Here is a 216361-nt window from a genome sequence, read left to right as displayed (position 1 = left end):
AATCTATGGAATTATTGCCTTTTCAAATGGAGGTTGCACTTTTGGCTAAGTAGGTAGTATCTTTATAGCAATCTGTAGATGATGCCTGCGACTGTGTCAAGGTGAATATAAGTTTTTGAAAAAAATCGCAGGAATGCTTCGTATTTCGAGATTTAAACTAGCTTATATGAAGCTATCTCCATTCTCAATTTTAACCAAATCAGCTCAGAGTCAGGAGCAACAAATATTCAAACTTTTACATCTATTGTAAAGGTATTAGAGATTGGGATTAGGATATTAGGATACGGATTAGGATGTTAGGATAAGGATTTCTAGCGCAATCCAATGTGTGGGAGGGCACGTTATTATGTGGGCGGGACAAAGCAATTTCGGCAACTTTTACTTAGTACAAAGTAACAGTAGTCGCTGGAATAGTGGTTTAACAGAATTCAACTCGCAGAATCCTGCGCACCGAATTTCCTCTAGATTTACACCTAAGACATTTTTTTTATTATTTTTATTATGACGTGTGGAAGCTTAAAATTCACGACACAAACCTTCGGTAACAGTTAGCTGTCAGTGAAATCAATCAACAATCAGCAAATCCATCGATATTGCCGTAGGCGATACGCTTTCCATACCCATATCATCTCGATCTCTTCATTACAGGTCAAGTGCATGTCAACAAACACTGGAATTAACTGCACAGTGTACTTTGTGCTTAGAGACTGAACGACTGATGAACCATTCACTGCAAATTTTTACATAGGTATTTTATTAGTAGATGATTTTAGGTATGTGCTTGCTTTTTTGAGTGAAGCTTTTTGTTTCTATACTAATATTGAAGTACTCAATTGATGAAATCATAAAATAATTGTGATCACTCTGTCAATCACTACTCTATGTCCCTCATACAAACATCTAGGGTCCATAATTGCCGTATTGGCATATCGCGGGAAACGCACCACTCCTAAGGTATATGACATTAATTACACTCACGCGGGTGGGCAAACAACTCTACTACTGTTTTCGTAGGTATATAAGCCCTTTTCAAGGAAAAGTATTGGTTGTATTAAACGTTGAAGGAATGATTCAATTCCGATACGACTTTTGTTTATTCCATGCTGTCCACTAAATCGAAGCGATCTAAGATCCGGTGTTAGAAATACATACTCATCTGTTATTTAATGTTGATAGAGAATATACGCTAGATAATAATTATGTAAATTGATACATCGCAACCCGCTGGACTGACGACCTTAAGAAGATAGCGGGAAGTGGGTGGATGAGGAAGGCGGAGGATCGTGTGTGGTGGCGTGCTCTTGGGAAGGCCTATGTCCAGCAGTGGACGCAAATAGGCTGATTGATTGATTGATTGAAACAGTAAGGCGATTGCGTAAAATCTGCTTCAATCATTATTACAATTTGAATTGTCCTGATTGGCTGAATTTGTGCGATTCTTGTTGCAACAATGCATTGTAGCCAATAGTGAGCGAGCGTCAACCAATCAGAGGTGATTGCGATCATAACATTGTAGCTGTCATTCTACCGCAATCGCGCAGCGTTGTCTAAAACTAAATCACGGGCCGATGACGTTAAACAACATTTTTTTAAAGATTAATTCAGGTTCTTTGAAATATTTTTGCGACAACCCATATAGGTAGGTACTACATACTTTAATATTTAACTTTCACTAATAGGTTCTTACGCAATAAATACAACAGAAAAAGATAAATATCACTCTCTAAATACAACAATCCACGCAATTATGGAACCTCAACAATATCTTTAGGTATATTTTATAATACAACTTTCACCTAAAAAGTAAGAAAGCGTAATTCTAAATTAACAATCTGTAACAATATAATAGGTCCCGAGTACAGATTTAGTACTCACATTGTCTTAGGAATATAGATCTTAAGCTGTAATAACTTGATACATTTCTCGCATGTCACGTGGATTGGAAAATTGCAATAGTTTATATTTTTATTATTATAATGTTAAGATACAGATAAAGTTTTATTTCGTTTTGCTGTATGGAGGTAATAGTTTAAATTTTTTCTTAAAAATTCGTTAACTGCAACTCGTTTTGCTTACTAACCTATAGTAATAATGATTTTGACAGTTTCATAGAACATAATTCTTGTTCGGAATAGTCGGTCAACACACTTTATCGGCAAAATACAAATATTATTAGAGATATATAAGACATTTAATTATTTAAAACACACATAGCTCCGAAAAGTTAGAGGTGCGTGCCCGAGATCGAACCCTCGACCTCCGATTAGAAGGCGGACGTCCTAACCACCATAGGCTATCACAGCTTTTTTCGTAGGAGGGGAAAATCGTCATGCACATAGTGCCGGAATCCTACTGACTAAAAAGCCCTCCTTTCTTCATGCAATGATGTTCCCGCCATGTTAGACTACCATTACTGCCGCGGTCTGCTTCCTTAAGGCTCTTTCATCTTTCTCCTTCCTTTCAATTATGGCTTTCCATATATTTCTGGGTTATCACCCACTTCTTTTTCTTGCTTGATAGCCTAGTAGTTCTATAATGAAATTAATATGTACTTAACCTAAATTAATTCGATTAGCACGATTCCAAGAATCATCATGCAAGCCGGTACCACGGTCGCATTACTCGTATTAAATAAATCTCGATGCTATCTCGCGGCTCGCCCCGCGCTAACAAGCGGGCAGGAATCTAGATAGTGTTCTGATTAGTGCAATTAAAGCATCGGCGAGCTTTGACCGCGTGACGCGAGAACTCGAAAACGCATTGCGTGTTTGTGCCCCTACCACTTGATCTCACACATTTCCTGTTTTAATTGCAAGCGTAATTATCCAAATTGCTTTTAATCTTAGGGTCTTTGCACATAAAATTTTCACGCGCAGTCAACGCGCGTTTTACCAACCACATCTACAAACGGCTTTGTATATAAATGCATAGTTAAATCAGGTTGCAACTGAATTGAGTTGCGTCTGATTTCGTCAAAAACCAGAGCGTTAAACAGATGGACTGTGAACAGCTAGCAGACGGACGAACACATTTCACATTCATAATAACATTACCGATTGAATTAGAGAATAGAAGTATGAATGGTAGCAAGCCCAAATACTTAATATGTTCAAGTTTACAATAACTGAAGAATCAAATTTCCAATTTTTTTTCATTATTCAGGATCATTGTAGGTTGTCTACATGTCAGTCTGAGTCCCATCGTTATTTAGTACTTCCAAAAGGTTATTTTATGGCTTTTGTTATAAGATAAAGCAAAGAGATAGGCTCTGGCTAGTTAAGACTAATGACGGCCACTACCAGGGTAACATAGCTGACCTAGATAAGCGTCATTCCAGAAATACGTCATCCAACATCGTTCTTTGAAGATACCTGGAAATTTACAACGAACTTAGTTCGTTGGATATTGATAATTTTGAAGATTTGGGTCAATCTGATTAATTAGATTAGATCAAAAGAATGGTGATAGCCTAGTGGTTGAGACGTCAGCTTTTTATTCCAGAGGTCGGGGCCGGGGGTACGATACCGGGCACGTAAAGCAAGTGATATTTAATTAAAAACGCACATAACTTTAAGTAGATAAGTATCTATATGTTTTTTTAAAGCCAAAGTCGAATCCCTGACCTTCCGAGTAGGAGGCCGGCGCGGGCGTCTTAACGATAGGCTATCACCACTTTTTAGGGTTCCGTACCTCAAAAGGAAAAACGGAACCCTTATCGGATCTCTTTGTTGTCTGTCTGTCTGTCTGTCTGTCGGTCTGTTAAGAAACCTACAGGGTACTTCCCGTTTAAAAAAAAAATTAAGTTGTGGTCATAAACAAATATTGCTATTTTCAACTTTCAAAGAAAGATAACTATATCAAGTGGGGTATCATATGAAAGGGCTTCACTTGTGCATTCTAAAACAGATTTTTATTTATTTTTATGCATAATAGTTTTTGAATTATCGTGCAAAAAGTCGAACAAATACGACTGCAGTACGGAACCCTCAGTCCGCGAGTCTGACTCGCACTTGGCCGATTTTTCATACTAGGTACATGATGATAATATAGGTACGAAAAATCAACACCAAGTCAACAGTTATCTACAATCATGGTGTAAAAACCAACTAAATAAACTAGAGTAAGTAGGTACTTAACTGCTTCGGAGAAACCCACGTCTTTGAGAGATAATGGAGTTATATTAACTAACCGACAATTTTGTACTAGGTAAGTACAATAGAGCGATTTTGATGTCAAAGCAACGTAAATAATACGAGTAGTAACACCAGAAAAGTATAATATATCAAGCAAATATCAATTTGAGAATAAACTTAAATTTAAATGTTAACAATTATACTTTTTTTTATTTTATTCAGATACAAGTTACCCCTTGACTGCAATCTCACCTGGTGGTAAGTGATGATGCAGTCTAAGATGATAGCGGGCTAACCTGGAAGGGGTATGGCAGTTTTTATTAAACCCATACCCCTTTGGTTTCTACACGGCATCGTACCGGAACGCTAAATCGCTTGGCGGCACGGCTTTGCCGGTAGGGTGGTAACTAGTCACGGCCGAAGCCTCCCACCAGACCAGACCAGAAATTTAGAAATTATAAAATTCCAAACCCCTGCCAGGAATCGAACCCGGGACCTCCCACTATTAAGACCACAGCGCTCACCACTGCGCCAGGGAGGTCGCATAATATTAATATGCGCATATAGCTGTCTTGCATCGTGGCGACAACAATACTTACTGGTATTTTACTTTATATGATACTGGATCATAACCGCGACTTCATCAGCGTGGATTAAATGATTAAAAAGCCAAGTGCGAGTCAGACTCGCGCACAGAGGGTTCCGAGTTCCGTATTACAGTCGCAATTTTTCTACATTTTGCACGATAAATCAAAAACTATTAAGTATGCATAAAAATAAATAAAAACTGTTTTAGAATGTACAAGTAAAGCCATTTCATTTGATACTCCATTTGGTATAGTTATCTAACTTAGAAAATTAAAAATAGGTACTATTTTGTTCATGAACATATTTTTTTTCTGTGATGTAACCTCAAATTCACGGTTTTATGGTTTATTCCTTTTCTTGTACTATAAGACCTACCTACCAAATTTTCATGATTCTAGGTCAACGGAAATTACCCTATAGGTTTTTTTGACAGACACGAGTCACGACGGACAGAGAGACAGACAGACAACAAAGTGATCCTATAAGGGTTCCGTTTTTCCTTTGAGGTACAGAACCCTAAAAAGTCGTGAAAATATAACATAGACTGATAATATGAGTCAAATTTTCAATATTAAGTATGGATTTTCAACAAACATGAAACATTCAGAAGTAGGTATATTTTTTTAAACATAATAATCTAGGAAAAAGTTCACGCCACTAAGTAGATGAATGTTTCCACACGTAGAATACTGCGAGACCTCGCTAATTAAACCGCAGCCCGGGGCAATTAGATCAGGCATGTCAACCGCGGCGCATGCGCGCTGCGTTGGTAATAATACATGTCGGCGAAATTAGTCGCTGAATAACATAGCTGTAATCCATGCCTGTCGCTTATTACTGTTGAGTAATACGAGCATGTTTTGTTTTGACCTACTTACATTGCAGCGTTTAAATACCGTTGACAAGCAATCTTTATTGAATGAAAAGCTTTAAAATATTCCCCTGTTTATTTTGTGCTTTTAGGTAGCTATCCTTACTGACCTATGATAATCTTCTAAATATTATATAAAAGGAAAAGGTGACTGACTGGCTGATTGACTGACTAGGTCAACACACAGGTCAAACTACTGGACAGATTGGGCTGAAATTTGGCATGCAGATATCTATTATGACGTAGCATTCAGCTAATAAAGGATTTTTGAAAATTCAACACCTGAAGGGGTGAAACAGGAGTTTGAAATTTGTGTAGTCCACGCGGACGAAGTCGCGAGCATAAACTAGTATTGTTATATTTAAAATTCTATGTTTAGCTGTATATGCGATTTAAGTTTCAACAAGTAGAGCAACGCAGGTCTTTAAGTAAATTCAATCGCGGATTGGGGCAATTAGATCAGGCATGTCAACCGCGGCGCATGCGCGCTGCGTTGGGTAATAATACATGTCGGGGAAATTAGTCGCTGAATAACATAGCTGTAATCCATGCCTGTCGCTTATTACTGTTGAGTAATACGAGCATGTTTTGTTTTGACCTACTTACATTGCAGCGTTTAAATACCGTTGACAAACAATCTTTATTGAATGGAAAGCCTTAAAATAGTCCCCTGTTTATTCAGTTCTTTAGCTATTATCCTTACTGACCTATGATAATAATTGTCGTTATAATATATTTAAAAATTGTTTATGTGTATAAGGGATGTAAGTAGTTATGAGTAGGTAGAGTGATAGTGTGACAGAAAACGTTTAATTTTCTAAATCAGTTATATAAATGGCGTAGTCCGTCATTAACTTGCAGTGTTCTACATAAAAGTGGTAGTCCGTCCACCTAGTCTAGTACGGGGGGGTCTTCCAACGCTGCGCCTTCTGGTGCGAGGTCGCTATTCCAGCACCTTGAGACCTCAATGTCTATCACTATCATCGGTTTTCCGAATTACGTGCCCTGCCCATTGCCACTTCAGCTTCCCAACCCGTTGAGCTATGTCTACTGACGTGTGAGTGGGCCTTAATATTAAATTAAATTCATATTCGTTCCACTTAGAACCAATCAGCACATGATTTATTGTCGTCTGATAATCTGCAACAAAGTTGCGAACAGCACACGGCTTCATTACCACGGCTTTAGGCTCAACTATCATCACGCGACATCGTTCGTATTTCGAGCCCTATAGGTTCTCTAAGAAATCAGTATTGTTGTTTTGTCCCTTTCGGGTATACGCGTCTAACAAGTCTCCTTGATTCTTAGTCTGAGACCGCAATCGAGCAGCTGGAGTTTTATTGATATTTTTGCTTTTAACTATCTACGACGCCTGATAGCTGGAGTGAGCCGTTGTCACGCCGAAACGTTTAAAACAATTTTGACAGGCCCATCAAGGCAGACAGTGAAAGTGATCGCGATCAGCGGTCGTGTTCGACACGGTTGGAAGGAAGTGTTTATTTGTTAAGATATCTGTGATAGCATTGTGATAAACGATTGCTAATGATTATTTATTGGCCAGTGTCGTGGTGTCAGTTTCACTTGTCATGACTAGTTTTACTGCTTTATAAAAACTTAGTTATATAATTAAAAATAAGTAGTATACTTACCTACCTACATTATTTTTATTTATTTATTTATTTTACACTTTATTGCACACAACACAAAGTAAACATTGAAAAAACACAATACAGGATCTTAATCTAATAGCTGACTTTTAGCTTTTGAGACTAACTCAAGAATAAGTGGCTGTTTTCTAATTAAATTTTATGCTAATCTCTATATATATTGTTGTTATTGTACCTATGAGATAACCTACGCTATAAATTGTTGTTATTATACCTATGAGATTTTCTTTGATTTCACGTCACCCATAGCATACTATTTGACACTAGCTTACGCTCGCGACTTCGTCCGCTTGGACTACACAAATTTCAAACCCCTATTTCACCCCCTTAGGAATTGAATTTTCAAAAATCCTTTCTTAGCGGATGCCTACCGCCTACCTAATTTCAGTCCGATCCATCCAGTAGTTTGAGCTGTGCGTTGATAGATCAGTCAGTCAGTCAGTCAGCCGTCTTTTTTATATTTAGATATCGTCGATTCAGGGTCTAACCCAGAGTTCCCTCACTCTAGTTCACTCTGCTATCACCACCACAGCTGTTAATAAGTTCGACGTTATTTCGTTATTGTAGGAACATAAACCATAAATTAGGTATAATCATTTCTCTGCGTGCAGAGCGAGCGAAAGTGATCCAAGTGATTAACTGATGCATCTCAATAATAGCAGACAGGCAGACGCTTCGTAGAGCTTGTTACAGTATCTATTTATCTTAGACTAGCTGACACGCCCCGCCCTCGCTCGGGTGGAGTTTAGAAAATTGAGGGGGAGGTTGAATTAAATTTTTCTCTCCGTAAGAACCATCCTCGTACTTCAAGGAATATTATAAAAAAAGAATTAGTGAAATCGGTTCAGCAGTTCTCGAGATTTGCGATGAGCAACACATTTAGTGATTCATTTTTATATTATAGACTAGAAAATGTCTTCGAATTTGTCCGGGTGGATGTAGGTCTTATAAACTCTCTTTTTGTTTTTACGTCATCCATACTAATATTATAAATGCGAAAGTGTGCCTGTCTGTCTGTCTGTCTGCTAGCCTTTCACGGCCCATCCGTTTAACCGATTTTGACGAAATTTGGTACAGAGATAGCTTGCATCCCGGGTAAAGGACATAGGCAAGCTACTTTTAATCCTAGAAAATCTAAGAGTTCCCACGGGATTTTTAAAAACTTAAATCCACGCAAACGAAGTTCCTTCCACACGTCACGGTCTTGCGCCGCTTGAATCCAGCGGCTCCGTGAAATCGTCCGTCCAGCTAGTGGGGGGTCTTCCAACACTGCGTCTTCCGGTGCGAGGTCGCGATTCCAGCACCTTGGCACCCCAACGTCTATCGGTTTTACGAACTACGAGTATGTGCCCTGCACATTGTCACTTCTATATTTATAACTAATTTGAAGCAATCAAATGAGTGTCCCTTGTATCTGCTTATAAATATAACTTAAGGTGACGCTGGATGCACGTCCGAACTGCTCGGCCCACGTGGGTAACTTGTATGCTATTTCACCTAACATTGTGATAGAAAGAAATAGACTCAGTGATGAGCAGTGTAGCGAGTGCATGCGCTCACACTAGCGTCCGGATATATTGATGATGGCACACAGATAGTTGGACAGATGTCACCGATGAATTTTTGTAAATATATGATTTATGAAGGAACTACTTATTTCAATTATTATTGTATAAGATTTTATGGAAGAGCGGGGTCGCCTGCCACGAGTACTCGTAGCAATACTAAAACACTTACTGGGATGGTCCCAATTACTACGCACTATGTGAAATTGTTTTACCTACTGAAATAGATATTTTTAAATTTTTTTTGAATGATAATGATTACCTACTTATCTTTTGATGAATACTATAAAATCTCACTTACATACATACCTATTAGGTAACTACTACCTCAGCGTGTATAAACAACTCGTACTTATATTATATTATAGAAATCCATACTTCTATGAAGTGTCTGTCTGTAATTTCGAAATAACTACCGCAAGCTCATAATATTGTTATTTGAACTGTACCATAACAGCTGAATCAAATGTTTTTAAAAACTGTCTGTCTGTCTGTCTGTTTGAAGTTTGAACGGGCTAATCTTCGGAACGGCAGAACCTATTTTGACGGGACTTTTACAGACAAGTAGAGAATTAACAAAGGATACTTTTTTAACCGACTTTTAAAAAGGAGTTGTGTTTTTCTACCTATGTACACAGAAATCTCCGAGATTTCTGAACCGATTTGCGTATTTTTTTTAATTGATAAAGAAACTTTGCAACATTGTCCTATATAAAATGTGGATTTCAACTCCTCAATCCTGATGCTGCAGGGGACATGACCACCAAAACTTATGGGATTTTGAAACTGTCGGTTATAAATTGATATTGAGAGGTAGGTACCTATATCTACCAAGTAAAGACTTTATCATTGAACTCGAAGACCCACTTCTCGACCCTGATGCTGTACCTAAGGAATTGCATTGCTAAATCGTGGTGATCCCACGGAATTTTAAATGAATCATCGCCCACGCCCGTTCGGTACCCTCATTCCGCACATTGTTTTTATTAGTCAGTCCACCAATCACAACAAAGCATTCTCCCCTGTCCCCCGCCAACATTTTACGATTTTGTTTTCATGTAAATCCTTGTATATGCGTACTCTAGGAGTTGAATTCTCTGTGCTGGCGGATTACCTATTAGGAACACATGATTACACATTCGTTTGTCTGTGAAAATAAATTTTGTTGCCTACACTTATCTATTAGTAGCGACTAAAAACTATATATACCATCTACTTGTGTATAAAAAAGTTTAAATAAATTCCACTTTGATCTCAAAAATGAAAATTTTATTTTTATAAGCAGGAAGTAGGTACAATTCAATTTCCCTCTAAAAGCCCACTACACACATAAACACAATATGTATCATTTTCTGTTTCAACAGTCACATTAGATGTATCATTCGACGCAGAACTATTGAAGCTCTCCATTTCATTTCTGGAATTAATAAACATACAATCAACGTAAATATATTGTGAGTATTATCTATATAGAATGTATGCAAAAAACATAGCATAACAACTTACAAGTATGGTATGGGTAGACCTTTCAATATTTAGTACGGAATTGAATGTTGCAGCATCATGTTGGATTTCAGTGGTACGTATATTGGGCACATTCATTTTATTTTCCTTGTTTTCTTCTAAAAGGAATGTCTTGAGTCACTAAAATACAACATAATTCAGCATTGACAAATCTGACAACAAATAGTAAATCTCTATATTATTATATAAAAATGAATCGTTGAATGTGTTGCTGATCGCAAATCTCGAGAACAGCTGCACCGATTTCGCTAATTCTTTTTGATAATATTCCTTGAAGTACGGGGATGGTTCTTATGGAGAGAAAAATTTAAAAAATGTCCTGAAAAAGAATCGACTGTAGGCGGTGCGAAGTTCGTCGGGGCAGCTAGTAACATAATAATTATATTATCCTAATCCTAATTCCTAATCTAAATATATAAAAGAAAAAGGTGACTGACTGACTGACTGACTGACTGACTGACTGATCTATCAACGCACAGCTCAAACTACTGGACGGATCGTGCTGAAATTTGGCATGCAGATAGCTATTATGACGCAGGCATCCACTAAGAAGAGATTTTTGAAAATTCAACTCTGGAGGGGGTGAAATAGGGGTTCGAAATTTTGTGTAGCCCACGCGGACGAAGTCGTGGGCATTTGCTAGTATCTAAATAATATCAACTTACAAACACAGTGTCAAACTTTCAGAAGCTGGCTCTAAATGGTACGGTGTGATAGCATCATAATCTAATTCAATTCGATTTTTTGCTTTGTCGTTTCCTTGCCAAAGAAAATCCCGTGATCCACTAAAATAGAAGTATAATATATAAGTATTTATTAAAAATAAATAAATGTCATCATCAAATTCACCATCCTGGAGAACCTTGAAAACGACACTCGCGTCTATTTTTTATAAAAAGTGCTGGCCCGCCATCTTAGATTAAAAAATTAATGTCATTATCAAAACCAGCATCCTGGAAACCCTGAAAACGACACCCATTTCTATTTTTTGTGAAAAGTGCATGTCTACTATTTTGGATTTGAAAATAAATGTCATTATCAAATTCAGCATCCCGGAAAAGTACATATTCAGTCAAATAAAATTCCCGTCGAGTCACATTGTTACTCACGTCGGGTGTGACGCACGGGAATAACCCAACTTCGTCCGCGTGGATTTAGGTTTTTTAAAAATCCCGTGGGAACTTTGATTTTCCGGGATCAAAAGTCAAAGTCAAATGATTTGTTCAAAATAGGTAATAAATTACTCTTTTCGATTGTCAGTTGTTGGATTTGTAAAATATAGTGGTGATAATTATTTCGCAAACGCTACGAGGGTTCCAAACGTGCCCAAGACTGAGAAGAGCCCACAGCTAACTCAGCCGGGTATTCTTTTTATTATCACCACTTTACAAAATCATAAATTAAACTTATTAGAACTATCACAAAGCCGAGCAACTCATTCCCAAGCTTGCTTATCATTTAAATAATCCTTTACAATGTAATACGATTTTTTAATTAGTTTACGTTTTATGAAAACTTTGAACTTATGACAGTCACTTTGAACTTATGACAGTCACTTTTTTTGTTAATTTATTTATGTTTTTATATACGTACAATAAATTTTCAAAAATATATTGATTATGCACTGTCATAATTTTAACTTCTCTAAATTTAGTTCTCAGCGACTCTCGTGGTCCCATACTATATATGGCTCGAACAGCCCTTTTCTGCAGCACAAAAATAGAATTTATATCAGCAGCATTACCCCATAATAATTCCGTGGTGCCATCTGAATCAGGGTTTCTACTGAAAACCAGCGCTGTATGTTTTTGTACTTGTGCAAGACAATATGCATTTATGCTGAGTAGGGACCTTTTTTTTTGGGTTGTGCCACACATGACATACTTTATTCCGGCGCTTCTTCTACTTGAGGTTTTTTGACTTTATTACTCAAGTATAAGAGGCGCTGGGATAACCTAACCAGTTGGTAACTGGTAATGTGTGGTACAGCTTTAAAAAATAAACGTTTTTTCTTTTCTTTCTTTTTCTTTTCTAATAATATGCCATATGACATAATGCTGTGAAAGTAACTAAAATATACTAGTCTCGCCGTTTCTATGTCTGTCAACTGGCGAATCTTTTTTACCGCATATGCAGCAGAACTGTCTGTTCGATAAGTTATTTATATGAGAGCCCCATTGAAGTTTCGCATCTAACGTTATTTCCAGAAAAATAGCGGTATCCACTAAATCTTATTTATCATAAAAGTAGCCTATGTCCTTCCCCGGGATGCAAGCTATTTTTGTACCAAATTTCATCAAAATTGGTTAAATGGATGAGCTGTGAAAAGCTAGCAGACAAACAGACGGACAGATAGACAGATACACTTTCGCATTTATAATATTAGTATGGATAAAAATAAATAAAATCGGTTTTTGATGTACAAGTAAGGTCCTTTTATATGATATCACACTTGGTTTACTAATCTTACTTGAAAGTTGAAAATACTAACTATTCGTTAATGAACACATTTTATTTATTTTTCGTGATGTAACCACAAATTCATTGTTTCAGATTTTTCCCCTTACGTGTGTTATAACTGTTATTACCTACCTGCCAAATTTTATCATTCTAGGTCAGTGGGAAGTACCCTACAGGTTTCTTGACAGACACACTGACAGACTGACAGATAGACAGACAGACAGACAACAAACTGATCCTATAAGGGTTCCCTTTTCCTTTTGAGGTACGGAATCCTAATGATCTCTCTTTTTGCACTGCATTTAATCTGAATCCAAGAATTCCCGATCCGAAATAGCCGTAAGCAAGACTGTATCGTCACTTACCACCAGGTGAGATTGTAGTCAAGGGCTAACTTGTATCTGAATAAATAAATAAAAAAGTACTATTTGTACGAAGCGTTGCGTACTTTATTTGTAAGACGGACAGACAACAAACTGATCCTATAAGGGTTCCTTTTTCCTTTTGAGGTACGGAATCCTAATGATCTCTCTTTTTGCACTGCATTTAACCTGAATCCAAGAATTTCCAATCCGAAATAGTCGTAAGCAAGACTGTATCGTCACCTACCACCAGGTGAGATTGCAGTCAAGGGCTAACTTGTATCTGAATCAATATTATTATTATTATTTTATTACTTATAATAAAACTGTAACAGGTGAAATTCTGTACATTGAAGATATTTTGAAATTTTTTTTTCGAGGGCACTCTATAATCGATACTGAACCCAAAACTGGATTTTTTTTCATTTTTGTCTGTCTGTCTGTCTGTCTGTCTGTATCACGGCCGCGCATCACGCTGAAACTACTGAATGGATTCCAATGAAACTTGGTACGATTTGACGTCATACTATAAGGATATAGGATATAGGATACTTTTTATCCCGAAATTCAGCATGGTTCCCTTAGGAGAGGGGTTGAAAGTTAAAATGTATACTGAGCTGTAATTCATTAACGCGTAGTCCGATTTCATTCATTCTTTTTTGTTAGAAACCATACATGTTAAAACTTCAAGTGCCAACTTCTCAACCATCATCATAATAATCACGGGTAGCTTTTGTACTTTTGGATTTCAATCAGCTGTTTTAGGAATAGTTGATGTTGAATTGATATTAAAGGTACGCTTAGAATAAACTATCTCTGGTTTAGGTACCAAGCAACGACTTCATAATTCAACTCGATATCCCAACTCTTCAACCCTGATGATGCAGGGTACTGGGTATTGCACTCCTAAGCCACTGTTGATTGTGAGATAATATTGTAGATGCCAAACATATATACCATTATTGAACTTTAAGTTCCAACTCTTCAATACTGATGCTGCAGGGTACTGCACTCCTATTCTATGGGTTTTAGGAACTGTTGTTGGTGAATTAATATTGTACCATTTACTATTGTACCAAACCACGACTACATGGTTGAACTCCGTTCACAAAAATCCACGCACTCCATCGAAATCCTATTCTATTCCAAACTTATTCGCCAGCGTGACAGGAGTGGAGAAGGCGGATAGGGACGTGTGAGGGGTGCAACGGATCAACGTGATTTTTTCCATCATCATCAGCCTGCGGTCGTCCACTGTTGGACATAGGCTTTCCCTAAAGAGCGCCACCACACCCGGTCCTCAGCCTTCCTCACCTAGCCACTTCCCGCCAGCCTCTGTATATCGTCGGTCCATCGTGCTGGAAGGCGTCCCACACTACGCTTACTTATACCTACGCGGTCTCCACTCAAGAACTTTCCGGCTCCAACGGCCATCACCTCTACGACAGGCATGACCTGCCTTCTTTTATCCCAGAAAATAAAAGAGTTCCCACGGGCTTTTAAAAACCTACATCCACGCGGACGAAGTCGCGGGCGTCAGCTAGTAAATAAATAAAAAAGTACTATTTGTACGAAGCGTTGCGTACTTTATTTGTAAGACGGACAGACAGACAGACAGACAGATAGACGGACAGACAGACAGACGGACAGACCGACAGACGAACAGACGGACAGACGGACGGGCAGACGGACCGATGGACGGACCGACAGACGCATGGACGGACGGACGGACTGACGGACGTACGGACGGACGGACGGACGGACGGACGGACAGACGGACGGACGGACAGACGGACCGACAGACAGACAGACAGAGGGTTCCGTTTTTTCCTTCTGAGGTACGGAACCCTAAAAATACAAAGAAATACCACCAGGTAGGTACCTACCTACCTATATTATTATACATATACAGGTACCTTTTTAGGGTTCCGTACTTTATAAGGAAAAAAGGGACCCTTAGGATCACTTCGTTGTCTGTCTGTCTGTCCGTCTCTCCGTCTGTGTCGTATCTGTCACACAAACCTATAGCATACTTCCCGTTGACCCAGAATCATGAAATTTAGTAGGTACGTAGGTCTTAGAGCACAAGTAAAGGAATAAATCCGAAAACCATAGATTTGTGATTACAACTTACAAAAAAAAATTAAAGTGTGTTAATGAAAAAATAATTAGTATTTTCAATTTTCAATGTATAATAAGTATACCAAGTGGGGTATTATATGAAAGGGCTTTACTGTATTGTGTGTATTCTAAAACACATTTTTATTTATTTTTATGCATAATAGTTTTTGATTTATGGAGCAAAATGTCAAAAAAATACCTGAGTACGGAACCCTTGGTGCGCGAGCAACTCGCACTTGGCCGGTTTTTTAAAATTAGATAAAATAAATAACTAAACAAAGTTACTTACCTATTGTACTAGGACCACACGAGTAGATATCCCTACTAGGACCTCAACAACAAAGTCAGGTCAATAAACCAATGAATAAAATTGGTGTCCAAATTTCAAATTCCAGAGGTCAATGTACAAAATGCAATAAGTATTTGAAGGACTTATTGACTCTGCTCTGCTCAATCTTCTACACATTTGCATAGCCACTGAATAAAAATTAATTTTATAAAATCATTACGACTTTTGTTTTTGAAAACATATTAATAACAACAGTTGTCGTCATAGAAACCACAATATTAAACGCGCAGCCGCGCGCCGCTGGGCTGGCCCTTCCCTCCGCCACCCGCGCGGTGTCTAATGTTTTGGGGTGAGAAGCATGATGATTTTAGCCGAAATCTAGCGCTTGAAAAGGGTTGAACAGTAGTTTGGGAAAAGTATTTTGAGAAAAAACTACTGAATTTAGGTTTGCAAAGTAAAGTTATTTCAACTAATGAATAAATAAACTATGTCTAATGATAATTTTTTTTAGAATTTTCCTATTCCTAATCTTATTTATTTACGCCCAAAGTTGACATAAATTTAGTGTTAAAATAGGAATCTTTTGAGGCTCGTAACTTTTAAATCAATATTTTTTTCAATGTTTTAGATATCATTGAACCTAGATAATGACGAGATAAATCGATATAATTCTTAGTTTTGTGCGTACAATATCGAATATTGTTGTATTTTCCCTCCTACGTTTGTATGAAGAAAGCACCGAACTGAGCTGCCTTAATTTACTGACGCAATTATTTTCTTTAAGTATAAATAACTTAATGGTTAGATTAAATTTGAGATTATATTCTCATTATTAGCATAGAGAGCTGAAGGAGATCAAACTAGTTTATAAACCTGCCCGCATACTACGAGGCGAGCCGTAAGAGGCGCAAGATTTTTCGCTACTCCAGAAATGCAAGTAATTTCCTAAGAATATCAAAGTTGCAAAAAACTTAAGCAGATGCTGCTTAAGTTTCTTGCAAGCCGATGGATTGAGAAGATGATATTGTTCATTTCAAATGTGTGGTTCCTTTCGAAATTGAACTCCTAGTCCCTAGGAGAAGAAATAGCTGCCAGAGCTGGAAGAGTCATAAAAGATAGATTTTTTTACTAAAAATCAACAGTACCAGATTCGCTTAAATTTTTAAGAGTGAGCCTGTGAGTGCCTCTTCGCTTTCTATAACTATTTATTTAATACAATCGATACGGCAGGTGGCCTAACACCGTAGATAGACAGCTACATTGTTACAAAAATAGTAACATTAATTCAGCCAGTCAGAGCAATTAAAATTGTTGTAAGTAATGATTGATGCAGATTTTCTGTAATCGCCGAGCGGATCTTGCTGCTGATGCCGAACGTATTTTCAGCATTAAACATTGTGCGAGCGCATGTGTGGCTCTGGCCGCTTTTACGATTCTTGCGGCTCTTACGCCTCTTCTTGAACTTTGTGCGATCACCTTAAATAAGAGTTATTTAGCTACTCCACGGCAGACACGCAACCGCGCGGTCATAAAACAGAAAAGCCACTTGTTTCTGTTTTTATTTGCATATCATATCAACGCACTACAAGGATTATTTTTCATACAATTTACATACAACAGGCTGTTGATGTTCATACCTCTTTTTACGACCTTTATTATAAATACAAATATGTGTTTGTTGCTTTGTTGGTTTGTCCTTCAATAACGCTGCAACGGAGCAATAGATTGACGTGACTTTTTGCATGGATATAGTTAGAGATATGAAGAGTGACATACGCTAATTTTTATCTCGGAAAATCAGAGAGTTCCCATGGGGTTTTCAAAAAACTTAAATTCATCGCGATGAAGCCGTAGGTATCAGCTAGTATGTCAATAAAATAATAAAAGTGTAATAAACTGTATCTACTTTTTTATTACCTGTGATAATTGATAAGTTAGCCCCTGGCCGCGATCTCGGTGGTAAACAACGATTGAGTCAATAATGTAAGCGGGCTGTCCTGGGGTCACTTTGGCCTTATTGAAGGCGCGGCAGATGCAATTTCGGAATCTATTTATAACTTTTTCTTAATTTATTCCTGGTAAAATTCAGCGAATATGTCTTGCTTGTGTTAGGTTTTTAGGATGCCAAAGACTTTGCAAAGGCTTTTCTTACCTTTGATCATTGTGTGATCTGTACGCTTAGTATAAGATTTTACGTCTCGCCAGCGTTGATAGTATTTGAGAGTCGAAACACAATAACGTCAAAGCAAAATGGATCGGAAGATCCTTAAATTGAAGTCGAAAAATTCAATACCACTGATTTTGATTTTGCAACATTTGCGCTTGGAGCGCTGGCTTAGATGTGTAGACAAACATGAGCTTTAAAACAAGGCAAGTTAAGATGCAGTTTCCTATAAGGCTAAAGTGTTTCGACACTCGAATACTATCAACGTTGATGAGACATAAAATCTCGTACTAAGCATAATGGAAAACGATGAAGTCCCAGCATGGCGTACCTACAGTTTCTGTAGGTATTATGAATCTTATATGCGTACCTAAGTACCTACCTACCTACTTAGAGTCCGCGACAGGTCGAGATGGCAATCAGGGTATAAGGCGGGAGGACGCCCCGCACACCCGCACGTCATCCGCGCTTGCCCGCACTGCGATAGCGAGATGGCATCCCTACCTGTCGCGTACACTATTACTACTTTCGCGTTTCGTGTGGCAATCTGCCGTGCAGTTTCTGTGACGCGTTGTGTATACCAGACTTAAATATATTTCTGCTTCAGTGTGACCTACGACTGGATTTACGCTTTTATTACATAAAAAGACGATAAAAATGTAATTGCTAACAACACTGCGATCGCCATAAATCTGTCGAGTTTATCTCCAGGCGATATTTTCACTATTTTCTTATTTTATGGAGTATTTATACTGCTTTTATGGTCGGCGTCTGCTAAATAACGAATGCTATTTGGTGACAGATGGACGTATTAATTAAGGCTTTGGCAATAAATCTAGACTTTTATCTTTTTTTATAGTCGTACTAGCTGATGTACGCCCGCTCCCGAGGCCCGAGGCCGTGGCTTGAGTCCACGTCCGGGTGACGTTAAAAAGCGGGGACCTCGTCTTAGCCTGCGAAAACGCTGTAAAAAGGGTGAGTTGTTTAGCCCTACGAGATAGGGAGCATTGTGAGATTGTAATAACAATTGATGCAGCTTTTCTGTAATCGGCGAGCTGTATATAGTGGGTCGATAGTCGATAAGTCGATTTCGTAAAACCTGCATCAATCATTATTACAATCTCGATTGTTGTGTGATTGGCAGACATTGTGCTATTCTTGTTGCAACAATGCATTGTAGCCAATAGTGAGCGAGCGTCAACCAATCAGAGATGATTGCAATCGTGACATTGTAGCTGTCATTCTAGCGCAATCGAGCGGGTAGTAGTTAGTACCGGTGTCAATGACAATTAGTGAATATGACGCGAGCGAGATGCACCAATCGCTTGAATCACTTTCTCTTGCTTTTACACGCACGGCGACGTTTTGTGATTTTTAAAAGCGTTCTGAAATATGTTCAAGCTTTACTTTAAAAAGCGAGACTCGTGACTGTTAACTTTATAAAAGACAGACTACAACATTTTTTCGGCAATAATTGGCCCAAAAAATTTTGTCAGCAAAAAATAATTAATTCTCTAACGGTTACTGACTGAAGTCAGTTTGAACTTTATTTCTGCTAAGTAACATTTGGTGACAGATGAAAGTGCTTATAATTAGGTTTTCGGCTAAACATCTAGGCTTTATATTAAAAATTCCCAATTAAAAGATTTCCAAAAATTCCTCTTGAATGGTCAGTTCATTATGATCAACCCATCGCCGGATCTCTACCTAGCACGGGTCTCCTCTCAGAATGAGAGAGATTTAGCCATAATCTACCACGCTGGCCATGTGCGGATTGGTAGTTTTCACACACATTTGAGAACATTATGAAGAACTCTCACGCATGCAGGTTTCCTCACGGTGTTTTCCTTCACCGTTAAAGCAAGTGACATTTAATTACTTAAAACGCACATAACTCCGAAAAGTTAGATGTGAGTGCCCGGGATCGAACCGCCGATCACCGATTAGAAGGTGGACGTCCTAACCACTAGGCTATCGCAGCTTAGCACAGTATAGTCATAACTCATAGGCATAGTTAATGATCCAGTGTAAGCTAAAACACATTGTTGTAATTGTCAGTAACGGTGTTCGCGCGATATCAGACGCTTGCAAATCTAGAACTGTGCTAACAGTATCTTGAGGTTTTGTGCCGCGGCTTCCCTGATTTGCTAGGTTCTATAATACAGAGAGAGCCAGCGCGTGCAAGACCTTTGTTATTTTATAAAAGCTGAAAGTTTCTCTGCGCATTGTCTCATTTGTCTCTCCAACACAGGGAGGAACGATCAGCGACTATGAAGTTTGGACCATAGTGGCTTTGGGAATTGGGATATCTGTTATCTAATAAAGCTGTTAAAAAATCTTACGTCAAAGTATAAAGACTTTTTTAATATTTTCTTCGGAATACTTAGTATTAAAATCACGTGATGCATGTCAGACACCCTTAAAATTGTAACTTTTAAGGGCGTCTGGCAGGGGGTTGCCACGACACGATTGTTACTCAATGTGTTGAGAACAATACGTAGATAAACTTTCAGCTTTTATAAAATAACGAAGGTCTAGCACGCGCTGGCTCTTTGTCCATAATAATGCTGATTCGCAACGAAACTGCTCGCTTTACGCATCGTGTGATATCTTGTTATACCTATTACAAACCTATTGTTTTATTGGATGATATAGCTTGCTACATGCCCGCGACGTCTTCTGTATGGATTTAGGGTTAATAAAATATCCGTGGGACAGTTTAGATTTTTCGACAGTAAAAAGTAGCACATGTCCGCCTCCGGGATGCAATCTATACACATTTTTGTCTTTTGACAAATTTCGTCAAAATCGGTTAAGCGGGTGGGCCGTGAAAATGTAACAAACAGACACACTTTCGCAGTAATAACACTAGTATGGATTCTAGATTAGTAAAGACTAGCTGACGTGTCCCGGCTTCGTACGGGTGAAATTTTGAAAATTCTGTCTCAGAGAAGATCTATGTTATACAAAAACTCGACATGCAATCTCAAGTCCCTATACTCAGAGGTTTAAGCTTACTATTATATATTCTGTGGCTGTAAGTTGATAATATTATGTTAGTTAGTCAGTTTCTCCTTTTATGAAGATAGATATTGGACTAGATATATATTATGTAATAGCAGTAATATACATATAAGTCAGAGTATAATAGCCTATATTTAAAGCAAACATATCTTAACTTAAGGTTTTTTTAAAGAAATGTTAATAAGCATGCGTGTGCGTTAATGTCTTTTTAACCGACTTCAAAAAGATCATCCTTGATTTTGCTTTCTAATTCGTCGAGTAATTTTTGACGATACTTTGCATTCTATGAAACTCCTAAACCAATTCTATCTATTAATAAATCTTTCTATTAAACCAATTATTTCTAAAACGTTTAAATATTTTATCTACGTTTATTTACTTCAATTTTTATAATTAAATTATTCGATGTAAAAAAATAAAATTGTTCTGTTGAAATGTGAAATAAAAAAACTCGAAAAAAGTATCAGCCTCTATACGTGTATCTACGTGCTATAGATACCCTTATAAAAATGTGTATCTAACTACAGTTATGTAAAAGGCAAAATAAATGCATATGAAAGAACTGCCTGTATTATAAAGGGCACATCGCATCGGTGCAAAATATCACTTTCTAGATACAATGGTTTGGCTGAGCGTGGATGAGTCAGTGAGTGAGTGAGTCAGGACTTTTCTTTTTATATTATACTAGCTTATAGACTAAACAAATTTCAAACTCCTGTTTTACCCCTTTAGGGATTGAATTTTCAAAAATCCTTCCTTAGCGGATGTCTACGCCATAATAGCGTAGCTTCATGCCAAATTTCTGCCCGATCCGTCCAATAGTTTAAGCTGCGCGTTGATAGATCGATCAGTCAGTCAGTCACCTTTTCTTTTTATATATTTAGATATGGATAAAACAAAAAAGTACTTAAGTAATAGCTTCGTTATCTCCTCGCTAGTTATCTTTATTATTGACGGAAATCAAGTAATTGAAGCGAAACTCGCTTTTATGTTGGTAAAAGTCATAGTCTATCGGATTTGAGAGTCGATTCAGGTTCGAAAATCACCGGAAAGGAAAGAATTATTCCTATCAAAAACTCGTTATAGCGGTTTAAGATAACTTAATAGACGCTCAATTTCAAGTAATAAAATAAGTGTCTTTTAAGTTGCATAACAAAATAAATGTTGTACACATAAATCGTTATTCTGATTTATAGTTAAATTGATTTATAGCATGTATGTAAAAGTTAGTTGAAAGTGAAATCCATATATTATACTAGCTTATGCTCGCGACTTCGTTCGCGTGGACTATAAAATTTCAAACCCCTATTTCCACCCCTTAGGGGTTGAATTTTCAAAAATCGTTTCTTAGCGGATACCTACGTCATAATAGCTATCTGCATGCCGAATTTCAGCCCTACCCGTCCAGTAGTTTGAGCTGTGCGTTGATAGATCAGTCAGTCAGTCAGTCACCTTTTCCTTTTACATATTTGGATTGATTTATAGTTTACTAGATGATGCCCGCGACTTCGTACACGTGGAATTAGATTTTTTTAAATCCCGTGGGAACTCTTTGATTTTCCGGCACAAAAAGATGCCTATGTCACTCTCCAGGTCTTTATCTATACCCATGCAAAAAATCACGTCAATCCGTTGCACCGTTGCGACGTTTTGAATTCTGTTCATCATCATCTCAACAACAACTTTTGCCATGAGTTCATCGCTAAATAGGTACAGGTCAATTAAATCACTACCCAAATTATAAATGCGAATGTGTGTTTGTTTGTTGGTTTGTCCTTAAATCACGTCGCAACGAAGCAACAGATTGACGTGATTTTTTGCATGAGTACCTTTAGTTAAAGGCCTGGAGAGTGACATAGGCTACGTTTTATTTAAAAACCTAAATCGGACAAAGTCGCGGCATCAGCTAGTATACCTATAAAAGGAAAACTTAAGTGACTGACTGGAATTACTGCACGGATCATAATGCAGATTGCTATTTTAGTATTTGGGATTAGGTAGGTATACTATACATATAGGTAGGATTTTTGAATGCGACCCCCAATGGGGTAAACTTGACTGTCGTAGTCCACGCGGGCGAAGTCACGGGCATAAGCTAGTTCAATCATTATAATATTTCCACTCAGTACGGAAGATACAATCCATTTCCTTCGCGTCAGAAAAATTGCAATCACTGGTGGGTAAGGGTTACATATTACAATTTCTCAGTTGCGCCCGCGCACCGGTCTGCCTCGCACGCGCCTCGCGTTTAGTGCTAGTTCCAGTGTTTAGTGACATGGTGTGGTAGTGTGTTGATCGGATTCCGTTAGTGGGCCATTGAAATCGTAAGTGATTGCGCTTTTTGTTCATCAAACTGGCGACAGCTAATTAGAGGATATAGGCTTTGGTTGACGGGGAAATGATATAAGTGATAATATCATTTTCATATTTTCCATAGGGGTTTCATTTAGAAAAGCCTGCTATAAGCCGGTGGTTTTCTCGGTTGAGATGCATGGAAAGCCGTACTTATTAGTTAGTATTTGTGATCTTTTTGTCTTCATGTTTTGTTCTTTATTGTGTTTTTTTTCTGTACGTTTGTTTGGTGTTGTTGTGTTTTGTATAATTGTAAACTGTGCGCTATGGTCCCAAATAAATAGTAGATTATTAACCAAGGGGATAAAGCAGTGTCTTCTGTCGCGGGTGACGATTTAAATCGCGAGTGTAGCGAGGGATTTAAGTTCACCCAAGACTTAGACAGCTTTATCACCGAGGTAAATACTCTACTTTTCGTACCATTTGCGAAAAAATTTACACAATAATAATATGATATAAGCATTTATTAAACGTATTTTTAGAACATTAACTTATTTATAAAAATAAATTAAAATAAACTTAACGTTTTTGTATTTGAAGAAAACAAAAACGTGGCAAATTCCTAGACTAATATTTTTTTGTCGGAAAAGCTAACTTTTGTAATATTGTCTTTATTACATTAAACATGAAATAACAAAATAAGAAGAGAAATAATTTATTAAAAGTAAGAGAAATAATTTTCCATTTATTTTTTGAAAACTGGAAAATTTGAAAAAGTAGAACACGTCTGTGATGCATCTGAATTACCGCGAAACATGAAATAACTCTGAAACTAGAGTGTAGGTATACAGCTGTATTCAGAAGCTTTCGCGAAATGCGAGAATGGTTCATGATTTTGCATTGCAATATTATGGAGAATAATACCTACTTTTTTTTTTATATACGAATCTGTCTACTGAAGATTAGTATACCCTTTTTATGCAGATACAAACAATGTAAGTAGGTAGTACCTATTTACCTAAGAAGTGTACATTATGCGTTGCAAAGTTAGAATTACTAGGTATTATGAAAAAAATTGCTGAATCAGTTTTTAACCTTTTCAAAAATGTTACCTATATTTTTACCAATATATTTTTGTATCTTTTGACATTTAGCAATTTTTGGTAATGACGGCTGTCAATTTACGAGTTTTGTTTGGAGATGACAGATAGTAATTGCGACCGAACCCGAACCGTTGCAGGTCGAATACGGAAAAGCTTCACCAATCCACTGCTAAGTAGGTAAAATCTCAATTTGTTCTGATTGGTTGAATTTATGGTATTTTTTGCTGCAACAATGCATTTTAGCCTATAGCGAGGCAGTGTCGGCCAATCAGAGATGATTGCGATCGCCACACTATAGCTGTCATCTAAAGATATAAAAGGAGAAGGTGACTGACTGACTGACTGACTGACTGATCTATCAACGCACAGCTCAAATTACAGGACGGATCGGGCTGAAATTTGGCATGCAGATAGCTTTTATGACGTAGGCATCCGCTAAGAAAGGATTTTTGAAAATTCAACCCCTAAGCCCCTAGTACCCCTAGTAACTTGGTCAACTTTTAAAATTTAAACCTTTGCATTCTGAGAGGAGACCCTTCCTCAGTAGTGGGCCGGCGACGAATTGACAATGATAGCAGCTTTTTGCAGCAGAGTAGTAGGTATAGTAGGTACTCTGTGGTGAGTATTGTTACTTAGTCTCATAGTGAAAAAAATTTTTTTTAAATACATGAATTTCGTGATTATGCCGAAAATTTGCCAATGCCTATTTGCCAAGAGATTCTGGTCTTAATATACATATATATTATACACACAGGCCATTGCTAAAGCTTTCTATCAGACCAATAGATAAGCAAGTATTCTACCAATGTTTTTGACTTACCTAGGTAGGTAGGTACTAGTTTCAATCTATACCAGAGTCGAGGAAACTTTCGATCTCTTATTGTAAAGCCTAAAGATATTTTTTTACTTTATTTTTTGTACAATAAATTCAGCCAACCGTGTCACAGATAAGTCGAAATCCGTGCGTAGTCCTGTGATAGAATAAATTGCGTGTAGGTATGCTTAAAAAAAACCAGCCAAGTGCAAGTTGGCATTGCGCACCGAGGGTTCCATACCTTGGATGGATACCTACGTGTAAATTATTTTGTCGCTTAAATTTTATCTACAACTGCAAATATTATATAAGTTTGTATGTATTCGGAAATTTTAATGATATGGTTTTCGGATTTTTCCCTTTCGCTATAAGACCTTCTTGTCAATTTTTATAATTATAGGTCAACTGGAAGTAACCTATAGCACAGTTTTTCAAGGCTGCGCCTATAGGTTTTGATTCTCTTGCGAGTGTCAAAATAATATGCGGCGTATAACTAAACGGTCGTAACTGTTGTTAAGTTCAATTTTTCCACAGCTCCAAGGGATTATAGACTGAGTATGATTTCATATTAATTTCAGACACCGAAATGATCCAATAAGGGCTCCTTTTTAACCGACTTCAAAAAAAAGGAGGAGGTTCTCAATTCGACTGTATGTTTGTTACGCGATTACTCCGTCAATTATGAACCGATTTTAATGATTCTTTTTTTGTTTTGTAGGACATACTTCAGAGGTGGTCCCATTTTAATTTGGTAAAGATCTGATGAATATCTTCGGAGATGGAGAACGGAACTCCTCAATGGATAAGAGCAAATTGCTCGCGATCAGTGTAATAGCTTAGTAAACAGTAGGTTTTTTAACCATATCATATTTTAGTACAATAGGACCACTAAAAAATGTGAAATAAAAAATTTCAAAAAAAAAAAAAACCGACTTCAATAACCACGAACACTAAAAAGTAAAAAAATAATTAAATTTATTACCCAATATAATTATGTATACAAGAGTTATTGTAGTTTTATAGTAATATTTTTTGGAGTCGGTGCCAATGAGGTGCCAATGTGGAGTCACAAAACAATATGAAGAGTAGATAGACGGTTCGTGCGGCTAATATTGGCACCGGCTCCAATAAATATCACTATAGAACTACAATAACTCTTGTATACATAATATATTGGGTAATAAATTAAATTATTTTTTTACTTTTTAGTGTTCGTGGTTATTGAAGTCGGTTTATATTTATTTTTTGAAAAAATTTTTTCCTTCTAAGGTACGGAACCCTAAGAAGAAAAAACAAACTACATATTGCCAGCTTTATCAACCGTGATGAAAATAGCTGTATGTGTATCTAGTCACGTAAAAATAATAGGTAAATATCTAGGTTCGGAATAAATATGTAAATATACTTATTGAATGCTGATGGGTTGCCTAGATAGCTAGTCTACCACAGAATTCTAAATAATATAATAATAGAAATTGTAATGATAATGGTAATCCATATCCATATTAATACCTATTATAAATGTGAAAGTGTGTCAGTCTGTCTGTCTGCTACGATTGAATGGTGAATGAAAATGACGATTTTTTTAAAGAGATAGCTTGCGTTCTGGGCAAGGACATAGGCTACTTTTGGTCCCGGAAAATCAAACAGTTCCGCCGGTATTTTCAATTGTCGAAATTCAGGCAGACGAAGTCGCGGGCATAAACCTAGATAAAAATACAATCGATTGATACCTACCTATATGCAAAGCAAGAAAAATCTCATGTTTTAAATAAGCGGGTTGCTATTTTTCCTGATGAAATTTTATTGGGTTACTCGCCCACATAAAAAATAAAAAATCTAATCTACTTCATGTAGATATCAATTTTTTTTATCACTTCTTGTTCTTGTTCGTGTTGACTTGCTCAAAACTTAAGATTTGTCTTGCTTTTCAATAGCAAGACAAACCTCGAGTTTTGAACAAGTATAGGTTGTCATTTTTCCTGACGACATTTTATTGGGTTACTCGCCCACGAAATCAAAAATAAAATCGATAGATATGAAAAGCAAGACAAATCTCGTCACGCGATACAAACCCAATTCCGAATAGCTTTAATTGTAGATCTCGTGCGCGTATTTAAATTATTTAGAAATCAGTCGGCTCTCGTGGTCTCGTCATACGAAAGAGTGCACGGAGCCACCGGACCGGCGCGGCTGCGATTGTACGCTTGCGATTATTTATGTTTTGATCGTTTTATACTTATGCCACTTTTGAAATTTCTTCTGCGCGGCGTATAGCGAAATATTTGGAGAAAATCTGTACAGTTTGTAGTCACGTTTAGCGCATTGTATTGGTTGCCATGCACATACAAATTGGCTCGGAAATAAGTTAATCTTAACATTTTAATGATCAGTTGGAAATTTATACCGTTGGTTTTTTTTTACTACCTAATCTATCAGTACCCTTATTATAAATGTGAAGTTTGTTTGTTGGTTTGTCCTTCAATCAGGTAGCAACGGAGCAACGGATCCATCGAACGGGTATAGTTTAAGACCTGAGTGTCATAGGCTACTTTTTATACCGGAAAATCAAAGAGTTCCCACCGGATTTTTAAAACCTAAATCTACGCGTACCTATGAAGTCGCGGGCATCATCAGTAGATATATAAAAGAAAAAGCTGACTGGCTGGCTGACTAACTGACTTACAGACTGACTGATCTATCAACGCACAGCTCACGGATCGGGCTGAAATTTGGCATGCAAAGGATGGGCCGTGAAAAGGTAACAGATAGTCAGACTGATACACTTTCGCATTTATAATATTATTAGTATGGATTTAAATATAAAAACCACTCAACAGTACAGTTAGTCGTCCGTATTATAATGGACAACTGATAGTTATTATAGCTCAATGATAAGCTATTTTTGAAATGACAACCTCTGGGTTCAGTCCGACCACGCCTCTTCACAGAACCGAATCGTGCAAAAGTAGGTACGGTACATATCTAGACAATTTTTACTTTAGGCAGTGGTCCGACCGTCGACAATGAAGGAGAAACGAGTAGAACTAGAAACTTAAACGAGTTTGCGATCAGCGGGAAGCGAGTGTGTAGTTTTGATAGTTTTCGCCTCGCCTCTTCTTCTGCCAACTTTTCCCATCATGAGTTGTAGGAGTTCGAGGAGTTCGTACCTCTCGTGTCTGAGCACGTGCTCCAAATGTGACTTTCCTCATCTTGATGGCTCGCATAAGTCCGCGTTTTTAGGGTTTCGTACCTCAAAAGGAAAAACGGAACCCTTATAGGTTCACTTTGTTGTCTGTCTGTCTGTCTGTCTGTCTGTCAAGAAACCTACAGGGTACTTCCCGTTGACCTAGAATCATGAAATTTGGCAGGTAGGTAGATCTTATAGCTGACATTGGGGGAAAAATCTGAAAACCGTTAATTTAGGGCTAGATCACACAAAAAAAATTAAATTGTGGTCATGAACTAATAATAGTATTTTCAACTTTCGAAGTGAGTGACTATATCAAGTGGGGTATCATTTGAAAGGTCTTCACCTGTACATTCTAACACAGATTTTTATTTATTTTTATGCATCATAGTTTTTGAATTATCGTGCAAAATGTCAAAAAAATACGACTGTAGTACGGAACCCACATTGCCCGAGCCTGACTCGCACTTGGTCGGTTTTTTTGATTGACGCGTCGCCGTCGACGAAGTTGCACTGATAACAGGTAAATGTAATGTAATATTTAAGTATTTGGTAACCATGTAACAAAAACCCGCATAACACGAATCACGATATTGTAATAAATATGCGAAAATTATGTTCAATGAATGTGTACAAAATATGCATACAAATTAAACATGATTATTATTATGCATTATGTAAATATTGTGACAGGTAAATATTATGTAGAAATATGCAATACCAATTAATCAATAGTTGTAATGATTTCACTGAATACTTTTCTCTGAAAACTAAAAATTAGTAGGTATTTTTATGTCAAACACCACTAATTGTATTTGCCATAAAAATACCTACTCAATAGTTTTTCATTATAAATACTGTTTTTTCTTTATAAAAAAAAATTCAAAAAAAAACCGACTTCAATCAAACACTAAAAAGTAAAAAATAATTTAACCGTACAAAATAACTGTACCAAACATTAAAATCAGTTTTGTGAATGGACTAAGAAACACACTTTCGCATTTATAGTATAACTTAAAGACTAAAATCGTACTTTTGACATGAAATTTGACACATAAAGTTAAAATGGCGCGTGAGGAGTTAAATTTTACGCGTTATAGAAAGAAAATATATAGTCAAAGTCAAAGTCAAAGTCAAATGATTTATTCAAAATAGGTAATAAATTACTCTTATTGATTGTCTGGTATAGTGTTAGATTTGTAAGATAATATAGTGGTGATAATTATAACGCAAACTTAAAACTAAAGCTACGAGGGTTCCAAACGCGCCCAGGTCTGAGAAGAGCCCACAACAAACTCAGCCGGGTATTCTTTTTATTATCACCACTTTACAAATTTATTGAAACTTATTAGAACTATCACAAAGTCGTTAAGCAACTCATTCCCAAGCTTGCTTATCATTTAAATAATCCTTTACATTGTAATAGGATTTTTCAATTAGTTTACGTTTTATGAAAACTTTGAACTTGTTGAGAGACATCTCCAATATGTCTTCTGGAAGCTTATTATAGAAACGTATGGAATTACGAGCAAATGAATTGCTAACTTTACTGAGCCTAGAGGCGGGAATTACAAGTTTATTTTTATTTCTAGTATTTATATTATGACAGTCACTTTTTTTTTAAATTTATTTATGTTTTTATGTACGTACAGTAAATTTTCAAAAATATATTGATTATGCACTGTCATAATTTTAACTTCCCTAAATTTAGTTCTCAGCGACTCTCGTGGCCCCATACTGTATATGGCTCGAACAGCCCTTTTCTGCAGCACAAAAATAGAATTAATATCAGCAGCATTACCCCATAATAATATACCATATGACATAATGCTGTGAAAGTAACTAAAATATACTAGTCTCGCAGTTTCTATGTCTGTCAACTGGCGAATCTTTTTTACCGCATATGCGGCAGAACTAAGTCTGTTCGATAAGTTATTTATATGAGAGCCCCATTGAAGGTTTGCATCTAACGTTATTCCAAGAAAAATAGCGGTATCCACTAAATCTAATTCCTCATTATTAAGTTGCACAGTGGTTTTCACCTGCTTAACATTTGGTAAAGTGAATTTAATACACTTTGTCTTTTTCCCGTTGAGAAGCAGGTTATTAGCTTCGAACCACTGTACTAACTTGGTGAGAGAATTGTTTACTTCATCAAAAGTTGTTAAGTATCGATTGATTTTAAATAAAAGTGATGTATCATCAGCAAACAAGACTATCCCGTAATTGTCCTTAGCGAGGTAAGGAAGGTCATTGATGTAAATAAGGAACAGAAAAGGTCCTAAGATGGAACCTTGTGGCACCCCCATTTTTACAACGGATCCGGGAGATCGCTTTCCATTCACGTCTACCCTTTGTATTCTATCATTTAGGTAAGAACTCATCAATTCCAATGCTGCACCCCTAATTCCATAATGGTGCAATTTCGCGACCAATGTTTCATGATCAACGCAGTCGAAAGCCTTGGATAAATCACATAAAACGCCAAGCGCATCACGTGATTCCTCCCAGGCTTCAAATATATTTAGTATTAACTCAACACCAGCATCGGTTGTTGAGCGACCCCGTGTAAAACCAAACTGTTTGGTGTGAAATAAATCATTAATGTTGAAAAAATTAAGCAGTTGAGTTAAAATTATTTTTTCAAAGATTTTACTAAAAGTGGGTAGTACAGATATCGGTCTGAAGTTAGTGGGGTCACTAGTACTACCTGATTTAAATAATGGAATTATTTTACTATGTTTCATTAAGTCTGGAAACTCACCACAGTCAACACAATTATTGAATATTAATGCTAACTCGGGTGCAACAATATCAATTAATGATTTCACAACGTTAACGGAAATGCCCCACAGATCATTTGTTTTCTTATTATTAATTAATTTAAAAGCTTTGATAACGTCAGAGCAACTAACGTGACTGAATTCAAACATTTTATTACATTCAGGCACGTTATCCTCCAATAGTGAGAGAGCGGCGGCTGCTGAAGAGTTCAATGATTTTGTAGTAGAAACAGGAATATCTGTAAAGAAGGTCTCGAAAACGGTTGCAACCTCGGGGTCTGACGTAATCAACTTGTCATGATATTTTAGTTCAAAATTACAAGTTTTATGTGTCACTCTTCCTGTTTCTTCGTTAACTATTTTCCAGGTAGTTTTTACTACATTGGAGCTGTTTTTAATTTTTGCCTGGATATATTTTGACTTGGCTGCAATGCAATCTCTCTTAAACTTTTTGGAAAACAGTTGAACGTATTGCTTGAATTCGTCACCAGTATCATATTGTCGCTCCGCATACAATTCATATAGTTTTTGTCTACTTTTATGTAGTTCTACTGTTGCCCATTCACTAAAAACTTTTGCATCAGTAGTCAAGACCGATTTACTGGTGAATATTGAGTTAAATATAGTATTGAATATATTAAAAAATGTATTATACATTTCATCAGGACTAAACCCATTTGACAAAAATGGAAGGTGTTTTATAAGGCTTAGTCTCATATTCTCAATTCGGTCAGACGTTACTGGTACAAAGGTTATTCTACGTTTAGAATTTTTTTTCTTCAAATTTTCAAACTGGATCAACTGTCCACAATGATCCGAATCCAATTTGCTAATTATGGTTTTAGTAATTGGATTTATATTTGTAAAAATATTGTCTATACATGTGGCGCTAGTTACAGTTATTCTTGTAGGCTCCATAAACATGTTGGATAGGTTGTAGGATTTGAAAAGATTTAATAATTTGCCATTTAAAGGGCTACTTTCCAAAATATTTACATTAAAGTCTCCGCACACAATCAGCTTTTTATTTGATTTTGAGATTTTGAATAAGACTTCATCCATTACCTTTTCAAAAAGATCAAAGTTAGACAAGGGTGGTCTATATACAGACACAACAATGAATTGCTCAAGTTCAACTGAGGATAGTTCTATTGTTCGCTCAACAGACAGGCTCTCTATGTCATTTCGATTCTTGAATTTTAATTGTTTGCTAAGCAAAATTAACGAGCCGCCATGAATCGCATTGGTTCTGGTGAACGAACTACCAACCTGGTGATTACCAAAATTGAATGTATACTCATGATTTTTTAACCAATGCTCAGTTATACATAAAATATCAATATTGAAATTATTCAAAAAAAGTTCTATTTCCAGATCTTTCCCTCTGATACATTGAATATTTTGGTGCACCAGATTGATAACATTAGTTTTTTTGCAACAACTTGCAATTTCTAATTCTTTGCCGGTGAAGCTCTGTATACTTTGATGTACATTTTTCATGTGACAGGGCTCCTCCGTTGTCTTACTGTCTAGTTTAAACAAGCAATAGGGTTCCTAATAGTACTTACACTATTGCTCGAGTCAATAATAGAAAAATTAGTACTAGAAGTACTCGAGTCAATATTATAAATATTTGTACTAGAAGTACTTGAGTCAATATTATAAATATTGTACTAGAAGTACAGTTTGTATAAGAGTCAAAAGAGTTTGTTACAACACTTGTAACTGAATCATTTAAATTATGTGCTAATAGTGAGGCAATATGCATCTTACATCTCTTCGGCAGATACATACTGTCTCCGGTCAATTTAAACTTATTAGTCAATTTAATACTATTAATGTCAAAATAAAAAATAGCTTCACTATAATGTTTAGTGAGATTATACATTTTCAAATTTAAAGTATGTATTTTATCATTTTGTTGTTTGTTTAATGTACCAGAATAAGGAAAAGCACACAAAACAAATTTACATTTTGTTTTCTCATGTAGGAGCAATAATTTTTGAATGCATTTTACAATCTGTTGTTTTTTGACTTGTAAACTGTCCCCAAACAATAATATAACATTTGTATTACTATCCAATGATTTTTCATTTAAGTTATTAATTAAATAGTTAAAACTAGCTCCAGGAGAACATCTATTAATCACTGAATGCTTTAAACAACAGCTCATTATGGAGCCCAGACCTCTACCTAAGCTGTCAGAAATAATTATAGTTTGTTTTATTGGCTTAGCTGAGGGATTAATATTGACAGATGAAGGAACCTCTGTAACATCAATACTACACGGAACCTCTGTAACATCAATACTACACGGAACCTCTGTAACATCAATACTACACTGCTCTGGACAAGTATCTGTTTTCACAGGGAGCGGTGCAGGACTATCTTGGTGAACAATAGGTACATTTGGAGAACATTCATGCTTATTGGTTAATGACTCAAAGCGAGCCATGTTATAGTTACTTAATGCTAACAATTCATCTGCTGCCAGTATTTGCTCATCAATCTGTTTTTGTGACAGCTCGTATTGGTTTGTGACATTATGTAGCGAATAAGTCAATTTGGAAATTTCATCATTTAAGGTTTGAACATCCAAATCATACTTATCCCGGAGTTCTGTAATAGATAAGCAATAAGCATCGAGCTTATTTAATAATTGAGAACGTTCCTTTCGTAATGCAATATTTTTTGTATGAGTTTTTTGAGATTTTATCAAACTTTTGGTTTTTCTAATTACTTTACTAAGTTTTATATATTTTTTTATTTTGTTGTGGCTATTCAAATATACCAAGTTATGTTCCGGCAATGACTTGGTATTACTAGCACACGGACTGTCACAAGTCAGATCTATGATCACTCCTGGCGCGTCTGGGGATGAAGTGAGCAGCTCGTCGTACAAATTATTTATTGCCTTTGTTTCATGGCTTTGCAATTGAGACTGAAGGTCGTCAATTGTTTTCTGAGCTCTACTCAATTCATTCTCCAACATAGAAATCCTGCTAAGAGCCTCATCATATGTTTGGATGCACTGATTGAATGAGCCGACCGCCTCCTGAAGTTGGTCCCGTTCTTCCAGTACTATAGTATGAACATTGCTTAGGTCAGCCAGTTCAGCCTTCAATTGAGTGTTCTTTGTAATAATGGCTCTTAACTCAGCTTCACTGTCGTCTTGTTCCTTCAACAACTGCTCATTTAGCTGTTTCAGTGATTTTAGTTCCCGGAGGGCATTTTTTAGTTTCACTTGCTCCTCCATAGCTACTGCCCTCCTGGTTGTTGGTGCCATTGTGTATGTGTACTACTCTGAAACACACCAAATAATATATGTGGGTGAAGGAAAATAAAATTAAATAAAATAAAGTTTAAAGTAGGTATTACAGATATGAAGATGGAATGATCTTTGAAAACAGAAAAGAAAGAACAAAAGATTAAAGACTTAGTGAGATACTTATAGTTATTTGGTATATCTACACCTACACTAACTGGACCAAAATATTACAACACAATAATGTACTTAATTTGTAAAAAATTAGGTGTCAATATGAAATGCAAAGTTCATCACTTATTACTATTAAGTACTTATTAATTTATAAAGTTATTGTTTTGCATTAGACTTAGTATTTATTATGTATTGTGTAATGTTAGTATTGTCTGAGGCAATATTCGTTATTCTCCAACTATACTTCCACTATTTGTCAAGTAAGTGGAAAAAGGTTTTTGCCTAGTGTGAGGAGGGACGTGTCTCGATGTTCTCGAGAAAAGAAAGAGTAGTGAGTATAGTACCTAACCTAATTATGTAAAATAACATTGAAATACATAAAATATAAGAATAAGTTAGGTAATAGAAGCAATACTCCCCAAGTTTAAGCCGTTTATTTTCAAACACTCGGCAGCCACCCTCCGTTTAAATCCTTCTTCTGGTTATGTCGCTTATGTATAGTCGCATGTCACAGTTATTTACAGTATTTACAACCGCATAATAATAATTTCACACTGTTTTTTCACTTATTTCTAGTTAATTTTAATATATTTCAATTTAAATTTAAGGAACAGCTGATTTTGCAACATGACAGCTTGACCTACCTCTCCTCTCGATCTAAAAAATCTATCTATAAAAAGATAACAAAGCGAATAAATACCAAACAATCGTCATAACAGTCGGTGGTAAATATGAAATGTATCAGGCACGATCACTCCATATAAAATAGGAATAACATTATCATACAAGAAAACGATTGAGGCAAAACAAATGCGGAATAATAGAGCACTAGATATCTAATGCTCATGCAAAATGCAACGAATCTAGAGGCGGCGCAGCGAAGATTGCTTCCTCTGCTTCTAGGGTGGCCATGGCTTTGGTATAACAACCATCGCTTTTCAAAAATAGGCCATCTCAGATAAAATAACCGGTCGGATGTGAGACCAAGAGTTCCGTACCATTGTACAATGCACTTTTCAATTTACCATCGCGGTCATTTTGAAATGATTATTATTTGATCTATTACGGTTCACGAGATACAGTCCGCTGACAGACAGTCATATAGACAAACTGACGTACGGACCGCAGAGGCTTAGTAATAGAATCCCGTTGGCATCCTTCGGGTACGGAACCCTGAAAACCATGCTCATAAATCTAATTTGCAATATTACATGACTGGGTCCATATTTAAGCGCAGTATTGTGTAAGAATTTTTCACGGAAACCTATTTACATATAATATGGGTACATCAATGTGTTATCTTGACATGACCTAAAATATGATGCTTGCAAAATTACCTTTAGTTTTTATATGGATGGCACATTTCTAGCATCTATAGCTGCGTAAATTAAACTGCAACACTAGGTAAAAATACTGTTTTAAATAAAATGCGCAATGATTTATTTTTATTTCATTTGGAACACACTTTCTAATAATAATAAAAAAAAAGGAATAAATTTTACATATACTACGTCACTTATATACAAACACAGGCTCATAAATGTATCAATGAAATGTGTACACAGCATTTGCAAATTATCTTGTCATATAAAAAGAACTAATATTATTATTAAAAGCATTAGCAATAATTAAGACTATAAACATAATTATAGAATAACACGTAAGTAGGTAATTTATTTTAAACTATTTTCAAGTCAGCCAAACAATGTGAAGAAAATTAGACAAACATAAGTTAAACAATAGACAAACAATAATTAATATGAACCCACCGTTAAATGATTGAAGAGTTTTTTTTAATGCAGTAGCTGAGTCATGAAATGATGTTTCATTAGTCACCTGCATAGCGACTAACACTATCTCTTTAAGCTCGTCTATATCAATTCTGTGGTTGGCATTAATACTGTTCCTAAGAGTTTATGAAAGTCATAAAATATTAAGTACTAATTTTGCTATCGTAATAAATTATAGTACGTACAAAATAACGTTTAAAATTTAACACTAAAGTATCAACGGTAAGAATTTGTAACAGGTTTCTAATTATTACTTATCAAACAAGAATTTAATTAGGTTTATCTTTCTAAGCACGCTCTATAATATCTCGGGTGACTAATAAAATGCATAATAAACTAATAAAATCTCTCAATTTGATATAAACGTCAGCTTATCTTTAGTAAGATACTTTCATCAAGCTATTTTATAATCTTAATTGCAATTACTTTTCAGTTCATATTTATTTTAACTCTATCGTGCGCTAGCCATTAGCGTTTTACTAAGTTTAATTAAGTGTTAAGTTTCCCATAAATTCTTAGAGCATTCTGGAAAAATATCCTGTTAAGTAATTTGGATTAAATTATGATTAGAGTACCTATTATGTGATTGTCTCAAAAAAAAGTTTTATTTCTTACGAAAACATTAGTTCTTATTCTAATCCTAACATTTTTTTGAATATTTATGGTCATCCTACCGAGTATTTGAGTGTCCCAGACTATTCAGAGAGAGTGAAAATAGGTAAGAACTTCAATGATTTGAATTATTGCTTTCACACTTGAAGAAATTTAAATAATAATTACCTATATTTACCTTTTTAATTAATGAAACAATTTTTTATAACTTTTAACTGTTCGGGCTACATTTTGAATTAATTAATTCATTATCATCATCATCGTCTCATCCCTGAGTAGGGTTTAGACCGTAGTACACCCCGTTGACCAAGTGCGGATTGACAAGGCAGGCACCCTTAAAGTTTAAAAAAATATTAAAGTTTAAGCGCTAGCGCAGCGTTCAACGCGCGCTTCATTAAAACGCGCTTTAGCATGTGTACGGCCTGAATAAAATGTATGTAGTTGAATCATACATCTGAACGTAACCTAAGGGTGTCTGGCAGGGGAAGTGCCTGGCAATACATGACGTGATTTCGAATACTATTCTAAAGAAAATATAAAAAAACTATCTTACACCTTTGTTAACGGTTATCTGCCAAAGCCACGCGCGATGATCCAAACTTAATAGTCGCTGATAGTTTCTCCCTGTGTTGGGGACAATGCGCAGAGGAACTTTCAGCTTTGAAAATTAACGAAGGTCTGGCCCTCACAGGTTCTTTCTCTATAATGATGACATGATTGTTTGTTTGTTTGTTTGTTTTTGTTTGAAAAATGTCTTTATTAATAATTAACAAAAATATAAACATAGTTTATGTCCTATTAACCTAGGATCAACACATAAAATATAATTAAACATAGTTTGGCAGGCTAAGACGCCCCTTTCAAACTTACCAGCTTCATATTTTAACGTTCTATTTACACCATAAATACACCAACAATAGGATAAAAATTAGTTATGCTAACCTTAGTACATCGGTTATCACTTGTAAACATAAATTGATTGATGACTTGATTGGTTTTTCCTTAAAATTATGAAACTGATGGGCACTGTACTCGCTGGTCGAGTGTGTTAGTGGCTCGCCAGTGAGAGTTAGAATGTGTAGCGACCTGAAACAGAGTCTCGAATTAGTGCTCATAAAATTAATTAATAACAATAATAAACGGTAACGGCAGCGCTATAGTGTTTAAGTTAATGAGTACCTACGCCGCTGGCGGGGTGTTCTTAGCTCCTGTATAACGGACTTTAAGTAAGTTGTGTCAATTCAAGGCTTTTTTTTTAATATTACAATAAAACTTAAAGCTAGCCTTATCTAATTACTATATAAATCATGACCGCGTGGAATGGTACCAAGAATACTGGCTGCATTTCCGCGCTGGACAGCCAGGCTGATCCGTTGCGCAAAAAATGAGCCAGCCCTTCTGTCACCAGATGAGGCTATTAATCGCGGTGAAATGTCTCGTAAATTTTTTTTAGCACTAAGACTCCAAGGCCCCAGGGTCTCCACGGCAAACGGCACAAAAATGTAACTCTCTATAAGAGAGGCATACTTGCGCCGCTTGCCGTTTTCAGCTGTTTCTGCTGCGGCTCCCGGTCTTGATGCTGTCTTCCTGATATGACACGGGGCCAATGTGTCAACGCAAGTTGCGTCCCACATTAGCGCCCGTCATTCAAGGCTTGATTGTAGCTAACATTAATGAAGCGATCGCATTCTTTGATGGGTTTATTAGGTGATTAACGACCTGAAAATTTTGAAGGTATTTTGAGATACCGAGATACCATATTATTATTCTTAGTATCTTCCCCTAGTCCCCTATCTTATCCCTATTATAGGGATAAGATAGGGGACAATAATTCTCCGTTGTGAGACTTAATTATTTTTATAATAATACTAGCTGACCCGGCGAATTTCGTACCGCCTAACAGTCGATTCTTTAATTTTTTTTAATACTTTAAATTTTTCTCTCCGTAAAAACCATCCTCATACTTCAAGGAATATTATAAAAAAGAATTAGCCGCTGAAATCGGTTCAGCGGTTCTCGAGATTTGCGATGAGCAACACATTTAGTGATTCATTTTTATATTATAGCGAAGATTTGAGCTATGCATTAGTTTTATAAAATAAGAAGATTCGTAATTGTTTAGCAACTTTCATTTACATTATCTCAACCTATCGCCGGCCCTCGCCCGGGTCGGGCAGGAGCACGGGTCTTCTCTCAGAACGAGAAGATTTTAGGCCATAGTCCATCATGCTGGCCACTTGGTGGAGATATTTAAAAATAAAATAAAAACAGCGAGCAAATGGGGTGAGGTCACCTGATAGTAAGTGATTACCGCCGCCCATGAACATTTGCAACACCAGACAATTTACAGATAAGGGCACCTCTCGGGTATGCAGGTCTCACGATTATTTTACGGTGATCAAATTTAATTGTAGTTTAATAGGCTTCGTATAATGTTTTGATATTTAAACCTAAAGCTCTCAGAAACCTAATAATTATTAAACTAAATAGAATTCTAAAGCGAAATACTAAGTTGATTATTATAATAAAATTAAATAAATAATAAACAATAATAATTCCTGGCCCCCAAACTATTCCCTGGAAAGGATTCCCTGTGCTTATGTGAACCCAATTTTATATCCGAAGTGATAATTCTCAAGTTGATTGATTATAGATAAAAATACATAAACAGCATAACGATCCCTCGTGATTGCGATTCCTCAGGATCCCTGTGAATAGCGCGGGTCGTATGGTCATTTATAACCAATAACTACATTTGTTTATTTGGAGGAATCCTTTATGAACAGCATCGATGTATGAGTTTGTGAAGTTTAAAAAGGATATGGAGTTGGCTGAGCTCAATCTAATAATTAATTATTATAAATCACATCCACATACCTACTTTGATTTCGACCATAAAGTTTCATAGCACATTTTATCGAATAGAATAACAATTAACCTCACTCAAGCCTGTTGTAATATAATGCCCATTATTATCATTGATAAATGATATAAATTATAATCATTGAAAATTAATGCCAAAGTTCACATTGACCTTTGCCGTCAAAGCCATTAAAGCTAATTTTCTATAGGATTTCGCTATTTTCATTGAGACTAAGTGACTGGGAAAACTTGAGACTGCAGCCCTCAATTTAGATACTTTGTTTAACTTCATCAATTTTAAGCTCTATTTCAGAGCTAATGACAATTCTTAGCGTTCCGTACCTCAAAAGAAAAAAAGTAACCCTCACTTTGTTGTCTGTCTGTGTGTCTGTCAAGAAAACCTATAGGGTACTTTCCGTTGACCTAGAATCTTGACATTTGGCAGGTCACTCGCGCTATCCCGCACCTGGTTGGCGCGGGGGCTGTGCGGGTGTGCGGGGCGTCCCCGACCTCATTACTATCTCGATCTGTCGCGTACTATACCTCCACAGTAATTTCTTTATCTGAGCCGACAGATATCGACAAGCAAACAAAACTATCGCAGCGTGAGACCAAAACTAATTTGAACATAATACGCACATTAGCTATAAGTTGTTTGATATATTTTATTTTCCTCGTATGGTCTTGTTTGCCGCAACAAGTTCCTAGAGTAAAGGTACGGCCACACCTGCACGTCTTGACCGCCAGATGCGGGACGCGAATCTATACGTGTAGTGGACCGCCGCGCGGCTGACGTTCCCGTCACACGAGTAGATATTATAGACCAGAGGGGAAGCTTCACACTAGCTCACGCACACCACGACGTGCCACGGACGCTCCGTGCGCCTAGTTTGGCGGCAAAGGGAGCGTCCGTGACACGTCGTGGTGTGCGTCAGCTGCGCTAGAGTGAGTGAACCTACAGACAGCCGCTAGTATGAAGCTTCCCCTCTGGTCTATATATCTACTCGTGTGTTCCCATTTCGTAATCCCTTTAGTTGCGCAGGTTTGGATGGTGCTTAGCTCCGAGTGACCACTCTAACTAAGCGGTAAGGCTGTTTTACGCTGGAGGATTATTGATAATTATTAGTGCGCTCTATAGATCTCACCCTTAGCTTAGGTGAAAATAGACACATCTTTTCACAGCTTAGCTTTAACTTCGCTCGCTCCTAGCTACCTCGCACGTCTCTGGTGGGAAGGCAGCCTTACATTCCGCGATACGGGAGAGATAAGTTTGCTCCAACCGGAGTTGAACTTGCGCTACCGGTTCCCGGCCGGTAATCATAGATAGGTCTTATAGATTGATGATGCCTATGCAATCAGTATTGTAAGCCTAATAGGCTAAAGCGATAGCAAATAAAATTCTCAAAGGTAATTATTTAAGACTGAAGGAATTTGCTAAAGGGTATTATTAGGCATCAAGTTACGCATGCTTTTTAGGGTTCCGTACCTCAAAAGGAAAAACGGAACCCTTATAGGATCACTTTGTTGTCTGTCTGTCTGTCTGTCAAGAAACCTACAGGGTACTTCCCGTTGACCCAGAATCATGAAATTTGGCAGGTAGGCAGATCTTATAGCTGACATTTGGGGAAAAATCTGAAAACCGTGAATTTGTGGTTACATCGCACAGAAAAAATTAAATTTTGGTCATTAACTAATAATTAGTATTTTCAATTTTCGAAGTAAGATAACTAACTATATCAAGTGGGGTATCATATGAAAGGTCTTTACCTGTACATTCTAAAACAGATTTTTTTTATTTTTATGTATCAAAGTTTTTGAATTATCCTGCAAAATGTCGAAAAAATACGACTGTAGTACGGAACCCTCATTGCGCGAGCCTTACTCGCACTTGGCCGGATTTTTTATTAACATTCGGAGTATTACTTGTGCTTCTCAAACTTAGCGTTAAGCTAAATTTATGTTTGTATTTATATTCTCATATTATACTAGAGTACGCTCGCGACTTCGTCCGCGTGGACTACACAAATTTCAAACCCCTATTTCACCCCCTTAGGGGTTGAATTTTCAAAAATCCTTTCTTAACGGATGTCTACATCATAATAGCTATCTGCATGCCAAATTTTAGCCCGATCCGTCCAGTAGTTTGAGCTGTGCGTTGATAGATCAGTCAGTCAGTCAGCCAGCTTTTCCTATTATATTATCTAGAAAATGTGAAAGCGTGTCTGTCTGTTGCCTTTTTAGGGCTTCGTACCAGAAGGGTGCCAATAATTGGACTCTACTACTAAGCTTCCGCTGTCTGGCCGTCTTTCCGTCCATTCGTCGGTCCTTCCGTCCGTTCGTTCATCCATATATCTGTCTGTCAGCGGCTGTATCTCATGAACTGTAATAGGTAGAGAGTTGAAATTTTCACGAAATGTATTTATGTTAAAACAAATAATAAAAATTTCAAAATGGTCGCCATGCAAATAAAAAAAAGTTTAAAAGTACATAGTGGTATCTGGTTGTATGATGGTACAAACTCCTTCGTGTACGATTATATGTAGGTATATACCGATTTTAATGCTATACCGATTTTAATGTAATTTGGAACGGATATAGCTTGCAACCTAGAGGCAGACATAGGTTACATTTTATGAAGAAAAGTAAGAGTTCTAGTATATTTATATTTTTGCTAAATTGTTTTATTTTATTAAGTTGTTCTGAACGACCACAAACATAAATATTTTACGTAAAACCTAAAGCCAAAAATATTTCTTTGAAAACTTTATCAATAAATTGATATTTGTCAACTGTTCAAGCTTAAAGTTTGGCAGTTCGTGGCGTATCGGAAACTTGGCTGCGAACATTTGCCAAGTTATCCGCAGGAATGTGCCAACATTGAAAAGATATCATCTTTGTTTATTTTCTTAGGTACTTATACATAAATTATACTCATATTATTAGTTTCCGTAGTTTGAAACGAATAGAAAATAATGTTAAGATAACATTTTTTACTTTTTTTCATTCACATACAAGTTAGCCCTTGACTGCAATCTCACCTGGTGGTAAGTGATGATGATCCAGTCTGAGAAGGGAACGGGCTAACCTGGAAGGGGTATGGCAGTTTTTATTAAACCCTTTGGTTTCTACCCGGCATCGTACCGAACCGCTAAATCGCTTGGCGGCACAGCTTTGCCGGTAGGGTAGTATCTAGTCACGGCTGAAGCCTTCTACTAGACTAGACCAGAAATTTAGAAATTATAAATTTCCAAATCGCTGCCAGGAATCGAACCCAGGACCTTCCACTAATAAGACCACAACGCTTACTACTTCGCCAGGGAGGTCGTCAACATTTACTGAGACTGTAACATTTAGTAGCACTAAACTATACATTTTAAACTATTATTTCTAATTTTCCCAGGATAAAGGCATTTTGCTCAATTTTTAGAGTTCCGTACCTCAAAAGGAAAAACGGAACCCTTATAGGATCACTTTGTTGTCTGTCTGTCTGTCTGTCTGTTTGTCTGTCTGTCCGTCTGTCTGTCAAGAAACCTACAGGGTACTTTCCGTTGACCTAGAATCATGAAATTTGGTAGGTAGATCTTATAGCTGACATTTGGGGAAAAATCTAAAAACTGTGAACTTAGGGTTAGATCACACAAAAAAAAATTGTGGTCATGAACTAATAATTAGTATTTTCAATTTTTGAAGTAAGATAACTAACTATATCAAGTGGGGTATCATATGAAAGGTCTTCACCTGTGCCTTCTAAAACAGATTTTTATTTATTTTTATCCATCATAGTTTTTGAATTATCGTGCAAAATATCGCAAAATACGACTGTACTACGGAATCCTCAGTGCGCGAGTCTGAATCGCACTTGGCAGGTTTTTTAAGGAAACGTACATGTATGTGGCATAATTTGAAACATCTTCCGCCGTCCAAACAAAACCCAAGTTAGCGTAACGACAAGTGAGATTTTGACAAATCCTATAACGGGTAATATATGCCGGGCGCAAACAGTGGAAAATGTTTAATTGTGGTCTAAATACAATTACCCGGGTTGTTGACCCGGAGGATAGTTCACTATACCTACTCTATTTCGTCATCTGTACGTTGACTTGAAAGGAATAGTCTTTAAATAAGTAGGTATATAAAATGAAAAGGTGACTGATCTATCAATGCACAGCTTTTTTTCCATTCAGAAATAAGTTAGCCCTTGACTGCAATCTCACCTGGTGGTAAGTGATGATGCAGTCTAAGACGAAAGCGGGCTAACCTGGAAGGGGTATGGCAGTTTTTATTAAATAATTTTTAAATACATATCACAAATTTCGTCATTGGCGGTAAGCGAAACCGTGGCCGAGTTGGTCAAGGCATCGGGCGCGAACCCAGAAGATGCAGGTTCGATTCCTGCCGGTTACGCAATTTTTGATATGTATTTAAAAATTATTTAGTAATTTCCTTGAAGTGTAGGTAAAACACTAAAAAATTATAAAAAAATATAGTTTTTACTAAACTCATACCCCTTTGGTTTCTACACGGCATCGTACCAGAACGCTTAATCGCTTGGCGGCACGGCTTTGCCGTTGGGGTGGTAACTAGCCTCGGCCGAAGCCTCAAACCAGACCAGATCTGCCCCCCGATTGTGTAAGAAAAACGTATTCATCGTTATCGTAATCTTCAATAAATTCTGCCCTTTGATTGGTTTATTCGCTGATTACATTTTTTCACAGCCAATCAAAGGGCACTATTTGTTGACGATTACGATAACGATGACATCGTTATTCTTACATAATTGGGGGCAGAAATTTAGAAAATATAAAATTCCAAACCCCTGTCAGGAATGGAACCCGGGACCTCCCACTAACAAGACCACGGTGCTTACCACTTGTCCAAGGAGGACCTCCCGAAAAGGCCCACGTACTATCCATTAGGCTATCGCCGTTCTTATACTTATTCTAAGTTATATGAGAGAAAGAACCCAGCAACAATTTCAAAGCTAACTTGAAAGGTACCACACCACACACATAGGTAGGTAAGTGCTTTGCTCTAAATTCCTGGAATATATTCCGGGAGCGAAATTATTACCTACGTCTAAACTTTAAGCCCAAAGGAGATTCTTCGCAGCATAATCAAGAAATTATAACCTCATTTCATAAGGATTAAATTCAATTCAATTTATTTGACGACCTCCCTGGCGCAGTGATAAGCATTGAGCACTGTGCCATATTTGTGGGAGCTCTCGTAAACACTGTGGTCTTTTTAGTGGAAGGTCCCGGGTTCGATTCCTGGCAGGGGTTTGGATTTTTACAATTTTTAAATTTCTGGTCTGGTCTGGTGGGAGGCTTCGGCCGTGGAAAGTTACTACTCTACCGGCAAAGCCGAGCCGCCAAGCGATTTAGCGTTCCGGTACGATGCCGTGTAGAAACCAAAGGGATGCCCCTTTGGTTTAATACAAACTGCCATACCCCTTGTGTACCGGTTATAATCATCAACCTCTGAAGACTCCATATCACGTTCTCTTAATCGAGTCATATGCGCAAGGATCTGGGAATCAATCGCATTTTACCCCAAGAAAACTACTAATACAATATGATTAATGGAAGGGGTCATGACCCTCAGCAATGAATAATTTTCTATCTTCTTTTTGTACCTATTTTACTTACTCCCTTTACCTCTCGCACAGCCAAGGGTCACTGGTAGAAATCTCTCATAGAGATAAGTGCTTCCCTGTCCACTTTTACTCTCCATTTCTCTTTATTGTAAATGTTTTTGGTAAAAAAAATAAAAAATACGAGACACACAGAGAGAGTACCTAGTACCTACCTAAACTTTCATTCAAAACCTAGAGTTTTGACCCTTTTCTTCAGGTATACTTGTATGATAAACTGCTGGTAGAGCATTGCAAACATTAGGTACCTACTCTCTAATCTAAACAACCTTAGTGATGGAAATGCATGCAAAACGTCTGTTCTAAAATTGCCACAGCACGAACCAGTAAACTCTTAACTGGAACAGCTCTAGATCACGGCATTCAAAGCGATTACCGATGACCTTTGCGGCAAGTATCGATCAATCAACTTTCAAAGGCGTTAACGATTACCATCACTAGACGAGTACCACTAGATATTGAGTGTCATCCAAACATCGGCGAATATAAGTGGGGTTGGTCGTAAGATGCTCATGCATGGAAAAACTTGCCTTTGTTTTTACAGCTTTATTTTCGTAGTATAACTCAAAACAGCTATTCTGTTTGGCAGTCATTTTTAGGGTTTCGTACCTCAAAAGGAAAAACGGAACCGTTATAGGATCACTTTGTTGTCTGTCTGTCTGTCTGTCTGTCTGTCTGTCTGTCTGTCAAGAAACCTACAGGGTACTTCCCGTTGACCTAGAATCATGAAATTTAGCAGGTAGGTAGATCTTATAGCTGACATTTGGGGAAAAATCTGAAAACCATGAATTTAGAGTTAGATCACACAAAAAAAAATTGAATTGTGGTCATGAACTAATAATTAGTATTTTCAACTTTCGAAGTGAGTGACTATATCAATAAGGGGTATCATATGAAAGGTCCTGTACATTCTAAAACAGATTGTTCATTTATTTTTATGCATCATAGTTTTTGAATTATCGTGCAAAATGTGAAAAAAACAGAACCCTCATTGCGCGAGCCTGACTCGCACTGGGCCGGTTTTTAAAATGGATGATAATTTTCGCATTACAGTACGCGGCCGAAAGCAGTGTACATCGACCTTTAGAAGGAGATCGCAGATTTGCAGAGCGCTGTCCCTCTCGTTGAGATCGACAAACGTCATATAGGTATGAGTGACAGAGACAACGCTCTACAAAACCGAAATGTCATTCTAAAGGCCGATGTATATTACTTTCAGCCGCGTACTGTGCTTCCATCTGAAAAAAGATCTGAGTTATTCACAAGTTGCATCTAAATATTACTTTAAAATTTCTAGACAGAGTAGGCAAAGGTATTCGCAATTTATTGACTCACAGGACTTCTTGAATAGGCGAAAGAATAAAAAAACCGGCAAGTGCGAGTCAGGCTCGCGCAACGAGGGTTCCGTAATACAGTCGTATTTTTTCGACATTTTGCACTTTAATTAAAAAACTGTGATGTATAAAAATAAATAAAAATCTGTTTTAGAATGCACAGGTAAAGCCATTTCATATGATACCCCACTTGATATAGTTATCTTACTTCGAAAATTGAAAATACTAATTAGGCATTAGTTCATGACCACCATTTTTTTTTGTCTAATGTAACCACAAATCCACGGTTTTCAGATTTTTCGCCGAATGTCTGCAATAAGATCTACCTACCTGCCAAATTTTATGATTCTAGGTCAACGGGAAGTACCCTGTAGGTTTCTTGACAGACAGACGGACAACAAAGTGATCTTATAAAGGTTCCGTTTTTCCTTTTGAGGTACGGAACCCTAAAAACAAATAAATAAAAGATACAAAGATACAAACGTCAGTAAATCAAATAAGACAAAGTAACAAAGCGTGTTCGCGGATGTTGGCTGGGAGCTACAAATTCTTGGCCGGTGCTTGCTGATGCGTTATTGATACACGACTCGTAACGGTCGAGCCGCTCCGGTGGCTTGCCTTGCCTGTACCTACACTACACCACCTGCCTATTGCGCAAACTGTATTGGACTAAGAGCCTGTGAGGGCTAGACCTTTATCAGTACCCTTATTATAAATGCGAAAGGTCTGTTTGTTGGTTTGTCCTTCAATAACGTCACAACAGACCTACGGAGCGACGAGATTTTTTTGCATTGGTATAGTTGATTGACCTTCCATGACCATAATATTAACACCGTAGCAGCTGACTCATTTCGAAGATTAGGATTTGTACTACGCAACTCTCGGGAGTTCCATAGTCCTTTGGTAATACGATTACTATATTACGCCTTAGTCCGAAGCAAGCTCGAAACAAGCACCTGTGTCTGGCATCCGTACGAGGCAAAGTACGGGCTTATATTAGAAAAAGTACAAAAGGCCTTCCTAAGATACCTGTATAAACGTTGCTATGGATATTACCCTTTCCTATACCCAACCAAATTTCTGTTAGGTTGCTTAGGTTTCAACTCCCTGGAGGTCCGACGCATTTGCGACCAACTGAAAATTATGTGTCAAATTTTGCGAGGAGATGTTAATGCTCCAGAACTTCAAGACCAACTGTGTCGCATACATGTCCCTGAATCCAACAGTAATCTTCGTCCACGAAAAAATAAACTTTTCGTGGTCCCACATCATCGCACTGTTGCTAGATCTATGTCACCTATACCCCGTTCATTAGCATCATTCAACGCGCTTTTGGACAATAATGCTCAATGGGACCCATTTAATGATGGGTCTATAATACTGGTTCGGGAGTTACTGAAGTACGCTGAGAGCATTGCATGAATATGTCATTCAATGTTCTCAGCGTACATATTCAAAATTCTTTGATCTTTTATCGTTATGTATTTTATGTCTTTTTTCTTGTACCTTTATTCGTATTTAAATGTATTATTAATCATCTAGTTAGTGTAAGTGGCACTGCCGTTCTAATTAGATATAAAATAAATAAAATAAATAAATAAAAAATAGTTAAAGACCTGAAGAGTGACATAGGCTACTTTTATCCTGGGAAATCAATGAGTCCCCACGGGATTTTTGAAAACTTAAATCCACGCGGACGAAGTCGCGGGCATCAGCTAGTAATTTTATAAAAGCTGAAAGTTTAAGCAGACTTATTGTTCCCAATAAAGGGAGGAACGATCAACGACTATGCAGTTTGGATCGTAGTGGCTTTGGCAGATAACAAGTAACATAGCTGGTTTATAAAATCTTACAACAAAGTATAAAGTGTAATTTTCTTATAATATATTTTACTAGCGACCCGCCCCGGCTTCGCATGGGTGCAATGTAGATACTAATGTAGTGTCACTGAGGTGTATTTGCCTCGGAAACTCTCAAAAGAGAGGATTTTTTCCGACCTAATTCACATTACTTAAATTTCTCTAGGGATCTCAAATTTTTTGAGAATTAAACTATAGCTATAAACCTGCCCCTTGAATCACTCTATCTATTGGTGAAAACCCCATTAAAATCCGTTGCGTAGTTTAAAAGATCTACGCGTTCATACATACATACAGACGCGGGAAGCGACTTTACTTTATACTATGTAGAGAAGAGATTCGGACTAGTATTAGAAATCACGCCATGCATTGCCAGACACTTACTGTCGTGGCAATCTCCTGCCAGACACCCTTCAATTTAAAGAAATAGTGTAGACACGCAGAGTAACTTACAGCTCTTATAAAATAACGAAGGTCTGGCCCTCACAGGCTTTCTCTCTCTATATGCTACTTGGTCATATTAAATAAGCTAATGCCCGAGACTTCGTTAGCGTGGATTTAGGGTTTAAGAAATCTTTGATTTTCCGGGATAAAAAGGAGCCTATCTCACTCTCCATGTTTTTAACTATGTATATTCATACAAAAAATCACGTCGATCTGTTGCTCCATTGCAGCGTGATTGGCAAACCAATAATAATTTTCATAATCATTTGATTTACACCTTTTGATGACCTTTGATGACTTTGTCAAACCTCCCATAAGACCAAACATGAGACAAGTTGGAATTTTCCATATCTAATCCAAAGTCCCATTTTTAATAGTGCAGAACTTACCTCTACGACGTCTGCTTCGGCTGTTTGTAATGTTGTGTGAATCAAGATTGAATAGCTATTTTCTGGGCTAGCACGCGCCAGTTAAGGCCAATATCACTTAAAATATATCACATAATTTTATTTGAAATGAAATAATCATTCAAATTATTATTTCATTTCATAGTTTTAATTCTATTCTTATTGTAAGATTTTCAATTTTAATCTGTATCTTTAATGTCTATCATTTTACTGTACCTAAAATTGTATTTGCAATGCCCTGACAGGGTCTCAAGTATATATTTAGCTTTAAGCACCCAGCATCAAGTAATATACATGAAAGCAAATTAATAAATATAATTTTAAAAAACCAATGTGACAGCAGCCAAGCGCTGTTCTTAAAATTAAAAAAATACCCTAATTACCCTATTAACATTAGTTGATTATGACAAAGTTTCTGGAACTTTTGAAAGTTTCGGAGCTTCCCAAAGTTTCAACACGGAACTATCAGAAGTTCCGGAACTTTGAACGTTTTGGAATAATAATATTATATTCTTGTCAATCTCGATCGTTACCTTATCCAACTTCCGTATCACAATGCCTCCATTTTTTGTATATTAACATCACTACCCATATTATAAATGCGAAAGTGTGTATGTTTGTTAGTTGTATTTCAATATAGCTAACAAACAAATAATTGATAGCCTCAATAGCTCAACCGGTAAAGGAGTGGACTGAAAACCGAAAGGTCGACGGCGACGGTTCAAACCCCGCCCGTTGCACTATTGTCGTACCTTCTCCTAGCACAAGCCTGACGCTTAGTTGGAGAGGAAAGGGGAATATTAGTCATTTAACATGGCTAATATTCATTATAAAAAAAAAACACGTCGCAGCGCAGCAATGGATCGACGTATTTTTTGCGTGGATATAGTCAATACTTTTTAGCCCGAAAAAACAGAGTTCCAAGGGATTTTTGAAATCCTAAATCCACGCGGATTCGCGCGATCGCGGGCATCAGCTAGTGAATTATAAATTAAATTCTAACAGATGCAGATGTCCAGTTAGTTAACTCGTAGCTTTAAACCGACCGCCACCACCGTTACGCGAAAATTGAAGTCATTTGCACGCCGCAAATCGCTCTTATTATATCCAAGTGGACTCACGTATTGTCTCGCTGGGACGCTGCTATTATTTTCATTATAATAATATACTTAGCGTTGCGAGTTAGTTATTGACAAGCGATTTTTTACCTCCTAAGTCCTACTTTTCTATAGACAAGTTTTTGTTGGGTTTCTGGGCTTTCTCTTCATTTTTCTGCGACGTAACTATACTACCTGCGATCGTTCTTTTACAGGAAGTTGTATATTGCAAATTGCAAATAGTTCTACTGATTACTCCTCACCAAAGAATCAGTAGAATACATAGTTTTTTTTTATTTTTTTTATTTTTTATTCAGATACAAGTTAGCCCTTGACTGCAATCTCACCTGGTGGTAAGTGCAGTCTAAGATGATGGGGGCTAACCTGGAAGGGGTATGGCAGTTTTTATTAAACCCATACCCCTTTGGTTTCTACACGGCATCGTACCGGAACGCTAAATCGCTTGGCGGCATGGCTTTGCCGGTAGGGTGGTAACTAGCCACGGCCGAAGCCTCCCACCAAACCAAAAACTAAAGAAAGAGAAGAATAAAACATTTAACTTTATTTTTATAGTTTATTATCTTTTAAATGAAAATGTTACAATAAAACTTATGGAGTCTAATCTCATTACAGTACGCGGCAGAAAGTAATGTACATCGGCCTTTAGAATGACATTTCGGCTTTGTAGAGCGTTGTCTCTGTCACTCATACCTAGGTATATGACGTTTTGTCGGTCTCAACGACAGGGACAATGCTCTACAAATCTGCTATCTCCTTCTAAAGGTCGATGTAAATTACTTTCTGCCGCGTACTATACCTACCTACCTACCTATATACCTACTGCTCAAGTTATACTTGCGTGGATTGGTGCCCAGAGTACTGCAAAAGAATATATTATTGCTCGGCACAAATATGCCTATAGGAGCATTCTTTGACTTTGCTCAGACTTTGAACTTGTAGACAGACAACAGACAGAATTATATCTCGTACATAAATCTGTCTCTTTTTAACTCTATAAGCAATCTGTCAAAGTCAAAGAACGCTCTTAAGGTGACGCAGGACGCTCGACCGAAATTGGCAGCGCACGTGGGTAACGTGTTTGCTTTTCACTTGACATTGTATGAGAAAGTTGAGAGGCACGATGATTATCACTGAAATCAAGCGCGCGAAAAAGGTTTAGGAAAAGTATTTTTGAGAAAAAACTACTGAATTTATGTTTGCAAAGTAAAGTTATTTCAACTAACGAATAAATAAACTACGTCTAATGATAAATTGTTTTACAATTTTCATATCCCTAATCTTATTTATTTACGCCCAAAGTTGTCATAAATTTAGTGTTAAAATAGGAATCTTTTGAGGCTCGTAACTTTTAAATCAATATTTTTTTCAATGTTTTAGATATCATTGAACCTAGATAATGACGAGATAAATCAATATAATTCATAGTTTTGTGCGTACAATATCGAATATTGTTGTATTTTCCCTCCTACGTTTGTATGGAGAAAGCACCGAACTGAGTCCCCTTAAAGGCATGTTTGCGCCTGGGGTCGGCTATGCGAGTACACGGCGTAAGAAAAATATGTATTTCTCTTGACATTAGAATAGAATAGAATATATTTTTATTCAAGTAAACTTTTACAAGTGCTTTTGAATCGTCAACTAGTTTAATTTACCACTGGTTCCGAATGTCGTTCCTACTAAGATTTTTTTAATATTATTATTATTTTACATTATAATGATAATTAATTAAATGCTTTGTGTCTATATGTGTTAATAATATCGTGTGTTTGTTATTGCAGGGCGTGTTGCAGCCAACGCAAGTGCGGTGATGCGCCGGGAGCGCCCGCGTTCGACACATGCATGCCGCCCGCGCACCCGGTCAGTGCACACCTTTATATCATTTACGGAAAACTCAATAGTATAAGTCCCGCAAATTGCTAATGCGCGTGGCCGCCATTTTAGTGACGTCAGCCCTAGACTGAAGTTTCGAGCTGATGGTATATTTTTACTTAAATATACGTCTAATGACGTCATTTCGATGTTAATGAGACATAGTTACAGCGCAATAGCAATTAGCACCACAGAGTAGGATGTTATGTATCACAGTCAAATATGAGAAAATACTCGGAAAATTCAGAAACCCGCGTTCCGAGCGCTTTGTTCAGCGAAGTCTTTAGTATTCATGCATGCAAACCGGGTGTCATGATTTTTTAGTATTTGAAAAAAAAATTGACTTCACCGGTGTGCCTTGCTCCTAATAGTGGCACTCTGATAAATTCAAACTCAAACTCAACTCAACAACATCAGTAGGTACCCTTATTATAAAAGGTTTTTGAAATTCCACCCCTAAGTGGGTTAAATGGAGGATGGAAGTGTGTATGGAAGTCTGAAAGACCGTAATTTTTAAAGCTTTCGGTTAAAATAAAAAAATACGTATTTCACGATTATCGAAAATTCTTCTACCAAGGGGGATAAATAGGTAGGTAAAAAGTTTGTATGAAAGTCCGTCATTTTTCAAGTTATTTCCATGAAAATTCGTATTTGGGTTTTCGGTCACAAATGAAGAAATACGTGTTTCAGGATTTTTGGAAATTAAACCCTCATGTTGATTTTCTGAATTCCACCCGAGCGAAGCCGGGGCGGGTCAGCTAGTAACTAAATACCAGTGTTAATTTTTGAAAAAAAAAGGAAAACCTTTTGTTTGAAAAGTGTGTCACACTTTACAACTTACATTTCAGTGACGTCGTATACAAAATAGATTTTAATATGTAGGTAATTATTGAATAAAAATAAATTTGCCACCATTTTAATAGCATATAAAAATTAATTTTCATAAAGTTTTCAATGCACAGAAGCACCTGTCTTTATACTTACAGAATAATATAGCAGATAAACGTTATACAAATGGCCCTTTAAGTCGTAAAGACTAGATATTACGACGCTTACGCGAGCATAAACTTGTCTCGAGCTATTAAAATAAACTTTCTCTCATTCCCATACTTGTATTAACAAATGCACTTTTTACTGCTTATTTATTAACTGATTTATAACGAAGTCCGTAAACGGTGTGCTGATAACGAAACGAGAGTCCGTCCGTAACAGTATTTTTTATACTTATCGATACGATATTAGTATGAGCGATATACGATTTTGTCGCACGTGTACCGATGTATAAAAGTCATTATTAAAAAGTCTTCATTTTAGAGCGTGTAAACTTTTGTTTGCACCCTATGGCTTAATGTCTAAAAGGAATAGGTGACTGACTGACTGACTGATCAATCAACCGGATCGGGCTAAAATTTGGCATGCATACCTATAGACATTATGACATAGGCATCCGCTAAGAAAGGATTTTTGAAAATTCAACCTCTAAAGGGGAGAAACAGGGGTTTGAAATTTGTGTAGTCCACGCGGACGAAGTCGCGAGCATAAGCTAGTTATGAATATAATATGTAAAAAAGCCGGGAATTCGTAGTTACAAAAAAAGCGCTGGCTTTACTCTGCTTATGCTTCAAGAATAGTATGGAATATAAATTAAATTAGTATTTTAAAATATAGGAAAGTCATTGTATTTATAACAATATACTTGTATGGTTATAAACGAAGAGGAGTATTTGCCATGCAAACATTTTGCCATCGCAAACTTTACATTCAAAAAGATACATTATGGTAGTATTCCTTAGTAAACCTTAACCAAAACCAGTGTACCATAGTAACATTTTTATATATTTTTTACATATTATTATCGTTTTATAAGTCCATAATTCTCTCACATTGTCGGCCTATAAGTTCGGTACCTACCGTCCGACATAGCTATCGTATCGATTAATGTGAAATTCTCTAACTGTGTAGTAAGAAAATTCCTTTTCCTGTATGCAGCCAGGATTGCCATATTAGTCCAAATACAAGTTTAAAATGGTTTGATCAACTGAGATGCGTGGAAGCTGGATTTTACCTCTATTCGGTTAGGCTATAGATAGGCTACAGAATCGGTAGGTATGTTTATGGATTAGAACTCAAACTTACATTATCTTCAAGTTCCATATACAAGAAGCTTAGCCAGAGTTAACGCAGTTTTTAAAATGGATTTTTATAAAATTCGGCAATCCTGTTTTCTACGATAAACTCAATGTATGTCGGATTTTACGGTACGGTACGGTTAAACAGTACCTACCTACTTTTCAAACGAGTGCTAAAACAGATCAAATGTACCAAGTTTGACAATATTTCACGGTCTAGGTCGTAGACAGCAAAATCCGAATTGGATGAGGAGCACTGCGTAGTGCGAAAGCGAAGTCACGCAAGCATATCCTATAGCACTATTCATTCGCGGCGTTCGCGGTGCGATTTGGTATTCATTTTTTAAAAGAATGTTATTGATTTTTTTAAGCCATGTCAATCATGACTTGGCTTGTGCTAGGAGTAGGTATGTACCATAGCGCAACGAGTGGAGTTTGAACCTCTGACATTTCACAATTCAGTCCCATCCGACTGTTGAGAGGTTATCATGTTAATATAATGTGCGGCAGTAGGTAGTAAAGTAATAACCAATACACTTGAGCACGTGAACGCTTTCCACAGCCATGCATGCATATTTCATGAGAGCGGATAATGTTACTACAAGGTGCGGCACAATTTCTTTCTGAAAATAATATACGCGCCTCCTTATGAAAAGCTTATTCCCGCGAATTCGTCCGCGTGGGCTACACAAATCTCAAACCCCTATTTTACCCCCTTAGGAATTGAATTTTCAAAACTTCCTTTTTTACCGGACGTCTACGTCATAACAGCTATTTCAGCCCGATCCATCCAGTAGTTTGAGGTGTGCGTTGATAGACCAGTCAGTCAGTCAGTAAGTCCCCTTTTCCTTTTATATATTTAGAAGATTATATTTTGGCATCTAGACTCCGTGAAAATACGGGTATAAAAAAATATCTAAGACATGTCATAAGTTACCATATTGTAATATAAAAAAAAAAAGTTACCATACAAAACGAAAAGGAACGTTTCTTCACGGACTCGGATCGGTTGAGTACGTAACCGTGCGTCGTAAGCCGCTGGGGCAAGAACTATGAAATTTTGACGTAAGTAGATAGGTTTCTTGTATGAGATGAGGCACACACTCACTAAGACATGCTGTTTGGAAATTCCATCCCTAAGAGTATTAAAATATAAGGGACGAAAGTTTGCACGAAAGCCCGTCATATCTCATATTCAGGTTGTTATTTGTGAAATTTGGTGTTTCGGGCAAAAATGTCGAGGAAATTTTTGTTCAGAAATTTCACTTCAGCGAAGCTGGAGCGGGCCAGCTTGTTAAACCACTAAGCTTAAAGAAACAAACTCAAAGCAAATAGCTTTATTTTGTGAAATACTTTTATTGAAGTTTCCGGTATCTTCATTTATTCCGTAGAAGCGCAGCTGTCAACTTTGACAGCTATTATCGAGCCCCTGAGCACTCAATCGTTAGGATAAATTGCTTTTATCTAAAAATGGACTCGATATTTTATACTTTTCCATTTATTCCCCTCCACGGTGGAGCTTAGCTGACGTTGACAGATGTCAAAGGCAGCCATCTTTAAAACTTGTTTTGCGGCAGCGGCAAATCGGAAAGTTGAGATAATTTTTAGCTGAATATAAACTTTAAAAGCGTTTTAATAGGCGTGAGCGTGGCGTGAGTAATGACTGGTCGATTAAATAATGTTATATCATTTTGAATTGGATGTTTAATATATATTTACAAACATTTGCATAAAAACCCAATTAAGTAACATTCAATGCGAATTAAATGATATTCATTAGTTTGTACATACACTATTTTTATAAAAAACCGGCCAAGTGCGAGTCAGGCTCGTGCGATGAGGGTTCCGTACTACAGTCGTATTTTTTCGACATTTTGCACGATAATTCAAAAACTATGATGCATAAAAATAAATAAAAATCTGTTTTAGAATGTACAGGTGAAGACCTTTCATATGATACCCCACTTGATATAGTCACTCACTTCGAAAGTTGAAAATACTAATTATTAGTTCATGACCACAATTTAATTTTTTTTGTGTGATCTAACCCTAAATTCACGGTTTTCACATTTTTCCCCAAATGTCAGCTATAAGATCTACGTACCTGCCAAATTTCATGATTCTAGGTCAACGGGAAGTACCCTGTAGGTTTCTTGACAGACAGACGGACAGACAGACAGACAACTAAGTGATCCTATAAGGGTTCCGTTTTTCATTTTGAGGTACGGAACCCTAAAAACTAGACGATACCGGCGATTTCGTTTTGTTGAAAACTTAAGCGAACTCTTCGATTTTCCGGGACAAAAAATGATGCCCGCGACTTCGTCCCCGTGGAATTATTTTTTTGTAAATCCCGTGGGATCTCTTTGATTCAAAAAGTAGCCTATGTCTATAGGGAGGCCTTTGCCCAGACGTGGGACAGCACAGGCTGATTTAGATTAGATTAGATACATTTAGTTAGATTCTCCATTTACATGGATGACAAACTAGATACTACTAGGTCTTTAGAAACCCTCCATCAAATACTCAACACCAAATTCGCAATATACCTACTCGTTTAAACGTTTTCGTCTGGGTGTACCTAAATATTGCAGGCCTTTGTCAGTAGGTACACTGCAGTTAGGATCATTGCATCGCAATTCGCAATGCAAATCAAAGAGCACTGCGAACGCCGCATTTATCACTCGCAGCTAGCATCCGCTCATTTTTAAGGTTCCGTACTATTGTACAAACCTACATCGCGGTCCTAAACAAAACGTATGAGTCCACGAGCCCACGCCACGTTCAATAAATCTGGCATACCTACTTGTACCTCATTGACCACCTTCCTGCTACGTTATAAAACGTTAACTGCGGATCATGAAATCCTGTATTCGATTCCCGAGCTGGGCTAAAAAAAAGTAAACGAGATTTTTTGTTTTTCTGAACCTTAGTTCTGAACATATTCACAGACTAGCTTATACTCGCGACTTCGTCCGCGTGGACTACACAAATTTCGAACCCCTATTTCACCCCCTTAGGGGTTGAATTTTCAAAAATCCTTTCTTAGCCAAAATCTTTTCTTTATGCCAAATTTCAGCCCGATCCGTCCAGTAGTTTGAGCTGTGCGTTGATAGATCAGTCAGTCAGTCTGTCACCTTTTCCTTTTATATTATTTAGATCAGGGAAGATGGTAGTGTTACACCGTCCTCCACCAACTTCTCTACTCGCCCGAAGTCGCACCAAAAGACTTCCATTTTTACCATTTTCAAAAATAAAAATAAAAAACAACCTGTAGTATTCTGTAAGTATGTTATGTTACAGACAGATGGTAGACAGGCATGTTTTTCCGCTAAGAGCTAAAACTTAAAAGTCATCGAACCTGTAACGCACGAGACCGACTCGCTCTTGACCGGTTTTCGTAACCGTGCTTCCAGGTCAGAGACTGCAAACATTTGCATTTTTACTCTCCGAATGTTTATTTAGAGAAAGTAATTTTTTACTTTTTTTCCACTTTTATTTTCTTTGTGTGTGGAATTTGCTTTAAAATGCTTTGCTCATGCTTGTAAATGCTGCGCCGCAAATGTTCTTTTAAAAATTCAGAGCGCTTCTAGAGTGGGATGCGCTTTTCAAATATTTTTATTACGGTACGACTGCCTTTATTTACCTACTTTACAATTGTAGAATTGTAATATAAGTCCTGCAAATTGCTAATGCGCGTGGCCGCGATTTTAGTGACGTCAGCACTAGACTGAAGTTTCGAGCTGATGGTATATTTTTGGCTATAGCTCAACCGGTAAAGGAGTGGACTGAAAACCGAAAGGTCGACGGTTCAAACCCCGCCCGTTGCACTATTGTCGTACCTACTCCTAGCACAAGCTTGACGCTTAGTTGGAGAGGAAAAAGGAATATTAGTCATTTAACATGTCTAATATTCTTTTTTTTTTTAAATAGCTATGTGCAATGTGCATGCCAAATTTCAGCTCGATCCGTCCAGCAAAGTTGATAGATCAGTCAGTCAGTCTTTCCTTTTATTTATTTAGATGTAAATGCTCCTAGTCAGTACGCATCCTTATATTTTACCGTATACAAAATGATATACAAACTTTAAAGCTGGATGTTACGATGTCAAAACGATTCAACTGAAGCAAAGATATTACTAATAAGAGAATGTAATTGACCGCAGATTACTGTGTGAGATAAACAAAATTCTATTAAAAGATGCCCTGAGCCGAGATGTAATTACAAAGTGCGGGCAATGAAAACTGTGAGATAAGATTGTACCAAGAATGTTGTTCTCACACTTGCTTACACTTGGTTTGTTATAATAGAGAGAGACCTAGCGCGTGCCAGACCTTCGTTATTTTATAAACGCTGAAAGTTTCTTTGCGTATTGTCCCCAACACTGCAGTGTTGGGGACAGGAACGACCACCGACTATGAAGTTTGGATCGTTCCTCCACGTGTTGGGGAAAATACGCAAACAAACTTTCAGCTTTTGTAAAATAGCGAAGGTTTGGCACGCGCTGGCTCTTAGTCCATAACTTGTATGCTTGTAAACACGCAGGTTTTTTATGCAGTTTGTGAATGAAATCGTTTAGCCAGCAAGATAACACCTTGTTTCTTATTATTGTTTGGGTATGCATGCAAACAACTTTTGAGCAATCCATTACTTACTTTTAATAATATAAACTGTCTGTGTCTGTCTATCTGTCTGTCTGTACCTGCTAGCTTTAGTTTAACCGATTTAATGAAATTTGGTAAGTAGGAGAGTTACTTAGTTTAAATCCCGGGGACGGACACAGGCTACTTTTTATTCCGGAAAATCAAAGAGTTCCCACGGGATTCCTAAAGGCCCATCCGTTGAAGCGATTCATTATGAAATTTGGTACTGGAAATTGACTTAGGTAACTTTTTACCCCGGAAAAGGAAAAAGTTCCCACGGGGTTATTTAAGAAACCTAAATCCACGCTGACGAGACGTTGCGAGCATCGATAGTTTGATATATTCTGTGATTATCCCCCAATTGCATGAGATTGCAAGTCAGGTGTATCTAATTGAATCAGAAAAAACCGGCCAAGTGCGAGTCAGGCTCGCGCAATGAGGGTTCCGTACTACAGTCGTATTTTTTCGACATTTTGCACGATAATTCAAAAACTATGATGCATAAAAATAAATAAAAATCTGTTTTAGAATGTACAGGTGAAGACCTTTCATATGATACCCCACTTGATATAGTCACTCACTTCGAAAGTTGAAAATACTAATTATTAGTTCATGACCACAATTAAATTTTTTTTGTGTGATCTAACCCTAAATTCACGGTTTTTAGATTTTTCCCCAAATGTCAGCTATAAGATCTACCTACCTGCCAAATTTCATGATTCTAGGTCAACGGGAAGTACCCTGTAGGTTTCTTGACAAACAGACGGACAGACAGACAGACAGACAGACAACAAAGGGATCCTATCTATTTTAAGACTTGTCTGTAGACCACGGGCCGTAAAGTAGATACGGTTAAAGTATAAAAATGGATACAACCAATGACCCATTGCAAAGTAAATGGAGCGAAACAAAGGGTGGCCTGCTCCGGAATTAAGATTATATTATTATAGGCTATTTTATAATGGTTGAAATTAACTGTTTATGTAGGTATTTAAAAAACCGGCTAAGTGCGAGTAAGACTCCATTAGAAGTATTTGACGACCTCCCTGGCGCAGTGGTGAGCGCTGTGGTCTTAATAGTGGGAGGTCCCGGGTTCGATTCCTGGCAGGGGTTTGGAATTTTATAATTTCTAAATTTCTGGTCTGGTCTGGTGGGAGGCTTCGGCCGTGGCTAGTTACCACCCTACCGGCAAAGCCGTGCCGCCAAGCGATTTAGCGTTCCGGTACGATGCCGTGTAGAAACCAAAGGGGTATGGGTTTAATAAAAACTGCCATACCCCTTCCAGGTTAGCCCGCTATCATCTTAGACTGCATCATCACTTACCACCAGGTGAGATTGCAGTCAAGGGCTGACTTGTATCTGTATAAATAAATAAATAAATAAGACTCGCGCACCGTGGGTTCCGTACTACAATTGTATTTTTTCGACATTTTGCATGGCAAATCCAAAAACTATTATGAAAATAAAAAATAAAAATCTGTTTTAGAATTTACAGGTAATGCCCTCTTATATGATACTCCACTTGTCGTAGTAATCTTACTTTAAAAGTTCAAATACTAGTTATTTGTTCATGAACACATTTAATTTTTTTGTGATTTATCACAGTTTTCAGACTTTTCCGACCTTTTTGAACACTGCAGTTACATTAAAACTAAATGTTAAAAGCAACTGCGAAAACTATTCATTACGGTTTGCAATATTTAGTTTAATGATTGTTATTAAAATACTTGCAGAAAGCTCTTGAGCTACTATGCCATTTCCGGTTATAAAAACCAGAGCCGGATTATAAAAATAAGTATAAAGAAACATTTCTAGGACTAAAATAATCGCCTTTCGCAAGCTCAAACCATCAACCTCCCTGAGGCTTGTAAGTCTCAAAAGTGTTAGGTCTCGGGTTTGATTCCCGGCACGGGTAGTTTGGAAATTTATAATTTCTAAATTTTGTCTAGTTTGACCCGGTCACCGGCAAGTGCACCAAGCGATTTAACATTCTGGTATGATGCCGAGTAAAAGCTGAAGTTTAATTTATAGGTTAAAAAAATCCTCTTCTGGGTTAGCCCGCTTCCACCTTAGACTGCATTATCACATGGACTAAATTGTATTTGAATAACTACGGAACCCTAAAAACGAACTTAAAAATTCAAACTTCTAGCTCATTACCTCTCTTCTTCATCAACAATTATGTAACTACAATTTCGGTACATAAAAAAAACAATTAAATAAAATAAAAACTGGCCAAGTGCAAGTCAGGCTCGCGCACCGATGGTTCCGTGGTACAGTCGTATTTTTTGTCATTTTGCATGATAAATCAAAAATAAATAAAAATCATTTTAGAATGTACAATTAGTAAAACCCTTTCATATGATATCTCACTATAGTATAGCCTCTGACACTGGATAGCTAAGACAAATCACGAAGCTGGCAACCTGGTTTTCAAATATAATATAACAGACATACAGATATAATAATAAGGCCGGGAGCCGCAGCAGAAACAGCTGAAAACGGCAAGCGGCCCAAGTATGCCTGTCGTATCGAGTTACATTTTTGTTCCGTTTGCCGTGGAGACCCTGGGGCCATGGAGTCTTAGTGCTAACAATTTTTTACGAGACATTTCACCGCGATTAGAAGCTTCATCTGGTGACAGAAGGGCTGGCTCATTTTTTGCGCAACGGATCAGCCTGGCTGTCCAGCGCGGAAATGCAGCCAGTATTCTTGGCACCATTCCACGCGGGCATGATTTGTATAGTAATTAGATAAGGCTAGCTTTAAGTTTTATTGTAATATTTTCATTAACAAAAAAAAAGAAAAAAGAAAAAAAAAATATCGTCTGCTATTTTAACTTTTTACAATTTGTTACTTTCCCGTTTAAAACTAGTACACGAGTACACGTAAACATGAATAAGTCTTAATAAAAGCTGTCCCAGTCTGTCCCTGATTATAACAAGTCAGATAATAGTTAGTTAGAATTTAACTAAGAACCATAAATCGCAGGGAACCGTTACCGCAGAAGTTTATATAGCTAATCGTCGGTCGTCAACGATTTTATAATTTTAGTGCACAGACGATAATTGCTTGAGAAATATCATCATCATCATCATCATGATCAACCCATCAGGTGATAGTGTAGTGGCAAAGACGCCGCGCCGGCCTCCTTTACGGGTCGGTGGTTCAAACTTCAAACCTGTGCTCTAATTTTTCGGAGTTATGTGCGTTCTAAGAAATTAATTAAAATCACTTACTTTAACGGCGAATGAAAACGTCGTGAGTGACATGCAAGTTTCCTGAGAGTTCTCTATAATGTGGTATGTGAACTCTTTTTAAATGTACAACAATTTACAAAACAATGTGCACAGAAAATAAAATTAAAAAAAAATTGCTCACGCGCTACAATAAATTCAGGTACATTCGATAGAATTGTCAAATAAAAAATGAACGAAATGAATTTTTAAAAATGTAGAGGCATGCTCGTAAAATTTGTACACAGAGTGCTCACGCATTATTTATTACGTGACAAACATAAAAATTGAACTACGGAATCGTCTATATTAAAGGAACTATTATTTTTCATACATAAATATTTTAATATAAAACAATCAGGTGTATTTTTTTTTTGACGATTGAAGTAAAATTTAACAACGAAATTGTCTATTCTATTTTCTTTTATACAAACATTTTTTGTGTAACCAATGTGGTATAGGTGTCTCATACAATATTAATGGGGAAATATTTTAATATGTAAATTCAATACTTGATTTTTCTTTTCCTTCTTTTATTTAAATTTTAAATTAAGAAGGTAATCTTATACATATAAAAGGAAAGCTGACTGACTGACTGATCTATCAACGCACAGCTCAAACTACTAGACAGATCGGGCTGAAATTTGGCACGCAGAATAGCTATTATGACGTAGACTTCGGCTAAGAAACGATTTTTGAAACTTAACCCCTACGAGGGTAAAATAGGGGGTTGTAATTTGTTTAATCCACGTGGATGAAGTCGCGGGCATAAGCTAGTTAAAAATATAATCGCTTTTAAGTTATAGCAAACAATCACCTATAAATATGTAATTACCTAAGTATACCTATCTTATGATGATGATGATGATGACGATGATGATGATGATGATGATGATGATGATGATGATGATGATATTAAAAGCTCTTCAGGAGATTAGTAAAACAAGACTATGTAAATTAAGATGACTTTAGAATTATGTACCTATGTGAATAAGCCTAGGTAAGATATTATTAACAGTACCTACCTGCAAATTAAATTTCAAACAAAACACGCCAGGCTATGTGGCATGCCTAGATAAAATAACCTCGTGCAATGTGCATGTGTCGCAAACATCTGGAGAACAGATAACAATAATAAAATCATTTAATTTCAATTGAATTCCGTACTTAATGCCTCAATTATGTTAATGCTCAGCCCCTCACGTAAGATTAAAGCTGCGTGCACATTACCGTGGACTTGACCCCACGATCAATATTCACAACTTTGTGCTTTAGAAGTATCACCAGAAAATGCACTAGATTTAGTAAAATTGTTATTAGTGTTATTTAGTAAGATCTAGTGAAGTTTCTGGTATTTTAATGCTTCTAATATTATGTTTTGACGGTATTTTTGATTGAGTTTATTGATAGTTAATCTGTCGATACACGACCTAATATTTTAAATTTGAACTCATTCGTGTTAAGTGAACTTTGAAACGCGTATGTGGTAGTCCAGCGAGGCAATTGCAATTACCGGGGAAATGCAACCAATCTAATTATCTAGCATATATAATGTTAGTTATGAACAAACGGGCTAACCTGGAAGGGGTATGGCAGTTTTTAGTAAAGCCGTGCCCCTTTGGTTTCTATACGGCATCGTACCGGAACGCTAAATTGCCTAGCGGGACGGCTTTGCCGGTAGGGTGGTAACTAGCCACGGTTGAAGCCTCCCCAGGCCCACCAGACCAGACCAGAAATTTAGAAATTATAAAATTTCTAAACCCTGCCAGGAATCGAACTTGGGACCTTCCACTAATAAGACCACAGCGGTTACCACTGTGCTAGGGAGGTCGTCTTCGCAATACAATGTGTTTGCACCTTTAAGCAAGAATGGAGAGAATAAAATATTTCATTGTTATCAGATTCAAATTTCGAACGGCCGACGCGTCTTGTGGCGAACCGCGCGCACAAATCAACACACACTCTCTAATGAGAGTAAAATAGATGCGCAAATGACAAAACTGCCGTACGATTGTTCATGCATGTCTCACTTTCACCTGCGACGGACATCTGGAGACACTTGTCGCTTTTGTTTCTTTGTTTTAATGTGAATCACTTGTGTCTGCATTTGCAATACAACGGTACGGAGATACTTTTGGCCATCATAGCCTCATAGATTTCAATAATCTTTGAGGCTATGGTGAGTGAGACGGACGCCATTATACGTCGAAGCGAGACAGGTACAAGCTTGAACTAAAAACTCCTTGTACAGTTCAGAATTTGCTTCGGGTGCGGGATGTTCTAAATTCAAATTACATTATATCCCTTAAAACGTAATGGATTTCAGTACAGCATTAGAAAGAAAAGAAAGAAAGAAAATGCATTTATTTGTTGTTGGTGTCACAGATAAAAACAAAGTACAAATGTAACATTTTCATCTGTGACACTACCCCAAATGGGTGTACAGCTCAGCATAATGTCTTGCATCATATGCGTTAACACACATAAGATGCAAGACGTTGATTTTCAGTATTACATCCCTTAAGGCGTAATGGATTTCAGGACAACATTACAAGCCGGCTAAGCCATAGGAATGTCATTACATACCTACTTTACTCTTAGCTAACAGGTCTGTAATAATAGGCATTCTAGAGCGAGTGGTATGAAAAGTATATTGCGATTTTGTCTTTTTATATGTAACATTTACTTACATTTTTTTTCTTATTATAACTACTTTCGAATTGTTTTGCAATGTGTGAATTATCATTCCCAGCTTTCCGAGAACATTCTAATTTACAATCATAGTAGACATTTATTACAAAGTTAAACACATCCTGTGTGTATGTATTATACAAAATAAGTGTAAATGATGATCATGACTGCAATAAAGATGTTCATTTATATATTCATCGCTTGATCGTGCAAAGGGCCCGCAATTAATACATACTTTTAATTTCACTAATGCCTGGTTTACACAGCGCGAGCAAGCTTACGAGCTCGCCAGTGATGACGCTCGCTCATGATAGTCAATAAACTTATTTGACATTGGTAACATAGCTGCTTCATCGAGTAATCACACTAATATTATAAAGGCGAAAGTTTGTGTGTGTATGTTTGTTACTCTTTCACGTAAAAACTGCCGAACGGATTTGGCTGAAATTTGGAATGGAGATAGATTATACCCTGGATTAACATATAAGCTACTTTTTATCCCGAAAAATCAAAGAGTTCCCGCGGAATTTTGAAAAACGTAAATCAACGCAGACGAAGTCGTGGGCATCAGCTAGTACTGAAATGGAACCTTTAATGGATTTAAAAATAAATGTACAATAAGCTCAGTGGCTTATCATTCAGAGTTGAACACTGTTAACAAATCAGCCCGCTGTTGGATAACAACTTGCACTGTTTGGATGTATCATACGAGCTACTCGCACTTGCGAGTTGGTCAGTAATTCACATCCGATTAATTTCAACATTTTTTGTTTTCACTCGCCTGCTCGCCTTCTTCCACCAGTCACATGGTCTGATACTGATATCGTTCGGACACGTTTGACAGTAGGTCGCTAATTTATTAAATCAACTTACTCGACATTACAGTACTACTCCAGCAAACAAATCACAGACTAGGCAGCTACTTACTAACTTTTAAGCTAAGGATACTTTCATAGTGAAAACAGATAAGTTAAGCCGAGTTACTGACATACGAGTATATAATTCGAGCAAGTATACTCTCCAGTCAGCAGCTCGGACTATGTATACAACTCTTTGGTGCCTATCACGTATCTAGCAGAAAGTCGAGTCACGAACGGAAACTGTTTCATAGAATTAATAGCTCGTTGCCTATTCGAGGGAGATGGTGTTATGTAATATAGGAAATTTCAGTAAAAGTGAATTTCGGAAAATGCACTATTTACTTTCACTTTATAATTATTAACGTAAGTATTAATACTTATATTGTCACATAACAGGTTTGAGATTTGAATGAAAATTGATTGAACTTTAATAATAGTTAGGTGTTAAGAAAATTTGCAAGTGTAAATGTAGGTATAGGTATCTTTTACATAAAGACTTCATAAAGTTCCCAAGTGGACGTGAAACTAAATATAAACAAAAACTAAAATTTATCGTTAAAAATTTAAAAAATCGATGAAAAGTCATCCCGGAGACGGACAAGACTACTTTTTGTCCTGGAAGATCAAAGGATTCCCACGGGGTTTAAAAATTTAAACCCACGCGGATGAAGTCTACATCATCTAGTATTATACCTTATGATATGATTAATATTGGCGAATACAGTCAGTAAAAGTGAATTTCGTTAATTATGCTGTCATAGATGAGTGAGCTTGAAATGTGATTGAATATCGACTGACAGCTGTTAAGCAACGATTACGAAAATCATAAGTGCTCAATCAATGTCTCTGCACCATTAGGTACCTACAACTATTTGCACAACATTCGCAAAAACTTGTACTTAGTCAGGAAAAATCAGGCCAAGTGCGAGTCAGAATCGCGCACTAAGGGTTCCGTACTACAGTCGTATTTTTTCGACATTTTGCACTTTAATTAAAAACCTATTAAGTATGCATAAAAATCTGTTTTAGAATGTACATGTAATGCCCTTTACCTATATGATACCCCACTTGGTTATAGTGCCTATCTTACTTTGGAAGTTGAAATTAGTAATGATTTGTTCATGAACACATTTTAATTTTTTTTGTGTCTATAACCCTAAATTCATGGTTTTTAGATTTTTCCCCTTATGTCTGCTAAAAGACCTACATACCTGCCAAATTTCATGATTCTAAGTCAACGGGAAGTACCCTGTAGCTTTCTTGACAGACCGCCAGACAGACGGACAGACAACAAAGTTATCCTATAAGGGTTCCTTTTTTCCCTTAACGGTACGAAACCCTAAAAAGTATAAGAATATAGGATTAATTTATATGCTTTTCCTTCAACTTTACTTATCACTATCAGTCATCATTCGTCATCATTTCAACCCATCGCTGGCCCACTACTGTGGTGTCCTTTCAGAATGATAAGTGGCCATAGTCTTCACATACCTTTGAGAATATTGTGGAGAACTCTCAGGCATGCAGTTTTCCTCACGATCTTTTCCTTGCTAAATATCGTTAAAGTGATATTTTACTTTATTGCACACAATATTTTTTTACAGCATCTATTATGACACTATAAAATAACCGGCCAAGTGCGAGTCAGGCTCGCGCAACGAGGGTTCCGTACTTCAATCGTATTTTTTCGACATTTTGCACGATAATTAAAAAATGCGTAAAAATAAATAAAAATCTGTTTTAGAATGCACAGGTGAAGCCTTTTCATATGATACCCCACTTGATATAGTTATCTTACTTCGAAAATTGAAAAAACTAATTATTAGTTTATGACCACAATTTAATTTTTTTGTGTGATATAAGCACAAATTCACGGTTTTCAGATTTTCTCCCTAATGCCAGCTATAAGACCTACCTACCTGCCAAATTTCATGATTCTAGGTCAACGGGAAGTACCCTGTAGGTTTCTTGACAAACAGACAGACAGACAGACAACAAAGTGATCCTATAAGGGTTCCGTTTTTCCTTTTGAGGTACGGAACCCTAAAAATATTATATTGCTCGTTTATCATATTTGTGTAAGTATAAGTATGTAAATATTTCAATTTCCCAAAAAAAGTGATAACATAACTTTACCGGCGAACCAAAATAAAGTGAATAATAGGGGTTTGGATTGTGGCCTAACAAAGGTTACCCGTGTTTTGCGCCGAGGCGGCTTGAAAAATCATGCTTTTACCTCATTTTTACCTCAATTTATTATTCATAATTTTACGCTATTGTAGACCTTTTATAATATACATTTTGGGGGCATTTTAAAAAGGCATTGTATTCTTTACCAAAGTAACAGTAATTATTAATGTTATTATTATTTAGATAACATGCATTATTTTTTCACAAGAATTGGAGGTTTCTCTGTGACGAATTAAACTCCTAGCAATTTAAACATACCAGAAGTGAAGTTATTTTTTTTTCTTAAAAAGAATATTAGCCATGTTAAATGACTAATATTCCCCTTTCCTCTCCAATTAAGCGTCAGGCTTGTGCTAGGAGTAGGTACGACAATAGTGCAACGGGCGGGGTTTGAACGGTCGACCTTTTGGTTTTCAGTCCACTCCTATACCAGTTGAGCTATTGAGGCTCTGAAGTTGAGTTTTACCTTTACCTTTTATGATAACCTAACTACAATATTAACCTGATTAGGGCACAATAATGTCTATTAAGAATCTGATTATTCGACTGAACACAGCTCCTCTCCGTTCCGCTTAGGTGGAAACCGGGCTTTAATCTGCCAATGGAAATGTCAAATCACGACCTTTCCCCATTTACTTAAACTAAATGATAGATTTTCCTCAATGCTGTTCATTATCATCATCAACCGATAGACGTCCACTGCTGGACATAGGTCTCTTGTAGGGACTTCCACACGCCACGGTCTTGCGCCGCCTGAATCCAGCGGCTCCCTGCGACTCGTCTGATGTCGTCCGTCCACCTAGTGGGGGTTTTCCAACGCTGCGTCTTCCGATGCGAGGTCGCCATTCCAGCACCTTGGGACCCCAACAGCTAACGTAACAATGCTGTTACGTTTAGCTAAACTCACGTTAACTTGATGCCGAGTAGAAACCAAAGGCGTATGGGTTTAATAAAAACTGCCATACTCCTTCCAGGTTAGCCCGCTCCCACCTTAGACTGCATCGTCACTTACCATTAGGTGAGATTGCAGTCAAGGGCTAACTTGTAACTGAATAAAAAAAAAAAAACTTTAAAAGTTACCATAAGGCTTCGGTGCTGCCACATTTGTGTAGTACATCAATACATTGTTGTATAGGTTTGTGTGATGTAATGTTCTTACGCAATTGATGTAGGTCGTTAGATGCGTTGCATGGAAATGGTTGACACGCCCGAAATATCTAATGAGTTCACGGTTAGATAGTAGGATAATGTAAATTACTTGCTAATTGTTTGCGTAGCAGCTGTAAATGTTAAAGGGTGGGGTGACCATGAAACTGTCTATAAATCGTTGACTTTACATATTTAATTTCGTCGATCCATCGATACGTATGATAGCCAGCGAGTAGTTTTACTATTGTGCGGCTCTGTCAGTTTCATCCATACTAATATTATAAATGCGAAAGTGTGTCTGTCTGTCTGTCTGCTAGCCTTTCACGGCCCAACCGTTCAACCGATTTTGACGAAACTTTTTACAGAGATAGCTTGCATCCCGGGGAAGGACATAGGCTACTTTTTATCCCGGAAAATCAAAGAGTTCCCACGGGATTTTACGGGGAAATACATGAACCCCGAGAACATCTCTCCCCCTTTTTGATTTATTGAACAATATCCTCGGTATGCTTACAGCAACGCCAAATCGCATACCGAGTCAGAAGTAACATATACATAGTTTATTAAATTCACGTATAGGTAGTTACTAAATTAAAAACATCTAATTGTTGGTGCTGAGCAATCAGACCATTGAGCAAGGTGCTCTTAGGGTTGGCGCATTTTCGGCAGACGACGTCTGCATGAATTGTCATCATATTATTCAGAACTCGTGTAAATATATTTTAGGTAAACGATGTAAAGAAAAGGATGCTGAAGAAGCAACAACTTCCACACAAATTGAGACGCGTGGAACACCTACGAAAGGCTCACGATTAATATTCTATGCATGTTTCGGTAAGAGTATCGTAAAGCATACTATAAATAATAATGTGACATAATGGGCGATGGAGTTGTTGGAAAATGATAAAGTGTTGCTGGGACACACCAAAATACGAGATATTTTGTGTTATTGGGCGCGTTCCCACTATGTCGTAATGGTTAGTTTATCGTTGGACGACTTTCGTCTCTAGCTGTTCCCATTGGATGCCGTCTAGGGTTCATGATTTCTCGAGCTTATCAATTTCTCGGGTCTCGAGAATTCTCGGGGCTAATTTCTCGGGTCTTCTCGGGTTGTCGAGAAATTTACATTTACGTACGGATTTGCATATTCTTCGGTTCCAATAATGCGATTAATCAACAAATTCAGTGGTTTCCTCTCAAATAAAAGTACCAAAATAATTATAAGACTTTTATTGACAGTCTTCAACATAATTAGCTTCTTTTTCTTAAAGAAAACTAAAAAAAATAAGCTATTCTGACATTTGTGACTTATACATATATACAATTACAGCACAAGCACATCATTAAAAAGAAAAAAAATCAACTTAAAACTTCTAGCTTCTTTCTTTTAAACAAAACAAACAATAAACAAAAATTTCAACATGAAAACGTTAACCTTATCTTAACTTATAATTAAATTACAATCACAGCACCATTTTTGGCATGTTAATTAGAAAAAAAAATCAAATGAAATTTTTGCATTTAAAACAAACGGCAAACGCAAATCGTTTTATTTTATAATTTCATAGACTCAAATATGATTTCTCGAGTTCTCGAGTTTTCTCGAGCTTGATTTCCCGGGAACAAAGCCCAACGATTTGAACGAACCCTAATGCCGTCCCATTGAATTTGCCATTACGATCAGTCGAGACTTTTTATCGTTTTACAACAGCTGTCGGGCTATAGTCGACGCATTTTAAACTGAGTCGTCGAGTTATCTGTCTGTTTCGCTCGCACTTACAGGTCGTAGGTAAGTGCCATTCCCAATGTCTCGACAGTCTGTCGTCACTGCAAAAATGTCGTGGACGACAGTTGACCGTGCCGTCCTATACGTGAACATCTCCATTCAAGCCATGACGCTTTAAAGTGCACCATTACCTGTCGTATCGACAGAGTGGAAACGCATCATAATATGAAATGATTCAGGGACGTGTGGCCTAGTTGTGACAAGGCATATCAAACGCTGGCTAAGCAAAGTTTAGTCCGGTAAGTAGCTGGATGGGTGACCAACTTTGGGTGTCAAAATTTTATATTTTGGTGGGTCAGAGAGCACAGAGACAACAATGGCTTAATGTGGTCTAATGCGCTCTCCAGAACACTATTCAAATTCATTTCATTATATAATATACTAGCTGATCCCCGCGGCTTCGCCCGCGTAGATTTAGGTTTTTAAAGATCCCGTATAGCCTATGTCACTCAGGAATAATGTAGCTTTCTACTGGTGAAAGAATTTTTAAAATCGGTTCAGTAGTTCTAAAGATTACCCCCTACAAACAAACTTAACGACATTACCTCTTTATATAATATTACGGAACCCTATTTTTTTCCAAAATAAAATATAGCCTATGTTACTCGTGGATAATGTAGCTTTCGAATGGTGAAAGAATTTTTAAAATCGGTCCAGTAGTTTTTGAGCCTATTCAGTACAATCAAACAAACAAACAAACAAACAAAGTTTTCCTCTTTATAATATTAGTGTAGACAACGGGCCGTGCAGCAGAAATCGTAATATTTTAATTTCGCCATAACTTCAAAACCAAACGTCCAATTTTAATCATTCAAAGACCAAATATTATCTCCATAAACTGTTCTTAGTGATGAAATCATTTATTTTGATAAGGATTAATAGCATGAGTAAAATAAACGCGTTTAAATGTAGTCCAAAAAAAATTCAAGATTTTTAAATAAAAAAATGGTTGCTGTGCCTCACTCGACATAGATGGGTATAGTGTGTCGCGGACTTTTTTGTAGATATTTATAAGATCTACAATTAATTAGAACATTTTATGGTTCTATCTTTTATAGTTTAGGCAGCGTACGCAAAATAAGTAACTTTTCTGGTTGATTTTTTACACCTTGTGTCCGAAAAACCCAAATATCTTACGGAACCCTATTTTTTTCCATAATAAAATATAGCCTATGTTACTCGTGGATAATGTAGCTTTCGAATGGTGAAAGAATTTTTAAAATCGGTCCAGTAGTTTTTGAGCCTATTCAGTACAAACAAACAAACAAACAAACAAACAAACAAACAAACAAACAAACAAAGTTTTCCTCTTTATAATATTAGTGTAGATATATTCATATACAATTTCGAAATTGACTTTAATTGAAGGATAGGAACGCATTTTTTTTTTAAAAGAATATTAGCCATGTTGCCAAATGATTAATATTCCCCTTTCCTCTCCAACTAAGCGTCAAGCTTGTGCTAGGAGTAGGTACGACAATAGTGCAACGGGCGGGGTTTGAACCGTCGACCTTTCGGTTTTCAGTCCACTCCTTTACCCGTTGAGCTATTGAGGCTCTAATATAGGCATTGACCTTATAGTTCTACTACCTATTCTATACATTTTCCAGTAATATGAAGAGTTTCATGCAAAAATCACATTTGATGCTCTAGTCCTATGGAACACAAATAATTGAATATGAACACAAAACAATGTAAAGAAATAAAGAATCTTTAGAAAAAAATATCGTTTCCAATTAATTACCTTTCGATATATATGCGTATGTCGTACAGATGAGTGAACAATAATGTCGCTACAGTAAATGGATTCTGGCTATGCAATCTGGTCCGATTCAACATCAATAATCAATATATTCCAGCTGAAACTCCGAAAAAGAAATAAAACCGTATCAAACTTTCTCGCTCGTTGGTCGTTTTGCGGCGTTTTCCCGCCCGCGCCGGACCAATGTTTGTTTTTGTCAAAGCACCAGACGCGCTGTTTATACATGTTTTAAGGTCGTTTTCGCTTTCATCCGTGTCTTGGTTGGGTACAGTTGCGGGCAGAATGCTTACAAGTGCCGGGATGGCAGTAAATATTGCACATCGAACTTTAGAAAGAGATTTCGGCTTCGTAGAGCGTCGTCTCTGTCACTTAAACCGAAAGGTCGACGGTTCAAACCCCGCCCGTTGCACTATTTTCGTACCTACTCCTAGCACAAGCCTGACGCTTAGTTGTAGAGGAAAGGGGAATATTAGTCATTTAACATGGCTAATCTTCTTCTAAAAAAAAACCTGTGTAACAATTGGTCGGTTTCAACAACACAGACGATGCTCTACGAAACCGTTATCTCTTTCAAACGAAGCTCCACGTGTAATATTTCTTGCTGAATACTGTACGGCCTTTGGCTGAAATCTATAATGCGTCTGACTTTGCTCAGACTTAACTTAAATTTAAAACGAGACAGATTTATGGCTGATATAAAAAAAACCCCCAGAAGGTCAGGTATCATTATCAAGATTTTCTGCTGATACAAAAAAATGTCAAAGATGGTTCATGTGACGTTCATTTTATATGTGCTTTTTGTGTCAGTTAAAATATACAAAGCAGCTCATTTCAATAAGTTTTTTTACTATGAGTGTAAAGCACTGTATTAATGGTAATTTAATGATTGCCTTCTAAAATACATCTCTTTTGGTAAAATGTTTTAGATATTTCGTTTTAGATTTCAATTACAGAAGAGATTTCTTCTTTCAATACATTCGTAATGTTTAAATTAATCACCTCAGATAAGTCATAAAAAATTAATTATACTTTTCTTTAAAATTGTACCTACCGCTGGTCTCGGTAAACGGTACAAGTGGTTAAGTGTTATTTTTATTTGATTTGTCCTTAAATCGAGGCTTAACAGGCTTTTAACACTAACGTAAATATGGATACCTGACCATTGTTTAGATAAAAGCTTATTTCAAAGCCTTTTAGCGCGATTAGATTTTTTTTTTTCATTGAATCTCTTTGGTCTGTATTCTCATTTCAGCTTGGTGAGGCTTTGTACATACAAAGAAGGCAATTATTCTAGTTGTCTATGGATTGAATTTCTCTCCGATTGAAAACGGTTGCATCCTTTATATCAGGGATGTTCAAAGGAAAGACGATAAAAAGCAAGTTTAAAATGGAGGCCACGGAAAGATACGGTGCACCTGCCTGAATATTCCAGTTTTGTAAACCCGTGTAGTATCTTAGCGAAAGTTTTTTGTTAACATAACGAAAAATATACAAATTTCTATGGTTTGGGCTGCTGTGTTCTCTAAAATGATACAAACAATGCCTTTGTGCCTCTATGAGATTTTCGGTGTACACATAGGTTGCAATGCCCTGTTCTATAGCAAATGACAAGGTAGGCAACATGTTTATACCTTTATGGATTTTTTCACGCATGAAGTTTGGACTAGGTACCCTCTATATCAAGGTTTCCATGTCTTGGTGCTTGTATGAAGTACAGTCTTTTCTAAAAAGATTATATAAGAACCAATATGTAGATACGTATTTAATATCCAATGATAACAAAAACTGGGTTACGATGGTTAATTTTTTTTGTTAAATAGCGAGGTAGACGTTGCCTCTTAGCCTCTATAATACACAATAAAATCTTGTACTATTCCAAAGACGAAAAGATCACCCTAAAAATCAATAACACTCACCACAAGAAAGAGACGAAAGATTCGAAAATTATAAATCTTACTAATAATGTCACGGTAGCCAATGCCGGTGTGCCTATATGAAGTGCACAATAGATGTTTCCATAAGTGTGCACAAGAGTGTATCCCAAAGAGGAAAAGATCAGCTAAAAGAATCAAAATTGAAACAAGACATTAAATTTAAAAATAAGTATCAATATTTTTTCTCGTGAACTTATCGAATAGCAAGGTAGGCGTTGCCTTTGTGCCTCTATGAAGTGCACAATAGAAGTGTCCACTATCCCAAGGAGATAAAGATCGGAACAGATTATTAGAAGCGATCGATGATAATATTCAATCATAACAAGAAGCGGGTCGTTATTAAAATTCTGGGGCGCGCTTTGTTTTGAGGACGGTGTGCACTAATGAGCGGCGGCTTTTGAATTTTAATCGAGTTTTTTTTACTGCTGCTACTATTAGGATTTAGGGTTTCGTGCTTAAGTTGGAAAAACGGGCCAAGTGCGAGTCAGGCTCGCGCAACGAGGGTTCCGTACTACAGTCGTATTTTTTTGTCATTTTGCACGATAATTCAAAAACTGTGATGCGCAAAAATAAATAAAAATCTGTTTTAGAATGCACAGGTGAATACCTTTCATATGATACCCCACTTGATATAGTCATCTTACTTCGAAAATTGGACATACTAATTATTAGTTTATGACCACAATTTAATTTTTTTATGTGATGTAACCACAAATTCACGGTTTTTTACAGATTTTTCCCCGAATGTCTGCTAAAAGACCTACCTATCTGCCAAATTTCATGATTCTAGGTCTACGGGATGTACCCTGTAGGTTTCTTGACAGACCGACCGACAGACAGACAGACAGACAGATAGACAGACAGACAACAAAGTGATCCTATAAGGGTTCCGTTTTTCCTTTGAGGTACGGAACCTTAAAAACTAGCCCGCGACTTCGTGGGAGCTATTTGGTTTTATGCGATAAAAAAATAGCATAGCATAATCATCGTAGTATATATCGTGGAATTCGCAAACAAACGTCGGCTCCCATACAATATCTGTATTGTATGCAGTCTAAATTGATATATTCACAACATTGGCCCGTTTATAAGCTAAGTGTCCACTAGCAATAAAAGTTGCAGAATTTCTGCAAGTTTATTGCACAAAGTTGACTTTTTGCGAGTGCCTACACAGTGCAAGAGACTTCCGCAAGTTTATACATATACAAATTTCTTTATTGCGAATCTGGGTAAACAGTGGAGACGTTACAAACACAAAAAGGTACACCCAAATTCTGCCTATCAGCATGCAATATGTTATGATATACCTAACACGTGTTCATAGTTTTGATAAAATAAGTCACATTAAATTCTTAGTCACAAAAAAAAAAGTTTTATTGATAGTGGAACAGTTGGCCTTATTAATAAACAGTCTTATTAAAATCTTATATCAAAGCTCACATTAAAACCTGTCATCGATACTAAAAATCAATGCTCTACAAAATGAGGCCTAATGACTTTTTTATACCCCCGTTTGATAACGGGTCCAATTCCGGTTATGATTAAGTATTATTGATCGAAGCTGATAATCTCGGGTTTCAGATGATATCGGGTGTAAGCGGTCGCCGTTGCTACTAACAATGCCACTATAGTCATTATTCTCTAAAACAACGTGTTCATCCATGAGTTCGTCGATGAGCTCAGCTTATAGTTCTCCTTATAACGGACGAGAACTCAATTCCCTCGCTGTAATAAATTATTTATTTTTGACATATTTTGTTCATGAGTAAAATATCATTAAAACGTAATAAGACACTCTTAACTTTTGATGCTAGAGAAAAGCGTTTGATGATGGTAAATAAAAATAACGTTAGCACCAAAGGTGATAACGTAATTTTTTGTCTCATGAACGGGGTCTTTGTGATTTATTTCGTCGCTAGTCAATGCTGAAAAGGATACTGTGTATGTATAGTATTAGTAGTACGTAGTGATATCCCCTGCCTCATGCCCCGATTGCCATCTCGACCTGTCGCAGAGCATACATACTTACTCCTTGTGAGAGAACTGTTGGGATCCCTACCTTCTAAGCATGGTAATTGGTAACCTCCTGAGGCTTTGCTTTCATCAGCAACGAGGTAGGTGGTAGATGTACCTACCGTTGCCGTCGGAAGCTCATTTCTTCTTTGCCTTGGGCAAGGCACGTTCAAACCTACTCCATATCGGCCGCGCCGGGGTCTCTATTTACAAGCTGGGCCTACTTAAATACCTTTTTTTCTGTTTCCATTCGTGGCTGCGTCAGTGGTGAAAGGGAAGCTGAGCTTAGAGAATAACCCCGCAGATGATATTATCTGTTGTAAGCTGACAGCGTTGCGACTAACAATGTAACCAGATTCAGCGTTGGCTCGTTTTTGCTGCTTAAAAATCAGCTTTCGTATAATTTATGGCTTTATCTGTGTTATCCAATAGGAGACAGGATGCCTTAGGATGAATAATTTGCAAGAAAACACTGTTCTAACAATAATTATTGATCGTATTTTACCTGCATAGGCGATTTATTACTTCTACAGTGAAATTATTACGGGAATGAATATTTTAGCGTTTCAACCTATCTTGAAGTGGTACTATCCTTACTTCCATACTTATATTCAAAATGCGAAAGTGTGTCTGCTAGCTTTTTACGGCTCACCTGTTTAGAATTAGGTTTTTTAAAAAATCCGTGGGAACTCTTTGATTTTCCGGAATAAAAAGTAGCCTATGTCATTCTCCAGGTCTTTATCTATACCCATGCAAACATCACGTCAATCCGTTGCAACTTTGCGACGTGATTGAAGGACAAACCAACACACTTTCGAATTATAATAAGGGGTACTGATAGTGAATCAGTATCCTGGATTTAATATTACATGACCGTACATGCGGGCTTTTGGTTTCGTAATTATGTAAATACGTGTCTTGCATTATGAACCAAACGTGAATCCGTGAGTGATTCAAAGCAAACTGGGTCGAATATTCGAGGCGACTAATGTGGAAACACATTATGATTTGTGAATATTTTGGCTCGTTAAACAATGGAGTAATAGCGGCCAAATGCTAATAAATGGGCTTTATTCTACTTATAGGTATTTATTACCTAATAGGTTGGTACTTATTGTTAAAACATAATATACAGCGTGTTTGATAAATCAAAATATTATAAAGGAAAAGCTGACTGACTGGACTCGAAGATTATTATGTAATGATAAAAGAGCGTGGATTCGACCAGCAGTTCTCTCCGGTCATGCGCGGGACTTCAATAGTCTAAATATATAAAATGAAAAGGTGACTGACTGACTGATCTATCAACGCACAGCTCAAACTAAAGGACGGATCGGGCTGAAATTGGCATGCAGATAGCTATTATGACGTAGGCATCCATTAAGAAAAAAATTTGAAAATTCAACACCCTAAGGGGGTGAAATAAGGGTTTGAAATTTGTGTAATCCACGCGGACAAAGTCGCGAGCATAAGCTAGTTTTATACATGGCATATAACTATTGCATATCAAAATATCTTTGAAAAAGAGCAACCGCCGAGTTTCTTGCTGGTTCTTCTCGGTAGGAAAGGCATTCCGAACCAGTAGTAGATGCATTTGACAATTCGAAAGTAAAACTTTAATTGAATAAAAATATTTTACTTTTTATTCAATTACTAGCTGCCCTGGCGAACTCGATCCGCCTAACAGTCGATTCAAATTTTTTAAATTTTTCTCTCCGTAAGAACCCATCCTCGTACTTCAAGGAATATTATAAAAAAGAATTAGCGAAATCGGTTCCGCTGTTCTCGAGATTGGCGATGACCAACACATTTAGTGATTCATTTTTATTATAGATACAAGTTACATTGAGCTTGATTCGTTAGTAGATATATTCAAATGAGAACCACACTATGTTTGTCTCGAGCGCTAACCCTCTTAAGTACTTGTGATTCAATATGAAACAGTCCTAAACTTGAAAACCCCGAGTACAAAATTACCTACTTTACTTCGTTGTAATCTTAAAAGGGTGTAATCGTGGTAACCTTGCCTCCCATTGCTTTTAAGCGGTCTGTTAACCTCTGGCGGGGATCATTTGAATAATTTATATGCCCACTTTATGCTAAAGTTGCCATGAAAGTAGCACTTATGATATACAGCTTGATAGAACTGTTACGCTTATCTTGAAATGAAATTTAAATGAACTTTCCTGTGCTGCAATAATGCCAAAAAATACTTGATTATACCTTGAAAACGAGGCGTTGCTATGTAAATCTTCGTTGCAGCTTCGCGCTTTACATTACTCGTCCACATCATCGACATATTTTGCTCATGATAATGATGAGTTGAAGACAATATCAAACAGTAAGATGTGTAGAGTAAGAATAGAATCTTCTATATTCTCTATTTCTATAAAAGAAAAAGGCGACTGACTGACTGATCTATCAACGCACAGCTCAACGAATGGACGAATCGGGCTGAAATTTGGCATGCAGCTATTATGTCGGAGGCATCTGCTAATAAAGGATTTTTTGAAAATTCAACCCCTAAAGGGGTGAAATAGGGATTTGAAATTTGTGTAGTCCACGTGGGCGAAGTCGCAAGCATAAGCTAAAAGAATATAAATTTTTATTCAAATACAATTATTTGTACAAGTGCTTTTGAATCGTCAGAATATTTTACCACTCGTAAATTAGAATACATGATTCAAACTGTACAAATAATAATTCAACTAAGCGGTCTCATAGCCTAAAAATCTGAACAACATAATACAAAAGTCGTAATCTTATACAATCCATCATGTAATCGTAACCTTTACTTGCTGCCCACAATCCCATTGTCAAGTCGGCTCGTATAACGGTTCGTTAAACAGTAGCCGTGAGCCAAGACTGAGTGTTTTCTTATTGAATTATGCTGAGAGGGCTTATGTTTCACTTTAAAATATTATGATTTTCTAGAAGACTATTTTAGTAGGTCAGGTAGGTACATTAAAAAAAGTTTACTTTACTTTAATCTTTTTACTTAAAATTGAGTAATCATATTTTTATTTTATTTTCAGGTAGAGGCGTTTATCAAACGGTCTCAGCATGTACCTAACGATGTTTTGAGTAAGTTCTATTTCCAAAAAAACTGAAAACCTTTTCGATCGAAAAGCATTTACGAATTATTCAGCAGGTATTCTGTACGGGCTCTAAAGTTCTAGAAATTGAGGCAATTTGTCATAAAATCAATTAAGATTACGTTCCTAATGCACGGGGCGTCTTGACTCAAGATGTACCATCTCAATGCTATTTGAATGCCATTGTCGTAACTAGCTCGTGTTATAAGTTATCTCGACTGCAGGATTAGCCCAGTTCGCTGATTGTGTGGGAAAGTGGCCCGGATATTATACTATCCGAGAATTTACTTTGACACTTTTACTACGTGTCTACAAATCATAATTGATATCTGATTTTAACTTAAAATTATAAGTGTAATGGAACTTATATTAGAGAGTAAGTTCTACGTAAGATAATAATGCAGACTACAAGGTATTTACCATTATAAATACGATCTGTCCCGGCTTACTCACGTGTGTAGTCGACGTTAGCCCGACTAGTTTCGAACCCATCCGGGTCCTTTTTCAAGGGAGTCCGTCCGCTTTTTGACGCTAAGACAAGGGCATCAGTCGTGGGACGGGACACCATTAGCTCCCGCGTGCCTGGATTTCGGTGACGGTTCCAGTGATGAAGAACAGCAGGAACTGTCGGGAGGACGATCGGCAGCTGTCTCCCCCCACACCCCAGCCACCCTCACAACGGGGCTCTACGGGCAGCGGCACGTGCGTCCCGCAGTCAAAACCGCGGCGCGTGCGCGGACGGGACTCCCTTGAAAAAGGACCCCGGATGGGTTCGAAACTAGTCGGGCTAACGTCGACTACACACGTGAGTAAGCCGGGACAGATCGTATTTATAATAGAAATCACTCACGGTAGTTTAAACGCTAAAATAGGTATTTACCAGTTTTCTTTAATGAAATTGCTTGCGCACAAGTTACTTTACAAAAGCTCGTGTATAACAAGGCACTAATCTTAAATTTGCTCATTTGGCATAGCTAAAGCTAAAAGTATAAACTTAAACTATAAAAATCTGCAATAAATCCGTTTCACACGACGAGCGGAACGTCTCGAATTGGCAAATAAAACAAGCCCATTTGGCACTTGAGGCATGAAACGGGGAGATTCCCATCGACAAAGCACAGTAACCTCGTGCCGTGCTTGTACCGCCTTATCAGATACGCTACTCGTCAGATGACTACCTGCGACACCACAGCTAACTGCTCTGATCAACCGGTTTAAGGTCTAGCTCTCTACCTCAACGCTTGTACAACATCATCAAAAACTATTCAACTCTTGACAGAAGGCTCTGGTCCTGTTTAATTTAATTTTAACAATGATAATAATAAGAGAGAGCAATTACTGTGGATCTACCTCTGTCTCAATCAATCAAGCAATAGGGCAAGAGCGGAGCGAGCGCAAAATTGCCACTTGGCACCTTACAGAAGGGATCTTTAACACTTCGTTACTCTTTCTTCTTCTTTTTTATGTGTACAAAAACCTACAATATAACACAAGCTGGTCATGCACTACATTTACTTACTCGATGTCAACGCTGACAAGTTTGTCCATATGATACCGGTAGCCTGAGCACAATTATTGCAACTCGCGAATTTTACCCAGTGTCAATAAAAACCATGAGAAAGCATTGTCACACTGATTGGCTGTAGGCATATCTTCCTGGCGCAATACAGGTTGAATAATATGACAATATGCTCCCTAGTCTAGTTGGTCGTGTGTATGGAAGCCACTATCTTGATGAATAGCACGGTCTGGTCGCGCGGCTCACTCGCTGTCGTCACTGACAGCTTCGTCTACACGATACCAAGCTGTTTTAGCACGATACTCATAGGTCGAACAATACAAATTCATTGTGTTCCCTAGTCTAGTTGGTCGTGTGTATGGAAGCCGCTATCTTGATGAATAGCACGGTCTGGTCGCGCGGCTCACCTCGCTGTCGTCACTGACAGCTTCGTCTTCACGATACCAAGCTGTTTTAGCACGATACTCATAGGTCGAACAATACAAATTCATTGTGTTCCCTAGTCTAGTTGGTCGTGTGTATGGAAGCCGCTATCTTGATGAATAGCACGGTCTGGTCGCGCGGCTCACTCGCTGTCGTCACTGACAGCTTCGTCTACACGATACCAAGCTGTTTTAGCACGATACTCATAGGTCGAACAATACAAATTCATTGTGTTCCCTAGTCTAGTTGGTCGTGTGTATGGAAGCCGCTATCTTGATGAATAGCACGGTCTGGTCGCGCGGCTCACTCGCTGTCGCCACAGACAGCTTCGTCTACACGATACTAAGCTGTTTTACTACCTAGCGTGCAGAGATAAGCTTATATGATTTAAGACATAGTTAATGTGTAACTGTTGGAAAAATAGATAAGGATCGTCTAATTATTTTCAAGTAGAAAACGCTTGTGACTTTATCCGTGTGGAGAAACTTAATTCTTAAAATATCGTAAGAACTCTTTGATTTTCTGGAATAAAAACAACTAGGTACCAACTTTAAACAGCTGTACCTATGTAGAGATGACCTGTCTAGTGCACAGTACTATAATATATCGTGGACAGTCACTAGGCATGGATATATAGAGTAAAGTTAGACCGGGCTTAAAATAGCAGATTATATTCAGAGAGTACCTACTAGAGAACCTCAAGAGCACTTCACGATCTTACACGGATGCTTGAGAGCTAACTATACATGGGGTATTCACTTGTGGTACTAGAAATACTAGATCTTGTATAGCGAAGACTAGCTTGCCTACTACCTGCGACTACGTCTGCGTAAATATTTTAATGTAGACTAGCTTATGCCGGCGACTTCGTCCGCGTGGACTACACAAATTTCAAACCCCTATTTCACCCCCTTAGGGGTTGAATTTTCAAAAATCCTTTCTTAGCGGATGCTTACGTCATAATAGCTATCTGCATGCCGAATTTCAACGCGATCCGTCCACTAGTTGGAGCTGTGCGTTGATAGATCAGTCAGTCAGTCAGTCAGTCAGTCACCTTTTCCTTTTATATATATATAGATAAATAAAGAAAAGTAAAAATAAAAATTTTTCTTATTTAATCTTAATAAAACATTAATTATTTAATCTTAATTAATTTTTAAAACGTCATCGTCAAGCTATCTGCGTGCCAAATTTAAGCCCGATCCGTCTAGTAGATTGAGCTGTGCGTTGATAAATCAGTCAGTCAGTCAGTCAGTCACCTTTTAATTTTATATATTTAGAAAACGGGTACGAACCACGATTAATTTGATGTTTTTATTTGTCGACAAATCCTTTCTTAGCGGATGTCTACGTCGCAATAGTTATCTGCATGCCTTTTTGCCCAATCCGTAATTTGAACTGTGTGTTCATATATCAACCAGTAACCTTTTCCTTTTATATATTTAGATTCATATAATATTAGTTAGGGTTAAAGTTGTCTGGAAGAGATCGCTATTTAGCGATAAGACCGCTTTTTTGTACTATTTAAGATCTCTTTTTTGTAACCTGTCATTTGTGTTTTGTGGTGCAAAAAAAGAATAAACATTCATACTTAATATTATAAATGCGAAAGTGTGTCTGTCTGTCCGTCTGTCTGTCTGTCTGTCTGCTAGCCCTTCACGGCCCGTCCGTTCAACCGATTTTGACGAAATTTGGTACAGCGATGGCTTGCATCCCGAGGAACGACATAGGCTACTTTTTATCCCGGAAAATTAAAGATTTCCCACGGGATTTTTAAAAACCTAAATCCACGCGGACGATCCACGAACGACGAATCCACGAGTCGCGTGCATCGTTTAGTAGGTACTTACTCGTACATACATACATTAGTTAGTGTAAACAAATAGTAGATAAATTAAATCGTATTCAATGACTTATCGTATTATATTAGCAGCTATAAGGAGTCTCTTCTTCCTATATTGGACCCTTGAGTCTAGCGAACACTATGCCAACTGAGCTAGGTGCAATACAAGGCGTTTCGAGTGCTTAACAAACTGTGCAAGTAAACGTATAAAGCTTTCTACTACGAGTACTCTGTACTTCAGGGTTATTGGAAATTGTTGAATATCTGTAAATAGTGTAGTTAGAATAGAACACAGTCGCAATCGCTGTTTGTCTGCTTTATTCGCTTTATATCATCGACTAGCTTATGCTCGCGACTTCGTACGCGTGGACTACACAAATTTCAAACCCCTATTCACCCCTTTAGGGGTGAATTTTCAAAAATCCTTTTTTAGCGGATGCCTACGTCATAACAGCTCTCTGCATGCCAAATTTCAGCCCGATCCGTCCAGTAGTTTGAGCTGTGCGTTGATAGATCAGTCAGAAAGTCAGTCAGTCACCTTTTCCTTTTATATATTTAGATTTTTGTAGATTTTAATTCTTATGAGTACGGCTAAGTTTTCCATTGAAAAAAAAACCGGTCAAGTGCGAGTCGGATTAGCTTACTAAGTGTTCCGTACAAGAAATAGTACTTTCTATTTTTTGTGATTTACCTAACTAAAATTCACGGTTTTCCGATTTTCCCATTACTTGTGCTATAAGACATTCTTACCTGCCAAGTTTCATGATTCTAGGTTAACGGGAAGTAACCCATCGCCGGCCCTCTACTGAGCACGGGTCTCTTCTCAGAATGGGAAGGGTTTAGGCAATACGGAATTCTGGAGGGATATACAGACCCCTCAACGTAATTAAGTACCTATATGAAAAAAAAAAAAGATTTACAAACACATTTTTAGCTAAGCTCTTGAACGTATTCATCTAGCAAGTGTCTGGCGGCGACCAATCACACGCCTGTCAATTTAGAAACGCCTGGATTGGATTGTCACAGTGAACACCTCGCAGCAATTAATTCTTGTTAACCATTCAAGGCAACGTCTGTCAAACTGTCAATCTCATAATGAACTATCTCCTTTTCCTTATCTAGGGGAAATGTGTGAAATGGTAATGAATACGTTTTTGAACAGTGAACTTATTGAGTGTTTTGAACATGCATTGATTACCAGTTCTGGTTAAACAACGAAATATACACTATTATGATATTGATATTATTAAAGGACGACCGTGGCTTCGTTCGCGTGGATTGAGATGTTTTAAAATCCCGTGGGAACTTAAATTTTCCAGAATAAGAAGTAGGAATTCTATGTTCGTCTTCGGTATGCAAGCTACATCTGTACCAAATTTTGTTAAAATCAGTTTACTAGATTTAACCTATAGGCCTAGGGACTTTAACAACCCGTAGGAACGCTTCGATTTTTTTAAGATAAAACACCTTATCCCCGTGTCCGGATTGCAAGTTATTTTTGCAACGTCAAAATCGGCGTTATAATGTAAGAGAGAGATGGGTATAATAGACACACTTTCGCGGTTTACTTTAGTACTTAATTACTCTATGTTTTCGCATTAATTATAAAATTAGTGTGCATAAGCAAAGCAGTCCGTATGTATTTTATTGCAATTTAAAGCCGACAGTTTCTTTAATTCAACTTGAGATTATCTACTAATTTTGAAGTTTTGAAGAATTCAAATTAAATAGAAAGTTTAAATCATACCTAACAAAATGATCCGATAATGACCTCATTTTATTCATAAAAGTGTCAAAGTAGGATTGAATTCAAGTCAGATTAAATACAAAAACTAGTTATCACTAACTTCACTGCACTTTTTCAAGACAACGGAGCTTTGAAAATAAAAATTCGGTCAAGTGCGAGTCTAACTCGAATACGAAGGGCTCCGTACCATCATAAAAGCATAAAAGAAATAACACTATTTGTACTATAGAAATACACACTCAACTCTCGGGCTATTACGGTTCATGAGATACATTCCAGTGACAGACAGACAGATAGACAGACAGACGGACGGACGGACAAATGGACGGACGGACTAATGGACGAACAGCGGAGGCTTGTTGGCATCCTTTAGTACGAATTCCTTATAAACAAACCTAGACACTTTAATAAAGAAACATTGCTTTACAAGAACTATCAAAATGTCAACACTATAAACTTGTCATGGCACCCACATTATAAATTAATAAATGAATACTAAAATTTATTTGGCTACGCCTATCGCTCTTGGATTAACGACTTTCGCTTTCTTTGAGACTTCGCTTTGAAATCGAATTAATTAAACATACTTATTTTAAAAGCAGTTTTGATTCTTGGAATGAATAAAATTTAAAGAAAGATTCTAGGAGGCATTACACGTAGCATTACATTCAAAAGCACTTAGAAACCACTTAAGGAGGGTATAAAAAGTACTATAGTAGGTAAAATGTTGAATAACCTAACTCATCTCAGAAGCTCTTAAACCCGGAATTAATCTTATATGTATATAACTAGCTTATGCTCACGACTTCGTCCGCGTGGACTACACAAAATTCAAACCCCTATTTTACCCCTTTAGGGGTTGAATTTTCACAAAATTCAAACCCCTATTTTACCCCTTTAGGGGTTGAATTTTGAAAATCCTTTCTTAGCGGATTCTTACGTCACAATAGCTATCTGCATGCCGAATTTCAGCGCGATCCGTCCAGTAGTTTGAGCTGTGCGTTGATAGATCAGTCAGTCAGTCAGTCACCTTTGCCTTTTATATATTTAGACTAGGTACACTATCCCGGTGTGCTGTAGACTATCAATTAATTTACAAATGGTCTGCAGATGAGGTCTGGGACAAAAGCTAGTAAGAAAGAAAAAATAATAATGACTAGGGTGCAAAGGAAACCTTATCAAAAAAGTTAGGTATCTCTTAAGTCTTAAGTAACTTTAGTAAACATACAACACTTAAGTTAAGTCCTCTGGTTCAAAAGTTTACTGTATAATTCATTGACTTATAATATATTACTTCGCTATTACATACACTCATTCGCATTCGCTATACATTTGAATTATATTATTCTATTGAACATACAAAATGACACCGATTCAGTGGCGCTTTAGCACCTCAGTGACGTCCTGATTTCAAACGGGTCATTCATTAGTATCTGAGAGGTGGCGCTGATTTATTTGGTTCTAAAACCGTGAAAAATTTTGTTCGCTTGGGCATATCTTGTCATTTATATCGATGGTAAAATCATATTTCATAAGTTAATATTTTCATAGCAAAGGGAAATAACTCTTTACGAGCGGTACGTAGTCCAAGTTAGAGTCTTGAAGCAGTGTGGTCTAGACCAGGTACAGACTGTTTTCAATGAGAAAGGCATAATCTATTTTATGTTTACAGCCTTACATTTATTTATGAGGCGAGCATATTTTATCATTAGGAAAATATCATCGGTACAGATAGACGAGGAGACAACCGTCAAAAAATTTGATATTCAAAAACCTTTCTCTTTATATACAATCTTTTTGTCACCGTCAATTTGCCGTGGTCGCCACATGTTGACACGATACGAACCTAAGTTGAGAAGAAACTCACAACGATCTCACTAGATGGCATCACAGATAAGTATCTTCAATCGGAAGCAACATGAATCACGCTAACGAAGTTTTAATCTCAAAGGACTATAGAAAAATGCGCAACTACCTCACAGGTGGAAATTTGTGCATATTATATAGAATGACAATCTTCAACTTTTAGATCGCGATATCTCAGGATTCTTAGAAACAAATTATAAGACAGCTTTGTAGGTAATTTTATGATGATGAATTTTTAACCCATATATTTTTTTAATAAAACATACCGTTTACATGAAAACTACAAAAAACCGAAAATTTTGACTTTGAATAGCTTTTTTAATAGACATGGGATCGGTGTGAACTTTGGTCATTTTATTTGTAATGTTGTAGGTCTCCACTTATATAATTAGCTATATCAGAATTATTGTAATTTGAAATGTCTATTTTAACCGGACTATAAGGGCACTGGTGTTCTTCAGGTGCGATTGCTGAAAGAGGGTAAATCATTATTATGCTTCCAGTTCTTTCCATTCTTTCGTGTATTGGTAATATACTACTTTATACAGCCAACTCTCGCACTATGACTTTCCTGCTTGTTGTGCTATCTTTGACACGTCGGACCATATTTTCTTCGGATTGAATAGATGGCGTAGGTTCTTTTCTGATATCTATGCAGGTTGTATTTCCACAATACAGCAATCGTATGACAAGACCATACACACAAGAGCATGTCCTATATACTGATAAATTTATATTGTTAACTGTACCTATATCCACGTAAAAATTGGACCAGATAGAATAGTTAGGTAGAGTATGGGTAGAGTTGAGTAGGTGAGCGGTGATAGTATAGTGGTTAACACTTCGATCTCCTATTTGGGGGCCCAGGATTGGCTTCTTTAACTTTTCAGAGTTATATAGGGTGTAACCACAACGCTAGCAAAAACGAAAACAGGTGATAGTACTGATGATTACTGATAATACCACAAAAATAGACTGATGCTAGAGCACAACGAACGTTGCATAACTAGGCCACTCGGAGTCAATGCCGCGTCGTAGGCGGGGCATTGACCCGAGTTTTGCACGCTATACATTGCGAGTTTGAAAAATAGGTACTAAACTACTAAGACTACAGAATAAGGCAAATGGTTATTGGTATTGGATTGTGTTTAGGTAATATAACAATAACGCTAAGTTTTTGCTAGAGTTCTGGTTACACCCTGTATTAGGTATGTAAAATAATATGTAGCAATTATTTATTACTTGTTTTAACAGTGATGAAAAATATCGTGACGAAACTTGAGAACATAATATATTAGGGAAAGTTAGCCATAATGTTCTCATTTGATTTTAATGAATTTCGTACAGAAATAGCTTGCATCCCGGAAAAGAACATAGTACCAAAACAATCAAACAGTTTCTACGGTTACTACTTTTGGTGCCGAAAATCAAATAGTCCCACAGGATTTTTGGAATACCTAAATCCACATAAACGAAGTTCCGTGCAGCATCTACTTAGTCCGGAGATATTTTGCATCCTGAAGACAGAAATATACTTTTTTCTCGGAAAATTTCTTCTTCGATTTTAATATGCGTAAGCGGCGCGTTTCTCCGAGAAGATTTCTATAAAAAAACATTTCACAACGGACCCTAAAACAAGCATAACTCAATTAATAACTGTAACCTGTAATAAAAGGGAAAATGCTACGGCAATATTAACTTAATGGAAGGTGAAAGCATGTGAATAAGTGAATTTTACCTTAAATCTTTCAGCCTTTATTCTTTTAACAAAGCGAAGAGCATACTTTGCAAAGACAATAAGCTTTTAGCAATTACATGCTTTCCATTGCATTTTTCTGATTTTAAACGATGACAAGCAAATACGAGAATAGTCAAGCCTGAGTATTGGCCTGAGTGTATGACGACCTTCCTGGCGCAGTGGTAAGCACTGTGGTCTTAAAAGCGGGAGGTCCCGGGTTTGATTCCCGGCAGGGACAATTTGGGAATTTACAATTTTTAAATTATCTCTGGTCTGGTATTGTGGGAGGCGACTAAATCCCCACGGTGTTCCACGCATTGCCTGCTGGCTGGGCTACAGGATCAAACCCTTTCGCGCGACCCAGCCAGCCAATTTCACTATATTTGTGTGGTGCCGCTCTTTAGGGAAGACTTATGTCCAACAGTGGACGTCCACAGGCTGATGATGATGATGATATTTATTTTTGTTAGGTATAATCACTATCCATATGCGAAAGTATGTTTGTTTGTAGGTTTATTGGTTTGTTGGTTTGTCCTTCAATCACGTTGCAACGGAGCAACGATGTGATTTTTTTCATGTGTATAGTTAAAGACCGGGAGAGTGATATAGTAATTTTTTATTCCGGAAAATCAAAGAGTTCCCACGGAAATATTTAAAACCTAAATCCACGCGGATGAAGTATCTTTCGAAGATATCTGCCTTAGTTTTAGATCTAGAACAACAAAATACAGAATACATTTACATGGAAAAGCGGATAGCTAAAGACTAAATTATTACTTGGTTGTAGAGTTAGTGAAATAAACTGAAGAAATATATCACTTACACACAAAATAAAGGGGCCTGTAAATTTCAGATAATGGCACAAGAGCGTGAGATAAGAAAATCGTATAGGAGTTTCCATTTCCTGAATCCGCAAAAATGCCGCGTAACGCACGTAACAGCTGTATAAATTTCCCTTAGGCTTCAAGAATATAGAGTGGAGCTTATTACTGTCGTTATGGCCCTCATAAAGGTAGTAAAATGTGATTTGGTTGTATATTGCGAAAGGGTCGTACTTTTGGCTCTGCATCGTTTATACTTATTATAATAAAAGTCGTATTCGTACAAAGAAATATAACTATTATACATTTGCGATATTAATCTAAAAATAATTGAGGAAAAGGTGACTGACTGACTGATTGATACCAACGCACAACTCAAACTTCTGGACGGATCGGACTACGCACGCAGATATTACTCGTACATATCCTCTACGAAAGGATCCCTGAATCCTCAAAAATGCGGCGTAACGCACGCAACAGCTTTATAAATTTCCTTTAGGCTTCAAGAATATAGAGTGGAGCTTATTACTGTCATTATGGCCCTCATAAAGGTAGTAAAATGTGATTTGGTTGTATATTGCGAAAGGGTCGTACTTTTGGCTCTGCATCGTGTATACTTATTATAATAAAAGTCGTATTCGTACAAAGATATGTAACTACTATACATTTGCGATATTAATCTAAAAATAATTGAGGAAAAGGTGACTGACTGACTGATTGATACCAACGCACAACTCAAACTTCTGGACGGATCAGACTACGCACGCAGATATTACTCGTAGATATCCTCTACGAAAGGATCCTAATCCGCAAAAATGCGGCGTAACGCACGTTACAGCTTTATAAATTTCCTTTAGGCTTCAAGAATATAGAGTGGAGCTTATTACTGTCGTTATGGCCCTCATAAAGGTAGGAAAATGTGATTTGGTTGTATATTGCGAAAGGCTCGTACTTTTGGTTCTTTATCTTCTAAATACATAAAAGGAAAAGGTGACTGACTGACTAACTGACTGACTAATCTATCAACGCAAAGCTCAAACTATTGGACGGATCGGGCTGAAATTTGGCATGTAGATTATGACGCTAAGCTATTATGACGGGATTTGATATTTGTGTAGTCCACGCGGACAAAGTCGCGAGCATCATCATCATCATCATGATCAACCCATCGCCGGCTCACTACAGAGCACGGGTCTCCTCTCAGAGTGAGAAGGGTTTTGGCCATAGTCTACCACGCTGGCCATGTGCGGATGGTAGACATTACGGAATCCTAAAAATATTACTGAAGGCAAATTGGAAACATTCATTCCCAATTGCCCCGAAGTGAAAATCGTAATCCGAAAACGCAATCAGCCGAAGTAGGACTCATCCGATTTCAATTTTTTCTGCGTTCATATTCCGATTTACGGAAACCTTTCAGAGTAGATCGGCTTCAAATAGATTCACCTCAATTCTATTTCATCTCATTCCTTCGGGGATTCGCAATGTGAACAACCTGTCAAAAGGTGAAATTCACACAAACCTTATTCGTCTTTATTTTGTAAACATTAGTGTCTTTATTGCTTTGAAGTTTTGTTCTTTTGTGTTGGGACCTCTTTTGGCCCGATTGATTCGTTGAAAACCAATTTGTGTTCTCAAATGAAATGTTTATTGAATAGTGTATTATTTTATTACTAGCGGATACCCGGCATGTGCTACTACGCCTAAAACCCCACTCTAAAACCATCTTCTCATTTGTGTTTTATACATATTATGTATAGAAGAAGATAAATAGAAATCGAAGAATATTACAGAATAATACGGCTAGGTTTGGACAGCTTTTAGTAATGATTTTTAGTAATGATTTTAATAAATCATTTTAGTTAATTCAGTAAAGTCTTCTTGTCAATACCTCAATGCAGTCAATGTCTAAAGACTTTAACCACGAATATATAGACCAGAGGTGTTACGGATATTCGCTGCCGCATCCGCAAATGCGGAACATCCGCATCCCCAACAATCAATGCGGAGCTTTTGCGGATGCGGATTCATATTTGCCACAAGTAACGACCTGCAAAGAAAGTAGACGGGGCCAGAGTGGCGAGTGCTTAACATAACTCCGAAAAGTTAGAGGTCCGTGTCCGGGATCGAACCCCCGACCTCCGATTAGGAGGCGGGCGTCCTAACCACTAGGCTATCACAGCTTGATTTTTGGATATCAACTGTTAATTAACTATTTTATTCGACATACCTAAAATACCTAGACTGGAAAGATCTACTATTCAAATCTAACCTTTTCGTGAATAAAAGTAGAAAGTATTTCAGATCTTTTATCTTGAAATCACGCGCAGCCACGGGCGATCACTAGATGTATAACTTTAAACGCTGCATAGGAGTGAAAGTGAATTATGACCCCAACAAGTCTGCGATTCATAGATTTAAATAAGACATAACGCAATATCTGATCATATCCTTGTCACAATACATTTAGGTGCGTAAGAGATAACGCACACGAAACTTTACTTTTTGTAACGCGACAATTATCGATTCTATCTTTTTATTCATTGCGATGATTAAATAATCAAAATGTATTTTGGGTTTAGCAATTCAGAGTGTTTAATACAAAATTTGATTTGCGTCGAAGTTTTCTATTGAACATTATTTATTTAAAGTTTAAACTAGCTTATGCCCGCGACTTCGTCCGCGTGGACTAAACAAATTTTAAACCTATATTTTACACCCTTAGGGTTGATCGTTAACAATGAGATTTTAACATATTATGAGCTTAATAAAATATATCATACTGCTAATTGCAAAAATATTAACTACAAAACTTCTTTATAGACACTTCAAAACTTCAAACCCCTATCTTACCCCTTTAGGGGTTGAATTTCAAATAATCCTTTCTTAGCGGATGCCTACGTCATAATAGCTATCTGCATGCCGAATTTCAACGCGATCCGTCCACTAGTTTGAGCTGTGCGTTGATAGATCAGTCAGTCAGTCAGTCAGTCAGTCACCTTTTCCTTTTATATATATAGATAAATAAAGAAAAGTAAAAATAAAAATTTTTCTTATTTAATCTTAATAAAACATTAATTATTTAATCTTAATTAGTTTTTAAAACGTCATCGAATTTTTCTCTAAGTAAAGTTAGGTAGCTAAATGCGTGCGTGTCATTTTGTTGACGAGATGATTTTACCTTTCAAGGTATGGCATATTTTTTTATTTAAAACAATAAATTATAATGATTTCTTTTTTATCGTCTCAAGTATTCAGCGAAATATTTAACAAAATCGTACAATTCTTGGAAACGTTGGCGACTGAAATTGCTCGTGTGCTGTTGCTCTAAATAAGACATTCGATATATCTGATTCTCCCGTCACAATAGACTAAAGGCAGTAAAGTCTAGATAGCAGATCTGGAGCTATTGTGAGGAGCTAAAGATTGTTTCCAAGTCGATTGTCGGAACGTTAGAGTGTTAAATGTTCGAACGTTTGACAGATTGACGTGGGATTCGATTCAGATTTCAGACGTGTGTAACGATAGATGTGAGATATAGCAGAACGTTAGTATTATGAAAGTTATAGGTATCTAACTACAAAATTTTTAGAGAGGTGAGAATGCCCAAAACATTTGACGATAATGTTTTTAAAAAAGTATGAGCGACATTTTTATTAGGGAAGTAAAACAAGGAACATTTATAACGCGTGAAATTGAACTCCTCACGCGCCATTTTAACTTTGTCAAAGTTTTGAACAACTTGCATAGGTGCAGAACTCTACTTACCTGACGTGTTCTGAGAAGTAGGTAATAGATTTCCTGGAAGTATAAACACTATCATGAAGATTATACATAGTTTTTAGGGTTCCGTACCTCAAAAGGAAAAACGGAATCCTTATAGGATCACTTTGTTGTTTGTTTGTCTGTCTGTCGGTCTGTCAAGAAACCTACAGGGTACTTACCGTTGACCTTGAATCATGAAATTTGGCAGGTAGCTAGATCTTATAGCTGAAATTTGGGGAAAAATCTGAAAACCGTGAATTTGTGGTTACATGACACAAAAAAAATTAAATTGTGGTCATGAACTCAATTTTCTAAGTAAGATAACTATATCAATTGGGGTATCATATGAAAGGTCTTCATCTGTGCATTCTAAACCAGATTTTAATTTATTTTTATGTATTATAGTTTTTGAATTATCATGCAAAATGTCGAAAAAATACGACTGTAGTACGGAACCCTCGTTGCGCGAGCCTGACTCGCACTTGGCCAGTTTTTAGTCATTAGAAGAGATTAGGAATAGTAATCATAAAAACCAAAATTTTGAAACATTGGAAGCTCACTGTATCCGTAATAGTGGTAACTTATTTCGTCAAAGATTTCGATATACGATGAAAGTTGAGGTTAAAAGAATTTCGGTGTGTGGGTTATCGTAAAGTAAAAATGCTTTTAGGGTCTCGAGATTACGACCTATTGACGTAACATGCTCAACTCATAAATATTGGGTCAGTAGGTAGGTAAGCATCATTTTTAGGGTTCCGTATCTTCTTTTTATTTATCTAGCCTGTTAAAGTTTAAACAGGCTAGATAAATAAATGTTAACGGGAGGTACTGGGAAAAGCTACGTAGGAAGCACTTGTTTTTGGTTTATGGTGTTAAACTTTGAAAACCCGCAGACTTTTAAAATAAAATAATTTTTAAAGTTCGATCCAATAAATATAATAAAACCTCTTTAGTTTGTTCGCTACAAATCCATACTAATATTATAAATGCGAAAGTGTGTCTGTCTGTCTGCTAGCTTTTCACGGCCCAACCGTTCAACCGATTCGGTACAGAGTTAGGTTATATCCCGAGGAAGGACATAGGCTACTTTTTATCCCGAAAAATTAAGGAGTTCCTTGGAGAAAAATTAAGTGGAGAATGAAAGGAACGATGGAAACCCAATACTTAAATTAGAGTCGAAATTTTCACATACTAATGTGTATTTTTTATGCAATAGCAAATAAAATATCATAAATGCGAAAGTGTGTCTGTTTGTCTTTCTGTCTGATAGCCTTTCACAGCCCAACCGTTCAACCGATTTTGACGAAATTTGGTAGAGATAGCTTGCATCCCGGGGAAGGACATAGGCTATACTTTTTATCCCGGAAAATCAAAGAGTTCCCATGGGTTTTTAAAAAACGTAAATTCACGCGGACGAAGTCGCGGGCATCATCTAGTTGTTAATAACAAAAAGTCGATATTCAAAACGGTTATGTTCAAACTTAAAGAATTAAGTACCGAAAGTTGCAGAAGCTGCGGGGGAGAAGCGGGTGGGCCAGGTAGGAGCGGGGCGTCCTGCGGGGCGGCCAGAGCGGTTAGAAAAACTCTTAATATTTACAAGAAATGGAAGGAAGACGCGCGGACGCGTCCTAATCGAGAACGGGTGCCGAGCGGCATTGAGGGTGAGATCTATAGAGCGCACTCTGACTTAGCTTAGACTTAAACAGAGTTAAAATGAGACGTAGCTATATTTTTCACATAAATCTGTCTCGTTTTAACTCAATCTTAAGTCTGAGCAAAGTCAAAGTGTGCTTTATAGATCTCAGTCTCAGCCGTGTATCGCATCGCGCCCGCTGGCCATCCCGCAGGACGCTCCCGCCCCCAGCTGGGCCGCAGACTAAGAAAATTGGTTTACAGGTCAAAGTGTTCAAAACTGCCGGCGGGCGGTTTGGTTTTATGTCGCGCAAAAAGCTTTAAGTACCGAAATGCTGGCGTTTACTGCTTTGGGCGTTCGCAAACTTTTGATTTCAGACTTTGTATACAAATATACCTACCTACCTACTAGAGCCATGATAGCCTAGTGGTTAAGACGTCTGCCTCCTACTTGGGAGATCGGGGGTGCAATCCCGGGGGTGCCTCTAAATTTTCGGAGTAATGTGCGTTTTAAGCATTTAATAATTTTTATTAAGAACATCAGCCATGTTAAATGACTAATAATAAGTATTTTCAGTTTTCGAAGTAAGATAACTATATCAAGTGGGATATCATATTAAAGGGCTTTACCTGTGCATTCTAAACAGATTTTTATTTATTTTTATGCATAATAGTTTTTGAATTATCGTGCAAAATGTCGAAAAAATACGACTAGTACGGAACCCTCGGTGTGCGGTTTTTATAGATATAACTTGAAAATGACGGACTTCCATACAAATTTTCATCCCTTATTTAATTTATGTCCAGCAGTGGACGTCGATCGGTTGATGATGATGATGACAAACCAGGCAGAGTCGGCAAGCAAGTTATATTATAATTAAAGAGTGGTTGGTATTTATTTAACTTTTGCTGTATTTCTCTATCTATTTTACCAAGCTTAAAATCCAATAGGGAAAGATTTCAGTTGAAAACCGTTTTAAAGTTATTCCAGATATCCTCAGTGGGATGAAACTTTTACGAGCAAGATATTGCAATTTTCGAAACGTTGAATTCTAGGATATCGATACTCGACGTGGAAGCGGTGAAATTTTATAGGAAAATGTAAATTTTCAATCTCGTTTATGTTCGAAGACAAATTTATAACACTCATTCTGGTGTACTGTGACGACCTCCCAGTGGAAGGTCCCGGGTTCGAATTCCTGGTAGGGGCTTAGAATTTAATAATTTCTAAATGTCTCGTCTGGTCTGGTGGAAGGCTTCGGCCGTGGCTAGTTACCACCCTACCGGCAAAGCCGTGCCGTCAAGCGATTTAGCGTTCCGGTACGATATGCTGTGTATAGAAACCAACGGGCGGGTTTAATAAAACTGCCATACCCCTTCCAGGTTAGCCCGCTTTCATCTTAGACAGCATCATCACTTACCACCAGGTGAGATTGCAGTCAAGGACTAACTTGTATCTGAATTTAAAAAAACTATTATATATTATTTGGGTGTACAAAATCGAATTACCTAAGTTTTCTAAAGAAATGCTTTAATTTGATGGTAAGTACGTGCATAAAAAGACGAATTTAATCTTTAACAATTAGGTAGGTATTTTCTTTATTTTATAACTAAACTAGCTTATGCTCGCGACTTCGTCCGCGTGGACTACAAAAATTTCAAACCCCTATTTCACCCCGTTAGCGGTTGAATTTTCAAAAATCCTTTCTTAGCGGATGCCTACGTCATAATAGCTATCTGCATGCCAAATTTCTTAAGCTGTGCGTTGATAGATCAGTCAGTCAGTCAGTCAGTCAGTCAGTCAGTCAGTCAGTCAGTCAGTCAGTCAGTCAGTCAGTCAGTCAGTCACCTTTTCCTTTTATATATTTAGATGATGCCCGCGACTTTGTGCGCGTGGATTTAGGTTCTTAAAATCCCGTGGGAACTCTTTGATTTTCCTGGGTAAAAAGTATGTCCCTTTAAAATTACGTCGATCCGTTGTTCAGTTGCGACGTGATTGAAGGACATCAGGACAAAACCAACAAACAAACACACTTTTACATTTATAATAGGGGTAGTGCTATCTAATTATCTAAATATATAAAATGTTTGACTGACTGACTGATCTATCAACGCACAGCTTTGTACTGGACGGATCGGGCTGAAATTTGGCATGCAGATAGCTATTACGACGTAGGCATCCGCCAAGAAAGGATTTTTGAAAATTCTACCCCTAAGGGGGTGAAATAGGGGTTTGAAATTTGTGTAGTCCACGTGGACGAAGTCGCGAGCATAATCTAGTAAATAATAATTTTGAACTATTTTTATATTTCTATTTAAAAGAAATAAAATGTCAATACCCAATAGTAATACCTATAAAATTCAAGTCCCTAGTTCATAAAACTGTGAACATATTTCCCGACTAGACGTACCTATAAATAATTTATAGATTTTCGCACATCGCGGGACATAAAACGATCCCGATACCCTTTTAACGTTTTACATCAAATCTAGTCGGAAGTGTCATGCAGTCAATTTGCATATAAAGTGAGACTTTAATGGAGACGGAATTATTAAAATCCGTTCATATACAATGAACCAAAAGCTTAGTTTGCTATAATCCGCTGAAATGCTGCTTGTTGCACCATACAGATTCGACCTGTTTCAGCGGATTATAGTAAATTAAGCTTTTTATTCATTGTATATCATGGACTTCCGCAAAGTAACGCCTGCTTCTATACAACATTTAAACCCGTTCATTTCAAAGGCGGTGATAGCATTTTAAGACGTCCGCCTTCGGACGGTCGGGGGTTAGATCCCAGGCACCACTAACTTTTCGGAGTAACCTGGAAAGGACAGTTTTTATTAAACCCATGCTCATTCGGTTTCTACACGGCATCGTACCGGAACGCTCAATCGTTTGGCGGCTTGCCGGTAGGGTGGTAACTTTTTGTTAACAAGTTTTTTTATACAAGTTAGCCCTTGACTGCAATCTCACCTGGTGGTAATTGATGATGCAGTCTAAGATGGAAGCGGGCTAACCTGGAAGGGGTATGGCAGTTTTTATTAAACCCATGCCCCTTCGGTTTCTACACGGCATCGTACCGGAACGCTAAATCGCTCGGTGGCACGGCTTTGCCGGTAGGGTGGTAACTATTGCCGAAGCCTCCCACCAGACTAGACCAGGAGTTTAGAAATTATAAAATTCTCAACCCCTGCCATGAATTGAACCCGGGACCACACGAGTAGAGTGCCGGGACCTCCCACTAGACTCCCAAAGACCACAGTGTTTACCACTGCACCAGTGAGCTCGAGGGAGGGAGTGCTTTGTAGTCCCGTCTCGTCCCTAGCCCTAACCATGTCAATGGTTTCCATCGTAGTACCTATCTTTCACAGTAAGCACCTAGTTATAAACGTTTCATTGTGTAGTCATAGCGTATTGAAAACTCCACCATAAACCGTATTTATGCGCTCGGATGCAGTTTATTGTGCCATCTGATAAAAACCTGCCATCGTTTGAACGTTCTTCTCAATTCTACAGCTTGCAGCGCATGTTTGATTTTGCTATAAACCGGTTCATTTGTTTATGTGTATCAGTACCACTACTCACTAGGTTTGTTTACGTTGTTCAGAAGCTCTAGTGTAATTTTTCAAATTCATCAACATCATGATCAACCCATCGCCGCCGGCTCACTACAGAGCACGGGTCTCCTCTCAGAGTGAGATGGCTGGCCATGTGCGGATTGGTAGATTTCACACACCTTTGAGAACATTATGTAGAACTCTCAGGCACGCAGGTTTCCTCACGATTTTTTCCTTCAAAGCAAGTGATATTTAATTACTTAAAATGCACATGACTTCGAAAAGTAAGAGGTGCGTGCCCGGGATCGAACCCCTGACCTCCGATTAGAAGGCGGACGTCCTAACTACTAGGCTATCACAGCTTTTTTTCAAATTAACTATGACTAAATGTGGTCGCCTAAAAACCATTTACCACCATTCCACGTGGGCATGATTCGTATAGTAGGTACAAATTAGATAGGACTTGAAGTTTTACTGTAATATTTTCATTAAATGAATAATTATGAAATTATGAATTAAGTGGGCGAAAATCGAACCACGGACCCAAAGTTATAGATAGTTACATCGGAGTCCAAAGTCGTTAACCGCTACGGTATCACCACTTAATCAGCTACTTAATTACGTATAATAGATGTATTATATACCTCGTTTCAGGTTAATAAGTCCACTTTTTAACGAGTAATCTAAACGATGTCGCGATGCGAGGAAAAGCTTGGTTTTCTAATGAGGGGAATCAGAGCGTAGGCCTGCACTTAGCGTCAAGGAAAAAGTGTGTACTTGTGTCTTATTGGACGTTTTTATACCTAAGGCCACGGTCTTACTGATCATGCATCAGTTTTTTATTGCAGGACAGGATTGCACTTGATATCATGCTTAGAAATCGCACACGAAGAGTCCCGTACCATCGTACAAGAAATAACACTTTTTAATTTTTATGGCGGCCATTTTGAAATTGTTATTATTTGCTATTAGATGATGCCTGCGACTTCGTACGCGTGGATTGAAGTTTTTGAAAATCCCATGGGAACTTTCTTTTTTTTCCGGGATAAAAAGTCTAGCCTATGTCCTTCCCCGGGATGCAAGCTATCTCTACCAAATTTCGTCAAAATCGGTTGAACGGTTGGGCCGTGAAAGGCTAGCAGACAGAAAGACAGACAGACAGACACACTTTCGCAATTATGATATTTTATTTGCTATTGCAAAAAAAATACACATTAGTATGTGAAAATTTCGACTCTAATTTAAGTATTGGGTTTCCATCGTTCCTTTCATTCTCCACTACATTAATTCAAAAATCGTACCTTTTTGTTCACAATAATGAACATTTAGTTTAATTACACGACTTTTAAACGTCCACTGTTTCAGTAAAAAATATAAAATGGCGTTAAGCCGGCGAGGCAGTAAAGAAATTTTCCTCTCGAAATAAATTCTCCTCGCTAATTCGTGCTCAGTCAGCCTTTTAAGTGAGCTGCAAAATGTAAATCGCAAAATTAAGCAGTCGGTCCTTTGAGGAATTTACTTAATTTTCATATTAGGTACCCAGATTTGTGCTAAGTGCCTACTTATCCGATTACGAAAAATTATGATGCTACTTTATTTGTTTTTTTACGGTGACCTGTTCCATTCTGCCCCCCGATTGTGTAAAAATAACCATTTCATCGCTACCGCAATCGTCAAAAAATTCTGCTCTTTGATTGGTTGATTCGCTGTTTATATTTTTTCACAACCAATCAAAGGGCAGAATTGCTTGACGATTGCGATAGCCATTAAATGGTTATTCTTACACAATTGGGGGTCTGTAACTCATATACCCCGATTGTCATCTCAACCTGTCGCGAAATATAGGCATAATGGCGAAAACCGCAACTAAATAGGTGGTTTAGTTGTACCAACTTCAATAGGGCTTGATGATAGTTTCCAAATTACAAGAATCTGATTCGAAATCGCTCTGAATTTATAAGTCATTCATACAACTTTTACATGTCTATTTTATGTACTCTGTAATTTTTAAGTTTCCGTTTTCACGGTCTTTAACTCGATAGCTGTCTTGGCATAACCACACTTTTAGGGCGTTTGTGCACTCAACCGCGATTTTACGGATCCGTAAAAAAATACGAATCGAATATACGTATTTGTATGACGGCCACTTCGAAAAATCACGGATACGAACCGAATACGGATGAGTGCACAAACGCCCTTAAGGCGATCACCTAGGATTAGAACCCGCAACTACGAATTTGACATAGCGAAGCGAGGTATCTGGTCTACTTGATTGAAATTGCACTTGTCCGTCTGTCTGTCTGCCACAGCCTTACAACTTCAGAATTACTAAACATAATATAAATAATAAATAAAGAAATAAATCTTTATTTGTTCCAATTACAACTTTGCTTAAAATACTTTGGTTTGCATATGTAAACTGATTGATGGTGAAGGCCGAATATTGCATAAAAAATATAAAAAGTTTTATTTTAGGGGGGGCTTCCATACAAAATGGGGGGCTTTAAGAAGAGATTGAATTCCTAATGTCCAAGTAGGTATACCTACAAGTTCTAACATCATATCTATCATACTTACACTAACTCAGTTACTACATAACATAATATTTACCATCGTCTTAAAATACACCCATAAACAAATTATCAAACGTGTTAGTTTATATCAACGATGGTGTAAGGTAATAGATAATCCCTTGGCGAGTGCCCCATAAAATACGGCTTGATTGGTTTCTGATGGCCTTTTAATTAATTTGCCCAACAACTTTCCCTACCATAATTGGTGGCTTGTAAACTGTAGCGGTCGTATTTTACTTTTAATTGAGACTATTTTTTACTTTCTCCCGCTGGTTAGAGAAAATTAATGCAATTATATGACAGAATGCTGCTTAGAGCAGCGTGATGCGTAAAATATTTACTCTTAACTACATATACAGGGTGTAACCAGAACGTATAAGACATATCTACCTACCTGCCACTCTAGGTTAACGGGAAGTACCCTGTAGGTTTCTTGACAGAAGACAGACAACGAACTGATCCTATAAGGGTTCCGTTTTTCCTTTTGAGGTACGGAACCCTAAAAAGTACTCTTTGATTTTCCGGGATAAAAAATTTACCTATGAAAGCCTACCTAGGGAAGCCTACTTTTAAAATTAATACCTAATGAAAGAAAGAAAGGAAAGTTTTTTATTTGATCACAATGAACACTCCAAGTCTCCAATAAACCTTAAAGCTAATTTAATTAACTACATAATAATTATACTTATAGGTAAAAAATATTCTAAATAAAGTGTCACGTGTGACCAGATATAGGTCTCCCACTCAGCATCATGCTGCAGCAAGCTGCAGCGCTGGTTTTCAGTGGGAGCCTTAAAAAAGTGAAATCACGGACAAAAAGGTAGGTGTTTACGATCTATTCAAAGAATATTATAAAATGAAATTTAAACAAATAATTAAAATGGTTCTAGTAATGTTAGGCGATTACTAAATTAAACACTAGAATGTGCTCAATGCAGTTATAATGATTTATTCCACCACATTGAGTTATTGAGGCTTACCGCAAAGCGTTGCTGAACCAGACTAAATATTGTAGCTACAACGGGTGGTCCGATTTAATCTTCCAATTTGCTATGAAACGGAGAAAACCTGCGCCACTTTGAAATTATAATAGTCTGTGTTACGGGCGAAGTATCCACGGTGTATAAAGTTCACATCGCCCGGGTACAGGTAACTTTGCACAAGAAAAAGTATTGTGAAAAAGGAGAGCCTTTTTTAACCGACTTCGAAAAAGGAGGAGGTTCTCAATTCGTCGCAATCTTTTATTTTTTATGTATGTTCCCCGATTACTCGAAGATGCCTGGAGTGATTTTGAAAATTCTTTTTGTTTGAAAGGATAAACTTCCAAGGTGGTCCCATGTAAATTTGGTGAAGATCTGATGAACATCTTCGAAGATAGATAGTGGAATTCCTCACGGATAAGAGTAAATTGCTCGCGATCAGTGTAATAGCTTAGTAAACACTAAACAGTAGATTTTTAACCAGGCATAGCATATTTTAATACACGGGGCCACTAATATTGCGAATTATTATATTTTTTTTTTTTTTTTTTACAAAAAAAGGGCGGAGGTGAGCGTAGGCTATTATAACTATGTCAGGTAGTCTGGGCTCATCTCTATTCTCAACACCTGTCCGGTGTTGGGTCTGGCTGATGGCCCGGGGGGAGAGTGCTGGTCATGTAGATCCCCTAGGCAAGGCTGGTGTGTTTCCTTCCCGTGGTTGCTGCCCGTTATTGGTCTGATTCCCTCTGAATCAGACGTAACCAAAACCATCAGCCGTACCCCAATCATCCCCTACCTTAATATCCCAGCTCCTATTTTATCCCTATTCTATCATCCCACACACTGCTCAGGCACTATCTTACATCTCGCATCAAACACCCCCCAGCTAATCAGACAGACACATCACACAAAACGGACAGCTACACATCAACGCCGAACTTCGGGCGGCGGAAACTAACCCGACCAACGCAGGCTTGCTTGCGTCGGCTAGCAGGAGCCAGGAGGTACTAAATCGCCCCCAAAAGTCTGCGTATAGCGCCTTGGGAAAGCGTTATAACTATTCTTCCCAACCCCCTCTTTTGTATGAAAATGTCAAATAATGAGAAATGCGATTTGCCATGCGAACCGGCTAGCGACCGGCGCTCACGGGTACCCGGGCCTGTGAGTGAGAAATTGGTTACCGAAGACTGCACAGGAGCGGCCGACCAGGCTCCTGTGTCAGTAAATGCTACTGGCGCTACCAAAAAGCTTATACAGCAGGCATTCCATCCGAGCCTTTTTGTTACAAGACCTAGGTCTTCCTCCATGGGGAACATTTCCACAGCTAGTTATCCAACAAATATAACACCTACAAAGGCAGTGGAAAAGAAAGTTGAAGATAGTGATAAGAACGAAGCACAATTCCCTCCTTCTTGGCAAAGACTACCAGCTGAACGAAACCCTAAAAGAAAAAAAGCATCAAATAGCCCACCAAACAGCAAAATAGATATTCCCACAAACAAAGGTGTTAGTACTTCAAACCGCTTCAGTGGATTACCTATAGACCTGACTGATGAATCAATGAACGAGTATCCCAAAAAAATAATTAAGCCGCCACCTATTATTCTTTATGGAATAGAGGATCTATCTAAATTAACAGAATTATTAAACAGTACTATACCTAATGATAGCTATACCTACAAAGTAATTAATAGAAACCAACTTAGGATCACCACACAGTCTACTGACATATACAGAAATGTAATTGAACTGATGCGTAAAAATAGTCTCATTGGCCACACTTTTACTCAGAAACAGAACAGGTGCTATAGAATAGTGGTTAAAAACCTCCATCATACTACACCAGTAGAGGCTATCATAGAAGAAATTGAAAAATCAGGCAACAAAGTTAGGGGTGAAGTGATTTGTGCCAAATCTAGGAAGAATAAATTGCCATTGAATATGTTCTTTGTAAACCTCGAACCCAGCGAGAACAACACAAAAGTGAAAGACATCGAATTTATATTTAACACAAGGGTTAAGATAGAAGATCCAAGAAAAACGAATGAGATCCCACAATGTACTAGATGTCAACAATATGGTCACACAAAAAACAACTGTATGCGCCCTTTCAGATGCGTTAAATGCGCCCAAGGACATCGAACCACAGATTGTCCAAAAAAGGACAGAAACTCACCGGCCACTTGCACCCTTTGTCTTGGTAGTCATCCAGCCAATTACAAGGGATGTCAGGTATACAAAGAAATTCGAGCGAGAAAAATGGGTATGAAACAAAGAGACGCGAATTTAAAGGAAAATAGGAAAGCAAGTGCACGCACGCCTGTCTTTCCTGACGATTTTCCACCACTAAAGCCTAAAACCAAATATGCAAGACAGCAATCAACAAACACTAAAGAAAACAATGAACGACAATATCCCCACATGCCTGACGTGAAAAACACTGGATGTTGGGAAAAAAGAACACAGAGCACTCAAGCTCAGCCAACAAATTTGTTAGAACAAATTATACTAAAACAATCTGAAAAGATAGACATTCTCATACAACAATTAGGTACCCTCATGGGACTCCTGACAACTCTAATAGCCCAATGTCAACAGAGAAATCCGTAAAAATTGCCACATGGAATATAAATGGCTTATCTTCGAATAAGAATGAAGTCGAAGTCTTTATTAATTGCAACAAAATAGACATCCTTTTATTAACAGAGACTCACATGACGGACCAAAGAATAGTCAAATTTAAAGGATATAATGTATATTTCACTAATCACCCTGATGGAACATCACATGCAGGAGCTGCCATAATTATAAAGGAAAATATCAAACAACATGTACTCCCTAACTTTAGACATGAATATCTACAAGCCTCTATAGTATCCATAGATGACTGGCAAGGAACATTAAATGTTGCTGCAGTATATTGTCCTCCCCGACATAGAATCACTGACAACATGTTTAGCGACTTCTTTCAGACACTTGGCTCAAGATACATTGCTGGTGGTGACTGGAACGCAAAAAACACCACATGGGGCTCAAGACTGACTACCACTAGAGGGAGAGAATTGAAAAAGGCTGTTGACGAAAACTATCTTGGCGTTTTGTCTACAGGAGAACCAAGTCATTGGCCAACTGACTGCAACAAAACCCCTGACCTTCTAGACTTCTTTATCAGTAAAGGATTATCAGGGTTGTACACCAAAATAGAGTCAAGTCTAGATGGATCATCTGACCACACACCAGTAATATGCACCTTAAGCACTACGGTTATCCTGAAGGAACCACGAGACGCTCTATACAACAAGAAGACAGACTGGGAAGCCTTTCGAGACTACATAGAGGATAGAACAAATCTGTGTATGTCTCTCAAAACAGAAGAAGAAGTTGAAAATGCTGTCTGGTATACAACTAACCTTATACAAGAGGCTGCATGGTTATCTACTCCTCACAATGAATCCATACCACAAATTCGGGACTACACAATAGCAATTCGAAATAAGATAACTGAAAAGAGAAGCCTTAGAAGAAAATGGCACACAAGTAGGAACGCATACGATAAACGACTTCTCAACAAAGCTCAAAAAGAATTAAAAAAGATGCTGGATGAAAATGAAAATGTAACACTACAAGATCGGTTGAAAACACTATCCCCCTACAAAGCAGAAGATTATTCTCTATTCAAAATTACTAAGACTCTTAAGAGATCGAAGGAACACGTGCCTCCACTAAAGAAGTCTGATGGTAACTGGGCTAGAAACCCATTAGAAAAAGCGGAACTATTTGCCCAATTCCTGCAAGGCGTGTTTAAACCCAACGACCCACATGTCTCGCATCCTGAAGACGAGATCCATGAATTTCTTGAAAGTGATCACCAAATGTCGCTTCCAATGCGACCAGTAACACCAAGGGAAGTTCGTAAACACATCAACAATTCAAAGTTGAAAAAGGCGCCTGGATATGACCTCATAACAGCAGAGGTTCTAAAAGAATTGCCAAGGAAAGGAATTGTACTGATCACAATAATTTTCAATGCAATACTACGATTACAGTACTTTCCTTTGGTTTGGAAAGTTTCTATTATAAATATGGTAGCTAAGCCAGGAAAGCCCCCAACGGAAGTCTCATCATATAGGCCAATAAGCCTCCTTCCGTTACTATCAAAATTGTTCGAGAAAGTAATTCTACAGCGTCTTCTTCCAGTCTTAGAAGAACAAAATGTAATACCAGCTCACCAATTTGGTTTTCGTGCCCACCATGGAACAACTGAGCAAATCCATCGAGTTGCACACACAGTCCGCCAAGCATTGGAAAGGAAAGAATATTGTTCAGCTGTATTCCTAGATATCCAACAGGCCTTTGACTGTGTCTGGCATAAAGGCCTACTTTATAAATTGAAACACTGTATACCGAACACAGCATATATGCTTATGAAGTCCTATTTGTCACAACGGATATTCCAGGTCAAGTGTGATGACAGTCTATCTAGTTTCTATGCCATTGAAGCGGGAGTACCACAGGGATCTGTACTGGGCCCTGTCTTGTATACCATCTACACTGCCGACTTACCTGTGTCAAAGGATGTGATCACAGCGACATATGCTGATGACACTGCTCTACTTGCCTGCAGCAATGACGCCAACATTGCTTCGCTTAAACTGCAAAAACATCTCAGCAAAATAAGTTCCTGGCTAAAAAAATGGAGAATAAGAGCTAGTGCATCGAAGTCAAACCATATAACATTCACTTTGAAAAAAGGAGATTGCCCACCTGTCAAACTAGACCAGACCATCCTACCTACGCAAACAACAATTAAGTACCTAGGTATGCATTTGGATAGAAGGCTAACCTGGAGAGATCACATCAAGGCAAAACGTGATCAGGCCAACTGGAAGTTCCGAGAACTATATTGGCTGATAGGTCGACAGTCCTCACTAAGCTTTGAAAATAAGCTCCTCATATATAAATGCATCATCAAACCGGTATGGACGTACGGCATCCAGCTCTGGGGTTCAGCTAGCCACTCAAATATTGAGATACTCCAGCGCTTCCAGAACAATGTTTTAAAGGTCATATGCAACGCACCGTGGTTCACAAAAAACTCCGAAGTGCACGAATACACAGAAATCCCCACGGTAAAGGAGGAAATAGACAGGTCACTTGAGGCCTACAAACAAAGACTTGAGCGTCATAAAAACAGCCTGGCAGTCCAACTTCTGGATGCCAGTAACAGCACGTTCCGCCTTAAGAGGACAAGTTTGGCCAGCATAATATAGCATAATAATTCATATTGAAGAAGGGATGTCACATCGCTGGATGTGCAAAGCCTAAACTGTGAACATTTACGAACCTCCAATCTGTTTATAGTCCAGGGACTGATCGCAGATAGAAGAGAAAGAGTGAAAAAAAAAAAAAAAAAAAAAAAAAAAAAAAAAAAAAAAAAAAAAAAAACCGGTCAAGTGCGAGTCAGGCTCGCGCAATGAGGATTCCGTACTACAGTCGTATTTTTTCGACATTTTGCACGATAATTCAAAAACTATGGTGCATAAAAATAAATAAAAATCTGTGTCACTCACTTCGAAAGTTGAAAATACTAATTATTAGTTCATGACCACAATTTAATTTTTTTTTTGTGTGATCTAACCCTAAATTCACGGTTTTCAGATTTTTCCCCAAATGTCAGCTATAAGATCTACCTACCTGCCAAATTTCATGATTCTAGGTCAGCGGGAAGTACCCTGTAGGTTTCTTGACAGACAGACGGACAGACAGACAGACAGACAACAAAGTAATCCTATAAGGGTTCCGTTTTTCCTTTTGAGGTACGGAGCCCTAAAAATACCGACTTTAATACGTAACCGTGTTTGTACACTAAAAATTAAAATTAATTCGGTTAGATACATTGATTAACTATCAATTTCGACCTTGTTTTGTTTAAATCGATTAAAAAAAGACAAAAAGAATGTTTTTTTTTTCTTTCAAATATAACTGTATACCATACTTGCGTAAAACGTTTATGGTCAAAAGGGTTATATTTTTAAACGTTTTTATTACCTACCTTTAGTTTCATTCTACTTACAAGATTACCCGTGCATATTGGTTACTGTATACATTGTATGGGCGTGGCAAGTACCTGATGATTGCGTTGGTTGAAATTACTGAGCCTTTTATTTTTATGCGAGACCTTATAAAGTTTTATTTTATCGACAAGGCAGTTAAGATATGAGTAAATTCCAGTATGGGATACTGTTATAGTACGCGACAGGTCGACATGGCAATCGGGGTGGGGACGCCCCGCGCACCCGCACAACCTCCGCGCTAACCCGGTGCGGGATAGCGCGGGTGATGTGCGGGTGTTCGGGGCGTGCCCCCGCCTCATTACTCCGAATGCCATCTCGACCTGTCGCGTACTATACGTTGTATTGCACTTATAATTATTATGTACGGGTTGTATGACCTGAGTGATCAATTGATAGTGTATTTCTCATAAAATTTATTGCGTATGGTCAGGTAGATGTACGGTTTTACTTTTACCACCTAATTTTTAATCGAACTCCAATAGATGAAGATTTTTAATCTGACGCTTACTTATATTTTTAACCGACTTCAAAAAAGGAGGAGGTTCTCAATTCGTCGGAATCTTTTTTATTTTTATTTTTTATGTATGTTCCCCGATTACTCGAAGACGCCTGGACCGATTTTGAAAATTCTTTTTTTGTTTGAAAGGGTATACTTCAAAGTTGGTCCCATATATATATATCCCATATGGTTGGTGAAGATCTGATGAACATCTTCGAAGATAGATAATGGAACTCCTCAACGGATAAGAGTAAATTGCTCGCGATCAGTGTAATCGCGTAAACGATCAGTGTAAACAGTAGATTTTTAACCAGGCATAGCATATTTCAATACCATGGGGGTCACTAAAAATTGTGAAATAAATTTTTTTTACAAAAAAAAAACCGACTTCAATACCTAGCCTAGCTAGTGTTGAAGTTGTGTACAAACTGAAAGCCATTTATGGTGCATTGCTGTGTGATCGGCTGTAACAGTCGTATCATATGTACACCTTTCATTCGTAATTATGATTTGCCTTGTTTTGTTCCTTTCAGGTCGCGTCTTACAAGTCCGTCCACCTTGATTCCTTGTCTGAGGCTTAGTATTATTAAAAAAAAAAGGTTTTTAAGAAACCTACTCAACTGTGCACTTTTACACGCACGGGTTATCCGTTTATGGAAACTAGCGTATCAAACAAGTGTAATTAGAAATAGAGCTGAGATCTCAACGTCCCATTTTTATTGTTCCAGTATTTCCACTCGGATTTGTAATTGTTATCGTCCATTTGTGAAGCGGTTCTTCCAGTTTGATTACCTTTCTCTGAGCTCGAGTGTACACGCAATAAATACCTACTAAGAGTAGGTATACAATATAAACGTATACATTTAGAATAGTTTGTGTTTTTTTTAAATCGTAAAGTACTGACAACAGTATTTTACTATCATTACAATCTAACATATAGAGAGGCTAATAAGGTAATATTATATTAACCTAAACTTATACACGTAACTTATACCTTAGAATCGGTCCATTGACTTATCTTAGTCTATAGAATATATAGAATAGTTTGTGTAAATAAGTTTATTTTCTCCTAGTAGATCATCATCATCATCATGACCAAGCCATCCACGAATAAAGCACGGGTCTCCTCTCAGTACGAGATGTAAAAATGGCCGGTATAAAATTTAAAAATATTTGTTTCATTTATTGCACGATGGAACGGACTCGCACTTGACCAATTTTTTTCATTTAAATAACGCATATTTTTTGCAATAAATAATACTAGCGAACCGCCCCGGCTTCGCATGGGTGCAATGTAGATACTAATGCGGTGTCATTGAGGTGTCATTGCCTCGAAAACTCTCAAATGAGAGGATTTTTTTCCGACCTAATTCACATTATTTCAATTTCTCTAGAGATCTCTAATTTTTTGAGAATTAAACTATAGCTATAAACCTTCCTCTTGAATCACTCTATCTATTGATGAAAACCGCATTAAAACTCGTTGCGTAGTTTAAAAGATCTACACGTTCATACATACAGACAGCGGGAAGCGACTTTATTTTATACTATGTAAAGATGTACTTGAATTTAGTGCCTTTGCTAACGGCAACATTTTCACGTGCAGTTGAAGTGCGTCAGACGCAATTAAAACGCGATTTAAATGTGGTACACACGCGCACGCAATGCAGTTTGCGTGCGCCGGTGTATCATCGCAATGCCTTCGACATGCGTTCGGTAAAACGTGCGTTGACTGAACTTGAAAAACAAACCAAACTTATTCATAGTATCCATACTAATATTATAAATGCGAAAGTGTGTCTGTCTGTCTGTTACCTTTAACAGCGATAGCTTGCATCTCAAGGACATAGGCTACTTTTTATTACGGAAAACCATACAGCTCCTATGAGATATTTGAAAACCGGTCAAGTGCGAGTCAGACTCGTGCATCGAGGGTTCCGTACTACAGTTGTATTTTTTTGACATTTTGCACGATAAATTAAAAACTATTATGCATAAAAATATGTGAAAATCTGTTTTAGAATGTACAGGTGAAGCTCTTCCATAATATGATACCCCACTTGGTATAGTAATCTTACTTTGAAAGTTGAAAGTACTAATTATTTGTTCATGGTCAACATTTTAATTTTGTTACCAGAAATTCACGGTTTTCGGATTTTTTCTCCTACGTATGCTATAAGACCTACATATCAAACATGAGTCTAGGTCAACAGGAAGTACCCTATAGGTTTCTTGACAGACCGACACACAACAAAGTGATTCTACAAGGGTTCTGTTTTTCCTTTTGACGTACGAAACCCTAAAAACCCTAAATCCACGCGGAAAAAGTAGCTGGCAAAAGCTACCTACCTACCTACGATATAAATCAAACTAATATGTCAATACTTCAATTATGATTTTCCCTTACAAATATAGTTGTAAATTGTATAAGTTATAGCAATTATGACTTGTTGACAAATCAAGCTCGGCGATAGATATATCAAGTGTTCCGTATAAGGAGTTTAGAACTTTGCTATGACTGACGCGCATTCCAACTTTCTAGATAATTGATAAAGCACGCACTTATATATGCAATTACTTACTATGTTTGTACTGATTACAGTTAATATTAAGCCGCTTCCTTTGCGAATGATTGATAAATGGGATAAGTACATAAAGGGAACAGTTTAAATACTTGCACTTAGGGTTGCCAGGTCGCCAAACCTAACAGCCGGACAGACCAGCCAGTTTGGCCGGACATTTGGGTAGAAAGGCCGGACACCCTACATTATTGAGGATTTTGTGTCTTAGTATTAATAGGTACGACAAAAAAATTTTATGCAAAATCAGACTTTTTTTATTATTGTCATAAATCTTGTTGTCAGGCGGCATTGCCGCCAGCGGGAGCGACCGACAGTCGACTCGCCTGCGCTCGGTCACGCTCGTTTGCGAAATTTAAAAAGCCTAACAAAAACCGGACAAGTCGGACACCGTTTCTTTTGGCCGGACACGCAATCAAAAAGCCTACCTATGTCCGGCTTTATCCGGACGCCTGGCAACCCTACTTGCACTCATCATCATCATCAAATTCCTGGCCTACTATTGAACACGGGTCTCCACACTACTCTCAGAACGTAAAAAGTTTTGGCCATAATCATAAGTGTGGATAAGCAGACTTCACACACCTTTGAGGCGCTTCACATTTTTCCCCTTATGTCTGCTATAAGACCTACCTACTTGCCAAATTTTATGATTCTAGGTCAACGGGAAGTACCCTGTAGGTTTCTTGACAGACAGACAGACAAATAGACAGACACACAGACAGATAGACAACAAAGTGTTCCTATAAATGTTCCGTTTTTCCTTTTGAGGTACGGTACCTTAAAAATGATAAGTAACAATCATAGAGTTCTGATATTGGCTTCTTCGTACTCGTAAGCGCTTGACGTATTCATATATAAGTACTATTCTATTCTATTTATATATTATGTATTCGTATAAATTTGCTTCATGTATTATGAAAGTAGCAATTTTCTAATCTATACAGCTACTTATAGTAAAATTATTAAGTATATACATACCTACTATCTAGTTAATCGGAACTATTTAGAGAATCGCGTTTACGATAATTTACTTTCGAGTTAATAAGTTGATAACCGTTTTCACGTTCGCACAGAATAGGTTCACTTTCGCTTTTAGTGATAGCGGCAAGTTCGGGCCCTTGCGCCTTGGAGCGTAGGCCCTTCAATAATGTACTAAGAGCCAGCGCGTGCTAGACCTTCGTTATTTTATTAAAGCTGAAAATTTCTCTGCATATTGTCCCCAACATTCACGGACGTTGTCACGGACTAAAGCATGGTTAAAACATTCTGCGCCCTAAGGGAAACCGGGATAATGTGCCCCTATTTCGTTATTTACAAAAGGGATAAAAGAAAAGGCTCTGCCTCAGAATGCCCTTTGATATTTGACTCGGCGAACACTTTTGCTGTGATTTCTTTACTGTGCGTAATAAATAAGGGGCGCTTCGCAATTTGTTGGCGTAAAATACCCGAAATACTTCTTTGTAATGGTATGCTGACAAACGGTTTCGTCCACAATTTCAATGTCGTTTAGCTAGCTATGGAGAGGGAGGGCTATGTTAGGAGTTTTCCTGAGGGAAAAGATCCGAAATGAGGAGATCCATAGGAGCATCAAGGTCACTGACATAGCCCCAACCATTAGCAATAGCAAGCTGAAGTGGCAGTGGGCACTGGGCAGGGTCATGCCTGTCGTAGAGGCGATGGCCATCGGAGCTGAAAATTCCTAGAGTGAAGAGCGCGTATAAGCAAGTCACAGAGAATTCAATCTCAAGAGTACGCATATACTAGGTTTTGCATGAAAACAAATCGTAAAATGTTCGCGGGTAACAGGGGAGAATGCTTTGTTGTGATTGGTGGACTCAAAAGTCACGTAATCAAAACAATGTGCGGAATGAGGGTACCGAAAGGGCTGGCTTTTATGCTAAGCCACTGCCTTAGCTTGACGATCGGGAGTGTCCGGCTATTAGGCGTCTGTGGTGATCTGTGCGTAAAGCGTATTGTGGGTCGCCCTGCACCCTGATGGACCGACGATATAAAGAGTCTACTTACGTCTGTAACTCTACCAGAGTTTGCTCTCCCTCTCTGAGCTCTGAAGAGCTGTTTGACCTCATTTATTTTATTTTTTAAAAAAGAATCACAGTCCACAGACGTAGCATAAGGGTATTATTATGTTGTCCTACATAGAATAAACTTAATTTTATAATTCCTTTTGGCTTTGCCGTAGTCGGTTAGAAAGTAGAACCCCGTTAGTTGATGATGATGATGCCTAAAGGATAGGTATCAAAACAACTTTGTAGAAAACGTAAATATTTTGTTATTCTTTTACCAAAGATTTTCTTCTCTTATATTTTCCGGACCAAATAGCAATCTTAGCTTTAACACTTCCAACTATACACGTATGAGTAAGGGAAAATAGAATTTTCTTTATTGGATAAGGCGAGCGCTCGTGTTTTCTAACACTTCAGCTTTATTGGAGTAGTCAAGGGATCTACTCTCTCCAATAAGCTTTGATATTGACTTATTTCTCGAGTAGTTGTTTTTATTTTTTTTATTCATTACATTACACCTGATGGCAAGTGACGATGTGCCCTAAGATGGGACGCATTTGTCAAGAAGATGCCTATTCACTCTTGTTTTTATAATTGGCAGGAAACACTGATCTCGGAAGAGTATTCCTGACCCTAGCCATGCGTATAAGGAATGATGACGCAAAGCCTTTCGTTTCATCTTGCAGCAACCTCTTTTCATACAATTTAATCGGTTGCCTGGATCACCAAGTGATACTTTACACCATAATTTTCAAATACCTATTGTGTATTTTTTAATGTTATTTCAAGTATTAATATACTTGAAATGTATTATTTGTGTGTAATAAAGAGTTTTACTTAGTTAATATACCCACAGAATTTTTAGGCTAAAGCTATACTAATCCACTACCTATTATGTAACCGTTTTTTGCCTTAATCTACAGTTTATGTCTCGTCTACTTAGCAATTAGTGCTAAAGCAATTAAACTGGAAACTTTGATCTAAGTAATACTTCAAAAACCATTTAAAGTTACATTGTTAAAAGTAAGACAATTCTTTTGCTTCTTCAACGAATAACTAAGTTGGAAAAGCAAAGATTGTGACAATGGTTCGTAACTTAAGTTTTTAGGAGAAAAGTTTCGCTTGTTCCGTTGCTCGTAGTTTTACCTGGCATCTTAACAATGTATGAAAGGTGCGTTTTCCTTTCGTGTTTAGTAGATTTGGATTTCTACCCGACTACGAGACGCAAGGGAGTAGTAATGTATTCGTGATGATGATGATAAAGAAGATCTGTCTGCAATGACAATGCTGGCCTAGACTCAAAGGGTAGAATTGGGCCATGACTAGTATTGTACTGGTAAAACTGTGCCGATTAGCGATCTTGGATTCCAATACGATGGTCGATGCCGTGTAGAAACCGATAACAGGGTAGGATTTAATCCTATTAATCCTAATAATATTATTATAAATGTGAAAGTGTGGATGTTTGAACTTTTGTAACTCAATCACGCAAAAACTACTAGACGGATTGGACTGAAATTTAGAATAGAGATAGATTATACCCTGGATTAATTAACACATAGGCTACTTTAAGTCCCGGAAAATCAAAGACCTCCCGCGGTGTTTTGAAAAACGTAAATCCACGCGTACGAAGTCGCGGGCATCAGCTAGTTAAACAAATAAAACTGCCATAGCCCTTACACGTTAGGCTGCCTCAATTTGACATAACATCGTTCTTTTTCCACCATGTGAATACTAAAAAAGAGCCAAAAAATGGCTTGATTAATAAACACTTTTAGTCGTTATCACTAGAGTTCCGAGTTCACAGTTCTATCTAACTCTTGCGGAGAAATACACGCCTAAACGCGTCTCTACAATATGTAACTGAATAATTAATTTTACTTACCTTTTACATATTACGGAAACATAGATATGTAACTATTAACATGCTCTGCAATTTTAATGCAAATGTGTTGATACAAATTGCGTGAGCAGCCAAATTGATGGCTGCGGCTTGATTTACCATTTACATAATTTTGTAAAGGTTTTGGTACACCAGTACAGGAGTCAAGCATCCCCATTTTGGCTGACCTCAGGCCAAACAAGTACACTCGATTTGGCCTCAGCCAAAATGGGGGTACGGACCTCGTGGCGTAGCCTCCTTGCCTGGGGAAGAACACTTTCCCTTTACTAATTTTTATGCCTTGGATGATGCTTGAAGAATTCTTGACTTTAACGAGTTTATGGTGGTATCTACATAGAGATACTAGATGACGCTACTTGAACTCAGCAGCAGGGTGTTCTCCGTTTGACTTAGATTAGATCAAGACGGGGGAAGGGACCTCGAGGCATAGCCTCGTTGCCCGGGTGTGGTGCGGGGAAGAACGCTTCCCCGGTAACGTTCTTTAAGCCGTTGTCGGCAAAGGCCTGCCTTCTTGGCTTAGGGCCTTGAGGTCTCGATTGTGTGTTGGTACGCGAACTCACACACTACAACAAAGTATCTTACAACGAACAACGAATCTACTACATAGATCCTCAATCTCTCGCCATAAATCCTCAATTGCGCTACCGAAATTTTTTCTACAGAGTACTAAGTATATTCCTACAAGAAACTGTTAACACTGCGAAGCGAGCGCTCGCTATTGCCATTGTACTTCACTGTTCCTTGTACTTACTATACATTGTATTTTGTGATGTCATGCCATGCTGTGTCTCTTTGCGTATTGTTGCGCTGCAAATGTGTTGAGACCTTTATGATAAATATTTATAAGTGTACAAAGGTCAAAAGGAAATGACTTCGTGCAAAAAAGTAATATTTCAACAGGCTTTCGCGCTAGAAATGCCCACTTAATTATTTTTTAGCTCGTTTAAACAGTAAAGCTCATAATACCTACTTGTAATATTTTACTAAGTAAGTAAGTACATTTTATGTTCTTTTAAATAGTCATAATGTAAGCCTCGTATATATTTTTTTTTAATTCAGATACAAGTTAGCCCTTGACTGCAGTCTCACCTGATGGTAAGTGACGATGCAATTATATAAAAAATATTGTTTTGGTAAATTAGCAAACTACAAAGTATAATTTGATTCGTTTATTTTATATTTTACCTACTACTATCGTCATTAGGTGTGACGGTTCATTCACAATCTTTAATGTAAGCAATGATCTCCACCACTCACTTTTTGAGGATTTTAACTGTCAAATAATATTTGTACGAAAGGTAATAATTTAGCAACAAACAATTTTCTAGCACTTTGTGGAAATGTCGTTTTCAATCGCGACCGCGGCGCGGCGGAAGAATAGACTTCGGAAACTCTCACACAAAGGAAAATGTCATTTCATTCTGTCCCCTACAGTTCCTGCTTTGAATTTTCCTATGCGGGATTTCATATGAAAATTATTTTCCTTTTTGTCATAACATTATGATGGAGCATGAGTGGAGTGAATTTGTTTATTAGTATATTTTCTACCTTTAGAGCTAGCGCGCACCGCGGTGCGGTGAATTGCGGTGCGTTTTAAAATCCGTAAATTATGTATCAAAATGCGGTGCAGAATTAAGTCCGCAGTGCGCGCGCTGCTATGTTTCACCGATTTTGCGGAAAAAAGACGCACGGAAATTTACCGTGGTGCGCGCTAGCTCTTAGTCAGTGGTTGCGTGTCAAAGCTTTCGAATCTAAAAGTTTCGTTTTAATTACTTCAGTTAATTTAAAGTCTTCGCACATTACACAGACTCGTCGCTGACTCTGCTCTGACTCACAGTAAAGTATGGAAATGTGAGTCATGTTCCTGCGGTGGCGTCGTATCTGTGTAATGTGTGAATACCTTTCAGTTGTTTGTGTATGGTTTCCGCAAGAATATCGACATAATTTTTTATGCAGTTTTTACCAGTGCTACTTGGAGCATAGGATTAAGAAAAGCTGCGCGATTGCGGTAGAATGACAGCTACAATGTCACGATCGCAATCACCTCTGATTGGTTGACGCTCACTCACTATTGGCTACAATGCATTGTTACAACAAGAATGCCATAAATTCAGCCAATCACAACAATTGAGATTGTAATAATGATTGATGCAGGTTTTACGAAATCGCCCCACTGGAATTTGTTTAGAATAAGTGAAATGAAAAATATGTACAGATTTACTGCCAAGAAACTTTTAGTACCTAACATAAGTTTCTCTAGCACTTAGCGGAAATGTCATTTTCAATCGTGGCAGTGGAAGAATAGTTTAAAAACTCTCACACAAAGGAAAATGTGATTTAATTCCTGCTTAAGTTTTCCTTTGCGGGATTTTATATGAGAATTATTTTCCTTTGTGTTTTTATATCACGCCGGTTGGTTAAGCCGACGGTGCATGAAGAAAGTAGATTTTATAACATTTTATTTGAATTATTATAGAGGTGCTATTTCACTTAAATTTTATATAAATTTTATTTTATACCTTTAAATATTTTACGTTTATTCTTTAAACTAAAATTATTTCTGTACCGTACACTGAAGTATAATGAGTCAATCGCTAAATTGAATGGAACATTACAATTGGGTATTTGCCTAGGTACATCAATAATAAATTATTTCTCGGTGATTATTAAACAGAAGGTCTTCCAAAATACGTAAAATTCACGTTCTTTGTTAGTTTAAAGTGTAATAACCATATTAAATTATCGATTAAACTAGAAAAGTACGTCATTATGATGTGACGTCACATTCCAGTATTTCATAGAATCTTCTTCTTATTTTGCTTTGTGGTTTTCAGTAATTCCATAGAATATCGCATACTAAGTGCGCGTTTTGATGTTTGATAAAAAGTTACTGATTTGACGAGTTGTCAGATACCGTAAGTATTTCAAATAATTTAATAATAGTTCCGTAGTTAAGACGTCGGCCTCCTATTCGGTGGTCCAGGCTTCGATTCTGAGGGCATGCAACTTTGCTCACTGATTTATATACGTCTTAAGAAATAAAATATCACTTGTTACAACGGTGAAGGAAAACATCGTGAGGAAACTTGAGTGCCTGAGTGATCTCCATAATATTCTCAAAGGTGTGTGAAGTCTGCCAATGCGCACTGGACTAGCGTGGCAGACTATGGCTTAAACCTCCTCATACTGACAGGAGACCCGTGCTCAATAGTGGTTGATCATGACGATGATGACGACCTACTAAGAAATAATACAAACTGCGAAACTACAAACTAGGTACAAATAAGGTACAAGCAGTTCTCTAATCATCAATGCAACAACACATTTTCACCTAGTTTATCGTCGACGTCCCAGTTATGAGAAATAAATCCCTTATCAGAGTTAGTACGTCGTGTCGGACGTATACAGGTGCTTTCTAGTTACGCTTATCGGTGTACTAATAGGCCGGCTGTAATTTAAAACTGGGCCAACCTTGCAACACTTGAATGAGGAATAAATTTGTAATGGTCAATGGTTGAAGGAGTGATCGCGGTTTGACTGACAACTAGTCTCAGTCTCAGATAGGTTAAAGCTTGGTTAAAGCTTAACAAGCAAACTTCATATAGAAGAAACATAGTAAGTATTCTCTGATTTTTAATTCGGTGGAATTCTGACGTTGTCATTTTCAGGGTTCCGTACCTCAAAAGGAAAAACGGAACCCTTATAGGATCACTTTGTTGTCTGTCTGTCTGTCTGTCTGTCAAGAAACCTACAGGGTACTTCCCGTTGACCTAGAATCATGAAATTTGGCAGGTAGGTAGACCTTATACCTGACATTTGGGGAAAAATCTGAAAACCGTGAATTTAGGCTTAGATCACACAAAAATAAATAAATTGTGGTCATGAACTAATAATTAGTATTTTCAACTTTCGAAGTGAGTGACTATATCAAGTGGGGTATCATATGAAAGGTCTTCACCTGTAGATTCTAAAACAGATTTTTATTTATTTTTATGGATCATAGTTTTTGAATTATCGTGCAAAATGTCGAAAAAATACGACTGTAGTACGGAACCCTCATTGCGCGAGCCTGACTCGCACTTGGCCGGTTTTTATACATCAGGGGAGTTATTTGTATATAACTCATCAGTGCGACGTACGTCAACAGTAGACTGAAGTTCCGAACTGATGGTATATATTTTTTTCGGCTGACGTCAAAATGACGTTATTTCGATGTTAATGAGACATGGTTCCCCTTGGTAACCCTTTAGCTTCGGCCTGAAATCGACCTTTAAGTTGGACACTATTAATTTGTCTCGTGTTTCTTGTTCCAGGTGTGGTTGTGATGTCATGGTGGTGGGCGCTGGCGCTGCTCGCGCTGAGTGCCGCCCGCGCCGCGCCCCGGGCCGGCTCCGGTGAGCTATTTTACAGTAAGCATTCTTGCGCACTACTTTCTTTCCCTTTCGAGAGACGCAACCGCACAGCGCACAACACTGTGTCTCTTCTTTGTGCCCAAGGGAATTGAGAACGGTTTCATATTAGCGTATTTGCGCGTTGTTTCGCGCTTTCATAAATCGAACAGTAGCTTACACGAATAAATTGCCAGTAAAGCATAGGAGGAAAGACGTTAGGCTCAGGCACTATAGAAATTTTGAACCTAGCCTCAACTGTGATGGTACGATTACACCTAACGAGTACAGTGGCGAGTCAGTGTCCTCGGCCGAGTACTCGGTTGGTATAAACACTATAAACACTTTAACGAGTGCAATTTCGTCGCAATTTCTCAGCCACAGCACTGTCTCGGCAGAGTGACATTTTACTGTCTCGCTTCACTACTCGGTAGTTGTCTCTTGTGTTACTATGCTCTCCTGGTACTTTATTTAATCAAATCAAAAGGTCTCCACCTTAAAACTTGCACGCGCTTGTTACGGGCGTGTTTCGAACCTGTGGGTCAGTCAGTAGCAATATGGAGACCGACAAAGAAACAGCTCGCGCATAATATACCTACGAGCTTATATTAAGCGCGTCTACGCTTACATTATACGAGATGTGTGACAAAAGGGAGATATTTTACAGTAGGTAAGCATTCTTGCGCACTTCTTCCTTTCCCTTTCGAGAGATACAACTGCACAGCACGACACTGTGTCGCTTCTTCTTGCCCGAAGAGCGGTTTGAGATAAGCGATTTTTGTGCGTGTTAACTCGTTTCTTTCTCATTTGAGCGGTGATAGGCTAGTGGTTATAGTATAGCCTAGACGTCAACCTCCTATTCGGAGGATCGCTGGTTCGATCCCGAACACGCACCTCTAATGTGAAGACAAATGCACTACTTTATCTTTTAATGTGCCTATACAACTTATTAAACAACACCTTTTAAAAACTAAAAAAATCATAAAAGGCTTTTTGAATAAAGAATATTTTGAAAATGTATAGGCATCAAATTAAACTCAACTGTGCTAAAGTGCCACCATAATAAGTTGTTTCTGAAAGTTTGCAATACAAATATCAAAGCAACATAGTGATGTAAAAATAAAACTATACAATACTATGATCTATTACATTTGGGACGTGTTTATCTGTAATAACATCTGATGCGACTTGCGAGTATGGACCGATCACTGACTTCTACTATTACAAGTACGCTGGACCTGCGAAAACCTGTTTTTGAAGTAACTTGATTTACGCCATTTTGGTGTTGATAGCAGCAGTTAGCGTCATAGAGCGTACTCGGAACTAAATGTTAGTGATAAGACCTCTGTCAATATAGTGTCAAAACCACGGAATACCATTTAAAAAAAAACAGATACAAGTTAGCCCTTGACTGCAATCTCACCTGGCGGTACGGATTTGCCGGTAGGGTGGTAACTGTAACTAGCCACGGCCGAAGCCTCCCACCAGTAAAATTTGACACAAAGTGTCAATTTTAATTTTCGGTACGCTCGGTGGTGCGCTTCGAATTGTCACTAAAGATAACTGTCTATTTGTAAAGCGTCCCTCTTCCAGCGTACTTGCGTATAGGTCCATTTCAGTGGTACTGAGACATACATAATGTGATTTGATTTGATGCGAGCGAAAGTGTAACTTTGACACGACACGGCTCGTCGCGAGATGAATGATTGACGAAATTATTCATAGGGAAACCTTCTCAGACTTGCGACATTTCACGTTGCTATTCCCCGTTGCACGGCGTCCTATAGATGGTTCCCGCGATTTCGTCTACGCGGATGAAGTCGCGGCATTAGGTTTTTAATAACTTTTTCAAGATCTCACATGGAACTTTTTATGTCACATAATTGTCCTATGCTTGAGCTTAACGTTATAAATAGAAAATCCCAATTGAATATTAGACCGATATACTGGATAAATATTTGTAACTAGCTTATGCTCGCGACTTCGTCCGCGTGGACTATACAAATTTCAAACCCCTATTTCACCCGCTTAGGGGTTGAATTTTCAAAAATCCTTTCTTAGCGGATGCCTACGTCATAACAGCTATCTGCATGCCAAATTTCAGCCCGATCAGTCCAGCAGTTTGAGCTGTGCGTTGATAGATCAGTCAGTCAGTCAATCAGTCACCTTTTCCTTTTATATATTTAAGATAAATATTTGTTGATTGTTCGGTAGGCATGTCAGTCTAAGTGGTGATGATCCCGGTCCTCTAACTTTTCGGGGCTATGTGCGTTTTAAATAATTAAGTGTCACTTGCTTTTGACGGTGAAGTAAAATATCGTGACGAAGACTGAGAGTTCTCGATAATGTTCTCAGAGGTATGTGAAGTCTACCAATCCGCGCTTGGCCAGCGTGGTGGCCAAACTCTTCTCATTCTGAGAGGTGATCTGTGCTCAATAATGAGCCGGCGATGGGTTGATCTGTGATCATGATGATGTCAGTCTAAAGTTAAATGAGGTATAATATGTCGCGCGACACAAAGTTGTGTACAACTTTTATGTCGCGCGACATGTCTTTAGTGTACTCTTTATGTGATGCTTATTCGAAGCGAAAGTGAACACTGTTTTGGGATTTATCTGACTCCATGTACCGTGTAGGAAGAATACGCTCGTATTTTTTGTTTCTATTTCGTATTCACGACCACGCGTGAGGCGTATGAACTGATTGCTTTTATAATCATCATCATCATCAACCCATCGCTGGCTCACTACAGAACACGGGTCTCCTCTCAGAGTAAGAAGGTTTTTTGGCCATAGTCTACCACGCTGGCCATGTGCGGATTGGTAGACTTCACACACCTTTGAGAACATTATGGAGAACTCTCAGGCATGCAGGTTTCCTCACGATGTTTTCCTTCACCGTTAAAGCAAGTGATATTTAATTAATTAAAACGCACATAACTCCGAAAAGTTAGAGGTGCGTGCCCGGGATCGAACCCCCGACCTCTGATTAGAAGGCGGATGTCCTAACCACTAGGCTATCACAGCTTTTTAGCTTTTATAATACCTTATTTAAAAAGTAAGTACGTTTTTGTTTTTGGGTTTAAACTTTAAATAATATCTAAAATGCTTGTCAGAATATGAATAAGCTAGGGTTCTGTAGTCATGCTAGTTTCTAAAAACTTTGACGGTCATTATTACGTAAACGGCAGTTTTAAAAAAAAAAAACCGGCCAAGTGCGAGTCAGGCTCACGCAATGAGGGTTCCGTACTACATAGTCGTATTTTTCGACATTTTGCACGATAATTCAAAAACTATGATGCATAAAAATAAATAAAAATCTGTTTTAGAATATACAGGTGAAGACCTTTCATATGATACCCCACTTGATAATATAGTCATTCACTTCGAAAGTTGAATATACTAATTATTAGTTCATAACCACAATTTAATTTTTTTGTGTGATCTAACCCTAAATTCACGGTTTTCAGATTTTTGCCTAAATGTCAGCTATAAGATCTACCTACCTGCCAAATTTCATGATTCTAGGGCAACGGGAAGTACCCTGTAGGTTTCTTGACAGACAGACAGACAACAAAGTGATCCTATAAGGGTTCCGTTTTTCCTTTTGAGGTACGGAACCCTAAAAACTGTCTAATACCGGCTTCCCACGGTGTGTAATATTGCGGACGGATGCGGACCAGCCCGCACCAACGCGAGCGCGGGAAGAGTATCGTCCGTGGTAGCGCAGACGATTTAATACTTGGTTATTTAATTCCACGCTGCACTTCAATACCTACTGTGCAGATGCACTTTTCTTTCTGTTTTATTACTTAACTTTATTACAACCTGATCTTGTAGTTGCAACTTGCAACTCTCACTTGCGTAATGTTGCATGTTTGTGCTTTGGATGCATGAGTTTTTTTTTTTTGTGTTAGGTACTTTTTATCGATTACCGAGTACCTACTTGTACTATCAAAGAATACTAACTATTAAAACACGTCGGAAATATCTGAGCACCTCGCTGGAATGCGCTTCCCCGCAGCTCGCCCATTTTCGCCTATCCAGTACCGGTGCCAACGCGAGTGCGTTGCATGACGTCACTAAGCCAGGTTCGCAGATATTTCCGACAGGTTGTACCTACTATGTAAAGAAGCGACACTCAACATAAAGGTACGCCTATAAGTACCTGAGGCTATGTAAAGTGCTGTCCAATAGTTATCCAATCTGACTCTACCGGGAATCGATCTCAAGACTTTAGAATGTTAAATGTTTGTTAACTCTATTCTGAAGGCGATCTCGTACCATATCCGACTTGGGCGATAAAATGGGATTATATTCAAGTTGTTTATGACTTGAAGCGAGCTAGTGGAAGCTTTAAAGATTTTGATGGCCCTTTAACACTTGGCGAGTAAGTTAAATTTAAGATCAACTGTTGCTTAGGTTGGGTGTGGCTTTCATGGATTAAAAAGGGTGGAAAGGAAAGGGTTTTTCACATTTAAAATAATGTTAACTTACTTGTATTCACCGTTAAAATTTTTAGAGATTTGTATTTTTTTTAATAAAAATGCAAATGCAAGCAAATGAGCAGGCGGGTCGCCTGATGTTAAGTGATTACCGCCGCCCATGAACATTCGCATTACCAGTGAAACCACCAATGCGTTGCCGGCCTTTCAGGAATTTGTTGGTCCGCTCCCTTGAATAACCCCATGTTGTAATGTAATGGGAACAACGCCGAAGGGAGTTATTTCCACAGTTTGCATTTGCGTGGAAAAAAGAATCTGGCACAGTGGTTTTTTGGGTGATAATAATGCTGTTGTGTCGTGTTCAGTTAAATTTGTAAGAAAAGTTCGGAAAATCGTAAAGTGAAAAGACGGCATTTTACATTGAAGAGCGCAAGCATAACAATAATTGAGATTATAGCAATTATTAATTAATACAACTTTTCCATCTAATAATATGCCCACTGGGCTTTATAAAATACTAGATGATGCCCGCGACTTCGTCCGCGTAGATTTAGGTTTTTAAAAATCCCGTAGGAACTCTTTAATTTTCCGGGATAAAAAGTAGCCTATGTCCTTCCCCGGGATGTAAGCTAACTCTGTACCGAGTTTCATCAAAATCGGTTAAACGGATAGGCCGTGAAAAGCTAGCAGGCAGACACACTTTCGAATTTATAATATTAGTAGGTATCAAATTAGAAGACACTAGATAAATAATAATATTATTATGAGTAGTAAAAACAGAGCCAAAACAAACATTATTACTCTTGTAATAGTGTTATCCATCTTCAGGCAAGTGTCAACATAAGGATATAATACTCCTAAGTCCTAACATCAACTATATTAAGTTTCAGGCTACTCTTATATTTTTCTAACGCAATATAAGCATGTTAGGTCAGTTGGTTTTTCCCCTTATGTCTGCTATAAGACCTACCTACCTGCCAAATTTCATGAGGAAGTACCCTATAGGTTTTCTAGACAGACACGACAGACAGACGGACAGACAACAAAGTGATAAGGGTTCCTTTTTTCCTTTTGAGCTACGGAACCGTAAAAAAAAACCTATTTCCAACTTTTACACAAAATTGCGTGTGTCGTCGGCCATCGGAAAGCGTGTCAAAAATCACTTTCGATGGCCGACAATAAATACCTTACCCGCTCCGTACACAACAGTGTTGACTTTATGCACTAGACACGCACTTTCACTGATTAAACGCCACTTACGAAGATTATCGGCGTTATTGAATTCGTTAATCTGTAATGCAGCAATGCTTGTCATTGTGTCATCGTTTCTTATATCAGTTCCCACTGGTTTTATTCATTAAATACGTTAAATTAATTTAAAGAGAACGTAGAATCGCAGAAGGTACGTATAGGTAGGTATGATCATGATGATATGAAATTAATTGCAATAATCATATTAGTAAAAAAAAAAAGCTGTGGTAGCCTAGTGGTTAGGACGTCCGCCTTCCAATCGGAGGTCGGGGGTTCGATCTCGGGCACGCACCTCTAACTTTTCGGAGTTATGTGCGTTTTTAAGTAATTAAAATATCATTTGCTTTAACGGTGAATGAAAACATCGTGAGGAAACCTGCATGCCTAAGAGTTCTCCATAATGTTTTCAAAGGTGTGTGAAGTCTGCCAATCCGCACTTGGCCAGCGGGGTAGACTATGGTCAAAACCCTTCTCACTCTGAGAAGAGACCTGTGCTCTGTAGTGAGCCGGTGATGGGTTGATCATGATGATGAGGAACATTCTTATAGAGATCACCAAATTAAAACCACCTAAATTGTGAAAATTTAAATAAAATTCACGCCGTTATTTTTGAGCTTAGTGCTAACAGATTAGTCAAGTCATGTAAGTACGCGACAGGTTGAGATGGCAATCGGGGTAAGAGGCGGGGCGTTCCTACCACAATCACCATCTCGACCTGTCGCGTACTATACATAAACTAGATAGGTATAGACTTTTTGAATGAAAAGACAAATCCAACGTATAAGTCCCGCAAATTGCAATTGCGCTGGAACCATGTCTCATTAAAATCGAAATGACGTCATTTTGATGTCATTTGACGTATATTTAAGTAAAAAATATATACCATCAGCTCGAAACTTCTGTCTAGTGCTGACGTCACTCAAATGGCGGCCACGCGCATTAGCAATTTGCGGGACTTATACCAGATAAAAGTTCCAAAATAAAAACTAGATAGCAATTTCCTAATCTATTTTCTTGTCCTAGCTTATTGTCCGCGCTATACTTCGCAAGTTTTGTCGTTCACTCGTTATAGTTTGTGTGAGGTAGGTACCTACCCAACCCTTTCAAGGGTCTATCTAATAGCTTTCGTTACTTGCGAATTTTCAAGTTTTTGGATGACCAGGGGATAATTTATTTTTTCACTAGCTTATGCTCGCGACTGCGACTTGCTGACGTACTTTTTTAGTTTAATCGATAATTTAAAATGGTTATTACACTGCACTAACAAAGGACGTGGATTTTACGTATTTTAGAAGACGGTCTATTTAATAATCACTGAGAAATAATTTTATTATTGACATAGTCAAATACCGTATTGCGCTGCGCAGTGACTGTTCCGAGTCGTTAATAAAACATTTGCGGCCTATTTCCTAAGAAAGAGCAAACAGCGATTTTCCAAACATATTCGTAAACACGTTTCTCGTATCTCAGAGTAAACACATCGGACTCGAGACACGGATACCTCGGTGAAACTTTTTGACATCCCAAGGCCCTTAGGGAAACCTTTTTATATGATATAGCCATGGAGTTGTCATTTACTAGAGCAGCAAATTTTCCGCAAAATGAACTCAACCTAAATGACGTATAATGTCGTCAATCATACTTTTTAACCGACTTCAAAAAAGGAGGAGGTTCTCAATTCGACTGTATGTTTTTTTTTTAATTTATATAATTGTAAACTAGCTACACAAATTTCAAACCCCTATTTTACTCCCTTAGGGGTTCAATTTAAAATCGCGTTGGGCTTATGCTCAGGTGGAAGAAGCGCCGGAATAACCAACTCTAGTTCTAAGATGTGATGTGTGCCACAGTTTGGTAAATAAACGTCTTTTCTTTCTTTCTTTCTATTTTTCTAATGTAACAATAATTCTAAACCTTATATAGTAAAAATAGGTGTTGGATTTTCTAATAAAAAAAAGGTTTCAAGCTACCAAACTTCTTCTTAAGTAATCATTACTTTGGGGAGCTTTTTGGTGCCTGATGCTTTCCTTCTTGGACTAAATAGGTCCACTGTGGATATACTCTACAGTTATATAGGTTTTTGTTAAATACAGTAATATTAACTCATTGATAAAGACCATAAACCACAGTTTATCAGACGTGTGCAAATAGTAACTCGTACGTGACCCGATTCTCACGCGTGCCACTTCCATTCTCTCCATATCCAAACTTGGCCCTTGGAACCTACGTCCAGGTTTCACTGGGCAATGTATGTTTATAAACTGACGATCGGTCGATCCGCTGTCCACTTAGCCTAGTTTGGTGATGCGATATTCACACATTATGCACCAGCTCCATCGATCGTTGGCTGAATGTACTAGGGTGACATAAGCTTTAACTATCTAAGGACTTTACAACCTTCTAGAGCTTCCAAACTTGGTGTCATATAACTTACGGCAATGTATCTTTTATAAACTGACGATCGGTCGATCTGCTGTCCACTTAACCTACTTCGGTGATGCGATTTTCACACATTATGTACCCGCTCCATCGATCGTTGGGTGAATCTACTAGGGTGACATAATCTTTAACTATCTAAGAACTTTACAGCCTTCTACAGCTTCCAAACTTGGTGTCATTTAAATTACAGCAATGTATCTTTATAAACTGACGATCGGTCGATCCACTGTCCACTTAACCTAGTTTCGTGATGCGATATTCACACATTATGCACCACCTCTATCGATCGTTGGCTGAATCTTGTGACTTAAGCTTTAACTATCTAAGGACTTTACAACCTTCTACAGCTTCGAAACCTGGTGTCATTTAACTTACGGCAATGTATCTTCAAAAACTGACGATCGGTTGATTCGAGTTCACTTAATCTAGTTTGTTGAATCAAGTTATGTAAATATTTAAACCATGCTCATTTGTAGTAAATTTATTAAATTTTCTTTAAAAATTTAACGACCAATTAATCATATTATATTATCTATGTATCATACGCAGTAAAATGGTGTCCTACTTAAGAAAATTTACACATCGTAAAAATCAAGTTATTTTGACTTTTATTAAAGTTTAACGACATACTCACTTTTTTAACTAAAAAGAAATTTCACTTATATAGTTTTTACTTAAAAAATAAACATGTTTAATGTATATTGTTGGTAGTAGGTATTGTAACACCATATTGTGATTATACAGGGTGTAACCAGAACGCTGCTGGCAAAAACGAAGACAGGTGATAGTACCTACTGATGATTACTGATATGATACCACAAAAAAAACGCGATTTTTTTTTTAAAACCCATATTTTGTAAAAGATCACGATGTATTGCAAATAAAACATCTGACTGACGCTAGAGGTCAACGAACGTTGCGTAAATAGGCCACTCGGAGTCTATGCCACGTCGTGGGGCAATGGCCCGAGTTTTGCACGATATACATTGCGGGTTTAAAAAAATACTAAATCACTAAAACTACAAAATGAGGCAAATGGTTATTGGTATTGTATTGTGTTTAGGTAGCATAACAAGAACGCTAAGTTTTTGCTAGCGTTCTGTTTACACCTTAGTATGGAGCACTTAGGTTTACAATACAATGGTTACCCACTGCTATCCATATCTCTCGTTATAACCTCCTCTACATGACCCTAAAGAGTCTGTGTAGCACTAGTAGAATATTATTTTTATCTGTTTGACTGCTCGATCTAATAGACAGCATAACGTTTATTTCATTCAGTAAGTAGATAACACTTGCGCCATTAAGACGAATCTAATGACGTATTAGTTATCAAAATCGGTTGAGCCGTCGAGTAATTACAAAGTTAAACAGACATACCTACATAAATAAATACAAGTCAATAAATAACCCTCCCTTGAGCTTCGCCGCAGTCGTGTAAAAATAATGGTCGTCCAACCCTAAGGGGCAGACGTCAATCGTTTAAAATCTCATCTCACTGTAATTTGTATGAAAGTGAAACCGGTACTTTCGTACCGACAAATATAGGTTACCGGTAAATAAATTCACTTTCATGACCTTGGCAGGGCGTGAATAGTGAAAAAAGTAAAAGTCGCCCATTGTACCTCTCGCTGTAGGCCAAAGACCTATAATTATATTTGTACTGTCTGTAGTCGAACTGACAGTATAGTAATTATAAAAGGGTTCATAATTTTATATTAACGGCGAAATCGACCAACCTATTATTCTTCATTAACAATTTTTCAATTTTTATTTATTTATTTATTTTAATTTAAATGTATGCCTCGCTGCGGTGGTTTTGATGAGGTTTTAGGTTTAATTTAATTTATTTTAGTCTTATATAATATATTTTTGTTTTAGTTTTAAGAATTTTTGACATAGTAATTTAATTGTATATTTTTTGTAATTTTAGAAGATAAATATGTTGTCTATTTATTAAACTAAAAAGAAATTACACTATTTATTTCAGGTGGTAATTTTTCAACCTCAAAATCGAAAACACTTATTTAGGTGTACTTATTACAACTTTTTTAATTTTTGATATCATCATCTATTATCATGACCATCATTCTGTGGACATACAGGATGTGGTCCACAGTTGGACATGGATGTTATCCATGGATATAGACCTACCCGTTCCTCAACCTTTCGCATACAGCCACTAACGCTACTTACTCTCTTCGTCGGTTCATCGTGCTGCAAGGCACCCACACTATTGCACGCTGTCTCCAATCTAAGATTCTTCGTCTCCATAGGCTATCGCCCCGACGACAAGCATGACCTGCCCACTGCCACTTCAGCTTGCTAATAGATTGGGCTGTGTCAGTGACCTTGATTCTCCTGCGGATATGTGCGGATATAAGGAATAGGATAATTATTATGTACTCCTAACGATTTTTTTTTTAAATTTTTTAATGTGCTACAATAAAGCTTAAAGCTAGCTTTATCTAACTACTATACAAATCATGCCCGCGTGGGCAAGTAACAAGTCGAGAGTGGCTTATTTAAATCATTAAAAATCTGTCTTGTCCTTAAGTTACGGAAAGACGTTCAAATTGAGTGCAAAGCACGCCAAGAGTTATAACCACGGGTTATAACTGACCAAGTAATAAAAAGAGTAACTTGTCAAAATCATAAAAAAAAAAAAACATTTTTTGTCCCTTGTGTTACGAAGGGATTCAGTAATTGACTTACCGAGAGTTTAAAAAAACTTTTTTCACTAAGCCGTCCAATTAATTTATGATAAATTTCATTCCGAAAAGGTGTTGTCAGAATTATTTATTTAGTACAATTTTCGGCTACTTGAGAAAAAAACAGTGAAGTGCAAGTTGAACTATAGCAAACAAAGGGTTCCGCTCTATCGTACCTACCTACTTTTAATTTTTTTTTATACATAGCCGCCATTTTAATTTTTTTATATATTTGTTGTAAAAGCGGCAATAGAAATAACACTCTGAAAATTTCAACTCTCTAGCTATTACGATTCATAAGATGCAGCCCTCTGACAGACAGACAGACGGACGGACGGACAGCGAAGGCTTAGTAATAGGGTCTCGTTAGCACCTTTCGGGTACGGATCCCTACAATGACGCTTTAATTATAGCAGGTTTAATTCGGAAACTTTTCTCGTTGTAAAAGTTGTTCTTATGAAAGGATTTCATAACTTTTTGTGCTGTAATTTAGGGGACGTCAATTATATGATACTAGCTCATGCTCGCGATTTCGTCCGCGTGGACTACACAAATTTCACCCCCTTAGGGGTTGAATTTTCAAAAATCCTTTCTTAGCGGATGCCTACGTCATAACAGCTATCTGCATGCCGAATTAAAGCCCGATCCGTCCAGTAGTTTGAGCTGTGCGTTGATAGATCAGTCAGTCAGTCACCTTTACTTTTATATATTTAGATAACTATACCTATATATTAAATTCATCCTCAGCATTATCAACAAGCCATGGCCGGTTCACTACTGAGCACGGGTCTCCTCTCAGAATGAGAAGGGTTTGGCCATAGTCTATCACGTATCTACAAAATTAAATTAAACTAGCTTATGCTCGCGACTTCGTCCGCGTGGACTATACAAATTTCAAATCCCTATTTCACCCCCTTAGGGGTTGAATTTTCAAAAATCCTTTCTTAGCGGATGCCTACGTTATAATAGCTATCTGCATGCCAAATTTCAGCCTGATCCGTCCAGTAGTTTGAGCTGTACGTTGATAGATCAGTCAGCCAGTCAGTCACCTTTTCCTTTTATATATTTAGATTAGTATGCTGTTCAAATGTGATTTAAACTTCATTTGTATGGAGAGCTGGGGAGCGAGCAAAAGATACTTCTCTTGAATTTCGGCTATTATCTATTTCTATAGACTCTTGATTTTCAGGTAGGTACTATCAGTCTTGTTATACTCTCTCTCTCATTAGACCCAAAGTCTTGCTCAATTGTTTCGTTCATTAAGGTGAAACGGGGCAAAATGGACGGGTGGTCACGGATAATTGATGTACACAAAGTCAGGGTGTTAGGCGAGCTTTTGATAGGAATAATCATGTTTGAATAAATGTTTTGGAGTGTTTGGCATAGATAGTTGTGCGAGTGGTGCGAGTAAGAAGAATAGGAAATGAAAGTCGTTTAGAATGATCAGAGTTTATAATTTTTGTAGTGTTTTACCTGCACTTCGAGGAAATTTCTGAACAATTTTAAAAACGGGCGCGCGTGGGTGCGATCCGTTGCGTGCTTGGACGATCTAACCTAAGGACGCGCCTCGCCTGATTATTCCCCTCTGTCAATAGTAATGGATTTTTAATCCACTGCGTTTATAAACACTGTTTGCGGAATCGATTTTGTCATTGTCAGAATCGTTTTCGATGTGTGACGACGTCTTACACGCTGGGTGAAAAATGCCTGTTTGTGCCGTTAGTGAGTGCAAGAACAAATCAAACACATCAAATTTACAAAAAGATGGAATTTCATTTCATAAGTAAGTATTTTTGGTGTAATAAACGCTTTCTATAAATTAAATTACATAAATTATTATAATAAAATAACAATCGAGAACTTTACCGATTCAGTAATTGAGTACGTAATAATTCGGTAGAAGCGAGTCACACTTCTCACGAGACTATATTTTGTTTTTTCTAAACAATTGCAACCCTCGATATATACAAATTAGGTTAAAATTTGAATACGCGTGAACAGCATGAAATTACGTAGTAGTAAAAATAACACTAGTCTCGTGGGAAGTGCGGTATACTAAAGACGGAGAGCCAGCGCCCAAAAAACTGTTTGAATTTACTAAGGCTAATTTTTTGCGCATACTGACCAGCTCTGTCCCCATATTCTGCTGACTAACCATTACAACTTTTATTTATATGCAATATACAAGTTATATAACAATTTTCAGCCTTAGTAAATTCATTTTATTACCTCGCAGGTACGACACCTTTGATAGCGCACCTGAGTCACTGTTCTCAGGTTCACTTGACTGACCGCAGTATGTTTGTGTACGCAACCATTCTAATGAACTATAAAAAAATTAGCCTTAGTAAATTCAAACAGTATTTTGGGCCCTGGCTCTCCGTCTATAGTATGCCGCACTCCCCACGAGACTATAGTGTTATTTTTACAAAATTTTTCAGTATTAGATTCAATTGCATAGGACATAAGGTTCGATTTTTAAGAATCATGTGATAGTGATTGCGGTTCGATTATCGATATCGATGAAAACATTTTCTTTATTATTAACGACTAAATTACCGTCTTCAAGTCAAGTAAAGAATAGTTATTATTAATTACCACAATTTTTTCGCTACCTATACTTGTAATAAAACTGGTCGATTTCTGTGATTTCACGTGCTAAATCCCTATTCAAAGACTTGGTGTTGAATCCTTGCCCGACTCTAGTTGGATGTAGACTGAGTTACTTACCATTACACAAAATTTGCCAGGACCACATAGAAATTCTTTTTTCAAAAATTCGGAGTCATGGTGGTTCTTCGGACAATCCGACAGCGCGGCAGTTTGAGTCGATTTACAAAAAACTTTTAATCCACAACGAATTAACAGTAACTGGAACGGGAACCAATTGCATACAATTAGAAGATATAAGTATTTTAACATGTTCTCCAGCTGACAAAATTAATTTTACAGCTTCTCGTAAGAATATAAATGATTCAGATATAGAATGTAATGCAGAATATTCTGAAGACGCTGCTGATTTGGATTTGGAATGTCAAATGTATCTCTCCCCATTTGGCGAAAAGGTAGTTGAGTATATCTCTGGGTTTGTAGTGTACTCTTTATCCAAAAAAATTAAATGTGACGATTGCCTCAAAGGTCTATTTGGGCCATGTGATGATAAAAGCCTGATTTATCACAAAACCAAAGGTTTTTTAAAGTATGCGTCACCAAGTGTAATAATGTTATGCCGGCTGTGTGAGAAAATTATAAGACAGGGCATTGACGTGGGCAAAAAGTTGAACCCCAAATTTACCACGGAATTCGTAGTAAGAAAAGGCCTTCATTCTTTGCTTGATAAAAATTTATTTCCAAATATTGATGTTCACGATACAGATAATACTGTAAATCATAAAATTGAGCTGGCAAAAGTCGTGATGAATAAATATGCTGATACAAGGATTTCATACCTAGCCCGAAAAATTAACTCTGAGAAATGTATTAGGCATATTTACACAAAATTAATTCATTTTAAAAATCAATAAATAAAATAAAGATAATATGTCGTTGGTTAGCTGCAATAAAAATTTATGTATTAAATCGCCAAGAATATACATAACATTAACCTAATGGTAAATAATGTGGCTAATTCCGTTGTACACAATCTCTAAACTAAACTAAAATGGCACGTCTAAATCTATTGCTATCCCTTTCATAATGATGCTTGCGGAAAAGGATAGCAATGGATTTAGACCTGTTAATTTAGTTTAGTTTAGAGATTGTGTACAAGAGAATCGGCCCCAATGACGTGTTAAAAATAGAAGAGGCCACCGGGTGTGTTTACTAATTTATTTTCAAAGTATCATATTATCTGTCTTATGGAATTTTGCTGTGGGGTAAAAGCGGCAGGTATTGAGAAAATTTTTGCATTGCTAATTTGTAAGGGCAATACGTGTTATATTTAATAACTTACATTTAATATTTTTGGACAAAGAGTACACCATATTGGAATTACCATGTAAACCCAATGTGCAATAAATAAATGATTGATTGGAAAGAAAAAAACATTTTATTGATTGATATACCTACTAATTATGTTTGGTAGGCTTTTGCGCGGTCAGGTTTATTTTGTATTATATAATAATATAAATCATTAATAAGCACATTTTCACTATCGAAATTTTAAATGAAAATTTCGTTATATAAAAAAATACAAAAGATTAAAAATGATATAAAATAAGTAAAAAAGTATGTGCATATTTTTTAAATAAATATTTTTCTTATTTTTACGTTGCATTATTAGTTTTTGGGATAATTACCTATTAAGTGAGGTGAATGTATGCAAGAATACGCTACGCTGACCAAACACTGGTTTTAAGTAATTAAATACGAGTAATAAATTCTTACTTCTACTTTTGTTTCTGAAAAACTATCGATATATTTTAAAATATCGATACGGTAGCATCGGAAATCACTTTGACTGTCTTACACTCGTAATGTCTTTGTATGTTGATGTATATAACTTATTAGTGTGCGTAAAATGTAGTAGTGTTGAAGATTTAGATATGTGTGTGTTAATAATGACACAAAACTTTGTTGAGCGAGTGTGTCAAGTTGTCTATGTAGTGTTTCCTCGTCCCGCACCAAAAGTGACAGAAATTTTTATTCGTAATATTAGGCGCGTTACAAGTCCATAGGTTAAATCGTCCAAGGCGGTATACTATAGACGGAGAGCCAGCGCTCAAAAAACTGTTTGAATTTACTAAGGCTAATTTTTTGCGCATACTGACCAGCTCTGTCCCCATATTCTGCTGACTAACCATTACAACTTTTATTTATATGCAATATACAAGTTATATAACAATTTTCAGCCTTAGTAAATTCATTTTATTACCTCGCAGGTACCACACCTTTGATAGCGCACCTGAGTCACTGTTCTCAGATTCACTTGACTGACCGCAGTATGTTTGTGTACGCAACCATTCTAATGAACTATATAAAAATTAGCCTTAGTAAATTCAAACAGTATTTTGGGTCCTGGCTCTCCGTCTATAGTATACCGCACTCCCCACGAGACTATAGTGTTATTTTTACAAAATTTTTCAGTATTAGATTTAATTGCATAGGACATAAGGTTCGATTTTTAAGAATCATGTGATAGTGATTGCGGTTCGATTATCGATATCGATGAAAACATTTTCTTTATTATTAACGACTAAATTACCGTCTTCAAGTCAAGTAAAGAATAGTTATTATTAATTACCACAATTTTTTCGCTACCTATACTTGTAATAAAACTAGTCGATTTCTGTGATTTCACGTACTTAATACATTTAAAAAAATATTAAAGCAACGCAATTTTAGTGATAGGCGCGAAACGGGGTAGGGTGTCTCTGAACTGGGTATGTAGCTAAAAGGTGTACCTTTCTCAAGGATGAGGATTAGGTAATAATTTATCATAATCGTTTTATTTTTACAGATTTCGATATTTTTACAGAGAGAATCGCCAAGAATATACATAACATTAACCTAATGGTAAATAATGACGTGTTAAAAATAGAAGAGGCCACCGTGTGTGTTTACTAATTTATTTTCATAGTATCATATCTGTCTTATGGAATTTTGCTGTGGGGTAAAAGCGCCTGCCGCTTATTGAGAAAATTTTTGCATTGCTAATTTGTAAGGGCAATACGTGTAATATTTAATAACTTACATTTAATTTTTTTGGACAAAGAGTACACCATATTGGAATTACCATGTAAACCCAATGCGCAATAAATAAATGATTGATTGGAAAGAAAAAAACATTTTATTGATTGATATACCTACTAATTATGTTTGGTAGGCTTTTGCGCGGTCAGGTTTATTTTGTATTATATAATAATATAAGTCATTAACTTGGACGATCTAACCTAGATTAGAACGTCCAAGGTCATTAATAAGCACATTTTCACTATCGAAATTTTAAATGAAAATTTCGTTATATAAAAAAATACAAAAGATTAAAAATGATATAAAATAAGTAAAAAAGTATGTGCATATTTTTTAAATATATATTTTTCTTATTTTTACGTTGCATTATTAGTTTTTGGGATAATTACCTATTAAGTGAGGTGAATGTATGCAAGAATACGCTACGCTGACCAAACACTGGTTTTAAGTAATTAAATACGAGTAATAAATTCTTACTTCTACTTTTGTTTCTGAAAAACTATCGATATATTTTAAAATATCGATACGGTAGCATCGCAAATCAATTTGACTGTCTTACACTCGTAATGTCTTTGTATGTTGATGTATATAACTTATTAGTGTGCGTAAAATGTAGTAGTGTTGAAGATTTAGATATGTGTGTGTTAATAATGACACAAAACTTTGTTAAGTGAGTGTGTCAAGTTGTCTATGTAGTGTTTCCTCGTCCCGCACCAAAAGTGACAGAAATTTTTATTCGTAATATTAGGCGCGTTACAAGTCCATAGGTTAGATCGTCCAAGGTTGCGTGCGATGGTTGCGCAAAGTCGCAAGTAACATACCTACCTAGTATTTTGTAATTTTTGCATGATAATTTTTCGTGCCGTGTGTCACATGTATTACGGAGGCGCAATTGAAATCACGCCTTTGTGCCAAATGAGATTAGATAAACTTGGTGTAGCTTTCGACAGCTTCCACGCAGATATATCATGCAGATACGATCTCTGCGCATTTGTTACTCTGTGTCTGTACTCTGTAGTCCGTGTAATAAAGTTATTCATCGGGAAAAATTGTTTAGCTAGAGAGAGCGCACACTGCTGCGGTGCGGCGAGTTGCGGTACGTTTTAAAATCCGTAAATTTTAATTCAAATCTATTGAAATCCGGATTTTGCGGAAAAAAACCGTGTAAATATCTTTCCCGTATTTTAATACCGGATTTTGATAGGATAGGTTTGAATTAAAATTTACGGATTTCAAATTTACGCACCGCAACTCGCCGCACCGCAGTGCGCGCTCTGACTAAACTGTTTGTGTTTATACATAAATATTTTATTTTAGAGCCTCGATAGCTCAACGGTTAAAGGAGCGGACTTAAATCCGAAAGGTCGCCGGTTAAAACTTCACCCGTTGCACTATTGTCGTACCTACTCCTAGCACAAGCTTTACGCTTACTTGGAGGGGAAAGGGGAATATTAGTCAACATAATAAACTTGGCTAATATTCTTTAAAAAACATTGCATCTTGCTGTGAATCTTTCTGACAACTGCCACATCATCATCATTATCATGATCAACCTATCGCCAGCCCACTACTGAGCACGGGTCTCCTCTCCCCTTCTCAACAATTGCCGACTTTTGTGCCTTTTCATACAAAAGATGTCAACGTTATTTTGAAACAACATATTATATATAGGTACCTACATCGGACGAACTTTAGAGGCCTAATGATGAAAATCTACAAACCCCCTAGACTTCCAGTTTAACCTAGTTAGATCTAGTTTCTATTTTGTTTGTTACTCTAGGGCCTAGGCATAATATAGAAACTATATTCACTGTTAGCAGTTATCACGTGTTTAACGCTATCGTACCGTACCGTTATGTTGCGGTAGTAAATAATAGTGATACTGATGACGATGATGATCACTTGGCCGAGTTATAAAGAGTCTTGTACACGTTGGTCCATCCCCTCGGCCATGTTCCAACGCTTGCCGAGTTTCGTGGCTCGTCACACATAGTAATTCTGAAACAGCGTCTACACATTGGCCAAAATTGCCCAACGTATTAAAACTTGTTCAACCCACTGACCCAATGACCCAATGTGAGCTGTTGAGCCTCAATAGCTCAACGGGTAAAGGAGTGGACTGAAAACCGAAAGGTCGTCGGTTCAAACCCCGCCCGTTGCACTATTGTCGTACCTACTCCTAGCACAAGCCTGACGCTTAGTTGGAGAGGAAAGGGGAATATTAGTCATTTTAACATGGCTAATATTCTTTAAAAAACTGTACTGTACTGTACACTGTACTGTACTGTCTGTGTGTACTGGGGTGTTTAGAGGCCTAATGATGAACATCTACAAATCGCGTAGAGCAAATAGAAACCCCTCACTGTTAGCAGTTATCACGTACCTATTTAACGCTATCGTACCGTACCGCTATGTTGCGGTAATAAATAAAAGTGATACCATCTCGGCTTATGGGCCGTTTCGCTTTCATTTCGCCCAATGGTCATTGTTTTATTCTCTATATATGAACAAACTAACTTTTTCCAACAACTTAATTTGCGTAGATCTAGGTTATTTGACCCCGCTGGAACTTCTTAAATATCCCTTCTTAGTGAGGCGACTACGTTACAAAGAGAACTTCGTGACAGATGGAGATAGCAATCGGGGAGCAAGTGATATTAAATTACTTAAAACGCAATAACTCCGCAATAAGAAAAGTTAGAGGTGCGTGCCCGGGGATCGAACCCCCGACCCCCGAATAGGAGGCGGACGTCTACCACTGTCACTGCTTCATCATCAACATCATCAGCCTGTGGCCTTCCCTAAAGAGCGCCACCACACCCGGTCCTCAGCCTTCCTCATCCAGCCTCTTTATGTCGTCGGTCCATAGTGCTTGAGGGCGTCCCACACTACGCTTGCTTAAACGCGGTCTCCATTCAAGGACTTTCCGGCTCCAACGGCCATCGCCTCTACGACAGGCATGACCTGCCCACTGCCACTTCTGCTTGCTAATAGTTTTGGCTATGTCAGTGACCTTGGTCCTCCTGCGGATCTCCTCATTTCGGATTTTATCCCTCAGGGAAACTCCTAACATAGCCCTCTCCATAGCTCGCTGAGCGACCTTGAATTTGTGAACAAGGCCGTTTGTCAGTGTCCACGTTTCAGCACCATAGGTGAGGACGGTAAGAACACACTGGTTAAAGTCTTTCGTCTTCAGGCACTGAGGAGTTGACGATGAAAAAACTTGACTCAATTTTCCAAAAGCTGCCCAACCTAGCCGAATTCTATATATATATCACTGCTTAGTCATGTTGATTACCTAAATGTAAAGAAGATAGTTTTAGTGGAAAGTGCACTAACAAGTGGAAACCGTTATCTATCCATCTCGCTTTCTCGAGATGAAATACGGCGTATGCGCAGATAGAGCATCGGATATCATAGTGACAAGTGTAACACGCAACGTTTTACCTACTTGCGTCTTGTTAGTTGTTATGTGTAGTTAGACACTTCTGATTGTTATCCGTTTATCTAGCCAATTAGTTTGTTTGGTTAAGACCATTTCGCACTTTCGCGTCTTCTAGTCGACTCTATCGTCATTGGCGTTCTAGTTCTGGGTATACCTCGTAGGTCTCGTGTTTTAAGAAGCTGCGAGACGTCTTCTCGTCCAAAATTCCTGAGTGACAAACGTCTTCGAACAGTGCGTGTTGCCAGTGAATCCGAGACATGGTCGCTAACTGCGGGCCTCATAAGAAAGCTCAGAGTCACTCAGCGGGCGATGGAGAGAGCTATGCTTCGAGTTACTCTACGTTATCAAATCATAAATTAGGAGATCCGTAGAAGAACCAAAGTAACCGATATAGCTCAACGGGTTGTGGAGCTCAGGGCACACAGTTTGATAAACCGATAGATGTTGAGGTCAAAAGGTCCGAGAATAATGACCTCGCACCGGAAAGCGCAGCGTTGGTAGATCCTCCACTAGGTGGACAGAAGGTATCAAAAGATTCGAAGAAAGTCGCTGGATTGAATCAGTGCAAGATCGTGTTGTGTGGAACACGAGAGACTTACGTAAAGCAGTGCACATCAATCTGTTGACGATTATAATGATGATGTTATTGTTAGATACCTACTCAATAAGCTGAAATATCTGAAGCAAAATATCTGATCAAATAGCTGAAGTATCAGTGGGCAGGCCATGTCTGCCGCAGAACCGATGACCGCTAGGGCAGACGTGTTCTGGAATGGAGATCGCATATCAGCAAGCGCTGTGTGGGACGACCTCCAACCCACTGGACTGACGGGCTGAAGAAGGTAGCGGGAAGTGGGTGGACGAGGAAGGCAGAGGATCGTGTGTGGTGGCGCTCTTGGGGAGGCCTATGTCCAGCAGTGGACGCAAACAGGCTGATTGAGGCTCAATAATTTAAATCTAAGCCAAGTACCTCGTCTTTGCTGTCGTTTCCATGTTTGATGCAGTTAAATAAAATAAACTAAGGCCAATTCTTTAATACTTAGTCCTAGTTCTCTGTGCAGACATAAGCATTTATAGATCGCAATATAACTGCTATTGAAATGGTTCCATTAATCCTCATCGGCGCGAGCGCATTCGTAACGCTCAAACGCATACACCTTTCATAAAAGAGCTCCGATTGCATCGTTTAATTTCACGCCTCTCGGCGAGATTACAGCGTGGATGCTGTATTGATACTGATGAGGTTTAATTTGCTGCTGTTATAGGGCCGGGATACATTATCAGACGATGTCGATGTGTCGTCTAGCATCCTCTTAATCTAAATATATAAAAAGAAAAGGTGACTGACTGACTGATCTATCAACGCACAGCTTAAACTACTGGACGGATTGAACTGAAATTTGGCATGTAGATAGCTATTACGACGTAGGCATCCGCTAAGAAAGGGTTTTTGAAAATTCAATCCCTAAGGACGTGAAATAGGGGTTTGAAATTTGTATAGTCCACGCGGACGAAGTCGCGAGCATAAGCTAGTCTTTCATGAAAGAGCTCCGACTGCATCGTCTCTCAGCGAGATTGCGGCGGCGAAACGTCACATAGGTATGAGTGACAGAGACAAAGCTCTACGAAGCCGAAATCTCATTCGGCATTGGTATGGTCCATGTACAATAGTCCTTGCCGGCTACTGTATTTAGTTAGGAAGTGTGGGGTGTGGGTTTATGGGTTGATTGATATGTTTTGAATGTCCCTTTTAGATGTCAGTCCACCGTAGCTATACAAGTTGTTAACGGCATTTATCCAGCTCACACGTCGATGCAATAAATCCAGGTGTTAACTGTAATAACTCAGGTAAGAGAATCTGTATAAATCGCTGATAATTCCCAACCGCTATCGGCAATGCTAATCGGCGAAATTATTTATATTAAGGGCTTTAACACGACAACCCAATAAATACCACTATAACGACTGGCTCTTGCCCGCGGCTTTGCGTCAAAATAATGATAATGCTCCCAGATATTCTCCATAAGAAAACCATGTGCATGCATATTAGATTTTCAATCGAGCCCGTCATGCATGAAACACGCCTTTATTTTTAATTTCACTCATCAGCTTTGAAATAGTCCTAGACGTAGGTAGATATGACTTCTAAAAAAATAAATTATATTGTAATTTCGTCTCGTGTCGTGTAATCGCCCACTAATTTACTTTATCTAGAAAACGAACCTCGTTGTGACGTGTCTCAACCCAATTTCTCGCAACCAAATATAGTACAATACATCCAGCCGGCAAACTAAAGAGACTAATTAATTGCTCCTAATTTGATGTAACACGTAAAAGGGGCTTTTGACTTAATTTGGTTCGTTTGTATTAATTTAAATCGGATAAGTGACTGGGCGCGGAACGGTTTCCCTTTGAAGTAGGCTAGAAATAGATTAGTTTGAAACGTTAGGCTCATTTTCAACTAGTTAAAGTGATTTTATTAATTACTAGCTTATACTCGTGATTTCGTCCGCGTGGACTAAACAAATTTCCAACCCCTATTTCACCCTCTTAGGGGTTGAATTTTCAAAAATCCTTTCTTAGCGGGTGCCTACTGCCTACGTCATAATAGCTATCTGCCTGCCAAACTTCAGCCCGATCCGTCCAGTAGTTTGAGCTGTGCGTTGATAGTTCAGTGAGTCAGTCAGTGAGTTACCTTTTCCTTTTATATATTTAGAAAGACTAGATGATGCCCAGCCCCGTAAGTTTTAGTAGTATTATAAAAACTCTTTGATTTTCCGGGATGAAAAGTAGCCTATATCCATCTCCGGGAAGCAATCTCTGACCCAAATAGATGATGCCTCCAACTTGTTTGGTGTGGATTTGGGTTTATCAAAAATAAGTTTTATCCCGTGGGAACATTATGATTGTATGGGACAAAAAATACCTATGTCCTACCCCGAGATGCAAGGTAGTAATGTACCAAATTTCGCTACAATATAACCGGACGGGCCGTAAAAAATTAGCAGACAGACAAACAATTTCACATCCTAACTGCATGGTAAATCTCATTGCCTGCCTATTTTTTACACTTTTTTTTATATATAAAAATGGCGTACTAACGAGCAGGCGGGTCATGGCGGAGCAGGATTACCGCCACCCATGAACATTTGCAGTACCAGAGGAACCACCAATGCGTTGCCGGACTTTCAGGAATTTGTTGGTCCGCCCCTTGAATAACCCCATCTTGTAATCTAATGGGAACACCGTCGAAGGGAGTTGAGAAACACACTCTTCTCCCACTAGTTCATGTGGGAAGAACTATTTTATAACCTAGTTATCTAGTATTTAGTTACCTAGCTATTTAGTAAGGAAAAGCTAATTGACGGACTGATCTATCAACGCACAGCTCAAACTATTGAAGGATCGGGCTGAAATTTGGCATGCAGATAGCTATTATGACGTACACATCCGCTAATAACGGATTTTTGAAAATTTAACCCCTGAGGGGGTAAAATAAGGGGTTTGAAATTTGTGTTGTCCACGCGAACGAATAAGCTTGTTATTACTAAGTAACTTAAGTAATTTGTTTTCATTTTGAGCCATTAGTAAGTAGCTATAACTCAAAAAGTTACAGCACCACGCAGATTAATAAAAATAATGGTTCCGACCAACGTAATTTACTAGGCGAGCTTAAACAAAGAAAAAGCATTTAAGTGGTCTTTTTGAAAGAGCGATATAGCTTAGGATACAGTAGAAATAACTTTGTCGAATCAAGTAAATGTGAAGTGCAAAAACCAAATAAATTTTTTCGCAAAATTAAAATAATACTTACCACCTAGATATTATATGAAACTCAAGTTATTGTTAGAGCTTAAAATTTTAGATATGGAAATATGCTTATCATAATAAATAATAATATTTTTTATAGAACTAGACACAGATACCGGCGATACCGACATATTATGCTTGACAGACATATCAATGAATGCGATTTTGTTCGAGAACTTCATCCATAGATCTTTTTACTTAAAAGTTAAAACACCTGCTGCGCGATTGCGGTAGAATGACAGTTACAATGTCACAATCGCAATCACCTCTGATTGGTTGATGCATGCTCACTATTGGCTACAATGCATGGTTGCAACAAGAATAGCACAAATTCAGCCAATCACAGTAATTGAGATTGTAATAATGATTTTACGAAATCGCCCTACTGGTAACTGGTGATATAATTTGGAGAATCGTATGTTCGTATGTACTTATAACTACACAATCTTTGCACTACTTACACTCACTTTACACAAAATCTTGTTACTATCTCTTGGATTATAAGAAAAACTCGAGTTTGTATAAAGAAATCTCGGGGTAAATTTTATTTCAAAAGCTAGTTTCTTTCGTTGAACATAAAACCAGTATAAAAGTTGTGTTATTTTTTGTATAAAAATATCTTGAAAATGTGAAATTCATTCTTTAACTTCCATTTTGAATTATTACTTTAACAAGTTGAAGAAGGAAGGAAATAAAAATGTTCATTTCTTTTTTTTAATACTTTTTAATACATTTTCTTGGATTAATAATTTTAAAAATACTTAGGTACCTACTTGGGAAAATTAGAAAAAGTATTAGGTACTAAAAGAATCAGTATTGGGATGTTGGAGTCCTTCTTTGGCGTCTATTAATCAACACGAGCAACTGAATATCACTTCCATAGACCATGTTTTACCTACTTTAAACTTCATGGCTTGGTACTTCTTACTAAAGGTTAGTGCTAGGTACCTATGTAGTTTAGGCTTTATTATTTGGATATGTAGATTGTAGGTATATTATTCCAGATAAACATATTATACTGTATATTATTTAGGTATATACGAAATGAGGATATCCGATACACAATCTGTATAATATGTTTAAAGATATATACGATATAACTTTGAGGAAATCACTACCCATATTATAAATGCGAAAGTGTGTTTGTTTGTTGATTTGTCCTTTAATCACGTCGCAACGGAGCAACGGATTGACGTGACGTGACATTTTTTGCATGGTTATAGTTTAAGACCTGGAGAGTGACATAGGCTACTTTTTATCCCGGAAAATCAACAAGTTTCCACGGGATTTTTAAAAACCTAATTCCACGAGAACGAAGTCGCGGGCATCAGCTAGTATTTACATAATAACTCAATGAGAGGTTTATCAAATTCCTCCCGAGTGAAGCCTGGCGAATCAGCTAGCACATTATAAATGAATCATAAATTTTTATTTTATGACCCCTCATGGTTTTGCTCGTAAAGAAGAAATTACGACAATTATTCGCATACATTTCAAGACCGGTCCTGAAGGGAATACTTCTGTAATGTTATCCTTTGTATAATAACTTTAGCCCACTTCTGAAAACGGGTTATTACGAGTTATTTTAACGACGTTTTCCTGGATGGCTTTGATATGCCGCTGTACGTTGACCTAAATGAGTCCTATAGAAGAGCTGTTTAAAACCAAAAGTTGAAAACTAAAATCCGACTACAAACGCGCTGAAATATTAAGTACTAGCTAAAGCCCGCGACTTCGTCCGCGTGGATTTAGGTTTTTAAAAATCCTCTGGGAACTACTAAATTTTCCGGGATAGAAAGTAGCCTATGTCCTTCCCGGGGAAGTAAGCTATCTCGGCATTCCGAACCAGTGGTAAATTAAAACTACCTGACTATTCATAAGCACGTTTAAAAAGTTTACATGAATAAAAAAACATTCTATTCTATTCTATTCTGTACCAAATTTCGTCAAAATCGGTTGAACGGTTGAGCCGTGAAAAGCTAGCAGACAGACAGACAGACAGACAAATACACTTTCGCATTTATAATATTAGTATGGAAGTATGGATATGGATAAATTAAGTTTATGATAGGTATAGGATAGGAAAAAATAGCCACAGAGAACTTAGGCTGCAAGAGCGAGCGAAGCGAGCTTGGGATTAGTTACTAGGTTAGAAGGGAGTCTGTAAGACCCTGCCATCCCCTTCGTGGTTAGTTCTTTTTAAACTATCCAGAAATAGGAGCTCCGCAAAGCGGCGCTCCGTTGACCTGGCCTCCGTCGCATAGTGGGTCTATCCTTCATAGTCATAGTCTTCCTTCCCTGCCCCCACTTCAAATTCGCGATTTTGTAAAATCGCGAATTTGAAGTGAAATAATTTTATAAATGATATTTTAACTTTCAGCATATTTGCAACGTAAAACATTTGTTAATAGAATATTTGTCAAATGGTTTTTTTTTTTTACAAAATGATATGTTTGCGGAATACACCGTTTGTGATTTGATTAGTTTTGGAAACGTTTTTGGTAAAATGACCATTTGTTATACGTTTTTTTGTTAACCATTAGTGGACCCACAAGGATACCTAATGAAAAGCATTAAAATTAGTTTGCCGTCCAATGAAAAAGATAAATTAATCAGAGATTATATGATTTCACATATTATTTGAAGTGCTAGTCAAGAAGTCTTACTCAATAATTACAATGTTGTTGACCCGTAAAGGTCAAATAGTTTGTACAAAAACTGTTTGATGACAACCACCACGGATAAAATTATATTCAAAGATGGTTAGAGTAACGGTGCCATGACGTACCTATGACTTAACTACTTATAAAGGACTTACCACATAAACTGATCTTTAGATGGGTTAGGCCACAGTTCACGAAAGTTAGGGAACGTCTAACAAAATGTCGAGGCGTCGACTCGTCAAATGTTAGTACATTCGACGCAGGTAGCCCTAAGGCAGACCTATTTTTGCTTTTGCTTAACATGAGCTAAAAATAAAAATATCGACCTTTAGAAAGATATAGCGGTTTCGTAGAGCGTTGTCTCTGTCGTTGAGACTGACAAAACGTCACCTAGGTATGAGTGACAGAAACAATGCTCTACAAAGCCGAAACCGCTTTCTAAAGGTCAGTGTACAATATTTTCTGCCGGCTACTTTATACATACATACTTATATACCTTATTTCCACAGTACCCGTAAGCATTTTATACTTATCAGATCTTAGGAAATAAATTTAGCGCGTAACAATGGAGACAGATCAATGAAATAAAATACTAAATAAATAAATATTTAATATTCTAAATATATAAAAGGAAAAGGTGACTGACTGACTGATCTATCAACGCACAGCTCAAACTACTGGACGAATCTGGCTGAAATTTGGCAAGCAGATAGTTATTATGACGTAGGCATCCGCTAAGAAAGGATTTTTGAAAATTCAACCCCTAAGGGGGTGAAATAGGGGTTTGAAATTTGTGTAGTCCACGCGGACGAAGTCGCGAGCATAAGCTAGTTATAACATAGGCACGATGAACAATGGTTTACTAAAGGTTCCTAATTAGCATACATATGTATCATTTTTCTTGCTGAAATATACTATTTCAGCAAGAACAGCATAATTTTATTATTATAATCACAAGATTCGCACAATTAACTGCCTACCGCTAAATTAATTATATTTTCTTTCAGATAAAATAACAGATAACTCACTGACTTCACGCATTATAAATTTTAATTTATAAAAGAAACACCTTCTTTGGTAATTTAAAATGAAAATATTTATTAGCATTAAGGTAAAGCTTTTCCTTTAATAAATTTCAAATGTTTATAACTTCCAGGCTATGAGGAAGAACCCCGCCGTTACAATCATATTTATTCAACTTAAATACACCTTAGGGTTGTCACACTGTAATAATATTACAATCCAAATATCTTTAAAACAAGAGTTAACAGGCATCTTCTAGGCGCACCTTATGCCACATCATCACTAAACATCCGGTGTCATTGTGGTCAAGCGTGTGCCTATAGTGGATTTAAAAAAACAAGCCAAGTGCGAGTCAGACCGAGGGTTCCGTACTCGGGTATTTTTTTTGACTATTTGCACGATAAATTAAAAACTATCATCCATAAAAATAAATAAAACCTGTTTTAGAATGTATAAGTAAAGCCCTTTCACATGATAGCCCACTTGGAGTAGCTATTTTAGTTTACAAGTTGAATTATTTATTCATTAACACATTTTTGTTGTGTGATGTAACCACAAATCCACTGTTTTCGGATTTATTCTATAACTTTCTATGACTTGTGCTATAAGACCTATGTACCTGCCAAATTTCATGACTCTACCACGTTGTATTTTAAAATTAAAATCAAATATTTTAAATTTTTTAACAAAAAATATTTTCCAGCAGAATATTTATTGTTTACGCATTGTGACGTCATTATTCGCTTTCCGTGTAGCGTGAGGCTAATAACTAATTATTTTAAAAATAAATAAAAATCGTGATTTTTAAAAAAATTCTCTTTAATAATGAATTCTTGTCCCATAAACTACCGCTATACAAAAAATCACTTAATTTTATTACTACACTTCAGGACCCTATCCGCTCGGGAGGACATTATATTATTATCTTTGGTGTCAACCCTAACAATTTTGCAACGTTGCGCTATTCACCGTACCAACTCAAAGACCTAATCATGTTCTGTTTTTCTGCGTATAGACATGAGCAAGTCATCACGACTAATTAAAAAAAAAAAACTATAATCTCAACATAAGTTTATTGTATTGAATTATCAATTGTATTGAATTGATATAATGCAGTTTTTCTTTCATTGGCACATAATCGAAAATTAATATCTACGTTAGAAAAAGAATACGAGTATATTATGTGCAAAATATGCATCACTGATTCGTAATCAATCGCATGAATTAGCTAATTCAGCTAAATAATTCACCAGAAATGACTTGGTTAAATAAATTAATATAAAATTAGGTATGTGCAGTAATAAAATTATTCTAAACATTTTTCAGTGTTTCAAATTGTTTCAGCCAGAACTGTATTTTTATTTTATAATCTGCATCCATCGATATAAATGACAAGATATGCCCAAGCAAACAAAAATTTAACGGTTTTGGAACCAAATAAATCAGCGCCACCTCTTAGATACTAATGAACGACCCGTTTGAAATGTCACTTAGGTGCTAAAGCACCACTGAATCGGTGTCATTTTGTTTGTTCAATGGCCCTGTCCATACGAAGTAATATGTAAGTCAATGTCCGCATTATTTTAAATTATGAAGAGAGCAAATAAAAACGAATAATTTTTATCTAGGTACTAACAGCCGAAATTAATAAACTAATTAATGATTTTAAGCTTATTTCTTGGTTTAACGACATATTTTAATGTATATAACGGGTAATACCACGATTAATTTTTAAATTATGTACCCGTTATATTATATTAAAATATGAAATTAATAAACATCAATCCATCTGTAATCGGTCGTTAAGTTACTTAGCAACGTTGTTATTTGTCGAAGAAGTTCATACGACTTTGGACAGATTATTGGATAGATTAATTATTAATTTAGGCCGTAAATAAGATAAAAAAACATTTCCCCAAAAATGCAGGCAGGCTCAATCTTTCAATATTTTAAAAATATTTTTGTATAAGTCCCGCAAATTGCTAATCCGCGTGGCCGCCATTTTAGTGACGTCAGCTGAAGTTTCGAGCTGATGATATATTTTTTATTTCGGCTGACGTCAAAATGACATGAGACACCAAAAAAAAAGTGACTGTCATAATGTAAATAGGCACTAGAAATAAAAATAAACTTGTAATGCCCGCCTCTAGGCTAAGTAAAGTTAGCAATTCATTTGCTCGCAACTCCATTCGTTTTTATAATAAGCTTCCAGAAGATATATTGGAGATGTTTCTCAACAAGTTCAAAGTTTTCATAAAACGTAAACTAATTGAAAAATTCTATTACAATGTAAAGGATTATTTAAATGATAAGCAAGCTTGGGAATGAGTTGCGTGATACCTTTATATACCTAAACCGTGGTTTCTTTAGGGTTACGTACCTTAAAAGGGAAAAAGGAACCTATAAAGGTTCCTTAAAGATCCTATAAAGGATCACTTCGTTGTCTGTCTGTATGTCTGTCTGTCTGTCTCACTGTCATCTGTCCGTCTGTCGCGTCTGTCAAGAAAGCAAATTAGGTAGGTACTTCCCGTTGACCTAGAATTATGAATTTTGGCAGGTTTTTTCCTTTACTTGTGCTATAAGACCTACTTGGTCTTATAGCACAAGTAAAGGAAAAAATCCAAAAACCGTGAGTTTGTAGTTACATTTAAAAAAAAAATTGTACGATAATACGGAACCATTCGAGTGCGAGTCCGACTTGCACTTGACCGGTTTTTTGATCGTGCCGATGATTCGCTCCCACTGTGTACGAAAATGAATTGATGATGCCCAAATATAAATGAAATCATTCCGTTATGTCCATTGTGATCCCGATTTGCGTTAACCGCAGCGTTACTTTGTTAATGGCCGTTGTTGTTTTATTTTTATGAATTTAATTATGATCGTAAGTATTTTTTGTGTGAATTGAAAATGTTGCCACTTTCGTAGAATTGTAAATTAACCTTTTATTGTTATCAATCAGTACCCTTATTATAAATGCGAAAGTGTGTTTGCTCGTTGGTTTATTTTTGTCCTTCAATTACGTCGCAACGGTGCAACGGATTGCCGTGATTTTTGCATGGGTATAGATAAAGATCTGGAGAGTGATATAGGCTATTTTTATCCCGGATAATCAAAGAGTTCCCATGGGATTTTTAAAAAACCTAATTTCACGCCGACGAAGTCGCGTGCATCAGCTACTCTTTTAAATAATGATGTATTTAATATTTTTACTTTAGCTTGCAAGTAGAAGTTTTCGGGTAAGATATACATTCAGTAATAAACTGAGGTTTCAGTATATACAGATTATGATTTGGAAAGTGCAATTGCTGAGTTTCTGGTCGATTCTTTTCAGTAGAATCTGCTTTCCGTATCGGTGGTGATATAAATGCGGAAGTGTGTTTCACGCCGCAACAGAGCAACGGATCGACGTGTTTTTTTGCACGGATATACATAATTAAAGACCTGGAGGAGTGACAGAATAATTTTTATACTGGAAAATAAAATAATTCAAAAAAATTAGGTGGGAGGACGTCTCGCACACCCGCGCTTGCCCGCACAGGGTTTGCGCGGGGGCTGAGTGGTTGTGCGGGGCGTTCCCTCCCCGATCGCCATCTCGACCTGTCGCATACTGTAGTTTACCGAAGTTAGTTTAATCACGAGACGCAGCCTCAAAGCCGCAGCGGAGTTATGTTGACGCTACATTCTGTCGCCGCTGCGGCATGGATTCCGCAAATTGTTACTACCACGGGTCTGTTTCCATATTTCATTATTAAATTAAATTTACCTTCTACGAACCGCAGTGGCAAATTCAGTGACGAACAGTCACTGACGATTCAAAAGCACTGATAAAATAAACCGGCCAAGTGAGAGTCAGGCTCGCGCAATGAAGGTTCCGTACTACAGTCGTATTTTTTCGACATTTTGCACGATAATTCGAAAACTATGATGCATAAAAATAAATAAAAATCTGTTTTAGAATGTACAGGTGAAGACCTTTCATATGATACCCCACTTGATATAGTCACTCACTTCGAAAGTTGAAAATACTAATTATTAGTTCATGACCACAATTTAATTTTTTTTGTGTGATCTAACCCTAAATTCACGGTTTTCAGATTTTTCCCCAAATGTCAGCTATAAGATCTACCTACCTGCCAAATTTCACGATTCTAGGTCAACGGGAAGTACCCTGTAGGTTTCTTGACAGACAGACAGACGGACAGACAGACAGACAGACAGACAGACAGTATTTCTATTTCTATTTATTTTTACTTTAGAGTAGTTTATTCTCCAAAACAACGATAAGTTTTCATTTGAATATAAACTAATAATTAAACTCTATAAAATTTTGTACACACGTCCTTTTTTTATACATCAGGAAATGCTTTTAGACCTACACAAAAAAAATCTGGCGGTTGCGCGGGTATCACTTAGTAGAACCTACCTATTGCTACCGCGCTTGTACACACGTCCTAGAATTTAATATCTCTGTCTGTAGTTTTCCAGAAATCTGGAAATCTGGAAGACATCTAAGTTATACGGGGCTAAAAATTTACATACATGCCTTATTACCTATACTATATACAGGGAAAATACCATACTGGTAAATAATAGAAAATACAGGGAAAATACCATACTGGCTTGTTTTTACAATTTTTAAAAATTATCTTATTCCGCACAATCGAACTATACCTTGTTGAAGGTTAAAAAGTAACAATTTTACGGTTTATTTTTACTATTTAAAAAAAAAATATCTAAATAATGTGTATGGATAATCTGAAATTACGACAATCACAGATATTTTGTTGTTTTATTAGATTTATGTTTATTTAATAGAATAATTGTCTATCCCTTTTTAAATCTGCCAAAAAAGAAATAAAATTATATTTAATAAAGATCACAGACAACAATCACCAAATTATTTTTCATCTGATCGTCTTAAATTAGCGATCGAGTAATCAAATGAGAACCCCTAGTTAGAGTCATTAGAGCTAGCCACCGTCCTTGGTATTTAACGGTAACCAGGATCTTAATAGCTACTGGTTTTGACGCGTCGAATTATTGCACGCCTGCGAGGAATCGCTTGCCCACCAGTTGAGAGCTAAATATTTCCTACGGATTTTATGATAGAATCATAATAGAAATTATGATTGACCTAGAATCATGAAATTTGGTAGGTAGGTCTTATAGGAGATATAAGGGGAATAATCTAAAAATCGTGAAATTTGAATCTGTGGTTCGAGAAGTTGCTTGCCCACCAGTTGAGAGCTAAATATTTCCTACGGATTTTATGATAGAATCATAAAATCCGTAGGAAATTATGATTGACCTAGAATCATGAAATTTGGTAGGTAGGTCTTATAGGAGATATAAGGGGAATAATCTAAAAATCGTGAATTTGTGGTTACATCACACAAAAAAAAAAAAATTGTGGTCATGAACTACCTAATAATTAGTGTTTTATATTTTCAAAGTACGAGTAAGAACTACATCAAGTGGGTGATGAACTTATATCATATGAAAGGGCTTCACTTGTGCATTCTAAAACAGATTTTTATTAATTTTTTATGCATAGTTTTTAATTTGTCGTGCAAAATGTCGGAAAAATACGAACGTAGCACGGAACCCTCGGTGCGCGAGCCTGACTCGCACTTGGCTGGATTTTCTTAGCTAAGCCAAAAGCGTGATTTTAGCTTGGCTTAGCTAAGCTTAAATCACGTGAAAAATGGTCAATCTCCACTAGACCTTCCAGATGCGTACCTAACACTAATAACCCTAAAAAATAGTCTTACAACGTTTACACAGAAGGCTTTGTACGGAAATGGTTATATAACTCATATAACGTAGCTTATTGTTACGTAGAATGACTATTAGGTACCTACTTGCTGCTTATTTCCTTTTGTAGACAATGTGGGGAAGTTTCATGCCCTGTTACGGATCTTTATTGTTTTGCATTTCTGCGGATATAAGATCTTATTGGACCATTTATCATCAAAAGAAACATCAGCGTGCTATATTTTTTGCCCTTGACTGCAATCTCACCTGGTGGTAAGTGACAATGCAGTCGAAGATGGAAGCGGGCTAACCTGAAAGGGGTATGGCAGTTTTTAATAAACCCATGCCCCTTTGGTTTCTACACGGCATCGTACCGGAACGCTAAATCGCTTGGCGGCACGGCTTTGCCGGTGGTAACTAGCCACGGCCGAAGCCTCCCACCAGACAAATTATTATAGGGTGTAAAAGATGCTTCTGGGTAATGATTTTTATTAAAAGACTAGCTTATGCCCGCGACTTCGTCCGCGTGGACTACACAAACTTCGAACCCCTATTTTACCCCCTTAGTTGAATTTTCAAAAATTTCCTTTTCAAAGCTTCCAAACCTTTCAGCTCGATCCGTCCAGTGGTTCGAGCTGTGCGTTGATAGATCAGTCAGTCAGTCAGTCAGCTTTTCCTTTTATATATTTCTACAGATATATTTGTATATCTACCTTCACCGTTAAAGCAAGTGATATTTAATTACTTAAAACGCACATAACTCCGAAAAGTTAGAGGTGCGTGCCCGGGATCGAACGCCCGACCTCCGATTAGTAGGCGGACGTGCTAACCGCTAGGCTATCACAAAAGCTATATATAATAAGCTAAAGTATACCTAGTACAAAAAGGAAAATGACAAAGCTAACATGTCGACATGATCAGCTAGAATTTCCTAATAAATAACAACGCAGGTACCTATTTACTTACTTATTTTGTATCATAACCTTGTATTACAAGATTTCCTTCCAAATTAATAAAAACCGGCCAAGTACGAGTCAGGCTCGCGCACAGAGGGTCCCGTATATTTTTTCGAAAACTATGATTCATAAAAATCTGTTTTATAATTTACAGGTAAAGCCCTTTCATATGATTCCACAAATTCCTGGTTTCGGATTTTTTTGAAAATCTGTTTTTGAATCCACAGGTGAAGCCCTTTCATACGATACCCCACTTGATATAGTTATCTTACTTCAAAAATTGAAAATACTAATTATTAGTTCATGACCACAATTTTTTTTTGTGTGATGTAACCACAAATTCACGGTTTTCAGATTTTTCCCCTAATGTCTGCTATAAGACCTACCTACCTGCCAAATTTCGTGGTTCTAGGTCAACGGGTAGGTTTCTTGACAGACAGACAGACAACAAAGTGATCCTATAAGGGTTCCGTTTTTCCTTTTGAGGTACGGAACCCTAAAAATTGCTGGAATTGGGGCATGTCGTAATTAGCCCTAAATAAGTTTTTTTGACGACTCTTTGTTTTCGATACACCCGGATGGCCACGGATCGCAATTTTTGGCGGTTATTAAATATTTCATAATAACAATGGCCGACTTTATTTGTTAACTTCTTTGTTTGAAACAGTCATTGTGTGTTTGAGAAAATTCGTACATTGTTACGTAAAATATGGTGGGAGGCTTCGGCCGTGGCTAGTCACCACTCTACTGGCAAAGCCGTGGTTTAGCGTTCCGGTACGATGCCGTGTAAAAACCAAAGGGCGGGTTTAGTGAAAAAAACTGCCGTTAGACTGCCTCATCACTTGCCGCCAGGTGAGATTGCAGTCAAGGGCTAACTTGTATCTGAACAAAAAATAAAAATCATTTTTTAGGAAATTCTGTTACTTTTTGCATAGAAAAAGGCTTTCCAATTTGTTGATTCCGGAATGTTTTGGGTATTGGTACAGGAAAAAGAAAAAAGACGGATAAACGATCCGCCAATATGTTACGTGACATGTCTCGAGAAGCCTTCCACCAAATAACTGGTCATTTGTTTCAGAATTATTGTAAAAAGGTGTACTACGTACCGGCTCACTACAGAGCGCGGGTCTCCTCTCAGTATGAGAAGGGCTTGGCCATAGTCCACCACGCCGCCCAAGTGCGGATTGGCATACTTGACACACCTTTGAGATCATTATGGGGAACTCTTAGGCATGCAGGTTTCCTCACGATGTTTTCCTTCACCGTCAAATCGAGTGATATTAAATTTCTTAAAACGCACACTCCGAAAAGTTGAGGTGCATGGTAACGCTTTAATCTTCTCCGGGTGTGTTTAAGTAGTTAATGCTAAGTTCTAGTTATCAAAAAGATTTGGCTCCATCCCCATTCCGTCAGTATGCGTCGACCCTTAGGGTGAGATCTATAGAGCGTACTCTGACTTTGCTCAGACTTAAGATTGAGTTAAAACGAGATAGATTTATGTGAGAGATATACCTGTCTCGTTTTAACTGTCTTAAGTCTAAGCAAAGTCAGAGTGCCCTCTATAGATCTCACTCACTCACTTAACTTTTGTCAAGATAAAGGCTTTTTAGGGGAGCATTCAGACGACATTGGGTCATACTCAACTTCAATGTAAGATAACTCAATAGCTGAACGGGTAAAGGAGTGGACTGAAACCGAAAGGTCGACGGTTCAAAACCCGCCCGTTGCACTATTGTCGTACCTACTCTACAAGCTTGACGCTTAGTTGGAGAGGCAAGGGGAATATTAGTAATTTAACACGGCTATTATTTAAAAAAAATAGAGGCTTCTGTAGGGGACTATTAAGGTTGAATATGACACAATATGTCGTCTGAATGGTCCCCTAAAGAAGCTTCTATCGTGACTATAAATCCCAGTGTTAGACTCCTTTGAAAAATTTAAATATAGATTTTCTTCATTTATCTTTTAAATATACCTACTTACTATACAGTAAAAGAACTTGTGGTAACTTTTATGAATGAACCTCGTGTTTCATACATTATGCAACATAAATGCGTAAGTGAGTACAATACGCATATTATCGCACTTTCCCTTTTACCAATCTACGATAGTACATGTTTTGAATCATAATAGCTTTATATTTACATAATACAGTCTGGTCCATTGTCTACATTCATATTTGGATATAGGGATTACTGATTGTGATTTCTTTCGTTTGATTAATTTCTAACATATCGTCGTATCCTACGAATAACGCCACTACGACCGTTGTGGCATTATTCGTAGTCGTTTTTGTTTGCTGATTTGAAATCTACTCTCACTCGCACATCATTCAAACTCATAAAAGTTGGAAGAACTGATTTTTAACCGACTTCAAAAAAGGAGGAGGTTCTCAATTCGTCGGAATCTTTTTTTTTTTTTTTTGTTACCTGATTACTCGAAGACGCCTGGACCGATTCTGAAAATTCTTTTTTACTGTCTAGAAATTAGGCAATAAAATAAGCGTTTGAAAATAAGTCACAATTGTACTTGCGGAAAAGATCCGACGGAAACAGCCACCATGGCCGCAGTGTCAGTACCCGACAATAAGGCACAGCTCATGCGCGAGATCAGACCACAAGCGCTGCCGCTCTGTCACTATTGTCGGATCAGCGTGGGCGTCATATAATATGCTGGAAATACTCTTAAAAGTAGCGAAATATTTAGGTATTTTATTTAGTTGTAATCTAGCACTTATATGTTTGCAGAACTCCGTGGAATACCATAGTGGCTGTTTTCGTAAGAGCTTTTAATATTTTTACGACTACATTTTTCGATCAAAAAGGACATAACCGCACTTAAGACCCGATAGAAAAGATCGGTTTCGTTGAATTAAGTAAAAGGACAATTTTAATGCTTGTAATGAAGAAAAGCCCAATAAACCACTTTACCATAACCCTAAAACCCATTACCAACATTGTAAACTTTAAAATATTATGTTCATTGGCATTAAAATAAAATACAAAATGCTCCTCCTGAAAATTACGCATTTATAACCTACTTCTGTAATAGTGTCGTTATTCGTAGGATATGACGATATGTAAGGTACAAGTACTTTTCTTTACAAGAATTACATCTCACCTGATGGTATTATATATTACTAGCGACTCGCCCCAGCTTCGCATGGGTGCAATGTAGATACTAATATGGTTTCATTGAGGTGTCATTGCCTCGGAAACTCTCAAATGAGAGGATTTTTTCCGACCTAATTCACATTATTTCAATTTCTCTAGGGATCTCTAATTTTTTGAGAATTAAACTATAGCTATAAACCTTCGTCTTGGACCACTCTATCTGTTGGTGCAAACCGCATTAAAATCCGTTGCGTAGTTTAAAAGATCTACGCGTTCATGCATACATACATACATACATACAGACCGCGGGAAGCGACTTTATTTTATACTATGTAGAGATTTCTTTCTACCTATTAAGTACCTTTGTAACTACGTATAACCTAAAAGGTGGTTACCAAGTACAAACCACTCTACGTCCAAGTGCTCCTTTGAATGAAAGGTCTTGTTCATATATTATGTTCATATATTATATTATATGTTGGAAGAAACTCCGGTAAACATGAAAGCCGCCTTCATCAAAGTGTGCCTAAATCCTGCGTACATAATAACATGTAATTTAGGACTTCTTACAGCTCAGGGAGTAAGATGGGTTCAAGGATCTACTAAACCTTAAGTCTTATGTCTTACTATAAAATTGATAGCTTTAGAAGTATTATTTTTATGTTCGTTTAAATATAGAGTTTCAATGAGTATCTACTAACTCATTCAAACTCTACATATTTAAACGAATATAGAATACCATAGCAATAATATGGTGTACAGTGATCGCAAAACAAGAATTTTAATCTGAAGTTAGGTACCAATACCAATTTCAACCGTATCACAAAATAGACAAAATCGAATTTAACTTGTCATCGCACTAAAGATACCTCTACGTCGCTTCACTCTATAGTTGTGCGATGCGTTTTAATATTTCTCGCTCGTACAAGCCACTTTTATCAGAAAATCCAGTAAGTATTCATTAAGTATATAAACAGTCAGTGATTCATATGTATTATAATGTAGATAATGGGTACTACCACGATTAATTGCACTTGTCGAGACTGCAGTCCCGTCGTGACCACGACCCGTGCAATTGGGTTGAAATATTAACAAATGAAAACATCAAATTAATCGTGGTATGTACCCGTTATCTACATTAAAATGTGTCGTTAAACCACGAAGTAAGCTTATAATCATTAGTACTCAATTTCAATTTTAATTTATTGCATTTCCATAAACTACATCATATTATATACAAAGTATTATGGATACCCAGTTTGGGTGTCGCAATTTGGTCCTTAGACCTTAGTAGGGAGACCGATATTATTATTTATTTTTATGTTCGTCATTTAGGAAATCATTTACGACCCTTTTGTAATAAAAAGTTTTTTAATATTTTGTTGAATTTATTTTCATTGTTTATGTTACGAATTTTGTCTAGTAATGTAGGTACCTAACTTACTTACCTACTTAGGTAGGTAGTAGGTACCTACAAATAGGTATTCGCGGCTATTCTCTATTTATTCTACGTCCTCACATCTATAAGACTCTTGGCAGATGGTAGTTACCAGTGAGATACAAGTCAAGGTCATGGGATGACTATTACCCGCGACTTCATCTGTGTGGATTTAGGTTTTGAAAATCCTGTGAGAACTATTTGATTTTCCAGAATAAAAAGTAGCCGGTGTCCATCCTCGGGATGTAAGCTAACTCTGTAGGTACTAAATTTCATCTAAATCGGTTAGACTGTTGGGCTGTGAAAAGCTAGCAGACAGACAGGCAGACACACTTTCGCATTTATAATATTAGTATGGATTATTGGAAATATAAAATAACACAATGACTCATTATAATAAAATCATTTATTTGAACAAAATAGGCAGGAGTCTAATTTAACAAAACAATTCTTAAATTAAAATACACACCTATATCATAGTTAAATACATAATGATACACAAACACAATAACACTTTACAAATTATAATGGTTCATCATAAGTGTTTTGTAAGAGTAAATATGTTAGCCTATTATACTTTATAGACCATTTCAGTATATCCTCTTAACTCTTAATTTATTATTATTGAAAATCATTAATGTATAAATTGTATATTTCAGAATTCCAATGGAACAACCAAAGGACAGACTAGAAAATGTAACAAATAAAGAAATCTCACATATCTATGGATCAAACCAGACTGCTAACTGTTGCCCGACAATAAAAGGGAAAAAGGGATGGAATAATAAATACATATTTGCATTAAAATATATTTCTTTAAGTACCTATTACCTAAAACCACCTTGTGCAAACCCATCCTTATATCTACTACTACTACTAGGGTTCTGTAGGGTACCAATGGGACCCTTTTACAGTCTCAGCTCTCCATCTGTCTGTCTCCTGAAACGTAACAGGTTAAAGTTGAAATTTTGTACTTATTTCTATTGCTGCTATAACAAAAAATAAGTTTCTTCAAAAAATAATTTTGCTTTAAGTACTCTTTCTGTGTGATTGAGTAAACAAACACAAACTTTTAGGCATAATATTAGGAATACCAATTAAAACAATGCTTATTTGGATGTACACAAATCTCTGATGTTAACTTAACAGATCTAAAAGTAGTGCTATTATCCTTAAGAAAAGGAAGTAACAAGTTTAATGTTCAATCAAACCACACTACCATAGAATAACTTCCTATATTCATAACTATTTACAAATTACAAAAATGTACATATCCTCTACTTACTTTTTATTTATTTATTGGCATTTATAGGAAAACCACTCGGGCTATTGGTTCTATAAAGTACCCACTGTGTACAAAGTGGGTTAAACGACAGTCTCACCATAGTCCACCACCGACGCTTCAAAGATTTCCTGCCATAAGATAAAAAACATTGGCTTGACATGCTTATAAAGAAATTAGGTTAGTTTAATAGCTCAAACCATACCAGCTTAACCAATTTTAAGTGATATTGAACTCTTCTCAGTGCAGTGTGCTGAACTGTTAGTTTTATCATCATCTCAAACAATAATGAAAATATATTTTTATGTTGATAAGATGTGTACCTAACTTACCTATTCCAATAGGTAGGTACCTAAAGTTATTTTGAGTTCGTTATACAAGACACACATTTAATAGAACTAAATTAATACACGCATCTCTCTGGCTGGCCCATTATGGAGTCTTCAGGTCCAATTCCTGTTGAGCATTTATGCCCAACAGTGATAATTAATATTGAACACTTATGTGCTCATATATGTGACCGACGGCACTATTGAGACATTTCCCGGTGGTCCTACATCCCGAGCTGCCTCATCATACTTGTCAGTCAGTGGCCAGTGCCCTTCTTCAAGTACATATTTCCATGTCTGCAAATAAAACAACAATTTATGCATTTCTTTGTCGCTAACAATATCAATATATTATCACTTCAATTTTGTGTACTGACTAACACAAATTGTCTTTGTGATACTTACTGTGATAGCTAGGAATTTCAACTATTCGATTATTTTTTAATTTGGATAATTCAAAAGTGGAGTTAGGTTAGGTAAACACAAACAATAACAATACTTACGTGCATAATCTTCTGTGAATGTTTTTTAAACTATTTTACGGCTCCGGCTTCTAGCTCTTTTAACATAAAAAGCAGCCACAGACGAGTTACGAGTAACGAAAACGAGCAAAATCAAAAGCACAGATAAAAAATAATAACACTTTGACATTAACCGAGGACTAGTCTTTCCCCGCCTTATCACCGGGGATAGTTATATCCAACCCTGTGCCCATGCTCGGAGAGTGGAAATAACTATCGGAGGGGATAAAATTTTTATCCTTTCCTCGGGGAGAAAATTTCCCGGCCCATGCTAGGCCTGCAGGAGGTTTAATTTATTTGCATGTCTTTCGGGAAATCGATTTGTTTTCTCATACAAAACTCATTGTCAACTCATATTATTTTATAGGACTAAAACTTAAAAACTTTTAATTACGTGTCATACTTGCTTGCTATAGCTATCGCAATTAATATTATCGCAAATTGTAAAGCCCATGGCCTTCTCTACTCCACGCCTCTAGTTCAGGTACTTACACATGCATTAGTTAATTTAGATAACTTATTCATGTGACCTAATAAGCTCATTACACAACTGTGATGTGAGTACCTAATACCTAGGTTTTATTTCTTCTGAAAACTATTATTTAGGTATGTAACAGGTTCATATCAAAAATATGTACTTTCTCTTAAATTAGGTATTGGTTTTATACAGCATGAAGATGGATAAATAAGCTTATAATTTAAGAGAAAATCTATTACTAGTGTTAGGTGGATTGTTGATAGTGTGTTAGATGAATTGCTGCTAGTCTTGACCCGACCTAGCACCCTCTGACATTCTCCGAGAGTCTATGGTTTTGAGGGGGACACTACACTCTATGGTGACGCTTAGACGAGGAATAGTGCGTTGTACTGATTTGTAAATTAATTAAATAAGAAACAGTGATTAAAACTAGTTAAAGTATATCAAAGTGGTTTTCATTCTAACACTAGATAATGCCCGCGTCTTCATTCGCGTGAATTTTAAAGTTTTGTAAAATCCTGTGGAATTGGAAACTCTTTGATTTTCCGGGATAAAAGTAACCTATATCAATCTCCGGGCTTTAAAATCCACGTAATAATCACGTTGATCCGTTGCTCTACTAAGCTGCGATAGCCTAGTGGTTAGGACGTCCGCCTTCTAATCGGGGGTCGGGGCTTCGATGCCTGGGGCACGCACCTCTAACTTTTCGGAGTTATTTGCGTTTTAAGTAATTCAATATCACTTGCTTTAACGGTGAAGGAAAACATCGTGAGGAAACCTGCATGCCTGAGATTTCTCCATAATGTTCTCAAAGGTACCTATGTGAAGTCTATACCAATCCGCACATGGCTAGCGTGGCTGAGGGGAGACCCGTGCTCTGTAGTGAGCCGGCGGTGGGTTGATTATGATGATGATGAAGTATTTCATGGAAATTGTGCAGACTTACATATTTTCATTTCCCAAGGCAATATCCGGAAGACATCGTAGAACGTAGGTACAAAGCTCTGAAGCACGGTAATGTTATTGGCAGTATTCCAACTTCATATAAATTATAAACGGGCGAAACGCGAGCTATACCTACGCGCCTCGATCTCGCGGTGCGCTCGTAGTGCAGCCAGTCGCGACTGTGCCGCAGTGATGAACGGACGGTATTTTGTTTTTTAATAACCGCGCGATTTTTTCACTAAAAATAAGTTCAAGTACATATTTAATATGACAAGTACATATTTAAACACAAAGTAGGCAAATGACAAGTACATATTTAAACACAAAGTAAGCAAATGTAATTAAAATGCCGGAGGCGGGCAGCCCTATCGCATGTTTACGTACCGCGCTGCTGTAGGTATTTATTTCAAAGATACGGCCGAGTTACAATACTGTATAGATAGCATTACCGTGTCTGAAGGATGTGTTGTTTCCTGAAATTCCCATTTTCTAGAGCGGAAGCTCGTTTGTCGAGGAGATTGTATCTACTTTAAGCTCATTTACGTCATCCTTTGACGTCAAAGAATAAAGGCAACCTGGTTTGGTACTATAAGTCCCGAAAATTGCTATTGCGCTGGAACCATGTCTCATTAACATCAAAATGACGTCATTTTGACGTCAGCCGAAATAAAAATATACCATCAGCTCGAAACTTCAGTCTAGTGCTGACGTCACTACAATGACGGCTACGCGCATTAGCTATTAGTGGGACTTATATAACTTTACAGAAAACATTACATAGTTAGGTAAATAAAAGGCATAAAATAAACTCTGAGAGACTTTCTTTCTAAATAGCTAGATCAGATTGGATAAAACTGACTGACTGATCTATCAACGCACAGCTCAAACTACACGGATCGGACTGAAATTTGGCATGAGAACTATCTCATAATTTTTAAATTAATTACTTAAAACGCACATAACTCCGAAAAGTTAGAAGTGCGTGCCGGGGATCGAACCTCCGACCTCCGATTAGAAGGCGGATGTCCTAACCACTAGGCTATCACAGCTTACAACTTTATATTATCTCCATGCAATTGTGAGAAAAAGGGGCTTGACAGACAGACAGACAACGTATATTCAATAAGGTTCCCTTTTTAGGGTTCCGTACCTCAAAAGGAAAAACGGAAACCTTATAGGATCACTTTGTTGTCTGTCTGTCTGTCTGTCTGTCTGTCTGTCTTTGGCAGGTAGGTAGATCTTATAGCTGACATTTGGGGAAAAATCTGAAAACCGTGAATTTGTGGTCACATCACACAAAAAAATTAAATTGTGGTCATGAATTAATAATAAGTATTCTCAATTTTCTAAGTAAAATAACTATATCAAGTGGGGTATCATATGAAAGGTCTTCACCTGTGATTCTAAAACAGATTTTTATTTATTTTTATGTATCATAGTTTGAGTTAGCCTGCAAAATGTCGAAAAAATACTACTGTAGTACGGAACCCTCATTGCGCGAGCCTGACTCGCAATTGGCCGGTTTTTTTATGTAGACTGTACGGAACCCTAAAAGTGAAATATCGTATATTTCCCACAGAAAATCCCATTTCCCACGTCTCCGAGTTAGAATTCATCAATCTCACGTATACTTTCGGTTATTGCGCTTCAAAGCTAAATTTCCTATCAATAGGGCGTTTCCATATTGTTCTGCTCACATTGCTGACCGACCATACCTTTTTAGTTTTCTATTATATTATGAAACGTTCGAAAGCTCTCAAATAAAATAATGTTTAACTGAGGAATTTTGACGTTTTAATAAATAATTAAAATATATTTTGATATGGGAAATCTGGCAAAATATGAAAATCAAGTCGCGGGCATCTTCTGCTTCTCTTCTCTACATAGTATAAAAATATAAAGTCGCTTCCCGCTGTCTGTCTGTATGTATGTATGATCGCGTAGATCTTTTAAACTACGCAACGGATTTTAATGCGTTTTTCACCAATAGATAGAGTGATTCAAGAAGAAGGTTTATAGGTATATGTAGTTTAATTCTCAAAAAATTAGAGATCCCTAAGGAAATTGAAATAATGTGAATCGGTACGCAACAGGTCGAGATAGCAATCGAGGTGGGACGCCCCGCACACCCGCACAGCCCCCGCGCTAATCCGGTGCGGGATAGCGCGGGTGACGTGCGGATGTGCGGGGCGTCCCCCCGCCTCATACCCCGACCATCTCAGCCATCTCGACCTGTCGCGTACTATTCACTATACCTAAGTGTATTTTATATTAGGTATTAGTAATTATTGTTGTTGGTTCATCATCATCATCAGTGATGTTGCATCATCACTTACCACCAGGTGAGATTGCAGTCAAGGGCTAACTTGTATCTGAATAAAAAAAAAATGGTTTGTATTACTTAGGGTACCCACCGACTTACGTACCTACCTACTAACTGTGGGTAATACCTACAGACTATCTGCATGAGGTATTACTTAGCTACCTACATATTAAATTGCCTATTTTTAATTAAATAGGTAGGTAGGTACCTACTTATTAATTCGGAAATATTTTACATTTACCTACAAAAAAATTAAGATCAACATCTCAAGGTGGTGACATTTTGCAATGATGTACAGAAGGAGATGTAGACCTTACAATGCACAATTGCAAAGTCAATTGCAAAGTCTTTGCAATTGTGCATTATAAGGTCTACATCTCCTGAGGATGCTCGGGTGTCGGGGCGAAACGTGCGTCGATTGTGTTTGGGATTTGTGTGGTGCTGCGTGGTGGTGGTGCGTATTGCTTGCCTGGTGGCTGCTTCTTCCTGCATGTTTAGCAGTGGGAGGGCGGGCGGTGCATTTCGCATGCTGCATGTTGCACCATACAGATTCGACCTGTTTCAGCGGATTACAGCAAATTAAGCCTTTGGTTCATTGTATATTTTGCAATGAATTTGGCCTCAATCAGAACAGACCTTTACCACCACTTTAAGAGCTGGAAGCATGATCTGAGAAGGTTTTGAAATTTATTGCTCTCCTCTACCCCATACCTAACGTTTGATTTACAACAACGGGTAGAGACGTGCCAATGGCTTTCCGATTAGATTAGAAAGACAAAGGCAAGGGAAATGTAGGGCCTTGAGCCTTGAGGCTTGTGTCTATTCAAAATTACGAATCTACCCAGCACGAAACTTATAATATACCTAGCTTATGCTCGCGACTTCGTCCGCGTGGACTACACAAATTTCAAACCCCTATATAGAATCATAAAATTTGGCAGGTAGGTAGTACTTAAGTAAAGCCTGTACCTACCTATAGTATTCTAAAGTAAAGGGCAAAATCCGAAACCATGAATTTGTGGTTACATGACACAAAAAAAAAGAAGACGAGTAATTTCTTATACTATACCACGGAACCCTTCGTGTGTGAGTCCGACTCGCACATGTCCAGTTTTTTATTTGTTTTTAATACCTACGGACAAAGACATTGGAAAGCCTTGCCCTTATGACCCTGGGTTAGTGGGAAAACATTTTTCATCCTCTTAATAGCGTAACTTAATAATATAAAACGTCGTAATTGATATCGTATGATTTATAATTTTAAACCGTATGTTCATGCATCCAAAGTCTAAATTGGTATGGAGCAATGGAATTTTTAAGACATATCGGATTCCGTAATAGATTGGTAGGTATTTATGGCGAATTTCTCAGGCTCTACCGTTGAGAGTTAATGGAAAATGAAACGGACGTTTCCCAGCAAAGCATTGGGCCTTGAAATAACCGGTGGCTCATCTTGGACTAATATTGGTTTAGGCCAGCGTTTCCAGTTTTGTTTTCTGCCAAGTCGGGATTCTGGAACTTTTTGAGTGAAAAAAGCGGGATTCTTTCGTTGAAAGCGGGACATGTTAAAAAACGCATATAATCAGAAGGTTTTTTTTATTTGAATTCAAATGACGTTTACATGACAATAGATAGGAAAACTAGACCATAGAAAATGTATTTTAAGAAAAATATGATAATTCAAATCAGATTTACCCTATCGTTCAATAGTCGAGTCTTGTCTTGTCTTGATGTTTATAGACAGCACGCTGCACGCACGCGTTCGAGTTATCGCCGAAAAGCAGGACTGAGCCTGTCCCGCGCGGGACATTTAATTTTTTTAAATCGGGACGTCCCGCCAAAATCGGGACGTCTGGCAACGCTGGTTTAGGCATATACCTACCTAAGTAGGTAGGTAGGTACCTACTTGTCTCCTTTGAACTTTGATTTCATGATCATTTTCCGAAATCTCAATCCGCGTTGCAACCAGTCGCAACACTCATTGCTGTGGGTTATGACTGCTTTCTACCTAATTAGGTAGGTACATATTGGTAGGGATTTACTTTCATCCATATCAAAATCTGTGATAGCCTAGTGGTTAGGACGTCCACCTTCTAATCGGAGGTCGGGGGCTCGATCTCGGGCACGCACCTCTAACTTTTCGGAGTTATGTGCGTTTTAAATCATTAAATATCACTTGCTTTAACGGTGAAGGAAAACACCGTGAGGAAACCTGCATGCCTGAGAGTTCTCCATAATGTTCTCAAAGGTGTGTGAAGTCTACCAATCCGGACATGGCCAGTGTGGTAGACTATGGCCAAAACCCTTCTCACTCTGAGAGGAGACCCGTGCTCTGTAGTGAGCCGGTGATGGGTTGATCATGATGATGATGATATCAAAATCTTAACTAGGTACCTACCTATAGTACGTGACAGATCGAGATGGCAATCGGGGAGGGAACGCCCCGCAGACCCGAACAGTCCCGCACTAACCCAGTGCGAGCGAGCACGGATGACGTGCGGGTGTGCGGGGCGTCCCCCCGCTTCATACCCCAATAAAAATTCATTTTCTATTAGCTTGTTTTTCTATGCTAATTACATGAATCTCTGTTCCACGGTTTTTCATTTGAAAACATTAGAACCCTGATTTTTCTATGCACGTTTTCCGAAGATTTTAATTATTGAAATTCCCAATTTTTATACTAGTAACGCCATCTAACAAAATTTCTGACAGCTAAAAACTATTGGATGGTTTTAATTTGGAAATACACCCTCACTCAAGCACGCGTAGGCAATCCCATAATGCGAAGTAGTTCTAGAAGATATCGATAGATGGCAGTATGCAAATTATATAAACATTAGTATCAATTCGTTTTTGACGAAACTGCTTTTCCGTTGATTTGCATCACCAGAGCTTTTTAAGCATAGTAAAATGACATTCTTCTTTTCCTTCTTCCAGGTTATCAAATGTCGCGCAAATCCTGTGTTGTGGGCGGCGCGCGGGGCGCATGCATGTGGGTGCAGGAGTGCAACCGGGTCGGCGGGCTGCACGCCGGCGTGTGTGTGGACGGCTTTATGTTCGGCTCATGCTGCCGGCTGCCGGACCGGCCAGTTGTCCAAGGTCTGTTTTTATTAACTTTTTACTGTGCTATCAAGATGATTTTTGTTTACAAACATCAGAAGCTGTCACTCAGGTCAGGGATTCCGAGGACTTACAGGTCTCTATAAGCTACGATTGATACAGTAGTAAAATGGACCAAGGTTAAGTGAGTCTAGATGAGAACGCGCTTACCGAGAAGTCATGGCACCGGCGTGTGTGTGGATGGCTTTATGTTCGGCTGCTGCTACCAGATGCAGGACTGACCTGTTGTCGAAGGTCTGTTTTTTCATTATTATTTCTTTTATCTGTAGCTTTAGTTCAAGGTGGGCCTAAATGGTAAAACATGGCAGTCAGTGGGGACTGCCGTTTGATAATTCTATTAAAAATTGAACCTTAACAAATTGGGTTAAGGAATAAATTATAAAAAATGATGAAATGCATGTCAGTGTAAGGCTGGGAAGCCCATCCCTAAATAACCCTAAATCGCCCAACGCGCAAAAGAAGTTTTCAGTTCAATAAGTGCAAATAAATAATCGCAAAAAATCTTCATTATCTGGTACTCTTGAAGTCGTTTTCTCGTTTTTCAGAAACACCGGCCCCAGTAACGATCACAGAGCGGCCCTACACACCACCAAGCACAACTCCAAGAACAACCCAAGCACCAATCGAGCCTTCGACAACAACCTCAAGACCTACCGTCCAAACCATACGACCGTCGTTCATGACCAAGCCAATAGATGGCGCGCCTACATACAGCTATCGCCCGCCTGAAATCAACCTACCCTCAGTAGGCAACTTAGAAGCCAATAGCGAACAAAATAGTGATAATATAGTTAATAAAATAACGTATAACAGTGTAAATAAGTACCAAAATGTACATAGGCCGAGCAGTGAAATGGAAACTAGTCCCCACAACAAAATTTCGTCTAGTCTTAGCTTAATGCAGGGGGCGCGTCCCATGGCCGTGTCGGACCAGCACGCAGAGAACAATATTCCTTCAGGTGAGAACCACGTAGTTTCAGTAACTAGATATAGATGGCGCTTTTATAAAAGTTTTACAAGGCTGGAAGTTAGAACAACATTTTTGTGATACACCAAGGCTCAGAATACAGAGTTTGTTCTGTATTCTGAGCACCAGGGTATAATAACGTAACTAACGATCATGATTCATGATTTAGTCGGGACCAATTCTACGATAAACTATAATGGCAAGTGAAGCCCAGCCAACTCTGCCGTCCTAAAGCTAAAGTGTCGTTAACTACCACAACCAAGTTTCGAGATATGATCAAAAAAGCGCGAATTTATGAAGAAATGATGCCATTTGATAACTAATAACCGTATACAAAACTTGAAACTATGAAAATGTAGAGCAAATAGAGCACTTTTGAATAGCTGTATTTTTAAGATTCTAGAATAAATAATAATTAAAGCAGGACAGTTTTGGCTTTTTAGTCTAGCATTTTTTCTAACAACGTCTTGTATTTACATAACTTAAATGTCGTTAGATTACCCTTTAAGACGTTTAAGGCTTGGATTGCATTTACTTTTTTCATCGTTTTACGAAACTAAAAAAAATTGTATAATTACTAAAGTAAAATGACTCTAAAAGACTTTAACGACATTGTAGGTTAGGTTATGATCCTTAAAACTATCAATAACATAACACTTAAAATGCGGCTTTTGTAATTTAAACACATTTTAGTCTAGTAGAATAGAAATGGTTTTTATACAGTAGCGTTTTTTGGGGAGAATTGCTAAACTAAAATGTGGTTTATTGCAAATGATCGAACCGTAGCGACGTTTTAGGTTAGCATTGTTTATAAAAATTTGAGGTTTTCCAATGAAAGTAACGGTAACTACAACAATTGAAAGAGGAACAGTCCGAAAGTAGTCTCTTATTTTGTTAAAACTTATAGTATTAGTGCTAGAAATCTGTAATTTGGCATGGGTATAAATATTAATCACGCCGACAAAGTGGTGAAATAAAATTGTGATAAATATTATTTTTAGGGTGGCTCTCCTACATGTAAAGTGGGGGTGAATTTTTTTTTCTCGTCTACCCCATAGTGTGAGATATCGTTGAATAGGTCTTTTAAAAATACTGTGGGTGTGGGAACATCATTTTTCAATTTCTAGATCCGTTGTAAAATATGATGTTTTAATTAAAGTGCTAATTTTTATTAGAGTCAAGTGTCTACCCCCTTTATCAGCCATATGGTTGTATAAAGGAACGTGAAAAAATTCACAGCAGTAGTATATAATATAATCAATTTTAAAGGAAACTATCATGGGTTCACAGGTTAAGGAGTTGTATCTGTTTTCCGAGGTTAATTATTGTACGTAGATATTACGAGTAGCATATTATTAATGTATATTATAGTTTTATTGTATCTATTGTATTTGTGATTGATCGTAATCCTAATAATATTTTTTCCAACTTCCCCTGTGAAGCTGGATTTTATGACTCTCTCTTCAGTTACCATCGTCCTTTGTGGGCCCGTTTGTAGAAGTGAACCGTGAAAAACCATGGATTTCAACATATCCTCAGTATTCATAAATAAAATAAAAGCACTATCTTAGGTCAGCTGTAATAATTGTGACATTACAAAATCCATAAAATCATACAATTATTTTCCTTTTTTATTCATAGCAAGTCCTCTTAGTCCGTTATGTCCTCTTGTTTTCTTCCCACTACGCTATCATTCCAGAGTACAGTGAGAGGTTTGAACTCATTGGTTATTTTGCCTATTGGTGCAAACGTTTGATTGAATGCCACAAAGCGTTTACAGAAAGCTCTCGCAGGCGCACTAGTCAAAGTTAGAAGCTTTTGAAATGTGGGTATACAGAAGAATGTTGAGAATCTCTTGGGTACAGTGTATCAAAAATGCAACTGTACTACAGAGGCTAAGTGAAGATGTTGAAATCCTGAAGACCATAAAAGTGCGGAAGTTGGAGTATTTCAGCCATATTATGAGAAATAGCAAATACGACTGCCTTCAGCTCATTATTCAGGGGAAAACAGCCGGCAGTCTTACCACCAGGCCGTAGAAGAACATCGTGGCTAAAGAATTTACGCCAATGGTACGGGAAGAGTACCCGATCTCTTTTCCGAGCAGCAGTGTCCAAGGTGCAGATAGCTCTAATGATTGCCAACCTCCGATAGGAGACGGCATTGCAAGAAGAAGAAAGTCACAACCTCGCGAGATGCGGGAATAGTTAGAGACATTAAAGTTATGTATTGCGGGATAGAGTTATTTTAGGATAGGAAACAATATTTTTTTGCAAAATATCACTAAACTGTAACGCGTTTATGTGTCATTAAAGACATTTTAGTCTAGCATTTTCGTTAAAAGACATTTAAGTTATGGAATAGTGCACCATAATTTTGGAGAAAAACTTAATTTAAAAATAAGTATAGTGACTTTAAAGACATTTTAGTTTAGGAATTTAAGAAAAAAACCAGCTTTGAGACATTTTAGACTGGCAAATGTCAGTTAAATGCGTTTAAGTGTTGTTATCATATGAACAGGTAGTTATTTAACGACGTTCTTCATATTGCTATTTCAAAAACTACAGCAGCTAGGAAAATACCGGTTAGATTGGTCGATAGAAAAAAAAATTCTAAGTAAGATAGCGTTAAAAAGTCAAATTTGGCCAAATGTTGGTTAACGACGTTTTAGCTTGAGGACGGCAGCACTGGCCCATACAAAAATATCAATATCAATAATTATTAACAAAATGTTTGAATCAGACCCTTATTTTAACCATTAATAACATCGATGTAAGAACCATCGCTGATTTATAAGGCTTGAAACTTTCAATCTCAGAAAAAATATTTAGAATAATTACCTAGGTACCTATCTATTATTAACAAAACCCTTTTTCAAGTTAGAAGTTCTTACTTGAAAATGTAGGTAGGTATAGTACGCGACAGATCGAACTGGCAATCGGGGAGGGAACGCCCCGCACACCCGCAGAGCCCCCGCGCTAATCCGGTGCGGGTGACGTGCGGGAGTGCTGGGCGTCGCCCCGCCTCATACCCTGACTGCCAACTCGACCTGTCGCGTACTATAAGTAATTTTGCTTTTTTTGCTCTTTCCAATAATTGACTCTTGTAATTTTTATCTATCATAATAAGATATTTCATCACAATTATACAAATATGTCATTTTACGCGTAAAATGTACCCACTTCTTTATAATCTTTGTGAAAAATGTCATCATAATCGGTTAAGCCGTGAAAGGTACACAACAGGCAGACAGACACAATAATACTATATAGGTATGTAACAGTGCAATTTTATACATTTTCAGCACACATGATGTCACGGCCAAGCAATCTAAACACAATCCACTGGCAGGCGACAACCGAGCCTTCCTTTATAACGAAACCGAGGCCGAACTGGGAGAAGCCGGCGGGGAAACCGAAGCCGACGAAGAAGTTCACCACCACGACGAGTAAGCCTCACAAGAACTACATGAGGCCAAAGGATCCAGCTGTCAACATGATCAACAAGACTGATGATTCCACTCCCGTGCCGATCCAGACTACGGCTGCTACGAGTAGTGCTGGTAATCTTCTTATAAATAATCTTTAAAAACTTAATGATATTAAAGCAAATTGTTTAGAACTTTGGAAATAGTAGGAAAAGTCAAGGAAAAATCTTAGAGAAATCCTTGGAAGAAATAAATTAAATATTTGTTTGTTATTAAATGATTTTAATCTAAATTTATTAAATTAATCAGAGATCTTACAATAGAAATGCACTAACCTCTAAACAATTTTTTTTTTAACACAGAAAAAATTTAAAGCGATAGGGAAACGAGCTAGGCTAGCTACGGCCCTGTGTGATTTCACTGATTGCTATAAAAAAATTGTATAAGTACGACTTAATAATTTAGTCTTTTCTAGCATTGAACAGAAACGCATTTTTTAATTATTATTTTTTCAATGTTTAAAAATTCGCGTTATTTTGCAAGGATTGGCCTTCTTGGATTCCCAGTGCACCTTGAACCTAAACAATAAAACCGCGTCTAAAATTTTCTAGAATGTGGAGTGACGTCTATGTGGCCTCGTCCAGAAACCCGTATCATGGGTGGCAAAGACTCGAGCTTCGGGCGGTGGCCGTGGCAGGTGTCAGTCCGCCGCAACTCGTTCTTCGGTTTCTCTTCAACGCATCGATGTGGAGGTGCCATCATCAATGAGGGCTGGATTGCTACAGCTGGACATTGTGTTGATGAGTTAGTATCAGTCTAGATTAGGTACTGCTTAATATAGTTTAAGATCGACTGTCTTGTTGGTCTAGAACAGAGTACTCTTAATAATTCCTGGAGAAAATAATACGCCTTAAATCATCTTGAACATACTTTTATCTCTAACTTTAATATAATTAGAGAATGTTAGCTTAGCGATGCAACGTAGAAACGTTGCAGCTAGCATTCTTGTTGAAATTCCATAAGCTGTATAATTAGTAGATGTTAACTTAGAAAGTAAATTTAGTTTACGAAAAGATTAAGCTATATCGTGGGCATTTATTGTAAACTAGCTGATCCCCGCGGCTTCGCCCGCGTAGATTTAGGTTTTTAAAGATCCCGTATAGCCTATGTCACTCAGGAATAATGTAGCTTTCTACTGGTGAAAGAATTTTTAAAATCGGTTCAGTAGTTCTAAAGATTACCCCCTACAAACAAACTTAACGACATTACCTCTTTATATAATACAACGGGCCGTGCAGCAGAAATCGTAATATTTTAATTTCGCCATAACTTCAAAACCAAACGTCCAATTTTAATCATTCAAAGACCAAATATTATCTCCATAAACTGTTCTTAGTGATGAAATCATTTATTTTGATAAGGATTAATAGCATGAGTAAAATAAACGCGTTTAAATGTAGTCCAAAAAAAATTCAAGATTTTTAAATAAAAAAATGGTTGCTGTGCCTCACTCGACATAGATGGGTATAGTGTGTCGCGGACTTTTTTGTAGATATTTATAAGATCTACAATTAATTAGAACATTTTATGGTTCTATCTTTTATAGTTTAGGCAGCGTACGCAAAATAAGTAACTTTTCTGGTTGATTTTTTACACCTTGTGTCCGAAAAACCCAAATATCTTACGGAACCCTATTTTTTTCCAAAATAAAATATAGCCTATGTTACTCGTGGATAATGTAGCTTTCGAATGGTGAAAGAATTTTTAAAATCGGTCCAGTAGTTTTTGAGCCTATTCAGTACAAACAAACAAACAAAGTTTTCCTCTTTATAATATTAGTGTAGATTAAAATGAAAATATTATATACTATACAAATCATGCCCGCGTAGAATGGTGCCAAGAATACTAGCTGCATTTCCGCGCTGGACAGCCAGGCTGATCCGTTGCGCAAAAAATGAGCAAGCCCTTCTGTTACCGGATTAAAATTAAAATCCATTTTTATAATTCCAGTCTCCTGACTTCACAAATAAGGATACGTGTGGGCGAATACGACTTTTCATCAGTATCAGAACAATACCCCTACGTCGAACGAGGAGTTGCCAGAAAGGCTGTCCATCCTAAATACAACTTCTACACGTATGAATATGATCTGGCATTGGTGAAATTGGACTCAACAGTGCAATTCGCACCTCACATAGCGCCGATATGTTTGCCAGCGACTGATGATTTATTGGTTGGTGAAAATGCCACTGTGACTGGATGGGGAAGATTGTCAGAAGGTGGAGTGCTTCCATCTGTTTTACAAGAGGTATTATTTTTGTTTTCTTTTGAGTACCTATTAAAATACAACTTCTACACGTGTGAGTATATGATCTGGCATAGGTGAAATTGGACTCGACAGTGCTATTCGCACCTCACATAGCGCCGATATGTTTGCCAGCGACTGATGATTTATTGGTTGGTGAAAATGCCACTGTGACTGGATGGGGAAGATTGTCGGAAGGTGGAGTGCATCCGTCTGTTTTACAAGAGGTATTATTTTTATTTTCTTTTGAGTATTAAAGTACAACTTCAACACGTGTGAATATATGATCTGGCATTACAAAATAATAATGTTTACCATCATTTTCCAGGTCCAAGTGCCAATAGTATCAAACGAGCGATGTAAGTCGATGTTTCTTCGAGCGGGCAGGCACGAGTTCATACCTGAAATATTCCTCTGTGCGGGTCACGAAAGAGGAGGACATGACTCTTGCCAGGGAGACTCGGGAGGCCCATTGCAGGTATTAACTATTTCGTATTAATTATTCAAGACTTGACCTTTCAAAGTCACAATTTCAATGGGTCGTGTCACAGATAACCTGAACACTAAGCAAAAAGGTCTATTAATACTTCATAGTATACAACTATACAATATGGCTACTTGCATGCGAATTGATATTATCTATAAGTACACTTTATTAAAGGCAACGCACACCTGCTTAGCTGATTAGCGGAGCTTTTCTCTTTATCTACTTTGGCATAGAGGCAGAGGCGCCCAGCAAGTTTTTACACTCCCAAGCTTAGTTTAAGTAGGTAGTTATCAAAACTACTCAATATTTGTCTGTATGCATTGACCCTAAGTACATTGCGATGCTTATAACCTCTAAAAGCCCTAATAAACTCTAGTCTTAAAAATCTCTAGCGATAAAGACTTGGAGTTATAAAAATATTAGACACTTTTAAGAAAAGTATCGCCCCAGAAGATAAAACAATTTCAAAAAGATGTAGTACCACTTACTCCTTTATCCATAAATTGGTCGCAAAGTACAATTGCATTCGCTGACATTTCGCGAATAAACTAAAAGGGAAGGCAAGACAGATAAGTTTAATGGCTAAGACAGTAACCGCATTTAAAGTTGGATGTAGTCTCGGCTCACAGATCTGGCTTAATATCTCTCTGGAGACGCTTCCAACATTACATTGTCAAGCAACACATTATTCCCGACTAGCAATTTGTGCTAATGTTTGCTTGAGACAAGGCCGTAAAGCGTGTCCTATTCCTGTATTAGACGGCAAGATTGTTGGACTGTGTATAACTACAGTAATTAGTTTGTATGAACTATGATTACGAGGGTAGTATTGTGTAATAGTTGTAATTTCTGGGATCTTTAGTGGTTTTGGTCTATTTCTCATGTTTTGCCAGTACCAAATTTTGCCTGTTCTTATTCTTATTATACTGAAATCATTATGATATTTTGTTTGCATCAGATGAATTAGGTAAGAAATCGATGAGTATCTTTCTGAACCTGTATATCACAAAAAAGCATCGCATGGCTAGCGGGGTTATAGTTGACGTATAAAATAAAGGTAGCATAACTGTACTGTACCAATACAACTTGTGGCGGTTGCCACAGTAGAAACTAGATGGCGCAATTCAATCGATAACGTTTCATGACGTATCCCGAACAAATGTACCGCCGACAGTAGTCGCACTAACGGAGTTTTATGCAATCTGGACTAAAATTTTCTGCAAACGAATCGAGCAAAATCCTGTGGATTTGGTGAATACACTTATATAACAGGAATTATTTAAACTCCGCGATTGATTTTAATAACAGCAATATGAAAAGGATTCTGTCCTAAACATCTACACCCTAAACAGCTGAAATTGATAAACTACATGAGTTCCAAGTTTTATAAAAACAAATCAAACTGTTTCATAGTTATTAGGCTATTTGTGGAAACATCTCATTTTTTTCGATTGCCCTTCCACTAACATAAAGTTGAGTTACTAATTTTTCTATATTACAGGTCAAAGGGAAAGATCAAAGATATTTCCTGGCAGGTATAATAAGTTGGGGAATCGGCTGCGGCGAGGCGAACCTGCCCGGAGTCTGTACGAGAATATCTAAGTTTGTACCGTGGATATTGCAAACTGTGAACTCTTAAAACAACAATTCCGTTGGTGTTTATCAATATTGATCAATAGACTTGTGAAGTGTAAGTGAGAACTACTAACAATAATATGTGGTGAATAAACATGCGAGACAAAGTGGTTTAAATCATACGATTGATAAAGATAAACGGTAGTAAAGAATGTTGTTATTGATTGTAATATGATAGGGAATTTGGCTCTTGTTTTAAAGAAGTCATAAAAATTATTAATAATAACCCCTTTTGCCTTAAAATAAATTAGCAATTAAATTCTAATTTAAATAAGTATTAGGAATAAAAATACTTCTCATCAAAAATTACTTTGTTCAAAAAAACTTATGAGTTATGCAGTTCTTATTCTATTACATAGTGTCAAATACCCTATTGTATTAACTAAAAACTTAATGATAAAGGGAAATGCTCTGTCGGTTTAAACCAAGGTCATCATCAATGAAAAAAATAGTAGGCATTAAGATTGACATAAAACCATAATATGGTTTTATAATCATTAAAAAAACCATAATATAATGGTTTTATAAATATGGTTTTGAAATAAACAGTCGAGTTTTACTTTTAATCTGGCTTTTAAATTCCGGATGGCTTCGCACAAATTGGTATCACCAATATTTTTTTTACGAAATACTTTTTTTTGTAATTTTTTTAATAGTTTTAATCATATTGATGGCCGAATCGTGACAAAAAATGGGCATTTGCCTTTTGTAACCAACCTTGTCGATAACGAACTGACGATTTTGTATAGGTACCTTCAAAAATGTTGATTTGATTCAACATTTTCTGAGGCGTTTTATTATTGGAGCAGTCCACCCTAAGGCTGTACAGGACTAGTGCGAGGCTATGTTCTGTGTCACGTTTGTGTAACGGTGATGTAAATAGTAATTATGGTTATTGCAGATTACTGTTCTAAATAATATCACAGTACATGCCTTTCACCCTTTGTTTTTTTTTAAATCCCTTTTTAAAGGCACATCGCTCTAAGTATGTCAGCCTCCGCCTTTTGTTTCCCACTCAAAATAATTGATAGTATCTTTCATTAGCACAGGGAATGCTAGTTCGGAGGCCAAGAACTTTGCATTGCTACTATCATGGTTAACTTAGTGTTTACCTTTTAAATTTTTATCAAATAAAAATTTATTAATTTGTTTCATTCAATTCCATTGAACTTTATGGTATTTTTGTTATTCAACCGTGTGTTTGCACCAAAAAACGTAAATATGTGAATGTTTGAGAGGTTGTCGTGTGTGATGGATCTCATAACTTGTTTTGTTGACTTTACGTTTGCATTCTTTTTGCATTGCAGAATTTTTTTGACAAATTTAATTTGTTGAAGTTCTTCTTCAATTTTTATGACAATGCAAACGTATGTCGTAGTTCGATAATAAGTATAATAATAGAAGACAAAGTTTCCAACATGAAAAAAAAACTATTGTTGTTGTTTTGGATATTAATTAGATGCAATTTAATACTTACCTATTATTCTTTTAATCAATAAACAACTTTATAATTGGGTCCACTGATGTGTGTTGTTTATCAACAATACATTTCCATTTTATGTCGTCAAAACATACAATCTGCAATAACCGTTCAGGATTGGACTTTAATAAACGCCCTTACACAATGCAATCACAGCTTGTTTTCGACACAGTTTTACTATCTGGTTCACGCATCGCAGCAATATCAAACAGCTTATTGTAAATACAACTACATTTTGTAGAATTTATTCCCGATCCAATAGTATTATTAATTGCTTTTAACTAAATAAAATGTGCCCAGTCATAAAGTGCACAAACGAAGGAAGTGAAGCTATGTTCAAAATCGTCAAAAAATAATTTAAAAAATAGGAAATATTTGTTTGTTTTTTAAAGTTATTTTTAGTTTTGCTTATGCATAAGCTCCATATATTATGCCAATAAAAAGGCAATAGCTTATAATAAGGCAAGGAGCGGAATCAATATGAAATTAAAAAATAGACATAACAAATCGTTTTTAATTACAAAAATAATAATGGAAAAGCCAAACAATTTTTAAAGTTTTTTTTGTCTTTTTTTAACAATTTTGAACTTTCAAAAAAGTTTCACGTTCTTCATGTGTACTTTGTGACCGGGTACATTATAATATCTTTTTGCAGTATTTAATTAAAATGCTTAAGCTATTCATTGTATAAATTTTGTTTTACTTCTATATTCATAATTAATTTTACCCCTTAGGATATATTTTTAGGTATGCTTTAAATTGTAAATAGTTAGTTATATCTTGCCCTAGATGCTTATATTTTGTATACAGTATTAACGATTATTTATTGTAGTTCTTCCTTCTCAGCATATTATTATATTATAAACCTTTCTTTGTAAATATCACCCAGATCGTTGTAAGTTATTAGTCTAATAATTTCTATTAGCTTTTAATTAGGTTTGTAATATAAATAGATAAGATCAAATTTATATTTTAGCTTAAGTTTTGAAGCTTTTTTTGTATAGTTTAGCGGATAATTTGAATGTAATACAAAAAATGTGAAATTTACCAAATCACAGTTTGTTATGATAATCTCTAATAATTATTATGTAAGAAATGTATGTGCATTTATCAAGTACATATTCACGAGTGATGTTTGTAATAATGTATATTCTATTATAATTTTGTTTGAATGAATAGTTTATGATGATGTTGATGTATTGTTCGTTTGCACAGTAATTTTGTTAATAATTAAATATTGACTCAACTTATGTTATTTATTTCACCATAATATGGCCGTCTTCTCTACTAAGAAATGTTATAGGGAAGAAGTACATTAATTTGTAATCAAATAGGTATGGTCTGCGAAAGGTCGAGATGGCAGTCGGGCTATGAGGCGGGGGGCTGCCCCGTACGCTCACATGTCACCCGCGCTGGCCCGCATCGGGTTAGCACGGGGGCTGTGCGGGTGTGCGGGGCCGTTCCCTTCCCGATTGCCATTTCAACCTGTGGCGTACGTCGCGTACTTGATATACAATCTGTATTTTTCCAAGAAGGCTCTCTTTTCATATAGGTGTATCTCTCATTGCTTTAATATTATTGTATGTTGTGTCACCAGATCGATTACCTTGGTACATTTATTTTTTACAAACTGATGCCCGCGACTTCGTCCGTGTAGAATTAGGTTTTTTAAAATCCCGTGAGAACTCTTTGATTTTCCGGGATAAAAAGTAGCCTATGTCACTCTCCAGGTCTTTATCTATAGGTACCCATGCAATCAGGTCAATCCGTTACACCGTTGCGACGTGATTGAAGAACAAACCAACAAACAAACACACTTTCGTATTTATAATAAGGGTACTGATTTTATCGTGTGATAACCTAGTGATTAAGACATTAGCCTCCTATTTGGGGTCCTGGGTTCAATCCCGAGAACGCATCTCTTACTTTTCGGAGTCATGTGCGTTTTAAGCAAATAAATAAAACTTGCTTAGTAATAAAAAAAAACGTCGTGAGGAAACATGTCTTATGATTCTCCATAATGTTCACAAAGTCTGTTAATCCGCACTTGGTCAGGGTGATAGACTATGGCCTAAGCCTTTCTCATTTTGAGAGGAGATCCGTGTTCAGTAGTGGGCCCGCGAGAATTGAGATGATGATGATGATGATTTTTTTATTATTTTGAATCAAGTGTATCACTTGTCAATAATTAGTAGGTTAGGTAGTGCCGGTCCTGCAATTTTTGATAAGTAATTATTTAGAAATTTCCTTGAAGAGTAGGTAAAACACTAACATAAAAATTTATCATCATCATCATGATCAACCCATCACCGGCTCACTACAGAGCACGGATCTCCTCTCAGAGTGAGAAGGGTTTTGGCCATAGTCTACCACGCTGCCATGTGCGGATTGGTAGACTTCACACATCTTTGAGAACTTTCACAAAGCTTTGTTTTCAAGAACTTTTCAAATGCATATTTTGGCAAAACTGTAATTTAACTGTTCGGTTGTTCTAAGTATCATAACCGAAACCAAATCCGTTAATTATCGAGTGGAATTATTAATTTGAAGCGTGGCTGCGGTCAATAAATTAAATTCTGCGGTGAATTCTATGACCAGTGTAAACGATCCGAATCGACTATTAGACTAGAATAGGACTCGTTTACATTGATATCTAAATTTCTGGTCTGGTCTGGTGAGAGGCTTCGGCCGTGGCTAGTTACCACGTAAAAGTTTAAATAGCTATACTACGTTGTAAAAGTTTACCTATACTATTATACCAATTAGGTACCGAAATAGCTCAACGGGTTGCGAAGCTGAAGGGAAAAGGGGCACGGCACTTGTTCGAAAAACCGATAGACACAAATAGAGACCAAGCTGCTAGAATGGCGACCTCGCAAGTCGCAACAGAAAGCGCAGTGCTGCGTATCCCCATTAGACGACATCAAACGAGTCGCAGGGAGCCGCTGGATTCAGGCAGCGCAAGACCGTGGCGTGTGGAAGTCCCTACAAATGTTCAGCAGTGGAAGTCTACCGGATGATAATAATGATGCTGATGAATTAGGTATGGTATATAAATCCTAAGAGGTACCCGTGATATCTAACAGACGAAATTAATAATACAATCCATCTGTAATCAGTTTTATAAAAGATCATACAATTTTTTGCCTTTTTGATACGATCAAAAGGGCTCTTGCCACCATAGACGTTCCTGCGCTCATTGATCCGGCATGGATTAGTCGGGATGATGGCAAGAGACCTGATGCATTAACGCTGGTTCCCTGGGAACGGGGACGGGCGCTAATGTGGGACGCAACGTGCGTTGACACATTGGCCCCGTTGTCATATTAGGGAGACAGCATCAAAGCCGAAAGCCGCAGCAGAAACAGCTGGAAACGGCAAGTGGCGCTAATATTCCTGTCTTATCGAGAGTTATACTTTTGTTCGGTTTGCCGTGGAGACCCTGGGGCCATGGAGTCTCAGTGCTAAAAAAAATTACGACCATAATTTACGACCACCAATTCACGACGACAGATTAAGGATTGATTATTATTAATTTCAGCCGTGAGACGACATGATCTAATAAAATACCTACATCATAACTAATAATAATTAGAATCGATAGATCAAAAATATTATTCAGGCTTTTCCTATTAGAATTTGGTACATTTTCGGATTTAGCGATGTTGCTTGGTGGACTGAATGAAATCAATACAAATTCAAACTGGATAAGTATTTTCGAACGATCAAGGTCTCATCAATCACCAGCTGTGTCTATAAATACCCGGTAAGTTCATAATAACAAAATCCAATTTTGATGTAGATAATGGGTACATACCACGATTAAATTGATTACCTATATGTAATATCTCTCAACGGCTATACTCACGTGTTTAGTCGACGTTAGCCCGACTAGTTTCGAACCCATCCGGGGTCCTTTTTTAAGGGAGTCAGTTCGCGCACGTGTTGCGGTTGAGACGCGGCTGAGTCAGGCTAACGTCGACTAAACACGTGAGTATAGCCGTTGAGAGATATTACATATAATGGAAATCACTCACGATAGTTTAAACGCTAGATTAATTTGATGTTTTTATTTGTCGATATTTCAACCCAATTGCAACCAACGCGAATATCAAATTAATCGTGGTCTGTATAACGGGCACATCTACATTAAAATATGTCGTTAAACCTCGAAATAAGCTTAAAATCATTAACAAAATCCTATTTTTAAAAAAATTGTCAATTTTATTTTCTAAAAATCCAGTGCAGGACACACTGGCATTTTTGAAAGTCTATTCAATCTGATTGTCGATAACGGGTTTAATAAAACAGATATATGGGCTACAAAAGTTTCCATCCACAATTCTACATATCTACCTGCATGAAATACATCGCTGTATTTCGATATTCGTACAGTAACATGCGTCAACAAATCCTTTTCTGATATCAAATATTGCGTAGTGGCAATAAACTGGATGGTAGTGTTGCTGATTGTTTATCGATACTATTGATAGACTACAATGGGAGATGTTAGAAGCCTTCAAATCACCCATAGAATATTCTAGTTAATACTAGGTACCTTTACATACTAGCTAACGATATTATCGAAAATATGGATGTATTGTGCTATCTGGTATCGATGATTGCTTTTGTAGCTGTTTAAAAACGAAATATCGCTTCGTAATCACACACGTTTATTTTCTCGTAAAAACACTAGTTTTGATTCACTTATTATTTAGCTAATAAGTATTTCGTATCACATCTCGTTTAAACTCATTGTATTTATAACTATTTCACGTACATATCGCTTTAAACCCTAATAATCTCTTATATGAATTTGGAAAACATGTTACTTAGGTGATCTTCGCAAAAAGACGAAGGAATTGCACTGTGTCATAAATATCTAACATTATTTAGGCTCGGTTGGCGGTACCCACTACTCAATTTAATAAAATTAGCGTGAGATAATCTTATATCAACGACATCTCTTTTACGGTAGGGAAACTACATTTGCTTTGACATGCAGATTGCAGAACTATTTTAGACATTCCGCCCATCAAGGACTTCGTTCTTCAACGTTATCAAAAAACAAGTCCAAAAAAAATAGTTCTAGAATATAACAAAATAAAAAAAAACTCGTAATTAGAACATACAATTGTACACTATACAGCATTAAGCCGCCCACCGTGATACAACGACACGTACATGTTGTATAAGAGTTAAAAAAAAAAACCAAACTTATTGTAAAGTAAATCTAACAAATTCTAGTAAGTTATACAGTGCAAAATTAAACAAAAATTCATGTAAGAAGTACCTACTCGTAACTCAACTCGTATTAAAACAACAATCTAGTAGAGAATACATAATAACGTTTTCTTTAGTAATCTATAGTAATGCAGAAGACAGAATTACATTCTCAAAATAAAAATTAAAAGTAAAGCAAAATAATGTATACCTAATTAACTAAAATCGTTTGGCACAACCGCCCACCGTGACAATGTGTGTTGAGCTACTAAGATTTAGTTAGTAAAGACAAAATTTAGTGATTGCGCGTTCTGAAAAAACTTCTTTCACATGTACATTAACGGCTCGCATCACATCGTCAGGTAAAAATACGATTGATTACAATTTTGCCTAAACTCCATTTTACAAGTAAATTATGTGATTTAAGTTGTTCACAAACTCTGTTAATATTTGAGGCAAAATAATTTAACAAATTAATTAATTTTCCTCTATGTAAAGTTACATACTGATCCAAGTATAGTACGCGACATTAATATCTAATCACTTATACTAAAATTACCAGGTGCTAATGGGAGAGGGTCATCTGGGTTATGGTTCTGCACTAACAAACGTATCGCGATTAAGCACGCCCTAATGTACAATCCCCGACGACTCTTCTCGCCTGAACGTTACCTCCTCGAACACCTGCTTCTTTCTTACGTACTCTCGATGTCCAGTATTTGTATCTCTTGAAACTCGTTCCTTTTTGAGGACCATCATTTGGTGTATTTGTGTGAGTACTAAGAATGGTTAGCTGGCTAAGATGACCCTTAGCTGAAGAAATATTTGTATTATTTACATCGTAGCTTTCTTCACCTTCACTCTGACATTTACCAACTCTTAAAATTCCATTTTCTTTAAAAAGGGGACGAAGAATAGATAAAGCGCTCTGTTTTGTAACACAATCTTTGATCTCCAATGAAAGTATGTCCTCACTGTAATTGTGTTTTTGATCTTGATTAGTGTAATGCTGTACGGTTTGATACAACTCGTCAGTAGGAATTTTCACTCTATCATCTTTGTGTGCGTCTTCTATGTTATCAATCTCTCGTTTGAATACCCAACCAGTTTCAATCTTCCAATGTTCGTGATTCTCCAACATGTTATGTTCGTTAGCGAGTGTAGTATTATTTCTCAGATTTCTCTCTAACAAATATTCTTTTCTCGTATCAATGTCACATGATTTTCCATATTGACATTGCAGCTCAGTAGTTTTAAACGGTAAACTCAATATGACGTTTCCATCTTCTCGTTCTCGTATTGTAGTTTTCTCGTGTTTCTCTTCATAAAGTTTCTCTTCTCTAGTTGTTTTTCTCTCAGTAGTGTTAATCTCGTTCTCTATTTCCCTATTTCTAAGTAACTTGTCTTCCTCTACCTGAACATGTAAACTAGTAATGGTTTCACTATGTAAATCTGGTGACACTTTTCCAGACACAATCCAGCCAAATATAGTGTTTTGTGCTATAAGATTTCCATACGGGCTCTTCTTAATAACCATATAATAATTCTTAATACCACTCAGCATTATTTCTCCATATACGTCAGCACCAAGTAGTACATCAACTCTTCCAGGCGACGCGAATCCAGGATCAGCGAGAGATAAGTTTTTCAGCTCCAGCCAATCGGGGATATGTACTTCATGCGACGGTAACAAAGAGGTAAGTGATTTTATAACGTAAGCATTAACAGTTATATTTTTTCCAGGTTCATAACGCGATTCGACTTTAATACTAACTGCATGTTTAATACTCAGCTGACCATCTCCCAAACTAAACACCTTACCATTCACATTAGTACGCTTAAGACCTAGTAATTGCACAGTATCTTCACTAACAAAAGAGGCTTGAGAGCCCTGATCTATCAACGCTCTAAGAGCATGCGACCCAGTTGTAGGCGCAGTTTTCACAATAGCAGTAGCTAACAACACATGATAAGTCCTCAATTCACCTCTAGAAAAATTAGCTACCACCGTTGTCTCATCACTAGTATATTGTTCTGCCTGTTTCTCAGTTGGTCTCGCAGTATCAAACGCTTGCTTATCCTCTTTCTCAAAATGGAGCAGTGTATGGTGCTTTCGGCCGCACCGGCGACAAGAAGTTCTCTGGTGGCACCTAATTACAGGATGTGTAGGCGCCATGCAGTTGAAGCATAGCTTCTTCGTTTCTACTAACTTCTGTCTCTCAATCACAGGTAACGTTTTGAATTCAGCACAGTAATAAATGAAATGTGAACCATCACACATCGCGCAGGTCTGCTCAGTAGTGCTCACTTTCTCTTCGACTGCAGAATGAAATGCCTTAGTATTTACTTCTTGCTGTATGTTCTTCCTTTGTGTTGGTTTTGTAGTGCTCGTATGTTTACTATCAATCATTTCCAAACTTCTGAATCTCGTTTCTAAAAATGCTTCTAACTGTAACCATGTAGGTAGCTCGTCTGATGTCTTACTTACTTCTTGTTCCCATTGTCGATGAGACTCATGATCCAATTTTGAAACTACTAAATGAAGAATTATAGCATCCCACTGATCTGTCTTAATGTTAAGATTATTTAGTGCTTTCAAACAAGAAGTTGTAGTATCTAGTAAAAGTTTAAGGGCACTTGCAGATTCATTCTGTACAGTTTTCTGTCCAAATAAAGTCTTCATAATTGAATTACAGTTATATCTCTCATTGTTGTAGCGTTTAGTTAATTGTTCCCAGGCTTCCGTGTAATTAGCATCTGTTGTAGGAAAATTTCTCAATAACATTTCTGGTTCTCCTGATAAGTTTGATTTTAAGTAGTGTAATTTTTGTACTGGCGCAAGTGTGCTATTCTCGTGTATAAGTGAGACAAACATGTCAAAAAAGGATTGCCACTCGGTATATTTGCCAGAGAATTTAGGAAGTTCAATTCTAGGCAATTTAACTTCTAAGCTGTTTACATTTGTCACTGCACTCGTGCTCGTAGTTGCCTTTGTAGTCATGGTGGTTGGATTTATAAATGCAATATACTCCTTTAGAAGAGATTTATATTGTAAGAAAAATTCCTGAAAATTGTCCTGCAAATCATCCTTAAAATATGGTAACTGTAGTGTCTGCTCTGATGTAGCTTTTGCAACAATTTCCAAGTGATTTTGACTAAATGCATCTTCTAATTTATCCAACGCTTCCATTCTAGCAGTCAAATAACTATATTTTGACCGCATCTCTTGGTTGGCTTTCCTAAGGTTGCGCTCAGCCTTTCTCAACTGCTCAAACAATTCTTGTTGACGTTTTATTAGGCTTATTAACTCCATGTTTATTTCCAAAAAGTATAGTTATATATGTTAAAAAATAAAGAAATCTTCCAAAAAAAAGTTCACTAAATGTTTGTAAAAATCTTGTTAAAATGTTCACATAAAAGTTCAAAAGTTAACCTTCAAAGTAAAATAACCATCCAAATAAAGTTTCAAAAGTTCACAAAAAGTGCAAAAAGTTCATCTTCACAGTTCAAGAATAATATCCTAAACAGTTCCAAAGTTGGTTTTAAAAGTTCATAAAAAGTGCAAAAAGTCAATCTTGATTATCTATTTTGACCAGCCTATAGGTATTAATCTTCACACTTAATTGTCTACTTTGACCGGACTATTTGTAATAATCTTCACAAAATCTTTACGTAAAAGTGCAAAACGTTAATTTTCAAACTTCATAAAATGTCCAAAAAGTCCAAAGTTATTCAAAAGTTCTCGTTTCAAGTTTTAAAATGTTAGGTGTCAAAGGTTATAAAAATGTTCACTCACTGTTTTTAAAGTTCATCAAACCTTGTAAAATTGCTAGTCTTCTTGTTTCCATAACACAGTATTTCTATCTCACCTAACATTTGAACAATATTCTGCGTAACACAATAACATTTTTCATAACATTTAATGATAGTTTCTTAATATTCCCGAGGTTTCGGCACCATGTTTAAAAGGAAATATCGATTCGTAATCACACACGTTTATTTTCTCGTAAAAACACTAGTTTTGATTCACGTATTATTTAGCTAATAAGTATTTCGTATCACATCTCGTTTAAACTCATTGTATTTATAACTATTACACGTACATATCGCTTTAAACCCTAATAATCTCTTATATGAATTTGGAAAACATGTTACTTAGGTGATCTTCGCAAAAAGACGAAGGAATTGTCATAAATATCTAACATTATTTAGGCTCGGTTGGCGGTACCCACTACTCAATTTAATAAAATTAGCGTGAGATAATCTTATATCAACGACATCTCTTTTACGGTAGGGAAACTACATTTGCTTTGACATGCAGATTGCAGAACTATTTTAGACAGTAGCAATACTTACGATCGGAATAATATTTCAAATGTATCGATACTTGACTATCGCATAAGCTACCACATTCAATTTAAATAATTTAAGTAATTCATTCTATAGATATTGTGGCTGATTCTGTCGTACTTATTCTCTAAATAGTTTAAGTTAGAGATAGAGAGAAGGAAAGCAGATATGTACTATATTATTATTCTATTCTTTTTCGCAGAGAACATTAATATGAACAACAGGAAAGAGAATTTAGAAATGTCATTTAAAAGTTAAGAGATTGCGTAGAGTTTAGATCTATAGATACTGCACACAAAAAATATTTCCTTTTGAATTGCCCATTGTACCCGCATGCGTTAGAATGCGCCACCTATTTATTTATTTAAATCTTCATCTTATATTTAGAAAAAATATAAAATATACACACGTTTGACCACAATTTTATTAATGGAAAGTGATGAAGTGGCCCAAAATTGGACACGGTCGCCTAGAAAATGCGTATCGATATTAATATCAGCGATTTTGGGGACACTGTCGATATGCACGGTAAACTTTTCTATGCAACACTACTGGATGGTTACACTGAACGGCACGATAAAATGTAAACGTGTCAACGAAATATAGGACGGGTTGGCGATAAGAGGGAATCCGAAATGAAATTACACACGCATCAAGGCGATATTTTCCCACGAATGATGGCGCTAATGAGAATAATCATTAGTTGCGTACGGTGGAATATTTTTTAGTATAGTGCGAGATGGCAATCGGAGGATGAAGCGGGGGACACCCCGCACACCCGCGCTCGTCCGTACCGGGTTAGTGCGGAGGCTGTGCGTCTCCACCCCGATTGCCATCTCGACCTGGCTCTTCTCAGATCTGGGCGCGTTTGGAACCCTCGTAGCTTTAGTTTTTAAGTTCGCGTAAAAATTATCATCACTATTATTATCACCTTACAAAATGCAACAACCGACATTCAAAAAGTGTAATTTAGTACAGCTATTTTGAATAAACCATTTGATTTGATTTCATTTGATTTGACCTGTCGTGTACTATAGATACCTAAACATATTTGATATTTAACTCCTTTTCTTCAGAGAGCATTATGAAAGGGATAGAAATACGATTAAGATCTTTCATTTTAGTTTAATTCAGAGATTGCGTATAACAGAAAATACTACTTTAGCGTTTAGCATTTTTATTTAAAAATATTCGAGCAATGCACGTAAAAGTGTAAAACAATGTACAGGGTTATATTTACAAAATCTTAAAACTAAGTAGGTACATGCTCTGCGTTATAAAACATGCTACATTCTAAGGCCAACACATCCCAAAAATCTGCATCGGTAATTGCAACCAGGACTGAAAATTCTCGACGCATTTATCGTAATTCAAAACAATATAGCCATTGTACCAGTTAGATACAATACAGTCGTAATAAAAGAGAATAGCACGCTTAAAACCACTATTGCACTTCTCAAAACCTGGATGTATAGCACCTGGGGTATTCTTACAATGAATACTGTTAAATTTCACATCGTATGTAGCGATGGCTCTTGTAACAGGTACCCTAGGTACACCGAATTCCAAGTCTAAAATCCACGACACATTATTACGTACACTTTCTAATTTGCAGAACTCATCTATTATCGAATTTGGGTCTATTGATAACATCCTTGCTGTTGGAAACAGTTCTTTTTGCAACTGTAGATACCGCTCAATAGGACTTACACTTTCTTCACTATCCTGTGATTTAACAATAACTTCTTCTGCATCTTGTTTTGACACAATATCTTCCTGACATTGAACGTTATTGCTCAAAGCTTCTGTGGATACAGATTTTTCTGTGCAATTAAATTCAGGCTCATATATGTGACTATATAAATTATTACATACAACAGGTGTTACATCAACTACAATTGTAGGTGTAATAGGAATGACGGGTTCCGTAACTAAAGTGCTTGTGTATGGACATAATATAGGGGTTACTATTTGTGGTGGTACCACAGTAACTGGCACTAAAGGTGGTGTGTAGATGTTATATGGAGGCACAATTGGACTGCATTCAGTAAGCATCAATGGACAACTATATATTTGCGGACATACAAGATGATTGTAGTATGTAGTCATTCCATCCATTATACTAGCAAAATAATTTGCTTTCTATTTTCAGCCAGTTTTCTGTTGTATTTATTTGCTCTTATTCCAAAATATGCTTTATTTTTGAATGGTTTATAAGATTCTTCTAATTTGGGCAAGTTTTCAGTTTTGTTTATTCACTCTTAATTTCACTTAATTTTTAGTCTTTAATCTTCACTTTGTATCGTTTTAGACTTATGTTCTTATGTATGTATCACAGTTTTCTTGAGTTTTGATAATATATTTTTGCTTGTATTAATTCTTAGTATACACGGAAATGTAATTTAGAGCCATAATTAAACATTATCTTAAACAAAAACTTGCCTATATTATATTAGAGAAGATTTTCAAAACGGAATCCTGAACTTTGTACTTATAAAAAAGTAATTCTTGGAAGATTTCATCACTTACATTTTCGATACCTGTTTAATTTTGTTTGTTTTTCCTGTATTCAAGTAAATTAACTACTATCGTCGAACATATTAATAATTTAAAATAAACAACATGAACTGATTTCATTAACTTAAAAGTAAACGATATTATTTGCATTCAAAATATTGCGGGTAGGTATGAACAAAAAAAAGTGATAGATAAAATTAATGTTACTATGTGTAAAATAAATTGATAATTGGGCATGTGGTGGGCATTTGTGTATTCTAAATAGGAATTTATTTGTGCAAAATAGAGTAATTATTATGATTACTTACGTTTTTTATTTTTCTGGTCAAGCTAGCTGTTAGTCAATCGGTAGGGCGATTGTCTAAAACCTGCATCAATCATTATTACAATCTCAATTGTTCTGATTGGCTGAATTTGTGCGATTCTTGTTGCAACAATGCATTGTGGCCAATAGTGAGCGAGCATTAACCAATCAGAGATGATTGCGATCGTGACATTGTAGCTGTCAAACAACCGCGGTAGGGCCACTGGTGCTAATTGCGATAGCTATCAAACGGTGCGGCGCGGCAGGCAGGTCCCGGGTTATACTTAATCTCCTTATTATAGTTTCAACAGATGAAATGAGCTCAGACGGTAATTTCTCTGTGTAGCTCGTGGGCTCGTAAATTGTATAATATTGGTTCAATAGTGAACAAACCTAGTTGAAAATATTGGAAACATACCTACTAGGACTAAAGAAAAAATATACATAGTACACTTACTACTACTTACTACTTACTTGTGTAGTACTTGTGTAGTACTATACATGTAATGTACTGTGTGTTGTGTAATACTAGTACTTGTGTAGTATTTTACTACACAAGTTCAACCATAAATAAAACGATAATTGTATTAAACAAGTTAGTATAAAACAGAACTCATTATTTCAAAACAAGTGCGCCAATTGTCTGTATCGACCCTCGCGTATTTTTACAACTACCCGCATTGTGAATACTATCGAAAACTATTGGTGCTATTGTGGTTCTTATAACGCGGTGAAAAGGCTTGTTTTCGTGAGAACTGTTTCTGTTGTTATCTTCTAAGTTAGAATGTATTCTTTAAAAGAATTTTCTGTGCTACAAATTGCTTCCCGTCGACTGGTTCTAACGACTTCATTGTGCACTTTTCATTCAGTGTGTAGATGAATCTAACTAGGAGTCTATATTCACTTGCATTGCACGATTTATGCTTTTTTTAAAGAATATTAGCCATGTTAAATGACTAATATTCCCCTTTCCTCTCCATATTGTACGGTACATTCTCTTGTTGAATTGAATATTTCAATCATTAGGCATTGAGCTAGTGGGAATAAATCCCTATTGCAATTACTGTCAAGTGCATTGCCGATACAAGGGTTTTTATTGTGTGAATAAGTTATTGTCTGTCGTGTAAATGCCTCGCGGTATCCCATAATTCCCATAAGAGAATTATGGGATACCGCGAGGCATTTACACGATGGGGCGATGGGATAGTTTTAATTTTTAATTTTAACTTTAACATAGACGCACAAATTGGAGAAGTTCATTGTACTATTATTTATTGTTAAATTATGATGCCCTTTAAAAATGCCATGATTTCGTTTCTTTGTAATATTTATCTAATTTTAGTATTTGTTGTTCAAGTACAAGGACATAACTGAAATTATACACAAGTTACTCCACATTAAAGCCCCCCATTTCGTTGGGGGTGGGGGGGCTGAAATAAAGCTTTTAATATTTTTTATGCAATATTCGGCTGAAACCCCATCCCGTTGAAGTATTATCGTAGGTACCTACTCCTAGCACAAGCTTTACGTTTACTTGGAGCGGAAAGGGGAATATTAGTCAGCATACTAAAATTGGCTAATATTCTTTAATAAAAAAAGAAAATACATACAATATCAACCCTTAATAATATTGTAAATAGATCTCTTGAAAAGAGCAACCGCCGAGTTTGTTGCTGGTTCTTCTCGGTAGGAACGGCATTCCGAACCAGTGGTAAATTAAACTAGTTGACGATACAAAAGCACTTTTAAAAGTTTATTTGAATAAAAATCTATTCTATTCTATTATAACATTAGGTACACTTTTTTTGGGCAGTCGGTGTAAAACACACCTAAATAAAAATTCCGCGATCCACTGGGAAAGGCCCTTGTTTCGCTAGAATTTTTTATTTATTGTTCAGATTTCCCTAATGATAAAACGAGGATTGCTTTAGTTAGGTTTGGTTTAGTTTTATATTTTGCTTGGGTGAGTTAGAATATAATTTAAAAAATCTAATTGTAGGTACCTAAGTGTTATAAAAAAAAAAAAATCATATTCAAATTTTATTTTTACTCTCGGCAGGTTTACAGGTTTTAGTAGAAACTACCTACCTATACTATTTCTAACCAATTTAGTGTTCGTAAGAATTATGGGTTAAGATCTAAAGATTTGTTGGAAAAAGAAGGTATTTAAATATTAGAAAAAATAATATTAATTATGAATTTTATTATTCACTAGCTGCCCCGGCGAACTTCGTAACGCCTAACAGTCGATTTTTTAAATTTTTCTGAACCATCCCCGTACTTCAAGGAATATTATGAAAAAAGAATTAGCGAAATCGGTTCAGCTGTTCTCAAGATTTGCGATCAGCAACACATTCAGCGATTCATTTTTATATATAGAGAATAATGTTTATTTATTTTATGATCTAACCTTTCTCGTCAACATTATTTGATATAATAATTCGCATTTTTCAGCCATAACATTTTCTGAATTTCGGGTAAAAATCCACCTTTCCAGGTAAAAATAATGCAAAAAAAACCAACATCTGCACAACCATTTACAAATATTATGCAAATAGTGCAAAAATACCTTTTAAAAATTTTGTTTTAAAAGATATCATTTGCATACTTGCACAAGTGCAGCAGAATTCCCGTTTGCTGTAAGTATCGTGTATGCTCTTTAAATATCACTTGGGATTAAGTTGAAATAATCCTTATTTTGCGGAAAGTATCTGGAGCGCTCATATTAAACTCTCCTTTGACCGAACCGAGCGCGCGAGACCGCTCATCGCGGTTAAAATATAAAGTGGTGTGAGGCATGAGAGGTAGCGTGTTCGCATTCGCACTACAAATTCGTACTATATTTTCTATACCGCTCTATCGAATATCCATGGAGAGTTAGTATAGGGCTCTCTCTGTTACGTAATCCCATACAAATAACAAAGACAAAAAGTCAGTCAGCGTTAACCTTTTGAATGACCGATTAATCACTAAATATTCACTGTCCACTTTTAGTCTCTTTTTCTTCTTATTGTAAATGTTCTTGGCACAAATCAAAAATAAAATAAAAGAACCTATATTTGAAACCAACATCTCTCCAATAGTAAATCGACCAAATGAACTAGTTTAACGTACTATGTAGTTACTTTATGAGGTAGGTAATTCTTTCCAAGCATCGAAATATTCAGATAGCTGAAAAAGGCAAGAAGTTTATTTCTTAACCCAAGCTCCTAAGATTTAAAAAACTCATTAATATTCAAATATTTTTTAACATGTTTTAATCGTAGAAATAGAGCCGAACTTAAAAAAATAGAAGCAAGTAATATTAAATAAGTAGTTGTTATGGTTGCTCTTCGAATATTTCTTATTGTTTCAATTGATATTATGAAAAAATTCGAGGGAATTTGGAATTATTAAAAAAGGTAGACGTGATTTGTTTTAAATAAGTATAGTTAAAGACCTGGAGAGTGGCATAGGCTACTCTTATCCCGAAAAATCAAAGTGTTCCCACGGGATTTTTAAGAAGTTAAATTCACGCGGACGTAGTCGCGGGACATCATCTAGTAAATGAATATGAGTATTGAAAATTATAGATAGAAATTCTTTATTGCACACTGATAATAAAAAGAGTTAAAAGAGAAAAATATTGATGATAAAAAGAATACCCGGCTGAGTTTGTTGTGGGCTCTTCTCAGACCTGGGCGCGTTTGGAACCCTCGTAGCTTTAGTTTTAAGTACATTTTAATTATCACCACTATATCATCTTACAAATTAAAATTTTGACCATCTGTAAGCGTAAAATTTTACCTATTCTGAATAAATAATTTGAGTTTGAGTTTGTCACAAAATATTAGATAAGTAAACACTTAAAAACAAAGAAACCAAAAACTAAAAAAAAACAATTATCTCGCTGTATCTTTAGCCTTAGTCCAGACAACAGTTCAAGTCCAATTGTTCGTACGTTCTTTGTCCCTCGCGTTAGTTTTCAGACAAAAAACAAAGACACCCTCAGTATCTGGGGGCACGGCAGTGCCTCCGCCAAGTCGAGCAAATTGCGGAACCGGCAGGATTCGAACCTGCGCCTTTTGGGTTTCGCACCGTTTCGTTTCGTTTTTCAGCAGGTTCGAATCCTGCCGATTCCGCAATTTTTGATATACGTATTTAAAATTATGAAGAAAGTAGGTAAGTGAGAAATTAGAAAAAGAAAGAAATTATAAAAAAAATATTAAATATAGGTATCTAAAAAGCGTTGCTTGGCACACGTTTAGATACAAAATATCCTACTTGAGAGCATTGAATTATAATCTCGAGAGCGCAAGGAATATAAAAATGAAAAATTTCCTTTAAAAACTTCTTTGAGTACTCTCTGAAAGCCACACGTGGGAGTGAAAGCGCGGTCAGTACTGAAAGCATTGAGTTAAACCATGGAGCAACAGACTTCATACATCAGGCGTCCAAAAAAGCGCTTCCATTTTATGGTTAAATTCAAATTTCAAAATATCTTTATTTTATGCAGGATAATTTGTACCACAAAACCTACCTGTGCGAAAAGCAGAGCAGGAGCAGTTACTCTTTTCAAATCGCAAAATGTTACAACATGTAAGTAACAAGTTATTATAGGGAAGTAATTTTGAAACTAACAAACTTCATTAAAAATATGTTGATATAATAAATTATTTTCAGTTTCTTTTACTTGTGTTTCAGTTCAAAATGAGGAAGTTTCAAAGCGAACGTTCCATAAAATTTTCATAGATGGCGCTGTTTACTGCAACCACTAAAAACGAAGAATAATTTTCGAGCGAAGGTATATGCTATAATAATTTGTACGTAAAACATCCTGCAAACAACAACGTCAATAAAACATACGGACAGCCAGGCAGCTCTTTCAGCTCTGTCCTCTGAAGTTGTTAACTCAAGAATGGTTGAAAACTGCAGAGACGCCCTGGCCCAATACCGGGTGGTTCTACCCTAGGTACCAGAGCATGCTGGAATAGTTGGCAACGAAAATTCTGACATTCTGGCTAAATCATATAGATATAGGTATTACTTTTCGTTTTTAGTGGGTGCAGTACACAGCGCCATCTATGAAAATTTTATGAAAAGTTCGCCCTGAAGCTTCCTCATTCACTGTCAACGGGCGTCCTCTACCTCGTGAGCTTCTGCGGTCACCCACACCAGCGCAACGTGCTGATGAAGATGACGACGATGAGGACGACACAAGCTTTACCGGATTTGACAATACCCCTGTGCACAACGACGAGCCCACAGCCTACAGTACGGGCGCCCAGGACCCAACACACAACCGAGACCTCGAGGCCCTAAGCCAAGAAGGCAGGCCTTAGCCGACAACGGCTTAAAGGACGTTACCGGGGAAGCGTTCTTCCCCGCGCCACACCCGGGCAAGGAGGCCATGCCTCGAGGCCCGTACCCCCGTTTTGGCCTAGGTCAAACGGAGAAGACCCCGCTGCTGCTCATTCACTGTCAAAATTACACCCTCCTTGATTATGTAATCTGTCAATAAGTTACTTCACAACGTTGCTATTTGTTAAAAAATGTATATTTTTTACAAATAACAACGTTTCGGCCACGTATGACTAAAAGTGTGGGTAATAGGTATACCGCAGCAGACAGCATGAGTACATTATTTCTATAATACATTAAAACACTTAAAAATGTGTCTACCTATAGCCGTTATAGACTTTGAAACCATCCAACCGATGTGCCCCAAACTGGTTTCATTAGAAATGCGAAGAAGGATTTTTAGCGTAGTAGCTGCAGATAGCACATGCTGGGTATCCGCACGTGCCTGATATAGCTGCTCTAGTAGCATGACAACTCTTAGATTGAAAACAGCTTCAAGCAGCTCTTGCGTCGAGTAGGGTTTCAGATTTTAGAAGCGCTTTTTTATCAACTTTTATTAGCCTGAGAGCAATCTTAAAATAAAATTTTAATCTACGTAGCTACTTAATATTATTACAAATATTTCATCTTCACTTAAAATACTTTTGTAAATATTTTTGTTTTGCTTTGTACTTTTGTGTTTTCCTGTACTAATTTTGTGGTGTACAATTATTAATATAAGTCGCGCAAGTTGCTAATGCGCGTGGCCGTCATTTTAGTGACGTCAGCACTAGACTGAAGTTTCGAGCTGATGGTATATTTTTATTTCGGCTGACGTCAAAATGACGTCATTTCGATGTTAATGAGACATGGTTCCAGCGCAATAGCAATTTGCGGGACTTATACCCTCAATGTGGAAAAATCGCTTTCTAAGAGGACAATGTTTTGCTACATCTACTCTTGTGTTTTTGCCTTCCACATGTGTGACTAGGTAGTCTGGGTGCCTACCTACGCAAAGGGCCATGTTATGATTTTCACTACGTAAACACTTTGAAATAGGGTTATTAAACAATTAACACGTGCTTCTTATTTAACTTGGTAATGGCTAATAAAATAGGGTAATGTCTTAGTTTTGTTATTTAAACAGAGTTAAGTACCTAAGTAGGTACCTGCCTATAACACAGATTAGTTTTAGTTAACGCAAAAACCGAAACACGTGTTGAATATTTTTACATAAAGAATATAATATATAGGTACAAAAATATATTTCATACTAGCTGATGCCCGCGACTTCGTCCGGGTGGATTTAAGTTTTCCAAAATCCCGTGGGAACTCGTTAATTTTCCGGGATAAAAGTAGCCTATGTGCTAATCCAAGGTATAGTCTATCTCCATTCCAAATTTCAGCCAAATCCGTCCAGTAGTTTTTGTGTGAAGGAGTAACAAACATACACACACACACATACAAACTTTCGCCTTTATAATATTTAAAAAAAAGTCGAGATTTAATGAAAATTTACGAAGTTATAAGCTTGTTGTGTAAAGTCGTTGTCTCCGCAAAAACATGGTCACCCCAAGCGTGTGGCTGTGAGTGGACGAGACCGGCTGGCGTCGATCGTGCGCTCCCGCTTGCACGGCTCGAATCAGCTGGTGCATGCGGTAATTCCTTGGACGGGTCATTCAACTAGGTGTCCAAACTTGCAGGAATTTTAAAGTATTTTTTGGGCAAAATATAACACGTTGTAAAAATGATTGCAATCGATTCTGTTACTGATCCTGAACAAACTACTTACAGGTTTTGCGTATTCTAAAACTAACGTAACGTAACTAACTAACTACAATAGTAAGCAGGTATCAGTATCAGGGTTAAAAAACAGTTTTTGTTTAAAAAACAACAATGTAGTTTTGATTCAAACAAGTTTACTAATGTTTTTGTAGTTAAAAAAAAAAAAATTTTGCAACTTTAAAAAAAGTCGAAAAAAAACGGGCCGAATTGAGAACTACCTCCTTTTTGGAAGTCGGTTAAAAAATAGGATGTGGTGGTGCTTATTGAGAAAGACTTTTGTCCAGCAATAGATAAGACGATGACTGCAAAGTGGAATAAAATGGAAACAAATAAGAATTACATAAGCAATGGAACAGAGTAGGAGGTAGGTACCTACATTGAACTATTAGAGTAGGTACAGGCCCCACTGTACCGAGTAACATGTTTGTCTAAAATTCATCAAATAGCACGTAAAGCCATTGATCTTGTGCCTGATCTCTCTAGTCATATCGGATTACCGGACACACATTCATTTCATTAGTTTACTATCATAGTCCGATAGGGCTATCGGACTATGATAGTAAACTAATGAAATGAATGTGTTTTCACACACACTTCTACAGTAATATTACATATCTCCTGCATAGTTTTGCTAGTCTCCGTTGAGATTGGTGCTGCCGTGGCCAAAATTCAGTCAAGAAAACTTTACGATATTATGATGTTTCGCCATACTTGCTTAATTTTCTAGCACCTTATTTACCATCTATATTTTTCCGTTAGTCCTAGTTTGACAATTGAAAACTTTTATAGTGTTGTGTTCGTAAATTCGGCAGTGCTGCATTTCGCGGGCCATTGCCTGGCATGGCTGTATAAAGGAAACGAGCTTCTTCAATTGTTGAAAGGACCGAACGTTCTTTGTTACGGTCCGTAAAACCTAGTTGGCAGATGCTTTCGATTGTTTTAAAAGTTGTAACTATATATCTTAGATGTTTTTGGTACGTAGGTATCTTTAATGAGACTAAGTAGGTTACTTAGTCTCATTAAAGATACAATTCATTTATTGGCAACTAGTTTGGCGATTTCTTTATAGGCGAGTTCGTTCCGAGGGTTTAGATTTTTAAAAATCCCGTGGAAATTCTCTGATTTTCCGGAATAAGAAGTAGCCTTTATCCGTCTTCGGTATACAAGCTTTTCTATCTGTACCTATCTCTGACCAAATGGATGACGCGTGGCATATCTTTGATTTTCCAGGATAAATCGTACTTTATATTCTTCCTTCTCCGGGATGCGAGCTATCTCTTTAGCAAATGCCCGTGCCTCGCGGGCATCAGCTGATATTATACCTACATCTATAATATGATTAAGTCGTTTAAGTTTTAACACCTACCTAGCTAGTGCCTAAGTAATTTTTGGGCGGTTTGTCATTTTGACGCCATTCGCTAGAGAATCGAGAGACGCATCGTTTCTCAATTCTCAGCCAATCGGAAACAAAAGTAAAGTTACAAAATATGTTAATAATAGGTATGTTGAAGTTATATATGTATATGCTAATTAAAATAAGTAAAATTAATTATAAATAATATCGGTCCCGGCTGTACTCACGTGATTAGTCGACGTTAGCCCGACTAGTTTCGAACCCATCCGGGGTCCTTTTTCACGTGAATACGTGAGTACAGCCGGGACAGATATTACTTATAATGGAAATCACTCACGGTAGTTTAAACGCTAAAATAAAATTAATTACACACGTTAGTTACATAAAACTAACGCGGTGTGATAACTTACGCGATGATTAGTTATTTTTGTCCAATGAACAAGAATGCATCTAACATAACTTCATAAATGATACAGCGCATATCCGTTACATTAACGGGATAATCTCGTTTAGACTGCACAGGAATTTGCTCAGCTCGCTGTAATGAGAAGGAATGCTGTCATTGATATGTGGAGTATTTTGATATCATATCATGGTATCAAAATACCCCACATACTTGCTTTGGCTAAGTAAGGCACATTACATAGTGGAAATATTTTAAACTATCTGAATTCTGACCCGACAGACGTTGTCATGTCCAAATTTCACGGTTCATCTTTTTACCCATTTTTAACAAAAACTTTAAAGATAGCTTGCATCCTATCCAATCATAAGTAGGATGCAAGTTACTTTGTGTCCCGAAAATCAAAGAGTTGCCACGTATTCCTAATAACCTATAAATCTACGTGACTGTAGTTGCGGGCATCATCTATTTGGTACAGAAATATCTTGCATCTTGGACATGGGCTACTTTTTATCCCGTAAAATCAACGAGTTCCCACGGGATTTTTATGAAACTAAACCACGTGGACAAATATGGCTCAAAATTGATTTAGTTAAAAGAACTTTAAACTAACCAAATTCGCAATAAAGAAACTTGAGTTGAATTGAATTGAATTGAACTTTTCTGACACGAAGGAAATTCATAAACTTAAAAACCCAAACTTTCTATATTTGTATATGATATAGAATGGATAAGGACAAACTTTATCCATTCTTTCTCCTGTCTTCTAAATATATAAAAGGAAAAGGTGACTGACTGACTGATTGACTGATCTATCAACGCACAGCTCAAACTACTGGACGGATCGGGCTGAAATTTGGCATGCAGATAGCTATAATGACGTAGGCATCCGCTAAGAAAGGATTTTTAAAAATTCAACCCCTAAGGGGGTGAAATAGGGATTTGAAATTTGTGTAGTCCACGCGAGCATAAGCTAGTCAAAAATAAAATAGCATCTAATTACCAGCGCTCACCTGGCGGACTGACTTCGCACTTAAAGTCCCTTGTATCGGGCGGACCTCTCAAAAAGTTCCTCTAACAGAGGTACAACTTGTTAATTGGATTGGAACTTCCGCCACAAAGTTTCCCAGTGCTGTATAGGTGCTTTCTCTCTTACTGCGTCATATTCCTCATTGCTGCGAGTGGTGACCCCTGTCCATTAATCACTGGGAGCGGTTTTTTTCGAATGACACCTATTTTAACAAATTAACATAAAGCTCTATTTTATTCCAGAAAAACATGAATCGTAATTCATGTGGAAAATTTGGTGAAAAATAAGAAAAATAAAAAATAAATAACAAAGTTTCATTTCATAAAATAACATTTGACAATCAATTGATCTTGAATGTGAAGGGTTTTGGCCATAGTCTACCACGCTGGCCAAGTACGGATTAGCAAACTTCACATTCACACACCTTTGAGTACATCATGGAGAACTCTCCGGCGTGCAGGATTCCGTACGATGTTTTCCTTCACCGTTAAAGCAAGTGGCATTTAATTACTTAAAACGCACATAACTCCGAAAAGTTAGGTACGTTCCCGGGATTGAGTCCCCGATCTCCGATAAGGAGGCGGACGTCCTAACCACTAGGCTATCACAGCTTAAGGAGCTTAATCATCAAGAACTTATTAATAAGCAATTCTATTCTATTGAATCCTGATCCCATCGAAATTAAATTCCTATAACACATTCTATGAATATAGATCCAAATACCAATTTAGTCGAAGCATCCGGGTACTCCATAGTTCCCACCTGAAGCAATTTAAGCCACTTACTTAATTAGTAATTTAATTTATTTCAAAATAAACCTTATTACAATGTCATAAAGACTACTTAGAACTGGATTTATCGTTACAATAGAGGACATACGGTGTTCCACCTGACAGGAGTGCTAATTCCCTTAACATTTCCACGGCGACCAAAATTCGGTGGGCAATGGGAATCGAATGTACTCGCGTTCAGTTTTAGCAACGAATTTGGAATAGGTACATTAGCATAAACTACTGTTAAATTATTAAATTACTAGATAATGCCCGCGACTTCGTCCGCGTGGATTTAGGTTTTTAAAAATCCCATGGGAACTCTTTGATTTTCCGGGATAAAAAGTATGTCCTTGCCTATGTCCTTCCCCGGGATACAAGCTATCTCTGTATCAAATTTCATCTAAATCGGTTGAACGGATGGGCCGTGAAAAGCTAGCAGACAGACAGACAGACAGACAGACAGACACACTTTCGCATTTAGGTATAATATTTCAAAGTCAAAGTCAAAGTCAAATGATTTATTCAAAATAGGTAATAAATTACTCTTTTCGATTGTCAGTTGTTGGATTTGTAAGATATAGTGGTGATAATTATTACGCAAACTTAAAACTAAAGATACGAGGGTTCCAACCGCGCCCAGGTCTGAGAAGAGCCCACAACAAACTCAGCCGGGTATTCTTTTTATTATCACCACTTTACAAAATCATAAATTAAACTTATTAGAACTATCACAAAGCGGTTAAGCAACTCATTCCCAAGCTTGCTTATCATTTAAATAATCCTTTACATTGCAATAGGATATTAAGTATGGATAGTATGGATTAGACTTTGGATACAGTGTACATAGAGGTCTAACAAGTGGCGTGCACAGGGTTTGAAGCCAGGGTAGGCATTTGTTAGGTAGGAACCTGTTTACTGGCAGGTCAGGTCATACCTAATGTAAAATAACTGGGGTAAGCAGTGCATTTATGCCTCTATGACTTGCACGCCACTGGGTCTAACACGGAGTTGTTCGAAACAAATGCCAGGTGGCCATAGTAAATCTGGCCCTTAGGTGCCCAAGTACACGTGAAACTAAAAATGGAATCAATGTATTTAATTTAAAAAAAAACATACAGTCGAACTGAGAACCTCCTCCTTTTTTTGAAGTCGGTTAAAAAGAGGGTTTCAGTGTTACAATTTTTTTTCTTTCAAATAACTACATTACAAACGCATCGTACAGTAAGGTTTTTCCACTTGATAAATGGTTTTAAATACATTTAGGTATCATTCATAAACCTACCTATTAAAAACTTTTGACCAAATATTTATTACACTCCTTTCACTGTAACTTGTCCCCTGCCGTCATGTTGACACTATTGCGTTCGCTTATTATCGTGTGATTTGCAATGGTGCCAACATAACGTCAGGGGATAAGTTATAGGGAATGGTCTGTAGTTTTTTTTCAAAATAAGTGCTAAGCACTTTTGGGCCAAATGTTGGCTTTAATCGCAAGAATTTATGGAGTCTCGTAATTTTAGTTTGGAGCACGTTTGGAGATTGTGGTTGCGAGGTAAAGTAGACGATAGACCGAGTTACCTACCTATACTAAGGTCTACGTGCTAGAGATAGGTACTTCAAGGTAAGAAATGACACCGAAGGCGCGCGTATGTGTGTAAGATTTGTGATAAAGAAATAAAGAACAAGCATCACGACGTTTTTTTCACCAGCTCCTAAAACTGTTAAAACTTATTAGTACTAGGTAGTCTATTAAAAACCTTGTCAACTTATAAAAGTTTTGAGATTCAAAATTATTTTACGTTTCATATAATACCTTGCATCAGTATTATATGAAACGTAAAATATTTATTCCACTCCAGTATACAGTGAAGTTATGCTTCACCTGGTATCCAAACTTAGGTCTCTGAGGAACAATCAAACTTTAGAATCTCCCAACTTTAACGTTTCGGAAAATAGCTCCTTGAAATTTTTATCATGTAGGTAAGCAGAGTTTTACTAAGGAAAAATATTTAATACTAGCTTATGCTCGCGACTTCGTCCGCGTGGACTACACGAATTTCAAACCCCTATTTCACCCCATCAGTGGGGTTGAATTTTGAAAAATCCTTTCTTAGCGGATGCCTACGTCACAATATGCCAAATTTCAGCCCGATTTGTCCAGTCGTTTGATAGATCAGTCAGTCAGTCAGTCAGTCAGTCACCTTTTCCTCTTATATACTTATTTAGATTAAAGCAATCACATAAAGTTTACGGTAACAACAATACGTTTATGAGCTAATACCTACCTATTAATTTTATTATCAAAACAAAATTAATACAGGTACACACATTTAGTGAAGCTAAACCGCACAGTTTAAATTAGTAGGTATAATATTATTATTAAACATGAAATCACGTGCGTGCGTAATAATTTTACAACCCTCATACGTTTTCCAGTTACTGTACAGTTAATTATTTATTATAATTGCTTTAATAATTAACATTGCAATAAGTAAGTGTAACTTAGGTCTTCAAATTCATTACTAGCCCTATTATCAATACCCCTGTCCCCTATTATAAATAGGAACGTGTGTTTGTTTTTTGGTTTGTTGGTTTGATGATTTTTTTGCATGGGTATAGTCACTCTCCAGCTAGGTGATTCGCTAACTCAGTGTCTAAGACGGAATGATAGCCACCGAGGTTTTGACGACCTCCCTGGCGCAGTGGTCAGCGCTGTGGTCTTAATAGTGGGAGGGAAAGTTCTGGTCTGGTCTGGTAGGAGGCTTCGGCCGTGGCTAGTTACCACCCTACCGGCAAAAGGTGCCGCCAAGCGATTTAGCGTTTAATGAAAACTGCCATACCCCTTCCAGGTTAGCCCGCTATCATCTTAGACTGCATCGTCACTTACCACCAGGTGAGATTGCAGTCAAGGGCTAACTTGTATCTGAATAAAAAAAAAAAGGTGGGTTGGTTTTACATTGCTGCTTCACTGGGTGGTAGTAAAATATTTTTTCGTAGTAAAATATTTTTCGTAGAAAACCTTCAACGGATTAAAAAATGAGCTCTGTGGCAATCGTTCAGTGTTCGACACTGAGTTAGAGAATCACCCCAAGGTCTTTGACTATACAGTTCACGGTCTAAAGTAATGTACATCGGCCTTTAGAATGACATTTCGGCTTTGTAGAGAGTTGTCTCTGTCACTCATACCTATATAACATTTTGTTGATCTCAACGATGTACATTACTTTCGGCCGCGTATTGTACCTACATACTATGCTCCATTGCGACGTGATTGAAGGACAAACCAACAAACCGACAAACCAACAAACCATCAAACTAACAAACAAAGTCAAAGTCAAAGTCAAATGATTTATTCAAAATAGGTAATAAATTACTCGTATTGATGGTCTGGTGTGGTGTTAGATTTGTAAGATATAGTGGTGATAATTATTACGCAAACATAAAACTTAAGCTACGAGGGTTCCAAACGCGCCCAGGTCTGAGAAGAACCAATGTGAGAAAATAAATAAACATGCAACAAACAGGCGGACACGGAAGAGCAAACTTTGATCTAAAGAAACAATATTGAAGACTTTACATAGTAAACACAAAATTTCCTCTTGAGACAAATAGGAATACATACTTACCTATGTTTTAGAATCTTAAACATCTACTTATCGAATTTCTTGGTAAATTCTCAAATTGAGTTACAAATTCTTAGAGCTCTTGAAACCTCTATTGTTTCCTGGAAAGAGCTTTCTGAAGACGAAAATCGTATTAAGACAACGTATAATACTGAACAACTTACTGTATATTTTGTATTCAATTTGAATAAAAGATTATGTTTTGCTGTGGCTAACAGGTTTTGCCCGCGTTTTCGAACGCACTCTTTTTAGGTTTTAAAATAAAACCGGTCAAGTGCGAGTCAGACTCGCGCACCGAGGGTTCCGTACTACAGTTGTATTTTTTCAACATTTTGCACGATAAATCAAAAACTATTATACATAAAAATAAATAGACAGACACGACGGACAGACGGACGGACGGACGGACCGACAGACAGACAGACAACAAAGTGATCCTATAAGCCTTATAGGTCCACTTTGTTGTCTGTCCCTTATGGAACAAGGGTTCCATTTTTCGTTTTGAGGTACGGAATCCTAAAAAAGTGTTGATACTCTGTTTTTGAATGTAAAAACTCAGGGTCAATTTTCTAACATTTTTAATTTCTAATGCGAACATTTTAGGGTAAGTAGTAAGTACCTACGTTTCTGGTTACATAGGTAGGTAAACCCATTGAATTATTATACGTGGATATATGTATAATCTTATGTCATAAAATTTCTGAATATAAATATAATCTTTCTTAGAATAAGATTATGAACGCGTTTGTCGCGTTGTTGTACAAAAGACAATCGCAATAAGATAAGCGACATAGAACAATGGAATTAAGTACCTAATCCCTACGTAATCTTACAAGTATATATTATCTATCCACAGTTTCTGAATAAAACCCATTGATCTATATTAATAAAGACTTTAAAAATAAGCCTTTGAAAATAAGCGCGTCTATCGCGTTGTACAAAGACAAAATTGTCGCGAAGAGACTTCAAAACAAAAGAAACAGAATAAGACACTTGTCTACTACCTACTTGTTGATACGGGGATTTTAGGGATTATAAACATAGCTTCCCTAGAAATGTTGATAGGCTTACAACCTTGTAGAAAAGATAGTAAGTATAAGTACCTAGGTATAGTAAAAAGTAGGTACAGTACGCGGCAGAAAGTAATGTACATCGGCCTTTAGAATGACATTTCGGCTTTGTAGAGCGTTGTCTCTGTCACTCATACCCCTCAAACCTATATGACGTTTTGTCTCAATGACAGGGAGAACGCTCTACAAATTTGCAATCTTCTATATATATAAAAGGAAAAGGTGATTGACTGACTGACTGACTGACTGATCTATCAACGCACAGCTCAAACTACTGGACGGATCGCGCTGAAATTCGGCATGCAGATAGCTATTATAACGTAGGCGTCCGCTAAGAAAGGATTTTTCAAAATTCAACCTCTAAAGGGGTAGAATAGGTGTTTGAAGTTTGTATGAAAGTCTGTCCGTTTTGAAGTTAGAATCGCGAAATTTTTCAATTTACACTAATCTATATATATAAAAGGAAAAGGTGACTGACTGATCTATCAACGCACAGCTCAAACTACTGGACTGGTGGTGGGTAACCCTCATGGTGTTAAATTGTGTTGTCCACGCGGACGAAGTCGCGGGCATAAGCTAATCTCCTTATAAATGTCGATGTGCATTACTTTCGGCCGCGTAGGTACCTAGGTAGGTAAACTGGGCTAGATTTTAAGCAGTAACAAAAGATGCAAACAATAAATACTAAGTATAACTTATTGTAAACAAAAGCTTGCTAATGTCGAGTTTTGTTAATGGCTACACATTGTTATTATTAATTAATTCATTACACCTGACGTTAGCAAAACCACGGGATATTTGCGTAAATAACTCCTGGTTGTATAAGTCCCGCAAATTGCTATTGCGCTGGAACCATGACTCATTAACATAGAAATGACGTAATTTTGACGTCAGCCGAAATAAAAATATACCTACTATCAGCGCGAAACTTCAGTCTATTGCTGACGTCACTAAAATGGCAGCCACGCGCATTAGCAATTTGCGGGACTTATTGCAATTAACAAGGTTTTTGTCAAAATTTGATCAGGAAAACAATATCAATGATTATTCTACTTCAGAGCATTTTCACTTACATAATATCGATTTCCCACTGACTAGATTGTGCCTGCGACTTCGTCCGCGTGGATTTAGGTTTTAGAAATCCCGTGCGAACTCTTTGATTTTCCGGGATAAAAAGTAGCCTATGTCCATCCCCGAGATACAAGCTATCTCTGTACCAAACGCCATAATGTACCTACCTATCGATTTAACCGAAGAGCCGTGAAAAGACAGACATACAGACACTTTCGCATTTATAATATTATTAGCATGTACCTAGTATGGATGTTAAAACGTCACGTTCTAACTTACCTATTGTATAATTTCGGCAAGTAATTATTTCCCCATTAACACCTTCCTAGTACAGAAGCAATTTGCCGTAATTAATTGTACATTAGAAGCTCTGTTATTGTGAAATAAATTCTTTATAATAACCCATAGAGTAATTTGAAAGTTTTTAACAAATTCTGGAATTTTCTATCAATTACAAAAAGAGTTAAAATTGAAAAATTAAGCCTTTTTAGGGTTCCGTACCTAGACCTATAAAAAGCTTACTATCTACCTACACAGTACCTACCAAGTAACTAAGTACATAAAACCTACCTGCATGTACTGGTATTAGACAACGGTGCATTTTCTCCCACAATCTATTTATAAACTGGTCCAGAACCCGTTTGGTGGGTCTTAGGAACGCAGGTAGTCTTGCCATGGCTGGTTGACTCACACAATAGAGGATTATCGACTGACAGCCTTATACCTAGAACTTTAAGGTTCAATGCCGCGTGGCAGATGATTGTGTAGAGCTAAAGATGACTTGTAGAGGTGCATGAAGGGAATCATTAGTCCTCTTGTCAATTTATTGTTTTCTTTCAGTCAGTGTTCATCAGTCGAGCAGTCAAGTTGTGTATCGTGTTTTGTTTATGATCAATATTTAAATCGGTGTTTGAGTCTGACAGAGCTGAAAGAGAGGCGAGAGCTATTGTCGAGGTCTTCACATTTAGGTAGGTAAATAGAATACCTATTATAATTATGATTTTGTTTATTAATTAAGTGATATTTTAGTTTGAGTAATAGGTGTACCCTGTGTTAGCCTAGTGGTTAGGACGTCCGCCTTCTAATCGGAGGTCGGGGGTTCGATCCCGGGCACGCACCTCTAACTTTTCTGGTGGTTTTAACTTGGTGAAGGAAAACATCGTGAAGAAACCGGCATGCCTGAGAGTTCTCCATAATGTTCTCAAAAATGTGTGAAGTCTACCAATCCGCACATGGCCAGCGTGGTAGACTATGGTCAAACCTTTCTCACTCTAAGAGGAGATCCGTGCTCTGCAGTGAGCCGGCGATAGGTTGATCATGATGATGATGATGAATAGGTGTATTTTCATATAGGTAGGTAGGTACTTACCTACTTCATTTTATTTTTGTTAAGTTACCTAGGTAAGTACCTACTTAGATGTTTTTATTTATTTTTACAAGTCTTATTTATTTTTTGGAAATAATAAACAATAATATTATACCTACTTACCTATTGCAACTTTAAGTAAAATAAAATAGGTACAATACCTACTGTTTTATCAAAAACTAGCTTATGCCAGAGATAATATATTGTTAATAATATATTATCTCTGCTTATGCTTAGGCCGCACTTCATCCGCGAGGACTGCACACAAAACCCTATTTTACCCCCTTAGGGGTAGATTTTCAAAAATCCTTTCTTAGCGGATGTCAACATCCTACCTAATAGCTATCTGCATGCCAAACAGCCCGATCCGTCCAGTAGTTTGAGCTGCAGTCAGTCAGTCGGCTTTTCCTTTCTTACATAATATATTTAGGTAGGTACTTATTACTATTAGACACAGAGATTCTTCTTTTAGAAAACCACAATCGACTTTTTTTTAAAGTAAAAAAATAGAAAGATATAAATAAAAGAACACTGAACTGACTGACTATCAACGTGTAGGTAGCTCAAACGACCAGGCTCTCTTTAGTAACAGTAAAGTTACAGTGTACATAAATATACCTACGTACTAAAAGGATTTTGAGTAATCCCAATGAATCGTTGATAACTCTATGTGTGTGGTATTTTTTTTTTTTTCGTTAAGAAGTTTCAGTTCATACATTAATGTTATTGATCGCTAAAACTCTTCATTAGTTTTTTGCCAAAGTTAATCAAGTTCCAATATACTCATACATATGGGTACATTAAAATTACTATAAAACAAAAGAATTGTTGAAATCGGCTCAGATATAATTAAAATAATGTGCGAAAGATAGATAAAGAAAGAAAACGCGTCGTTGACACTAAGCCTTTGAAGTCTTTTAAAATACTAGTTTTATGATACAAAATAACCTTGCAAACTGATACAATACAATGGCTGGAGGATATGAAACAAAAATATCAGCTGTTTTGTTTGGAAAAGGTCATTATGTGAGAACAATACCCTATTATTATATCGATGCGACCGGTGCGCGATGAGATCGATATAAACATTGTTGGTATTCGTGGAATTCCTTGGATATATTATGTACTTCAATAGTCATGTAGATATAGGTACCTATACCCGATGGAACTGTGAATTTAAAAAGGCTCTGGAATGTAACGGTTAGTAGGTACCTACCTACAAATTCATTGATGAAAATGTTAATTAGTAATGTTTTATGTAGGTATGTAAGGGGAGAACTTTATTAATGAAATGTTAAACATGACAGTTTTGTAGAACTGTAACATAACGATTGAAAAACGATTGAAAATCTTTCACGATTGAATCGGTCCTGAGACGGATTTTTCAATCGTCAAATAACTTTTATCCGAGGGATAAATTTGGTGTTTTGACAGATTTCCTATATAAAAACTGTCAAAGCCTCAAATTTATTCCTCAGATAAAAGTTATTTGACGATTGAAAAATCAGCCCTTAGATAGAATATTTAGAAAGTCGGTTAGATAATATAATATGGTTATTAAATTACTTACTACTTACATACTTTTAGGTCTATGTAGGTAGGTAACTGGAACTCTTAACAAACTTAAACTACAAAGTGTATATGTAATCAAACAAACTCAATCAAATAATTACATAACAAAATTATTAATATACGAAACAAAACAGAAATATCAACGAAAATTTAATAAACTCGTTTTATTTTTGTAGGTTTTCCAAAAAACAAATCGAGCCGATTTTAAATACGCATATCATGCTTCGTCACGGCTCACATATTACTCACAATATAGTACTCGTGCATGGTTCAATTAAATAAAGGCTGAAAAAAAAACAGGTTCACAAGCCAATGTCGAAATTTTGATTGGATTTTTGCAATCAAATGATTTATAAATTAAAATGCAGTAGGTAATAAACCTAATGCTTAAACAGAACTGCGGTAAAAATCTAGTTTAAAAAGAACATTGCAACACGTAACGTAAAACCAGTGGCAAAGTTACTCAGAACGATTTGCTTAATTGACAACAGATTTTTGCTACTTAAAAAGCCATTAAAATTGACACCAGCTATTTTAAAGCCATTAAAAATAAATTAAAATTTGCGTGAATTGTCGGTACATTTTGCTCAATAATAAAAACTTCCGAGTTAATTTCTTCCTTACTTAAACATACATAATAATTTAAGAGAAGTTTATACTTGTGTTATTTAAATGATGTGTTCGTCATCGAGCTCGTCATTGAAAAGTTTTATCCTATTGACTGAATCATTCTTCTATGCGGTCTTATTGTTTCGAGAGTAAATATGCTGAAAGCAGCTGAAAGGCTAGAGTGATCTCCGCTGTGCGTGTCAAGCACAGACTACTAATTTTTAATCTAAGGGCTAAAAAAGTATGACTATGAAGAATCTGCTGTTGATTAATAATTACAACTACAAGCTACAATTTGAGGCCTGGTATGAAATTAAAGGCCTGATATTTAGCATCGCTAGCCACTATACTATTTAGCTACTGATTTAAGTCAACGCTAACTGCGAAATCTGTTAGATAATAGGCCATAATATCTTATTAGTTTACGTATTTTATTGAAAAGTAGCGTTGTGTCGATCGAATTACTTAATAAAATCTTTTTCTTTTGTTATAGATCTTAAAGGCAAGAAAATGTCAAATAGTAGTCAGGAAGAAATGCAGCCAACAACATTGCAGGAAGCTTTAAATATAATCACATTCTTAAAACTTTCACATAAAAAGGAAATTGCCAAAATGAAAGAAACATACATAAAACAATCAGAAGTTATAAAGAAATTGGAACAGAATAGAACAAAAGAACTTGAGTACCTATCTAATGAACTACAAAAGTATGAACTTAATCTAGCTCTAAGAACAGAAGCAGTTAAAAAACAGTTAGCGCAAAAAGACGAAGTAATCCAAAAACAGGAAGAAATAATCGATGAACTTAATCAAAAGTTAAAGCTGAAAGAAGATTGCATTGTGCCAGAGATTACAATTAATATAGAATCGAATTCTGACTCCGGTGTTGCCATGGAAAATGATGATAGCATAGATAAATCAGAACCAGTAAAGGCTGAAACAAAAGCAACAAGAAAGTATAGCAGACGATTTGCAGATCCCATTAGTTTTCTACGCAGAGTTGACTTTTCACCTATGAAATATAAACCAAGTAACCGAGAAGGTGCTAAGAAGAAAGAAGAGAAGAAAAAGAACTTAGAAGTGCCATGTGCAGAGACGAGAGTATTAGTACGTCAATTTAGTAACGAAAAAGTTACGAGCGACGATGACAGGACATTCGAGGATAGTCTATTTTCGGATGACACAGCAGAACCCGTTTTACTTAGACCTAAGAAAATGAACGATAGTATGAACAACCATTTCTCCGACGATGGAAGCGAGGATACCAGTGAAGAAATATTCGATAGGGTCATGACCAGAAGCAGCATTAGACGATCTGTTAAAGCTAATCCTAAATATAAGAAAATAAATAGAACGAAGTCGAAATTGTTGGAACAAGTCAAAGTCAATATTGTTGATTAAAATAATGTCCCACTGAACTGTTATTTATTAAGTAACTAGATAATGCCCGCGACTTCATCCGCGTGGATTTAGGTTTTTTAAAAAGCCATGGGAACTCTTTAATTTTCCGGGATAAAAAGTAGCCTATGTCCTTCCCCGGTATGCAAGCTATCTCTGTACCAAGTTTCGTCAACATCGGTTGAACGGATGGGCTGTGACAGCCGACAGGCTAGCAGACAGACAGACAGACACACACTTTCGCATTTATAATATTAGTATGGATTTGTATTAATGTTATAAGTTCAATTTGATTGAATATCAATTCAATAAAGTTCATTAAATGAAAGTGTATTTTCTTTGCTTATTTACCTTATAAACTAGTTTGTCTAATAGTTAGCCCTTGACTTGATCTCACCTGGTGGTAAGTGATGATGCAGTCTAAGATGAAAGCGGGCTAACCTGGAAGGGGTATGGTAGTTTATTTTGAATAAACCCACGCCCCTTTGGTTTCTACACGTATCGTACCGGAAAGCTGAATCGCTTGGCGGGACGGCTTTGCCGGTAAGATGTTAACTAGCCACGGCCGAAGCCTCCCACCAGACCAGACCAGGAATTTAGAAATTATAAAATTTCTAACCCCTGCCGGGAAACGAACCCGAGACCGCTTACCACTGCGACAGCGAGGTTATTAAGCTTCGGATCCCGGGTTCGAGACCCAGGTTAGAAAATTATTGAGTTTTGTCAGAAAATCTCAGTAGCACAGTTGAGATGCGGCAGTGCTACATCCCCGTGCCTTGTAGAGCACGCCCTGAACCGTTAATTATTGTGTGCCTGATTTATCTCCGGTTGTGTCAGATTGCTGTTCCATCGGACTATAAGATTGAGGGAATAGACTGAGTATAGTACGCGACAGGTCGAAATGGCAATCGTGGAGGGGAGTTCTGCGCTATACCAGAGATAATATTGTATTAACAAGTAAATATATTATTATCTCTGGATATACCTAATACATTCTATCCTAAAGCTTATTTTACACTACGGGATATAAATTATATTATAGTTCGGTCAATGTTGGCGTTAGCCAATATTGACCGAACTATAATGGGACTATAATATAATTTATATACCGTAGTTTGAAATAAGCTTTACTTAATGGTAATACCACTAATACTATCTTCCTTTAATGATTTTAAGCTTATTTTGTGGTTTAACGACATACATATTTTAATGTAGATAACGGGTACATACCACGATTGATTTGAAGTTTTTATTTGTCGATATTTCAACCCAATTGTATCGATAGTTAATAGTGACGATGTGAGTGTATTTTGCCGGACAGCTCGTGAAGTTCCAGCGAAAATAACGAGAAGGAGGGTAGTTCGCTACTGCCCATGACAGATCGAACTTCATCTCACGCAGCACCGCAGTCCCGTCGTGACCACGACCCTTGCAATTGGGTTGAAATATCGACAAATAAAAACTTCAAATTAATCGTGGTATGTACCCGTCATCTACATTAAAATACTATCTTCCTTTGTTCTAACTTAAAACAAAGAAGAATAAATTAGTATAACTCTTACACTAGGAAAATTTTATGTTGGAAAACATGTTTTACACACACTTTTACTGCTCCGAGTATAGCAAACTTGAACACTTAAGTTGCGTTCTTCTGAGTAGTCTAATCTAAAAACATGATACTTAGAAACTCGTGCAAGCGACAGCAGTAAAATTGTCTGTATAGGGTTATCTTGCTATTTCATTAAAACTTGGAACCGAGACATTATAGAGACAAGAAAGTTTTGCGCTTCATGCTTCGATATGAATAATTCCGTCAAAGTCACAACTAAAAATGTGACACAATATAGACATTTTACGAGCAAAGTCTTGCTTTTTATTTCACTCCTTTTATATCTCATCTAAATAATATTATTTCGTTTATAAAACAGGTCTCCAGTGACTTTGGGATGTCTTTTAGAACACTATCAGACGTAAAAACGGAGGCTTCAAAAGAGTCGTAAAAGACCCATTTGATATGACAATATAAAAAGTTTTATGATTGTACTGATATCCCTAGAGTCGAATTATTATCGACTCTGTTTAGAAATTGTGTTGTGTTTCTACTTCTTACTTTACTAGTTTTATTATAGGTATTTATTATACTCATAAAGTTTTATTCTGTACAATGATTGTATCGTTAACTCTAAAAAGAATATTTTGATTAGATATAGATATTAAATTTAAAGCTCATTTCACACTACGGGATATAAATTATATTATAGTCCGGTCAAAATAGACATTCAAGGCTACAATAATTCGTATAGAGCTAATAATTGGTACTAATGTTGGGCATACCAATATATAAATGCATTTTGAAAAGTCCCCATCGATTTATATTGATGTTTACAACATTCGTACCAATTTAGTTTAATATAATGTATTATATTAAATTATTGGATTCGGATTGGAGCCTAAAGATCTTAGGTAAACCGAACAAGATTATGAAACGTAAATATTATAATCTTTATATATAAAATTCAAAGTCTACCAAGGGGGTTAAATAGGGGAGGAAAAATTGTATAAAAGTCCGTCATTTTTCAAGTTATTTGCAAGAAAATTGGTATTTGGGGTTTCGGTCACAAATGAAGAAATACGTGTCCCAGGATGTTTGGAAATTCAACCACCACCTCGATTTTCTAAATTCCACCCGAGTGAAGCCGGGGCGGGTCAGCTAGTCTAAATATATAAAAAGAAAAGGTGACTGACTGACTGATCTATCAACGCACAGCTCAAACTACTGGACGGTTCGGGCTGAAACTTAGCATGCAGATAGCTATTATAATTTATAACGTAGGCATCCGCTAAGAAAGGATTTTTGAAAATTCAACCCCTAAGGGGGTGAAATAGGAGTTCGAAATTTGTGTAGTCCACGCGGACGAAGTCGCGAGCATAAGCTAGTTTTAGATAAGATATGTGCGTAATCAGTCACAAAGCATGTGCAGACAGGCTGGTGTTCCGGTAGGTATTTCAATCAGTTCACACGTATGGAGTATTGGGGGAGTACCTAGGTATACGTACTGTCTTCACTAATAATGTCAGTAAATTAATAAATTAAATCAGTGACATAGAAACAGCTAGGAAACACATATTCCAAGTTATTAATTCAATTAAGAAGTTCACTTAGAACTGTAGGTACATCTGCAGGCGAACTTGCCGAGGTTTGTGCGATAGGTACATGGAGCTTTGAGTTTCAAGTCTGTCTTCCAGGTAACTACCCGGCTAACTTTAAGTTAATAGATGACTAGCAGTTGCCCGCGACTTCGTCCGCGTGAAATTTTTGGTTTCTCATGAGATCTGAAATTTTCCCGCTGTATTCAAATTCAAAAAACATTACTTCATTTGGGCCATTGTTGCTAAATAACTCATGCACAAACTACGGATAGATTGATTATTATTATTTGTGGCGGTAATTAAGTGTTAAATGAACAAATAAGATCGATTTGGACTAGAATAGAATAGAATAGAATGTTTTTTTATTCATGTAAACTTTTTACAAGTACTTATAAATAGTCAGGTAGTTTTAATTTACCACTGGTTCGGAATGCCGTTAGGTAGGCCGACTAGGTATTTAACCGACTTTCTAAAAGGTGGTTCTCAATTCGGTCCGTTTTTTTTAAATGTATGTACCTACATCCTTTAGTTAATAGTACGCGACAGGCAATCGGGGAGAGAACGCCCCGCACACCCGCACAGTGCACAGCCCTCGCTATAACCTTTTGTATTTTATAGCTTAGGTATATTTTTCATGTTTAGGTTAGGTTATTTTAATGTACGACTTGTTCTATTTAATGCTCGTTGTAACGGTCCGTAATTAGAGTTACACGGGACCTGTAAAACTCGATAACATTTTGTATAATTTTGAGTGTGTAATTGTGTGGGCTGTAAAAAAAATTAAAAAAAATAACCCAGTGTGGGCGAGTGCGGCCACCGTTCGGGTGTGCGGGGCGTCCCCCAGCCTCATTACCCCGATTATAAGTAGCTTATTGACAGATTACAAATAGGATTGATTATTTTCAGCCGTTACTCAGATTTAGATTTAGATTGAGCCAATGACTGACGTCTATTCTATTCTACTAAGATAAAAGTCTCAAGGAAACAGGTACCGTACGCGGCCGAAAGTAATGTGCATCGACCTTTAGAAGGAGATAGCAGATTTGTAGAGCGTTGTCTCTGTCGTTGAGACCGACAAAACGTCATATAGGCATGAGTGACTGAGACAACGCTCTAAAAAGCCGAAATGTCATTGTAAAGGCCGATGTACATTACTTTCTGCCGCGTAGGCAATGATATTAGAAGAAATTTTCTTCTTATATCATTGCGCGTAGGTAGGTACTGTACGTTCCAACTTGGCAATTCAATTAGGGAGTTTGTACAGGACTGTACATCAGTTGCCGAACTTTTCAAGAAGCTTGTAGAGGTTTGAGTGCGAAGTCACTTTTACAGGTAACTCAGTGACAAAATTACGTTGGATGTAAAAGAGGGATTCTTAGGGTTTACAGTTATTATCAGATGTTAGTGATATCAACCGGGATTCACGGCCTAACGTACTCCGAGGCACGGAGAAAACTCAAAGGCTAAATTTGGACCTCCGAAGTCTGTCACCCATCCAGTTACGGACTTGGGTCGACGTTGCTTAAGATGTAGATTGATATGCGTTGTTACAACTAAACCATTGATATGCGTTGTTACAACTAAGTCTCTCTACATAAAACGGTACAAAATGAGTAAAATTCACCAATAATTCGGTATTAA

General features: G+C 37.1%; 3 protein-coding genes and 1 long non-coding RNA gene across 5 annotated transcripts; 2 read left to right on the top strand and 2 right to left on the bottom strand.

Moving 5' to 3' along the window:
• The first annotated feature begins 22981 nt into the window (after positions 1 to 22981).
• On the top strand, positions 22982 to 177262 carry Sb (serine proteinase stubble). Of its 2 annotated transcripts, none has more exons than XM_069501930.1 (10): positions 22982 to 23092; positions 52247 to 52325; positions 119689 to 119769; positions 167320 to 167481; positions 168048 to 168461; positions 171774 to 172031; positions 172508 to 172700; positions 173907 to 174204; positions 174530 to 174679; positions 176190 to 177262. In XM_069501930.1, the coding sequence occupies exons 2-10, from the start codon at positions 52304 to 52306 to the stop codon at positions 176325 to 176327; spliced, it is 1716 nt and encodes a 571-aa protein (XP_069358031.1). In that variant the 5' UTR covers positions 22982 to 23092; positions 52247 to 52303; the 3' UTR covers positions 176328 to 177262. The 2 variants fall into 2 exon arrangements, with proteins under 2 accessions (XP_069358031.1, XP_034828963.1); XM_034973072.2 differs by having other exon boundaries at positions 119689 to 119784.
• Positions 158893 to 160761, bottom strand: LOC138402972 (uncharacterized). The gene is made up of 2 exons (XR_011237281.1): positions 159790 to 160761; positions 158893 to 159443 (listed from the first exon to the last, which is right to left on the bottom strand). It is a non-coding gene; the product is annotated as an uncharacterized lncRNA (long non-coding RNA).
• An 11223-nt stretch (positions 177263 to 188485) lies between the features above and the next one.
• On the bottom strand, positions 188486 to 190049 carry LOC117986241 (uncharacterized). Its single transcript, XM_034973075.2, has one exon. It carries the CDS (start codon positions 189492 to 189494, stop codon positions 188670 to 188672), a length of 825 nt encoding a protein of 274 aa, XP_034828966.1. The 5' UTR covers positions 189495 to 190049; the 3' UTR covers positions 188486 to 188669.
• Positions 190050 to 207432: 17383 nt separating this feature from the next.
• Positions 207433 to 211828, top strand: LOC117986240 (CAP-Gly domain-containing linker protein 1-like). Its single transcript, XM_034973073.2, has 2 exons — positions 207433 to 207593; positions 210666 to 211828. The coding sequence occupies exon 2, from the start codon at positions 210683 to 210685 to the stop codon at positions 211571 to 211573; it is 891 nt and encodes a 296-aa protein (XP_034828964.1). The 5' UTR covers positions 207433 to 207593; positions 210666 to 210682; the 3' UTR covers positions 211574 to 211828.
• The last annotated feature ends 4533 nt before the right edge of the window (positions 211829 to 216361 follow it).

Source organism: Maniola hyperantus, chromosome 11 (assembly GCF_902806685.2).
Source record: "Maniola hyperantus chromosome 11, iAphHyp1.2, whole genome shotgun sequence".
Classification (NCBI taxonomy): Eukaryota; Metazoa; Arthropoda; class Insecta; order Lepidoptera; family Nymphalidae; genus Maniola; species Maniola hyperantus.
Note: the sequence above shows the minus strand (reverse complement) of the source record. Positions and strands in the feature narration are given on the sequence as shown.

What these genes read in the sequence shown, in the direction of transcription:
- Sb (XM_034973072.2), top strand. Translation starts at nt 52,304, where the DNA reads ATGCATGCCGCCCGCGCACCCG. An exon ending in CTCCGGTGAGCTATTTTACA is followed by an intron (nt 119,785 to 167,319) that starts GTAAGCATTCTT and finishes TCCTTCTTCCAG; the next exon opens with GTTATCAAATGTCGCGCAAA. An exon ending in GGCTGCTACGAGTAGTGCTG is followed by an intron (nt 172,032 to 172,507) that starts GTAATCTTCTTA and finishes AAAATTTTCTAG; the next exon opens with AATGTGGAGTGACGTCTATG.
- LOC117986241 (XM_034973075.2), bottom strand. Translation starts at nt 189,494, where the DNA reads ATGGATGGAATGACTACATACTACAATCATCTTGTATGTCCGCAAATA.
- LOC117986240 (XM_034973073.2), top strand. Translation starts at nt 210,683, where the DNA reads ATGTCAAATAGTAGTCAGGAAGAAATGCAGCCAACAACATTGCAGGAA.